Consider the following 273,865-nt stretch of genomic DNA (forward strand, 5'->3'; position numbering starts at 1 on the left):
GATGTATGAAATATTATTATGGTGATAACTACTTGGTGAGTTGGTTAAAGTTATATTCTTTACATTTTTTGTCTGGATGAACAGGTTCGGTCATCTGGTAGATGCGTATGCGTGGAACCCACACTGTACATTCCTTGATGGTATCAGTCCTTCAGGTGGGCTACAAACTTTACTTTTTCTCAATGTCATCGATGCCTGTATAAATTTCTCAAAATAATGAAATTCTTTCAAAATAATCCAATGAGGATTATGTTTTGCCCTTTGACTTAGGAAACGAAACGAGTGCACAGAACGATTGGCAAGGATCATGGTGGCACAGCAGCTTGACTGATCACTCGGGTAAATTAATATTTCAAATGTTTTGTCAATTTATGCATGGATTTTTTATATGTTGGTCATGTGCTGTGTAAAATGCAATGTAACTTCCATAATAATACTTATACAGAAGGTTTTTCTGGCAGCCTTGGGTGAAATCTAGGCTGGGCCTGGAAGAACTGTTGTTTCAAACGGTGGTTTTAGTTGATTTTACGTTTAGCATGTTGGTGTTATTTACTTGTTTGCATTATTGCTCCTGTCTGTGACATCCTTCGATGTATTTTGCATTTGCTAGCACATGTATTACTGCTGCTAGTTGTAAATCGGTGGACCTTTAATCAAACAGGTTTCACGGAGGACGACAGCCCATATACATCTGACGGTCAAAAGGGAACGTATTTTTTCGAATTTTCAAGGCCCCTAAGAACCATGGATCGAATTCAACAGGTAAAGCTTCTGTTGCAGCTAAGGGAAAAAAAATTCAAACTCAAAGTCAAACCTAAAACAAAGGACAAGGATCCATCCCTAATTTGCCATATTTTTTCCAGATATGCATCATTCAACTTTAAGTAACGCGCGTCTTCTGAGTTGTTTATCATCCTGTGTGATCCTGCTTATCTTACTTTTAACAGTTTCTCTGTGTTTTGAATGCTCCCATCTAACGTTGGTTTGGGGTGATTTGACCAACTTATGATGTGGGATATCCTTCCCCCCTTGTTAACCTGTTCTCTAAGGGTGGATTGGGCCCTTGGCATGTTGTTCGCCCTATATTGACAAAGTTTTTTGTTTCTATGGCTAAAAACAGGATGCTCAGTTCACGATTGGCAAATCAAGTAAATTGTCAGCTGCATTTTGGTATCCTCTGGAAGGAAAGCCTTGGCATGGATCTGGACACTTTTCGATCAGCTGTGACTGGATACCTTTGGATTTCATCTCTGGTAGTTCCGAACCTGAGCGCCCTAAGGTTAAACAATCTAGTCCGTGGGATGCTGCTACAGCCTTTTCTCTTCTCTTATCTGTGGTGTCATTTTGCATGTCCATTTTCATCGGGCATCGACTTTCTAGAACCAGCAGGGCAGTACAATTCACACCAATGGATAATCTTTAGGTTAAACTTCAATCCTCGAAAACCATCCATAGGTTTCCTCTACGTCTCGCATACCTCGACTAGTCTAGCCCATTTTTCACAAGTCTGCCTTTTCCTCTTACGATTATGTTTTTTGGTTATCTTGGATAGAATTGTAGTTCTTGATGGAAGTTATTTTTTCCTGTAATTACCTTCTTTTGCCGTAGACAGGAAAAAAACGGGGGAACTTTGAATTTCATGCTCGTAAAACATATCATTTTAGAATTTAAATATTGAGCCATCATGAAAATTAATAAATAAGATTAGCTAATCTTTTAAATAAATATAATGATTTATGTGAAATTGATGTCATATGAGTGCTAATTTCTTGTGAGGTAAAGAAATGGCATAATCACAACATTCGTAAGCGTGTTAAGGATTCAAAGTATTTCAAATTCAAATTCAAATTTTAAATCTGATTGACAAATGGGGGTTTTAAGTTGTATTGGATAAATTCGAACCAGGTTAATTCATATATACTATACACCGATGCACGCACTATATTTTTTATAATTTATTTGGTTTATATTTAAATGAGAATCAAAATATAATTATAAGAAATAATGAGTGATTATACTGTAATTTTGACATATGAACTAACATTTGGAGTATAATGCAAGTATATAATTTTAAAAAATTCTTATTAATTTAGAGTGATTGAATATATTTTGTAGAGTCAGTAAAAAAATAGTAGGTCACATATGAAATCTTCTAACAAATTTATATTAATGAAAATATATCAATAGTGAAAAGTAATATTTTTTACATAAAAATTAATCATGAGGCGGGAATTAGAGATATATATCACTGAATTGACGAATGAAACAATTTCATTGAAGTTTTAACGATAAGAAATTTTTATGAAGGTAGGGCATGCGACATTGAGAATTGTCTTCAGAGCAGTAAAATTTCAACATGGCAATCGGTAATTACCATTCAGTCATTCTCGTTTGAAAAACAGAGGCGGTTTAATTAGGACAATAGATTCAACTACCAAGTAAACGGCGGCGTCGTTTGCTCCCATGAAGCCCGGGCATTAACATCACGCGGTGGCTGGCTGTAAACTGCCATTTCTCATTTTTATCTACATAATTTGAATTCTCGTACAAACAATTTAGCAGTTCCGGCTGCGAAATTCGCCGCTAATTTGTATTTGCGATCGTCGAAGGAATTGATCTTCCTCGTCGATCGACTTCAGCCCTAGAATAAATTAGGATAAGGTATGTTTTTTGTCTTTTTGTTGATTCATTGTTGGATGCTCGTGATTTCTAGTTATTATTGATCTGATACTTGTTTTCTCTCTCTATTTGTCTGTAAATCGGGGCGATACTGTTTGCCGGAATCGGAGTAGTATGGAGGTTATTCCGTTTGTTGATGCATTAGTTTATTTTGCAGAGATTAGAAAGAATTGGTGTTGTTTCAAAAGCGTAATGGGGAAAATCAAGCCTCAAGCTCTCTTGATGCAGAGTAAAAAGAAGAAGGCGCCGAGCCGAATAAGTGTGGTTACCATTGGAGTTTACTGCCTTATTGTCGTGGTCACAGTTTTTTTTCTTTTCTCTGCCTATAGACATTGGACTCGAAGGTATGTTCTGATTGATATGTTCTTTTTGGATTAATGTGATTCTGTTTGTTTTGAATACTTGATTGCTGGTTTAGTGATTTGTTTTACGGTATTGCCGAATAAATATTGAGAACTGGATGACTAAGCTGAAGTATTTAGATCTGAGATGCTTTTAGCGGTTTGAGGTGAAAAATGACTGTGATATGTTGGTCTCTTTGGCACAATTTGTTTATGAAAATAAATATTCTAGTGAATGCTGTCTTCTTTTCACTGTACATCAAATGTATCACACACCCCTAGTTTCTCTATTTGTTTGCATGAGTTTGCTCGTAAGTTGGCAATTTATGTTATTAATGGGGAGTAATTAAACCCAAGATTGGTATTGTTTTGGATATAATGGAACTTGTTCTCAGATTAATAATTTTTAGAAGGTTATCGATGTTGGACCAGTAGTTTGACGATTAATCGCACACTTATATGCTAATCCAGTTGTGGGAACTGTGAAACCCATGTCCTTATGGAATCTTTACATTGTTCATAGGTCAAATGTTTCAAGTGAAGAACTGATATCCAGTTTGGAGGTACGCTAGCTCATTGTATTTTTGTAGCACTATTTCATCTTATCACATATTTTGCACTTCCATTTTGTTTTACATTATGCTTTCCACTATTTATTGAGTTTTTAATTGTCCTACTGCTTTGATGTTCTTGTTATTTATAATTAACAACTTTTTTCCTTTTTTCTAAAAGTAAGTTCAATGATGTACTGCTAGATGAAGACTATCATCATCTGTGACTTTCTCTTCACTATCTTCCTCTTCCGTTTTCTTAAATCTTCGCTGTCTTACTTTATGCAGCATGATAGCTCATTTAGCAAGTCAAAGAAACTTGACACTCCTAAATATGCTGTAAGTTTCTCGCATTTCTACTTTCACGAGTTATTGAGTTAGATATTTTGATCCGGTACACTGAGATTTACACCCGTAACAGTAAACTTTTGTGGGAACCATTGCTCGCTACATTTTGCAGTTTCTTTATGTTTAGTTGATTTTGGAGGGCATATAAATCATAATGTCATCCCTCTTGTACTTGTAGCTTTTAACCTGCTATGAGCATTTCTTTTCAGATGTAAAAGCTGCTACTTTATACTTAAGTCAATTAAGTCTACCACTATATGTGTTGTTTGTTAATCCTGCTATTCTATTTCTGAAACCCAGTTATATTGCTTTTCTATGATTGATTTTGTTATAATATGATGCTTGCAGGTGATAAATACCTCAAAAGGTTTAATTACTGTGGAAATTTACAAGGACGGTTCTCCCGAGGTTGTTGACAAATTTATTAATTCTTGGTATGTACCACACGACTGCTTTCGTTATAAATTGCACTACATTCTGGAAAGGTGGCTCATGTAGTTGATTTTTTTGTAGTTTGGTTGCCCTTCCTCATACATAAGTGTTTCTAATTTCTGCTGATGAATAAGTTGTGCTGCATTGGTTGGTTAAGTTATTCTGATCAATATAGAGGACGCCTTCTATTGTAAAAAATAAAAGAAGGAAAAAAAGAATGTCCACAATGTTTATACTTTGCAAAACATCAGAACTCGTTCTTCAGCAGCAAGCAGACACCTCCACTTGTCTCAAAGGTCTAATTTTGCTACTATTGTGTCTCGTACGATGTTTTTTTGGCATCACTTGTCCGTAGAAAGTTTTAGAGAAGCTTCATGAAAGCTTAAGCCTCATCTATTGCAATCTCTCTTTTCATTTTCGCCTCCAGTGAGAACGGACACTTCAAAGGAATGCTTTTTAACCGTGTGATAAAGAACTTTTTCATTCAAGGAGGTGATGTTAGTAGACCTGGAACTACAGAAGATTGGACTTCAAGGGGAAAGCATTACAACCACCTCGATACCAGGTCCTCTTTACCTTGGATCTACATAGTTTTTGACAACACACAATCTGAATAAACATTGACTACTGATTTGATGATACTTTATCTAGCATGAAGCATGAAGCTTTTATGCTTGGCACTTCTAAGACAAAACAAGGTGGTGGCAAATTTGATCTCTTTATTACGACAGCACCTATCCCAGACCTAACTGAGAAAATTAATGTATTTGGTCGTGTTATCAAGGGTGAAGATGTTGTTCAGGTGAAATATCCTTACTTTTGTTGCTGGTGTACTTATCGTTCTTATAATTGTATTGGCCAGACTTGTGTGTTTAGCTTATGTTCATCTTGTTTTTTTTGGGGCCAAAACCTTCGAAGCCACACTTGTGTACATTTCTATTTATTCTGGCTAATTATTATTTTTCATTTCGACGTTTTTAAATTATTTTAAGCAGTCCTTTTTAATTTTCCTTCCCTTTTCCTCTCTCTTTTTTCCCCTTTCTGTTGCATACCCTGACGAAGCATTTCTTAAACTAATTAGATTCAGTTGAACATTGAAATTTTATTTTATGTATTCAACCAATAAAACAAGGTTGCCAAGCTGTAGTGTAAGTAATTATGAGCACCATGATTACTTGATTTTTGATTTACTCTATGGTGTTTATGCATCTCCTGGCAAACTGTTAAATTGCGAAGAAATATTTTACTTTGGATAGTTGATAAGTAAGCTGTTTGATCATATGATTTAGTAAATTTAGTTTGTAGGGAAAGAGAACCTGTTGTGAATTAGATAAGTTTGTTGTTTTTTCTATTTACTTTACTCAAATCATCGTGGTTGCTAACTTAATCACTTGGTTGGTGAATAAGTCTGTTCAAATCTTAGTTTTTGCTTCAAACTTATTTTTAACAGCAAATGCATCACGTTATGATATGATTTTCAGGAAATCGAAGAAGCAGACACAGATGAGCATTATCGGCCTAAAACACCCATAGGGATCATTGAAGTGACTATGAAAGAAACAGCGTAATGGTATGTTGTCTTTGATATAATCCTTGCATAGTATGATTAACCTATCAGCATTGGGGGTGCAAACGATCTGAATCGAGCTGAATTTGGGACAACGATATTTAATTATTTGAGCTTTGAATCGAATTCGGCTAAAAAACAATTCGAATATGTTTGTGTTCAGCTCAAATTCGATAATTTTGGGTACAAATCGAATATATTTAGAGTCCTTTCAAAAAGCTCGCGCGCCTACTTTTTTCATTTGCACCCCTAATCAGTATTACCAAATAAATCCTTGTTAATCTTTGACATTGTTCATGCTACACCAATCTTTTGATCCATTTTCTGGTTTCTTTCTGTGGGGGCTATCTGCTTTTTAAATGATGCACATTTCTTTTTCAACTGATGATATTCCATGTCAGACCTTCATAACAAGAAGTGTGAAACAGGTGAGGTGGTTCTGAGCTTCAATTACATATCCGATAGAATCATTTTGCTGGGTTTTATTTCGCGTGTTGTAGGAAAGTATGGATCCATGAGAATTTGTAATGGTGCAGACAGATGGGTCCAAGTTTTCTTATGTCTGGAGGGGAATTTACTGCCGCCGCTAATTATGATTATTACCACCTCCGAATGGTTGATTAACTAAACAAACAAACAACTGATTTATTTGTACTGCGTGGAGGTTCAGCTGCTGAGGGGGTTGTACATTATATTTTTGTTGCTAAAAAAAGAAATATTTAGGTTGTAATTGTGTATGCACGCGAGAAACTTCAGTTGTCTTGCCGACTCTCTCTTTTTTATATATACACTATAGAAACCAAATTGTTGTACGTTTGTGAAAATTGATTTAATGGACAATTATACATGCAAGTTCAAATAATAGAGACTGTCATTTCTGTCTAAGTAGTCTAGATGTCATGTGTGTGATTAATCTCTCAGTGGCATAAATCGAATAAGTTGGATAAAAACTCCAGGCCAATTCCAAACTCTGGCTTCGATCTCAATTGTTATACTAATACTTGCCAATTTATAGAAGCCTCCCAAAAGTGTCTATTGTGATTACGAATCAGTCCCTTGGCTACCGTTGGACTTGAGCATCCCTTGCTGGCACCATCAACATTGACTTGACCGGACCACCCCAAATGTGGATTCCGCTGAAAGTAGATAATAGTCTGTAGATTGAAATAGAATTGCTTGCATTATTTGGTGGAACGATGGATTGGAGGAGTAATTTCTAATCAGCTTGGCGTCGTTTCCCATGTTGCTCCATTTCATGATTCACCATAAGAGAAAATGAAATATACAAATCATTACGACATGCCTTCATAAAATGAGCATTTGTGTAAAAAAAAATTGATGGGAATCCAAACACTTTGGGGCCATATAAAAAGACATTTGATGGGATTATGCATGACAATAAGATGGTATTTGCTAACTCTAAAAAAGCTTTATTGAAAGTTGTGAAGAATTAGAGGTTGCAAATACTTTAGATTATATATATATATATATATATATATATATATATANTACCTTTATCTCCTTATTAATTACTTTCTTTATATTAATTGTTTACTTTAAATGTGTCTTTTCTTTTTCATATTATTCATTTTTTAAATATGTGTGATTATTAGTATTTGATTTTTTATGTATACTCACATTATAATATGTTATTTTTATCCAATGATATCTTTTCATTATGTAAATTAGTATTTGGTTTTTTTATGTCTACCCACATTATAATATGTTATTTTTAATCCAATTATTTAGATTTTTATTTATCTTTTCATTATGTAAATTAAATTAATTAAAGTTTAGAAATAATTCATTATCGAAATGTGAATTTTCTTTGGTGTCTTATTAATTTTTTTCATGTTCTCATGTGACAGTTTTCTAGAATTTATGTGTTTAAATTAAAGTTTTTTGCAACCGAAATTTTTTTGCGCTTTATATTTAAAAATTATTCAAATAAAACACGGTAAAAGATCGTTGTGCTTTGAGCCGTCAATTTTGGTTGGGTCTTTTCGTTTTGGACTGCACCGCCAAACAATTTAAGTGAGTTGGGTTGAAATTTTGTCGACTCATTTAAAGGTGAGCCTAAATGAGCTCGCACGAGTTTATATTAAATATCTATATATATATAATATTATCGATTTTCAATAATGAATTCTTGATATAAAATGAAAAATATCAGTTTGATTTCAAAATTGTGATGTTGCTATGTTGGGTGCAATAATTGTCCCTGCTTGGTAGAGCGATCGAACCGTGGTGCTTGAGCTGCTTTGCGGTTTAAAAGATTTGAGTTGCACCATTACCATTACCACTAGCTATAGCTTTCGGTAAAGCGGCAAGCGCTCGGTCTTACAATTGATATAAAAGCCAAGGTCACGGGTTCGATTCTCATTGATTGCAAGGAGTGCAATTATTGGGAGGGGGATTGGGGTGCAATAATTGTCCCTGCTTGGTAGAGAGATCGAACCGTGGTGTTTGAGCTGCTGTGCGGTTTAAAATATTTGAGTTGCACCATTACCACTAGCTATAGCTTTTGTTAAAGCAGCAAGCGCTCGGTCTTACATACTATCTTGCCCAAAAATTATGGGTTGATGAGACATTTTGGCAGTCACTCAAAATTGAGTGTCAAAGTTGACATTTGAGTTGTATTTTGGATTCCTGACAATATGTTCGTCAACATATTATTTTTAAGTTAGTTTTATCAGTATCGTTAGGGGTAAATATGTTTATTACGATATATAAATATTATCATCTATTTAAATTAATATTCAATTTCATGTTTGACATATTATGGGTCTTTGTAAAATGAGAAATAATAAATTCAAACAAACGAATACACAAAAGTCTAGGGCGAAACCAGAATTATATGGTAGCGAAAATTAATATATAAATTTTTAGTGAATTTATCGATGTTAAGATATATAACAAATCTTATATTTTAATATATAAAATTTCAACCTTATAAATGAAATAAATCAAACATATATGAAATATACAAAATTTTATTACATATATATACAATCAAGTAATTTATTATAATATTCTACAGGAATTCTTGTCAAACTCAATGATTGTGGATTTAACATCTATTAAATCAGCAAACTAAATAGCGTGTCAATTAAACTAATTGAGTAATCACATATTCTTGAATTTCTTAATTAATTTTTTATCTTGATAATTTTTTTCCTTTAATATTTTAAATTATAAGACATCGTTACTATAACTAAAGACACATTTGTTCATAAGGACTCAATTACTAACTCATATGGAAAAATATTTATCGACATACTATATTGAAAACATTCTAATTAATTCAGCGTATTTGCTGAAAATTTTCTAATTAATTAAGAAAAATTCATTTACGATAATCATATTTAATCTTTTTGGGCTAATACCATTTATCTTATAAGATATTGACCGAAATTTTTTATTTGTATGTTAATCTTTAAATCTGAGTCACACTGCAAAGTTAGTGAAGTAAAAACGAAAGACAAAGTGAGTTAATAAAAATATTATAATGAGCTAATTTGAATGAGACTCATATATATAAGTATCTCACTTGGTCTCACCTTATGTTTTATCATTGTACAAAGCGAAAGTTTATGCACTGTAGTGTTTTATATTTTCTTAATTTTTCTCTTGATTTCAAATTTAATTTCATCATCTATTGGTCTTTAAAGATATATTATAATTTTTTCTAAACATCTAATATTATATGTGATCAATTAACCAAATAATTATTATACTTTGTATACAATAATAAATAGATTAATATATTTGAAGATAGAAAAAGTAATATATTGAGAAGAATAAAAAAAGAATGTTAGAATTAATACTATAATTATCTAATGTCAATATTAAATTTAACATCCTACATTCGAAAATGTGTTTATTGAGGTAAAGACTATGATGATAAACTAAAAATAATAATTTATTTATCATTGTGACGTAATAATAATGTGATCGTTATTCAGAATCAGAAAATGATGTACTTTGACTTTTTTATTAAATTGTATGAACAATTCTTTCAATATTTTTAGTGGATAAACATGTTAAATCTATTAAAATTAAATAGTAAACTTTAATGATGAACATGAATGTATTAATTCAACTTTCAATTTGGATTTTGGGAATTTGTCAACATGCTATATATATATATATATATATATATTTTTTTTCTTATGATTTTTCTTTTATTTTAAAATATAAATTTTCAAATAAATGAAAAATGATATTTTTTCTCTACTATTTATGTAGAATATCAAGTATATATTCTACTCAAATGTTTTATAAATTCATATGATATAATAAAAGGTTATTTGCATAAACTTATTTGTTGGGTACAATAATTGATCATGTTGTCTAGAGTAATTAAAATGTTGTGCTTGAGATGTTGTACTATTTAAATTATTTGATTTGCATTGTTACCAGAATCTATAAGTTCGATAAAATAGTAAACACTTAGCCTACAATTGGTATCAGAGTCAAGATCGCGACTTTGATTTTCATTGATTGCAATTGGTGCAATTATTATGAGATAGATTGTTTGGTACAATAATTGTCTAGATGGGTAGGCGCTTGAGCTGTTGTATGATTTAAAATTTTGACTTGCATAGTTACCATCAGTTATAGCTTTTGGTAAAACGACAAACGCTCGATCCTATATTATTCGATTGTAAAGCTAGAATAAACTTGTTGCAACTACTTTTAGTTTTGAATTGATCCTTTATATGATACTCGATTTTTAAATATAGAAGCGTTCTAGAGTTTTCAAATATTATTATATATTGAATTATAATTTATCCATTTCAAATTGGATAAATATACAATAAAACTCATGTAAATATTATTAACAAAAAAATTTAAATGAAATATTGGATTTGTCGAAAATCAAAATAAGAAATAAACAAATTTTGATCATTGAGTGAGAAATAAAATATTTAAATAAAATTATAATTGCCACAATGAAATAGTGCACATACATGCATTTATTACTGTATTTTGCAACTAAAATGTTAAAAAAAGTTTCCACATATTATTTTTATATCATATATTAAAATAATTATGAATATTAATTTTTATTATTTTGTGTTGGCCTTTGTTATGAAAAATCATTGTGAATAAATTGAATTTGAAAATTCTTATATCTATGTATATCACATATTAATATATCAACCTAAGTTCAGGTAATAAGAAACTACAAAATGAACTTTTTCATCTTCAATATACACAAATTATATAGTAAAGATATATGACAATTAAGACAATGAAGTAGAATATATATTTACATATAAAAAAATATATAGACAAGAAAAACAATAGATAAAAATATTTTTCTAGATATAAATATTTTTTATAACTTTTTATAGTGAGTTGGAGAAGATAAAAGAGAAAAAATATTAACTCTTTTAGGTTACACAAAAAATAGAAATGGAAGAAGTATTTGTCATACAATGAATCCAGTTTCCAAATTAAATGTACACTATAAAGTTATATTTATCGTTCAAACTTTATAAATGCAATGAATTTTTTTCAAGAAAAGGGTACACAAATGTTCCCGTTAAGATATTTAAACAATTAGAAAAATTAAATATATTATTTTTCTGGAGCTAATACCAATATGACATTAGTAATTTGACTGTGCTAATTATACTTATGAGTTAATATGAATATTAAATCAACCCATCAGTACTTTTTATATGATGATAGATTGTTATAATAATTAGGGGTGAGCATTCGGTCGGTTCTGTTACCGACCGAACCAAATTAGTCATAACCAGATCGAACCGAAATATTTAGCAATAACCGAACCGATCGAATTAATTTTCATAACCGATGAAAACGAAAAAAATTAAAATCGGTTAATTTGGTTGGTGACCGAATTAACCGATTAGTTTTTAAAAAAATTGTGATTTAACTTTAATTATATATGTAATTTTTTTGAACACTACAGTCTACACAAATGCATAAAAACATAAAATCATATACATCACAAATTTTTCTTTAGAATTAGGGCTGATTTTAAAAGTAAAAAATATATTAAAATTGATAAATAATAAAAATTTATTAAATAATAGTATTTATTATATCGATTAATTCGGTTAGCCGATTTCAAAATTTTGAAAATCGTAGAAAACCAAATTAACCGATATAATCGAATTTTTTTAATTTGAAAATCGAATTTCGGAAATAACGGAACCAAATTTTCGAATTGACTCGGTTCGGTCGGTTAATTCGGTTTAACAGAAATTTTTCTCACCCCTAATAATAATGTGCAGTTTATATGTTATCAAATATAAGTGTCTAATAAATTAAAGGTGACTAGGAAAGTAAAAGCATCCGGTATAAATTGTTGTCAATTTACATGAAAGAGAATAATAATCAAACAACATTGTAAATAAAAAATTGCATATCATTGATTGTCAAAAAAGATTGTAATAATTGAATATTATAATAAAATATATGTATTATTGAGAGAATATGACAAACAACAAAAGAAAACAATATGATAAAATAGATATGATAAAAATTTTAGTAGTCCAAATATTTTTTTAAAATTAAAAAAATATGTTTTTTTTTCCAAATTAGTTACATATGCTAATTAACACGAATTGTCAAAATTTACAATACTATTATCATTATCTTTTGTTGAGTTAACTAATTTTATTTCAAATTCTAATTACTTCAACATATGTTTCCTACGTGTAACGCACGTGCATTATTTCTTGTATATATATATATAACAAAATTATGATATAAATGTCCACAAATCTCTATATTTTCGTTTGATAATGGCGATATTACGGTTCTATGTTTGCCCAACCGATAAGCTCGTGGAGGGCTGGAAACGGGGCATGGCAATTCTCGATCCGCACCCACCCTGCCCAATCCCCTCTTCCCGTTCGCCCAAAAACAACTCTTATTCTCGAATTTCTTGCTCTATCCAATCAAAATCTGTAAGGATTATTAATCTTAATATTCATTATTCAAATTGAACTTTTACACGCACAATTGCGTGAGAATCTGATTCCAATATGTGTTTCTCATCGCTTTTCTTTCTAAGTAATTAACGAAAATTACTCAGATTGTAGCACGTGGAGCGAATTGGAAGAAAGAGTACAAGCCTGGTATCTTTGATGATATTTTCCTGAACGTGTTTCGCAGTAAAATGGCTCAGGTTCTGGATTAAGTGTTGGTCATTTTTCATTATATGCTCAGTAATTAGCTGTATACTTAGCGACTGTGTCGATGATTATGTTATAAATTGACAGGAGATTGGATGGGACTCTGAAAAGCCAGGGTACGATGGATTAATTGATGTGGCTCATCGTATAATGGCTGGCCGATCAAATAGGGAAGCTACAGAAGCTGCGGTATGACCATTCCTTTTCTCTCTTGGGCATTCCAAATTGGTTTTGTATCCTAGTAATAAGGACGAAAATAGTCGTTATCCCTAAATGATGATGGTATAGTTCTCGTTTAAATTGCTAGTGTTTAATCTTGTAAAAGAGTGAGGCGCACGGGATAAAGTTGGAGTTTTGATTAGTTTAATCTTTAAAAACGCATGTTGGTGGCAGGTAAGGATATTATTATCACTGTTTCCTCCATCATTATTGGGGCTCTACAAATTGCTTATTTCACCAATTGCTGGAGGCAAAGTGGCAGCCCTTATGGTTGGTGAGTGGTTTTAATCCCACGGATGGTCTGAATTGGGTTTTTGTTTAACTGAACATTTTGGTGATCTGACTGATTCATGGATTTAACTTTAATGATGAATGCAACTGAATAGTTGTCTGTCTTCTGTTTCTGGAAGCAAGGGTGACTGCAATTTCTTGTCAATGGCTCATGGGTCCGTGCACAGTTAATTCTGTGGATCTTCCAGATAAATCTTCGTGGTCAAGCGGGGTAATGTTCTGTTTTTTTGTGTTGTAACGATTTAGTCAATGCTACACGAGATATATATTATATGCCATTGGATATATAGATCTATATGTATCTTATGTAGGATACACAATATATGTGTGTAGCCAGTATTACATGCCTAACAAAGAATGTTGTGGTAATTCATTTGAGCTGTAACTACTTAAATGTTGGTAGCTGTTCAGGTCCACATTGAAAGGATAGTTTATTTGGTGTAGGTATTCGTTGAGAAATGCAGATACTTAGAGGAGAGCAAATGTGTTGGTGTATGCATCAACACGTGTAAACTTCCTACACAGGTGCGTGAATCTTACTGGGTTGTGAGTGGTTATTTGTTTGTATACTGCATCCAGTTGTCAAATTTTGGTCACGAGTTAAGCTATTCTTTTGACTAAAAAAGGATATTTTACGGTCGAGAAATTCTACATTGAGGGTTTACAAGCTATATTGACACGAGACAATAATGAATGAATATGGTATTCATATTACAATTTTTTCGTAAAAATCGGTAGTTTAACTACTTTTTGGCTGGCTTCAGAATGGTGCACGACATGAACTTGGTATGTACATGGTCATTGTCATGGCCGCGATAGGGATTTCTTTGGGATTGCTAAATTTGATAGCATGATCTCTCGCTATAAAAAGAGATCATTGATCAGCATGAGTAGTTCGTCATTTTTATGCACTTCCCCAAAAGGAGGGCCGCTATGGCTGAACTCTATTCAGCTGTTTTTCATGTCCAAATAGGAAAAAGCCAACTTGCTTTTCCATGTTAAGATATTGCTCTGCGTGCCTTCTTTTGCATTTGTTTGTATGAGGAATTGCAGGGGTGCTTTTTTCTCTTAAAAGGTTGTAAGTATATTTGTTTCATTCTCATAGATATTTTTCAAGGAGCACATGGGAGTTCCTTTAGTAATGGAGCCCAACTTCGATGATTGTAGCTGTCAGGTAACATGGATTTTTTTTTCTTTTTATAGAGGAAATATGTTTATAAACTAATAGAAATGTATTGAAGAACAAGCTATCATTCTGATACATCTATCTATCAAAATTATAGATTAACTAACAATCCGGACATTTAGTCTCAATACACACCAAACAATTATTTATTCCGACTAATACAAGTTGTCAACTCATTAATAACGAACTAAATAAGTTCCCTTCAAGTTTTTTACTATTTGATATTATCCCATGCGTGATTCGCTTGTTAGAAAGTATTTCTTGTTTTAATCAGTAGTATGTGATCAATAAATTCCAAGACTCATTTGTCATTCTGATTTATGCGGTTGAAGTTTGGGTCTAATAAACTTAAGATGGACTTGTGTGGAGGAAGACCAAAAAGGGGTAGAAGTTCGCTCTATGTGGCCAGCGCGTATATTCATTCTCTCTTATTGGTAGAGTGAACTTGTTGGCAAATCCACCATGTTACGTACTTCCCCCCTCTGCCAGATGGACAGCCGTTTTAGGAATTTTGGTAGAGTGCACTTGTTGGCCAAATCCAAGAGATTACGTACTTCCCCCCTCAGCCAGATCTTTGATTCCATTTCTTTTTGGACAGCCGGCATAGGAATTTGACGCATGAGGAGACCCTGTTTACTTGATGTTAGTCTTTTAATCGTAATCCACTGACTTTAAAAAAAGGCCCTCTACAATTGTTTTCAGCAATGTGTTTTTGAATATGTTTAGTTCAATTTTGGGGTAGTTCCTCCTCCACCAGAAGGTGACAGCACGCTCAAACAGCCCTGCCTCCAGGTATGCCAAACTGCCAATAGACGCAGGGAAATTGGCAGTGCCAAGGATGTGTTAAAATGTCCTAAGAGTTGAAGCTTGCAGCCTTCTCCCAAACTTAAAGACAGACTGTCATATCAGAGTGCTGGAAATTTGTTCATAACAGATTCCTTGTAGTCAAAACAACACTGGCAAGGATATTGCGGTACCAGCAAATTGTAATATTCATCATTTTAAGCTTGTATTTGTATGTTTGACTTTCTGATCTTTATATAAAGTTCTCATTGTCCGCAGTTTGTCTTTTCTCAACTTCCTTACCCTCCTAAAGATGAATCACAGTGAAAATTATCGTGTTGGCTTCTGCTTCAGAGCCCCATCATTTTTAGGATATGTCTCTTCATTTAACTCAAGTTGAATGTGCGAACATGAATTTTCATGTATGTGTACATATATGCCAACATTAACTCATATTCGCCTAATACAACGTACAGGTCAAACAAATTATAACTTGAAGGGAGTCTTGAGCACATTCTTCAGAAACAAAAAGTATTTAATGCGGGCATCCGGCAACCAGCCAGAAACAAAGAATAAAAAAAATCTACTATGATGTCCGCTGAACACAAATCACCTTCGAGTAGACCTCATATAACTGATATTTGATCATTTGTTAATTTAGACAATACATCATGATACGGAGGGCGCGTGAGTACAAATATAAACATTATCAGATGAAACTTGACCCAAAATTACTGTGGTTAACAAGCAGGTATTCCCTCGATGAATTAGCGATCCCAGCCAGATGGTCTCCGTCTATCTCTTGTTTTATCTCTGGAAGTGCAAACATAAACATGCAAGAAAGAATTAATTTATAGCAACACAGTGAATTATCAGGAACAAAAACAATTCGTGTCTACTTTTCAATCCAGTTTTGTTAACCATTTTGATCCAAAAGGCTGCCAATTGAATCATAACATGATTAGAAGGCCAAATTAAATATGATGTATTCACTTTTGTGATACTTATGCTGGTAAAAACTTATACTGTAANTTCCAAAGATTATACACCCTAATTCATCTCTCCTAAGAGAGAGAGAGAGAGAGAGAGAGACCTGCACTGCTTAAAAGCCCGGTTGATATACTGGATCATTGAAAAAAAAAAAACAGACATCAAAAAAGTAAATCTCCAGCCATGAATGTCATAGCCTAATGCCAGTCCAAAAACCATCTAGGAAAAATTAATAATTCAATCTGTTAAGCTAAGAAAAGTCACCTTTCAGAATGCTTTATATTTACAGTTCCTCTGGAATCCTGCATGTTGCCTGATGCTGGAGCAGTAGCAACTGGACTGTTTATTTTTGCGTCGTCCATGTCAGCACCAATAGTCCCACCAGATACAAACCCAGGAAAAACTGTTCTTTTAATGGCTTGTCCAAACTGTGAGGACGAATTTGATGATGCCGGAACAAAATTGTTTTTGAATTGTGCCATTATCCCTGTTCTCTGCGAATTAACTGCTGCGGGACGATTGGGAACAGAATTTGAAGTAGTGTTTGACTCCGGATTATACCCAATATCCAAACCGTAATCCACGCCACGAACACCTTTACCACCACCACCCCTTCCTTCAGCTCTTTTATCACCTGCAAAATCGTGGAACAACCATATAAGTGAAATGACACCTTTTCAGAACTCCAATAACATTTTTCAAAAAATGATAGAGAAGAATCCGTAGTTCTATTTTGGAACAATAATTTGTTGTGATGCGTACTCCAGCACAAATACTACCCAGGAAAATGACCAATCATTCTCAAGCTCCTAGAACCATTTATCCTAATACATGGAAAAAAATTAATATACACCTATCATACAAAAAAGATCCATACCTCCTTTCCGCACAGCATCACGTTTGGATCTGAACCTTCCATCCTGATGATTTACAAATTAAAAGTTACCAAAACATTTTAAAAAAAAACAAATATTGGGACATTTAGGGGACAATTTCAGTCAACATATATACAATAGCTATGCGATTCTGTACTTCTATGCATCAAATACGAAGTCAAGCTGATGTAAAAAAGCCACATCTTGCTTTGTTACCCTCCTTTTACATGGATCCCCAATGGTCCCTACAAATCCTACAAAATCACTTGCAGTAATTGATCAGTTTTTGATCTTCTAAACCGAAAAAAAAGTTCTGTCGAAATTTCCATTTGAGGCGATTTGATTTTAAGGAGCTGGGGTGAGGGATGAACGTGAAGAAAATAATTGGATAGAAGGGTAAAATCAATTTTCTAACCCTGTTGCAGATATCACCAAGGAGTAAGGACGACAATATTAAAAAAAATCGAAAATAAGACACTGTAGGGGAAATGAATTCCATCAACTCAATAAGCAGAGAAATTGAAAAAAAAAAAAAAAAAAAAAAAAAAAAAAAAAAAAAAAAAAAAAAAAAAAAAGAAGAGAAACTCAAACAGATGAATCACGTTCATAGCCAGATCCATCAGCTCCATGGACACATTCTGACCCGCAGCTATCAAACTGTTGACAAGTTCACCAGCAAATCTCGCCTCCTTCTCCGTAACAAGAGTGTATGCAATACCATCTTTGTCCCCTGCACGACCCGTCCTTCCAATGCGATGTACATGCATGTCCATGTCTTTAGCTATGTCAAAATTGACCACAGATTTAATTGATTTGATGTCAAGACCACGAGCAGCAACGTCAGTTGCAATCAGAACATGGTAAGCTCCAGATTTGAACTTCTGCAATATCTCCATACGAGAAGCCTGATCTTTGTCACCATGAAGTGCTGCAACTTTAAAACCCTCTTGAGCCAGTTTTGATTCAACTTCATCCACTGTGGACTTTTTTGAAGCAAAAACCAAAACATCACCTTCATCTATCATTCTAGGAAGCTTTCAAGAAGCCATGGAAACTTCTCCACATCAGATGGAATTAATTCTACAACTTGGGTGATATCCTCGTTTGCCATACCCACCTCTCCACCAGCGACTCTAACAGGATCAGAGAGAATCTCTCGAGCAAGTTTTTCAAATTTCCGAGGCATAGTAGCTGAAAAGAGTGCTGTCTGACGATCTGGCCTGATTTGACCAACTATAGACCTTATCTGTGGCTCAAAACCAAGGTCAAACATTCTATCGGCCTCATCTAGCACTAAATATGTTGCTCTCAACATTCATTTTTATCAAATATATCAATCTTCCTGGAGTAGCCATAACTATCTCACATCCTGCTTTTAGCTACTTGAATTGGTCGAGTTTGGACATTCCCCCATACGCTGCAGAGACATGGATGCCATGAGCTTTCGAAAATTTCTTAGCTTCAGAATATATTTGATGAGCCAACTCCCTAGTGGGTGCACATATTACTCCAACGGGACATTTTTCTTTCTAAAGTTCAGGTTGATCCATGATATGGACAATCATGGGAAGAACAAATGAGGCAGTCTTTCCAGAACCAGTTTTTGCTATACCAATCATGTCTCTTCCTGAAAGCATGATAGGTAAAGCTTGACACTGTATTCGTGTTGGTTTCTCATATGCTTGTTTTGCTATGGCTTTCATTAGCTCCAAAGAAAAACCACAATCTTCAAAATTCTTAATCGACCGTGGAACATCAAAACCTGATATACGTATTGCTAAGCTCTTCTTGTACTCGGTAGCATCCAGCTCACTCGTGCCTGAAAACATTATACATCAGATGCTTTCTAAACAACTGTAAAACTAAAAAGCATTAAATTACTTATCAGCAATATACTACAATATCAAATTAAAGCACCGCCATTGAAATCCTCAACTGAACACTGATCATAAATCTTCGAAATTGGGCGATACTATTGGTCACATTCAATCACCTGAAATAGATTCTTTCTCCTCGTAGAAATCCTTATTAAGGGGCTCGTAATCAATCGAGCTATGATCAAGCTCGGGAATTGGCTCAATCTTCTTCTTGTCGACAATAATAGGATTATCATCAGAATCGTACTCAACCATCCCGGAATCCACGGCCTTAGCAGCCGCATAAACCTCTTCATCCGAATTATACCCCGCGCGAAGCGCATCCGCAGCTAATTGAAGACCTAAATCCTTCTTCGAACTCAGAAAACTCTCCATTGGATCATCCTCCACGTCGTCCCTGTACTTATCCAGCTTCTCCTTCGTCTTAGGTGGCGGTGCTGCCTTCATCTCCTCCTGTAATCCTTCCATAAAAGCTTCCAGAGGATCAATCTCGTCTTCCTCGGCGGCAGAGAAGCCGTTTTTGCCGTCAGTGACAGCATAGTCTGGTGCGTCGAGGTCGGCGTCATCGTCACCGGCGCTTCCACGAGCAGATGGAGGGACGTAGAGTCTCTGCGAAGGTTGGGATCGGTCGAAGTTGTAAGTGGCTTGACGATTGATGCCGAAGCCTTCGAATCCGAATTTCCGTTTGGACATTCTTTTAAACCCTAAAATCCCAAATTGGGGGATTTGATTTTAGGAAATATTTGAGCTCAGCCACGTATGTACTTTATTATTGTTTTTTGAACAACAATATATATTTATAATATTTAACATAAGTCTTTTATGAGACAGTCTCACAAATTTTTATCAGTGAAACAGATCAATTCTACTGATATTTACGATAAAAAGTAATACTCTTAGCATACAAATTTATGAAAACCCAAATATGAGATCCGTCTCACAAAATACGACCCGTGAGATCGTCTCACACAAATTTTTACCTAACAACCACATGAGTCATTATTTTGCAAAATATTGTCTATTTTTTTACACATATTAACGTTAGACCCCTCAATTTTTAAAATATAGCAAAATGGGCATCTAACAATTTTCTTTCGAATTACAATATTAATAATAAAAAGAATAATAAAGTAAAACATTATTATTAAATATAAAAATGATAATGAATAAAAAGATGTAAATTAATAATAATACCATACAAGAATTAAAAAAAAACTTATGTGAGATGGTCTCATTATTCAATTTTGTGATACATTCCAACCTGATTTGTGAAAAAATTATTATTTTTTATGTTAAAAATATTATTTTTTAGTTTAAACATGAATCGGGTCAACACATCCAATGGAAGTAATACCATCTCACGAATACCTGTTCGAAAAATAATATGATTATTGTTTTTCAGAAAATTCATATCATCCAATCATTTAAAATTGTATTGCTTCGTTTAGTAATTTTTTGTGTTGTTAATAAGATGACCTCGAAAATTCGGATTTTCAACTATGATTGAATGAACGATTAATGGGTGTTGGCACAGCTCGATGTCATGTATCTTAAAGTTAGATTGAGTCGAATGGTGTAAATGTACAATCATTTTTTACAATCAAATAAATAAGCAAGAGTAACGTATCACACTATGTTGATGTACAAATATTATGTGGCAGATGAATATGGGTGTACAAACTTCAAATAAAATCGAAAAAATCCTAAATCTAAACCGAACTCAACCAAAAACTCTATTTGTAAATCAAGATATAAATATTAAAATCGAATTTTAAATTGTTCAGTTTTGAATATTATATATCAAAATCGAACCGAAATTTTTTTTTTAATTAAATTAATAATATTATTTATATTGTATTTTTATTATATATTTTATCATATGATATTTAGTTCACTCAGAATAATTTTTTTAATTTTAGTTAATGTTATTTATTTAATTCATTTAGAATTTATATTTTAATTTTTATAAAAAAATAATTAAAAATAATAGATCATATTTAAAATTATATTTTAACAACTAATTTAAATAATTATAAAAAACGAATAAATTGAATCAAATTGAACCCAATCGAAAGAAAACAGTTCGGATAATGAATTATATAGTTTCTAAATTTATCTTTGAAATATATGAAAAATATCAAATCAAGTACTTGAAAAGATAGATGGACCAAAGTGTAATTTATCAATAGCACCTAGTTAAAAAAAGGTTGCACGTGCAAGGGAAACGGGGGATTACTAAAATAAGCCGTGGGGAAATACGCACCTTATCCTGCGCGCAGTTGCAGCATGGTAATACAAGTATTGATGAAGGGAGGGAGAAGGGAGGTGAGTCGCCTCGGCGGGACCGGGCTGAGTTTGCGGGCCGAGGCGGAAAAATCCCTTTTCAAAGCAGGCGCGCACACACACACACACACACGCACTGCCCACAAAAATTTTCACGCAAACAGGTGTGAAAAAAATGGAGAAGAAATTGGGAGTCTTGTTTACTATCGTGGCCAGACACCTCTTTATCAACACCTCTCTCTCTATCATCCCTTCTTCTAACCCTAGCGCACACGTCCAAACAACACTATTTTTCTCCTCTTTCTCTCTCCAATATACACATTTCTGCTTCTATTTATCTATTCCGCGGACCCTTTATTTCTTGCCCTCAATTACACCTGCTCCGATCTGCTCTTCCAACCTCTCTCGTGATTTTCTGTGCGCTTCCGGTTCTCTGCTTGCGAGGTATATCTTCTTGGTTTGTTTTTGTGGGTTTTGACCGTGGTTTGGATTGTTTGTGTTGCTGGGATTTGAGGGGTTTTGGTGGATTTTTGGGTTTGAGACGTGGTTTGTGGTGATCGTTCAATGCTAGGCGTCTCTTGGTTGGGATTTTACTTTACGTGCATATGTTTTCAGCTGGGAGGCAAAATTGCGCGGCTGTGTGAGGGAGGACCGTCTTTTATCGATATTTGGGTTGCTAGATTTTCTTGGGTCTAGTTGATTATTTGCTAATGCTGTATCTTCTTGCCTGATGTTTTGGTTATTGTTTGTTGCGTTTTTATCATGGAGTGAGGCATTAATATGAGTTTTTTGTGTGGTGTGTTTGGGTTAATCTGGCTTTCTTTTTACCTATGGTTTAATGCATTCTAGATGGCGGTCTTATGTTTGTCTAGGTTTATGAACATGCTTTAGTTTGTTTCTTTTGTTTTTCCGCTTTTGAATTTTCAATGGGTGGATTTGGAGGGATTTTCGACTTATATATATGCTGTTGACAATACATTTTGAGGTCTTTCTTTGGCTCACTTTAATCCCTGCTTATCCTCCCGCAAGTGCAATGCCGTTGGCCATTTTTATGCTTCATGCATTCACGAGCTTTTCTGAAATTATACGTGCATTTGTTTTGTTCACACATGTTGGTATAACTCGCGCATTGTTTTTTCCATATGTTGGTATTAACTCGTATGAATTGTTTTCTCACTTTAGGTTTCACATCAAAAGTTGTCACAGTAATAGTTTAATTTTGACAGAGACCCTGATGCACTACGTGGCTGGCATGCTTTCGACTAGGCTTAACAATTAATTGGCACGTGTGCAACTGGTGCTATTAGAGTGATTTTAGAACGTGAATCTTTTGTTGCGATGGATCAATCTAGGGTTCCTCAAATGGAGAGTATCGGAGTTACGGTGAGAAAAAGGAGAACCCAAACCTCACGACGGCCTAAATCTGATGCACCGGCATATCATCCTGACCAATCCCCCAGATTTTCGACCCCACATTCAGATGATGCAAGTAAGGTCTCGAGTGATGAGAACGTTGCTGATTCTAACTCTGGGGGGAAAATGTTCAATTTGAATCAGTGTTTATCAAGGTCCTTGCCAGTTAGTGGATCTGATGGAGGATCGAATGTCTCTGTTAGCAGTGGTGTGGTTGGGGATGGAACAGGTGGTGAGAACAGACCGAAAAAAGTTAAATTGAAAGTTGGTGGTGTGACGAGAACGATTCAAACCAAATCCAGTCCTAATGGGGCATCCAGTAGCAGGTCTTCAACAAAGATCGATCAATCATCAGACAACACTCGAACACAACAGCATTTTATTCCACAGGTTGTGATCACTTGCATGTTATTTGATCATCACCACGAAAAAACTCGTCCACACACGAGTTTCTTGAAATGGTTTCTGCTCTTTTTATCGCTCTTAGCCTTGAATAGCAGCACTTTATGAAATTAACATGGAAATAAGGCAAGTTCATTAATAATTGCTTGCTGAATTCATACATATTTACACAAAAATGCATCGAGATAATTTCATAGGATTATGATAAGTGGAACTACTGATATATCGTAGATTTAGTTTCTTGACTCAAGATAGTAACATAGAGAAAATAAAAGTTATTGAACTCGTGAAGGCCTAAATGCTATTTGCCTATTTCAGAGAATCATGCTTTACCTGAAAAGAGCAGAAGGCTGCAAAGTTATTGATTCATAAGATGTTATGTCGGATTGCTTATTTTTGTTTCCCTCTAATCATGCTTATAATTGATTATAAAGACTAAAAGCATTTATTTTTGTCGATAATGGGACAAAGTGCAGGTATACCTAGTGAGACATGGGTTCATACTTCATATGATATGAAGGCTATCTTAGTTACTTCAGTATTTGAATGGAAAAAATCTCCTGCATTCAAATTTGGTGCTTGTGCTTTATCCTGCTGTATAATATACCATATGGAGACCTCCAACCTTTTCATTCTTGGTATGTATTTGTTATTTCAGGAAAATTCTGATGAATATCACTCTTCACCCGTAGATAAGAAAAGTGGCTTCCAAGGGATTCCGTGGAAAGATTTCTCGAAAGGTGGATTTAGTCTCAAGAGGGAGGACATGGGGAGGATGCCGGCAAAGAATGGCTTGGACAAGCAAGGAGATAAGTCAGATTTAGTTCGTAAAAGCAAGAGGATGCCTAAAAAGCGAGTATTGGATGGGGAATTTGACGAGGATGATGATGATGAGATTCGGTATCTTGAGAAACTCAAGACTTCGAAAATAACTGTAGTCAGGGATTTGGAGGCAGAATCAACCAGAAAAAAACGGAAGATTGGAAAGTATGACGATATGGAAGATGTTGGAAAACCTGGTAGAGATATGAAGAAGTCAAGAAATGGGGACATGGATTATGAAGACGAAGAACCATTATCTGATGGGGAGCATGAAGGAAAGAAGAAAAAACAAAAGAAAGATCTGTCAGAGTTACCAGCAGAAAACAAAAGGGAGTTGGCTCTTACATCTCGTCAGCGAGCTCTTTTAAGTAAGGACGCTTCTTCTCCACCCGGAGCAAGTCAAGTTGAATTTCCAAATGGCTTACCGCCAACTGCGCCTCGAAGTCAGTGAAATTTATCTCCTCTTTTTTTACATTTGGATTGTTTGCAAGAAGTGTACTTACTCTCCATGGTACAGAGCAAAAGGAGGTATTGACAGAAGTCGAGCAACAAATGAAGAAGGCTGAGGCTGCTCAGAGACGTAGAATGCAAAACGAGAAAGCAGCCCGTGAATCAGAGGTTCACTTTTTCATCATACAACATCTTGTTTATCTATTTTAATTTAGAGGTCGGATGTTTGATGAACCTGCTTCTTTAAATTTATAGGCTGAGGCAATTAGAAAAATACTCGGTCAAGATTCAAGTAGGAAAAAGAGAGAAGAGAAGGTGAAGAAACGCCAGGAAGAGTTGAAGCAGGTATTTTGAGCCCTGGACAATTGACATTTCAAATATTCTTTCGAGATTAAGTTACAAACTCCTGATGCAAGTTCATTTGTAAAATTTATAAACAAAAAACAGGAAAAGGCAGCACACGCTCAATTTCTTACTTCGAACACCATTAGATGTGTCATGGGTCCTGCTGGAACCACTGTTTCTTTTTCCCCTGACTTGGGGTTGCCCAAAATTTTTCACTCCAAGCCTTGCAGGTAAATATCTTTTTCTCGCTCACAAACAACCTCAAACCATTTCTCTTCTAGTATTTTATCTTTCATAATGACTTGATGGAAAATCCATTTGATGTTGCAGCTATCCAGCTCCGCGAGAGAAGTGTGCTGGCCCTTCTTGTACCAATCCTTACAAGTACCGCGATTCTAAGTCAAAACTCCCTCTTTGCAGTCTTCAATGCTACAAGGCGATAAATGGAAACGCACTAACTGAGAAGGCCTGCTGAAATTGTGTTGTTCTTGCAAGTAGTAAATCCCATATTTTACTGTATTGGTGACATATTAATTATCTCCAAGTTTACTTGAGAACGAGTTGTATGGAAAGAGTCATTAGGCAGTTGGATTTAGTACAACATTCCTAACTTACAACCAACTTGTTAAAACTCCTAGCTATTAACTTCTATATTTTTCTTTGATTAACCAACGACAACCTTAAAGTCTCTGGTTTGTGAATGAAAATATCTCTTGTTCACAGGGTGACGAAATACCTTGCTACAAGACATATACTCGATTTTTCACAAAAGATTCTAATTATCCAAGTAAAAAACTGGAACATAGTTTTGTAAAAGAACTATATATTATAGTTAAATTAACAATACATTTTGGTCAATTGTTAATCTACGCAAACCTTTAACTAAATAGTTTTTTCAATCCAAACCATGATCGACTAAAAATTAATCCAAGATTCGATATTTTATTGGGATTTATTATTTAGTTATAACTTGTAAGCACCCTTGTTAATTTCATTTCATGACAGGTTGTGTTGGCCAATATCTATGGAGATTTTAGTGAAATACTCCACACTTTGACAGACAGACAGTCGCCGCCGTATATCTGATAAGCTACCTCCCTCTGAAAATGGCGCAGGCTTCCGTTTGTTCTTCCTCCTCTCTCGCCGTCAATTCATCCTCGCTCTCTGTTTCTTCCCCCTCCTCTCTCTCCTCCCAAACCCTCTCCCTTCCGTTCCGGCCTCTCGCTTCCAGGTGTGACTTTTAATGTCCAAGGTGGTTCGAAAGTTGAATTTTTGTTGGCTCTGTAATAGTTTTTATTGTTGCAGAAAATTGAAGACCCGGAGTTCGATGTACGCTCCACAGTATTATGCGCCCGAAAAGAGCTCACGCAGTGGTATTTGGTCTATTAGGTATGCCTTTTTCGAAGGTGTTATGGATTTTGAGGTTGCGAAAATGTTGAGGGTCTAGCTAATAATTTGCCTGCTGCCCAGATGGTATCATATTGAGTTGATGTTGATGTTGATGTTGTTCGCTACAATTGTTTTAATGATTTGTTGAAGCATTTGAGTAGCAATAAACAATATTAGAATATCGTGATTTCAATGCTTTGGAGTTAAATGTTTAATGGTTTTATTTCATAAAACTTATATTCCCATTAAGGGTTTATGTTTCTGATTAGCGAAAGTTTAAATTGATTTTGCTGATGATTTTACAACTTTCATCATTGCGCAAGGAATTTGTTCAAAAAGTTGAGATTCACTTTTGTCTCCTGAAAGGCACTCATATGCAAACAGAGGGAGCATTTTATTAGTTAATAATAATGGAAGCCTGATTGTATTTAGGGATGACTTGCAAGTTCCGTCATCACCGTACTTTCCTGCTTTCGCACAAGGTGCACAGGGTCCACCTCCAATGGTTCAAGAACGTTTTATGAGTGTTATCAGCCAGCTTTTTCAATATGTGAGGCAATTTTTGTTTGAAGTGAAATGGTACTTAGTTTTGTCCGTTGCCTTAATCTTTTTGATGATAAAGTTGGAATTCATTTTATTTTTGTAGAGGATTATAAGATGTGGTGGAGCAGTAGACGATGATATGGCTAATATAATTGTTGCTCAGTTGCTCTATCTTGATGCTGTTGATCCTACCAAGGTAATTTTTTCTCGTTCCATGTAACTTTCGTATCTGAATCCAATGTGGTTAAACTGCATGGTCATTGATTTGTAACGCTTGTGGAGTACCTGTTGCCCAAGTCATTAGCAATTTCTTTGATTTGCTTCGGCTTTAGTGATTTCCTTAGTGTGGCAGTAGACAATGTGGTGGTTGTAATTACCAGGTCACTCTGAATTTTCTTTATAACAAGTTCTCGTCTCCTTCAAGTGTGGGTCATCGGCCTACCTGATTCTTTCCTCATGGGCAAATGAAAATGTACTAGAAGCTTTTGGTGTCCCTTGAATTTTTTCTCGGACATTTTTTTCTTAGACACATATTTATTGGTGAATATGTGAGGCTAAATATTTTCTGTAATTGGACAGGACATAGTCATGTATGTAAACTCTCCTGGTGGATCAGTTACCGCTGGTAATATATCTGATTCTTTGTTTCCTTTACTTATAGTTTTGATAATCACGTATCTAATTTTCTTCCTCTTGGTTTTAGGAATGGCTGTATTTGATACAATGAGGCATATTAGACCTGACGTTTCGACAGTCTGCGTTGGACTAGCAGCTAGGTAAAGATTCATTGTCACTGCTTTTTGCAGTATTGATTCATTGGCACTCTTTTGGCTGTCTTTCTGCAGTTTATGTCATTATTAAAGTACAAATTAGATTATATTTTTCTTTATCAGCGGACAGTCTATTTCCAGAACTCAATGGATATATAAACCTTAGCAAACTGCTGCAAGTTCATTTTATGTTGTTCGATGAATTAGATTTTTGGGCTTTTGGCTGCTGAATTTTTATTAGATTATGTGTCACCCTGTTCACTCTTCAGCACTCCTTGCTACTTTAAACAAGATCAAATGGAAGACAACTTGGCCAAATTTTTTCTTTTGTTTCAATTTTCAGAGTATTGGATACTGCCCTATACTATTATCTTGATGATGCATAATCCGTAGCTTTGAACTCTTTGTTGGATGTTGTGGCTGGCGCCTGATCATCTGGTCCTATTTTTTTTTATAGTTTTTATCTCACTTTGTGACATAATATAGGGAATTGAATTGATTCTCCTTATCCTTGTGCAGTATGGGAGCTTTCCTGTTAAGCGGTGGTACTAAAGGTATACGATTGACTAATTTTTATTCAATTTATGGTTTCGACCATTGTATCTTGGTATCTCAAATTGTACAACGGTATTTTCTTCTTGATGTCCACTGAAGGAAAAAGATACAGCCTTCCCAACTCAAGAATAATGATCCATCAGCCTCTAGGAGGCGCACAGGGTGGGCAAACTGACATAGATATTCAGGTAATTTCATGTTTATAATTTATTTGGTGTCTATTTATGTCTTCTAGTTAGAGAAAAATGCTGTTCTTTTCAATGTTTATGTGGACCGTATCCTTGTGCTCAGGCTAATGAAATGTTACATCACAAAGCGAATTTGAATGGTTACTTGGCTTATCACACTGGTCAAAGCCTGGAAAAGATCAACCAAGACACTGATCGTGACTTTTTCATGAGTGCTAAAGAGGCCAAAGAGTATGGGCTTATAGACGGTGTTATCTTGAATCCTCTCAAAGCCTTCCAGCCCCTTGCAGCTGCTGCTGAAGAAAAGTAGATCCCAAATAAAGTCTTCACTGTGTGATTCAGTTATTGTTAAATTAGCGGAAGATGGTTATATTGAACGTGAGAATTTAAAATCCTTGCCAAAACTCAGTGACCTTTTTGTGAGTCAGGAAATTCTACTATTATCATCTCATAGTTTGTAGTTGATGAAATCAATGATGATACAACGTGGACTCAATCAGTCTCTTCTGCATGTGATATACTTGGGAATTCCAAGTTTCATTGGCATCTATCTTGTGTGTGTGTGTGTTTTTTTATATAAAAAAATCTATCTAGTGTTTTTAATTTCCTACTGTTCTTTTTAAAAAATACTAGCTTACGAGTTTCAGGAGATCTAACTATGTAGGTGATAAGAATATGTCGCTCTGTTCTGTCTGCGTATTTGTCGTCCCATTCGAAAGAAGAGCAGATCTTGTCTAATATTTGGTGGAGATTGTGGTAGCAAAGTTTTAGATTTCCACGAACATTATTTTGACGTACAACCTGTGTTGAGGAGTTTATGACTTTGTCTCTTCAACAACTTATGTGCAACTCTGTTCTTTTAATATGTTTTTATTCAATTATATTATATTACCCGTGTAACCACCAAGGAGACATGGACAAACTGGTGAACATGAAGTTGCAGGCTCTAGACGGATACATAAGAGGAACTATGTTCAACTTTCAAGAAGTAAATTAGTGGTATTTGGATAATGGATTTCTCAAATCCATTTGATTTATTAATTTTAGTCGGATTTCAAAATAATCCCTTCTTAATTTTGACAATATGTGAATTCCAAATACAATTTTCAAATCAAAATCGTTCATCCAAACACAAAAGTCACTATACAAAATTCAACTTGGGGAATGTAACAGATGTCGGAAATGAATTTATAAAATTTTGAGAAAATTCCTATGTGCCTTCTATGCGTGATTCTTGTCGCCACTCCCAGCCTCGTCTGTTAGCCAGTGTTGGCATCATTTTCTCGTTACCTTCTTTTTGTCTATTTCTTTTTGTTCCCAATTGCACACAATCGTTAATTAATAATTTAGTTAATTAATCTCTATTTTATCTTTGGCCGACTCTGGCTGACCTTTCAAGAGCTTGTACAGATTGTAGCTCATTTCCTGTAAGAGATTGTCAAGAGTGGGAGATATTATTTCTACTGAAAAAACGAACCTTGAAATTCTGCAGTTCTCATAAACTTGTTTTCTTTTCTGTTTACTGTTTTTTACCTCAGAGGGCCTTGAAAACCGATTAAAACTTGTATTATTTGCAAGTGATAAGTAACCTGGTAATGATCATCGATTATTATTCGAATAGAGAACGATATCTATAGTGTGCAGAGCTTACTCTTTCTGTGAGTATGGTGGGAGAAGCTGGTTTTTCATTTCAAAGCAATGACACTATTCTTCCAGAGAATTGTGATCCTCTGGTTGGATATGCAAAAGATGAAACGATTCCCGTGAGCGAAGAACATCAATCGTTCAACATGGATGACGGTGAATTCGTGGATTTATTTTGTTCAGTGTTTGGCCACGAAAATACCACGGAGAAAAAGGCCGAGATATTTGGAAATTACGAACAGAAACCTGACTCGGATACTAGGATCCAGAACGAAGATTTCATGCCTGGTCTCGAGGAATTCAAAGAAAATCTGCAGCGGTCAATATCAGAACTCAGAAAACCTGTTAAAGAAAAACCAGATTTATTCTCTCTTGCATCATGGGAGCTCTTGAACAGTTATGGTAGGGGATTCAAGATGTCGAGAGAAGAGAGCTTAAAGGATCCGATCGAGGAGACTCCCGTAGGTGGACAGAAATTATCAACAGAAGAAATCTTGAGAGTTGCTGGAGAGAAGTTCATCCAATTTTCCACCAACAGGATTGATGGGATTTCCATGTTTATCCACCCTTATGTTGGCTCTTCCCTCTCAGGGCTTTCCATGGATGAAGCAAGAGATGTGGAGCTTGTTCATCTTCTCCTATCTGCAGCAGAAAACGTGGGCACCAAACGCTTTGATATTGCTAGTAAATTGATTTCTCGATGCCTGTGGGTGGCATCTGATTCAGGTACACCAGTCCAGCGTGTGGCCTTTTACTTTGCTGAAGCTCTTCAACAGAGGATATACAGAGAAGAAGGGTGGATCACTGGAGAGAAGATGAGAAACCAACCTGAAAAACGAGAGACATGTCTTGCCTTAGGTACGAACAACACGTTCTTGGCAGCGTACCAAGAGCTGCCCTTTGCTCAAGTTACGCAATTGGCTGCAATACAAGCCATTATTGAGAATGCGAAGACATCTTGCAAGATCCATTTGATTGATCTCCAAGTAAGGAGTGGAATCCAGTGGATAGCCTTGATGCAAGGGCTCGCAGATTGCTCAATCAAACATCTCAAAATAACAGCAGTGGTAACAACTGATTTACGGAAAGTGGAGGACACTGGCAAGAGACTGCTGAGTTTTGCTCAATCTTTGAACCTGCCTTTTATTTTCAAGGTTTTTAATCTAAAAGACATGAAGGATTTTAAGGAAGATCTGTTGGACGTAGAAGCTGACGAAACTTTGGTCATTTACTCGTTTATCATGTTAAGAACAATGATATCAACGCCTGATTGTTTAGACAATCTAATGAGAGCAGTGACAAGACTCAGGCCAGCTCTAATGGTGGTCACAGAAGTGGAGGCCAATCACAATTCCTCTTCATTCGTGGATCGTTTCATTGAAGCACTCTTCTTTTACAGTGCATTTTTTGATTGTTTGGAAGATTGCATGGAGAAAAACAATGAATTCAGAACTATACTAGAAAAAACTTACTTTGGTGATGGGATCATCAATATAGTTTCAACAGAGGGCCAAGAAAGGGTCACTCGGAATGTCAAATTAGATGTTTGGAGGGCATTTTTGGGGAGGTTTGGGATGGAGGAAATCGAGCTGAGCGAGTCATCAAGGTATCAAGCTAGTTTAGTTTTGAAGCAGTTTTCACATGGAAGCTCATGCACTCTCGAAAATAATGGAAAGGGCCTATTTGTTGGATGGAAGGGCACACCCTTGTATTCTCTTACAACTTGGAAGTTCAAATAGGGGGAATAGAGCAAGAATTTTAGTCGAAAGTTAATTGTTAGTTCATTAAGCAACCTTGACTCAGTTGTAGTAGATGAGAATCCTTTCAGCTCCTCAACTTCTCAAGAAAAGTGAATTTAGTGGTTAAAACAGATAAAGAAAGAAAAAGATGTGATCTTTGCTAAAAATATTACCCATCAGATGTAGATAATTAAGCTATAAATCCTCTGGATTGTGTCACATGCTGGTTCAATAAGTCATTGACGATAATGGATTTGCATATGTCGAGCGGAATTTTTTCATGCTACATCCGATCAGAGTGGACCGTTGATATGGTGGATTCACCAAATGTTTTGTCCTATGAGTGCTATGCCTCACCAGGAGAGTTTACTTCAGATACAGCATAGTCTCATTAGTGTTGCATGTATTTTCATCTGACTAAATGTTGGTATATTTTAATCGGAGCAGTTGAAATAATTGTATGACTCTCACCACTCGCTTACTTGATATCCCGGTAGAAGACAGCATAAGGGGACACAAAAATTGCAACTTTTCATAGATTATATATGCAAGCAACAACTGTTTAGGGCCCATTCTACTACATGATGAATGATCTGAAGTGCTCAACTTAAACGAAAAATGCCAAAGCAGAAAAACTACAGAAATTTATATGCCCATTTCACGAAGAAAAAACAGCCTCGACCAGCACATGTTTCCTCTTAGGATACCCCAAACCAAATATGTGGCTTAGATATACCTTGTCATCTTTCACTGTCGCAGCTGTAACCAAACGATGGGTTGCACCACTGAACTTGCCCACTACACCAGCCGTCTCCCAATCATCAGAACTTTCAAGCAGTTTTGAAGGGTTTCCCGCAACCACCAGTTTAGTGGAAGATACGAGCTCCAATCCATCTCCAAATCTTAGCGAACCTCCAATTATTTTCACCAGCTTAACCTCATCTTCTTTTCCTATTTCAATCTTGAATAGATTACCGGAGAAAGTGTGAATGACTAATAAATATCCATTCGGATGGTAGACAATTCCATTGAGTCCAACCAATTTCTTGTACCACTCCTTTTGAGCAAAGAGAGAACTCTTAATGGTGTATAGGAATTCTCCATTCACTCCAACCTTCCAGATCTTGCTTCCTGATGTATCGGTTACGTATGCATTTCCCTCAGAATCAATGGCTACATCATCCGCGAAACCCTTTTCACCTTCTGCATGGTTTAAGATCAAATTAAAAGAAGCTACAGATTGGTACCAATGATTGTGGAAAGCCACACCCTTGAGCTAATGAAGTATGATGCAGGTTCCTTTATCTGTTTTGTCAACTAAACTATCTCAAAATTAAATGATAATACTGATGTAATATACCACATAGATGGAACACACACACATATATTTAACATTAAAAAATTACACGTTCCAGGCATGAACTCTAGGACCTTATGATAGTTTCAATGAGCGTATGGAACTATCGGTATTCGAGATACAATCTCTCATTTGTAAATATAGCTCAGAGCTTGCAGAAACTTCAAGAAACTTGCCTAGAAATTAACTTCAACTTAACGAACAAAGTAAAAGATCCAAGACTCTATGGCTAAATTTTTTGTTGGTAAAAAATTGGTATTTATTTTGGAGCAAATTTTACCCACAAAAAATGGCTATAAGAATTTGAGTAGAATGGCAATATAGTTTATTTGATTGAGACAATACTTGAACTTTATTTTTTATAGAATAAAATAAAATGATATTGCCGTGTTATCGTGTTAATGGTTCTTGATAATTCGTATCCAAGATACAAACACCATTATCATACGACGCTAGGACTACAAATTTTTTCGACAAGTACAAACCGAAAATATTTAAAGCTTTCTTGGATTATTTAAGATAAAAGAAAATCTCCCGATTTATTTTCATTCTCGGATTTAAACATCTGCAATCTTAAAAATTCGAATTTAAGATTTCATTTTCAGAAATTCGAACCTAAAAAATCATTCCTTTGAAATTCTAGGCAGAAACATAATAAAGGGAAATCAGAAAATTTTGGAATTGATAGGGAGGTCTATTTAAAGAAACTAGGAATGTACACGTGCGATGCACGTAGGTGACTAATAATGAAAAATATAATCACGATAATTAGATAATGTTTAAAATCGTTTGAATAATATCATGTTTATAAGTATTTATTAATCTAAATATATCAAAACACAATACATAAAAGTACATCATGACAATAAATCATATATATTCACTTATTTATATGACATTTTTCAATCCACGACATAATACAGCTCTCTTAAATGATAAATCAACAAAAATATTTTTCATTCAAATATCATTCAAAATGAAAAAAACAATAAAAATAAAATTAACAGAATAGTGAATTTTACCAAAATCAAAACTAAAATTTACTTAAATAGAGTACACATAGACAAACGTCAAATAAAATTCTCTTAATTTACTAACTTATCATAATAATGTTAAAATAAAATCATTAAACTTGTTATTAAGGTAAATATCACTTTTGTTTTTGCTAACTTTTAACACATTGCGGATTTTATTTAATTTTTTTGTTTTTTAAAATACATATTATAGATAATTAATTTTATATCAGAATCAATCATTTATAAATTAATATTGGTGATTAATACTTTAAGAGAAATAAAATTTTAACATAATACCATTCAAATAAATATATATAGTAAAAAACATATATAAATAAAATAATATTTAATACTCAGTTAAAAAATTTTATATGTAAAATTGTAATATATAACAATGATAATAAACTATCAATATAATTCATATTTATTATAAGGATTACATTTATTAAATTTTTTTTAAAGATTATATCATAAATTTAGTTTAAAATTTAGAGGAAAAAAAGAATGTGTATTAATGTCCAAATATATCTAAGATGGACAATAAATCACAAAAATTGACTAAGAAATATAAATAAATAATTTTTTTACATAAAATTTAAAAAATAAAGAAGAATGTAAATTAATGTCCAAATCTATCTAAGATGGACAATGAATCACAAAAAAAACCCCTTAAAAAGACATATTAATTTAATTTACTAACTCAAATGAACAAGGAAATGTAAATAAATAATTTTTTTGACATAAAATTTAAAAAATAAAGAAAAATATGTATTAATGTCCAAATTCATTTAAGATGAACAATGAATTACAAAAAAAACCCTTAAGATAATCTAATAATTTAATTAACAAACTTAAATGAACAAGGACATATAAAAAAATTCACAATTGAAGTGGTATATTTATATGTAAGGAAATTCACAATTGAAGTGGTATATTAGAAATATATGATTTTATTAGTTCATATTTACAAATCAACTTGTGAAAAAATTGACTAAGAAATGTAAATAAATAACTTTTTTTACATAAAATTTAGGGAAAAAAAAAAAGAAAAATGCGTGTTAATGTTCAAATATATCTAAGATGGACAATGAAACACAAAAATTGACTAAGAAATACATCTAAAATGGACAATGAATCACAAAAATTGACTAAGAAATGTAAATAAATACTTTTTTTACATAAAATTTAGAGAAGAAAGAAAAACGTGTATTAATTTCCAAATCTATCTAAGATGACAATGAATCACAAAAAAATCCTTAAAAAGACATTAATTTAATTTGTTAACTTAAATGAACAAAGAAATGTAAATAAATAATTTTTTGGCAGAAAATTAAGAACGAAAGAGGAATAAATCTATCTAAGATGACAATGAATCACAAAAAAACTTTTAAAAAGACATTAATTTAATTTGTTAACTTAAATGAACAAAGAAACGTAAATAAATAATTTTTTTGGTATAAAATTAAGAAAGAAAGAGGAATATGTAATACTGTCCAAATTCATTTAAGATGGACAATGAATTACAAAAAAAATCCTTAAGATAACCTAATAATTTAATTGGCCAACTTAAATGAAACAAGGAAATATCAAGTGATATATTTATATTTACATTAGATTAGATTAGATTAGATTGAAGAGCTGCGAACTTTATGGGAATAGACACACCATTTGGCAGTGAGGTATGAATAGCTTTGGTGAACCACCACCAACTACCACCACCCACCACAGCCATAGCTTTGGTGAACTACCACCGACCTCCGTCAGTACACACCGGAGCTCCGGTGGACTTCCGGAAAGTATTTCTCGTTTTTTGACAATATTAAACTTCAGTCTATTCACCCGATATTAGTTTCCAGAAGTTAAAGATACTACGAGGAGTCTGCGTACATTATGTTTGTCTAAAAATACTCACAAGTCACAAACTTGGGAATCCTATGAAAAGAACGAGAAAGAGAGGAAATAATAACACGAAATCAATCAGCTTCAGTTTTGCGTTAGAGTTCGAAAATTTTGTCAGAACTTGAATTACTGAACTTCAAAGCTAATCATTTATGAATCCAAGGATCATCACCTGGTCCGCTGAGTTGGGTCAGAAAAATCCGCCTCCACGTGGTCAGATCATACGCCGCCACCGCACTGTACCGGTTTCCCAACACATCGGCGATAGCCACCAACAAGCGATTCCTGGGTCCGTCCACGACGAGCCCGAGAGACGAATTCTTCCCAGAGTCAGTGTTCTCGACCACAACAATCTCCTCCAAAACAGACCCCGGCTCGTGGTCTTGTTCCACCGAGACCACCCCGAGACCGCCCTCGAAGAAGGAGACAATGAACCGCCGGTTGAGCTGGTCCCACTTGGCGCACTCCCGGAGCCAGCCACCGCTGTGGTAGTGGTACACGTGGGTGGCGGGCTCCGAGGTCTCGGAATGTATGATGTAGGCTATGGGGAGCGCGGATAGGAGGAAGAGAAGGATTAAAAATCTGGCGGAACACAAGAAGGAAGCCATGTGCAAACAACAAGAAGAAGAGATTAGGCGATGGAAGGGGGAGTGGGAGTGGGAGTGGGAGTGGGCTAACTATTAATAGAAAATTTGCTACCAAGAATTCACAACAATGGAGTCGAAGAAGAAAACATGGGCAGTGTGAAAGGAAGAAGGCGACAAAGTTTGCCCACTATGGGGGACTTTTTGGACTTTGATCGGACTAATCGGACTAACCAATCTTTATTGATCATTAAAAAGTCACTGAAAAACACAATTATTCACTCCTTCCTCCTAAAGTTTGGATATTACTCTAGATAATTGAGCGAAATATATATATTTATAAAATTTTCGTTCAATATTAAATTTTTTGGTTCTTATTGTCTGGACTAAAGGCCGATGGATCTTCCTCAGATCATAGATAAAAGAACCGAAATGGTTTTGATCTTAAACAAACAATAAGTAAAAATATCACTTTTTTTTATATTCGGATTAATCCTTGGGAAAGACGTCCTTCCTGGTTCATCCCCATGTAAGCAGTCCAATTTCTTCAATTTATACGGTGTTTCTTTTCAGGTCGAATAGTTGTTGCTTGTGTTACCAGTTACATATTTAATCATCAATCATTATCGACCCTGGACCGCCTCCTTTTTGTCCAAAGTGGTCTTTATAGACGGTTCGAAACTATTCAGCGAGCGGGGTGGGCGAGCATGCGACGAAGACGACGGAGACGGTCGATGATTTTAAATTTGCAATCAACTACAGTCTAGGCAGTAAGACGGTTACTGACCATCCTGTCACCGCCTCTCGTAATTCACAACATTGAAAGATTCATTAAAATAGTGGAAAATACACAAGTTTTTGCTACTGATTCATCATTCTTTAATCACGATTTTCTTAAAATTTGCTTCGTAATTGAACTTGGTGGACTTTTTGACGGATTGCTTGTTTGACATTTCGTACTCAATAACCCACTTTTCATTACCCTGACCAATGATAGGAGTTGTTGGTCATAAATATGCCGAAGTATGGTACTAATACTTAGTATCAGTGTTCTACAAAATTCGCTTAAATCCCGTTCAAACGTGTTTAAGCTTGAAGCTCGTCAAAAACGCCAAGTTTCGGAGAAAACGAAAAAAAGCGGTCAAACTGTAGTTTGACCGAATTAAGCATAATTAAGGTGTTTAATTAAGCGTGCTTAAACACAATTAATGTCATCTATTTATTTTTTAATTTTTTATATTTTGAAGGTATGTCTTTTTATTTTAAAATAATAAATTATGTTTATAATTTAAATGTTTATTTTTTAATTTTAATTATGATTAAGCGTGTCTGATAATGATTTGACAAATATTTAACATTTTTAATGTTGTCTAGTTGCAAAAACAAATAAAGATTATAATTTTGATATTTTTATGATTTTATAAATATGAGAATTAATGCATCAGAAATAAATTTATCATATTTATGTATTATTTTATCAATTTATTGGTTTGAGATAATTACAATTACATTAAAGATAAAAAAACGCTTTTTCATGCTTAAGTCTGTGCTAATCTCGCTTAAGCTTGAAAAACTTGGAGCTCGACGCGCGTCACGCTTTTTAGAACCTTGCTTAGGATGATAAATGGAGCAAGGGGGCAAGCAAATCGACAAGAAACAGAGATAATATTTATTGTAAAATATTTGACCAAAATTATTTGACTAATTATGGATGCTTTTTTTTTTTTTTTGGTGTAATAATTTGGGATGGTGGTAGGTCTCCATATGTGGGTATTTGATCTATTTGACGGACAAATTCAATGTAAGGGAAGACCAACGGATTTTACAAGATTTGATCTAGTAAAGTTTGAAATGATATGCGAGTAAAATGAGGGATGACTTTAAGATTGTTTTAGTTGTATCATTGCATTATGTTTTTAAAAGTGTTTTTATTAAAATTTTGATACAAATGTACTAATTTAATAATAAGATACTATTAATATATTTTGTAAGGTCAAACTTGTAAATTCTGGTATGGGCGAAGGTAGTATTGAGTTCAAGTTTAAACGGAAGTGTGACAGGTAGGAAACTTTAAAATGTTAACGATATTTCTATATCTTTTGAATAGCCCATGACTGGCAGAGAGAAGGGATAAGAATTTAGCGTCCGCAAATCAATACACGCCCTACTAGTATATCTTATTGGGCTTCAGAGAAAGAACACATTTTCTGTTCAAGATTCCAGCCATTGTGCGCTTCGTGTCTTAAAATCTTGGCAATGGCAGCCGCTGTAGTTGGAGTCAGCTTCTCAACCCCCAAAGTCTTTGCCCAGATAACGAGCTCGTCAAAAGCCCAGAATTCTGGTAAGTTCTCATTCATAAACACCCCATGGAGGGGGTGCTCCACAAGCTTTGGACATGGCAGGATGGTCTCTCTCCACCCCGTGGCGGTGGTGCCTGATAAGCTGTCAGATAAAGTGGAAGAGAGCATCAAGAACGCGCAGGAAACCTGCTCCGATGACCCGGTTGGTGGGGAGTGCGCAGCGGCGTGGGACGAAGTGGAGGAGCTGAGCGCGGCGGCTAGCCATGCTAGGGACAGGAGTAAGGAGAACTCGGATCCGTTGGAGAATTACTGCAAGGACAATCCGGAGACTGAGGAGTGCCGCACTTACGACAACTGATTTAGGATTATGGATACGATCGTGTACCTTATTCATGTATAATTAATTATATATAGATGGTTTGGGTGAACAGAAATGTTACAGCATCTTATGGTTACAAAAGAACTGGAAATTGGGAATGAAGATTGTTGAAAAATATGCAACACTTGCATTATAATTCCCTTTATTTGCACGCCGGTAAAGCTTTTGCAGATGTTTAAGTTTATTGCTTCCATATAACAGTTTTGATGGTAAAGTTTTCCGGTAGAAGAATGTGGAGCAACTAATAGGGCAAATTAGGATTTGCTATCTAGGGAAAAATCGAAGCATTGCGGAATTCTTCTATAAAATAATAACCTTTTAAAACTCTTTTGGTCACAAGCCGAAATCACCTAAAAGTGAGATATAAATAATATGATCTGATTTAAAAACATAGGGTCAAACGACAAAATCTTACCATGGCGATTTCACATTCTAACTTTTGGCAACGATCACAAACCCAATTCACCCGTAACTAATGATACAGATGACGAACAAATCAAGAGCGATTTCATATTCTAACTTTTGGCAAAGATCACAAACCCAATTCACCCGATACAAATGACGAACATATCAAGATGTTAATGTACTAATTCACAGCAATCAAGAAAACCATATGACATTGCTACAATAGAACCATTTAGGACAAAACATTAGACCATAACTAACCCGAAGGCAAACTAACATAAAACCCAAACAGAGAAATTAAAAACTTAAGACTTCATATAACAATACCACAAACACACATACCACCTAATCATAACAATTCCAACCCGACATAACAAGAAGTACATACGAAACCGGAAGCAAAACACAAGCATAGAATCGTCGGAGCCCTTGAATTCAGTGACTGCTTCCACCATTGTTTTAGTACTGGAACATATCAGCTCGGATGGGTTGAATCGGGCAGGGAAGCTGCCAAGGCTCCAGAAACGTGTCAGGAATATCCTGAATATCGAATGCCAGACCACTAACCTCGGATGCGATGTGAATGACAGAATTGAGCGATCTGAGGCGGTCAGTTAGCTCTGCAACCTGTGCCCTGAGCACGTTATTATCGGAAGCAAAGTTGAGGTAGAGCTGTGAGGCGTCATCGATCATCTGACTAAGTTTCTTGTTCTCCTCTTTCATCAGCCTTTCTTGAGCAAGTAACTCATCCAAGTGTTGCTGCTTCTTCATTCGAGACCTACGGGCAGATTCGCGGTTTGATAACTTACGCTTCCTTTTCCTTTCTTCAAGGCCTGAACCCGAGCTAGTAGGCGGTTGTTTTGAAGCCATTTCTTAAAGACAAACTCAGAATCGATCGGGATTTAAGGTGTATAATTTACAAATTGAACGAGGGTTTATCCTAGATCGAAATGAAGGTTGGACAGCTAAACTATTATTGGCTAAATCGATTAAACCAATTAGACAGTGGAGGAAAAATTCATGAAATTGAATAGAACCAGTAGAGAAACACAACAGAGAATGAGTGGAGAATCCTAATTCGACGTATCAGAACGGCGAGAGTCATAAAAATTCACGGAGAAAAAAGCGCGGAATCATAGAAACAGAGATCCAAACTTCAGCCCCCAAAATCAACGATTACCTAAACGGTACACAAAACCTAGATCTGTATTCAACCGAATTCGAATAATCCAATCAATCTGCAGATGAAAGGAAAAAAATACATGAAGTTTCGCGGTCAACCAACAAATCACCACAACAATCAACAAAAAAATTAAACGAATCAAAACAGATTCACAATCGATCATAAAAATTGACGAATAAATCAAAACAAAATCATATAAAACAATGTAAATTGAATAAAAATAATTACAGAATAAAACAAGACGAAGGAAAAATAAAGGAAAAGGACAGCGTACCCTAGAAGTTCCAAAGTTGGCGAAAAAGAGTTTTGCTGGTGCGGGGGAGGTGATTTATAGGGGATTAAATCTCGAATTTAATTGACACAAATTTATAATATTCTCTTCCTTTTTAACTCCAAAAAAAAATTTAACATTTAAAAAAATTTAAATTTTGTATTCTTTTAATTATTTTTCTATAATAGATCGTGATTATAAGATATCCATATCGATTTAGGATCGAATCTCATATATGTGAATAAAAATGAGTAGATTTTTCATGAGATAAAATCACAAATTTATATTTATAAAATAAATTGATCTCATCTATATTCAAAATCAAAACTATTTCCGTCCTATTAAAATAGAGTAAGTATCTCGTGAGACGGGTCAATCATACCGATATTCACAATAAAAAGTAATAATTTTTCATAAATAACTCAAATAAAATATTCATCTCACAAAATACGATCTATAAAATCGTATTCCTTAAATTTTTACCATCAAAATATAAGATACCCAATGTTTGCAAGTCGATGGGTTGGTGGAACATATGGTGGCAGACGAGTAGGTTGGTATGGGGGCGTGAAAATAGAGGAATACAGCTAAGCAAATAAAGAATCAATTTTGAGGTAATAGGAGTGAGACAAAAACTTGTGTGAGACGGTCTCACGGGTCGTATTTGTGAGACGGATCTCTTATTTGGGGCATCCATGAAAAAGTATTACTTTTTATGCTAAGAGTATTACTTTTTATTGTGAATATGGGTAGGGTTGACCCGTCTCACAGACTAAGATCCGTGAGACGGTCTCACATGAGATCCATTCTAGGAGTAAATTCCAAAGTTAGTTGGTGTTTGTTGATTATTTTAATTAAGTTTCTCCGAAATTACATGAATTGATTGAAATAATATTAGTAATAAAACTAGGAAAATGATAGCATTACTCAAGAAATTGCGAGTGGAGTAAAACGATCCGTCTTTATTTTTTTTATTAGGAAGGTTCTCCATGAATGAGAAAACTCTATATATATCATATACCTCTTGACAAAGATGAAATAATAAATAAAAGGATGTGCACAAGTGAACAGAGATTTGAGTTAGAAGAATGAAAGATTGATCTCCAAAATATACCCAAAAGACGTAAGCAAGTTGATAAAGCTTGAGATTATATGGGATGACACACTTCGACATCACACGATCGATTCTTATGTGGGAGCATATTCATCATCGAATATTTTTTTTTTTTTTGTACTTTTTCAGAAATTGATTTTTTTTCAAATTTTTTAAATATAACATATTTTTTAGGAATTGTTGTGTTTTTGGATATATGGCTTTTGCAACAGTTAGATTAGTAAGTCTCTTATACAAACACATTTACAATCTATATGCAAAATTGATCGATTCGATCCATATATGTTGTGAAAAGTGTTGCTTTTGAAATAAAAAGTAATATTTTTCACTCAAATTAATAAAATATTATAAAATTAATATGTTTTCCTCAAATCAACATATATCATAATATTTTTTCATTATATAATTAACTAACAAAAAAATGCTACTTTTGAAGTAAAAAATAAGACTTTGGACATAATGAATAATAATTTTTATGAGTCGAATCAAGTTGGATATCCGTCTCACAAAGTAATTGATCTGTGAGACAATTTCACATGAGTTTTTTTATTTAAATAAATTATTTAATATATAGTTACAATGAAATCATGGACTTAGTTGAGATAAGTACACTTGTATGTCTAAAGTTGAATTCAAATATCATCTAACAGTCAATTAAAAATAATAGTTCTTTTACAACCTTTTAATTTGAAATCACAAATATAAATCCCTAAAAATGGCACGGGGTTTTGAGATACTGTTGATTTTATATTGGGAATTTCGTGGTTTTTCTTATTTTTCAGACTGGTCGCAGATGGACTCGAATTTCATTCCTCAAATGAAATTAATCGATCCAAACCGCTAATCAAGACAAATTGAGTTCCAATCTTTGTATATTTCATCCGTCGTAGATTTGTCCAAGTTTATTGTGCTATATATATGGAATGCACAATTACTCTTACAGGTATCTGGAATTATGTACATTTAAATGATGTATCTTGAAGCCAAAAAACGAAGAAAAACTCATCTTCAAAGTGTGGTTTAAAAGATAAACTTTGATACAGCTTTCATAAGATTTTCCTTGTTGAGTGGCTTGGTTAAAAGATCATCTACTCCAGCCTCGATCATCATATCTATCTCTTCTCCTCGAACGTGGGCTGTTAAGGCAACAATGGGGATGTGAACGCCGTAAAATCCCTCCTCTTGTCTCATTCTCCTGGTTGCTTCAATCCCATTCATTACGGGCATCTGTTAAGGGGGAAAAAACATCAAAATTCTAAACAAAATACAAGTAATATTTTCAAATTCAAGAATGGGAAAACTGCTTCTTCTTCTTTTTTTTTTTTTTCGTTTTCTTGAGTCTTAGTTCTAGACTATTCATTTTTTTTGACAAGTATGGTCGTGAGTGATTGTATGTCATTGGACATGTGGATCCTATGTTTGAACCATGTCAGTGACATTAGGGTCAAGTGAAAAAAAGAAGTAAAAGTTGAGGGCTAGAGAAGCAACTATCCCTAAAGAATTAACAAGTTCTAAACTCTTTACCTCGCAATCCATTAGTATACAATCAAAAGGTTTCAGATTCATAGAAGCTCTGGTATTTGTTTCATCCTTTAGACTTTTGCAAACAAGCTCCAAAGCTTCTTCTCCATTTCTACATGAAGAAGTCACTGCACCAAGCTGTAAAGCCACAGATGTAGCTATCCTAAGTCCCACAGGGTCATCGTCTGCCACCAAGATTTTCTTCCCAGTCAGAGGTTTAACTTTGCCTGTCTTTTGCTCTTTGATTTCCTCGACCTTTCGAAAGACATCATCTTCAGATGACTGTTCTTTCACATCCTTCTTGGTAATGTTGATAGTGCTCCCAGATGGGCTAGCCACTCTGAGAGGATCGATATTTTCAACATCGTGAGATGTTTCTCCTTTTCTAGGAAGCGGCATGCCACGAAGCTCTGGTAGAAGACTGATAGTTTGATACAAACGGGATCCATGGAAAGGCTTGGACATTACTATATCAGATTGAGGCAGAGCGTGCTCGCCAAGGCCCCGGAAATTAGAGCTTTCCGAACCCGGTTTGTCAAGCCAAACAACCCTGCTACAACAGCCATTGTTTAAGTCCCTTCTGAATTCAGCTATGGCTCTGCTGATCTCTCGAAAAGGCCCTGCACCAGTATCGATCACTATCAAAATGAAGCTAACCAAACTACCCATCGTACAAGGATTACTGTGGAAGAGTAAATCATTGTCTGTGCCATCCAAAGCACTAAGTGGCACTTCCTTTAATGATCTTGTACTGGACGCATGAGATGTGTGGGCATCGCTTCTTGAATTTACGTCAGATTTAGCGGAAGAGCTGTATTGCGAGAGTCCGAGCTTTCGCTTGATTTTCTTTAGAGTTGGAGAAAGTTGGTGATATTGCTTCACGGTATGCACCTTTATGCCTTGTCTCTCCATGTAATTCTGCAAAATGACACTTCTTTTAGCACTCTGGAGCAAGAGTATGACTTGGGATGCTTCGGATTTCGGGCTTTGTGTCCGGTTGATAGATCCGGAATGTCGAAAAGAACCACTTGAGATGTGACCACCATGAGCCTCAACATCTACGTCTCTTGCATTGGCTGAAATATCTGTACTGCATATGCTGAAGAATGTGTTAAATCTGAAGCAAGTTCCCTTCTCACCAATTTCTTTATCCATAATTTCTATTTCTCCGCCCATCAAACGAACCTGCATTCGAAAAATGTATAGAGCTTAAAGGATCTATATATTAAAGTAAATAGCTAGTGCCACACAGTAGCAGTAGATCAAATGAAAAGTTGGACTTTTAATATGTAGAGTGATTTCTAATGCGGAGAAATCACAGTAGATAGCCTACCAGGGATTGAACAATGCCGAGTCCTAAACCTGTGCCTTGTGTCCCAGATGATGTCTCTTTGAGTTGAACATAGTTTTCAAATACAGATTTTTGTTGCTCTTTTGGAATCCCTTTTCCTGTGTCATTCACCTCGAATATAAATTCCATGCAATTGGGATCCAGCTGAATACTTTTCACAACTTCTGACTCGCTATATGCTCTATCAACCTGGGAAAACAAGCATGATATGCGTCTCATCAAGCTGTAGCTTTTGTTAGAAGCAAGAATGCCCGTTTCAAGACTCGATTTTCTTGCCCAAGATCGAACCACCACATGCCCTTCTGAAGTAAACTTTACTGCATTACTCAGTAAGTTGCATAAAATCTGCTTTAGTTTCACTCGGTCCCCTCTCACGCGGGAGGATTTCATGATAGAACCATCATAAGGATCCAAGATTATGTCCACCCCTTTCTTCATACCAACAGGATGAAACAAATCAACTACATCTTCTAGTAACCGGTCTATGTCAAACTCTTCCTCCTCAAGTTGCATTTTGCTGGCATCTATTTTAATTGTATCAAGAATCGTGTTCAATATACCTGAACATAACAAATCATTCAACAACAAATGAATAATGATTCACCTGATATATAGTAACAACAACAATATGCGAAATTCAAGAAAAACGAACCTAGAAGATCTTTGTTACAAGCTTCCATCTGAAGTAAATTTGTATGCAACTCTGGTCCTGAAGGATCTAGTTTAGGGACTATGTTATGGGACATTTCAATCAAGCCTGTAATGCCTGCTAAGGAAGCACGGATATCATGGCTTGCCCTCGCAAAAGCTAGACTTTTGTTCATACTCTTCCTTTCGGCCTGTCGAGTTGCTTCCATTTGTTTTATCAATGCTCCACATAGATTCATTTCTCTTCTTGCTGCTATGACTATCAAATACACAAAAGTGCAAATGGTAATCACCATAAAACCGATTAATATCATGAGAAATATAAATGCCGACATGATGTTGTTATGAATGAAGGCTGACAACCGACTATAAGGTAGAGCCAAAACATACACCTGAAAAGTAAACAAGTTTAAGAGTGGAAACTTTTGAACTACAAGATTAGTGAATAACACATGTGATCATAAGAATAAACTCGTACCAGTTGGAGTCCGGCAATTTCAACCGATGAACAACTTATCACGTATTTACTACCCCAAATACTTGTTACAGAGTCTGTTAGCATCCCTTCATCAGAGTGGCATGTTATATTTCCAACTGCACGTCCTACTCGATCGCCATCGGGGCCTAATAAGTTAAACGAGACTCGATTATCAATCAAGATCATTTGAGTGTTTGGAATTCCCTCAGTGAGCATAATCCCATCTTTTGTGGCTAAAATCAAGCTTCCATTGTAAAAGCAAACGCCCGCAGTGAAGAAATCAATAAATGATTTCACCGGATACCCAAAAGTGACGGCTCCTCTTCGATCCAAACCAGCATTGACAAGTAACATTAAATCTTGAGAATCAGCCCAGTCAGTCTCTACTGAGGCATAAACGTTTGAATTATTTGGTGCACTTTGAAACCAGATTTTATTGAATATATCTGATGGAGGAAACATAATGGCTTCACCATATAGTTCCCCCGTGCCATTTGCTGGCTGCGCGTACAAGGTGAAATCTTTTGGGGCATTTTGGGTTGAAGAAAAAGTAGAATTCGAGTACAATGCAAAAGGCTGACCACCTTTCACATAGTAGCCAAAGAATAAGCCATCCAATCCAATGTATGCTACTTCAGAAACGTATGGTACTGTTGATAGAGCTAGAAATAACGTATGAGCCACCTGCATTACCAAAGTATTCACTTTGTTTTTTCGATAAAACACATGCGGGAGCACACGCATACAGGAAGCAAAAAAACTTACCAACAACTGGAATATTTAACTAGATACATGTATACTGACCTTAGACTGAATATGCGAGGAGGATCGAAGTTCATTTTCATCCAAGGACGAACTCAAGAAGCGTGCTAAATTAATGGCGGATGCATTAATAGGAGAAAATAATGTACTTGTTCTCTCAATCCCAGAAAATAATTCTTGATTGATGTTGTAAACAATCAGATTCACTTGGCTTTCTATCCTTGTAACCCGATTAATCCACAAGGGAATCAACAAGCCAGCTAAAGATAGCAAAACAAACATCTGCATTTAAGCAGATTAATTTAAACCTGTCAGTCTGAATTATATAGAAGAATTTCTACATGTTTGTCCCATGGAAATTCATTTTTAAAGACATACCAGGAAAAAAAGACAAGAAACCGGCCTCAACACTATGCATGAGGTCGGCTTCATTTTATTAATTCTTGATCGCTCAGTCACTATAAACAGATAATTTCCTGCATGTATATTAATTATATAGAATAAGCAGGCATTTAATGTGAATATATTTCATCAAGAATGATTATACTTAAAGATTAGTATTTATAACATAAGTATTTCAAAGGCACAAAACAAATTAATTTTCATTCTATAGATTCACAATAAAATCTCTTAATGGTTTTGGCTTCCTAAAATCCATATAAATTTTAAAGGATCAGAGCATTCTTATTGAGAAATTAGTTTACATTTGTAAAAGATATTCAATATTATTACTCATGATCTGCTCACAATAAAAAAAAGTAAGGCAAAAGTTCCATACCAAAGCAAATCATATCACTTATTTATTTTCATGATTATTTTGAACAATATGGAAGCGACGCTTCACGTATGATTTGCTTTGGTATGGAACCTTTGCCTCACTTTTTTTTTATTATTTTTCAAAATCTATCTTCGTGTTTAACGAATGAAAAAAAACTAATTGACAACCAAAAGTGGCAATGGCTGTGAGGCTATGTTCTCCGAACATTCGTGCGCAAGTATATATCTATTATATATATAAATATGTGACTTTATATGTGAATTTACCTTTATCTCCTTATTAATTACTTTTTTTACATTAATTGTTTACTTTAAATGTGTCTTTTCTTTTTCCTTATTCATATTTTAAATATGTGTGATTATTAGTATTTGATTTTTTATGTCTACTCACATTATAATATGTTATTTTTATCCAATGATATCTTTTCATTATGTAAATTAGTATTTGGTTTTTTTATGTCTACCCACATTATAATATGTTATTTTTAATCCAATAATTTAGATTTTTTATTTATCTTTTCATTATGTAAATTAAATTAATTAAAGTTTAGAAATAACTCATTATCGAATTGTGAATTTTCTTTGGTGTCTTATTAATTTTTTTCATATCCTCATGTGACAGTTTTCTAGAATTTATGTGTTTAAATTAAAATTTTTTTGCAACCGAAATTTTTTTGCGTTTTATATTTAAAAATTGTTTAAATAAAACACGGTAAAAGATTGTTGTGATTTGAGCCGTCAATTTGGGTTGAGTCTTTCGGTTTGGACTGTACCGCCAAACAATTTAAGTGAGTTTGTTTGAAATTTTGTCGACTCATTTAAAGGTGAGCCTAAATGAGCTCGCACGTGTTTATATTAAATATCTATATATCTAATATTATCGATTTTCAATAATGAATTCTTGATATAAAATAAAAAATATCAGTTTGATTTCAAAATTGTGATGTTGCTATGTTGGGTGCAATAATTGTCCCTGCTTGGTAGAGCGATCGAACCGTGGTGCTTGAGCTGCTTTGCGGTTTAAAATATTTGAGTTGCACCATTACCACTAGCTATAGTTTTTGGTAAAGCGACAAGCGCTCGGTCCTACAATTGATATCAGAGTCAAGGTCACGGGTTCGATTCTCATTGATTGCAAGGAGTGCAATTATTGGGAGGGAGATTGTTGGGTGCAATAATTGTCCCTGCTTGGTAGAGCGATCGAACCGTGGTGCTTGAGCTGCTGTGCGGTTTAAAAGATTTGAGTTGCACCATTACCACTAGCTATAGCTTTTGTTAAAGCGGCAAGAGCTCGGTCCTACATACTATCTTGTCCAAAAATTATGGGTTGATGAGGCAGTCACTCAAAATTGAGTGTCAAAGTTGACATTTGAGTTGTATTTTTGGATCCCTGACAATATGTTCGTCAACATATTATTTTTAAGTTAGTTTTATCAGTATCGTGAGGGGTAAATATGTTTATTACAATATATAAATATTATCATCTATTTAAATTAATATTCACTTTCATGTTTGACATATTATGGGTCTTGGTAGAAATAATAAATTCAAACAAACGAATACACAAAAGTTTAGGGCGAAACCAGAATTATATGGTAGCTAAAATTAATATTTAGTTAATTTATCGATGTTAAGATATATAACAAATCTTATATTTTAATATATAAAATTTCAACCTTATAAATGAAATAAATCAAACATATATGAAATATACAAAATTTTATTACATATACAATCAAGTAATTTATTATAATTGTATTTTATTCTACAAAAATTCTTTTCAAACTCAATGATTGTGGATTTAACATCTATTAAATCAGTAAACTAAATAGCGTGTCAATTAAACTAATTGAGTAATCACATATTCTTAAATTTCCTAATTAATTTTTTTATCTTAATAATTTTTTTCATTTAATATTTTAAATTATAAGACATCATTACTATAACTAAAGACACATTTTTTTAAATGTTCATAAGGACTCAATTACTAACTCATATGGAAAAATATTTATCGACATACTATATTGAAAACATTCTAATTAATTCAGCGCATTTGCTGGAAATTTTCTACTTAATTAAGAAAAATTCATTTATAATAATCATATTTAATCTTTTTGGGCTAATACCATTTATTTTATAAGATATTCATCGTAATTTTTTATTTGTATGTTAATATTTAAATCTGAATTATGATTATATTGTTTTTTTAAAAGTTCTTAAATAATGATTTAATACATTTATTCGACACTTCAATATTAACATATTAAAATATATTAATTTCATATTGTATGTGTGCAACACTTCTAATCATGATTATAAAAATTCAATAAAAATTCTAAAATGAATTAGGTAGAACATAAAAAATTACACAATTAATCAAAAGACATAAAATAAAAACTAAATAATTGTCTATTACCTATAAACTACTAATACCGACTTCTAAATATTGAAGTCGATGAGAGTGGAGACCACTATGTACTAAAAAAATAAAAAATTAATGCTTGAATGAGTCACACTGCAAAGTTAGTGAAGTAAAAACGAAAGACAAAGTGAGTTAATAAAAATATTATAATGGGCTAATTTGAATGAGACTCATACATAAAAGTATTTCACTTGGTCTCATCTTATGTTTTATCACTGTACAAAGCGAAAGTTTATGCACTGTAGTGTTCTACATTTTCTTAATTTTTCTCTTGATTTCAAATTTAATTTCATCATCTATTGGTCTTTAAAGATATATTATAATTTTTTACTAAACATCTAATCTTATATGTGATCAATTAACCAAATAATTATTATACTTTGTATACAATAATAAATAGATTAATATATTTGAAGATAGAAAAAGTAATATATTGAGAAGAATAAAAAAAGAATGTTAGAATTAATAATATAATTATCTAATGTCAATATTAAATTTAACATCCTACATTCGAAAATGTGTTTATTGAGGTAAAGACTATGATGATAAACTAAAAATAATAATTTATTATCATTGTAACGTAATAATAATGTGATCGTTATTCAGAATCAGAAAATGATGTACTTTGATTTTTGTATTAAATTGTATAAACAATCTTTCAATATTTTTAGTGGATAAACACGTTAAATCTATTAAAATTAAATAGTAAACTTTAATGATGAATATGAATGTATCAATTCAACTTTCAATTTGGATTTCGGGATTTTGTCAACAATATATAATAATAATTGATCATGTTATCTAGAGTAATTAAAATGTTGTGCTTGAGCTGTTGTACTATTTAAAATATTCGATTTGCATTGTTACCATAATCTATAGGTTTTGATAAAATAGTAAACACTTGAGCTTACAATTGGTATCAGAGTCAAGATCGCGACTTTGATTTTCATTGATTGCAATTGATGCAATTATTATGAGATAGATTGTTTGGTACAATAATTGTCCACGGTGGGTAGGCACTTGAGCTGTTATATGATTTAAAAATTTGACTTGCATAGTTACCATCAGTTATAGCTTTTGGTAAAGCGACAAACGCTCGATCCTATATTATTCGATTGTAAAGCTAGAAGAAACATGTTGCAACTACTTTTAGTTTTGAATTGATCCCTTACATGTTACTCGGTTTTTAAATATAGAAGCATTCTAGAGTTTTCAAATATTATTATATATTGAATTATAATTTATTCCTTTGAAATTGGATAAATATACAATAAAACTCATGTAAATATTATTAACTAAAACATTTAAATGAAATATTGGATTTGTCGAAAATCAAAATAAGAAATAAACAAATTTTTATCATTGAGTGAGAAATAAATATTTAAATAAAGTTATAATTACCACAGTGAAATAGTGCACCTACATGCATTTATTACTTTATTTTGCAACTAAAATGTCAAAAAAAGTTTCCATATATTATTTTTTTATCATATTTAAAATAATTATGAATCTTAATTTTTATTATTTTGAGTTGGCATTTGTTATGAAAAATCATTGTGAATAAATTGAATTTGAAAATTCTTATATCTATATATATCACATATTAATATATCAACCTAAGTCCAGATAATAAAAAAACTACAAAATGAACTTATTCATCTTCAATATACACAAATTATATAGTAAAGATATATGACAATTAAGACAATGTAGTAGAATATATGTTCACATATAACAAAATATATAGACAAGAAAAACAATAGATAAAAATATTTTTCTAGATATAAATATTTTTTTATAACTTTTTACAGTGAGTCGGAGAAGATAAAAGAGAAAAAATATTAACTCTTTTAGGTTACACAAAAAATAGAAATAGAAGAAGTGTTTGTCATACAATGAATTCAGTTTTCAAATTAAATGTACACTATAAAGTTATATTTATCGTTCAAATTTTATAAATGCAATGAATTTTTCTCAAGATAAGGGTACACAAATGTTCCCGTTAAGATATTTAAACAATTAGAAAAATTAAATATATTATTTTTCTGGAGCTAATACCAATATGACATTAGTAATTTGATTGTGCTAATTATACTTATGAGTTAATATGAAATATTAAATCAATCTATCAGTACTTTTTATATGATGATAGATTGTTATAATAATTAGGGGTGAGCATTCGGTCGGTTCTGTTACCGACCGAACCAAATTAGTCATAACCGGATCGAACCGAAATATTTAGCAATAATCGAACCGATCAAATTAATTTTCATAACCGATGAAAACTGAACAAAATTAAAATCGGTTAATTTGGTTGGTGACCGAATTAACCGATTAGTTTTTAAAAAAAATTCTGATTTAACTTTAATTATATATGTAATTTTTTTGAACACTACAGTCTACACAAATGTATAAAAATATAAAATCATATACATCACAAATTTTTCTTTAGAATTAAGGCTGATTTTAAAATTAAAATTAAAAAATATATTAAAATTGATAAATAATAAAAATTTATTAAATAATAGTATTTATTATATCAGTTAATTCGGTTAGCCAATTTCAAAATTTTGAAAACCGTAGCCGAACCATTTTGAAAACCGTAGCCGAACCATTTTGAAAACCATAGCCGAACCAAATTAACCGATATAACCGAATTTTTTTAATTTGAAAATCGAATTTCGGAAATAACCGAACCAAATTTTCGAATTGACTCGGAAATTTTTCTCACCCCTAATAATAATGTGTAGTTTATATGTTATCAAGTATAAGTGTCTAATAAATTAAAGGTGACTAGGAAAGTAAAAACATCCGGTAGAAATTGTTGTTAATTTACATGAAAGAGAATAATAATCAAACAACGTTGTAAATAAAAAATTGCATATCATTGATTGTCAAAAAAGATTGTAATAATTGAATATTATAAAAAAAATATATGTATTAAAAATATATGTATTATTGAGAGAATATGACAAATAACAAAAGAAAACAATATGATAAAATAGATATGAGAAAAATTTTAGTAGTCCAAATCTTTTTTTAAAATTAAAAAAATATGATTTTTTTTTCCAAATTAGTTACATATACTCATTAACACGAATTGTCAAAATTTACAATATTATTATCATTATCTTTTGTTGAGTTAACTAATTTTATTTCAAATTCTAATTACTTCAACATATGTTTTCCACGTGCAACGCACGTGCATTATTTCTAGTATACATATATATGATGAAAATCTAAAAATATTATATCTAATGATTGATAAAAGGAAATAACCCGATTGTTTATGATTTCCTTCTAAAAGAAAATAGTTCAAACCAAGAATTCTAACAACTTTCAAATGTCTGAAGCACGAGTGAATGTTTCTTAACCCGCAAGAATAATCAAAAAGAAAGATTTTACATGCTTACTAACATTGAAAAACTTCTACAAGTTTCAAGAGAATCAAGCTAGAACTCTCTTCCACCCAGAAAAAAAACCCTAGCATTCAAAACACAAAAACTTGAATTAAGAAGAAACGAGATTCAGCCCAAGGATCAGGCCATTTGCAAGATTCATTCTACAGTCCTAAAACCTATAAAACCCTAATGTTTTAAGACAATGAAGAAGGGTTTTGATCACCCAAATATATGTTCAAAAAGTCAGTTTAGCGTAGACAGAAATCAAACACGATGGTGAAAACCTGCGAGTACTTGTATTTTCTTGAAGAAATCCTTGAATTAAGAAGAAACGAGATTCAGCCCAAGGATCAGGCCATTTGCAAGATTCATTCTACAGTCCTAAAACCTATAAAACCCTAATGTTTTAAGACAATGAAGAAGGGTTTTGATCCCCCAAATATATTTCAAAAAGTCAGTTTAGCGTAGACAGAAATCAAACACGATGGTGAAACTAAACCTGCGAGTACTTGTATTTTCTTGAAGAAATCCTCGTACCTTATGTTTTTCTGGGCTTCAATACGAGGCATCCCCCCACACGACGATCCTTTTGAGTGTTGCATGTAATAATAAAATAATAATATAATATATTTATGAGCACAAGAAAGAATTGGACCTAATCAAAGAAGAGGGAGTAAATGAAATAAAAATCTGTGATTTATAATTTACCATAATTGCTATGTGTTCACATGGTATTAAACCATTTAACTTCAAAACCAATTAAGACAGGTTTAATGAATACAAGTTTAATTATATCAAGTTAGGGTTTTGTAAGAAATTGGTGTAAATGCTTAGCATATCTAGAAATAAGGGAATCCGTTTATTAATTATGAGATTTAATTCCTTAATCATTTTTTATGTAGAAACATATAATGGCTATTTTAGTAATCAATTTATCTTTCCAATATTTCTTATATATATCTATATAGAAATAAGAAAAAGTTCAATTTTGTCATGTTTGTTTGTCAATTTACAATTTTGGTCAGTCATATTATCAAAATACGATCTTACTCATGTATCTTTCAAATTTTTACAATTTTAGTCATTTTCATCAAAAGCAATATAATGATGTTGTCATTGTACAACGTCAGTGTCACATGCATTGATATCATTGCGAATAAATGACCAAAATTGCCACAAAAAAAAAAACAAAACAAAACAAATATAATAGATTAAAATTTGAAATTTGAGATGCAAAGTAGCAAAGATACACATATACTGGGTCAAAATTATAATTTGTTTTTATATTTAGAAATATGTAAACGTCATAAACAAAGTTTAACTTATCAATTACGTCATACACAGGTAAATAAATACACTCTTATATCTTTCAAACTTTTTTTTATAGTTTTGGTCCTTTTCTCGAAAGAAACGTTGTCACGTCGAAAAAATACCAACATTGCCAAAAATTATTAGACTAATAATGTAATTTGACAATGTAGAGAACCAAAATAACAATTGAAATAATATACTAATCAAATTATAATTTTCTCTCTTTAGGAATATGTAAACATCATAAACAAAGTTTATCTTTTCAACGTTGCACACGTGTATATAAATACACGCTGACGTGCATGCACACACGTGCAGTATTCATTCAACTTATCTATCCTCAACAAGACCAGATATAATGTTTTCAGCAAGTTTGTTTTCAAGATTTATGCAAACTCCAAATAAAATTCATTTCGGAATGGTTAAAGGGGTCTTGAGATACATAAAAACTAAGGGACTACTGATTTTGGGCTTTGGTTTAGTAAACTTGAAAGTGGAAACCTTCCAGGTTTTTCAGATAGCCATTGGGCTTGGAGTTTGGATGACTCAAAGAGCGCATCAGGTTACTGTTTTTCTTTTGGAAGTGGAGTTATTTCACAAAACTCAAAGAAACAAGAGGTCTCAATCTTTTGCAGAAGCTGAGTATATCTCAGCTGAAAATGCAGCAAATCAAACTCTCTGGCTTAGAAAATCTAACAGATCTTTGCCACCCTCAAGAGCAAGCAACAACAATCTGGGTTGATAATAAATTAGTAATATCCATTGCAAAAAATCCCGTGCAATGTGGAAGAACCAAGCATATAAATGTCAAATATCATGCAATTAGAGAAGCTGAGAAGATTGGAGAAATAAAGCTTACATATTCGTTCAGAGAATCAAGTTGCGGACATTCTCACAAAAGTACTTCCCGGAGCTAAAGTTCAGCTGCTACGATCAATGCTTGGAATAATATAAAGGAGGAGTGTTAATTGTTGGCATCCTTTAAGGAAATCAAGTATTGATTATTTTTTCTATTTTAAAATAAATTGTATATCGTTGCTGCAATATTTATGGAATAAAATTTTTTTTTGGTTTTAATTAGAATATTTGGTGGATTTTTTAGTGGAGTTGATTATGATTATGATTGTATCTGAGATGAATAAAATATCAAGCCAAACTAACTTCTTTTCTAAATATTATCAATTTGGCTGTGTGATATGAAGATAAACTTGTCGTTGGTCTCAACTATTGCAGGTATGATACCATTGTGAATATATATATAATGAAGGATGTATTCTGTCGCTCGTACTATCATGTGACCCTCCCATTCCTTGTCCGAATATTACGTCCTTTGTCACAAAGTGAGATATATGTTCCAAGCTCTTGTGCGGTATTGTTGTTATTTTAGCATTGGTCTTTCATGCGAAATAAAACTGACTATATATTTCACCGGATGATTATTATATAACAGTATATGTGTACATGGCTGGCTTTGCCCTGTGATAACAGAATGATTTATAAGCTGAAAATTTACTTCTGTATGACACATTATATATCGCTGCAGTAACCTCTCTAATTATCATAAAGTTATCCCAGAGCTGTTCAAAGGAGAGGCTGTGGGACAGTATCTGATATGGCATATACTTTTTTCAGAACTCGATGTTTTGATCATCTTACCTATTAAAAGTGAATACTATGAGGGGAAAACATGTCCGATCTTACCTGCTGTTTTTTCTACTTTCTTACGCCAAGTTTGCTTGGCGGTGATTTTGGCCCAGGTCAGTTTTTGGAACTTTAAATGAAGTATCTCTGAAATGTCCTATTTCTTCATTAATGGTTCCACTTAATTATTCCAGATAGGAGCTGATGTGCCAGCAGAAAGTTTTGAGTTGTCTCCTATCGACCAAATTTTTGTTCGAATGGGTGTTAAAGATCATATTATGGCTGGCCACAGCACATTCCTTACAGAGCTTTTGGAAACTGCTTCTATGCTACGTTAGCATGATATTGAATGTCCTCGTGGTTTTGGTTCTTCTCGATTATCCTTTGAAATCATGAGTTGTGTTTACGATATTCCTTTAACATCCCACTAAATGTACATGGGTGACTAATGGGCTTCGAGTTATACCATACGAATGTAGATTCCATAGTAACATATATTCCGATCATTTCAAATTTAAGAACTTAGCTAATTGCATCTGAGTTTGGTTTTGTTGCAAGGTCTGTTTTTTCTTATAGTTCTTTGTAGCACCTTAGATTTGTTTAATATTTAGCTCATTTACATTGCGTTTGTCATGTTCTACACCTGTAGATATTTAATAAAACAGTCTTCTGCTATTCAAAGTTCACTTGTGGCATTGGATGAGCTGGGACGAGGGACATCAACATCAGATGGCAGAGCCATTGCGAGCGTGCTACTTCACTATAATTTAATTGTTTTTTTTCACGTTTTCATTTCCATTTAGTATTTGTCAGATCAGATATTATTTAGTAGACATCTTGATTATGGTCGAGACAATCAATCTATAAGAGCATACATGTTACTTTTCATCTTTGGTCCATTCTACTACCATTTAACTTCCTGGATTTTTAACGTCTGCACAGGTCTCCCTCTGTCATATGGCATGCCAAGATGCGAAAGAAATCACGGGTTTAGAGGAAGTTATCTTCCTCTACAAATTGAGGAATGGCATGTGCCCTAGAAGTTAAGGTGTGAATGTTGCTCGATTGGCCGGTAAGTTAATCCTGAACGGCATTTGAAATACGTGAAGAACTCTGTGTCCTAACAAATAAGAAAACCGGAAACTTTCAAACCAGGAAAGTTTAGGTTCAAGCGTTTGAACTTCTTTCCAAGAATTTTCATTTTCTACCCAATTATTTACCATATGAGAATATTCCTGCATGATCTTTAATTCTACCTTTCCTATGACTGATGTACTTTTTATTAATTTGATCCCAAGATAGTAACTTGTTTTCTGCTGCTTTTCAGTTATCCTATATTTTTTCTTCCTGGATATTGTTGTTTCATTATTAGCACCATTTCCCAGGACTTCCTGATGCGGTACTGCAAAGGGCAGCAAAAATGTCTATGAAGTTGGAAGTAGGAAGTCATGGCAAAAGTTCGGGAGCCCAACTCCCCCATTCAAAGTTGAGAAGATGATGTATCATTGGTCATCCAAAACTTCTTGAAAGTTGCAGCTAACAAAGACTGCGAGTCTTTCTCTGAAACAGTTGTCGTCAACTCTTTGATCAACCTGCAGAATTGAGGAAGGTTGCTTCTAGAACAATACTAGAAACCATGTACAACACTGCAGAGATTAGCTTTGCTTCATGATTCCATCTTTCCTCGTGTAAGAAATCACGCCTTCCTAACATTCTTCCTTTCAGTTCTGTAATTGAGTGGGGTTGCAAAATTTTCTGTTCGTTCTGAGATTGAACTTAATTTGCATCACATATTTATGTATAGCTATTGCAAACAAAATCTCTCTTCCTTTCAATTGAACGTAAAAATTTATACATTCTTGTTTGTTCTTCAACAATAATTATTACGAGTACAAGATGTAAAACCAAAGACACAAGTTGATCAACGTTGTAAAATGTGTTGCGCTACTCTTTTCTTGATCGTCTTCATTCCCCCTTACATGCCCATTTCCGGATTCTGAAACAAGCAGCACAAATTCAACTCTTGGATTCTAATTAAACAGAAGATACTGGTGCCACGTTGTTAATTTTACAATCAATATTAGGTTTGCTGTTCGATGATTGCCAATGTAATTTGTCCATCTAACATGTGGTTCATGAAATTTCACAAGCAAATTGTTAATACTTTTTACAGAATTCCGGAAGAATTACCTGGATATGATGCCTCACAGTATCTAGCAATGCCGTAAAAATCCGAAGCAGAATGTACATTGGAAAAAGTATGCCACTAATCTTGACTATTAACATCTGCATATGTATTTTAGCCAAAAAAGCTCAATCAGTTTGTGAACATATTCTAGAAATCAATTCAAAGTATAGGAGGACAGGCACTTACAGTAAGAAGTGAAAACGGGTGTCCCCCGACGGAAAGGACAACATATATATGTCTGATCAGAAGCAGAGCGGTGAACTGCAAATATGAGAAGAGGATATGGCAAATAAGGCAGCAAATTAATGAAAAATACAATAATAAAAAAATCTCGAGATATTCTCATTAAGTCGTTTTCATCTGCATCAAAATCAGAGTTCAACACCTTGGGATCAACTGGCGTGATTTGGACATTTTTTTCTCATATGTAATTTGAATTATATGGCAGCTTGTCTTAAACAACTACAGACTGTCACAAGATATAGCATAAGCTAGCAGAGGGAGAACTAAAGAAGGCAGCAAGAGATTGATCTTCATCTCTCCATTAATATCTTCATAGATTCAAAAACTATTTATTTTTTATATATTCACAAAAACACGACTTCGACCCTCGTAGGATTTCTTGAAATTAAGAATTTTAGAATTTCACCAGAAAATCCTGATTCCGCTAATGCCAGCTAGCATCTTTCTCAAGTGAAACCATGAAAATAGTACACATCGCCTTATGCATGAGTTTTCTTACAACACAACTGTCATATTTTAAAACGAATATATGATTTTTTTTAAAATTTGACCTCATAAATTGAGATAAATTATGAAAAATAGACTAACAACTAGAGCCGCTGATCTGCAGTAAGTAGCACTTTTATCAGCTGCATTTTCAAGAATTTCTTCATCATTTTGTTGATCTTCCCCAGTTCTTGAGTCTTCCAAACTAAACCTATATGCAGCACAATATTAAATTATATCCAGATCAATTAAAAATAACAAAAATATGTATATTTAAAGAAAAGAAAAAGACAAAAATGAAAACCTTATTGTCACTGTTGTATCATTTAATTGTGTTTTCTGAGGTGGAGATATATACCCAGATTCAAATTTCTGCAATAAAATATTTCAAAATATATCGATTTTTAATCAAATTACGTCAACTCCGACAGCCCTTTAAATTAAAAACTATGCATGGCGTTGCGTAGCTTAAAATTGTTCTCAAGTTCACACAGATACAGATAAGATAGAAGAAATGTCCCATTCTTTGCAAAATATATAAAAAGAAAGCAGCTTTATTATATATAGTCCAAGAAAGCCAGTTAGCTGGGAAAGAGACATGATATAAAAAAACAATTCCTTTGCCTTGCATGATTGATATGCTTATCTATAATACACTGTTTCGAAATGAAAAAATCCACAATTATTAAAACCATTTCGATCATTACAAAGAAAAATAGAAAAATCCCAGTAATAAAAATCTTGAATCGATGTGATGATCGTACCTCTAAGCAGATTTCACAAGTTGTGTTTCCCTTTTCATTGCACCACCTCTGAATGCAATCTCTGTGTGCAAACTTCAAACAGAGAAGAAAAGAATCAAACAATCTATCAGATATTATTCAATAAAAATCAATAATAATATTAAATTCGAAACTTAATGGATGAAATATAAACAGAGAAATTTTCTCCAAAATACACTACTGCATAAAAAATTAATAATAACATTAAATTTGGAGCTTACTGCCTGATTAAAAACAAAGAAATTTTCTGGGAAACTTTACTGTTAAATGACGATAATCACTAATAACATTAAACATGAAGCTTAATTTATTATTTTTTTTAAAAAAAAAACAGAGAAACTTTCTGGGAAATATACCTTCAAATAAGAATCAATAATAATAACTTTAAATTTGGAGCTTATTGTATGATTAAAAACAAAGAAATTTTATGGGAAATATACCTTAACTGTCCCAGAACAAGCACAAGGAGCCTCCAATCTTTGAAAATCTTCTTCATGGCATATTCTGCATGCAAATATTTCTCCAGAATATGATCTTAAATCAGATATCAACAACGCAGTATCACTCATTCTTTTCAAAATAAATATAAATATTAAATTAAAATGATGTATTTGTCTTTTTCTCTCCCTGACTCTTTGTTTCTTTCCTACTCTCATCAAATTTACGAGTTTTGTGGAATTTATATAAAACAAGCTTGACTGTATTTATATTTTGATCCCTACCCCATAAGATGGCAACCAATAACCGAAGTGGGGGCGGGGCCTAGAAGCTTAGCTCGACGCCAATTATACAAAGATTTTATATATAATAAACTGGATATAAAAAAAAATTAAGAATTATTTAATTGAAAATTTTTATACTTATTCTAATATTTTCAAAATTAATACAAAAGAAGAAAACAAAAAAATTAACCACATTTTATGAAAATAACCGAAATTGAACTGAGTAAATCGAAATAATCGAAACCAAACCATATAAATCAAAATAACAGAATTTTTATAAAATACGAATCAAATTTCTAAATTAAACAAAAAAAAATTTTAATTAAATTAAATAGATTTGGTGGGTAATGGTTAACCGTATAGGGAAGCAGGAAGTTGGGAATGAGCTGGACCGCAACGTGCCGTTGAGTAGACCAAAACAAGTTGCCTATAGAAATATTTATATTTAGATCCTTAAATCAAATCAATCCTTTATAATAATTCCCAAATAAACCTCGTGTGATTCATGCCAGTTTTATTTAATTAAGTGGACATTTTATAAATCTCATACTCCCAACTGAGCTTCATGTGCACCAGCTCATGCTAATTTTACTCAATTAAGTAAACATGTGAAGGCGCGCTGACTAAGCTGAATCGAGCGAAATCTTGATATCTCCATACAATACGTCCCAACGGATCCTCATGCATAATTCATACTATGGTTTTAAATTTTTTGTATCAAACTAGTTAATGTGAGACTGATCTCCAACCGATCTGATTCATGAAAAATATAACTTTTTAGTTTAAGCATGAATAAAGTTGACCGTTTCACGAAAATAGATCTGTGAGACCGTATTACAAAAATCATACACTTTGTTTTAATTATATTAGATTAGATTAGATTAATTAGTGAATTTTATCAATAAATGTTAGTCAAAATGCATTAATCGTTTGTAAGGATTTTCTCATTGAATGGGCCAAACTTTTATACGTGAGATGTATTAAAGATGAATGAATCCCAATTTATTTAACCATTCGTCTTGAAAATGGCGCCAACGTATTATTGCATCGATAGGGCAAATTTTTTAATTCAAAAGTACATTTATTGTTTTAGATTTAGATTAAAATTTGTCAACTTTCGGAGCTGAAAACCTTACAGGGATGGACCAAGAAAATTTCGATAGAAATGGGCCCAAATCGTCCATCGGAATATTCAAAGGCCCAAAACCAATATTCTGTAGGGCCAAATATTGATTTGTTTGCCTATTTGTCGATACGTAATTATAAATTACCTGTTTATGTCTATGAAATCATTAAATATTTATCAATTTACAAATAATATATAATTGAACTTTCCATTTTAAAATTTAAGCAAAAACCAGATGTATCTATTTAAATCAACCTTTCATATACAAACAACACAAACTTTTGGAGAGCATTAAAAATGGCAAACTTCAGAGCTTTGCAGTTCTTTATCATATTTGTGATTACGCTTTCGATAGGTGTGTGTTTTGTTTTTATCACTATTTCTTTCATCAAAAAACCTTTTGTCTTTCTGGACGAAATTTGAAAATTTTCGACAAAAATCTTTTATTTACAAAATCTCCGGTGTTATAATTAAATCGGGAAAAAAATAATTAAATGACTAAAACTAATAATACAAATAAGTAAAAAATAAAAAAAAATCATAATGAATTATTGTTCTTCAATTTGTTTGTTTGCAGGTGCTAATCATATTTATGTAGAAGGGTATGTTAACTGTGAAGGAGGCCGCTACCACATTGGTTCTTGCAACTATAGAAATCAAGAAGATGCCTATAAATGTAACGGCTACTGCCGCGGATCCGGTTGTGGATCCGGGGTTTGTGTTAACGCCAACCCGAACCCGGCAAAAAATCTTTGTCGATGCCTTGTTGCTTGATTATCACAACTTGAAAATTTTACAATTATATTGGATCTAATATGTTTTGATTTCTAGTCATCTATAATTTTTCGTTAATTATTCCGATAAATGTAACGATTATTGAAAATGTCCAACTATTGTTACACATGCATAACTGGAAATAAACGAAATTATTAGAATGCAATGTGTTTGAAATCCTGGATTTAAATTAATTTGACTTGATTTGATCGTTAACACAAATTTATTAACAGTAATGATGTAGTTCAACTTCACTCAAGATGTGCGTAATTTGAGATCCATATCAAAAATTTTCACTTGATTTTATTTTGCTTTTGTTGATGGAATGAAATTTGGACAACGGTGTTAAGGCTTAGTTTAGGACTTGATATTTGGAAAGAAAATAATGGAAATAAAATAAAATTTAAAGACTTCGATTGTGTGGCAGATTTTATATGAAGAAAAAGGAAAGAAAATGCTTTATAGATTTAAAGTAAAATTATGGAAAGAAAGATAATTTTTTCTCCTCTCTTCTTTTTGAGTGGGTCTCATGTGAGACCGTTTCAGGGATTTTAATCTGTGAGACGGGTCAACCCTACCTATATTCACAATAAAAAGTAATACTCTTAGCATAAAAAGTAATACTTTTTCATGGATGACCCAAATAAGAGATCCGTCTCACAAATACAACCCGTGAGACCGTCTCACACAAGTTGTTGCCCTTCTTTTTTCCTCTTCCATTCTTTTATCTCACAGTTTCCAAAATAAGCTTAATAGAAAAGAGATGTTATTTTCCTTTCTTTTATTATTTATAGCATATTACATTCTATTTCATTTAAAAAAACATTTATTTCAATATACATANAATTATGTTATTTATTGGACTATTTAACTGTCATTTGAATAAACTCGATGAATTATTTAAAAATAATTAAATTTTAAAAAAAAAAACTTCAAAAATTATATACATAAAAGACTCTTCATTATGTATATGAATGTTTCGAACAGAGAGTCATCCAAATGAATTCTAAATTAAATATATTGACAAATGAAAAAAAATGTAAAATCATCATTATTATTTATAAATTAAATAGAATTGAAAGGAAAATTATATTTAATAAAATCTTTTAAAATTTATTTTGTCAAATTATTAATTTCTAAATTCATGAACAAATATAATATTTTATAACACAATTAATTGCGAATTTAAATATTATTTATCAAAAAATTACTAAATTTTAATCAAAAATACTTATAAAAGTGTGGATGAAATAAATCGTTCATCCACCTACAACATACGATATCATACTAGAAAATATTTTTTTGTAAAGCTGCTAAAATGCTCAAGAACATGAGAAAAATCAATCAATATTTTCATCAGTTTTTCCTACTAATTCTAATAATAAATTGATGATTAATTGTTTTAATTACTCTCAATTCTATTTTATTTAAGTTCTCCCATTATTATATACTATCAAATAGTACTTAATTATAACAATAATGTCATGACAATTTATTTGCATTTGTAGAGTTAATCTCATATACACATAAGACAATTATATTGACAAAACGATAATCAAATATTAACAAAACAATTTAAAAAACAATTAATTTGAATAAGAATATATAATATATTTTGAGCTCATTCATCTCTGTTATTTTTCTTTAATAAATTGACTTTATTATTAAAAATATTTTGGTATGTTCAGTTGAATATGATTATCTTATATAACATTATTTGTCTTTTTGTCGTTCAAATACAAATAAATAGTAGTAGATACGAATTGTTGTTGAATAAGATAAATATGTGTAAATTTGAGTTGAAAGAATGTCAATAGAATAATTTACTGCATAAATTTATTTAACTAATATGACAATTAATTGATTTATAATTAAATAATTATAAGTTAATTAGGAGAATATATATATTAAGTTTTTGTTTTATGATTATTTGTTAGTGTTAATGTGAGTTAAACGAATTGATTTGTAATGATTTGAATAATATTAAATTTACATTCGACTCTCCATTTGTCATTACATTGTATGTGTTTACTATTTAATTTATGTTATTTATTTATTTTAAATTTGTTATTATTAAATATATTTTTTCACTTCATTATAATATAAAATAAATATTATTCTTGAAAAATTAAAAATATTAATAATTATTTTAATTAACTTTAATTTTTCAANATTGTGAAAATCTCAAATCATCTATATAAATCAAAAGACTCTTCATGGACATATATTTAAAATTTTATTTTCATAAGATATATGTGGAAATTGTATTCTATATTATTTTTTTATTTTTATTAAATTTAATTTTCTAACATAATTTATTCTTAAGTTTTTTTTTATAGGAAACATTAATTTATATAATATGTAAATCTTGTTATAAAGGAAGCGGATGAGTAGTCCGCAATATTTGTTGCAGCTTTGACAACAAATATTCTTAAGTTAACGAGTCAATGACGATGAATGTCAAATCAAATGCTAATATTAATAACTGATTTAAATTTTATAACAATTATTTCTCTCTTTAATTTATTTGAAACTCACATAAGAGCTACCTGATTGTAATTGTTGTTTGAAGTATTTATAAATTCCCAAGTGTTTAGATTGAAAAGTTTGATATTTTCTAGAAATTGCAATGGAAATCATAGTTTTGACCTTCAGTTTCTCTCAAAGAATTACACATGAGTATGTGCAAAATGAAGAGATAACTTTTTATTTAATTTACTTGTTTGATAGTCTCTTTTATTTTCAAGTATTACGTCATCCATTTATTCTTTATTGTATAAACTATTTACTTTTATGATATAANTGTTACTTTCTCTAGTATATAGTGTGTGGATGGATAAATATTTTTTTGAATTTGTTTAAATCCATATTGTTTTTATATGTGTTTTGTTTATTATCATAATTTCAGGATGCAATAGTTGTACTTTCCATTTTGGCCACAAATGTCATAATTTCAGGATGTAAGAATGCATTAAGCCACGTCCTTCCTAAATAAGTGATATTCTTCTTTTGTATTTAAACTACTCAACTAATGAATATAAGAATATCTTGAATTCCAAATAATTACTTTACTAAAAAGATCGAGGGGTTCTCTCAAGGAACAAGCCCCGAAAGATTATTCATGATAGGTAAAAAGGACAAAAAAACCTGCAAACCTATCTCTAAGCTCAGTGATCAATCTATCCATCGTCCTATAACTAGATCCATCTCACAAGCTCGTAACATACTGTCTCTATACTCTTCCCACAATCTTGCTATCACCTCTTTGTTAATTCCTTGGTGAAATTAGGAAGTTGGAGCACCATGGAATCAGACTCCCACATTCCCTCTGTCACCATCTGACTTACTTTCATGGTCAGGAGGGCCATGCTAAGCCATCCATTACTGGAAATAAAATTTGCCTTCAACATGTGTATTTGTGAATTTTGGGGTTTCAACGGAGAAACGTTGGTGATTTATTAGCTTTCTAATCAACTCTTCTTGGTCAGGTTGGATTAGAAGTTCATATTCTGAAGCTGAAGCTAAACTTTCCACTAGACCCTTCCAAAAGTTTTAAGAATCTTAATAATTAATTCATGACCAAAACAAATAAAAATATCAGTACTAAGAGCCCAAAATTATAATAATTGTGTTATACTGTAATATAACGACACACATATATTTGTGCAACCTGTTGAATCATCATCAAGTTTCTGTAACATTCATTAATCAAACTCCAAAGTACCCAAATTTTGATCGAACTTAACGACCCAGCAGTCAATATAACAAAATCAACTTAAAACAAACTTAAACTTAAATTGATAACACCTCCTAGTCAATACGATACTAAAAAGTACGATAAATATTATTAACATGTAACAACCCATTAATATTATATTATACCATAATAAAGACATAACACGACTTCTATAGCATATAAATAGGCATGAAAATTAGGAAAACAAAAGGAAAATTCTGAATTGTAGAGGATCACTATGAGGCTAGACGAGAGTTCAATATATTATAAATTTTAAATAGTTTAAACTATAATTAAAAAGTCAAGAAATTAATAAAAATAAAATAATATAATTAAGACAAACAAGTTTAAAACTTTCTATAGAACCTCGTCATATAAAGAAACTAAAAATATATGAATCTAGCTTTCTTATCAACTCTTCTTGGTCAGTCCGGATTGGAAGTTGTTCATATTCTGAAGCTGAAGCTAAAGTTTCCACTAGACCCATCCAAAAGTAATAACAATATCAATAATTAACTCATGACCAGAACAAATAAAAATATCAGCACTAAGAACCCAAAATTATGATAACTGTGTTATGTTGTAATATAACTAAACGTGTATATTTGTGCAAACTGTTGAGTCATCATCAAGCTTCCCTGACACTTATTCTCATTTCATTGTTACTCAAAACTTTTTCTCAATTTAATGAGCTATTAATCCAGTCCCATCTTTTCAAGTCTTTGCATGTTACTACCACATGCCAATTGTCAAATTTTATTCCTAAAATTTGAAGTTTCTTAACCCAGCATATACTGTTTCTTAAATTGATTGTAAACAAGATATCTCAAGATTCTACATACTCCACGATAACGCTTAACAACCTTAAAATTCAAACTTAATGTTGCAAAAATCAGTTAATGACCAAAAATTACACACCTGTTGAACTTGGATTCTATCTCAGCCCTAATGTTTGATGTTAGAGGAACAGTTGAACCATCATCGTTGAAAAAAATGATTGTGCATCTAATTTAATACCTTATGTAAGCACCCAAATTTTGTTCGAACTCAACTTCTTAGTTGTTAATACAACAAAATCAACTTAAAACTTAAATTGATAACACCTATTAAATACAATACTAGGAAGATAAGTACGATGGATATTATTAGCATGCGTCTGCATTTTCAAATAAAGATATAAATTGAAAAATGAGTGTGGGGAATACATGTTTACCAGATATGCTCTTCTTTCCTCCAAATCCCGATCTCTAGCTAGAGCATCATGTGGCCAAATTGCTGATGCACCAACAGCATTCCCAACTTCTGCCTTTGCCAAGCAAGTACACCATACAACTTTCAATCGGCTCCTCAATAAACATTTGATGAGACTAAATTTATCAAATTGCAGATGCACCAACAGCTTGGTCCCAACTTCTGGATCATCACCCTCAGCTAGAATTTTAAGGACCTCTTCAGCAAGATTCTGGCTTGGCTGCGGATCAACCTGCCAGCGATAAGTCTGTGACACATTTCTTTAAAGCCAACAAGCATCAATATTACAAGACGTGTTTCGCTTTAAGACTCAAAATTTGCAAATTTCTTACAAGTGCCTAATAATTCAAAACCAAGCAATGAACAAACAAATGTCAGAGGCCCAAACTTTTCAGCAAAAAAATTAACCCAATAGTTGCAGGAGCACATTATCATAAATTAAAAATGGTTCAAGTGCTCTTCTGCCACCAATCAATGCCAGCTACATATCACTGTAAGTTAAGGTAAGATTTACATTGCAAATTTGTCAATCTTCCTACATGTATTTGAGTGATAACATAGCAACCTATTTTTTACACGATATATTAACATGAAAATGTACCTATAAACTGGAATTTCAAACACGTACGCACACAAATATGTAATGGAAATTAGAACCAACCTGTTGAACTTCGACACTATCTCAGCTCTAATGTTTGACGTTAGAGGAACAGTTGAACCATCATCATTGCATAAAATGCTTTTGAATCTAATTTAATACCTTATGTAAGTACCCAATTTTGTTCGAACTCAACTTCCTAGTTAATGTAACAAAATCGACTTAAAACTTAGACTGACAACGATTAGTCAATACAATACTAAAAAGTACGATAACTACAAAAAGTATTATTAACATGCGTCCACATTTTCAATCAAAGATGTACATTGAAAAAAGAGTGTGAGGAATATATGCTTACCATATCAGCCCTTCTTTCCTCCAAATCTCGATATCTAGTTAGCCCATCATGTAGCCAAATTGCTGATGCAACAACAGCTTGATCCCAACTTCTGCCCTCGCCAAGCGAGTACAACATACAATTTTCAATTGGTTCCTCAATAAACATTTGATGAGACTAAATTTATCAAATTGCAGGTGCGCCAACAGCTTGGTCCTAACTTCTCGATCATCGCCCTTAGCTAGAAGGTGCGGATCAACCTGCCGGTCATAAGCATGTGAGACATTTCTTTAAAGCCAATAAGCATCAATATTAAAAGACGTGCTTCGCTTTAAGACTCATAATTTGAGAGTTTGTTACGAGTGCCTAATGTAAAATCAAGCAATAAACAAACAAATGTCAGAAGCCCAACTATCATCAATTAAAAATGGTTCAAGCGCTCTTCTGCAACCAATGTCAGCTACATATCACTGTAAGTTAAGGTAAGATTTACACTGCAAATTTGTCAATCTTCCTACATGTACTTAAGTGATAACATAGCAACCTATTTTTTTACATGATATATTCACACGGACATGTACCTATAAACTGGATTTTCAAACACGGACACATACACAAATATGCAATGGAAATTGGAACTAACCTGTTGAACTTCGACTCTATCTCAGGTTTAATATTTGATGTTAGAGGAACAGTTGAATCATCATCATTGCATAAAAAGCTTGTGCGTCTAACTTAAACTTAATACCTTGCGTAAGTACCCAAATTTTGTTCGAACTCAACTTCCTAGTTAATAATATAACAAAATCAACTTAAAACTTAAATTGATAACACCTAGTCAATACAATAATAAAAAGTACGATAAATACTTTTAAAATACGTCCGCATTTTCAAATAAAGATATACAATGAAAAATGAGTGTGGGGAATACATGTTTACCAGATCAGCTCTTCTTTCCTCCAAATCTCAATCTCTAACTAGAACATAATGTGGCCAAATTGCTGATGCACCAACAGCTTGTTCCCAACTTCTGCCCTTGCCAAGCGAGTACACCATACAACTTTCAATCGGCTCCCCAATAAACATTTGATGAGACCAGATTTATCAAATTGCAGATGCACCAACAGTTTGGTCCCAACTTCTCGATCATCACCCTCGGCTAGAATTTTAAGGACCTCTTCAGCAAGATTCTGGCTTGGCTGCGGATCAACCTGCCAGCGATAAGTCTCTGACACATTTCTTTAAAGCCAACAAGCATCAATATTACAAGACATGTTTCCCTTTGAGACTCAAAATTTGCAAATTTCTTACAAGTGCCTAATGCAAAATCAAGCCATGAACAAACAAATGCCAGAAGCCCAACTTTTCAGCTAAAAATTAACCCAATAGTTGCAGGAGCCCATTATCATCAAATGGTTCAAGTGCTCTTCTGCAACCAATGCCAGCTACTCATCACTGTAAGTTAAGGTAAGATTTACATTGCTAATCTGTTAATCTTCCTACATGTACTGATGTACTTAAGTGATAGTGTAGCAATTAGCAACCTATTTTTTTACACGATATATTAACACGAAAATGTACCTATTAACTGGATTTTCAAACATGAACACATACACAAATATGTAATGGAAATCAGAACCAACCTGTTGAACTTCGACCCTATCTCAGCTCTAATTTTTTATGTTAGAGGAGGAACAGTTGAACCATCATCATTGCATAAAATACTTGTACATTTAGAAAGAATACTCACTGGGCCACCTTTTGAGAACATAATTTCTATCTGTTTCCGGTTACAGAGCACACTCATCATTTTCTAATCACGAGAGAACTCCATACTCACTGGGGCACCTTTTGAGAACATAATTTCTATCTGTTTCCGGTTACAGAGCACACTCATCATTTTCTAATCACGAGAGAACTCCAACAAAGATACCTAGAAGCATTATAATATCAATATAAAAATCATAAAATCGATTTCCCAACATGACTGGCAAGACGTTCAGACTATGTTATGACAAAAAATTATAAGAGTGTGATGTTATCTTTATTTACGAAAAAGTTCTTCATAGAATCATTCAAGGGTGGTCCGGTGACCATAAATAAGGGATTCTCTGAACTTTGGTGGTTACAAATTAATAATCAACTAGATTCCGTACCAAAACTAAAATGTTCAGATACATAAAATAGAGAAATGCATGATAAAAAAAATCCTAACATGCCGATAAGATAGTGCAAAAACTTGCGTCTGGATTAATCGCTTACAAAATAAAACTTGACAGTTTTTTGAAGCTGTGAGGCAGGCACGAAAACACTAGAACAATCAAATTTTACATACCTTGTAATATTTGAGCAACTGTTTCCTTTTAAGCTTAAAAGACGATATCACAGTCAATGTCAAAAGGAACCCGCTCCAGATGAATTGCTCTTAACATTTCGAAACCACGCACCTGAAAAAACATTTTGAAGGTCGGATGAAGAACCAAATACTGCTGTATTAAAGAAGACATGACAAAAATGGAATTCGTGAGGCATAACTTGTGTTGTTTGGCACTGCTGTTGAGCTCATCTAAAATGAATTTTCTTGCCTTTGAATTACCACAATAACTTGAAATCGCCTTTTTCTTGATTCTTTTCTGCCCATTCCTCAAGTGGTTTTCGCACCGGTACAACCACGACCACCAGAAATGACTCAAAACTGTTCCCATAAGAGCAGTTAAACCCATTTAGCACCACCATTGGTAGATGAATATACAATGTACCGCAGCCAATAAGGGCGGAGACTCCCCATAAGTTAACAAATTTTAGTTTTCACCCCACCAAGCAAAGCTCCGCCACTAATTATACAACAACAATAAAATTGTTACTTGGATTTCCTATGACTTGCTGATGTTACAAGAGGGCATCAGGAGTAGACACATTCAACGTTTTCCACTGCAACACACTCCACTTGAGACAGCTTGAAAATATTCTTCTTTCTATCAATGATTTTCATCTCCACAAACCTGGAAGGTCGATCTGTAAGATATGTTAGAGGAGTTTACTTTATGGAAGATAAATATGATGAGATCAAAAAAAGAGGACCGATTTATTACAATACACTAGAAAATTGCAGTACAATCGAACCAACCTTTTCCCTCAGAAACCCTGAGAGCTACTTCAGTTGAATCACCAATCTTTTCAGAACTTCGATTCTCCGGGATATTGAATCACAGATTCATCGCATAGATCTCAAGCTGCATTATATTCCAAACAAACATTTACCAACAACTAAGAAAACAAAGCAACGTGACGAAACTTCAGTAACAACCTTTCAGTAAAAAAGAAGAAGCAATCATCAGGTACTTGCAAAATTGACACAAGGTATAAAAGAGGGAAAAACAGAGCCAATAGGAAAACACGTGAAAGTATAAAGCTGGAAAATCCAAAAAACAAGTGCAAACATGGTTCAACAAAATCTTCTTACTGATGGAATCAGAATCAAATCCAAGCTAATGAACATATAGATGATAATAAATAGCAGCAAGCACTATACCAAGTGAGCCGATTTTTTAAATTGGGTACTTAAACATCAGAGACGACACGGTGAACATAACAATTATGAATTAATTATGGAAGGATACATGATTCAGGATGAATTATAAATTACACAGTGAAAGATTAAGCATAAATGGAAAATATCAACCATGTAATGGAAATAGTTAAAGGCACCCCCGTGTTGTCAAAGAGAAATCCTTCTGGTGCATAAGTGGTACCACTGACATACTCAGCAGTAAGAGGACCACGATCCACTGAATGAAGCACACATATCTAGGCATTCAAAAAGCATATTGTTCATCGCGGGTACTGATTCAAGCCTTACTTTGATGGTAGTCATTGGAACACCCACAATTCCCATCATTGAAACCCGTTAGCTATGGAAGTGCAACATCTGCCACAACTTTCCGTGAGTTCTGATGTTAATTTGAAATGATCCCAAATATCAGTTAAGCCAAGAACAATAGCATGCAATTCAAGCCAACATTAATTTGAAATGAGCCGAAATACAATATTCCATACTCCACTATTGTGACGTCAAAAATAGCTTGATGAATATCAAAAACAATAGCATGCAATTCAAGCCAACCTTTTTGAACTGGCTCTCCCAATAACGATTACAGTAAGATGCATGTTCGTGCTTGATCAGCATATTAAGAGCCAAAGGCATTGAATCAAAACCTGGAAGCTCAATCTATAAGATATGTTAGTTTCCTTTGTGGAAGAGAAATATGACGAGATCAAAAAAAGAGGATTGATTACAATACACTGGAATCAGTTGCAGTATAATAGAACCAACCCACAATTCCCATCATTGAAAACCCGTTAGCTTTGGAAGTGCAACATCTGCGACAACTTTAGGTGAGTCCTGACGTTAATTTTAAATGAGCAAAAATATCAGATAAGCCAAGAACAATAGCATGCAATTCAAACCAGGAATATTTGAAATGAGCCCAAATAAAATATTCCATACTCCACTATCGCGACGTCAAAAATAGCTTAATGCACACCAAAAACAATAGCATGCAATTCAAGCCAACCTTTTGAACCGGCTCTCCAAATAATAATTACAGTAAGATGCACGTTCATGCTTGCTCGGCATATTAAGAGCCGAAGGCATTGAATCAAAACCTGGAAGCTCAATCTGTAAGATATGTTAGAGGAGTTTCCTTTATGGAAGAAAAATATGATGAGATAAAAATGGAGGATCGATTACAATACACTAGAATCAGTTGCAGTATAATCGAACCAACCCTTTCAGTCAGAACCCTGAGAGCTACTTCAGTTGACTCACCGATCTTTTCGTTTCTTCGCTTCTAGCACTGAGCACATTGCTATATGAAGAAGACGATGAAATTGTGCTGGGATCTCAAGCTGCATTATATTCCAAACAAACATTTACTAACAACTAAGAAAACAAAACAAAATGACGAAACTTCAGTAACATTTCAGAAAAAGACAATCATCAGGTACTTGTAAAATTGACATATGAGGTAAAAAAGAGGGAAAAACACAGCCAATAGGAAAATACATGAAAGTCTAAAGCTGGAAAATCCAAAAAACAAGTGCAAACATAGTTTAACAAAATCTTCTTACTGATGGAATCATAATCAAATCCAAGCTAATGAACATATAGATGATGATAAATAGCAGAAGGCATTATACCAAGTGAGCCGATTTTTTAAATTGGGTACTTAGACATCAGAGACGACATGGTGAACATAACAATTATGAATTAATTATGGAAAGATATATGATCCAGGATGAATTATAAATTACACAGTTAAAGATATGATAAATGGAAAACATCAACTATGTAATGGAAATAGCTAGTTGCACCCCCGTGTTGTCAAAGAGAAAACCTTCTGGTGCATAAGTGGTACCACTGATGCTCAATCTGTAAGATATGTCAGAGGATTTTCCTTTATGAAAGAAAAAAATAACGAGATAAAAAAACAGAGGATCGATCACAATACACTAGAATCAGCTGCAGTATAATCGAACCAACCCTTTAGGTCAGAACCCTGAGAGCTACTTCAGTTGACTCACAGATCTTTTCGTTTCTTCGCTTCTCCGGGTTATACTAAATCAGATATTCATTGCCTAGCGCCTGAACACATTACTATATGAAGAATGAAATTGTGCAGGGATCTCAATCTGCATTATATTCCAAACAAACATTTACAAACAACTAAGAAAACAAAACAAAATGACGAAACTTCAGTAACATTTCAGAAAAAGGCAATCATTAGGTACTTGCAAAATTGACACATGAGGTAAAAAAAAAACACAGCCAATAGGAAAATACATGAAAGTCTAAAGCTGGAAAAACCAAAAAACAAGTGCAAACATGGTTTAACAAAATCTTCTTCTGATGGAATCATAATCAAATCCAAGCTAATGAACACATAGATGATAATAAATACAAGAAAGCATTATGCCAAGTAAGCCGAATTTTTAAATTTGGTACTTAGACATCAGAGTGGACATGGCAAACATAACAATTATGAATTGATTATGGAAGGATACGTGATTCGGAATGAATTATAAATTACACAGTTAAAGATAAGTATAAACGGAAAACATCAACTATGTAATGGAAATAGCTAGCTGCGCCCCTGTGTTGTCAAAGAGAGAACTTTCTGGTGCACATGTGGTACCACTAACATGGTACTCAGCAGTAACAGGACCACGATCCGCTGAATGAAAAAGCACACATATCTAGGCATTCAAAAGCATATTGTTCACCTCTCAGAAGTGCAAATGAGGAGAGTATGGTGCACCTAAGCAGTGACTTATCCTGAACATTCAAGTTCAGCCCCTCATCTGTTCTCTGCTTCCCATAATCATCAATGCCACCACCCATCCGCAGAGCACCAGCAACATCACATTCCTCCTCGTCATCCTCGGGTATCATATCAAGATTACTTTCTTTATCTTCCTCTTCGCTCTCCTCAAACTCAACAGCAACACCAACCTTCGCTTCCCGGTTGGCTCGTGGGCATCGCGAGGGCGAGGGGTCTGTAGTGAAGACACGGCTTGAGTTGGCCCGATATCCGTATCGATTGAACCTAGCGTGGGCCTCAGCACCAGCACCTGGATGAATCATCTTCTTCGATCAACAACCAAAAAGAAAGTACACACGTAATCTCCATGAAGCCAATAATCCGCCCCTAAATTCTGATCGCAACAAAATCAAACGTTTAGGCTTAAACATCAAAAAAACCACTAATTAAAGACCAACATAGAAGGGAGAAAACGAAGAAACGATAGAAATCCGATTAACGGCCGAAGAAACAATAATAGTGCCCCAAAAAAAAAACAGAATTTAAAGCCAAAAATTAGAGTATTGAACCAATCTATGTTGTGATCGAGAGGAAAAGAGAGATTTCGATTTCTTGAATTGCTTGAATCTGTGAAACTCTCAGAATAAAAAACCGCTCCGTCTCCTTTCTCACCTTTACGTCAGAAGTATGTGTTAAATATATAAGGAAAGTTTCCTTTTAAAAGAAAGCAATATAAGGAAAGTTTTAATTTCGTCTAATTAAATCTTTTATAATCCAACGAAAGTAGTATTCTTTCCTAATTTAAAATTTTCAAAAAAATAATATTATAATATCCAACTATTTTAAATTTAACAAAAACTTACCCTACCGAAATAATTATTCTGATTACTTATCAAAATAATTATGGAAAATCATCTACAAAGTCTTTATTTAACTTTTGCATTATCATTGTAATTTATTTATAATTTATAAAACCTAAGACCTATTTATCAGCTACTTTTGATTTTCGAGAAACACGTATATTCTTTTCCAGAATACTTTCTTAATACCGTTATTTTTAAAAGAAAATAAAACATAATAAATAACACTAAAATATTTTTCTTAATACTTGTATATTAGCTACTTTTGGTTCCGGATTATTTTCTTTTGAAAAAGCGTTAGGATTTATATGTAGTAAATGATAAAAGTTTTTTTAAAAATTAATGATGAAAAATGATTTTAAAAAAATTAAAATTATCATTTTTTTTAAAATTAAAATGATAATGGATTAACAAACTTAAAATATGAAATTGAATGGTTAAATGACATTTTTTCAGTATATCTAAAGTTGTTAGTACAAAAGATTTAACTTCAATCAATAATATATAATATTTTTAGAATAATGTTTTAATCTGGAACGTGATATTCTTAATTTTGAGATATCAATAATGTATAATATTTTTAGAATAATGTTTTAAAACTCAACTATTTTCGTAAAACGAGAATATGTACTTAATAATTACCAGTGGAGCTTATTGTATAATCACATTTTGGAAACCTGGAACGTGATATTCTTAATTTTGTTCTATATTAATTTTACTTGTTATATGTTTCATGAGTAGGTCTTTTGTGAGATGGTCTAACGAAATTTTTATATGTGAGACGGGTCAACCCTACCGATATTCACAATAAAAAGTAATACTCTTAGCATAAAAAGTAATATTTTTTCATAGATGACCCAAATAAGAGATCTGTCTCACAAAATACGACCCGTGAAATCACCTCACACAAATTTTTGTTATTTTTCATTCGTAAAATGATGGCAGACGAGACGTAAAGGATTGGATACTTAAAAGAACTACGTTAGCATGCTTAAATCTTACACCTAATGGAACCGCCCAATCAATTCAAGTCCAGTGCTGACGAAATTCTAATGTATACAAGTATTACATGATTTCAAATAAATAAAAGTAAAATTAACTTCACAATAAATGACATCACAAAGGTTCGTGCCATATTTACGTGCAACTTGCTCATTTAATTTACCCACCAAAGAAAAACCAAAAAGGTATAGAATAAAATATTGTTTTAGAATTTCTTGAAGAAATTGAACCAATAATGACGAGAATAGCAAAAGCAAAGCTGTAATTTTACATCATCCTTCACCACTTCCAATGAAACGGATAAGACATTGTTTAAATACAACGGAAGGTAGAATCAAAATCTAACTATTCAGTTATGATTGTAGTTCCTGATGGTTTGTGTATCATACCTGATTATGAATTGAATTGATATATGTCTTTTAAGTTTTTAAAAGTCAGAAAAAAATAATGATACATGTATTCGACGTGATTTAGGCTTTATATCACAAATAGTATANCCCTTCAAAAAAATGAGGTCAAGCGCCATCTTTTGCTTTGTTTTCTTATGTCTCCAATTGTTAACTTTCACCATTACCCAGGCCCGGCAGCCCTTCGCCTGCAGCTCCAGAGATTCAACCAACAAAAGATTACCATTCTGCCGAGCAGATTTAACCATAGCTGACAGAGTGAAGGATTTACTCGGGCGCTTGACATTGAAAGAGAAAGTTAGGCTGCTTGTCAACAATGCAGCCGCCGTGCCACGGCTGGGGATCGACAGATACGAGTGGTGGTCCGAGGCGCTCCATGGTGTCTCCAATGTGGGGCCAGGGACAAGATTCGGTGGCGAATTCCCCGGCGCCACCAGCTTCCCGCAGGTCATCACCACCGCTGCCTCTTTCAATGCTTCCTTGTGGGAGGAGATTGGAAAAGTAAGTAAAATTATTCATTAATCTTTGCTTTTCTAAAGTTTGATTAGATTATAGTTTTTGTTGGAATTTCTGGTATGCTTTTTTGGTTTGCGTGTGTCGTATGTTATCGGAGTAATGCAAATGTCATAGATAATAAAAAAGTTATATGATAGGCAGCTAATATATATTTCCTTTGGAAACCAATTTCTTCAAAAATCATTTTCACTAATCCTAAGCCACTGTACATTTCAAATAAAAATTATTTAAAATTACATTTACAGCATTAAACTTTGTCACTCTTGGATTTCTGTGCGTATGGATGGAACACGCCCTTTTTCTGAGAGTGTGTAAGAAAAAGCTGTTAGGATTAGATTACACATTTTCAAGCGAAAGGTACAAACAAATTTACTTGCAAGTTGTCACCAATCAGCTGCTACGTTTTTAGATTATGTCAGTGGGCTCGGTTTGCCCCACATATTCACTGCATATTCATCCAATAGGTCGTGTCGGACGAGGCCCGAGCCATGTACAATGGTGGTGCTGCTGGCCTGACATATTGGAGCCCAAACATCAACATATTCCGTGACCCGAGATGGGGCCGTGGGCAGGAAACTCCGGGTGAGGACCCGATGGTAGCTGGTGTTTACGCAGCGAGCTATGTCAAGGGTTTACAGGGAACTGACGGCGGCGACCGGCTGAAGGTGGCGGCATGTTGCAAGCATTACACGGCGTACGACCTCGACAACTGGAGTGTGGTGGATAGATTCCATTTTAATGCCAAGGTATGGAATGATAAGTCAAATTCATGGGCCATGTCGTTTGTTTATCAGACATGATATTGTTTTTCTGACAATTTATGACTTTTACGGCCCCACTTTCCAATTCCTTTTATCCTTTTCCACTAATTTATTATTTTGGTACTGAATTTATGATTCGTGTTGGTTTTCTAAAAAAAATTTGATGCGAGTCCAATTCACGAGGCTCAATATTTGTTTACTCGGCCATTATTCATTTGAGATTGTAAATCGAAATCGAAACTATTTTTTTAATTAAACAAAAACAAAATCAAGACCATTTTTAATGATGATTTATACCATTGACTTTATATAATGATGTGCTGAATTTTGTCGCTGATACTTGATTTGCATTCGACTTAATGCATGTAAATTTAATAAAGTATTATTGTTCACATGCATGCAAGACAATTTTTTATTATATATAACATCCATCATTTAAGCATATGGTATTGAATTAAAACACGTATAGATATATCAACAAGAGATAATTAGTCTTATATTTATTAGAGGGCAGTAAAATAGTCAAATTAAAGTAATAATAATCAATAATTCTTTGTCCAATGCCTTAACTTATCATTGGAGGTGATAAAAATAATCAAAATGCTCCAAATATAGATTTATACTATTAAGTTTAGCATGGTTAACACTTAATATTATGGATGCTAATTTAATGAGAAGAGTCTTCCCAAGAAGTCCCATTAGCTTTGTTGGTTATCAAAAAGAGCACTGCTGTTATTTTATAATACAAGAGAAGAATACATATTCCATTAAACCGAGAAGGAATCGATTCCACGTAAAGAACGGTTTTTTAATTGTGCAGGTAAGCAAGCAAGATCTTGAGGATACATTCGATGTACCATTCAAGAGTTGTGTAATGGAGGGTAAGGTTGCAAGTGTGATGTGTTCATACAATCAAGTAAATGGTATTCCGACTTGCGCAGACCCCGGACTTCTCAGGGGAACGGTAAGAGGTGCCTGGCGTCTTAACGGGTATATTGTTTCGGACTGTGACTCGGTGGGTGTTTTGTATGATAATCAGCATTATACAACGACACCAGAAGCAGCAGCAGCTGATGCAATCAAAGCAGGTTTGTTAGTACTTGGAACAAACAACATTTAGCCATAACTTGGTGGATAATGCTGTAGATTTTATGCATTCCAGGTTTGGACTTGGACTGTGGGCCTTTTCTGGCCGTGCACACGGAGAATGCGGTGCGGAAAGGGCTGTTAAACGAAGAAGAAATAAACGGCGCATTGGCTAACTCTATCACGGTTCAAATGAGACTGGGAATGTTCGATGGAGAACCATCAGCGCATCCGTATGGTAAACTTGGCCCGAAAGACGTGTGCAGCCCCGCACACCGAGAGCTGGCCTTGGAAGCAGCGAGACAGGGCATTGTTTTGCTGAAAAATGAAGGGCCTTCGCTGCCGCTTTCTCCAAGAAGGCACCGTCCCATCGCTGTTATTGGGCCAAATTCAGATGTCACAGTCACCATGATTGGCAATTATGCTGGTAACAAAGATCACTCAAGTATATTTTTGATTTTTCATCTAAAAGTAGGGGCTAAATTTTTCTGTGAAAAATGTGTAGGTGTTGCATGTGGATACACTACTCCATTACATGGTATAACAAAGTACACAAGAACAATTCATCAACCGGGTTGTGTGGATGTCGCTTGCTCTAGTGATGTGCTGTTTGGTGGAGCCATTAGAGCTGCACTCCAGGCGGATGCAACTATTATGGTAATGGGACTGGATCAATCTATTGAGGCAGAGTTCAGAGACAGGGCAGGACTGATGCTACCAGGTCGCCAACAAGAGCTCATATCAAAGGTTGCTGCTGCCTCGAAGGGTCCAATAATTTTGGTATTAATGAGCGGTGGTCCGGTTGATGTATCGTTTGCCAAAAAAGATCCCAAAATCCAGTCGATATTGTGGGTTGGCTATCCGGGGCAAGCTGGTGGAGCCGCCATTGCCGATGTTTTGTTCGGAACACACAATCCAGGTATGGAAAGAACTTTGTGTCTGGCTGAGGACTTGATCCTTCTAAAATATTGATATTTGATGGGATTAATATAGGTGGAAAGCTTCCGATGACTTGGTACAAACAAGAATACCTCAACAACTTACCAATGACAACCATGGACATGAGGTCGGATCCGTCAAGAAACTATCCTGGAAGGAGTTACAGGTTCTACAAAGGACCTGTGGCATATCCATTTGGGCACGGACTGAGCTACACGAGCTTCGTGCACACAATTGTGGATGGTCCAAAGGTGGTATCCATTCCTATAGATGGCCGCCACCACTTGAATTCCACAGTCGTTTCAAGCAAGGCAATCCGAGTGACTCATGCTAGATGTAACAGGCTCTCCCTTAGCTTATCTGTGGATGTAAAAAACACAGGCTCGAAAGATGGTTCCCATACATTGCTCGTGTACTCATCTCCACCGGAATCACTTTGGGCGCCGAGCAAACAATTGGTTGCGTTCGAGAAAGTGAGCGTGCCTGCAGGAGGGCAACGACGAGTTGCTGTTAACATTCATGTTTGTAAGCATCTAAGTGTGGTGGATAGGGCGGGAATTCGGCGGATTCAGATGGGAGAGCATGCACTTCACATTGGGGATATAAGGCATCCCATTTCACTTCAAGCTCAAACTCTACGGGTGATCAAATCCTGATCTAATGTCTATTTTTTCCATAATTATGAAGCTGAAACAGGGCAGTAAATAAAGTGCATAAATTGCTGCTACTGTGCCTGTCTTTAGGCATCCCTTTCAAGGAGAAAAACAAAGTTTATTTTCATTAATGAGGAAAAAAAAACAAAAACAAATAAAATATCTGAAACTATCTCAGACATATAAAAAAGTATGATCCATTGCTTAGACCACCTGATATTTTCTTTTACATAGATGAGATTTATTACTCTATATCTTAAGAAGGGAAGTTCCATATCAATCTTCTTGCTTCTCCATGCAGAACACGATTCTTGAAAGCGTAATCATTGAACCATGGTTACTGTAAATCGAGTAGCTCTCCGTAGCTTGGCAAGAATGTATCGTTCAAACTGCTAAAGAGACAAATGAAGTTACAGCTAGAAACTCAACTTCAGGTGTTAGTGAAGTGAAGGTTGGTACATTCTTTGAGGACCACGAAATAACTTCTGAGCCATCGTAACTGCAAAGCCATGGATTTTCCATATCCAAATTCGTTTGCATAATCACTATCAATGAAGCCAAACAAATGCATCATTGCAAGGTGAGACATGCATATACAATTAAAATTTAAGAATTTCATACTAAAAACAAAAAACAAAAACAAAAAAAACAAGAAGAAGATTTATAGAATTTTTGAAACAAACAATAGGGAGATGTTGGGCTTATAGATTTTCATTTTAGGAGCTTAGATCTAAAATATTAAGAGCTTATAAATTATATGATCTTATTTTAAAAATAATTTGTCCAAATAATTGTATAAAATAACATAATGAAGCTTAAAATTGTTGATATGTTTGATATTATAAGATTTTTTGTAAGGATAATTATAAAAGGGCACAACATCGTGACATTGATACACATTACTATTATTAATTATTATTGACTATTAATCAATTTATATATTATGTTAAACAAGAGTATTTAATAGATGTTGTAAAATATATGAGTACAATTTCATTTTTGAAAGACATTCAAATAAAGTTGTTTTTAAAACAATTCTATCAAACAAATTATTTTGATCTTTTATAAGTTATTTTTTTTAAAAAAAAATTATCAAACAAAATTTCAGAGTTTTGAGAGATCGTATGAGCTCTGTCAAACACGCTATTAGTTTCAACTAATATTTACCGTGAGACCCAATTATTATGTTAGATGTGATCTAAGTGTCGATTGAGTCATTAATAAAAGTTTATTCATCAATATATAAAATTTCATCGAAAGTCCATACGACGAGGTAAATCTGACCTCCAATCATTTTCCAGCCAAGTCGACAGGAAACGGGGCAAAGACTGTAGAACTGGGATTATCGTATCCAAGAATGGACAGCCCATCCCACGTATTATGTGTAACATAATCAACGCATGCTGCGCTCTGAATGTGACTTTCTATTGCTTGAAGTTTACTCCAAAACAGGAAGTTATCGGCTAAACAAATATACATTCAACACCAAAACAAGGGATTTAAATATGTCTGAAAAGTGAAAAGTGGAAACTCGATTCTGGTGGGATGGGCTCGATGACAATTAAGTGCATGCACTTCTATTCATGATTCACGGCCCTTGATCGCTTTGGGCATCTTTATTTGCTACCTTTCTTAACCATTATTAAAATATAATAATCACATTAATCCAAGTAAACCATGAAAGATTATACAAAACCATATTATATTTTTTATATAAAAATGTTGGAAAAGATCAAAATTAATTAATCTACACGGTTTTTTTTTTGTCCTATGAACCAAAATTTGGGATTTTTTTTTACATATTTCGGATTTCTTTTGAAGTGATGACATAAGATTGAGCATGTCAACAAAAGTGTCATATCAACATTACAGCGAGAAACAACAAAATTTAGTAATTATATAACCAAAACTCTGTCTAAACTAACTTATGAAACAAATGTTTCTTTTATTAAAAAAAATCTTCCATTGCAGAAAAAGTTTTTATTGTTCTAAATTGCAGTACATGCCAAGATACGAAATGATAAAATAAAATATTAAGTGTCATTGGTTAGCCAAGATTCTAATGTCCAAAAGTATGTGATTTGCTTGCAGTCAAAGGGACTGATTTTTTCCAATTTATACATTCGGTGCCTCTCTTCCCCGCAAAGTTTCCTTCAATTATTTTTAATGTGATTCTAATTTATANAGCAAAATGCGTGGACTAAAACCCATTAAACAGATACGAGAAATATGTATAATAAATATATAATAAGCTCAAGATTTTTATATTGACAAAAAGCCACCCATTATTTAGGTGTATTTGAGGTCTCGAGTTCACATTTCTGTCCTTAGGTCACAGTTAAACCGACAATTAAGTTCACTATGTATCGTGTGGCCAAAGGTTGTTTAAACTAATTCTAGAATGTGTTCCGCGTTGTCTTGTTTTTCATAACGATATACGAAAATTCACTCCACAATTGGAGTATGGCCAAATTGTTGTCTTTGGATAAAAATATGAGGTTGATCACTCAATATATGATGACCAAAGTCCCAAAAAAGGGTGTTCAGAACTTTAATATAAGGTTAAGATTAAATTAATTTTGTTATAACTCTTTTAGACAAAAATGGGACGAAATGGATTTACCAATTTATAAAAAGTAAACCTGATTTTTGCCCCATTCTCATTGTGAGCAAACATGGCTTATGTGCAATAATACATTTGGAATGTGCGGCCGTTCACATGTTTGTTGACTAACATATAATTTACAAAAACGAAAGAAATGTGCATTGCAATTGTTCTATCTATGTCGAGTTTGTTAGGATATATTGAAAAATCAATGAACCTCACATGTATTGATAAATGTTCATCCTTAGATGTATTCTTAAAGTAGTGTTTTAATAGTAACATCTCATTTCTCTTGAGATCCGATTATCTTCTCATAAATCGAGTTATCACCCCAAGTACATCGAGATAGAAAAATCGATATGTATATTACACACGGTAGCGATTTAACTTACCCAACTAGGATTCAAATAGGGTCGGATACCCCCTTCCACCCATGCAAATGCAATCGATTCAGGCATAGCTATGTTATTTTCAAAATTTGAGATATACTACCACAAGCATTATTATATTGTACAATTGCTACAAGTACAGCACAATGACTAAAATTATACACGCATTTCATGATGGCCTCTGTATTATTCTGCCACTACACAAAAATGTAATCATTATAAATTTTATAGAAACAGTAAGGTAATATTAGGGGATACTTTGATATTTGGACCAGTCAAATGTTATTTTGTATCTTCTTTTTTTTTTAAAAAAAAAAATTAATATAAATATTAGTAGTAGTTTCGAAGTTGGGATAATATATATGAAAACAAGGAGGATATTTTTAAAAATTCGTATTTATTTAAAATTATATATCCAATTTTTCCCAAGATTGCGTTCGTATGTTTTCTACATAAAAGAATGTTAATTCAATGTGTGATTAGTCGAAAAACCGAACATACCATACATTGCACATGTCTGGATAAAAAGTTATCATCATATATGGGGAGGTAACTTTCTTGTCTGCCAGGGTGAACAAAGGTGCCTTAATTCCCTAATACAGATAATGTGTGATGGTTTTCTTGCATCCAAGTTCTTTGATTGAGAAAATCGTAAAGTTATGTAAATTTGGTCTGAATTTCACCATAATTTTCAACTTCAACCGGACACATCAACAATGCTCGGTGTCATATCGACGTTCTATGAATAAATAACTGAAACCATATCTAGGCCAATTCGTGGAATGACTTTTTGAATTTTTCTTTACTTCATATCCGAGCATCGAAAATTGCTCAAACTTAATTTTTTAGTTTCGAATTTTAAGCGTTCCGATCTTGATTAATTTACTAAAAACAATGAATTTTTTTTTTACCATAAGATCAAGCTCCAAACTTAATTCATGGGTTACCATTAATTAGAGTGACAACTAAAAGGTGATCCGTTAGGTGTAGCACATGTTTGGTTCTATTGCCTGTGAAATCCGCACCACTTTTCATATAATTATTATTGGTCATAAATTCTTGGAAGATTTTATTTTTACTTTATAATCGAACATTTAAAGGGGTTAGATCAGTTAAAAGCTATATATATCGACGCATATTTAAATATTTGACAAACCCATAATTAATAATCTGATAAAATTAATATCTACCTGTGTATGTGTATCCATCCACATTCATTCATGTGCGCCTCATTAATCAATGTGGGTGAAATCTAAAGCAAAGAGAACCTCCAAAAGCCCAAAAAGGAAGCATGATTCTTGTGCCTTACGTCTAAGGGATCACTCTCTTTCAAAAAAATATTATATATAATATTGTATATTTATCGTTCACACTTATATAATTAGTGATTAGGTGACACTCAATTATTGGATGTATAATTTTTCTATATTTCATCACATCCAATATACAATTGTCATCTCATGGCTACTCAAATCCAATATAGTGTAGATGTACTGCACATCAATCATGCATACTTATGTGAGAACCGATGAGGTGACATTTATCTATTGAATATACAAGTTTTCGATGTTTCATCACATTCAATATATACGTGCGTGTTATTTCATTGATGCACACATAAATATACATGGTATATATCATGACCGTGACTGGGCAAAAAGTGCATTGAAGATGTGCGATTTTAAGAATTTATGAATTTTAACCTCCAAAGTAAAGTGGAGTGGTAGATGGCCAATCCATGCATGTATCACGACCAGTGTCCGTAATAATTATATTGTTGTTAATGTTACGTCAATACTGTTGTAATTAACTTTTCAGCTCATAAATCATGACAATCGATTTTTTTAATTTATATAATTTGAAGGAAAATTGTTTGATTCATCTCGAAAGTTCATCATTTATTTATTTTGAGCTTTGGTCTTTTTAAATTGCTAAATTTGGTCTCCGGACAAGTTTTTTTTTATTTTTTTTTTATTAACAAGTGATGTTTGACACCATATCAATATTACGGTAAAAATTATCAAATATCTACTGAAATATCAAAATCTAAAATAGATCACTTTACTTGATGAAAAATATATATAGTTAACGCATCATCCATCTGCTAAACTATTTTTTTCGTCTCGTACTTAAAAATGAAAAAAAAAAAAAAAAAAAAGAAAGAAAGAAATATAAACTCATAGGGCATAAAAAATTTGGTGGCCTCATCCATTATTGTTATATTACTTTAGTTAATTTTGAACTTCTTAATATTTACAAATAAATTAAAATTTGACTTAATTAAATTATTATTATAAATGATGCAAAGATTGTGAGAAGATTTTGTTGATGCGTTTTTAATAAAATATGGAACTCTTGAACTTATTAGCTTTGAACGAGTGTTTAGCAAATTTAAAAAAAAAAAAAAGTTTATAAGATATAAAAATAAGTAATTTGAGATATTTTAATCTGTTTAAAAAACGTTAGACTTACTCTACCTTATTTTTCCTGAATATATTTATTTTGCATTATTATTTTTATAGTTATACACTGTTTTCAATAATTATAATAATGACAAAAATATAACACAAAAACTCTTGTGAGATGATCTATCAGTATGATTAATTCGTCTCATAAATAAAAATTCGTGAGACCGTCTCACAAGAGACATACTCAAAATATAATATAAAATCTTCATTAATTACTTTAACCAAATATCTTAATATTGTTTCAAAATAAGATCTTAAAAAGATAATTAAAATTAGTTTTGCAATATTAGGCTCGAACTAATTCCTAGTCAAATGCAATTGGATTTATGATTCAGAAAACAAATTTCTTGATCGACAACATTCGAAATCGAAAAATCTTATCCGGAGAACAAACTAATTACGATTTGTAATAACATAATAATATAAATTTGTTTGACCAAATCAAAACTTCAATTTCTTCCATCTTGCCAGCCTCATTGTGTGTGTTGAGCTCCACGTCAGCGAATTTTGATTGCTTAGGCACTTAATCCCGTTTACTAAATCAAGATTCGAGCTTTAATTACACTTAATTAAATAAAGATTTTGCTAAATGACACATATAATTTTTCTTTCTTCGAAATATCAATAGAATAATATTATTCGCCATCACCATCCCCTGTGTACAGTGTAGGGGTCTAGAGAGAGAAAGAGAGAGGAATCTGGTTGCCAGCCATGGATCATAGCTTTATCTCAGGTCAAAGCTGGCATTTCTCGTTTAATGCCTTCTCCTGCACTATTTACTCCCTCTCTAACGTTTGAACTTTTCATTAAAATGTGGCAAGTTTTTCACCCATAAATCATCTCAGTTGTTTGGTGGTTGATTCAGATTCTTGGGTTTCTTCCATGGCTGCAGTGTCTCCGTCTCGCGGCGGGGGGGAGAAGAAACACTGGTGGTTCACCAATAGAAAGGTACCCGTCTTATATGTTAATCGTTTTATGCGATGTTTTGAATGCGGGAACTAATTGATTCTTGGGATACTGTTATGTTATGCAGATGGTGGAGAGATATGTGAGGGAAGCGAGGATGTTGATTGCCACGCAAGAGGCTTCGGATATGTCGTCGGCGTTGGGTCTTCTGGAGGCGGCGCTGGCGGTGGCGCCGCGCATGGAGGTGGCTCTGGAGCTGAAGGCGCGGTGTTTGCTGTATCTCGGGCGGTTTAAGGAGGTGGCGGATATGCTTCAGGACTATATTCCCAGCCTTAAATTGGTGGTCTCCGAGGATGCCTCGTCGTCGGGGTTATCGGATAGCTCGTCCACCCAGCATTCGAAGGAGCAAGTCAAGCTTCTGTCCTCCGACGGCGGCTCTCTGGATCGCAACGACACCGTGTTCAAGTGCTTCTCTGTGTTGGATTTGAAGAAGAAGGTGATGGCGGGGTTGTGCAAAAGCGTCGAGAGAGATGGGCAATGGAGGTATGCTTGAAAACCCATCCCCATTTTTCTTCTGCTTGATTATTTTAGATTCAGAGACTGGCTTGTAGATCACGCGAAATCGCTTGCAGCCATTGTTGAAATTTCACCAAACTCGTCTTAGATTAAAGTTGGAAAATGTCAAAATCTTGTTTCTTGGCGAAAATTCTGTCTGATTCGTTGACAAATGTTAATTATCCAACAGGTATTCCGTATTAGGCCAAGCATGTTGCCACCTGGGCTTAATGGAGGACGCTATGGTGCTTCTCCAGACCGGAAAACGTCTCGCCACCGCCGCCTTCCGCCGTGAAAGCGTTTCTCTATCGGACGACGTATTTACATCCAACAAGTTCCCTCTCTCCGACGACATTTCGCCTGACAATCATCCACAAAACCGGCCAAGAACAGAGTCCGAAAGCATTTCTCAACTCCTCTGCCAGATCAAACTCCTCATACGCCGCAAGAGCGCAGCAATAGCCGCCCTCGACGCGGGTCTCTACTCTGAATCCATTCGGCATTTCTCCAAAATCGTGGATGGCCGCCGAGGAGCTCCACAGGGGTTCCTCTCCGAATGCTACGTGCACCGCGCCGTGGCTTTTCAGTCCGCCGGTCGAGTAGCGGAATCAATAGCAGATTGCAACAGAGCATTAGCTCTGGACACTAGCTGCATTGACGCTCTCACCATTAGAGCGACTTTATTCGAAACCATCCGATGTTTGCCGGATAGTCTCCACGATCTTGAACACTTGAAACTGCTGTACAATTCGATTCTTCGCGATCGAAAATTGCCAGGACCTGCCTGGAAGAGGCAAAACATCCATTATAGAGAAATCCCAGGAAAATTATGTTCATTGGCTTCGAAAATCCAGCAATTAAAGCAAAGGGTCGCTGCAGGCGAAATCGGCCATGTCGATTACTATGGGCTGATTGGATTGAGAAGAGGATGCTCTAGATCAGAGGTAGAAAGAGCTCATTTGCTGCTAACCCTCAAACACAAGCCCGATAAATCCTCAAGTTTCATCGACAAGTGCGAGTTTGCGGATGACAAAGACGTGGATTCAGTTCGAGATCGGGCGAAGTTATCCGCTGTTCTCCTCTACAGAATGATACAGAAAGGCTACACTAGTGTAATGGCAACAATATCTGACGAAGAATCTGCTGAAAACAAGAGAAAGAAGACCGCCGTCGCGGTCATCCTGCAACCCCCCGCCGCGAAAATGGATTCTACTCCGGCAGCCATATCAGAATCGGCGAATTGCAAGAATAACAGTACCATGCTCGTGACAACCCCGCCAGCTTCGGTGTTTCAAGGAGTTTTCTGCCGTGACCTCTCCGCCGTCGGGAACTTGCTGTCTCAGACAGGGTTTAACCGTCCGATGACAGTTAAGTACGAGGCATTGAGCTGTTAAGTAATGGTGATTTTCAGATGGTTGGTTAACTCTGGCAAAATTGTATTCGTTGATCATTGAGAAATGAAAAAAAATCACGAAACTCCATTTGTAAAATCAATAATAATTTTGAATTTTGCGAAAAAAAAATATATAGTTTTTCAAGAAGTATTTGATCTTACACACAGGATTTCGTGCTATTTCGATTTTCCCATACACCGCGAATGCAATTTGCCAGTGAAGTCGGAGGAGCCGGCAAATAACGATGTACAAAGGGGGAAGCTTCACGTACTATCAAAATTAGTTTATGTTCCAAAATTTTGATATTTTGTTTATTTATTTTTCTAGAAGTAGAATTTCCCATCTTTATTTTATTTTATTATTATGTGTTTTTTGTTAGACGTACAAGCTTTTATTATAATTTCAGAAGTTAACGAATAAGAAAGAAAAGCTTCTTTCTCTAAATTTGAAAATTTCTTCTGGTCCTGAAAATTCTATCGCCAGAATTCAATATAAAGTCTGAATCTGAAGAAATGGGTTTCAACATAAATGTGGCAGAAGTTACCATTTTGGTCCTAACTATATTTTTAAAATGAAATTGACAAAAAAAATTACCATTTAATTTGCAAAATATAATATTTTTAACCTTTTTACTATAGATTTAATTAGAAAATTCTATTTGGCGACTTTAATTACACATATGTTAGGCCATGCTACTACAATTATCTATATCTAATGTTATTATTTTTTCCTATATCCATATAATATCAAGAGTAGGTTTCTTGTGAGACGGTCTCACGAATTTTTATCTGTGAGACGGGTCAACTATACCGATATTCACAATAAAAAGTAATACTCTTAACATAAAAAGAAATATTTTTTCATGAATGACTCAAATAAGAGATCCGTCTCACAAAATACGACTCGTGAGACCGTCTCACACAAGTTTTTGTCTGATATCAATAGTCAATGTTTTTATCGTATATAAAACATTATATTTCAAATCAGAATGGTGTTGTCAAATAGGTGTTCTAAAATTCCATTGTTTTAATAATTAATTATCCTAACTAATAATAATCCATAACTATATATCGAAATTTACTAAAATAACTATAATTAAAAATGATCACATTTAAAATTTTCTTCAATTTGACATATTTTTTATTAACTCCTAAAAAAGATTATCCAAAAAATCATTATTATACAGACAAACAAAAGAAGATCAAAAGATAGCTTGCTAGTAATTATTATTCCCACAGTCCAGTGCAGTGGAAGCAGAAGAAGGCCATTATTTTTTTGGCTTCGATCTCATGCCTGATAATATGATTTCACCAAAAGGCTGCCAAAAATGCTGGCATTCGGTGTGTATATATNGTTCCACGTCTACTCCACGCGGATAACCCGAGGAACTGGAAAATAAATTATAAACAAACAAACATAGCCCAAATAATTTTATTTTTTTATGTAAATAAATAGCTATATTCTTAATAATTATTATTAATATCATTACTGTATACCAACAACCCGATCCATTGATTGTTTTATCAAACAAATACACGGAGGGGTATTTTTGAAAAATTATATACTTATAATTTGAAATCTTATCATTTACATCAAACAACGACAGTGTTAAGTCGATATGACCAAACAATTGTTTTGGACAAATGGATGTACCTCGATGACACAGCCACCGAACAATTTTGCATAGAATCTTGGAATTTTAAGATACAAAAATTTACCAGCTACAAATGAGTGAGGATAAATTGGAAATGTGGATGTTTGGAGTGAGAGGTCTTCTTATCAACGCACAATTGGTGGAATAGTAATGAGTAAATCCACAGGGCAGCCAACTGCCATGTAAACAATGAATTTTCAAAAGTTTTCATCTTTAATCAATTTTGCACAAAACTTACAAAGTACAACTTTTCTCCATTAAAATATTTGGTCCACTCCATTTTTACACCATGGCATTGGCATCAAGTCAAGAATAATATGACGTCAAAATTCCTTTTTTTTTTTTACTCACAAAACCTCAATATTAGATAAATAATATCACATGTGGTTGGATTGTGTTTGAATGAACCTTTTTTTAGTAAATAAATAACATTACTTTTCTTATTGACGTCAAATATTCAAATATCATGTAATGTTTTTTAAATAATATAATATTGTTTACACAAAAAATCAAGGAAAAAAACGTTGTATCCTTGGAAAGATTGATTCGCCATTTCTTTTTCCTTTTTTTTAGCTATTGATTCCCCATTTCCCAACAACGATGTTCCTTTTTGGGTAATATATATTAATAATAAACTATTCAAAGATGCCAATCTTACCTTGTCTCCCAATAAAAATTGCAGGATATTAATTATGGATAGTTTATATTTATCTCTATTCTTTTGTTATTTATATCTCATTTAAATATAAATAACACAAAATAAAATGTAACTATCATCTTCTTAATTATGGTATAAAAAAAATTATATTGAAGTTGTCAATATAAAAGATTTTATGATATAAATAATGTCAAATATTGAGGGCTCAAGTTTGACAAGTTGATTTGCAAAAGAAGATAGAAAAGTGTTAATTAAGAGTCACGTGCTACCAAAGCATAAAAATAAAAAGAATTTTCAGGGATTGAATGTGATCGAATAATTGCCAATAAAAATATGAAGAAAAAAGGGAAAATAATTTAAATATTATTTAAAAAAGCAAGGAAACGATAATATTTTATTCCTTTAATAATTTATTCATTAATTGATATTGGGAAGGACAGATAATGGAGAAATAATGAGAGACCTTCACTTCTCCACCCATTTTAAATTTATTATTATAAATTAAGCATCAAGAAAAGCCAATTACAAGGTTCAATGTTTATTCTGACACAAATCCGTTTATTAAATTTAAATTAAATCGATGGATTCCGTGAAATATTTGTTTATTTTTATATTATTGTATGAATAAAAGAGTTCCTAATTAACTCATTTTCTAATGAAGGGTCGTATTGGAAATGGAGATTTTCTTTTTTTAAAAAAAATTACAGGGAATTGGTGTAAAAAAGTAATTTTAAACTTGAATTTTCACTAATTGAATACGTGAATGTTAAAGTAAAGGAGGCAAAAATTAATTTAGCATTTACTAATTACATTGCATCTATAGTTTGGTCCTTTAGATCTACTTCGAGTATGTATAGATTGTGACTGTATCTAAATTTACGTGGACGACGAAACAAGTATCTCTCCCATTGGAGTCGTGTGAAACTTATAGGTTATAAAAAAAATGCATCTTAATATTATAAAAATAGGTCTCTTGTGAGACGGTCTCACGAATCTTTATCTGTGAGACGGGTTAACCTTACCGATATTAACAATAAAAAGTAATACTCTTTGCATAAAAAGTAATACTTTTTCATCGATGACCCAAATAAGAGATCCGTGAAACCGTCTCACACAAGTTTTTTCCTTATTTATAAATAGTTTTTCTAAAAGAAATATAGATTTCACCCTTTTTTTAAAAAAAAAATCAATCGAATCGTTCTGTCTGCGTGGAGAAGACAAAGGAGATGAGGTATTTTCATGTAATATATGAATATTTTTTGTTTGAAAAGAAAACTAGTAATAAATAAGTAGGGCAGTGGAGGAACATACTGTTGCCCATTTCCTTGCAATTCTCAGATTTAAAACATGATGAATTAATTATCCTTTCAAATCCTCGCTGTACAAACCACATGCACATTGACTAAGGAAAAAATAATGTAACACTTTCGAAATCTAATCAAGTTTGATATATATTGAAGATTATCTTGACAATAAGAGATTAGATTGAGTTTGGTTATATGGTAAATCGAGCGAAATACTTGAATTCGTCGTTTAATTACATGCCGACGATTCTATGTATATGTATTTTGTGAAGATTGATAAAATGAGTTGCTAGGGTTTGAAAATTAATATGTATATTTCAGAGAAATATTTGATTTGATAGATTATAGATAGATTCCTTAATGGGGAAATTTGAATAGTAGGTTTTTTTTGTAAAACCGTCTCATGAATCTTTATCTGTAAGACGGGTCAATTCTACCGATATTCACATAAAAAATTAATACTCTTAGTATAAAAAGTAATACTTTTTCATGGATGTGATAACGTCTCTCGCAAATTTTTGTCAAATTTGAATGTCTTCGAAAAATATAAAAATGTTTTTTTTAATAAATAAGTGGAAGCAGAGGTTCGCGTTGGGGAGTGATAAGCTGCAATTGTCAAACTCAGTACAAATATTCTCTTAGCCTCTGGCCTTGTGTAGATTCGTTGAGAGGAGAAACCAAGTTGCGAAATATTAAGCAATCCTTTTATTAAAAAAAAAGAATAATTTCAATTTAAATATTTTTTCTCTATTAAAAATTATTCTTTTAAACTTATATTTATTTTTATTTATTGTTCATAATACATTGTAAAATTATCAGGACGTGCGTACGTAAATTAAATTTTTGTATAATGTTTTTTCGTGAAATAAAATTGTTTTAAAATAAATATTTTTTATTAAATTTAATATCCGTGTTTTTATTTTATTATGTTTTTTTATATAATAATTACTTTATCGTAACCGATATTTTGGAAAGAAAATTTGATGTTTTTTTTAAATTAAAAGTAGTTAGTAGGTCTGTAAAACTTTTTAATATAATGTATATGTTTGTATACACAAAAATTCACGAAAAAAAAACATGCTAATTATAAATAAAATAAATATTAAGATATGTATAAATTGTATAACACCCTTGGTAACGTTGATTCCCCATTTCCCAACAATTGTGTTGTGTTTCATCATTACAACAGTTCTTGATAGAATCCCATCTTACCTTGTCTCCCAATAGAAATCTCATGAAATTTATTGGGTTTAAAAATACAAATAAATCTATCAAGTGACTTATAATTAATAGCATATTATGTATAAATATTGTATTTAATATTTTTAAATTATGAGGAAATATATTTTGTTTTCCTTCATAATTAATAGTTAAAATCTTTGAAAAACAATTAATTATACTGAAAATTCTATTCATTTAAATTTAAATAGTCTTGTGCACGGATTACTAGTTAATGAATAATGGAAAGATGGATAGTGGAGAAATAATGAGAGAAATGTCAAATCCATTTCATATACCGTCAATCATTTTTTAAAACATTTAAATTTTATAATCAAGCAACAAGTTAGTCAAAAAAAATAAAAAATAAAAAATTTAATTAAGCAACTAGGAAAGCCAATTCGAAGGTTCAATGTTTCTTCCGACACACATCCAATTGTATAATTTAAGTTAATGGATTCCGTAAAATATTTAATTCTGTAAATTCTTGTTATGATTAAAATATTACTTGCTCATTTTCTACTCCAGCTCCAAGGATACTACTCGCCTCCACGTACCCACGATCTTATTCGAAATAGGGATTTTTTATTTATTTTTTAAAAAAATAAAAGTTATATTAAATAATATCAATTGTCGAACACGGGTAAGTCTGATAGAAGTGGAGTAATCCTTTTATCCAACAAATAAATGATAATTTTGTTAATGAATTAAGGTAGGTTTAAGAGTTTATTTTTAAGTGTATCTCAATTTTCAAACATTTAAGTGGTTAGAGTTAGAATAACTTATTAGCTTATATTACGATGAAAACAATGTACGGACCAATATTTTGGTATTCTGTTTTGTGTGAAGCTGGGCCGACAGGACAAAGAAGATGAGGCATGCCCATCGAGCAAGATCCACAAAACTTTCCTAAGCATAAGGAATGAACGACATAAACGAAACTAACCAAAATTTATGACTTAAATATATCAGAATAATGGGTTGAATCCACCTAAATCCTTTTTCTTTGTCGCACAGAGACTTCAGCCCGGTCAGTTTTATTGGTGGATCGATTCGATTAGTCGCCACCTGAGTATTTAATAGGCCCAATATTTTGAAGCATAGACTGGAAATTTCCACGCTATGAGATGACATTCACTTACTTTTACCATACACCTCTCTTAATGGGCTCAATGAAATCTCGACCCGGTTTAACATGGAAATTACTTTTATCGGCACAAGGTGGTGACAAACAAGTTAAATATTATCGGCTCATGTTTGTTTCACTCGCGCTTTAACGAACTATTTATCAAAAAATTTACATGCATGTATCAATAATATATTGTAGAACTCAACATTAGTATTAAGGATCAAATGGATCACTTCTTCCTTTTCGAACTACGTTTTTTAGGGTCTTGGGTGATACTTTCCGTACTCTCCCTTTTCTTGCAACATGATAGGCAAAACCAGTCTTCTTCCGGGACTTCCACGAGTGGAGGATCAAGGCAGTCCATATGGGCACCAACACCGCAGCCGAAAGTACCACTCTCGTCACCACAAATCAACATTTCCTCTCCTCTATCCCCTGATCCACATACTTGGCATGCTACATCAATGCCATGATCTTCTGGTGTTCTCGGATCCTCAACAACCTCTTCTACATGTTTTACAAGATTTTCAAGTGATTTCTTGGCCCAAGTATGTGTATTGTATTGTACATGCCGTTCAAGGGAAAAACCGGGCTTACACACGTATTCTACCAAATAATCAGCTAAGACACAAGGTACCTCGTGCCTTAGAAACTCTTGAACCCACATATCGACACGGGGCATGCCTGGACTGACAACAGCAAAATCGATCCCCGACTGGAGAAAACGTGAGTACGGAGGCGAAGTTGCCAATATGGTGCCATCTCCAGCCTTCAACACTCGTTTTAAAGTATCCTGATATGAATACAACAAAGATAAAGATACTTCGTTAAAAAAATGTCAAATGTAATGAGCATAAACAAAGGAGAGAAATTAGAAACATACCAATGGAGGGGCGATGCATTCCCCATATATGACAACACGCATTCCATAAAATGCACCATGACCAGTTTTCTCCCTCAGAAGACGCCATTTCCGAGGAGCTTCTAAGTTGATTGCACCATCTTCACTTAGGCCTTTCTTATGCCATTCAAACGACTCTTCTGACAACAATCTACCGGCCTCATTGCTCGCTGTCAAATAATCTGTCTTCAGAACCCAGCTGCAAATTTAATTTTTTAAGCAAACAAATTCGATGATAGAGCAGTACTAAGAGAATTTGAGATTAAATTAACTTGGGTACACCTTCCAGACGCCGCAGCAGCAAAAAACTTTTCTGTTCTTCTTATTGGATCTGGAACAATGAAATGTGTTGCCTGATATGACCAATGGTGAGAATCTCTACAAACTCTTCCTTTCAATCGCCTTATAACCTGCTGAAACTCCTTCCTCTGTAACTTATGCCCACTCAAAATAAACCACGCAGGTTCAGTTTTTACCTCAAGGTTCTGTCTACCTTTCACCAAATTGCAATTGGTTCTGTCAACTTTCAAGCTACTTTTCAGAGGGTTTTTTAGTGTTTCAGGCATGGCTATCTCAGCTACTCTGGTATCATTCTTGTTTGGACTTTGATCCCTGTCTGTGACAGGTTCGTTTTCCTTTTCCGCATCAGCTGATCTTTTTAACTTCTTGGTCGGCCTTGTCTTGGTTTTCCCAGCCAATGGAACTGCAGGTGCATTGTCTACAACTGTCTTCTTTTCAACCTGTTTAGTATTGGAACCATTCTTTATAGCTTCTTTTCTAGTGTCTTCCAACTTGGTTTTCTTGGTTTTACCCAGAGCACGTTTTTTACCCCCACTTGACTTCTCTTCCAGAACATCACCAGCGGCTATAAATTGAGCTGAGGCAATATTCTTACCATGAGTGCCTTTTTCAGCTCCAGCAAAGTCAGCAACTTCCCCAGATTTTGCCACCTTTGCCTTTGACAGTATGATTTTGGAATGAGCTTGCTTTTCAGCCTTACAACTACCTGGCCTTTTGCTTGGGAAAATATTTCCTGAATTTGGTGATTCAACTTCAGAAGCCTTTTCTTTGTTGCTTGTTGAATCAATCTCAAGTTCGCGTTTGCCCTCCGGGTCTTTAATTTCTTCATTCAGAGGTCCATCTTCATCTGTAGCTTCTTCTCCAGATTTATTAAAATTGTTCACTGGTGCCGGTTGACTCGGGTCTTTATTAGTTGGAGGAATCATGCCAACCTTCTCAGATTTAGTAGCCATGTTCGTGTCTACAGGAGCAGCAGTAGCTTCAACTGAATGGATAATGTCCTCATTCTGTAGTGAGACTTTCTTAAGGTTCATGGAGCCTTTGTGTTTTAGAGTTGCCCCTTTACGGAAACTTGGTCTAGAACCCAATGTTTTCTTAACTGGCATATTAGTTTTAGGTGGTTTTACCCGAGGGTCTGTTTGTTCATTTAAAAAGTCCAAATCACCCCAACTATTTGACTTTTCTGCCTCATAATTGGCTCTAGGAGATGAGGGTTCAACACTTAGTACATCACTTTGATGCATCTCATCTTCACAATGGAAAGACTTGGTTCGGCTCAAAGATAGTTCCTTTATTTCTGTGTTGGTGGACAAGCTCCTCCTTTTTCCTTTCTTACGATAATGTTGAATTGCAACCTTGCCGCATTCTAGTTTATCCTCTGATATAGGAGTTTTAGAAATGTTCAAAGCTTTTTTAGGGGACGATGAAGCCTTTTCTTTCAGATAGCGTGCATCAGTTGTGGGAGAAACTGGACCTACCAACCCTTTTCCCATTGAACCCTTAACTGCAGTTCCAGAAGCCAATACTTCAGTTACATTCTCCACCGTTTCTCTTTCCATCAATCTTTTCGAAATGCAGCTTACCCTTGGTGACTTGGAAGGACTAAGCACATCAGATGTTTTCGTCTTCTCAGATGATGTAATAGTTTGCTCATTCACAAGGTGTGACACGGTTCCCTTTATAGGTGTTTTTAGCCAACTAAAATCAGTTCCATCTTGGTGTCTCTCCAAGGCTATGTTAAAACCACCACCAACGCAAAGTTTATCAACATTTGAGACAGATGTATTTCCTCCAATAGTTTCCGTGCTTTCTGATCTTAGTGGGATGCTGGACTTTCCTGAAGTGATCTTACAATGAATCTTGCCACTAGATTTGGACACATCAGCATCCGGAGACTTCTTAGCACCATCAAAAGCTGAAGCTAAGACATTTTCAACCTTATGAGACACCATTTCTTCGTCACTTCTGTTTGATGGCATTTCAAAGGGCATCTTTCCAGGACTTTTGGCAGTACAAGAGCTTAAGAGATCAAGTTGCCTACGACGAGTTTCATTCAAAACTAATACAGAATCTAAGTAGATCTCCTTTCCAGGAGTTGACTGGACCATACTAGCATTGCTAGCATTTGCCCGATATCTAGGTTCAGTTAAATATAAATCATTTCCAAGAATTTCCGGTTTCGCTGGTGATTGATGGAAAATTTTATTTTGAAGCAGTGTCTGTTGAGGACTGGCAGCACTTATCCTTCCTGCATCTACTATGGAAGTCATGTCTTCCGTCTCTTCTTCGGAATCCTTAGCTTCAGCCTCCATTTCAAGCTCAAATCCACTGTAGCATGGTTAATATGAAGTAGATTAGATAAAACAGAAGAATTTCCCAAGCCTTCACACTGTAAAAGAGTTTAACTCACCTCTTACAGTAATCCGCTTCTGGAAGAATTTTCCAAGCCTTCAAACTGTAAATGAGTTTACACAGCATAAAAATAAAAGATGGTTTGGATATAGTGAAGAAAAGTTTGTACGGCATGTGCAAACTATATCAATCAATCATGGTGAGAAGACCTAATTTAAGAATTTCGCATACCAGTCTTCCAACCACCGATGATTGACGAGCTTTATCTTCTTTATTTTCTTTGCCAGCTCATACTTCTCTCCTGTTCAAGCATCGTGTTGAACAATTTTATGATAAGCATCACTTTCGTTTGTAGGCAGACTTGGAAAATCTCATGAACAAAAAAAATTCATTCTCTACATTAAACCAAGCCAAAGGACATGGAAGATGATAATGAGAAAAATATTTAACAAGACTACACAAGGCTGTCAACATGTGTTGCATACCATATATTATATTCTGCATATCGGATGAACAGGAGAGAAAATAACCTACCCTCAAATTTGTAACATATCAAATGAGTGACCTTGTTTGCCACCAATGGCTTTGAAAAATTTGCACCCATTAAGCTAACCATGGTCTGTTCAAAGAAAAGAAATTATAGCGGGATAACGTTAAATATTATGATGCATTCAGCTACTTCCATCCTACAGGAAACTATGTTCTTAAAGTTGCACAGATTGAGAATAAAGCTTGTTATGTTTAGTTTTAATAAATACAGCATAGACAGAGTGGTAGACAGAACCATTATATCATCTCGGTCTTGTCGTTGATATCCAGTCAAGCAAACAATCAAAAGTAGGGCACCCGGAATCCCATTAAAATCTTTAACGGGTCTATATATGATCTGCAAGAAACCTTGAATTATAAAAAAACATGACAAGGAAAGCAGCAAAATTTGAAAAATACAACCAAGCACGGGGAGTAGACCAGATGTTTTGCCATATTTTTACATCAAAATGGTACCTCTAGCGATTTGTCATTAAGAGCAAGAGCTAAAATTCACAGGCAACGCTCCAAAAGAAAGGAAAAAGCAAGATATAGTGGAAGTAAACTTGAGGACCAAACCTTGGGAATTTGATGTACTAGTGACCCAAATATCAATTCATTGAAACAAGGCCTTGATGGGATAGAAAGCTACATAACATTTCATAGAACCTAAGGCGACTCACTAGATGGCGCTTCAAGGCGTGACAAACAACTAAAATCTTAAAGCGTGTAGATGTTGACATGTGCATAAGAAATTGAGACATTTTTAATGGAAAATTGGACTTTTATTCAAACACACAGAAACAACCTGCGCACATACTTGAAACCCTGCAAGGCCATACTAAAGAGAGCTAGAAATACTTGTTTAACTTGCCATCGTAAATGCCTTTCCATTAGGATAAAAAAGAAGTCATTGGGAGCATGGAAAAGCTTACGGAAGCAGGATCAACAGGCACTCCCACATCAAGACTGTGCTCAACCCATAAGCCAGTCACCAGTGTCTTTCCATCCCTTCGTGCAGTAACACACACGGGATCATCCTGACATCAACAATTGCGAACTTAAAGGCTTGAAGCCAAAAAAATAACTTAGCACACGTACGGGCACAGCACGACAATCAATTCAACGTTGAATAAGAGCATTTCTGTTTGAATCGTTACGTTATATACTCACATAAACAAGCTTATCAACAATCACGTGAGTGCAATCCGGACCATAATTTACAGCATCAAGTCCCCCGCCTTCAAAAAGCCTTGACAGAATCTAAACAAATCAAGAATAGAAGTAAGAACATGGTATCTCAATTTCAGCAGCCGAATTGATGACAACACACCATCAACAACAACTAGAAATTCCACCCAATACATACCTTCTCTTTTCCATCAAAGTTGAATCCGAAAAGAACAAAACGAGCTCCCGCAAAGGGTTTTGCAGGTTCCTCAAACGCTAAAATCTGCCTACTTTCCGGCATTCTGGCAAAAGTATCCGGTGTAACAGAAGCACTGCAGGTCCAAATCACTATAAGAACAGAAAATAGCGAAAAATTGCTGCAAAAGAAACTGCTTTTGGGGTGCAAGTGGATTCAGAAACTACTACGGAAATCGAATAGCTTCTCGGGGAAGAAGGTGGGGGTGTATGAAGATGGGAATTAGTTGGGAAGGAAAGGTTAAAATTGGGAATTCACATATTGAAGGAGGGATTTGTTTCAATTTTATTGAAGTGGCGGGAGCAGAAAATATTTGTCGTGCTTCATCATTCTGTGGAAACGTGTCATTTTCTGCTTCAATCATATTTGATCTGGGCCTGGTTATTTTCTCTAACATGGGCCTCCGTTGACAAAATTTGGGCTCGTATTTGGCCCATTAAAGATCTCCACAAATGTTTGAAAATCGGATCGAATTACCGGTTAGCATATCAGTGATCCGAATAATCTGGTCCGAATCTTTTAAAGGAGTATTTGCAAACGATTAAATCTATATAGTATTCCGGTTATTAAAAATCCACAGGGTCACTCCTTTTTATCTTCTTGTTTTTTTCGAGATATCATTTTGTATTATTTTAATGGACTTGGACTCGATTTTTTTTAAAAAAAGATCACTGATTATAAAAATTCTGAGTTCAGATGTTTTCAAATTTTTTTAATGGATCTATATTGTTGGTATGATGTATATTTTGTTTAACATAAAATGTATAATTTTTAAAAAGTTGTGTGTATCAGATTTAAATGTTGTCTCAAATATTGTAATACATAGTGACAATACTAAGTGAAATAAAATAACACACAAATAAATAACTTAAATCAAAATAACTCAGGATTAATTATGCATAAATATACTTACTTGCTCGACGTCTAAAGATAAAATAATCACTAGAGTAAGTTTTGATAATAAACATTTATTGATGACAATATTCTCGAAATATGTTGTTCAGAATATATGATATAACTTTTTGAGCTCTGATACAAAAATAATCATACATTATGCGTATATCGGTAGAAGCTTTGAATAGGCCATATATCAATTTTCGTTCTCGAAAAATATAAAAGAAAGATAATAAATTACCATTGCTATTTTATTATACAAAAAATATAATAAAAATTGGTCGATATCCGGGTCGGGTTCAATGGGAAGAATTCCGGGTGGTCACGCGATCCATATTAGAATTCATGCGGCTATCTAGTCGATAGATATGTTCCTACTGCAGTAGTGGAATCTGTGGTGGTTGGCTGTTGCGGCGATGAATTATAAGAGAATCTAGCAGAAACCTCCAAATTTTACGCAGTTCTGTCCTTAATTCTGTACTTTATTCTGAAAATTTCAGCCAGGAATTGGTGAATTTCTATCCGATTTTCGTGAAAAAATATGGCTTGGCTGACAAGATTTACAACCGCGGTGCATTTTTGGCGGTGGGGGTGATTTTCTCGCCGGAATCCTTTGGGTCGATATCGGGCGGACAGAATTTGCCCATAATCGTCACTGTAGTTAAATTGGCTCACCTTCTCTGCTTCTCCACGGCCTGGGGCGCCGCTTTATGGGTTACTTTCATAGGCGGCATCATCATGTTCAAGTATTGTCTCTCTTTTTTCGAATTTATGCTTAACTTGTTGGCCATAACTTTCATTCAGTTGTTTAGTGCGAGTTATCTTTTCCTTTTAGTTCCCATAATTTGGATTAGCTTCATGTAAAATGATCGATAATAAAAGAAAGCGAGGGATGCCATTTTTAAAGCTCGCAATGTTTGTATAATTGCAACCACGCCATTCATTTTCCCATTGCGGGGTTTTAATCTTTCATGGTAATTGGGATGATGTTGACAGGAGATGTTGAATCTGGGAAGCACTTGGTGATGATAGTTTTATGAACTCGTTGCGTTATCTTCCTACCTCGCCAGTCGCCATTACAAAGATTCAAATCTTGTTTTTTTATTAATTAAACTGATCCAAGAAGTATTTCTCCGAGAATGAAGGGATCTTGTTTATATAATACAAAACTCGGGGAGTTATCATTGGATGCCAATAATAGAGGCGTGTTTACTGTAGGAATTTGCCTAGGCATCAGTTTGGTAATTTGCAGAGCAAAATGTTCCCGGCCTACTTTTCAATGGTGGGGGTATGTTGTGCTGTTGCACTCGGGGCTTTCGGGTACTTGCACCCGTGGAAGTCCTCAGGAGCTGCTGAGAAGTACCAACTGGGATTTTTACTTGCTGCCTTTGGTTTCAATCTCAGCAACCTTGTAGTCTTTACACCCATGACCATTGAGGTACAAACACTATTGTCACTGTGTTACTGTTCTTAATCATCAGTCATCACTATCGAATATGACTTCGCAAGTTTATAGACTTGCTGAAATATGTCAGACTAATGATTCTGCAGTTATGATAAAGTTCGGATTGTGGATACTGATGCTTTTTAAAGCTTTGATTCTTTCATCTAATAGAGACAGAGTTAAGTTGACGGATGTCCTATTACAATGACATTTAAAATACTAGGAGCTAATAGATATTTTTATTATCAAAGAAGATTCAACTTTGAAACTACCCGTAATCCCGTATCAAGGGAATCCAGCTAAAAAATGATTAAAATGGAAGATGATACAGGTATATGACTTACCCATCGTCGTGTACGGGTATTCATCGTTTCAGTGTGGGTAGTTTTGGTTTTTTAGATTTTCAAAACCTTCAAGTTTGATTAATGGTTGCTGCACCAAAGTCGAACCCCAAATTATACTAAATCAAATTTGATCCAATTGAAAATTGCGGTTTGGTTTTAGCTCAACTCGAATTTTAAACTGAAAATCTTTACTTTATATATTACTTATAGTAAAATTTATTCATTTTATGTAGAAAAAGAACCCTCGTTTAGAGAAATTTACAATATTTCTTGAGAAAGTTAGATAATAACAAACAAATACTGTCGAAAAAATTAAAATACTTAAGCTTTGAATTGGTATTGGTTTGGGTTCAGTTTTAACCGCAAAAATTATTTCTGGTTCACTTTTCTGTTTAATCTGCAAATTACAATCGTGAAACCAGAACTGTACCGAACTTTTCTGTTTCGGTTTAAAATCAAACAGAATTTTTTGTTTTCATTTGTGTGGTTTAGGATCGGTTTTTTGGTTTCCCTTGTACACCCATATCTATGCCCCAGCTCAAGCTAGAATTCTCATTGCTCAACTACTCTATACCCGAGTCGCCCTCCGATAACTGATAAGCATGGCCCCCCACCTCCTTTTATGCTGTTTTCCCATCCAAAGTGTCTAAGTACCAGGCCCTTCTTTTTTATCCTTTAATAGAGAGCTTAGTGTGTTATTAGGTCTGTGTTGATTGAGCTCGTGCTGCCTGGTTCCATACTCCGTAACACGTCCAGTGTGTTGTCTGTTGATCTTGTGGAACTGTCCCATGTGGTTGTGGAGCGGAGGGGAGGGATGAGACATAATTCAACTTGTCCCCGTATCTCTCTCCAATAATGTTGTCCTATGATGTTCTTTTGTTGTAGAAACTTTATTAATCAATTTGATTCCATTAGTGTTGTGGATAAATTTCAGAAGATTGCATATTGTACACTTGGAATTCTCTCTTAGTATTCTAGTCATTTAAGGCATGACCTTGTTTTCTCAATGTTGGAGCAGATGATGAAAGAAAGGCACAAAGTGGAGAGAGAAGCAAATATCGGGGAAGAAGTTGGTTGGACAAAGAACCAAGAAGTTGCAAAGAAAAACCCAAAGCTTGCTTCCATGAACAAGAAATTTGGAATGATTCATGGATTGTCTTCTCTTGCAAATATTATGTCATTCGGCAGTCTTGCCATCCATTCTTGGTACTTAGCTGGAAAAATCAGTTTATAGTTTGTTATACAGTAATCGTGTGTTAAAATCAAACGTTGGACCTGTTCCTCCCGACTTCTTTCAAACTTCCAAGCGATGTCATGTAATACTGGATTCAATATCGAGTAATAAATTTTTAATCATCAGCACTGATAAGTGATAACTTCTGGTCTTATTCGATTTCAAATTACCAAGCAATCCTGTCTGTTCTTTTATTTTCATCTCTCGAAGTCCATATGGAACATGACCATGTATGTGTTGAGATTTGTTTCTTGCTTCAAATTTCTGTTGGAACTAAAGTTGACAGGCTAACGCTCCAGACCCGACGACTGTCCACACTATATCAAGACGAGTCTTTCCGGTGTGTTTATGTCTTTAATCACTCGCCTTATAAAATTTCACAGTGAGTCAACCATCTCAGAATTGTCAAAAGTCAAACACGCATAATTTTGGAGTTGAGGCATAATTTTGGAGTTGAGATCATTTTTCAAGAAAAGTCCATCTCCAAATTTCTTCATTGGACTAGCTAGTCCAGGGGAAATCTGTAATATGTTCTTAAGGTAACCATTACAGGCGACGCGATATTTTGCTGAATGGTAATTAGTCAAATCGGCAGGTTCCGCACCATTCCAGTCGCAAGAGGATGCAGTAAGCTTTGGATGACAGTTTTAGCCACTTGCAGATGGACCAAGGTGTGTCTGCTTTGTTGGATGGATATGTATCGAGTGTTGAGCCATTTAGACTTGGGACCCTTATTTTGGCATCAATACTCCCTTGATTAAATCCACAAGTTTTTTCTTCTCGTATAGTTTGGCTACTATTTTGGCGTATATGAATAACAGGGCCTTAGCTATATGGCCCCAACTCCATACATTGCATTCGGTACAAAGGAGAGGAGAAATTATGTATAATGGGAAAAGAAGATTCAAGAATACATATTGAAAGCCTTTACTTCCCAAATGAGAGTTACTCGACAATGAAATGACTAGAATTGCCCCACCTCCCACCATGGAAAAAGTATATATTCGCGTATATATTTTATATGTACTCATCTGCATGTATACACACAGACACACATCATGGATACATACGCACATACATATACACTAATGTTTGTATCAAAGAAAATTTTAAAATCAGGATGTATATTTCTCAGAAATCGCCTAGATAAAAGGCAACGCAAACACGGTTTCTTTCTCTGACTCAAAATCTAATCCAGATAAATCTGTGGTTCATGTATTATGGATGTTGGGGGAGGATATTTTGTACTTATTGAAAGATCATCTATGCCGCAACAATGTCTGTTTTTTATTTCCCAAAAATGCGCTTTCAACTCTTCCGAGTGTGACAATAACTAGTAGCGGACGTTTGGAAGATTAAGCTCATATTTCACACGCAATTTCCAAGAAAATGAGATGCAAGTTTTCTCCCCCGTTTTTTTGGAACGATATTGAGATGTAAGTTAATACTAAAACTGTGACAATTTTATATCAGATAAATAAATGGAGTTGTATATCAATACTAAATTATAAAACTATGAAGTGGTGTCCAAGTACCCAGTCCACAAATCAAGGGAACACAAATTGCTTGCTTGTATGGCCAAAAGAATAAAGAATCATCTACTCGCCTAACTGCCAGGCGTTTACAATCTGGTCATTACAAAAGAATCACTTTCCAGTACGAAACACTACTAAACTTTGATCCATTTTATAGGTCTCCAATCAACAATCTAGCAGGAAACAAGAGAACCACAAGCAAATGCATGTGTTTCGACCTAACCAGTGAACCCAACCGTTTCAATGTCTCTGTACTAGTCTCTGTAACCACAGATAACTTGCATCGAACTTGGCCCATCAGGTCCACTGTCGTAACCGGCCTACTCACAATTATACCAGCATCAACTCCTGGTGAATAGAGTGGCCACCAAACTTTACGGCGGTGTTCCCTCTTAGCTTTTCTTATACAGTTAAGATCCTTACGGATCACGTGCCGAACGGCTGTCAAGTAAAAGCCCACATCATGGTCTCTTTGAATGGTTCCTTGTGAACCATATGCTGAACGGTCACTTAATATGTCGAGAGGGTGAGGGGCGTTTAAGAAAACGGCCTGCGCAGCTCGGATTCGCTTCTCTGATTTGGAAAAATCCGATGCTAGACTGGATAAAACATACAGGCCACTTCCCGAAGGAAGGAGGTCGTGGTTTGGAGAGAATTTATCTTCTGGTTGAAGAATTAGAAACTCGCCTGTGGGAGCATATAACAGCTTCTGTTGATGAAAAGTTCCGCACATAAGATTTTAAGATGTGTATAATTAATTGACCAAAGATTGGTAACAGTTTCAGAAAGTGAATGTTTACCTGTTTATCAAGACACGGAAGATTTCGAAAGTTCCCATTTATGGCCTTGAGAAATCGGGCGACATGGTCGGGGTAATTGCAAGAAAAGGCACGAGGGACAATATCTCGGTGCATTATGACCGACCGAATGTGATTTTGAGGCAATTTAAGGGTGCGCAATAGGCGATCCCCTCCACACATGATAGATGGCGCACCAAAAGTTATAACAGGAAGTAAAGATGAACGGGGCGCTTCTCCTCTTATCAGTAGCATGAGGTTTATAAGCAATGATAAACTTCCACCGAGAGAATGCCCCGTGAAACGAAGAGTGGCACGATCTCCATGAGATTTAAGGTGAGCCTGGATTTCAGGCAACATCTGATCATACATACCCTTTGCAGCCTCATATATGCCCCTGTGCACAAGCACATCTAGTCCCTGGAGAAGATGCATTTGATGCAATTCATGAAACTTTCACGACACACAGCACTTTTATAATGTCTGAGAAATGGTACACCGATATGTTACCTCAAAGTGAATGGGTTCGAAAAGGAGATTAGCCTGCCATGATGCCATTGATTCAGATCCCTGAGAGTATTGAAGCATCCCAAAGTTTTAGAAATAGAACCACCCAACTCATTGAATGACCAAATTCAGAAACAATCACAATGATGTATACAATCACTTGGCTTTCTTTTCTTTACCTGTATTACAAAGAGTCGAGTGGCACTCCGATCATCATCACAGACAAACCACTCACACGGTGACACGCGAGTTGAGTTCAAATCATCTGCTACAGCTTGTTTTACTTCCTCTTTAGCAGCAACAACTGCAGTCACCGAATCTGTGGTTCCAATTAACGATGCCACATCCTTATTTATCATATCAACACTGACTGTACTTCCATCGATTTTTCGTGACAAATTTTCACTTCCCCTGGATTTCGAATGAGAATGCGAATAAGAAGCCGTGGAAGCAGCAATCTGATACGCGGAAGAAGCACTTGGCCGGTCTGGTTCCCTCCCTTCCTGCTTTATTTCATTTCTTTCTTCCTCTTGAGCTTCAGCTACAACTGATAACTTCTCTTTCTTGGATTTTGCAGCTTGTTCTTTCTTCTCTATGGAAGAAGTCAAGAACCGCAATCCATGATTCTTTAGAAGACTCTCAGGCTGCAACATTCAAACCAATGTTAAAGAACAATAAAAATGCAGGCAAACTCCACTCCAAGCACCAAATCACATTCATATGAATATTAATCAAAACAGTGCCACAAATACAAACATATCAAACTCAAAAGCAAACAAATAGTCAAGAAACTAAACAGCGCCAAAATCGAAAAGAAGCTACTGTGAGAACAAACAATGCAGCTAAGCAAACAGAAGCAATAGTGGAAGGAACTCTGATCTATTATTCAGGTACAAAGATCCCAGTTTCTTGAAAAGAACAAATTTTTTTCAAGAAAATCCACAATCTAACAGAAGCTAGCAGAACCCCAAGAACGCTTTAACAAGAAAACAAAAAAAACACAAATCGTGCAGATCATCTATCTTCTTTCATACCCTTTTTTCTCTTACACAAAAACTGATAAAATATCCAAACTTTAAGTAAAATCATACCTTAATCTGAGGGATTGAATAAGCCAATGTCCCCAAATAAGACATCCGAGCATACAATCTAGCTTCTGCCAAAGGCACCTTTCGAAGCAGTTTCGAAAACGATTCTCTATTAAACTCGAACTTTTCATCATCATCATCATCAATCCCGCATGCATCGCATTCTTCGTTCTCTTCACCACAGATTTTATCGTCGCCTACTTCCAATCTCACTCCATCACTTTCAAGAGACTCAATGTCAAAGACCCAACTCTCTCCGAGCGCGTCTTCTTCATTCTCCTCGATTTCTTCTTCCTTCTCCTCCACCAAAACCGCGTCGTCCACCGCGATTGCCGGCTCGCATCGGTTTCGACCTCCTGGCCACAAAGATCTCAGCGGGTTCCCGAAATTGAACCCCCACCGCCTATTTCCACGAGGCGCAGCCGAAACCGGCGGATTCTCCGCCGCCGCCGCACTCAGACGGAAGCACCCATTTGCCGTGGTAGCAATCGGCGCCGCCGCCAGTGCTTGAATCCCTGCCTTCAAACACAATGCATCCATTTCAAACAGAAAGATCGTAAATTTCTTATCAAACTTGAAATACTTTTCTATGCGATTCTCTACGTGTATACGTGTGTGTCTCTATATAAGTATATACAATTACGTAAACCACAATCTTTGAATTCGCTGATTCTTCAAGAAGTCTTGTGCCGTAGCGAGAGAGGAAAACGCAACCAATTCAGCAGGAAACAATCTTCTTCTCTCTCTTTTTTTTTTCCCTTTCTCAATATATTTTATACTTATGACTCTCGAACACGCGCTTTTGATCCCCCACTTTCATTCACAATTTCAAATAGTTTTGTTTAAAAAACACACACACACCATAATCCATTATTTAAATTTATTTACTTGTTTTTCCAATTAAAAAATTATAAACTATACTAAAATTTAAAAATTATTTATCGCTTTAGTTACATAATTTTTTTCGTAAATTTCACATATCAATCAAACTTCCTTGACCTTTTTCTCAACTTATTTTCCACCCACAACTCCACGTGAACAAAAAACAAAAAAGTTAACAACGAAAAAAACCGTCGCTGATATAAATTTTTTTTGCAGTGCTCGTTTTCTACAAGCTCTATTTTTTTTAGTGTGTTCGCAGGTTTTGGGTGCATCGGTATTTTTTGTCTACCCATTTTAGCCAGTGAAATAGATGAAAATTATATGCAAATGTCTCCATTTTATGGAAATTTCGGGTTTCCAAGCACACAAGATAAATGTCCATATAAATTCTGATTAATTTATTTAACATATTTTTGTGTTTTAGTTATACGTTAAAATGTTATAATTATTTCAACTTATTATTTATTATAATTTTAACTAATGATTAAAATTATATATATGCTACATCGATTACCCGTTTGTGTATATATTATCCAAAATCCAGAAATTCTAATTTATGGCGTGAATGTGACGTTATCGTGTAACGGATGAAGTAGAAAGGCCAGATGACGTGTCGGTAAAATCCTCGTAGTTTTCCTAAGACATCAACTGGATTTGTCGGCCCACATTCGGCCCACGAAAACACTGCCAAAACAAATTCCAGGGGCTGACTTTTACATGCACGTGGCCAATTTGATCAAAATATGAAAATATTTAAAAATTTTCATTTTTACCATATTATATGACTATTACAAATATATATATATATATATATATATAGTAAATAAAATATAAACTGTTAATTAATTTCCTGATTTAATAAATACTAATTATTCCGTAAGAAAATTGAAGATCATAATTAGGTAAACGAGTCTTTGGAAAATAAGAATGTTAGCTATAAATGCAAATAGAGGGTACAATTCCCAAAAACTCCACTAATGTGTGATATACATAACCTCATGATTTATAAACTATTTATTTTTATTTGTTTTAATATTAGATAAGAGATATTTGTAACATATAATTATTAAAAATAAAAAATAATTAAGAAATCACTTTATTCGTGACATTTTAAAAAATATTCGTATATATCAAATATACGAACCCTGTAATTTTTTTGCCAAGTTGATCGAACGGATCGAATTTTTCGGCAAATCCGAGCACAATTAAAAATCTGTTATTTCTTTTAATAATTGACTTAACAAACATTTTCAAAAAGAAAAATATTTACTTAAAATCAAAATACATTCACAATAAACTACATAAATAGAAACCATTTTAAGTTGGGCTCGTAGCCATCCATCAATTGAAGAAAAATGATTACTTTTATGCGGTATAAGATGCAGTGGCCCATTTTAAGTTGGGCTCGTAACATCAAATTTTAATTCTGATGAAAAGTGGAAGCTCAAAATTGGCCCATATATAAATATCGTAAGAACATAATAGTTGCGTGAATTTCAGTTTGACCAGCCCCAAATTGGACCGCCTCCATCAATCGAAGATCCATTGGCACCGGTCGCCGCCCCACCTTTCGCGGCTGAGGTAAATCCAACACTCCGCTGCATTTGTGATGAAGGATTCAAATTTGGATTCGAATCTTGGCGTGTTTCATGTTCGTTGCAATGTTTTAGCTTTCCCGTTTAGGTTTTGGGGTACATACTCAAAGGTGCGGAGGTGCTCCGTCAGTATTTATTCTTATTTTATATGATGTATAGTGGGTTTTCATCCGTTGTTCATCAATTGTTTTATTGTTGGTTTTATCCGTTTCGTTCCTTTTGGTGTCTGTGTGTCGCATTTTATTTTGGTAAGAGTGGATAAAAGTTATAAGTTTGACCACTTCTGTGTGTTTGTACGTTTCTTTCTCTTACCAATCGAGAGAAACGGAAACGATCTCAGGTTGAATTTCCTTTCTTTTTTTACGTCCTTAGGAGTTGGTTTTCCAGTTAGAATCTGTCTAAAATGCAGAAGTTCCTCTTGATTTCATAACTTGAATAATTATCGTTGATCACAGGAGCCTTGTTGTATTATGTCTAGAAGAATTCCAGTTTTGGTCGTTCGATTTTCTGAGCTTTTTCTTGTTTTATTCTGACTCTAATTTTCATGGATATATTCTGAGTAATGTTTTTTCCATTATATATACTGAGTTTACTGTGGCTTTAGGACCTGGGAGATTATTCTCACTGAAAGTTTGATGTTTCACCAACTATTACTTACTGAATCTGACATAATTTTATTCATATGGAAATCTGTTTCATCTTTATCCTGCCTAATGTAACTCGAGTGGGATAAATTGCATTACCCCATTGGCTGTAAAAGGTTCCACTCGTTTTCTTTGATATAAGTTTTCGAGAAAAAATTGATCTATCATGCATTCGAGAATCTTTTGATGACTATGACATTATTTGTGGTGTGAAGGGGAAATTCCGAGGTGCAGAGGATGAATAATTCAGCTGCAGGATCTTCCTCGAAAGCAAGAGTTGGTCCGTCCCAACCTTCAGAATCCTCCTTAAAGCGCAAACGCGGAATGTTTCAGAAAGATTGTGAGTCATTTCTATTTCATTTCTTTTTAGTTCAGTATTTTATTTACTAATTTTCCGGCACTCGTTGTTCATTTGGATTCTACAGTGCAACACATGATGTATGGATTCGGGGATGAGTCTAACGTGAGTATTCGTTATCTCATTTTGGCTGTGTCATCTTTACTTTGACGTGTAGCTGAATATATTATATGCGACCGAGACTCTGCCAATATTTTTTTGGGTATTTTATATTTCATGGCTACTTATAAAGGTCTAACCATCTTGTAATAGTATTAATGTGGGAAGACAGAAATCTTCATTTCATGTACTTTTTCCGTGAAGTTGCTCAGTAACTCTAGAGTAAAAATGTAGCTGATCCCATGCCACGAACATCAGATTTTATCCTACATAATCTGCTGTATATATCCTGTAGTTCAACTGTAATGATAGTAAGAAAGTACGACAAATATTTGTATGTAGATCATAAAATCATAGTGAGGACGCAGGTCAATGAATTTAGTGGGGTTGTTGCTTTTGCCACAGATGTTATTTTACAGCTTTATACAAATTTTCATGTCTACAAGTAACATGGAGAGATGATATTATGTTTGCGTACCATTTTCATCTGATCTTTATTTTTAATGATTTTTTGTTTCAATTGTTGCAATACAGCCGCTTCCAGAAACTGTAGCACTTGTTGAAGACATTGTTGTGGAGTATGTCACAGATATGGCAAGATTCCCTTTCTAATCCCTTCCTTAATCCCTTAATTTCTTCGTTATGGTAAATCACGGTTGGGGTTTGTCTTACATGCAATCAGTAATTGTGATTTTCACAGGTCCATAAAGCTCAAGACATTGCAACAAAAAGGGGAAAGCTTTTAACTGAGGATTTTCTCTTTCTGATACGGAAGGTATGGTTCTCTGGTGGAAATTTAATCATCTCATTTAGAATCGTGGAGATTATTCAGTACTGCTTAGGAATGAATTCATATGATTGTATCAGAAAAAATGGGAAAAGAATGTAATAAAATTATTATTATTGTTTTATTATTGATATCAACACTAATTTTATTTTAAAATTTATTTATTATTAAAAATATTATTATTATTATTATTATTATTATTATTTCACAAATAAATTATAAAGATTTACTACTATAAGATGTTAAAAAATAAAAAAAATGGGAGAATGAGAATGGGTATACCATGGAATAGTCACACATTCTCATGGGTTTACCAAGTACAAAAAATGGAATGGGGTTGAGAATGTTTTATTCCTACGTTATTTCCATGTGCCAAGGCGCCCTCAATGGTGAGTGATAGGAATGTATTTAGTTAAGTAGGATTTAGGAAAATGACTTTAAAACTCTAGTATTGAGCTGAATGCTTTCAAACTTCGTGCATTTCTTGATGTTAATAGGATAGGCCAAAGCTAAACCGTTGCACAGAGCTGTTATCAATGAATGAAGAACTGAAGCAAGCAAGGAAAGCCTTTGAGGTTGACGAAGAGAAATTGGCGTCAGTTGACTGAGGTGTTATAAACTTCTTCCCACTCCTCACCACTATTTCTTAGGATTTCAGCGTTCAACTTATTGAGTTGTACATTGCTCTGTTTCATGGAATGTGCCCAAAAGTTTCAAGATAAATTGCCTTCAAATGGTCTGAGTTCTTGGTTTCGATTAAGCTTCATGGGTTTCATTGATTATAAGTTGGTCAGCGTTTCAGAAAGAGCTCGTCTTCCTTTAGATTATAAAGAATTTGTCATATTTGCACTGGCTTAATATTAGGGTGCAAGACAAATTGATCACCAAAGTTTTTATGTAGAAGCACGAGTTACGGAAAAAATAATAAATTCTTTTATTTGTCAGTCTTGTAGATCTCTGAAATGTCGGTGGGTGCGTGAATCTGTAAAATTGCAACAGCTTCACTAATTCGTAGTTACTAGTACAAGCATGTTTGGCCAAAAGCAATTCCCTTACAGTAAAAAAATGAAGCTCAGAATATGAGATTGAAGGCAGGGCCAACCGGGTGCTCACTTGCAGGTGTTTAGAAGACGATCCTATACTATTTGAACAAACTTGCGAAGGAGTGAACATGGTTTTGCAAAAACTCAAAAGGGGTGGTTTCATGTATATTGTGACAGTATAATTTCTATTTCCTAACCAAGAGTTTCCTTTATCTTTGTCGTTTGGGCTTCTGTCAATGAAGTGGAAAAGAACTTCAAACTTGACGTCTAAATCACCCTTCTTGTTACTAAAGTGTAATGGCATTCCTTCGCCTTTAAACTTCTTCACTTCATTTGGCTCTGTGATATTCTGATGAATCAATTTCATGTTTCACTTGTTATTTGATAAAATGAAAGGGATTCGACGGAGATGAAATGTAATGCATGAAAGTTGATGCAAATTACAAGTATAGCCAAAACTCACCTTGAGCTAAAGTCTTCCAAATACTCATCGAGGTGTTTAATGGTCTCTCAAAACCGACCAGTGCTTGCACCTGAGAAATGAAATCGAGGTAAAATTAAAGAATGTGACTGTGATGCGCAATTGGCTCCAGCAAAACAGCAATCTATAGCTAAAACCATCTGCTCAAATGATCCCGACCACAAGGAGAGGTATGATTCCAAATGGGTGCAAATAACATCTCCTGTAAAGTAAATATTGGTGTGAGCTCTTTCCTGAAACCCCGACAAAATTAATGCAATTAAAATGAGGTGCATACAGTAGAATAATTGATCGAAACGTTTTTCCATCGCACCATTTACAATATATGTTGATTACAGAACATCACCACGATGAAACTTTTTGGAGAACTCCAATTCATGCCAGAATAATCACAAATGCATAGGATATTTCAGAGGCAAATGGAACAAATTTTTGTTATTAGCCCCTCGGTATTTGAGCAGAGAACTCAATTATATGCACCACTACAGCTCTCTGGAGTAGAGTTGCCTGCTGCCGTGCAAAGTATAAGAAGCCAATTGCGATCCGACCATTGTTCCAATCGGACGACATGATTGCTATTCTTGCAGACTGGGTGAATTCAATGTGTGTGACTCATCCATTGTGATCGGAAGTTTAATAGTTGTAAACACCCCTTCCCCCGAATCAAACGGACTTTTGAAATCTCGATTTCAATTACACTGTTTTGGTGGGCTAAATAAGTGTGTGTGTGTGTGTGTGTGTGTGTGTGTATAGTCGGGTGTGTGCGAGGCCCTCTCATTTTGGGACGATTGGGTCGAAAATTGCAAATTTTTAGAGAAAGCTATGAGATTTTGGCCCGTAACATAGAATGATTCGAGTAAAAAGAATTAATTGTATAACTTACTCGAACTATATATTTGGTGATTAGAAAATTAAATTACTGAAATTATATTTACCTAAAAAAAACTAGCGAAATTATAAGAATGTTATTGATGTTGAACGTGGGAGATTGTCGCCCCGTCAGAGGCGATCGACGGTGCAGCAGCCACGTTAGGTAAAGTGCAACACAGCCGTCGTGGCAGACTCGCCGCCTTTCAACCTATGAATACACACACACACACACACACACACACACGATGATTTCAAAATCTGCATTAATTATCATTGCTGACATACATTATTGATGTACATATCCAACCATATATAACTCACTTTGTATTCAATATAATGCTCGACAATACACGACAACTCGCAGCTATGAATATAAAAAATTCACATCGTAAATAAATATATATAGGATTAGCTAGTTTATACATATATATATATATATATATATATATATACACACACTCGTCTGTGTGTGTTAACTAGTTTGGTACGTGGTTAATATGGGGAGATCTCCATGCTGTGAGAAAGTGGGCTTGAGAAGAGGAAGATGGACTGCAGAAGAAGATGAAAAGCTTAAACATTATGTATTAGCCAATGGAGAAGGATCGTGGAAGTCATTGCCCAAGAATGCAGGTGAATTTTTTTTTCATTAATTCCTTTTCTCACGTTCAAATTTCTACGTACATTCACAAGATTCGAACCTGATCAGTTTCATTCAAAGAAACCGGTCGAGTTTATAGGCCGGCGGCATTGGTTGCTTATATGATTATGTACTTCATGAAGGTTTACTTCGGTGCGGGAAGAGTTGCAGGCTGCGATGGGTAAATTACTTGAGATCCGACCTCAAGAGAGGCAAATTTTCAGCACAAGAAGACGAAATCATCATAAATCTTCATGCATCCATGGGAAATAGGTTTGTGTTCTAGATCACTTCGACAAAATAAACTAAGCTGTATGATCAGAAAGTAAAATGTGCATTTATATTTGAAATTTAAAGATTTGACTTTCATATAAAAGTTCGTATATATGTTCCATGAGAATATTCATATCAGCCTATTGGCAGGTTTCGTTTCAAAGTATAATCAATTACCATTATATATGTTATTTTCACTTAAATAAGTTTCTCAATATGTCTTATATATTTATTTTAATATTAAAAAACATACAAAAAATTTTTATGAGGCGATTTCGGAGTCGATAAAAAACCACACGATCTAGCAGCCTCCTAGACGACAAAAAAAAATTTAGCTAGGACACGAGCGATTTTATCAGCTGGGTGGCTATTTATTTTGGATATGATAAAATACCAATTTTTAATTAATATACACGATCAAATCGGATATTTTGAGCTCTTAAACAATATTTTTTTAAAAAAATTGAACAATTTTCATAACTTACAAGCTCTCGTATGCCTTACAAACTGCTACAAAGAAATTAGAAGTTGAGAAAAACAGTATGTTAGTAGCATGGATTAAATAATAACAAGCTGAGGGCTTTTTGTTAGGTGGTCTATTATGGCTGGGTTGTTGCCAGGTCGAACCGACAATGAGATCAAGAACTACTGGAACTCTCATTTAGGTAGAAGAATAGACAGTTACCGGAAACCCAACCCGAACTTTTTCCCGCCGCCGGCGATTGCAGCAGCAGCTAAGGCTGGAAAGCGAACCGCCGCCGCCGGTTCATCCGTGAAGAAGACAAAAACCCATAAAAATCATAACTCGAGCAACCCAAAACCATGCAGTAGAACCCCGAGTACTCCAACCCTAGTACACAAAGAGGAGTCATTCAGCACCATTTCCTGGGAGGAAAACAAAGGTGAAGATGTGAATGCTTCGATGGATAGTTTGACGCCACGGGAAGATCCATTAATGAAGCTGGGGATCGTATGCGAACCAGGACTGGGAGTCGACAGCCGGATTCTGTCCCTAGATGACTTGTTGGCTGATGCTGATGGGATCTTGCCGACCATGGAAGAAGCGAAGAAGGAAAAGGACAACAAGGAATTTACCGACGGTGACAAGTCAGGAAATGTGCGTGATAATCCAGGATCTTTGGAGATTAATATTGGAGAATGTTGGCCCAACGTGGCTTCTCCAGTAAATTACAGAGGCGGAGTTGGCTGGGATTTGGATTGGGACTGGGGAAATGAAGGATGGGGACAAGAAACGAACACGTTGTCGCCACGCCTTCGGGTGAACAGTGATAGGGACTCAGACAAATATAGTGAAATGGTAGCATGGATTTTATCCCAATAAATGTTAATTAATGTAGTTATCTATATATATATATATATATATATATATATATGTATATATTTCCAGCCTTGTTCGTCGGAGGATCATGTAGGTCGTTCATATTTTCACATATTTATATTCATTTTGGGGGATCTAAATATCATATTTTGTTTATATAATAGGAAGACGAATACTCTTAATCATCCAACATAGAGAGAGTGTAATTAGTGCCCGCATTTCATTTATGATCATAAACTAATCATTTATTGCGCGACAAGTCGTTCGTATTTTCACTATGCTTCTAAACTTGTCGATTCATCGTTTCAATTCGATGCAATAATTTCTCGTTTATTTATTGTTCTACAGAAATATTTACCTACACATGTTAATAAAATTAGACTAAAATACGATTGGTCTGAGAGAAACATCACCCAAACAACAAAACTATACATCCCTTTTGCCTACACACGTTGAAATTAGAGAGATTTTCGTATTACGACGCTTTCGCATTAAATTCTGAAAATGAATTCACAATTATAATAAATAAATGAAAAGAATGAAAAGAAGAATCGGGAAAAGCCAAATTGGAAGATGGCAATTACTTTGCATCGACGGCCGTCCCGTCACTCCTCCTCAGCCGACGCAACTTTTAATTGAAAATTAATTGGTAAAAACGACTCGTCAAGTGTCGGACAAACCAAAGGTGCATCCTTTCCCTCGAGAAATATGTTCTCTTTCTTTGGTCCTAATTATTATTATTATAATTATTATCCTATCTCTTTTCTCACATCATGATCACTGTATGAGCATCTCGGGACAGACCTCGATCCTAGACGCACAAATATGGAGTATCATTTCTCAAAATCATTAATATATCAGACAATGCACGTAAGGGCGATGTAACAAGACTTCAGATAACATAAGTTGTCAGTAGTGATAGTGTCAAGTTTTCAGGTGGGTAGGAATGTACAGTCGTTTCATCATGAGGAATACCCAAACACTGAAAAACAATATCATCATTACCTTTTCTCCTATAAATATTCAAGTTTGCTCGATCATTTGACACGTTCACTTAGCATTTTATCACAAAACACTCACTATATATTCCATTTATAACACTTTCATTTCCTTTGCGTGAATATACTCAACCAACTCAAGTGTCTGAATGGTTACGTCGGAAACCTTTCTGACGCTTCACCGACGTTCTTTGTTTACCAAGTGTGCAAATCTCTCATCCCGGGATCCTTTTGCTCAGTTACCTGTATTTACAAGGAAAGTACACAATTATACTCGATAGATTGCTCACTCACCTAATTTATCCGAGCTTCATCAATAATATTGAAAAAGTCTATTCACTCACCACCGCGGCCTAGACCTCCCATCCTTTATACATTTCGACTCTACCAACTGATCCTTACAACATCAAAGAAGAGCCGAATTAAATGTCATGGGCAACAGCTATATTTAGAAAAACATGAGCTAGCACGGGCATTTGGAGCCAATAGCAAAACCCATACATGTCATCCGCATTGAGATGAAACAAGTGAGCTAAACTACTTTATCTCAATTCCCTGAGAGGTTTATTTCATAATTTTTTTTTTTTACTATTAAATACATATTATTGAGATTGATAGTAGAAAAACATTTACAATTCTTCCTTAATCGAATCATTTTTAGCTCTACTTTTATATTATTAATTGAATTACAATAATTATATGAAGCTCTGTTACAAATTATAATATTGAATACTCGTTTTTTTATCAAAAATTTTAGTTGATTGTAATAATTCAATTTAAATATTTTAAAACGCATACACAGTTCTATATATCACACTCTTCGTTAGTAAGCACGATTATTGTTTCCCAAAATGTAGGCTAGCTAATATATAAAAAGTAAGGAAATAATTTGTTTTTAAGTCTGAAATTTATGGGGAGCAATCTGCTAAGTATTAATAAGTTATTTAAAATATTTGAACTTGATTTATTTTATCGATGACTTTTTGTTTATAACAATATGAAACTGAAGAAATCGTATAGAAACGTAGTTTTGTTTGTGGGATAAAAGATGGAAGTATTTCTGTATTTTGAATTTTGTTGACCGTTGCAGGCACTTTGGTCTCGATAAAACTGGATCACAGACGTGATGAGCCCAATATGTTCAAAAATGTTTAGACCAATAAGATTATTGGGCCCATCATCCTAAATTCGATCCAATTTGTTCTGTCTGTCGTTCATTAGATGAAGCATTCTAGTACGTAGAAAAACTCGAAACTCTCAGCATCCATTTCTCCGTTTCCCGCTGGTTAGAGCTTAAATACCCTAGCATTTTCTGCTTTGTGCGGTTTTTAAAAGCTTTGTTAAATATAGTAAATATTTAGAAAAGTCAATGTATATTGTTAGTTTCCTGTTTTGTAACCTAGGATTATGCTCCAATCTTGAGGATATATTCTGACGATTGAGAATGAGAAAGCAAGGAGGAAAAACATTCTTTAATGGTATCAGAGCGGGATAAGGTTTTTTCTCGATCTCTTTCCGCTGCGCCCTAGCTGTGATTTCCGCCCCTCTTCTTCTTCTTTTCCTTCTTCCCTGTCATTTGTCTTTCTCCGGCAACGATGTCTCAATCTAGAAATTTTCACCCAGCTCTTGCTGTCTCCAACATTAGGAATCATCTTCCTATTATTCTCGAGATGGAAAACGTGCAATACTCAACATGGGCGGAGTTGTTCAAGGTTCATGCACGTTCGAACAAGGTCCTCCATCACATCATACCTCCTCCGGAAGACAAACCGAAGGCCACGGTCGAGGAGGAGGATGCCGACATGTGGGCTACTCTTGATGCCACGGCCTTGTCGTGGATTTACGCCACGATATCTAATGACCTTCTACACACCATCCTTGCACCCGATGCTACGGCACTGGAGGCTTGGAACCGTTTGCGAGACATTTTCCAAGACAATAAGCATTCCCGTGCGGTCACTCTTGAGCAACAATTTTCAACCACCAAGATGGAAAATTGCCCCAATGTATCGGCATACTGTCAACGGCTAAAGTCCTTGGCCGATCAATTGAAGAATGTCGGGGCTCCGGTGTCTGAGAGTCGTTTGGTGCTTCAACTTGTCTCTGGTCTCACTACTCCGTACCGTGGTGTGGGTACAATGATCCGACAAAGTGATCCCCTACCTTCTTTTTATCAAGCCAGGTCCATGCTCACTCTTGAGGAATCGGGCTTAGCTACGGAGGCTACAATGACGTCCGATTCTGCCATGGTCATTGCTCCACATGAGGACGATGGATCCTCCTTTGTTCCGTCTCATTCGGGACAGGGGAGGGTGCAGCAACATTCTGGCAGCACACAACAACAGAATGGCCAAAAAAATTTAGGCGTCCGCGGCAATGGCAGGCAGAACAAGGGCGGCAATCGTTCCGGCAAGGCTGGCCCGCTAGGACGGCCACCACAACAGCGTCCATTATGGGGGTGGGGTCCGTTTCCTAACTAGGGGTGGTCTCAGTGGGCTCCTCCCCCCTGCCCTATGCCTACCCAAGGATGGGCTCGCCCACCTACTGTCGCCTTTGGGCCTGGGGTGTTGGGCCCACGCCCCCAGCAGCAATCATATCAGGCTTTCACTGCTCCTGTGGCTCCTTCTTTCAATGGTCAGACTGGTTCGTATGTGCCTACAGACATTGCATCGGCTATGCACACCATGACTCTAAATCCACCCGATCGTACTTGGTATATGGACACCGACGCTACATCACATATGACCTCGTCAAATGGTAATCTCTCGTCTTATTTTCATTTGAGCAATCATAATTCTGGTATTATTGTCGGAAATGGTCATTCAATTCCTATTAGTGGCTATGGTCATACCTGTTTGCCCTCTCCTAATCCTCCATTGTCATTACAAAATGTTTTTCATGCTCCCAAAATAATCAAAAATCTAATTTCTGTTAGGAAATTCACCACTGATAATTCTGTTTCGGTTGAATTTGATCCATTCGGTTTTTCTGTGAAGAATTTTCAGACGGGGACGCCTCTACTGAGGTGTGATAGTCAGGGTGACCTATATCCTCTCAAATCTATCCACAATCAAACTACTCCATCTACCTTTGCAGTCCTCTCTTCCTCACTTTGGCATGATCGACTGGGTCATCCGGGAGCTCCTGTGTTAGATGCTCTTAGGATCAATAAAAGCATTGATTGTAATCGAAACATTAATTCTAGTATTTGTCGTTCTTGTGTGTTCGGAAAACATATTAAGTTGCCTTTTGCTGCTTCTACTTCGGGTACTTCTTTACCTTTTGATATTATTCATAGTGATATTTGGACTTCACCTATTCTGAGTTCTGCAGGGCATAGATATTACGTGTTATTGTTGGATGATTTTTTTAATTTTTTGTGGACTTTTCCTTTGGGTAAAAAATCAGAGGTTTATGAGAAGTTTTTGATTTTTAGGGCTCATATTGTTAGCCAATTTGAACGTAATATTAAAACTATGCAATGTGATAATGGGAGGGAATTTGACAATGGACTTTTTTGGGATTTCTGTAAGAAAAATGGTATGTCATTCCGTCTTTCTTGTCCTCACACCTCTCCTCAAAATGGGAAGGCCGAAAGGAAAATTCGGTCTATCAATAATATCACTCGTACTCTTCTCTCTCATGCCTCCCTTTCCCCTTCATTTTGGCATCATGCATTACAAATGGCAACATATCTTCTTAATATTCTTCCGAGCAAACTTTTGGGTAATAAGTCTCCTCTTCAAATTTTATATCAAAGGGTTCCCTCATATTCTCATCTTCGGGTTTTTGGATGTCTATGTTATCCTCTTATTCCTTCCACTAAAATCCATAAATTGCAGCCTCGATCTACTCCTTGTGTCTTTTTGGGTTTTCCACCTAATCATCGTGGTTATAAATGCTATGATTTGTCATCCCGTCAAATTATCATTAGTCGCCATGTCATTTTTGATGAGAATGTCTTTCCCTATGCATCACTGCATTCCCCTTCGTCACATACATATGATTTTTTGGATAGTGGTCTCTCTTCTTATGTCTTAGATCACCTTCAAAAATATGTTGCTCCTCTGGCTACATCGCCAGCCCAAGCCAACACTACTCCCCAACCGGGCCCAGCAGCTCCCCCCTCCCCAACCACTCCTCCTTCCGCATCTCCCATCTCTCCTACTACAATCCCTACTCCCCCTTCTGCCTCACGCACGGCCCGACCTTCACCAGGCCCAGTCATTGCTCCTCCTTCCAATACTCCTCTTCCTAAGCCCACTATGGTCACTCGAAGTCAACATGGTATTTACAAACCCAACCCAAAATACCAAGCATTACACACCACGGTTTCGCAGTCCCCTTTGCCTCGAAACCCAATAGCGACACTTCGTGACCCAAATTGGAAAATGGCCATGGATGATGAATATCATGCTCTTATGAAAAATAAGACGTGGGATTTGGTGCCCCGACCTCCTGGTGTTAATGTTATTCGGTCTATGTGGATTTGTACTCATAAATTTAAATCTAACGGTGATTTTGAGAGGCACAAAGCCCGTCTTGTAGGTGATGGGAAAACTCAACAAGTTGGCATTGATTGTGGGGAAACTTTTAGTCCGGTTGTCAAACCGACAACTATTCGCACTGTTCTCAGCCTTTCTCTTTCTAAGGCATGGCCAATCCATCAATTGGATGTCAAGAATGCCTTCCTTCATGGTGAGCTTCAAGAAATAGTATATATGCATCAACCAGTGGGATATAGGGATCATACCCATCCAGATTATGTTTGCCTCTTGCGTAAGTCTTTGTATGGGCTTAAGCAAGCTCCCAGAGCTTGGTATAAGCGCTTTGCTGATTTTGTTATGTCTATCGGTTTCACTAATAGTCGGTGTGACAACTCATTATTCATTTACAGCAAGGGGTCAGAAATGGCTTATATTTTATTATATGTTGATGACATTATTCTTACTGCTTCGTCTCATGCTCTCCGGCTCTTTATTATGGATCTTCTTAGTTCTGAATTTGCTATGAAGGATCTTGGTCCATTGAATTACTTTTTGGGTATTGCGGTGACTCGACATAAAGGTGGTATGTTCCTTTCTCAACGCACATATGCCGAAGAAATAATTGAACGTGCCGGAATGATCTCTTGTAAATCATCGGCTACTCCGGTTGACACCAAATCAAAGGTTAGTGCTACATCTAGTGCTCCCTTTGATGATTCTACTCTGTATCGGAGTCTTGCAGGGGCTCTACAATACCTTACCTTCACGAGGCCGGATATCTCGTATGCCGTCCAACAGATTTGTCTACATATGCATGATCCAAGGATGGACCATATGTCTGCTCTCAAACGGATTATTAGATATGTTCAGGGTACATTAAATCATGGCCTACATTTGTATCCATCATCTTTTTCCTCTCTGGTATCCTACACTGATGCGGATTGGGGTGGATGCCCTGATACGAGGAGATCTACATCTGGTTATTGTGTATTTTTAGGGGACAACTTGGTCTCTTGGTCGTCAAAGCGTCAACCCACATTATCTCGTTCTAGTGCCAAGGCCGAGTATCGTGGGGTAACGAATGTGGTTTCTGAGTCATGCTGGCTTCGAAACCTTCTCTTAGAGTTGCATTGTCCGGTTAAGAAAGCTACTTTGGTGTATTGTGACAATGTCAGTGCTATTTATTTGTCGGGTAATCCAGTTCAACATCAACGTACAAAGCATATAGAAATGGATATCCATTTTGTCCGAGAGAAGGTTGCACGAGGACAAGTCCGAGTTCTCCAAGTCCCCTCCCATTATCAAATAGCAGATATTTTCACTAAGGGTTTGCCACATGTGTTATTTGAAGATTTTCGGGACAGTCTCAGCGTTCGTAAACCTCCCGCTTCCACTGCGGGGGAGTGTTAAATATAGTAAATATTTAGAAAAGTCAATGTATATTGTTAGCCGTCTAATTTGCCTCCTATTCTCTAGCCTAGAATCAGTCAATGTATATTGTTAGTTTCCTGTTTTGTAGCCTAGGATTATGCTCCAATCTTGAGGATATATTCTGACGATTGAGAATGAGAAAGCAAGGAGGAAAAACATTCTTTCAAGCTTGTAGTTCATATTGCGCGGCTATATGCAAGAGATTCCATAATTCAGATTTGTCAAGATGGATGGTTGCTCTTTTTGGACGCCACCATCCCAAATTATCTGCAGGTAAAAATGAATAAAACAGGTGGATTTTTTACATTGCAACTGGGAATTCTTTCAAAACAAAATTTAGGTTGTTAGTGAACTTTTTAAACTAGTCAGAACATTGGTAGGTGTAGTATTTGATGATCGGTTAAGCTAGAGAATCAGTTGTCTGAGTTCGCCTTTCTGCGAATTTGTGAACTGTAATGTTCATTCACACAGATATTACATCCAAGTGAAAAAGATGAAGTGACGTTTATATGTCTGATTACGGTCTTCTCTGTATCAGTTCTGTTCGGCAGATTCAAGTTTCATAACTTCAGCGTTGGGCATTTCTTTGTTGTAAATATGTTGCTTTCCATATTTTCATGCCATGTAAATGTGACATGGTGTACTATGAGTTTAAATCATGTCAAAAAAAGGTCGACATTTTTGAAATAAAGAAGGTCCAAAAAGGACAGTTGCCGGCATTTTACTGTACCAATCCAATTACAAAAGATACCAATATAATCGATACTCTCTCCCACGCGAGAATCTGAACACATTGGTCTCACTATCTAATGACTCCCTACCAAAAATTGCACGTCATACCACACCCGACTATATAAAACTCAGTAGGGTGGGACTTGGTTGCAGTGATATATTATTACTTTATCCCATAAAATCTTGGAAATAAGTTATTAAAATTGTAATGAATTAACGATGTAAGTATAATATTTTATGAAATTATGATGTGAGTATGATGCGCAGATATTAGGACAGAAAAATATCATGTCTGAAAGTGGACAAAACTTTGTTTAGTTAGTTTGGTTGGATGAAGCACCAGTTAAGTCAATAATCAAACATCAAATCCGGTTATGGACAAAAATAGTTTTCTTTTTGGCCTTTAGTTTGTTAATGATAACAATAATCATTGAGACAACGATGCTCACAAACTAATCATTTCTGTTTTGCCTATGATCCGACCAATGGAACAAGTAAACCTCACCACCAACATAACGTGAGGCCGGTCTTTCATGTTTCGAGGGGACTTCTACCATTTAATTTTATTCTATAGTGTTGTTCCCGCTTCATTTACTTATTTTTGTATATTTAACCATATACTGAATTTTTTTACTTGATTTTCATGCTTATGTGTTGACTTCATATTTTAAGTCTTTTAATATTGATTTTTGTAGTTTGATTTACGTTTAGGGGTTATTAATTTGAAAGTTTTGCATATAGTTTGATATAAAACTCGATACCATGGAAATTTTATTGTCTTCTTAATAATTGGATAACATCATTTGGCATCAACGAGAGTTGCGTAACTTAAATAAAAAGAATTTTGACTATTATAATTTTTCGATTGAGAAATAAATTGTTCGAAAATTTGATTATACAGATTCAATAAATATTTTTGTTTTTAAAACAGTTAAACTAATAATATTCATGTAATTATTTCAAATACTTGTTAGTTTATTATTTATATAAAATTTATGTATTATTTTGTGTATTTGTTATTCGTAAACTGAGTTTTACAATTATTTATTATAATAAAAAGATCAATTTTTTAATTTTCTTCTCAAAACCAATCGATTACAGGTACGACCATTTAATTGAATCAAGACATAGTTTTCGAGAAAAAAAGTACTATATAAGAATTTTAGATTTATTTGGTCGCTCTGTTCGATCCGCTTGTGATTTCAATCATTACATGAAAAGTGAGAGGTTTCAAAAAGTACGAAATTATGGTAAAACTCCGAAAGATTTGATGATTGTATTGATGAAAGATAGGGATTGTGGAAATGGATAAACGTGCTTATTCTGTGAAAAAAACGCAAGCTTTTTAGTTCAAACATTAATATTATAAAATTTCGATATTTTTTTTAACATTCTGAAAATCTGGACTCATGCATGACTCATCCATCTTCAAGTAGTATCAAATTTACACATTATTATATCTAATTCATAGTTTTTACTAAAAATTAAATATGTTTTTATGCTATAATTTAGATTAAGCATGTTACATTTATGATGCTTAGTACTTGAGATAGCTTCGCCATGTCAACTATCGATTAAAATCTGGCAAGGTGTGAGTCGATTCTCTCGCGCTTGCAAGATTGATTCTTGTGTGGGGCATATTTTACACTGAAAATATTACACTGAAAATATGTTCCAGAGTTTATCGTATACTCGTACGTATGTCAAGATTTATTAGGGTCTAGGTCAAGTTGACTCGTAATCATAAATCTTTTGAAAACAAGTAAGGTAAATTTTTTTTACTGGAAAAGAGAATGTTACCATTGGTTGGTCTAGAGTGTCAGATGATTTCTTTGCCATTAAAAGTTTGGCATTGAAGACATAAAAAGAACCGAAACCATGAACAAGGAACAACATTAAACTCTTACATTCCATTAGAGTCACATGCATACATACATACATACATATTTTTACACAAATCGATCGGAGTATGTTATAACAAATTACAGACATTTTCAAGAACCACAATACACAAGCAGCATCCCAATTCATCAACAATCAAAGTCACCGAGTGAGGTGATGGATCAAAGCTTCTGAATCATACAGATTAATCTCAAGACCATATTACTTTATTTTCTTGATTCATCCAAAAAAAAAAAAATTCAAAGGCCAAAATATATAAATATTTTATGCTTTTGATATTCGTTTGTTGCATCGATCACCTGGACGAAATGGGGTTCAGATTTCTAGCGAAGCCACTGAAAGCGCCGTAGCTTTTGGAGCTCAGCCCAAGGCAGCCAAGTAGACCCTGTCTGTACGGCAGAAACGTCCTCTTCTTCATCTCCTCCGCCTGAGCTCTGTTTGCTGTGTAGTGCAATTCGTGGGCCGAAGGGGGGACCCGCCGCTTCCACACGCCGTTGGTGATGGTGCGTTTCCCGGAAACTGGGATTTTTCTTCCTTTCTTCATCTCGCTTTTGCCCTTTTTCTCATCGCGCGAGGAGGAGGGAGATAGCGCCGGGGAAGAAGGCGGCATCTTCCGATCCTTCGCCACAGAGAATGATATCGCGGACCAGAATCTCTCCTTGTTATTCTCTCTTCCCTCGCTTTTGCTCCTATGTAGAAAATCCTTCAAAAACATCCACTTCTTCGAGTTTCGTCCGGATGATGACGAACGCGACGAGGATGCAGAGCATGACGGCGTGGTTTCTGTCGAAGGTTCTTCCCTTTCATTTTCATTCCGATCTTGACGTGGGGGCTTGGTGTTCGAACCAGGCCACACGCATGGTGTCGTCCGTAGAGGCGACATGGATCTGGCTTTGCGGTGACGTGAGTGCTTCGCGCCGCGCATCCTCAGATCCCTGCCTCGTACACTCGTGGCCGCTTCACCATACTCACTGTCCAGATCTGCTAATGGGACAACCATTTCCTGCGACATCAGCAAGTGAGACGACAATGTAATGGGTCGGATCTGACCATTGCAGAACAACTCATCCGCCGAAGTCATCGACCCGTTCCCCCCAAACCCATTAGGGGAAAGCCTCGAAGAAAACTCAAACTCGAATGAATCAGGATCAGACGACATGAAAACCGGCTCATAACCAGACGAAGAAGCTTTAGTCATATCACTGGACATAAGGAAATGCATCGGGCTAGCCGGGGCACTGAAGAAGTAGCCGAAGGAGCCATTTCCTGGACTAGAGGGTGCACTGACAAAAGGGGTGGAACAAGCGCTGTCAATATCTTCACTGAATCGCGGCGGCTCCGCGGCTGAGGGAATGCCGGTACAAGTCTGCATTATTGGAGAGATTTGGGGTGTGTGTGTGTGTGAGCAGGAGAAGGAAGTGAGCGAAGGTCGCACAATTATTGTACGCAGATGCAGAGCTCTCTGAACGAGGAGGTCGTCTGCCTTCTACTGCTCTTGTTTAAGCTTATAACTGTATTCCTTTGCCACGTGAAGTATGCTATTTTTTAGGAACAGTGTCAGTCTTGCCATGAATTTCATTATATATTATATTATAAATCCCAGTTTTACCCTTTCCTTTCGAAATATTATATTATATAATAAGTTTTCTCACTTAATAGTTATTTTCTTTTTTATATGATATGAGATTCAGTATTTATTGATTAAATCTCGATTATAAAAACATTTAAATCTTTAAAATAAATTTACCTACACCCTCTATAAATATTCGGATTATTTAACTAAATGATCTTTATTTGGCCATGAATTTAAAATCCAACCTTCTCAATCTTTATTTTTTGTTTAGTTTTTTATTTTTTAATGTTTGAAGGTCATTTTACAAAAAATAAAATAAAATAAAAATATTCGACCAAGTCATTTTTAAAAACTAGCTCAAAATATTCCGTACGATATGGGTTGGATTTTCAATAACCATGAGCCCAGAACGATGATACAATTGCAAAGCCCGTTAAGGGCAAGCCCATTGAATGAGATATTTGGAATTAAGAATTATTATCATAAAAACGACCAAACGAGAGAGAAAATTCGAAGGGGTTTAGACTTCACAGAGAGCGCAGAAGAAACATCGGGTTCCCATAAAAGCGGAAGCGAGTGCAGTGCACTCGAATTCCTCTTCCCGCTCACAAACACCTGGCTGAAAATCGTGAAGACAATGAAGTATGTTCTTGTAACCGGCGGCGTGGTGAGCGGCCTGGGGAAAGGTGTCACCGCCAGTAGCATCGGCGTTGTGTTGAAGGCATGTGGCCTTCGTGTCACCTCTATTAAAATTGGTCCGTTGACGTACCTTTATCTGTTGTAAATTAGAAGTTTTGATTGATAGTTTCTACTCTTTCTCTAATTAATTTCGGATAGGAAAAAAGCGATTCGCGATTATGAAATGTTTTTTTTTTGTTCGGAGTGGAGTACAATACAAAATTTGATCGTCTAACTTAGTATTTTTTGGTTTCGCGTTGTGGCAGACCCTTATTTAAATACAGATGCTGGTACAATGTCTCCATTTGAGCATGGAGAGGTCTTTGTTCTTGATGACGGTGGAGAGGTGACAATCCTTGAAAACCCCTTCTGTTCTCGATATGTTTCGGTTCAAAAGCTTTTGCATGTGCTATTCTAGTTTTTTTGAACGATCTTGATGCCAGATGGTTGTTGGCAATATCCGCGATCATTTAAACTATCATGGTGCAACTGTGCTTTACAAATATATAAAATTGACTATCTTTATGAATTTATCATTATTAAAGTGCTTAAAAAAAGAAGCATGTGAATCAAAGTGTGTAAGCTGAATACCAAGTTTGGGAAAGAGCGAGTATACATATAGTAGTTTAGAATACTGTCAGATGTTTGAATCATGCGGTACAACTATTTTGTTTCTATATCCTGCATGTGTTTATGTAAAGGCATTCCAGGATCCTGTTGTTTAAAATAGCTTGCTAATGTTACATTAAACGGATAATATCCGCTGCAATCAATCATGGGAATTATGTGCTAATCTTATTCACTTTAAACTTTTTTTTTTATCACTTTATCCCAATAGTGGGCGATTGACGAATCCATTTTTCTGACTTTATGGATTTTTTTTTAATTTTTGCTTATGCAGACATTTTATGACTTTTTCCACTTTTTTAGCCTCAAAGCTATTATCTCAGTCTTGTTTACAATTGTTTAATAGGTAGATCTGGATTTAGGTAATTATGAACGGTTTTTAGATGTGACACTGACAAGGGACAACAATATCACAACAGGAAAGATATTTCAGGTACTTGTGACCGTAATCGACTTTATGGTGGCGTTGATTTTTGTTTCTTCCCTAAGGTAGATGTGTTGTTTTTCCATTGGCAGTCTGTCCTTGAAAAGGAAAGGAGAGGTGATTATCTTGGAAAGACTGTACAGGTTATGGTTAATTCCTGGATATTATTTAATTTAAGTAAAATAGCAGAGTAGAGGTGACTGTATTTTTTGTTTGAAATCAGGTAGTCCCACACATCACTGATGCTATTAAGAATTGGATCGAATCAGTATCTCTTATTCCTGTGGATGGAATAGATGGCCCTGCAGATGTTTGCGTTATAGAATTGGGAGGAACCGTAGGTAAAGTTTTCTGATGAAAGACACTCCCGCGAGGCTTGCTTGACACTTCTCTGTGAGCCTCATTCATTAGGAAATATGTTTTTGCCCAGGTGATATTGAGTCAATGCCATTTATTGAAGCTCTGCGACAGCTATTCTTCTCAGTTGGTAAGGGTTCATTATTTGCTGCTAAAAAAGTGAGATACACAGTTCCTATAATATATGGAATATCCTCAGATTCTCACTCTCCTTTTCTTTTGTAGAAATATATTGTCCTTTCTTGCAATGTATTGTCTGTCAAATAGTTGGAGATGTCTTAAAAGCTAACCTTTGTCATAGTGAACTGTGTTGTCTCTCAGTGGTTGTCATTTTGGATTAATTAAAGAGTTTCATTTGACATCGACACATTTCTTCTCCCATTGTTATTGTATCCCTAATGTTGCTCTTTTACTTTTTTGCTTTAGGACGAGATAATTTCTGTCTGGTTCATGTGAGTCTTATACCTGTTCTTGGAGTTGTTGGTGAGCAAGTAATACTCTATTCCCTTGTGTAAATTTGCCACAGCTTTACTCTACACTTTAGTTTATATTTTGCAATTCAAAGTCCTTATTCATCCGCATATCTGCAGAAAACAAAGCCCACTCAGCACAGTGTGCGAGAACTGAGAGCATTGGGCTTAACCCCCCATTTTTTGGCTTGTCGTTCCGCGCAGGTAGGTATTTTATAGGCAGCAACGTCTAGTTGCAATTTTTGCTGCTTTGAACTCCACAGATATGTTGGACTTGTTTAATTCATGTGATTATTTTCAGTTGTAAATTGTAATGTTAGTTTTGTTTGATAATGCTGTGCTGTAACGTTTAGGCTATTTTCTTCCCTATCCTGGTAGAATTGTGTAAACATAATTTAATTTGCATGAATCTTTGTCATTGTTTCCTGGTGATGACCTCTCCTGTGTATTAGTCTATGCTCTTCAAATTTTTCCCGAAACACTTTAAAATAATATTCTGAAACTTTATGGCTTTTTGAGTTGCCTACATTTAGATATTAGTCAGCTACCATGGTTGTGTGTAAAAAAGTTATTATATGGGATCTCTACTGTTGCAGCCATTGTTGGAAAGCACGAAGCATAAGCTGTCCCAGTTTTGTCACGTCTCTGTAAGAAGTTATTTTGCAATGCCTATTTTGGACTGTAGGAATGTCTTTCTGCTATTTATATTTTTCTTACGGTTTGATTTCATTTTTAGGTTGGCAATATTCTCAATATACATGATGTGCCGAACATCTGGCACATACCTCTTCTGCTTCGGGTAGGTAATCATTATCTCAAGGCTTGGGTATTATTCTAGTCTTGGCTGTTTGAGGTGTTCATTCTTAAACTTCTGATTCTTACTTTTTTACCAGAACCAAAGTGCACATGATGCCATCCTTAAACATCTGAACTTACTAAGGTCAGTCTTGTTTGAATGTTTTTTTTTATCTTCTTTTCTTACTTGCTCTGTACTTTTGTTATATCATGGTATTTAATTTCTACGAGCACATGTTTTTTTGGGGTTCCTTTTATCATATAATCTCTCATATATATGAATATGATTTGTGAATATTGAAAATTATTTGAGTAACCACTTTGTTCTCCTGACTATACATACATGTAATTTTTCAGTGTAGCCAAGTTTCCCAATTTACAAGAATGGACCAAACGAGCTGAGATTTTTGACAACCTAACAAACTCTGTTAGTAACAAACCCCTGATTGCAGCTTTTGACTGCTTTCTTTATGTTGGCTGATGAATGCCTGATTCTGCAGGTACGAATTGCAATGGTGGGGAAGTATGTTGGAATGGCAGATTCATATTTATCTGTTGTTAAGGTTAGATAATATAATATATTTTTATAGTTTCTATTTTCAGCCAATAAGTTTAATATGACTACACACCAGTGGATATCATGTTACATTTGCGGGTATTTTTTGGTTACTTATGTTTTATGCAATGGTGAAAGATATGTATTGGTTTTCCGCGTTCATGTGTTTAGTTTTGTTTGAGATCCAGTGGTTTTTGTTATACACTATTTTATATTCCGGAATCGAATAATCGGCTGGTTTCTAAGATAAGAACTAAATCTTTTTGTTTAATTTTCAGGCCCTTCTCCATTCCTGCATTGCATGTTCGTTGAGACCAGCTATTGATTGGATTGCTGCTTCAGATCTCGAGGATGACAGCGTAGAATCGGTAAAGATGTCAAACAACTGACAGGATTCTCAATTTTGTAGCTTAAAATCTGTGTTTTCATCTCTTTTTTTCCATTACAGTCCCCGGAAGCTTATGCAGCCGCTTGGAGAACTCTTAGGGTATGATCATATTTGGATTTTTAACTAATATGTTTGTTTTGTTTCTGTTTTAGAGTACTGACTCACAAGCTGTGAAGTGAATTTTGTTGTGCACGTCTCTTGTTTGGAAACTTTTTTTATGCCTTGCAGGAATGCATTATCATTTCTAGATTTCAAAATTGTATCTGTTACTATAGAAATGTGAGTACCTTATGGATTATAGTGTATACCCGATACCGTTTTGATCACCATGCATACTGTTTTGATCAACAAGCGTATACCGTTTTGATCACCATGAATCTTGATCACCGTATTACAACATTATGCTTATCCTATAATTTTTATTTTTTTGGGTGATAATATGTTGTGTGAAAAGTCAGACAGGCGGCCGCTCACAACGATGACATTTTCTGGACCATAAATATTTAGTCCGGTTTCTAATGCAATTTAGAAATCAACTTCATCTATATGGAAATTCGGTCCTATGACAAATCTTCCTTGTATCATCTGCTATGCCATCTATTTAGTTTTCACTTTACTATGATGATTGTTTTATAATGCACATGATGGTTCTTGGTTTTTAAACTACTCGCAAATTATTTCAATCCCAAGCCAACCAATTTTTTAGAATGCTGCGTGTGTCTTGGTTCCTGGTGGGTTTGGAGATCGTGGGGTGAAAGGGATGATCTTGGCTGCCAAATATGCGAGAGAGAATAGAGTTCCATATCTTGGGATTTGTTTAGGCCTACAGATTTCTGTGATTGAGATTGCGAGAAATGTAAGTTTATTCCTCAAACCATATATAGGTTTTTACATGTTAACAATGGAAGCCTATAGGCCCTTATATGTCTTCGCAGGTTTTGGGATTAGAAAGCGCAGATAGTGAAGAGTTTGATGATAAGACATCCCACCCTGTGGTGATTTTCATGCCAGAGGTAAAATTGTAAAGAGATTCTTTTAGAAATGTTCACTCGTTTGATTTATGACATTTTTCATCTATACTCCTCTTCAGGGTTCAAAAACACACATGGGGAGCACAATGAGACTTGGTAGCCGTAGAACGTTATTCCAAACAACAGATTGCATAACATCAAAGCTGTAAGAGCTATCACTCTGCTAAATTGTGTAGTCTTTTAGCTGTTATGTATGACTAGAAGAGTTTGAGCTCAGAGTGATTAAATATTAGTTCAGTACTTCAGTTAATGGTGGTAACAAATACGTAAATGATGTGTATCTCACAAAGTATTATGGTTTTTGTAAGAACTGTGAGTTGCTGTATGCACAAAGTACACTGACACCGAGCTTTTGGAGTTTTATTAGCAGTACAATAATTATAAATGTAGATAAACCTGGTCCATCGGTTTGATGAAGCTTTATGTGGTGGTTGGTGGTGCCTTTTATTTTTCTAAATCTTGAGGATCACACAAGTTGATCTTTCTATTCTCCTGATTCAGATATCAGTACACGGAAAGCTCATCTATCGGAGCGTTCAAGAGAATGCACATAGCAATTAGAAACATTTTGATTGCTGTATAACCATTCTTTTTGAAACCTTCTAATGGTATTTACTTTCCTTCAGCTACCATAATTCAGAGTATGTGGATGAGCGGCATCGGCACAGATATGAGGTCAATTGATGAGAAAATTTGAAGAACTAAACTATTTGACTGACATATTTTACTTAAATATTTTTTGTATTGAGTGGTACAGGTGAATCCAGAGATGGTCAGTATTCTGGAAAAATCTGGCTTGAAATTCGTGGGGAGAGACGAAACTGGAAAACGAATGGAGGTAAGTTTCTACTTTCTTGCAAGATGACTATCGTTCTATTATTTTTTCTTGTAATTTAGGGATTAGTTAGTTCCATTGATTGAGCACTGGCGAGTCAAACTCTCTCTAAATTCTAGTTGATCATTTCCTAAGTATCTTTGCTGTTTTTCTTTAGTTTGCACCCCTCGTATTAAAGTTTCCTTGAATTTATAACTTTCATTTTGCTTTCCATCAATTTTTTTCTTCAGATTATGGAGTTTTCTGACCATCCATTTTACGTGGGGGTTCAGTTCCATCCAGAATTTAAGTCAAGACCAGGGAGACCCTCAGCTGTATTCTTAGGTATATCAATGGTCAAAACTCGGAATCTTGTAAAGTGTTTTATAGACCTGATGTAAAGTAATGTCTGGTTGTTGGTTATGCTGTGCTAGAAATTCTGACAGTCCTAGACTCCTAGTTTAATGTCTTCAGATTAACATAGTCCAACTCTCACCCACACAGGTGTTCATGTTCAAAAATTTGTTTCTGGTGGTTTAAGCAAGCACCGATAGATGATGCTTCCTATATCGAGTATATGTTACCATACATTTTAAATAAAATTATTATCTCAGTCTAGTTCTTGAATGGACCAAGATATTTATTAATGTGCCAAGGTACATGATCAAACACTTAATATATTCTATTTGCAATTGACATTTTATAGGTTTTGTCTTGGCGGCAGTTGGGCAGCTGCAACCTTATCTCGAAAATCCTCAGAATGGAAGCTTGTAGAATGACCCGTATGAGGTACGCAATTTTCATTAGAGGAATTAATTTTTAGGGGAGCTATTTTCCTAATCTCACGGTCCCACTTGCCAGGTCTTTCTTTGTATGGATACTTTTTTTTTTGTTGAAATCTTTGGAACTCATGGGATTTAACTCAGGAGATTTTGATTGAGCCTGTTTCGAATAGTTTAATATTTTATTATGATTTCATCTTTTTATGGTACTAAGTCATCCACGCATGTGTCCATTTTGCATTATATATTGTATTATTTATGCTAACTAGAAGCAATCCTTTTTCGTCCAAATTATGATCCTTAACGTACTGACTCTTACAGAGATTTAGTTGAGTCTAATATTATTGTGAGCTGATTGAGCTCGGGCTTGAACATTTAGCCTGACAAAAATATGAGCGGAATCTGGGTTTTGATTGGCTCCATCAATCATAAATCTTTATGGAAAATATGAGCAGAATCTGGATTGGCTCCATCAATCATAATATATTTAGCCTGACAAAAATATGAGCTCCATCAATCATAAATCTTTATGGAAAATGTTATTGAAGAAGAATTTGATTTTGATTTTGCTGGTAAGTTTGTTCAAATATATTCAGAAATTACTTTATTTTTAATGATTTTGAATATCTAATTTGACTAATAAAAGTTGTTTAAACATGCCAGTTTTTTCACCAAATTAAAACATGCTCAAATGAGAATTTTCTTAGTTCGAGTTTGATAAGCGACAATTAGATTACTATTCGACAAATACCAGACTTGAAACTTGTATCCAGCTCTATTTTTCTCCAGAAACTTTGTGACCGATGGGAGAATAAAGACGATTGGATTTTGTGTGATTTGTAATTTTTACATGGGCATCGAACATATTCTTATTTGGGCAGTCTGAAATCAGCTCCGAGTTGAGAATCATTTTGTGAATCAAGTATGTATGGGTAACTTAATTGTGAGTCTCATTGAGCTGAGCTTGAGCTAAAAGGGTTAATCTACAGAATGACATAACTATGTTTGGGTGCAGGAAATCAGGCCAGCTCAATGAGTCGGGGTTGAACTCAGTGGGATTTTTTGTAGAATGTGTGTTTTCAAGAGGAAGCGACGTAAATGATGTTGGCTATCTTATACTGTTTTCATAGTCGTATTGCTGAGTGAATTTAGTTTGATAATTATGCTAGATTTTGATTAACATTTCTTGTATTACTAATAATACCAATTAGTTCTGGAGATATATTTCCAGGTTTTGTTACTTTTGAGAGGGATTGAAGTCGGAGTAAAAAATGGTGAGAACATGGATTATAGACACGGCAAGTGATCCAAGTTTTGGTATTTGTTTTGCTTAATGATTATAACAGTTTTCCTTGAGTTTAGTTTTGAAGGTATTGTTTTATGTTTATTTTTTCGAAATATGTAATGATAAACAGAGGTATAAAAAACCTAATGATAAACAGAGGTATATAATTCAACAAGAAACTACTACTTGGCTTGTCCACAGTACTTACTATCCATGCATAATTCAAAGACAAAAAAAGAAGAAAAAGAAGAAAAAGAAGAAGCTACCTTATCTTCAGTAGCCAAGGCTGATTTGAGAGCACTTGTTCTTGATCCAACCAACCCCATTTCTTATAGAAGCCTTCACTCTACCTGCAATACTATACCCTTTATACTTGGCTATCCGCTTCCGCCGCATGGTGTCCGGGTCTCGAAATCTCTTCGGTGCTGCGACATCCGACTGATCATAATTTGGACCAATCTCCGCCGGAAAGTGTGGTGGCGAATCCGCGGATGGCCGAGACCAACTCCTCGCGTAAATCTTGTAACCACCATTATTATTATTGTTATTGTTGATTCCACCAACTATTTGTATCTCTTTCTCAGCGTCAACACCTGGAAAACTTGGTCTGCTTCTGTCATCCATTGTATTGGGAGGGGAAAGTCGATGCTAACGATTTTCGGGGTGAACTCAGAACTGTTTTTGTTCTGTATTCTGGACTAACAAAGGAGTTGACATGTATCTAAATTTTTTGTGTAATTTTATACAAAGAAAGTATATATGCATGTGGGTCATGAAAAAAATATATTGACAAGAGATTTGAACTCTTAATTTAACGATTTTAATATGATAAATTACATGCAAAAGAAAAGGTCCATGCTTTATTTTAGTCTGGAAAAAGTTGGGAATTGAAAGAATCAAAATGTATACTTGGTCAGCATGTTTGATTTTCAACAAAAATGTGTTGCAAATGGGACATAAGTTTAACTTTCCTAAGTGCCAAATCGTACCGTATCTCAGCATGAGAGTATTATAACAAGTATGATAACATCCAATGAATGGACAATTGTGGAGCTTCAGTACTTGGATTCGTTCCAAGTAAGAATACATCCCTTATTTACCATAACAAGAATGTCAAACCTACATTTTATAAATATAAAATTTTCTAATTTTTAATTGTTTTTTATATTTTTTTTTCTCCATGAAAAAAGGAATAGGTGGCCTAAAAAATAAGGAAAAAAAGGCCTATTCCTGGATTCTAAAAATTAGACCGAGGTACTAATTTGTCTCTATTATGACTCAAATATTATATATAGGATAGATTACTTGTTATATTTTAAAATTTTCCATCCCATTGTCTATCACTATGTGATGAAAAATCAAATCTTAATTACTTGATTTTAGCATAGGACTATCCAACTTTTTAGTAAATCAAATCTTTAGATTTTAGAAAAGTTTAGAGACCTTTCATTAATAAAATCTTCACATTTCCATACTTTTTATGCATAAATCTTCATTGTAAAAATGTCTACTTCAGTTTTCAGTAGCATAGCATATAATTCATTCTGATTTTGTTAGAAGATAGTATAACCTGGAAAGGGGAGAAAGTCTAGTACTTACCTTAAAATGCCCTCAGGATCAAATGGAGCCAAGCACCATGCAGGTGAATTTGGTGGCAGAGGACCATAATCTGGAGAGTTGACACTGCATTCTTGTTGAAAAGTAGATGCATACAAACATTATTATTAAATATTAAGATGTGTAAGACTTGGAGGAATTGTAAAGGAAAATCAAATGGAAAAGAAGCATGTCATAACATTTGTTCTTCTATAAACATCAAATTGATAAAGAGCACTCTAATGTTTCTAAAACTTTATCTTATCTCATCTCTGAAATCTACATTGTTCAATAGTCTAGACATTATCAATAATCATATCATCAATTCACTCACCAGTGATATCAACAAACATGAACATGTACTCATATTTGAAAAGAGTATCTCTCCATAAAAACTACGGTTGATTCGACCACATTATTCTTAACCATCCATATCTCTAGAATTGAAGCCAATAAATATCAAGTGCAAAAGAAAAGGTGTTGAAACGTTTGTATAAATGAACCATACATATCACATTTTCCACTAGTTTCTCCTCTGAATCAGTTTATCTGTTGGAACATAAGTCCATCAGCAACCTAAAACCAAGCGGCCGGTCTATTTAAAGGAGCCTCTAAAGCTTGTCAACCACATGTTCCTATGCGACGTCATTGTTTGCAGAAAATTTGAACCTTACTGTACTCTTATTGATTTTAGTTTCTCCAAATCAACCCCACATGAGACCGGGCTTGTAGCTCAGTGTTGTAAAAAAAAAAAAATCAACCCCACATAAGTTAGATGGCCCACCTAAGCACAACATTAAGTTTAAGATTAGGTAGTGTTTTAAAAAAAATCAAAATGAAGGACTTGCACATTGATAAATACACCTCAACTCCATCAAAGAAGAAAAAGAGAATGCATCCATTGCTAATTTCACAATCCAATTCTTCCTAAATTATACTATTTTTTAATTATTCTTTTATTTGTTAAAATCATCATATTTTGAAAATAGTAATAAATATGTAATTTTAATTTTATTTAAAACATTATTGTTAATTTATATACATAACACAAAAACATTTTACTACAGAAATATTAATAATTTTAATCAACTTTCAAATTCCTCCTACACACACAAACTTCAAGTACACATATACGACAAATATTTGAAATATACAAATAAAAAATAATTCTTTTACATAATTTTATAAAAAGATCATAATTAAACAATATTTGAAATATAGTAATTTTTTTTATAAAGAAGGACTTCATTACTCTAATATTGTAGAAAATAATTTATTTTAAAATATTACAAAATTTATTTTAGTAAAAATTGATAAAGAAATTATATTTATAAATACCGTTTCAGATTGGGTGTGTTTGTTTTTGTTTCCACACTGCTAAACAAAAGAAGAGGGAGAGTGTTAGATTCCAGTTCTTTGATCTCAAATTGAATTGCGGGAGGCGGTTGATATTATTTTGTCAGTCGATGGCGAGAGTGTTTGCGGCGCAAAATCTGCCGGCCGACGTGAACCAAGTGATGGATCAGCTTGAGCGCCACTGTTTGGCTCCCGATGGATCTCTCATTTCTAAATCCGCATACTACGACCTTCAACTCGTAATTCCGTTTGCTAAAGTTCATTAATTTCTGTTCTCTGTTGTTTCTCGAGTTTAATTTGGAAAATTTTCGCTTGTTTTGTCAATGCAGGCTAGAGAAGAAATGTACAAAGAGAGGCAACGTTACTTAGAATCCCTGGTACGAGAGTAGAAACTTATAGTTTTAGATAAATTGCTACTACATGTTTACCGTTTGGTGGATCTTCCGGTGGTTTGGTGGTGTTTAATTTAGATCAAATTTTGTGAAATGTAGTTTGTCTGAGTTTTTTTTGGCTGCCTTATTTACTTTATTGCTTGTGCACCTGCATAGGCAATATACCTAGAAGCTATAGCTATGGTGGAGGAGTATCACCAGGCGAATTCGATGGCGAATTTGGGCAGTATTCGTGATGTTCAGGGTCTTTACCTGCAGCTTGGTTTGAGAAACTCACCTCAGGTTGTCCTGTTTTTCCACTTGGTTACTCAGTAATTGATCTTTTATGCTGGTTTGCATTGGTCATTTGTTATTTACATGAACAATTGGTCATGCAGAGGGTCATAGGTTTTGTTAAGTTATATGCTTTAGTGGTTTATCGGATTGTCGATACTCTATTGAAGTTAAATATATGTCAAACTATCCAAAATAAGATGTTATTGATGAGTTATAAAACGTTAGGAATCAATGCTGTAATTTCATACAGTTGAGCCAGTTTGACCTTGTATTGCAGTGATTGGACATTGTTTTAATATGGAATGAGTTGTTTCAGAGATTGAGATATTGTGGCTCTTTTCTTGGATTTATTATACTCTTTTTCCATTTGACGTTGAATTACTTAGTTGCAAGTTACAAAACGGATGAATTTTAGAATATCAATATTTCAGGTTTATGAGACTCTTGAACATAGGATGGTTGTTGCAGAAGCTGCTCAAAAGTTGCGGCTTTCACTTATCTCCAAAGATGGTGAGATTCATGAGGATGAAGCTGAAAAATGGAGTACGGTGTCAAGAAGTTCATTGGATAGTACAAGCACTAGTGTGACAATAAGCTCAAGTACAAATTCAACTAACTTGACAAATCTCTCTAACATTGGGGTGGGGGCTGCAAATAATTCTTTATCTGGGGGTACGACTGATGCATTAGAATCTGAAGTTGGTGGTGTTCCAAATAGATTCCTAGGAATAACACCGGCCTATTTATGGCAAACACAACTTCAACAGATACCGATATCGATGGTATGACACCTCTTATAAATATAATTTGGACTTCTGATGCCTTTGGACTACTTTTGTTGCTGGTCAAAAGTGCTTCAGTGGTTTTGATCACTTTTATTATGCTAGAAAAATGTAGAATGGTCTAATTTTCTGAAAATGTAGGGCATTGAAGAATACCAAGTGTTGCTTGCCCGTGAGATCGGAAGTCGGCTTGATGCTAAATGCAATAAATTAGCAGATGCTGTTGTTATAGATGATATTGGTTAGCCACAATTTCAGATCCATATAAATATTGAATTTCATGTCATATATGATACTTATTGCTTGGTCAGTGTGATGTTATTTGTTCATGAATTGGGCTGCCAAAACTGCATATGAATTGTAATTATGAACAATCAATATATTCTATCTTTGTCGACCGCTGTGTGCTATAATGATGTTGTTACTTGCTTATTCTGCTTAGATGGATTTGCTTTACTGCAATATGATCTCTGTGATGCTACCAATTTGGGATTGATTGCAATCATGATTCACGAGTTAAACCTCTATCAAGGATATTGACTTTTCATATGTATAAGATTATAGCATTGATTCAACTTCAATTTCTTCTTTATTTTTCAGATTTGGCTGGTCATCAGAATTTGACTTCCCGGCTTCCTGAAAGGTATCTCTTTTTCTTAAGCCTCGCCGTCCATCCTAAACTATATTTACACCTTACGATCAGGCACGATCATTTATTCTGTTCAGTTTCTGGTGATATTCTTTATGCTTGCAGTTTTAACGATCACATCCTTGTTTGTTTGAAGATTGAAGTTTAACATATTTGGTTTTTCAACTCGTGCTGGATGAAAATTTTCTTTTTTACAGTTTTGGGTAAATAATGTTACTCATGATTGTGCTCATATGTCTTAATAAAATTTGCTTTGTCTATTGCTTTTGTATTCTGTATTATTTGAAAACCTGTGTTAGAGCTTGGAATTAGAAATTGAGGCCTGACTCTTTCTATTATATAGATAAAGATCTCTAGCTATCATATTTTTAAATATTTGTGATAGTTGTGATTCCCCAATTTATCGGTAGATGTAATCTTTTATAGCTTGATTTTTCCATGAAAACAGTTCTTCCTTGGTACATATGTGGTTCTAATTCATTTGTTACATATTAGGGTGAAATTGATCCTAGAAGAGATTGAAAGAGAAGAGTCAGCGTGGAGGGAGGATCTATATTCTTCTGACAGAAAGTTCGCTGAGTATTACTATGTGAGCAATAATTTATTCTCTCTCTTCATGAATAATCATCCTGAATATTTTTCCAGTGATAGCTCATTGAACTGTGGTCTTGTGCGCCTGCAATTGTTTTTATTCTTGTATTATATGTCTATCCCCAGGTTTTGGAGCAGATTCTAGGAGTTCTTCTCAAACTTGTCAGAGATGTTAAACTGCAACATCAACACAAATATGTAAGTTTGCTACGGCCGGCTGGGTTATGAATTTAATTTGCCCTAGCCATGTAAACATCATGTTAATGTATGTGTGCAATTAATTTACTTTCTTTTAGTTACTCGAAGATGTGTTTTGATACAGTCTCTAGTTTTTGGCGAAGATTCTTCTATCAATTTTATTTATGTTTTTCATAGGATGATCTACAAAAGTCTTGGCTGTGCAAAAGATGTGAGACCATGAGCGCTAAACTAAGGTTTGTATTCCCTGCATCTGACCTGGTTCTTTACCTTCAGAAACGACCGTTCTATAATGGTCTTTGGCTGTCTATTTAAACGTTCTTATTTGCTTTGGAAGAGTTCTTGAACACATTCTACTCCTTGAAACATATACTCCAGAAACCATTCCGGCACTCCATAAAATCAGGTAAACAAATGAAACCTTCTCAAATCAAATTCATTTAGTACTGGTATATTTATCACTAATTGAACTCTTATATAGGAAATATTTGGTTGAATCAACGGAGGATGCGTCGCTTGCATATAACAAAGCTGTAAGCTTCTTTGCTGTTGTAGTGTTCTTGTGGTTCTTTGTGTGTTCTTTTTTTATGGTTTCGTTACTGTTGCGGTGGTTATGACCGTGGATCTTGAAATGCTCAATGTCATTTTAGCTCAACAAACTAGTCAGAACATATTATTTTATATATATATATATATATGGGTACAAGGAGTTCACATCATTAATTTATGTATTGTGGTAAGCCTGCTAATAAGTTACTGTGAATTCGTTGGACCTTATTTCTTAGAAAGAAAGTTTGAATATGGAGTGTGAATTTGTTGAGAAAATAGTGTATAAATTAAACTTGTAATACTCCTGTGTTATTTATATTTGTCAGGTTACGCGCCTTCGTGAGTATCAAGGTGTTGATCCTCACTTTGACACCATTGCTAGGCAATACCACGAGATCGTGAAGGTAAATTCTTCATAATCTTTTGAAGCTATTTTTGACATATTTTATCTCTTTCTAAATCAAAATTATCCTTGCAGAAGCTTGAAAATATGCAGTGGACTATTCACCAGGTTGAAATAGACCTCAAGCGTGACCATCCAATCTCCTAAATTTTCCCTTTTAATTCCGTGGAAGTCAAAGTGGATCTCAAGCGGGATCATCTTGCCTCCTATATGTTCTTTCATTATTGTTATTTTTAACATGTATTTAAGTATCTCTGAGTTTTGCACTTTTGTTTTTTTTTTTAAAAAAAAATAAAAATTATTTGGGGTGGGGGTTTCACATGGATCTCAAAATCTAGACCTTGTCTCATAATGAGCCGTTGGGTGCTACTAGGTCACGGCTCCGGGACAGTAAATTGAAGGTTTCCAAAATGGACGAAATGCCTGTTTCGGATCGGTCAGGGAGGCCACCAATATAAAGAGTGAAAATGCTGCAACATCTTTTGAAAGGGAATCGACAATTGTTTATCAACACGAACTGAGAACGGCTGTCATTGAATGGTTTTTGAATTTTGCATTCCAATATATATATATCTTTTTCATAAGTAACTTTTTTCCAAATTTTCAAATACTCATAATTTCTTTTTATAAAAAAATCCGCGATGTCATCGACACCATTCCAAGAGATACTAGAATGGCAGATCCACGCCTATTCTTGTAGCTGACAATCCTAACTTGCCAAGTGCATGATTGATTTAGTAAGATTTAATACATGGCATTAAATATAATAAAATCAATCGAGCATGTAATTTTGTAAAACTTAGGTGAATTTTTATAATTTTTAGATATGCCTGAAATATATGAAAATCAATCGAGCATGTAATTTTATAAGACTTAGGTGAATTTTGAGATTTTTTTGTTATGCTTGAAATTTCAAGAATCTTTCAATGGTTTTCTTGAAATTTTTGGGCATTGAGTGAAATTCGAACGTATGATGAAGAGTTCTTTACACAAAATTTGATCCAGTTATTAATCATGGAAGATCTACTGTATGCATATATCATTTGTTGAAGTTTAAAATTGCACCACACTACAACCAAGCGTACGAGCAAAGACAATTGTCGCAACAAAAGAATTTCTTAACGTTTTCATCTTTCAAATATACCTTTCACATACACCATTCCCTTTTCACTCAGCTGCAACGCTTTCCTCATTTGCTCTACCTGTTGATCATCACCTTGCACGATAATCTCCGATAAAGTTCCATCGTCGGCCACCATCATTTTCACCTTGACCTGCTCCTTTCTTGATGCTTTTGTCCAATAATACACCCCCCTGTTGTATTCATATTAATCAGTTTTTCGAATTAAGGGATTTCATATTTGAATCAAATCATGATCGAGGTGTAGTTCACTTACGCGAGGGGACTCAGTACAGTCAGCCAAAACCAATTGTTTCCGATGTCGGGAAAAGTTATTGTAAGAACGAGGGCTACACTTGCTAGACTTATACAGGTGCAGAAAGTTAGCAGAGCAGCTTGACCCCGGCTAGGAGCCATCATTCCTTCGAATCTAAAACCGACCAATAGTTTATATATAAACCAACTCAAGTAACACCAAAATCTGAGATGGATAAAGTCCTTGCATGACAGCAGATGAAGTAGTCTCCCAACATGTCATCAGTAAACATATAAACAAGAAAATTTTCAGATATATGTGGTGTGAGAGGCTTACACTATTATATCGCCTCGATCAGCCACTGAAAAACTATTTCGCGTAAAGAATGAAAAAATTTCTCCAGCCACCTGCTTAGGCGCCTTCTTCACCTCCCCTTCTATGAATGTCTTCTGCACAACCTGTGATAAAATCAAAGTCAAATATACCATTCACCAAGCAAACGCTCATTAAACTCGAAATCATTCAGAAATTAAGAAAATTGCAATGTATCTTTAGCCTCAGTGCATAGGGAACCTTTAGACTGATCAGCCACCGTGCTAAAACATATTGCTTCTATACTAAAACAAGTGGCAAATAAGCAGATACATAGGACATTAGGGGCAATAATTGGCACTATCTAACAGGTGTATACGTCCATGCAGAAACGGAACATGGAAATATGGTACCTTAGATTTCACAGAACGTTTGATGAGAGACCAAAGACCGGGAACTGAGATGATGAAGAGACCAAGAGAAGTGTAGTAACTGGCCAACGAGTAACCAGAATTATCCGCTAGCAAAAATAGAGGCCGAGGGTCATGAAGTTGCTCCACGAGAGGCGAAGTAGAGGAAAGAACATCATCAAGAGAGTAAGACATTCCAACCACAAGGTTCCTTTGTCTTGTTGACATGCAACCCTCTCCAAACCATGATGGATGAATGCGGTGCTGGTCCTGGGTTGAAAACGTGCAACGATGAGATATTGGAGAGATTAGTAGCTTCATCGCCATATCTGATCATTCAAAAGTAAAAACTGACCTAATCAGTTTGCTGAAATTTCTTGATTCCATCTAAGGACACACCATTCTTGTTTCCGTTATCATTATTTTCGGTAGGTGGTTGAAAATTAACCTCTGCTTAATCTCAAAGTATTCAATAATCCATTGCTCTTACAAGTTAAAGAGATTCACATCTGTCAAAAAACAGGCCCAAGATTGAATATTTATAACAACTCAAGAAACGCTTTAACAAAAATCAATTTTCTAAATCTACTCCATTGAACTACACAGATTATATACACCCGGTATTTATCGTAATTCCATTACTGGCAACAACGCTGAAACACTTAATCACCATGTAAGCCTACAGCAACCTAATCCAAAATCGAAATTTCACACTCAAACAAAAACATAAAAAATGAAAAATCAAGCGAAGCAAGCAAACATAGCTGGGACTTAACCGCATGGATTTAGCGTGTCTACAAGCAGAGATACTTCCACTTGTCTCAAAATTTCCCCTTGTGTAGAACTTATAACAAGAAATAGAGATAGATACATAAATGTCTAAATAGCATTTTACCAATTTCTCGGTCGGAATACAGAAAATATAATGAGCACAAGTTTGAAAAAAAGAAGAAGATAGAAGACATTAAGCTACGGAGGAAAAGCTACGAACAGCAACAGTTTTGGTACCTTTGAAGGGTGGAATGGAGCTTCTTGGCGAGAACAGGCTCACACAGATAGGGGTTAATATATGTGTGTCAGTGTGTGTGTGTGTGTGTGTGTGTGTGCGCATTGTTTGGAGCGAGAGATGGATGAGGTAACCAATTCACGGTCCAGATTTGATGTTTTCTCCGAAAAGGCAGAGGCATGATATTTTTAAGTATACGTAATTAATTTTACATGTCTGAACTGATAAATACAGAAAATAAATTAGACATTATTATTCGGTAAAAAAAAAATTTTCGTCCGTACTTAGCAAATTTCTCGTCATGTATTTTTATGAAATTACTCAAACAAACAGAAAGTATGATAAAGAATTAATATTTGAACCATCAAAAAACAGAATTCATATTTTAGTCATGTGAAATCCATAAGCATAGACGAACCAAATCGAAAATCTTACAACCAACAACAGAATTTCAAAAAGAAGAACGTTGTTTCAAACAAAATCCCATTTTGAAGATATTAAAATAGTGTGAAGCATCCCTTTTCATCAACAAGACGACTAATCCTCTCCGAAGCAGCTGCGAGTGTGTCCTCACTTTTGCAGAAAGCAAATCTGATATACTTGGTAGATGGATTTGCATGGAAAAATCCACGCCCAGGCACTGCCACGACCCCGGATCGTTTAATCAACTCCTCTATAAATTCAACCTGCAACGTCAATCTCGTTAAAACTAAATTCATCATCTCTGTTCTTCTCCATGAAACCCGAGCCCAAAGTTCAGAAAGACTCACATCAGAGAACAGGCAAGTTTCAGGGAGTCGAGCAAATACGAAAAAAGAACCTTGTGGCTTAAACTCTATCTTTAAACCAACCCTTGCAAGCAAGTTGATCATACAATCTCTTTTTGATTCATAATCCTGACCACATTGGACAGCATCACGTTCTTAAACATAACTCACGAGGTTGCCATGTTGGATTATAATCACATCAAACATCTGTAAAAGTATCCCTAGTGACTCGTGTCATATTTTGGGTGATGTTGGCACAAGGGGGAATGGGTAATGATGGTATTCGAAAGTCAATGATGACTAAATTGGACTGACAGTTCAAGGATCGAATTTCATTGTTTTGAAACGTAAAATGGAGCTGCGGAATCCACAGAGCAAATTTAAAGACTCGGAAACTTTGGTAAGGGATTGGACTTTCAAAGCACACAAGATCATTTGGGAATAGTAGAATGCTTTAGAAATCTAGATTATCAGAATGAGACAAACCTTCAATCTACATGAAGAATTTGATGGTTGTAATCTTACCCTTCTCAATGAATCAAAGTAAGAAGGAAGACTATTCAAAGCAGTCAAAGCAGCTTCTTGAAAAGGAGCCGGAGCAGAATCTGTTATTTTGATATGAATATTTCTGACTGCAGAAGCAATAGAAGATGGAGCAATCGCCCACCCAACTCTCCATCCTATATTGCAACCACTACTTGCTGTAAATCATTCTCGCATCTTTTGGGCACATGAAAGAAAAGGTATTCGACAAAGGAAGGGCGGGGGTTGTGAATTTTAAGCGGAAAATTGTACCAGTTACGCTAAAAGTTTTTGACAAGGAAGACGTAATGATCGTCCGTCTCTGCATTTCTGGAAGTGAAGCAATCGACAAGTGTTTTTCATTGTCGAAAGTAATATGCTCGTACACCTGCAGAAATAATAATTCAAAAGCAAAAAAGAAAAGTTACGGGGCAAAAGAAATACTCTTTTTTTGTTTGTTTAACCTTACAATGAAGATATATAAGTTGATCACCACTATGTAAATAGCAGGCTTTGCCTGACGGAGAATGGAGAACCAAGCAGAAACAATACATGCTGCGAGTCTAACAAGAAAGAATGTTTTCAGTCTCCAATTTTCAGCCTATCATGGTAATCTACAGGTACAATATGAGTGTTCTGCGATTTTCTGTAAATTTAGAGGCTTGACATAAATGAAGAAATGGATATTTACAGGAAAATAATATCGAACACAATAATAATTCCTAATCTTTTAAATAATGAAAATTAATATTGAAATTCATGATCCCATCACGAGAGAGAATTATTGAGCCTAAAAAATATATATTAAATGTCGTTATGCGATAGGAGTCGGCAAAGTTCGATCATACTTCATCTGTTACCACAAACACATCCCATCTCTGGCAAGCTCCAGCAATAATGTCAAGCTCCTCCTTTGTGAAAACTTTTCCTGTTGGGTTATGGGGGCTGTCTCACATTGAATTAGTCTACTTCCAAAAGCTTATAAGTCATTATCAAGCACCACATCTGAAAAGTGGCACAGCATTTTCAAAAAAAGAACTCGAGAACTATCGATCTACATTAAGTTCAACTCCATAAAAAAATGAAAAAATCAAGTATCTTTTTTTTATTTAATTTAAGATAATGCACTTAAGAATCGATAACCAAATGCTACACAAGCAGAAAACCAACCAAAAAGAATTGATACACGAGAGAAATATGAACGCTAGCTCATATTTTTTAAAGGATAATTCAAAAGGCCAATTGGTTTTTACTATTTCACAGTAGAACTTTTGATGTAACAAGAAAACACTCCTATCAGAGCAAACACAAACTGATGCAGCGCCCTCAAAGGATGTCCGAGTCGATAGAATAGGTGAAATTTCGTCAATTGTCAAAACTTCGATTTTCAACGTCTTTTCGGACGAGCTTGTCACATATGGTTTTCTCAGTGAGGTTTCTACAAACCAAATGTAAAATTAATAGCATGTTAAGTCCCGCATTTTTTTAAATCAATTATAAAACCCCTATCAAATGGGGTAAATGTGGCTAATTTGTATTACATATGAATGAAATGTATTTGATTTTTTAAAAAAAGGACTAATGCAGCAATTGTAACAACGATATAGCAAGAGACCACGCAGATTAGGCTGAAAACCTTCGACTGCTAAAACGAATGGGTCACGAACTCTTGCAAAACCTTTCAAGAATAACAACTTTACCACAAGGCACAAACCATACCTGTTCAAAACCAAAGCTTTAGTGTTATAAGTAAAAGTCTTCTCAAGTTTATCAGGACTCAATGTCCAATAAGGGGGATCGAGAGCCACATATACCTACCATATTTTCACGATAACAAATATATCATTTCATACCATTCGGAAACTAAATCGAACGAAAGAAAAATACTGCAACGACTGAATCAGCTAACCGGAACTCCTCCAGCAAGCTTTATACAAGTGTCGTATGTTTCATAGGACGGATCGAACAATATAACCTCATCTCCTTTATCAATAACTGAAACCAAAACAAACCCAAGACACGAAAATGGGAACTGAGCCAAAACTAAGAAAGAAACAACATAGATTATACTTGCAAACATTGTTGCCGCAAATGCCTCGGACTGCCCGCAACAAATGACCATATCAGTGTCGGGGTCAACATCAATTCCATGCATTTCTTTCATGTTACGAGCAACGTAATCACAAATTCCTTGCACGTGCCTTCATAAATTAACTAAATCTTTTGAGATTCCACTAATCAGAAAATGACGGGAACATGTTCGTTTGTTTGGATGGATGGACCTGTACTGGTTGAAGTCGGAATTGATAGCGGAGACGGCGGCGTTTTTTATGTACAGCGGCGCGGGAAAATCGGGGAATCCTTCAGCGAGATTAATGGCATTGCATCTTTNAATAAACGTTAAGATAATAATTTTTTATTATTAGCGTAATTTATTTATGAAATGTTCAAAATTTGTAACTTTTCATAACTTAGAAACAAAAGGAATAGAAATATTTTTAATTAGATTNCATGGAAAAATCCACGCCCAGGCACTGCCACGACCCCGGATCGTTTAATCAACTCCTCTATAAATTCAACCTGCAACGTCAATCTCGTTAAAACTAAATTCATCATCTCTGTTCTTCTCCATGAAACCCGAGCCCAAAGTTCAGAAAGACTCACATCAGAGAACAGGCAAGTTTCAGGGAGTCGAGCAAATACGAAAAAAGAACCTTGTGGCTTAAACTCTATCTTTAAACCAACCCTTGCAAGCAAGTTGATCATACAATCTCTTTTTGATTCATAATCCTGACCACATTGGACAGCATCACGTTCTTAAACATAACTCACGAGGTTGCCATGTTGGATTATAATCACATCAAACATCTGTAAAAGTATCCCTAGTGACTCGTGTCATATTTTGGGTGATGTTGGCACAAGGGGGAATGGGTAATGATGGTATTCGAAAGTCAATGATGACTAAATTGGACTGACAGTTCAAGGATCGAATTTCATTGTTTTGAAACGTAAAATGGAGCTGCGGAATCCACAGAGCAAATTTAAAGACTCGGAAACTTTGGTAAGGGATTGGACTTTCAAAGCACACAAGATCATTTGGGAATAGTAGAATGCTTTAGAAATCTAGATTATCAGAATGAGACAAACCTTCAATCTACATGAAGAATTTGATGGTTGTAATCTTACCCTTCTCAATGAATCAAAGTAAGAAGGAAGACTATTCAAAGCAGTCAAAGCAGCTTCTTGAAAAGGAGCCGGAGCAGAATCTGTTATTTTGATATGAATATTTCTGACTGCAGAAGCAATAGAAGATGGAGCAATCGCCCACCCAACTCTCCATCCTATATTGCAACCACTACTTGCTGTAAATCATTCTCGCATCTTTTGGGCACATGAAAGAAAAGGTATTCGACAAAGGAAGGGCGGGGGTTGTGAATTTTAAGCGGAAAATTGTACCAGTTACGCTAAAAGTTTTTGACAAGGAAGACGTAATGATCGTCCGTCTCTGCATTTCTGGAAGTGAAGCAATCGACAAGTGTTTTTCATTGTCGAAAGTAATATGCTCGTACACCTGCAGAAATAATAATTCAAAAGCAAAAAAGAAAAGTTACGGGGCAAAAGAAATACTCTTTTTTTGTTTGTTTAACCTTACAATGAAGATATATAAGTTGATCACCACTATGTAAATAGCAGGCTTTGCCTGACGGAGAATGGAGAACCAAGCAGAAACAATACATGCTGCGAGTCTAACAAGAAAGAATGTTTTCAGTCTCCAATTTTCAGCCTATCATGGTAATCTACAGGTACAATATGAGTGTTCTGCGATTTTCTGTAAATTTAGAGGCTTGACATAAATGAAGAAATGGATATTTACAGGAAAATAATATCGAACACAATAATAATTCCTAATCTTTTAAATAATGAAAATTAATATTGAAATTCATGATCCCATCACGAGAGAGAATTATTGAGCCTAAAAAATATATATTAAATGTCGTTATGCGATAGGAGTCGGCAAAGTTCGATCATACTTCATCTGTTACCACAAACACATCCCATCTCTGGCAAGCTCCAGCAATAATGTCAAGCTCCTCCTTTGTGAAAACTTTTCCTGTTGGGTTATGGGGGCTGTCTCACATTGAATTAGTCTACTTCCAAAAGCTTATAAGTCATTATCAAGCACCACATCTGAAAAGTGGCACAGCATTTTCAAAAAAAGAACTCGAGAACTATCGATCTACATTAAGTTCAACTCCATAAAAAAATGAAAAAATCAAGTATCTTTTTTTTATTTAATTTAAGATAATGCACTTAAGAATCGATAACCAAATGCTACACAAGCAGAAAACCAACCAAAAAGAATTGATACACGAGAGAAATATGAACGCTAGCTCATATTTTTTAAAGGATAATTCAAAAGGCCAATTGGTTTTTACTATTTCACAGTAGAACTTTTGATGTAACAAGAAAACACTCCTATCAGAGCAAACACAAACTGATGCAGCGCCCTCAAAGGATGTCCGAGTCGATAGAATAGGTGAAATTTCGTCAATTGTCAAAACTTCGATTTTCAACGTCTTTTCGGACGAGCTTGTCACATATGGTTTTCTCAGTGAGGTTTCTACAAACCAAATGTAAAATTAATAGCATGTTAAGTCCCGCATTTTTTTAAATCAATTATAAAACCCCTATCAAATGGGGTAAATGTGGCTAATTTGTATTACATATGAATGAAATGTATTTGATTTTTTAAAAAAAGGACTAATGCAGCAATTGTAACAACGATATAGCAAGAGACCACGCAGATTAGGCTGAAAACCTTCGACTGCTAAAACGAATGGGTCACGAACTCTTGCAAAACCTTTCAAGAATAACAACTTTACCACAAGGCACAAACCATACCTGTTCAAAACCAAAGCTTTAGTGTTATAAGTAAAAGTCTTCTCAAGTTTATCAGGACTCAATGTCCAATAAGGGGGATCGAGAGCCACATATACCTACCATATTTTCACGATAACAAATATATCATTTCATACCATTCGGAAACTAAATCGAACGAAAGAAAAATACTGCAACGACTGAATCAGCTAACCGGAACTCCTCCAGCAAGCTTTATACAAGTGTCGTATGTTTCATAGGACGGATCGAACAATATAACCTCATCTCCTTTATCAATAACTGAAACCAAAACAAACCCAAGACACGAAAATGGGAACTGAGCCAAAACTAAGAAAGAAACAACATAGATTATACTTGCAAACATTGTTGCCGCAAATGCCTCGGACTGCCCGCAACAAATGACCATATCAGTGTCGGGGTCAACATCAATTCCATGCATTTCTTTCATGTTACGAGCAACGTAATCACAAATTCCTTGCACGTGCCTTCATAAATTAACTAAATCTTTTGAGATTCCACTAATCAGAAAATGACGGGAACATGTTCGTTTGTTTGGATGGATGGACCTGTACTGGTTGAAGTCGGAATTGATAGCGGAGACGGCGGCGTTTTTTATGTACAGCGGCGCGGGAAAATCGGGGAATCCTTCAGCGAGATTAATGGCATTGCATCTTTGAGCAAGAAAAGATAGCTGCTGGATAGGAGATGGTGTGAGAGTCTTCGCCACAGAAGATAGCTTCTCTTCCATGACTGCTGCCTTCTTTATCCTCTGACACGGAAATCAATATATATTTATAGTGAACAATTTATAATTCAATCAATATATANAAAAATATAAAAAAAAACTTTTTTTTTCAAAATTTACAACCAAACTTTGTCCCATTATATTTTTTTAATGTATTTGATTTATTATTCTTCAAAATTAGAATTGTTCTTAATAAACGTTAAGATAATAATTTTTTATTATTAGCGTAATTTATTTATGAAATGTTCAAAATTTGTAACTTTTCATAACTTAGAAACAAAAGGAATAGAAATATTTTTAATTAGATTCTTAAATAAATTTATTATTTTAAAAAATTTAGATTTAAAATAATTATACATATAAAATATATACGCTTAAAACATTCCATTGATGGGAAAAAATTGGCGATGATTTTCAAAATAAAAGGCATTTAATTTAATTAATTTAAAATCATAGACGGGCCTTTGAATTATTGTTTGTACTGGAGATTTAAATGAAAAGCGCATTGTTTCTCTGAACTTTGAGATTTTATGGGCCAAGTATGGCCCATCTCATAATTTTGCCCATGTTGGAAGAGCGCTGGCCCGGTTTAAAGTCCGTGGACTCCAATTTTAATGGGCCGGCACACACCAACGGCCAGGATTTAACCTTCACGTTGATCATGCGAATGAAGAAACTCAAACCAGTGGCATTTACGTTAATAACTTGAAATAAAAGTCCAATTGTTACGTGGTATTCGGTTGCTGGAAATGTTGGACTGTTTAAATATCTAGACTTGTGTTTCTCAAGTACAAATGAAAATAATATTCTCTCTAATTTATCAGCCGTACACAAAATTATTACTTGATTCTTCGATTTTAATCTGGAGCATAAACAAGCAATAATTGCATCTTTTAGATTTTAATTTCTGTATTTTTTTGTTCTTGGTTGGATCGAGAAGAACGATGTCGTTGAGGCCGAGCGCGAGGACGGAGGTCCGCCGGAGTAGGTACAAGGTGGCGGTGGACACGGAGGAGGGCAGGAGGCGGCGAGAGGATAACATGGTGGAGATCCGGAAGAATAGGAGGGAGGAGAATTTGCTGAAGAAGAGACGCGAGGGGCTTCAAGCTCAGCAATTGCAGCCTACGGTCGATGTACCGCAGCTCGATAAAAAGGTATTAATTGATAATCGGTCATGTATGAGCTCAATTTTGAATAACCCTGTGATTTCCAATCGATTCTGTTGGATTGCTTGATCGATCTGCGGCTATCATTATCTCGTCTTTGTAGAAGTTGATATTAGGATTCGAGCGTAATATTTGATCTTTTCGTTTGACATTCTTTATTCGTGATTATTCTAATTACATAGGATTGAAGTTATGTTGAAGTACCACAACTTAGTATTTCTGTCCTTCGCGACTCTAGCTGTATGCTGATTTGTTCAAGGTTTACTTCGTTATTGTAATTTTTAAAAACATTTACTTACTATATGTTCTCAGTTGGATAGTCTTCCAGCAATGGTGGCTGGAATTTGGTCAAACGATAGAGCATTACAACTCGAGGCCACAACTCAGGCTCGTAAACTTCTTTCAATAGGTAAAAAAATCAAACTTTATTTTCCTAAATCAGTTTTTTCTTTTTCTTTTTTTTCCCGCACATCTTGTTTGTTAAATAATGGATTTTTTTGTTTTTGTTCATTTGGCGTTTTATGGGAATTTTGTTTCAACAGAAAGGAACCCACCAATTGATGAGGTGATTCAGTCTGGAGTTGTTCCTCGGTTTGTTGAGTTTCTTGCAAGAGAGGACTACCCACAGCTTCAGGTAAGATTTTGGTCTCATTACTGTTGGTGGTATTGTTTGATTTAAAGTGTTAAAAGTATCACATCTTTTTGGTCCTGTAATGACTTTTTTCCTTAGTTTGAGGCAGCATGGGCTCTTACAAATATTGCTTCGGGGACGTCTGATAATACTAAGGTTGTGATAGATCATGGTGCTGTCCCTATTTTTGTGAAACTTCTTAGTTCTCCAAGTGATGATGTTCGGGAACAGGTACTTGTTGCAAAATGACTTCTCCATCCTCCATTTAACTGTCTGCCCTATTTAATGAAGTGATTCTGCAATTAATGCTTGATGATATAGGCAGTATGGGCTTTAGGAAATGTTGCGGGTGATTCACCAAAGTGTCGTGATCTTGTCCTCAGTTACGGAGCTTTGATGCCTTTGTTGTCTCAATTTAATGATGAAGTAAAGTTGTCCATGTTGCGAAATGCAACATGGACACTGTCAAACTTTTGTCGGGGAAAACCACAACCACTGTTTGATCAGGTGTGTCCTTCAAGTTCTATTTAGTGATGCTTTGTTGTAATAAATATTCTCATATACATAATTGAATTTGAATATATGTCATCTGGAATCCCTGAGCAGGTGAAACCAGCCCTTCCTGCACTTGCTCATCTTATACATACAAATGATGAAGAAGTCCTCACAGATGCATGCTGGGCACTTTCTTATCTCTCTGATGGTACTAATGATAAAATCCAAGCTGTGATAGAGGCTGGTGTATGCCCTCGTCTGGTTGAGCTTTTGCTGTGAGTGATGCAGTTAAATGACATTGTTCAGAAATCTGATATTTATGTTGTTGGTCGTGAAATACATAGAGGTCTCTGTATCTCTCAACGTGTTGCATAATTATTTTTATTTCATTTTCCTTTTTGGTTTTGGGTTTTGTAGGCATCCCTCACCATCTGTTCTGATCCCTGCCCTGCGGACCGTGGGTAATATTGTGACAGGTGATGATTTGCAGACTCAGGTATGTAGTTGGATTGCTACTTTTTCCTGGACTAACAAATTCTCTAGTTCATTTATGTGAATTCATTGGTGGATGATAAGAAAAGTGGCCTTTTCTACTTGTTTTGGCTTTTATGCAAGGGCGTTAATTTACTTCTCTGTATGTTGTCTATATTTTGGGATTCCTGGTTTGTGATATCTGTACAGGTTAGATAACTTATTGGATTGTATGGTTTCTTCATTGGTGTGCCATTTTTCAATGATTGAATATCCTATATATTTGGGACTCAGTATTTTAGGAATCATGTACTTCAATTAACACAAAATATGCTCACTATATAACTTTTCAATTGAGATATTGAATACAAGATGTGTATTTATGAAACAAGGTATCTGATTATCTTGATGTATTAATTGGATAGACTGATATACAGCTTTATTCATGGTCAGGTGTTTGTGATCTTTCGATTATATATTCCCAGAAGTATCAGCTCTAAATCTCTGCCTGAAAAATTACAAATCCTCACTGATCTTTTTATCTGATTTCAAATAAATTTAGTGGTTCCAAGAGGTATAAAGATGTGTCTTGATCTGCTGTCATGATTTACAAATTCTGCTAGATGTCTGAACTCTTGACTAGAAAAGGATGTCACAATTGTGGGTTTCACTGTATTGAATAAATGGGGTTGCATCTTTACTTATAATGAGACAAACTTAATTTTTGTTTGTTGACGTGCTCTTTTAGGATCCTTTGGAGAGTTGAAAGTACTCTCTAGAAATTTTGAGATGAAACTTGATGTTGCAATTACACCGTTTTAATATCGACGAAAGTGTCAGATTTTTTATTTGAGTTTTTTCTAACTCACTTTTCGTTTGATGGTTTTCAGATCATCATTGAGAACAGGGCTCTTCCTTGCCTACTTAGCTTGTTGACGCAAAATTATAAGAAAAGTATCAAGAAGGAAGCTTGTTGGACTGTCTCAAACATCACTGCTGGAAATAAGGATCAAATTCAGGTATGCAGAAAATGGTGGGGTTGTTTCTCTCCACTTGGTAATATAGTGAGTTATTGAAGCTGTCATTTGAATGAGCAGGCTGTGATTGAAGCTGGCATAATTCCTCCCCTTGTTATTTTGCTTCAAAGTGCCGAGTTTGAAATAAAGAAAGAGGCTGCTTGGGCTATATCTAATGCCACTTCTGGTGGGACTAGCGACCAAATCAAGTATATCTTTTACCTCCATTTTATTATTGTATATATTGTTGCATATTTGGATTGAAGACGATGTCAAACTCGTTTGGCAGGTTTCTAGTACGGGAGGGATGTATAAAGCCGTTGTGCGATCTTCTGGTTTCTCCCGACCCAAGAATCGTGACCGTCTGCTTGGAAGGTCTTGAAAACATCCTGAAGGTTGGAGAAGCTGAGAAGAACCTCGGTAACACGGGAGATGTGAATGTCTTTGCGCAGATGATTGATGATGCGGAAGGGCTAGAGAAGATTGAGAATCTTCAGAGCCATGATAACAACGAAATTTACGAGAAGGCTGTAAAGATACTTGAAACATATTGGTTGGAAGAAGACGACGAGCAGCTGGTCTCTAGTGATGGTCCCCAATCTGGTTTCAACTTTGGAGGTAGTGAACTTCCTGTTCCATCCGGAGGATTCAAATTTGGCTGAAGGTACCGTCAAGTTTTTCATGAAGTGTGCTGAATTATCTAACTTTTGCATAATCGTACTCTGAAATGGTCATTGAGGGAATCTACAGGAATTTCTCGGATCTTGAGAGTTGAAGTACTTATTGAGATTCAGCTGAGAAGAAGTTGGAGTCCGGTGGGATGTCGGTTTGTATGGTTTTCTTGTGCCGATATTTTGCTTGAAGAATAAAGATGGTCGTGTGGGTTGATCACAGTTAAACGATAGTCTTGTTTGCTGTACATTATGAGGTCTCTTTTGTCTTATTTCGGGTATGCTTTGTCGAGTCTTTTGTCATTACAGATTGAATGATCTTACTTATATACTATATTTCATGGAGGTCACATTTCACGTTGTGCGGGATAAAAGGTTAAAGAAATGGACTGGCTTGTAATACATCTGGGTCTCAGATTTTCTTTGAGCGATGCTTGTGTACGTAAATGAATAATGTTTTATCTATTTTTTCGAATATATTTTTATTTTCAACCGAATGAATGAATTGTCGGTAATACTTCATACGAGCAAAATTTTGGATAAACCAAAATACTAATATAACCAAACTGATTTGAAAATGTGGTTCGCTTAATCTGGAAATATTTTATAAAAATCAGTCATTTTCGGTTCATTTAGTCGGTTTTTGTTATATTTTTCTTTACAGTCGAATAATTTAAAAAAATGGGTTTATATTTTTTATTGGCTAATATTCAATAGTCGTGTTAAAATACACCATGAGGATTTGATATCATCAATGGTTACAATGATTATTCTCTTCTCTTGTTGTAGCTTTTGAATGGCCTAGTTTGGTTTTATTCTATTTTTTCAAAAAAATTATTATCGTAATAATTGATTTTTAGTCCAGTTTGTTGTCTTCCGGTTTGATGAAAAACCGGTTGGTTTGATTACAGCTGGGTATTTAGGATCGAATAAAGGACTATGATTATTTGTTCCAAATTGCCTATCACAAATTCCCAATGCCGGGTTGAATAATGGAATGGAGGGCCTTTTAGGTGGTACGTTGTGGGTTAACTAGGTTGTTTTATAGGTTGGATTATGATGAATTCCAAGCTTTACACTTTTTTTCCAAGCTATACACTTCCAATTATGTGTACGTTTAGCTTTGTGTTTCTCCATCTACTTCTATTAAAAAAAAACAAACAAAAGTATTTTTCAACATTTTTCTAAACTTCTTTGATTTTTTTATAAAATAAAAGTACTTAAAGAAACTACAACTTATGTATCCAAAATCACCATAAAGTGCCTTTGATTTGGGAAAAAAAAATTCTAAATTATGGATTAAGGAAATGAAATTGGAGAATTTCTGATCAAGATCGTTTAAATTACTTGCATAAGTTTAAAATAATTTTCAAAAACAGTTGAGCCAAATGGAGACGATCCAACAGTCCCCGAAACGGATTCAAATTAAACATTGTAATTTAAAAGTTTCGAAGAACACAAAAGTCAAAATGGCGCATTTTATCAATGGCAGCCAGCCACAGCTACAGCCACTTTAGGCTAGCTTAGCTGATTACTAATCTACTTTCCGGCTCGTTTTTCATTGTCAGATTGGAACTCTTCAAACCAAATTCATATTAGTTTAGGTTGCTACGATTAATGTTAACTTGATAAACAGAATATAACGAACAATACTTGAAATACCTAGCAATTTCTTTTTAATTTTAGCTTAGTCGCAGAGTTTGGATTTGAATGGATTTCCATTCACTTTAATTCATGTGAATATGGAATTCATCCTTTCAGAGGTACTATCATGCGTGCACGGAGGTGCCACTAAGGGATAGATGCATTGGTTTATCACATTTGGAGTGCTCGTAACAGGGTATTTTTTGACGGTGAGAGGCCGGATGTGGAAGCTATCTTTCGGAAGATTTTGATTCATGTTCATCGAACGATGGCTGCTGCCTGATATCCATATTTTGTCTCACAATATTTGGATTTCATTCATGGGATGTATCTATTTTTTGATATAACCATTTTCTTCGATTATGGTTTTTGAACACTGATTTTGTGATCCCTGGGTATGTCTAGTGTATTTTGTATTCTCTTTATTTACCATCTATGATATGTGTTAATATCAAAAAAACAAAACTGTATATTTTTAAATTTTTTAATGAGACTCGAAAATGATGCAAATATTTTAATTTTGTATGGATTAAAAATTCCAATTTTATTTCATTTTGTCGGCAAAATATTTGTGAAACATGTGAGCACTTGGTCAATGCATCACATGCAATCTCAGAAGATGTGTGGCAAGATGAAATTGAGAATTTGCTTCTAACGTTCACACAAGTCAGGATGAGCTATATAAGTAGAGCTCTCCTCCATCAAATGAAATCCATCCCGTTCTCAAGTCGAGAATCTCAATTCTAAAGTTTCACTCTTCTCCTAATTATTCATATAATATTTATGAAATATTCATTCTCTTATATTAAGAGATTGTGTGTTTTTTTTGGAAACACATTGATTATTTGTACACCATAAAATATTATAATGAAATTCTTTTCATCTCACCCTTGATTTTTATCTAATAATTTTTAGAGATTTTTCACATAAATCTCGATGTCTAATTTTATTTTTTATTTTTATATTTATATTTATGTCTCAAGACATTACGCCTCAAACCGACCCAGTTAAGCACAAGGGATTTTCGTCTGCAACTGCCAAGGTATGTGTTGGGGAATCTCAACGACTTAGTTATTATTTGGTAATAATTGGCATAAAGGCCACATCATTAAATTTGCAAATAAATAATCGATATAAAGATGTTTAAGTAGCTGCATTTGGACGTTGGATTGGACCCCATTGTTAATTTTTAATTTTATTTAATTTATCTATTTATTTTATTTTATTAAAGTTGAAAAACATGATAATAACCATTTAAGAATGAAACAAATTTTTTCTTCCAACTTTACCTTTATATTATATTAATATTACACTTTTGTTTGTTTGTTTTTTTTTTAAAATTTCAACACACACTTTTATTTTTATTTTTTTTATTTCAACAATTCAAATATCAATTTAGTCCCTCAATAATTTGTTAACTTTCACTTTAATCCATCGATAATGATAAAAAAGACTGTACACACATACATCCCGTGTGCAGAGTAACTAGTATCTTATAAACACTAATAAGTATTGATCAAACAAAAGAAAGGGGATTCAAATTCAAAATTCAAAAGGGAAGTTGACAACACATGCAGTGCAAAGTAGCAGGTTATGCAGCAAAGAACCCTGTACTCTATATCTGCACGACTTATGTTTGGCAACATAGCTCACTGAAAAGGTTTTCAAAGATTTATTTATCATTAAGCAAAGATTGATGGATGCCCACATCTTATTTCTTGATATCTTATCTAGTACACATGAACTTGCTTCCCTTTGTTAATATATTGATATAATAAATTTATAAGTACATTTTTTTGTGGACTAAAATATTTGAGGTAAACAAAAAGGGTAGAGAATTCAATTTGATCAAGTAAATGTATCGAAGCTGATTATTGTGTTAACGTTAAACTTGTACTAAAATCGTGCGATAGGTTGAAGATGATCTTACACGTACATCCACCGTCATCATTTGATTATCTTATACAAACAAATCAAATTATACCATTGTATTCCAAAACTTTTGTTCTAGCACCATATAACATAACATGTCCTACAATTAGTTTGTAAATAAAAGTGTTACATTTATGTATTTTATTTAAGGTTATAATAGCAGAGTATAGATTTGTCAGGTTGCATGACATTGGACCGCGGGAGGCACATGCAAAGTCAAACCCAACATTCTTAGGAATCAGACAATACGAAAACGAATTTTTTGCTTATTGATTTTTGTCTACGTAGATCCAAGATTCTTTGACTTCCCATTCCAATTTAATTGTAATGAAAGCATAAATAATATGTACCAAAAAACAAAGTCTATAAAGATTAATTTTACTACAACCCAATTTGAATAATATACCAATAATGTTTTCTGCATATATTGCGTACATGTACAATATATTAAATAAAAAATTTCTGATTTTTTAAATTATTAATTAATAAAAATATATAATAATAATTTTACGTAATTTGGATGTAACAAGGAGGAGTTGCGTATGTATTTATGATGGCTTGTTGCCTAATATATAGCAAGTATAAATGTGCTCAAATCGTAATCTTTCAATATACGAACGGCTGAGATTTCTCCACGGCAATCCGAAATTTGAAACGTACGAGGGGTATTATGGTCAATCTGGAAGAATTCTAGTGTCAGCTAGGGTTTGGTGTAGGCTGTATAGTGTCCACTAGATTCCGTGTTGGCTTCTATGTTTTTTTTCACAAATACATATATTGTTTTGTATTTTCCGCAAAGACGCTTCTCATAGTTGATAGTACACTCAAATTCTCCCCGATATCGGCCAATGATCATCTCTTATCGATCAAATCCCATCTCCATTTCCTGTTTTCTTCATCATTTTTCTTCATAAATCGTTCCTTTGATCCTGTGTATAGTGAGTCTTCTGTTTAATTTGCTTTTTTTGTTGAGCTTTTGGTGTTCATGAGAGTAGTAACACTCTGCTGGATGGTATGGATCTGAAAGAGGACGTGGTGAGGAGCAAATGCTTGTAGTTTTTACACAAATTTTTACACTTGTTCTCGATTAAATCTTGCAAATTAATCTATCACCTGTTCTCTGATTCATTTATTCGATTTTTTTCCAGAAGCAAGATTCCGATGAGCGAAATAGCGACAGGTGTTTGGTGAAATGCTGCAGCGGCTGTCGCACTACCAGAACTCCCCTATGGAGAGGCGGCCCAGAGGGACCCAAGGTGCACAAAATTTATACAATCATTTGATTTTTTTTTCTACCCTTTAATTTTTCTCTGGGTTTATTGATTCTTCGGGAGTGCTCGATTTTCCAGTCTCTATGTAATGCTTGTGGGATCAAATACAATAAGAAGAGGCGACAGCTGATGGGTTTGGATATTGGAAGAAGTACCCACAAGAAGAAGAAGCGAACCGCTGTAAATCGTGGTAACGGGGTCAGAGAGATTTTGAAAATGCGATTTATGGCTTCGGGAAGTGAAGTCGTGTTACGGAGGTCGGGGAAGCTGTTGAGCACGTTGAGGGAGGAAGAGCAAGCGGCTCTACTGTTGATGGCTCTTTCTTACGGATCTGTTTATGCTTAGATGGGTAGGTGGTACCTCGTGTTGATCTAGTGGTGGTACCAAGGTCTCGAAAATCTTTGAAAGTTTGAAAAAAGAGATGAAATTTTCTAACAAGATCTAATTAATGCTTTGGTTCTAATAGATTATTGGGATATCTTTAGATCTTTAGAAATTTGAGAAATCAAATTCTAACAAGATCTAGTGTTTAGATGTAACAGATTCTTAGTTTTATGCCAATTGATTAGTGGAGAATCTCTAGTTTCTTTGTTTTTTTCTTTTTTCTAGTATGTATTTTGAGTATCATTATATGCTACATTCAAGTTTTCTACTTTATGACATGGACAAATGTTAGTTTTCGAATAGTCAACATATAGAAACTTCAAGAAAATTTGATGAATCTATTATTAGAATACGAGGGAAAACACTTTCAGGATAACATAGACTAACCGATATTTTGACGATAGCATTTGTAACTTCTGAACTTGAAATTAGTGAGAACTGAGACAAAGTTATGTTATCACTTCCCCATATGATTATTGGGTCATGTTTCTGAGTTGGGTTACTCGTTGAATTTTTTCTTTTGAACTTTTACTGTCTTAAATCCTATAGTGACGTTTGATGTCCATTTTCTCGGTTTTTAAAATCAAACTTTCAATATATTGTAGTGGATGTGGACCGGTTTTATTAGATTCGATCATGTATTACCGATTGGTTCGGGTTCGGTACCCACATCTAGATACCTAGCTTTGGTATTCTTTGAGGGTGTATTACTAAAATACGCTATAACTGCCATCGAATTGGCAGAATCATTGTTGATTTTGTTTAGAAACGTAACTTCGGGGTACGTTGGATGTCCTGCCCTCGGCATGTTTTCTAATTATCATACAACTTGGATTGAGGCCTGTACAGTTTAGACACACCTTTAAACGAGTCATAGAGTTGTAATGTATAAAGATAATAATACTGCGGATAAGCGAGCTTTCAAACACAACACATTTTAAGATATAACGTGAAATAAATTATCATATACAACTCTGTGTTTTTAAAAGTTGAGCATACATTATGACGTTACTGATCAAAATAATAAATCAAATAGATACAATGTACGTATGAACTGTGGCTTGCCGGACTCGTAATATTTATCCACCGGAATACACCTATTTTGACTTCATTATTCCCATTGAAATAAATATATTAATCAGATATTGGTTTACAAGTACCACTAAATCCACATGAATATATACATTTATATTAATTAAGTAAAGATAATAGGCTATGACGTTGATAAAACACATGCTTGAAATTTTAACTTGAATCAGGATTCCACTTGTTTTCAATTCAAGATTTACTCTTGGTCACTTTCTCTTAATATATTCCCATGTAATCTTTATGGATGAACCTGAAAACTTATAATAGTTAAACTTAAACGTCAATTGGATTATGAAAATTAATATAATTAGGACCTAGCTTTTTAGTTTTAGAGATAATGAACTTTAGACTGTACATGTAGTTTTGTGATTATTCATGAAATGAAGAGAAGAGAGAAGAAGATGACAAGTGAAACGGAGATGAAAGGGTGGCTGTTAAGCTTCGCTGAATGCGAGTTGGGGATGCCAGGTGGCGGAGGGTTGAAGTAAAAGAGAGGTAAATACGGGAAAGTGGGGTTGGGCCACGAATAGGGGATGTTTTGCGGTGGATTATAAGCGCTTCCGCCGCCGTACAGAGGCGGGAAATATGTGGGTTCGGTGAGAAGTAGTAAACTCCCTCACCACCACCAGTACTACTGGGTGTTGGAGGACAGTTGAGCCCCGGCCTGTGGGGGTGGCACTGGCGGTGGAGAGACAATAGGGGAACGTTCGATCCTACCTTGGATGGTCCAGATTCAGTCACATTTGTGATGTTAAAAAAAAATGGACCCCAAGTACTTGTGGCTAAATCTGGACCGTGGATCTACACATGGCCCCACACGTAGGGTGAAATATTCCGACAATAGGTAGACACGAGTTGTCGCAAGAATAGTACATTGCGCAGATTGTCAGGTCGTAATTTGTTGTTTTTAAGGTTGATGTAGCCGACGCGAAATCATGCAAGGAACTGAAAACAATTGACAAAACAAGAAGAGAGAAAGGATTCCCATTTCTATAAATACTTTGTTACACTCAAAGAGTGCATTCGCCGTCGTATATATAGAGAGAGATTGGTAGTTATTTGTTGTACATTGATCAATACTTTTTATATAGGACTGACAAAAGAAAAATAGTCATTCTTTCTCTAAATTGAAATGTTTTGGTTTTAATGCAGTACTATGCCGGTTTTCTTCTGTTTTATTCCTATTTCGATGGTGTGCTTAGTTTTATATTGAATTTTTTAATCATATTTTGACAAAATACCAACATGGAATATCCAGCACTAGAGTTTTCACTTGGTTGAAAAAATAATAAAAAAATTGATTAATTGGAAAGGTTACAACCTGACTATGAATGTAATTCGTTGACGTTGCTGTGTGCATTCACAAACAAATTCATAATAGCAATTTAGAATAGATTTGTAATTAATGAATCGGCCCATTTTATGGACAATTTTATAATGGACACTCAAATGTATCACTCGATTCCTAAGATGCTTGGATAAAGTGTACTTAAAAACTATGTAACATGTTTCGGCTCTAATGTAAAAGGACTAAAAGTTTAAAACTAAACATAAAAGAAAAGATTATTAGACTGGCACCAAATTTTGATTAATTAAATGAACGAAACTCTCATAAAAAGTAATCAATTTATAACTTTCATGCAAAAATCGTTAATCGACCTAAAATTAATGGTTTCTCAAAATGGAGCTTATTAATAAATCCGTTGCTTTCCCTTCTTCTTTCTCTGAAATCATTAGTCCATGCAAATCCCGGATGCCGGTGCATATCGTAATTAACCTGAAAATTAACTGTAAAAAATGGAAGGGATAATTAAAACTAGTAATTAGTGATCGATGTAAGGGATATATAGTATTAGCGTGTTTATAAAATTTGGGAATAAAATTTCATAGAAAGATCAAGAGAGAAGAAAAGAAGACGACGAGTGAAGAAATTATAAAGGGGAGGCTATTAGGCTGAACGGAATTTGAGTTGGATTTGTAATAATATATAGGAAAATACTGAATAGCAGGGTTTGGAGGCGAAGGCGGTGGACAATGGTGGCAACCGCCTCCGCTGGGTGGTGGATGATATGAGGATTCAGCCGGAGGTGGAGGGGGTGAGGAAAGCGGAGGGCAGTCGGCCCCCGTTGTTGGAGGTGGCGGCGGCGGCGGCGGAGGTGGCGGAGAGACGTCAGGTTGACAAGGGCTCTCACAAGAAGAGCACATCTCGCAGGTTGTCTGGTTTTTGGTGGTTGTTTTCAGGGTTGGAGTAGCTAATGAAAAATCATGGCATGAGCTGAAAACAATTGAAAACAAAAGGAGAGAAAGAATTCCCATTCTTGAAATTGTGTAGAAATAATTAAAAAAAAATAATAGAACTGTACTAGGAATTTATATTTATATTTATTTATGTGAAGAAACAAATTAGTTTCTTAAGAAAATATGAAAAGAAAATCAGAAAAGTTCAGAAAATTATTCACCCATAAGCTCGAGAGGGTATAAATATAGGCTAAAATGGTATTTGAATATATTATATCCGTAAATAATATTTGGGCCAATTTATTATAGAATCAAATCATCTGCTTAAAATTGTGTAATATTTTTTATGTTAGTTAATTATATGGGTAAAGATTTATTTTCCAAGCAACTTACACACATTGGATTTTATTCAATTTATCAAATCAAAATGTTATCTTGTTGTAGGTTTGAATTTTTTTGCAGGAATGACTAATTTCATGATCATTTCCTAATTTCCTTCACTTTTTTTTTGAAGACTGAATAATATAATATTCGGGGCAATTTTATTGATAAAAATAACTTGGAATTGCTATGATTATATTATATATAGTATTTTCCTTTATGTTGCAATAGAAAGGGAAATCAAATCCTATTACAAAATTAAGCATCAGTCGTTCATATTTCTTTATTTATGGGCTGTATCTAAATTTAGTTCCCCAAAAAAAATATAGTAAAAGAAAATTAAGTGAATAGTTGTATTCCATGAAATTTTATTAAAAAGTTTTTTATTATAAATCCAAAAAATAAATTAATCTTTATATAAAAAAAACCCCTTATCATTTCACATAATTGCGTCTCATCACGCACACACGTTACGTGTGTGACATAACATTGGATGTTAATAAAGTTTTGTTGATCTAAGTCAAATTCTTGAGTTTTCATATATAGACATGCCAGTGAAATGGGCTGAATTTTTTAGAAAAATTAATGATACAATTATATTAAATATATTTGTTTACAGATAATGTGAGAGTTTTAAATTTTAAAATTTGAAAAATGTAAAATAAATTATGAGAAAATGGTGATTTTTTTAGTAAATTCAATGAATATAGAACTTAATTATCTTGGCATGTGAAAACAATAAATATAAGCATTCGTATTCAATTCGACGTTTCTCTAAAACCAAAGGGTTAAAAATAAATGTCATAATGAATCGGCAACTCTAAACAAATGGCTTTAATGCTTCGGTGAAGGGCAGCAGACTTGGGCACAAACAATTATTGTATGCGTGCGGACAGGATACTCAACAAATTAATTGCATTTCGATTCTTGAATGCAATCATCAAACAACAACAAAAATTAAATCTTGAAACTTCAATTCAAAATTTCAAAAACAAGAAATACTCTTACCTCGTTAGGAAAAGTTAGTAGCAAAATTTGTCTCGTGAGTGACCTAAATTTGATTTTGAGCATCTAATAATAAAAAATAGATATTGCTACAATAAACTAACTTTTTTTTGTCTTTTTAATAGTTTTTGCAAGTGAATATTGTTCAATATATGTCATGTTAGCAATCTAATTAATTAAAACATTATAAGAAATTTTGTATTTAACGACACTGATCAACATTACAAACTAGATGTTTACATTTTACCATTTTATTTATTTATTTTTGTGAAAGATAAAAAACATTTTATTTATTGTTTTTAAAAAAAATGAAAAATTCTGTAGCGTAATTATGAATATGTACGTTTCTCTCACTTCAACTAAATTTTCCAGCTCCTACCTATCGTCTCCAAACATGAACATTATTGAAACATTAAACACCCTACTCCCAACTGTCTTATGTTTCCATATATTAAGCAAATTTCATCATTTTTTTCCCACCATATCTTATTGCTCATTGGACTAAGTACTATACCCTAAAAGATTCAGAAGATATGGAGATGGAAAGGGTTTCGACAAATTTACTCTACGGCGGAAGAAGGTATTGGCGGACGAAGGGGTACATGCGGTTGAATTCCCATTCCCGACGGAAGAGAAAGATGAGGCGAGTGCTGAAGCTTGGTTCTGGTGCTGCCGATGGATCTACCAGTTGCTTGAGATTCTGGAGGATCAAGCTGAGGCCGCCGGTGGAGCTGAAACTCCGCTTCTCGCCTAAGAAATTTATACTCCGGATGCGAGACGCTTATGTGGATATGATGCTGAGAATCGCTAGCACGCGGGTGATAGGGAGCGGGTTCGGAAGATTGCCGATTAAGGAGTACGACGAAGGGATGATAGCGGAGATGTACAGATCCATTGTTGCGGCGCAAGGGCAGTTGGTGCCTCCCAGATGCGGTGTGGATCGCAGAGGGTAATCTTGATCGAACCTGCGACTATTTCCAGTTTATTTTCTGTAATTTTTATGAATTAATTTGTACCAATGCAAAATGATTTCACATGTTAGAAAGAAATGATTCATTATGGTTATTATACTCGTTAAACATCGGGCACTTCAAACAATATGGTGAATTCAATTTCTTTTCATCTCAGGCAGCGAAATTTGCTACATATCAGCTATTTATTTATCATTAATTCCTTGTCGTACGAGTTCGACGAATCATTTTTCGTAACAAAATTTTGAAGTATCGAATAAAAAAGAAACAAATGGAGAGAACATATTCATCGTTTGATTTTATAAAGAAAGAGCTCTTTCTGGCCGGAACCAACCCGTATTTGATATGCATGCAGACCAATACATATAAACGCGGCTTGTAAGGTGAAAATTTTGTGGTTAATTATTAACGTGTAACGGTGGTGTACGGAGAGCATTTATTTATCTAACTAATTTTTATATTAATTTTATAATATATTAAATATAAAATATTGATAATGTTGAAATAATTGTATTATCAACGAATCGTTTCTTGAATTTATTTATATGAAACCTATAGATATCATGGTTATGTCAGCAATCATATTCTATAATTTATTTCATCCGACACATATTAAATACACAAAAACTCCCGTTAGACCGTCTCAAAACCAGTCGACGCAATTCATGAAAAATTATTTTTTTAATGACGAAAGCATTACCTTTCAGTACAGATATGAGTCGGGTAAATCTGTCTCATATTTATAAATACGTGAAACAATCTCACTAGATACTTATTCGAATAAATATTAGAAATACAATAATTATATGGGGCTTGTGGTGAGGGTATTAATTGACCATTTAAAATATTTAAAGCTCAACCGCATAAAAAATCGTCCGACCATTGATGTTACAACGACTCTATGTTTTTGTTGTATTTTTAGAGTTTCAATTGATTAGTGCATAAAATTGAGAATTATATGTAAATGTCCGGCCAGTTATAGTGATGGCGCTATATTATCAGACAACGTTGCATGTGATATCTCTTCGATGATCATGGCAATCAATTTCTCCATCAATCTGTTTGAAACTTGGGTACCGTATACATAGTCGGAATATGATCTTGATGAAGATTCAAATCCTCTTGTTGATTTTGAAGTGAGAAATCTAGGTGGTGCCTTCGAGTTTCCAACACCAAAGTTCGTGCATATTTCTTGTCCTATTGGGCGTGCTAATTTTTGTGCTAACAAATAGTAAATAATTCAAAGATCCAAAAAATTTCAGTAATTGTGGGATCCCACGAGTAAATTAAATTTTGAGAAAAGAAACACAGTAAGAAAATGGTGGAATAAATAAGAACGAGGCATCTTCCATAGCAAAAAAGGAGTCAGGCGGGTCGTGCCTTATTGGGCTTATAAAACACCAATTGATAATCGATGAGCGCGGGAATTTCCCACGCTTTTAACTGGAATCCGGGTCTGAGAAGAATCCAAATAATTTACCCAATCCGATATTTCCTTTTTTATGATTCATTATACTATATATATATATATATACACACACACATATATATATATAATAAAACTTCCAAATTCCACTGGCCAACTCCAGCCGTCCTCTTCTCTGCATATCAACGGAGAAGGGGCAAAATACTGTCTTCGAACCCCCTACTTTGTTTTCCCTTGGTTTAAAATCGTTTCTTGGGTGTGTTATATTTTTCTTGCAGAGTTTTGATCGGAATAACATTATCAAATTGATCCATGGGCGATCGGTTTTTCGGGGGTTCCTCTTATTCCAATCGCTGCGCGGGTTAGTGGATAAATTTCGGATGTGGTCCATCTTTTTCAGTCTTTCTTGATTTTACGAATGTGATTGTTGTTTGATTGATAGATGATTACAATGAGGGGGGAGAGGAAACGGAGGGGGAGTACGAGGACGAAGAAGTCAACTACATCGATAACGGGGAGAAATCGGAGGAATTGGCTTGCCCGTTTTGTGTCGAGGATTTTGATGTCCTCGGATTGTGCTGCCACATTGATGCCGACCATCGTCTTGAGGTTAAACCCGGGGTAATTCAATGTTTTTTTGGTTTGTTTGTTGAATTTATGTTGGAATTATTTCAGTTGTATTAATTAAAGACAGGATAATGGCTTAAAAGCGGTGATGTTGATAATATTTTATAGATAATAATGGCTAGTTGTTTATTCATGAAATTAGCCGGAAATCCTTTTTGTTTTACGTAACTTGGAAGTTTTGAATTCAAATTGTTCAAATTTTAAGGTGTAAGCATAGGTTAAGAGAGGATGCAAGGGGGGAGGCATGTAGCAGTATTTTTAATTATGTTCCAATTGATTGCAACAAATAGCATGGTGGGGAAAAGGTTAAAGAAAAGGAGAGACGCGTTCCTTTAATATTTACTAGTGTTAGAGTATAGTTTCTGCATTTTCAAGAGATTGGTAGTTTAGTTTGATTGATATGTTGCTTGATGGCCAGCAGATGAAAGTTTGAGTCCAAAGATGTCATGACTTTTTTCGAAATGTCACGGCAATGTTTCTAATTCTGCAGCTGGCTACTTTTATGCTTAAGTTTGTTTGGAATGTATGTTTTCCATTATGACCAGATTTCTGTTCGCAGATTTGTCCTTTTTGTGCTACAAGGGTGGGAATAAACATGGCTTCACACGTAATCACGCAGCATGAGAGTATTTTAAAAATATCCTTTGAATTATTCACTCTAATTTGATATTAGTTGTGGTGAGATTTCCTGTTTGTGTTGTCGTACTGTTTATTTACACTCAAAACAGTTGATATTGAAACTCTGATTAAGTTGTTTTCTGGTGTTTACTTTAACTTCAAATTTTTACGCCCTCTGCAACAAGAAGAACTGTAGTTCTCGCTCCAGATCAACAATTCTTTTATTCAGAAAAGAGCTGCAGGAGAGGCATTTACGAAACATTAAGAAGTCCTCTTTGGTTGATTCTTCTTCTAAGGCAGCAGCTGATTTCATGCTTTTGTCATTTGTGAACAGTCCACAACCTGCTTACAGACCTAGAACCATTGAATCTGCTTCCTCAACTGAGGCAAGCTCATCAAGGCAAAGTTCAATTGTTGATTCTTTGGAGAGGTAAGAAAAATATGACTCTTTTTTCCCTGATTCTATTAACCAACAGTTAACCAGCTTGCTGTGTTTTGTTCCCCTTAGAATTGAATTATGGACAATTCTCCTTTTACTCGAGCTTGTGAGTTATGGGCATCCTCATTGTGAATATAACCAGTCGTGTGAGCTGGTAATTAAGTAAATGTGTCACAGTTTCAAATGTTATGTAGTTAGTCATAACACCGTGCTACGGCGACTGGATTGATGTTACGAGATTGGCATGTTTTCTATTTATGCTGTTGTTTTAGTAAATGGTTCTGTAGCATCACTCGGTTGTGTGCCACTGCCATCAACACGTGTTTGAGTTTGTTACAAAAGTATTTTCTTCATTAAAACTTAATTGTCGTGGTATACGTGGTGCATCTCAGGTTATGGTTCACTTCCCTCTTCGAGATATTTAAGAACGTAGCTTGGTTTATGTGAAAAACTGTAATTTACTCCATTCTAACTATCCATTTTGAAATATTTGATGAAATAGAAAACATGTGTCTTTGTTGTAATCCTGAATTTGGTTCATCTGGCATAAGTTATCTATGCATGTGTCTTTGTTGTAATCCGACTTTGGTTTCGTCCTGCATAGGTTATCTCTACATGTGTGTCTTTGTTGTAATCCTGAATCCTGTTTGTGTAAAGATGTTAATTCGTTGATCTAATATTGTTAGAGCTGTCATATTTTGAACCCAATACTTGTTCATGGTTGCAGAATACAACCAGCTCTGTCGACTGAGGGAAGAAAGGAGATGGCTAGGAGTGAATTTGTACAAGAATTAGTGTTATCCTCCATTTTTTATGACTTATTACGGCATAGGAGCCTGTAAGTATATTTCACTGGCTGACGCCTCGTGCTAATGTAGAAAACCACGGTCACGTTTGTTCATTAGCATCTCAATCTCAGTGAACTTGACCAAATATCGTGACTTAATCATAACATACACTGCTTAGTTGATCAATATTCAATGGTTTCTATCATCAAATAAATTAACATTCAAAACAACTGAATAACAATAAATTTTTATTAGATATAAATTCTATGAAAATAAAATTAAAATAACTCGAAACAAATATAATAAGAAATCTCCTTTGGAACTGAAAATAAAGCAATTTATTTCATTTGATTTCTTGCATGGGAAAAAAAATTCATGTAGAGAATCAAAGACTAAAGAGCAAAGAAAAAAAGGTAAATTCAACTATATCTCAGAGGAATTTCGTGACGGAACGAGTAGAGAAAAGGATTCCATCAAACGATCCTAGTTCGTAACCTTGCTTACAGCAGGAGAGGATACAGATGGTATCGAATCATTGGTTCTCCCGCTGCACTTGATATCTGCCTCCGCAGCTGATTCTTTCGAAACCTGCGTTTTCTGGTGGTGCCGAGGTAGTGGTGACGCGGTCATGTAAAACCTATTGTTGTTTTGTCTGGAGGACGAGGCCGAGTTCCTTACATCACGTACTTTATTTTTCGATTAGAGATTAAATGCGAGCACCGGTTGGAAAATGGTCTGACGATTTGGTGTTTCAAGGGATTTGAGAGATTGTTTAAATGAAGATTGATACGGAACAGAGTATTGTACAATCTGGTATTTTCCATTCAGAACCGGAGGCACGTCGGCTCTGTACATTCTACCTTCTTTTAACGATTCCCATATATATACACACACATGTATGTATAAGATATATATATATATATATATATATTTATATATATGCACTCATGAAAATTATTTCAATAAAATGAATGAAAAAACTTGCACCTTTTTTACACATGAAATATACACAAGAAAATTAATTAATTCAACAAAATGATTCAAAAAACTTGCACTTTTTTTGCATGGTAACGAGTCTTATTAACCTGCGAACAGATTATTCCATGATTCTTGAGATCTAATGGACTTTCCCAAAATGCTAAATCAATATAAAATACTTTCTTCAAATGCTACAAATTAAATTTGAAAAAATTATGTTTCTTTTTAAGTTGCAATAAAAAGAAAGTAGCTATGGGATATGGAAAATAAATAAGACTAAGATGTCACATAATTCGAAAAAATAAAAAGTAGAAAAAAAAAACTAAGATGAATAAAATTGATAAATTTGATTAACTTTCGTGATTAATTTGAGATTGTTCAACTTTATTTTCTGTTTCTTTTACTAAGGAACTTTTGGTTTAATTCTCTTCTTTTTTCTATGATTTTACATATCGATTTCAATAGTAGAAATTTATTTATTTTTCCTCTAATTTTAGCATGTCTCACACGATTAGTTAATTAGAAAGCTGAAGAAGATATTGTGCGTGAGTTTATGCTTTTTATCATTTTATGGATGTCTCTTCTCTTTGTTTATTTATAATATACACACATTCACATGCAATGCACACACAAAATATGCACAAGGTCACCAGCCATTTGAAGTTAAATTGAATTTTTTGTTAATTATAATTATAGTTTCATTTTTAGATTTATTATTTAAATCTATTAAAAACAGATAATTTAGGAAAAATTAAAATTTGAGTCTATTCTGGGTTTTAATATACATATTTAAATTAATAGCTTAAAACAAAGAGTTTATAACCAATGCATGATACTTGAGCATTCAACCGAAAAGACTATACCACCGATAATAGTTGTATGTTCACCAAAAGCCCGTTTAGTGATTTAATTTGGATTATCTCTAGTCCAAAACCCAGTTATCCGATAAGAGTAGTGTCTAGGTCGGAAATAATGGTAGTCGAGCAGAGGAACTTTCAGGTATCCAACCCAGTTATCCACAGCTTGCACTAGAGAGTTCTGGTGCTCGATTTCATGCTGTTCAACCAGATTCAGGTTCGAATCCCATAGCTTAGACGAAAGAATACCGAAAACGGGCAATGAAAACTTCTTATCGGTTGGGTCGTACCTTGCTCTTGCATTTGCAGCAGAAAATTGTGGTGGAAATTTTCCTGCATTTGAAAAATCAATATTGTTTTTCTATCATAGCACAAGAAAATTCTTGCGTAAATAAGTTAGAAAGTATGTAAATGCAATACCTGTCGACCGTGTTGATAATGAATAGAACGATAGAAAAGACGCTTCAATTGCTGGGCCGATGGGTATTCTACAAATCGGATACCTGCATGATAAAGAGTCATATGATATCAACACGTGAAATCTAGTTTTCTTTCAAAAGCACAAAAAAGCCATACCATGCTATACTAAGCCAGCTGGTTTCAAGAAGATCGCAGCTCCTACATTTGTTCAGCTCCGGAAATTGGGAGGCAAGATCCAATATCTATCCATACCATGCACGATCAGTTTCCAATGCAAGTTTTAATAACTGTATACGTATGGTATATATACTCACCTTATCGGTTAAAGGTTGGCGGTCATACGGTTTTTCGTATTCCAAGTATTGAAAGAACGGTGATTGGGGGGACGACGAACTAGCAAAACAATCAACTTCTTATCATTAGAATTCAATTCAATTAATGATGACTACCTCAGCAAATTTGAGGTTTAGTTAACACTCACCTGAGTTGAGAAGAGGGCTTTGACGGATCCTTGTACAATTGTATGCCCGATAGATACGGAACATAGTATTGTACAATCTGGTCTTTTCCGTTCAGAACCAAAGGTACTCCGGCTCCGTATACGCTACGTTCTTCCAACGACTCCCATAGATCTTCGAGGCAAAAGAAGGGATGAGAATCTGCATCAAGTGCTTCTGATCCACTTGAAATCGCCTGTTGCACATGAAATTTACTTCAATAAAGTGATTCAAAAAACTTGCACGTTTTTTGCACAAGAAATATATACTCGTGCAAATTAAAAATTGCACATTTTTTGCACACTAACGACTTCCATTAACGAGGATTATATTAATTAATTGCATGATACTTGAATCTGATGGCCTTTCCCAAACGTTAAAATCAATTAAAAACACTTTCTTCAAATTATACAAATTAATTACCTATCAGTAAACAATAAAACAAAATCTTTGAGACATTAGCGCATTGAATAATTTCAGGGTTGCACTCCACCGTTTGTAAAATGCAGTTTCTTTTTACACCCTCTATTTATTAAGTGTTTAATGTTTATAAAATAAATATATAATTTGGTACTCTATATTCATTTTGGGCTAAAGATTAAAATTATGGTTTCTATTTTTCAGTTTTATGTTGAATGTTTTTTTGGAAAAAATGACGGCTAAAAATTTGTAAAAGATTTTACTAACAATATTATAATTTAAAATAATACTGTTATATTCATATCATTTCGAAAAAAAATTAAAAAAATACTGTTATAAATATCTATCTAGCATTTACAAAACAGTGTAATTAATTTTAAAAATCATGTTTCTTTTTATGTTGAGAAAAAGAAAGGAAAGAAGAGACACAGGATGAAAAATAAATAAGAATAAGATATCACATAATTTTTAAAAAAAATTAAAAAATAGAACATAAACTAAGATGAAATAAAATAGAGAACCAATTTAAGAATAATGTTTTTGTTGCGTGTGTGCTTCAATAATAATTATGGATTTGACTAATTTAATCATAATTTTTTACGAAGCTTAATTTTTAGATGATTTTTTTAAGAATTGAAAATTATTTACCTAAAAACAGAACAAATATAAATTTTTTTTTTTTAAAAAAAGTAAATTTGTAGTGCATTTAACAAATTTTTTTTATGAGAAATGTGCAATATACAAATAAACACAACTGAATCTATGATTTTTCAAATACTACGAATTAATGACATATTAGTAAACAATAAAAAAATCTTCCCAACATTAGCTAAGAAAAATTTCAGAACACCAAAAAATCAAGATATTAATTCGCGCCAACGAACCGTTTTTGATAACGTATTTATAACTATAAATCGAAATATTATTTGCGCCAACTAACCGTTTTTTATATCGGATTTTTAAAATTTTATTTAATCAATGGTCTATCATCAATGAATTAAAATTCAAAACAACTGAAAAAAATAAACTTTTGATCATATGGAAATTTTATGAAAATGAAATTAAAACATCTCAAAACAGATCTAATAAAAAACCTCATTTTCAACTGAAAGTAAAGCAATTTTTTTTTTCATTTGAATTTTGCATGGAAAAAAATGGCTTAAAAATTCATCTGAAATAGAAATTCAAAGACAGAACAACAAAGAAATAAGATAAATTCATTTATACCTCCGAGAAAAATCGAGATGGAACGAGTGGAGAAAAGGATTCCAACAAACGATCCAAGTTCGTAACTTTGCTTACAGAATGAGAGGAAACAGATGGTATAGAATCACTGGTTCTCCCGCTGGACGTGATCTCTGCCTCAGCAGCTGATTCCTTCGCAACCTGCAATTGCTGATTGCCGTCATGTCTGGAGGACGAAGCCGAGTTCCTTCTGCTTGACATCGCTTTATTTTTCGGTTAGAGATGAAATGCAAGCACCGGCTGGAAAATCGTCCGACGATTTGGGGTTGAAAGTCTGAAGGGATTTGAGAGATTGTTGAAATGAAGATTGCCAGGAAGTGCTGAGCATGAGCTTTTTTTGGCCTTTTGTCTTTTGTAGTATTCCTTCTTACATTACACATACATATATAATATATCCTCACACACACACACACACACACACACATATATATATATATATCACAAAAACTCTTATGAAACGGTCTCACGAATTTTTATCTGTAAGACGATTCAACTCTACCGATATTCAAAATAAAAATTAATACTCTTAAACATAAAAAGTAATATTTTTTCATGGATGACCCAAATAAGATATTCGACCCACGATAATAATATAATTGTCCTGAGTCAAAAAAATTATGGTAATTGCATTCCATATCATCTGAACTTAATTCTGGTAATATTTTATGTATCTTCCAAATTAATTTAAGTGTGTTGATTTTTTTGATAAAAAAAATGGACATGTTTGATTGGTTAATAAAAGATGGACAGATGAGAACATACTAAATGTAAGAAACAGGTTTTTTTTTAATTAAAAAAAAAAAAGAAAGAGAAAGAAAGTAAGAAACGGTTTTCAATTATATCATAAAGTTGAACTATGGTTAATGCGACCTTCCGCAGAAACTTGGCTCATTCTCATTTAATTTTCAAATCGAGACATAAGTACGTAAAACATACTCCGATGTGGTCTTCATATATATATTTTCTAATTCATGCATTAATAAAAGATTGAAAAAAAGTTTAGTAAATTGGTTTGTTTGCTTTTGTTTATGTAAATCGTCAAAGTTCAATTTAATTCAAATAATTTATATTTTGTATTCACTTTTAGTTATGTTTATCAGATTATACTGAATTTTGAAAACTTACAAGATCAATAATAAAAAAACATGTCACCTTACGAGACAAATTTTGATAATTTTCCCTAATGTAAGATGTTGTGGATGTTTGAACTAAGCTAGGTTAAGGGATCCTGCAATGATATAAAAACAAGGAGGTTGGTGGGTATTTATTATGGCTTTTTAAATGTTAAAAAATTAACTTTTTGTATAATGAGTCAATTTTTTATTTATTTAATAGAAAACTACGGTCACGTTTGTTCATTAATAGCATCTCAATCTCAGGGAACTTGACCAAATATCGTAATTTAATCATAAAATACACGTCTTAGTTACTCAATATTCAATGGTTTCTATCATCAACTAACTTAACATTCAAAACAAATGAAAAACAATAAATTTTGATTAGATCTAATCAAATTTTATTAAAATATCTCGAAACAGTTTTAATAAGAAATCTCTTTTGGAACTGAAAATAAAGCAATTTATTTTCATTTGATTTCTTGCATGGGGAAAAAAATTCATAGTCTAGAAAATCAAAGAACAAAGAACAAAGAAAAAAGGTAAATTCATTTATATCTCCGGACTCCGAGCATGGGGAAAAAAATTCATAATCTAGAAAATCAAAGACTAAAGTGTTGGTCCCACTTGCGGTAATTTGAGATAATAAAACCCGAAAATAAAGAATAAACTGGACACCGAGATTTACGTGGAAAACCCCTAAAAATTATTAGGGTAAAAACCACGGGCAAGATGAAAACAATTTCACTATAATATTTTGTGGTGTACAATTCACTCACTGTGTTTCCAAAGAGAACACACACTCTTTTAATACAGGAGAACAAACACCTCACAAATATTATAGAACTAATAGGAGAAATAAGAAAACTCAAGAGAAGGCTTGAGAATGGGATGCATTGAAATGCCGAATGATGTCTCTATTTATAGATGCATCATTCAGTGTTAACCTTCGTCCGCCATTTCAGAAAATCAGCTGCCGTGTTCTAATTTTCTTCAAAGAAGGCTGCCCCAACTTCAATGGCTTGGTCAGAACATCAGCTATGTTATCCTTTGTATGGATTTTCTGCGTAAAGAACAAAGAAAAAAGGTAAATTCATTTATATCTCCGGACTCCGAGGAATCTCGGGACGGAACAAGTGGAGAAAAGGATTCCATCAAACAATCCTAGTTCGTAACCTTGCTTACAGAAGGAAAGGAAACATATGGTATCGAATCACTGGTTCTCCGCTGCATTTGATCTCTGCCTTCGCCTCTGATTCCTTCAGAACCTTCATTTTCTGGTGGCGTGGTGTAAAACCTAATGTCGTTTTGTCTGGAGGACGGGGCCGAGTTCCTTACATCACTTTATTTTCGAGTAGAGTTTAAATGCAAGCACCGGCTAGAAAATGGTCCCGCGCGCGATTTGGTGTTTCCATGAAGATTGATATGGAACAAAGTATTGTACAATCTGGTATTTTCATTTCAGAACCATAGGCACGTCGGCACTGTACATTCTACCTTCTTTTAACACACACATATATTTGGACTTTATGAATTATATTAAAATTGTACATCAACTGAATGAGTGTCACTTCAGTAGTAAGTAGAGAGATAAACAGGATTAATAGACTACATATCCAAATTATATATTTATTTATATATATGCACTCATGAAAATTTATTATTTTTCTTATTGACTTCAGTAGTAGAAGTTTTTTTTTTTTTAATAATTTTATCATGTCTCGCACGATTAGTTAATTAGAAAACAATGGAAGATATTGTGCGTGAATTTATGCTTTTTATCATTTAATGGATGTCTCTTTTCTTTGTTTATTTATATATACAAACATGCACATGCAATGCACGCACAAAATATGCACAAGGTCACCATTTGAAGTTAAATTGAATTTCATAGTTAGATTTATTGTTTAAATCTATTCAAAATTGTTAATTTAGGAAAAATTACAATTTTAGTCTTGTACGTTGAACTGTTCTGGGTTTTAATAATGTAACTTGTCGAAGTTCGATTTTCATATATTAACTTTTTATTTTTTTTTTGTATAGATTCTTTTTTTTTTTTGCGCAAAACGGCTATATATTGAATGTGCTTTATTTGTCATGATTATCTCCTAAAACCAAAACAGACCAATTTACATTGATTAGAATTATAATTTTACCTTAATTTTAATTGAAAATTATCTCCCAATTTTAATATACATATTTAAATTAATAGCTAATTAAAACAAAGAGTTTATAGCCAATGCATGATACTTAAGCATTCAACCAAAAAGATTATATATACCACCGATAATAGTTGTATGTTCACCAAAAGCAAGTTTAGTGATTTAATTTGGATTATCTCTAGTCCAAAACCCAGTTATCCGATAAGAGTAGTGTCTAGGTCGGAAATAATGGTAGTCGAGCAGAGGAACTTTCAGGTATCCAACCCAGTTATCCACAGCTTGCACTAGAGAGTTCTGGTGCTCGATTTCATGCTGTTCAACCAGATTCAGGTTCGAATCCCATAGCTTAGACGAAAGAATACCGAAAACGGGCAATGAAAACTTCTTATCGGTTGGGTTGTACACTGCTCTTGCATTTGCAGCAGAAAATTGTGGTGCAAATTTTCCTGCATTTGAAAAATCAATATTGTTTTGCTATCATAGCACAAGAAAATTATTGCGTAAATAAGTTAGAAAGTATGTAAATGCAATACCTGTCGACTGTGTTGATAATGAATAGAAAGATAGAAAAGCGGCTTCAATTGCTGGGCCGATGGGTATTCTACAAATCGGATACCTGCATGGTAAAGAGTCATATGATATTAGCACGTGAAATCTAGTTTTCTTTCAAAAGCACAAAAAAGCCATACCATGCTATACTAAGCCAGCTGGTTTCAAGAAGATCGCAGCTCCTACATTTGTTCAGCTCCGGAAATTGGGAGGCAAGATCCAATATCTTGATAAAAATTAAACGTGTGATTTGAAGAGACATTTTGGTTGGAATGCTTGAAGAATTAATATCAGTCAAAAGTTCATTTTCCAATTATTAATTAGTATGCATTTAATTTTTTTGTAGTTGTAATTTTTTATAAATTCTGAAATGTAATCAGTTTAAGGGGTGTGATCAAATATTCTTGTCTCTATTCTTCAACAAAGTGGTATCAGAGCTATTTTTTATTGGAGTGAGTCAATTATATTTGAAGACACCGCCATGAATTCTCTTCCTGTACACTTTCCGAAACTATCAAAGGAAAACTACAGCAACTGGAGTATTAAGATGAAGACTCTGTTGCGTTCTCAAGGTGTGTGGGATGCTGTAGAAAAAGGTGTGGAAGCTCCCGAAGATGAATCAACCTTGAGTCAAGCCCAAAGAACAGCATGGCAAAAATCTGAACAGAAGGATCAGCAGGCACTGTCCACCATTCAACTTTACGTAGATGATGAAGTTTTTGAAAAAATAGCCACGGCATCAACGTCGAAGGAGGCATGGGATTTGCTTCAAAATTCATTCAATGGAAGTGACAAAGTTGTACGTATTCGTCTTCAAACTTTGAGAAGAGAGTTTGAATCATTAAATATGAAAGAGTCGGAATCAATTTCGGAGTATATTTCACGCGTTCTTGCCACCGTCAACCAATTGAAAAGACACGGAGAGAAAATAGAGGATGTTCGTGTGATTGAAAAAATTCTTCGATCACTTGATGCGAGATTTGACTATATTGTTGTGGCTATAGAAGAATCAAAAGATTTAGATTCCATGACGATTGATCAATTGATGGGATCGTTGCAAGCTCACGAAGAGAGAATTAAAAGAAAGGAAGAACCACCTTCACAATCTTTGCAATCCAAACTTTATTTGGGAGAAAAGAATGAAGATTTTAAATTTTTTAATCGTGGAAGAGGAAGAGGTAGAAACTATGAAAGAGGTCGTGGACGAAGAAATTCTCGATGCAGAGGAGGAAGATGGAATGGATACAACGGTGATTCAAATAATAATCACCAACGATACTCGAAAGGATACCATGATGAATCGAATAATCAACAGCAATACTCGAGAGGTCGTGGAAGATCTCATTTTCAGCAAAGAGGAGGAAGAAATAAAGCAGAAATAAGATGTTACTCCTGTCAAAAACTTGGCCACTACGCAAGTGAGTGCCCAGATTCAGAAAAGAAAGAAGAAAAGAATCATTATCTTGAAGTCGAAAATGAAGAATCAACACTGTTAATGACATACAAGAGTGAGGATGAACAAAGCACTGGGGAAACTTGGTATCTTGACACTGGTGCAAGCAATCACATGACAGGTAACAAAGATCTGTTCACCATTTTTGATAAATCGTTTGGAGGAAACATTTTTTTTGGAGACAAGACTAAAGTTTCGATTGATGGAAGAGGTGATGTTTTGATTAAACTAAAGAACGGAGATCATCAATTTATTTCCGATGTTTATTATGTTCCTGCTTTGAAGTCAAATATTTTGAGCATTGGACAATTGCTAGAAAAAGGATATGCAGTTGATATGATGAACTGTGGACTAGTACTCAAAAGTCACAAAGGGAAGATGATTGCTAAAGTGCCTATGACGAAAAACAGAATGTTTCCTCTCAACATTGAAACAGGTATTTTGAAGTGTTTCAAGAATAGCATTTCCGATTCATCATGGCTATGGCATTTGAGAATGGGGCATTTAAATTTTGAAAGTTTAAATATTTTGAGTAAAGAAAGGATGGTTGCTGGTTTGCCATTATTTTGTCATCCTAATCAACTATGTGAGAATTGCATATTTGGCAAACAAACAAGGAAAAGTTTTCCGAAGGAATCCTTGACGAGAGCATCAAAACCTTTGGAATTAATACATGCTGATATTTGCGGACCTATCAAGCCAACTTCATTTGGTAAGAACAATTATTTCTTATTGTTCATCGATGATTTTTCCAGGAAAACATGGGTCTACTTTCTTAAGCAAAAATCTGAAGCTTTTGAATCATTTAAAAAATTCAAAACATTCGTAGAAAATCAAAGTGGGTTTGTGATTAAAGCCTTGAGAACCGATCGTGGAGGAGAATTCACATCACTAGATTTCAACAACTTTTGTGAATCACATGGAATTAGAAGGCCACTAACTGTTCCAAGATCTCCGCAACAAAATGGAGTTGTAGAGCGGAAGAATCGAACTATTTTAAATATGGTTCGCAGCATGCTGAAAAGTATGAATATGCCAAAGATTTTCTGGGCAGAAGCAGTAGCATGTGCTGTATATTTATCCAACCGTTGTCCAACCAAAAGTTTGGAGAAAATGACACCAATTGAAACTTGGAGTGGGCGAAAGCCAAGTGTTTCTCATCTCAAAATATTTGGAAGTGTGGCTTACTCACATGTCTCTAATGAGTTGAAAAGTAAACTCGATGACAAAAGTGAGAAACTTGTTTTCCTTGGCTATGCGGAAAATTCTAAAGGATACAAGTTGTATAATCCAAACACAAAAAGGCTTATCATTAGTAGAGATGTTGTCTTCGATGAAAGCAAGTCATTTGATTGGAAAAATCAAAGTGATGAATATGATTTCTCGTATTCTCCAGAAATCGTTTTTGATAATACAGAATCTGAAATCACAGAACCTGAAAATTCAGAAAGCATGGATGCAGATTCTCGGTCTGAAAATTCGAATGAAAGACCTCATCGGTTCAGAAATCTAACCGAGATATACGAAGATTCTGAAATTATCAATGATCCTACTTTCTTTTGCCTATTTGCAGATATTGAGCCATTAGATTTTGAGGAGGCAGAAAAACAAATTGAATGGAAAAAGGCTATGGATGAGGAGATTGCATCCATCAACAAAAATCATACTTGGGAGTTGACTCGGTTGCCACCCGGAAAGAAAGCAATTGGTGTGAAATGGATATTCAAAATAAAGAAAAATGCCGATGGAGACGTGGAAAAATATAAGGCTCGATTGGTAGCTCGGGGATTCACACAGAAAAAGGGGATTGATTATGAAGAAGTTTTTTCTCCTGTTGCAAGGATTGAAACAATTAGATTGGCTTTGGCAATTTCAGCTCAACTAAAGTGGAAAGTGCACCAAATGGATGTGAAATCTGCTTTTTTGCATGGAGAACTTTCAGAAGAGGTTTATGTTACTCAACCTCAAGGATATATTGCAGTAGGAAATGAAGATAAAGTCTTGAAACTAAGAAAGACACTATACGGACTTAAACAAGCTCCAAGAGCTTGGTATAGTTGCATTAATTCTTATTTTGAGCAAACCGGTTTCCAGAAATCACCACATGAGCATGGATTATATGTGAAGAAAGAAAAAGCTGGAGGTGTTTTGATTGTATGTTTGTATGTCGATGATCTTATTTTTACCGGAAATAACTCTAGCATGATTGAAGATTTCCGAAAATCCATGCGACAAAGATTTGAGATGACAGATTTGGGTCTAATGTCATATTATTTAGGTATTGAAGTCAAACAAGAAGATGGTGGAATCCGGTTAAATCAGGAGACATATGCAGAAAAAATTTTGAATGAATTTGGAATGAGGGATTGCAGCATTGCGGCTACACCTATGGATCCAGGTGTTAAATTATCTAAAGATGATGGATCAAGTAGAACAAATGCAACTCTTTTCAGAAGCATGATTGGAAGCTTGAGGTTTCTAACTTACACCAGACCGGATATTCAATTTGCAGTAGGTGTGTTGAGCAGATTCATGACAGCACCTACTCAAACTCACATGAAAGCACTCAAACGGATTTTGAGTTATGTAAAGGGAACAATCAGTTTTGGTTTAGTTTACTCAAGTAATGAAGACTTTAAGCTGACTGGTTTTTGTGATAGTGATTGGGGAGGAAATTTAGACGATCGAAAGAGTACTACGGGTTTTGTTTTCTTTCTAGGAAATGCAGCGGTAGCTTGGAGTTCGAAAAAGCAGCAGATTGTGACGTTATCTTCTTGTGAAGCTGAGTATGTGGCTGCCACCGCTTGTGTTTGTCATGCTATATGGATAAAGAATGTAATGAAAATGCTACAACGTGAGCAACAAGAGGCAATTCACATTCATATTGATAATATTTCTGCAATTGCGTTGGCTAAAAATCTGGTATTTCATGAAAGAAGTAAGCACATCGACACTCGATATCATTTTCTTCGTGACCGTGTTAACAAAGGAGAAGTTCTGCTGAAGCATGTGAAAACTCGAGAACAAATAGCTGATATTCTTACAAAGGCGTTGAAGATTTTAGACTTCCAAAGGCTCAGAGATAAACTTGGAGTTATAAAATCACATGTTTAAGGAAGGGTGATAAAAGTTAAACGTGTGGTTTGAAGAGACATTTTGGTTGGAATGCTTGAAGAATTAATATCAGTCAAAAGTTCATTTTCCAATTATTAATTAGTATGCATTTAATTTTTTTGTAGTTGTAATTTTTTATAAATTCTGAAATATAATCAGTTTAAGGGGTGTGATCAAATATTCTTGTCTCTATTCTCCAACATATCTATCCATACCATGCACGATCAGTTTCCAATGCAAGTTTTAATAACTGTATACGTATGGTATATATCCTCACCTTATCGGTTAAAGGTTGGAGATTATACGGTTTTTCGTATTCCAAGTATTGAAAGAACGGTGATTGGGGGGACGACGAACTAGCAAAACAATCAACTTCTTATCATTAGAATTCAATTCAATTAATGATGACTACCTCAGCAAATTTGAGGTTTAGTTAACACTCACCTGAGTTGAGAAGAGGGCTTTGACGGATCCTTGTACAATTGTATGCCCGATAGATACGGAACATAGTATTGTACAATCTGGTCTTTTCCGCTCAGAACCAAAGGTACGCCGGCTCCGTACAGGCTACCTTCTTCCAACTACTCCCATAGACCTTCGAGGCAATAGAAGGGATGAGAATATGCTTCAAGTGCTTCTGATCCACTTGAAATCGCCTGTTGCACATGAAATTTACTTCAATAAAGTGATTCAAAAAACTTGCACGTTTTTTGCACAAGAAATATATACTCGTGCAAATTAAAAATTGCACGTTGTTTGCACGCTAATGACTTTCATTAACAAACAAAAGGATTATATTAATTGCATGATACTTGAATGTGATGGCCTTTCCCAAATGTTAAATCATTTGAAAATACTTTCTTCAAATGACACAAATTAATCACCTAACAGTAAATAATAAAACAAAATCTTTGAGACATTAGCGTATTGAATAATTTCAGGGTTGCACTCTAGGGGTGGTAAACCGTAGCGTATCGTACCAAAAATCATATATTGTATACCGTACCAAAAATTACGGTATAAGAAAATTTATACAGATACCGTATCATTTCGGAAAAAAATAAAAAACACTGTTATAAATATCTATCTAGCATTTACAAAACAACGTAATTAATTTTTAAAAAATCATGTTTCTTTTTATGTTGAGAAAAAAAAAAAGGAAGAAGACACGGGATGAAAAATAAATAAGAATAAGATATTGAATAATTTTAAAAAAAAAAATTTAAAAATAGAACATAAACTAGCATGAAATAAAATAGATAACCAATTTAAGAATAATGTTTAAATTTTTTTTGTTTCGTGTGTGCTTCAATATTAATTATGGATTTGACTAATTTAATCATAATTTTTTACGACGCTTAATTTTTAGATGATTTTTTTAAGAATTGAAAATTATTTACCTAAAAACAGAACAGATATAAATTTTTTTTAAAAAAAAGGTAAATTTGTAGTGCATTTAACAATTTTTTTTTTAATGAGAAATGTGCAATATAGAAATAAACACAACTGAATCTATGATTTTTCAAATATTGCGAATTGATGACATATTAGTAAACAACAAATTAAACAATATCTTCCCAACAGTAGCTAAGAATAATTTCAGAACACCAAAAAATCAAGATATTAATTCGTGCCAACCAACCGTTTTTGATAACGTATTTATAACTATAAATTGAAATATTGTTCGCGCCAACTAACCGTTTTTTATATCGGATTTTAAAAATTTTATTTAATCAATGGTCTATCATCAATGAATTGAAATTCAAAACAACTGAAAAAAATAAACTTTTGATCACATGGAAATTTATGAAAATGAAATTAAAACTCTCGAAATAGATCTAATAAAAAACCTCATTTTCAACTGAAAGTAAAGCAAATTTTTTTTTTTTTCATTTGAATTTTGCATGGAAAAAAATGGCTTAAAAATTCATCTGAAATAGAAATTCAAAGACAGAACAACAAAGAAATAAGATAAATTCATTTATACCTCCGAGAAAAATCGAGATGGAACTAGTGGAGAAAAGGATTCCAACAAACGATCCAAGTTGGTAACTTTGCTTACAGAATGAGAGGAAACAGATGGTATCGAATCACTGGTTCTCCCGCTGGACGTGATCTCTGCCTCCGCCGCTGATTTCTTTGCAACCTGCATTTGCTGATTGCCGTCGTGTCTGGAGGACGAAGCCGAGTTCCTTCTGCTTGACATCGCTTTATTTTTCGGTTAGAGATGAAATGCAAGCACCGGCTGGAAAAGGGTGGGGGTTGAAAGTCTCGAGGGATTTGAGAGATTGTTGAAATGAGGATTGACAGGAAGTGCTGAGCATGAGCTTTTATTGGCTTTTGTCTTTTGTATTATTCCTTCTTACATATATATATTTGTGTGTGTGTGCGCTTTTGCGTGTGCAGGTGTGTATATATATATCCACACATATGCTTAAATTTGTTTGTGTATTCTAATATTATTTATTTTTAGAACTTATACATTTAATTATAAAATACTGCATAGTGTGTGTATGTGTGTGCACGCGGGTGTATTCATATATTCACACACAATCTCAAGATGATTTTTACAATCTACGAATTTAAAATAAAGAAAGGAAAATTATTACACTTCCATAATATAATTGTTCTGAGACAAAAAAATGGACATGTTTGATTGGTTGATAAAAGGTGGACAGATGAGAACATAATAAATGTAAGAAACGAGTTTATATATATATATAAAAAGAAAAATAAAAACAAAAAAGTAAGAAACGATTTTCAATTATATTTCATAAAGTGCAACTATGGTTAATGCGACCCTCCGCAGAAACTTGGCTCATTCTCATTTAATTTTCAAATCGAGACATAAGTACGCAAGACATAGTACTCCGATGTGGTCTTCATATATTTTCTAAGTCATGCATTAATAAAAGATTGAAAAAAAGTTCAGTAAATTGGTTTGTTTGCTTTTGTTTATGTAAATCGTCAAAGTTCGATTTAATTCAAATAATAGAGATTTTGTATTCACTTTTAGTTATGTTTATTAGATTATACTGAATTTTGAAAACTTACAAGATCAATTATAAAAAAACATGTCATCTTACGAGACAAATTTTGATAATTTTCCCTAATGTAAGATGTTGTGGATATTTGAAATAAGCTAGGTTTAGTGTTAAGGGATCCTGGAATGATATAAAAACATGGAGGTTAGTGGGTATTTATTATGGCTTTTTAAATTTTAATAAAAAATTAACTTTTTGTATAATGAGTCACTTTTTTATTTATTTAATAGAAAACCACGGTCACGTTTGTTCATTAGCATCTCAATCTCAGGGAACTTGACCAAATATCGTGATTTAATCATAACATACACTGCTTAGTTGATCAATATTCAATGGTTTCTATCATCAAATCAAGTAACATTCAAAACAACTGAATAACAATAGATTTTGATTAGATCTAATCAAATTTTATTAAAATAAAATTTGAATATCTCGAAACAGTTCTAAAAAGAAATCTCTTTTGGAACTGAAAATAAAGCATTTGATTTCTTGCATGGGGAAAAAAATTCATCTAGAAAATCAAAGACTAAAGAACAAAGGAAAAAGGTAAATTCATTTATATCTCCGAGGAATCTCGTGACGGAACATGTGGAGAAAAGGATTCCATGAAACGATCCTACTTCGTAACCTTGCTTACAGAAGGAGAGGAAACAGATGGTATCGGATCACTGGTTCTCCCGCTGCAATTGATCTCTGCCTCCGCCGCTGATTCCTTCAAAACCTGCATTTTCTGGTGGCGCGGTGTAAAACCTAATGTCGTTTTGTCTGGAGGACGAGGCCGAGTTCCTTACATCACTTAATTATTTTTCGATTAGAGTTTAAATGTAAGCACCGGCTGGAAAATGGTCCCACGATTTGGTGTTTCAATGAAGATTGATATGGAACAAAGTATTGGACAATCCGGTATTTTCATTTCAGAACCTTAGGCACGTCGGCACTGTACATTCTGCCTCCTTTTAACGATTCACATACCCCCCCCCNTGGACTAGAGATAATCCAAATTAAATCACTAAACTTGCTTTTGGTGAACATACAACTATTATCGGTGGTATATATAATCTTTTTGGTTGAATGCTTAAGTATCATGCATTGGCTATAAACTCTTTGTTTTAATTAGCTATTAATTTAAATATGTATATTAAAATTGGGAGATAATTTTCAATTAAAATTAAGGTAAAATTATAATTCTAATCAATGTAATTGGTATGTTTTGGTTTTAGAAGATAATCATGACAAATAAAGCACATTCAACATATGGCGGTTTTGGGCAAAAAAAAAAAACCTATACCAAAAAAAATTCAAGTTAATATATATATGAAAATCGAACTTTGACAAGTTACATGATTAAACTCAGAATAGTTCAACGTACAAGACTAAAATTGTAATTTTTCCTAAATTAACAATTTTGAATAGATTTAAATAATAAATCTAACAATGAAATTCAATTTCACTTCAAATGGTGACCTTGTGCATATTTTGTGCGTGCATTGCATGTGCATGATAATTAAGCATTCAACCAAAAAAGACTATACCACCGATAATAGTTGTATGTTCACCAAAAGCAAGTTTAGTGATTTAATTTGGATTATCTAGTCCAAAACCCAGTTATCTCCGATAAGAGTAGTGTCTAGGTCGGAAATAATGGTAGTCGAGCAGAGGAACTTTCAGGTATCCAACCCAGTTATCCACAGCTTGCACTAGAGAGTTCTGGTGCTCGATTTCATGCTGTTCAACCAGATTCAGGTTCGAATCCCATAGCTTAGACGAAAGAATACCGAAAACGGGCAATGAAAACTTCTTATCGGTTGGGTTGTACACTGCTCTTGCATTTGCAGCAGAAAATTGTGGTGCAAATTTTCCTGCATTTGAAAAATCAATATTGTTTTGCTATCATAGCACAAGAAAATTATTGCGTAAATAAGTTAGAAAGTATGTAAATGCAATACCAGTCGATTGTGTTGATAATGAATAGAACGATAGAAAAGCGGCTTCAATTGCTGGGCCGATGGGTATTCTACAAATCGGATACCTGCATGGTAAAGAGTCATATGATATTAGCACGTGAAATCTAGTTTTCTTTCAAAAGCACAAAAAAGCCATACCATGCTATACTAAGCCAGCTGGTTTCAAGAAGATCGCAGCTCCTACATTTGTTCAGCTCCGGAAATTGGGAGGCAAGATCCAATATCTATCCATACCATGCACGATCAGTTTCCAATGCAAGTTTTAATAACTGTATACGTATGGTATATATCCTCACCTTATCGGTTAAAGGTTGGAGATTATACGGTTTTTCGTATTCCAAGTATTGAAAGAACGGTGATTGGGGGGACGACGAACTAGCAAAACAATCAACTTCTTATCATTAGAATTCAATTCAATTAATGATGACTACCTCAGCAAATTTGAGGTTTAGTTAACACTCACCTGAGTTGAGAAGAGGGCTTTGACGGATCCTTGTACAATTGTATGCCCGATAGATACGGAACATAGTATTGTACAATCTGGTCTTTTCCGCTCAGAACCAAAGGTACGCCAGCTCCGTACAGGCTACCTTCTTCCAACGACTCCCATAGATCTTCGAGGCAAAAGAAGGGACGAGAATCTGCTTCAAGTGCTTCTGATCCACATGAAATCGCCTGTTGCACATGAAATTTACTTCAATAAAGTGATTGAAAAAACCTGCACGTTTTTTGCACAAGAAATATATACTCGTGCAAAATAAAAATTGCACATTTTTTGCACGCTAATGACTTTCATTAACAAACAAAAGGATTATATTAATTGCATGATACTTGAATCTGATGTCCTTTCCCAAATGTTAAAATCAATTGAAAATACTTTCTTCAAACTATACAAATTAATTACCTATCAGTAAACAATAAAACAAAATCTTTGAGACATTAACGCATTGAATAATTTCAGGGTTGCACTTCTCCTTTTGTAAAATGCAATTTCTTTTCTTATAGAATGCTTAATATACCTTCAATTTATTAAGTGTTTAATGTTTATAAAATAAATATATTATTTGGTACTCTATATTCATTTTGGGCTAAAGATTAAAATTATGGTTTCTATTTTTCATTTTTATGTTGAATGTTTTTTTTTTCGTGAAAAAATGACGGCTAAAAAATTGTAAAAGGTTTTACTAATAATAGTATATTTTAAAATAATACTGTTATATTGATATCATTTCGAAAATAAAATAAAAACTACTGTTATAAATATCTATCTCGTGTTTACAAAACAGTGTAATAAATTTTTAAAAATCATCTTTCTTTTTATGTTGTAAAAAAAACAAAGAAAAAGAAAGAAGGATGCAAAATAAATAAGAATAAGGTATCACGTAATTTAAAAAAAATAGAACATAAACTAAGATGAAATAAAATCGATAATAAGAATAATGTTTTTGTTTCCTGTGTGCTTCTATATTTTTGGATTTGACTAATTTAATCATAATTTTTTATGAAGCTTAATTTTTAGACGACTTATTTTAAGAATTGAAAATTCTTACCTAAAAACATAAAAAATTATAATAAAAAAGAAGAAGTAAATTTGTAGCGCATTTAACAAATTTTTTTTTAATGAGAAATGTGCAATACAAATAAACACAACTGAATTTATGATTTTTCCGAATGCTACAAATTAATGACCTATTAGTAAAACAAAACAAAACCTGCCCAAAATTAGCACTAAGAATAATTTCAGAACACCAAAAAAAAAAAAAAAAAAACATTAATTCGCGCGCCAACGAACCGTTTTTTGTTAACATATTTATAACGATAAATCAAAATATTATTCACGCCAATTAACTGTTTTGTATATCAAATTTTTAAAATTTTATTTAATCGATGGTCTATCATCAAATAAATTAAAATTCAAAACAACTGAAAAAAAAAAACTCTTGATCATATGGAAATTTTATGAAAAGGAAATTAAAACATCTTGAACAGATCTAATAAAAAAATCTCATTTTCAACTCAAAGTAAAGCGATTTTTTTTCATTTGATTTTTGCATGGAAAAAATTGCTAAAAAATTCATCTGAAATAGAGAATCATAGACTGAACAACAAAGAAAAAAGGTAAAATGAGTTATACCTCCGAGAAAAATCAAGATGGAACGAGTGGAGAAAAGGATTCCAACAAACGATCCAAGTTCGTAACTTTGCTCACAGAATGAGAGGAAACAGATGGTATCGAATCACTGGTTCTCCCGCTGGATATGATCTCTGCCTCCGCCGCTGATTCCTTCGCAACCTGCATTTGCTGGCGGCGGCGTGGAGTGGCGTAAACCTTGTTGTCGTCGTGTCTGGAGGACGAAGCCGAGTTCCTTCCGCTTGACATCGCTTTATTTTTCGATGGTCTCCGACGATTTGTGGTTGAAAGTCTGAAGGGATTTGAGAGATTATTGAAATGAAGATTGACAGGAAGTGCTGAGCATGAGCTTTTTTTGGCTTTTTGTCTTTTGTAGTATTCCTTCTTACATTACATACATACATATATATACATGTGTGTGGATATNTTGTGTGAGTCGGTCTCACGGGTCCTATTTTGTAAGACAGATATCTTATTTGGTCATCTATGAAAAATTATTACTTCTTATGCTAAGAGTATTACTTTTTATTGTGAATATCGGTAGGGTTGACCCGTCTCACAGATAAAGATTCGTGAGACCGTCTCACAAGAGACCTACTCATTCTAATATTAATTATTTTTAGAACTTATAAGTTTAATTATAAATACTGAATAAATCGTACGAAATTAAAGGTGTTCTGAAATTTTGATTAAAATTTTAATTAATTTGAGATGTTCTATGTTTCTTTTACTCAGGAAATTTGGTTTAATTATTTTCCTTTTTATGATTTCATATATCAATTTCAATAATAGTAGTTTATTTCTTTTTCTAATTATAGTATGTCTCGCACGATTGGTTAATTAGAAAACCATAGAAGATATTGTATGAATTATATTTTTCAAATTAAAAAATATAAAATTTTGTCTAAATAATATTTTTCATTAATATAAATTTCACGAGAGATTACTCGATACTCTCTAGAAAAACTCTCTTGGAATTTGATTTTTTCGCAAGATTATTTTTACAATCTACTAATTAAAAATCAAGAAAGGAGTTTAATAATATAATTGTCCTGAGTCAAAAAAATTGTGGTAATTGCATTCCATATCATCCGAACTTAATTCTGGTAATATTTTATGTATCTTCCAAATTAATTTAAGTGTGTTGATTTTTTTGATAAAAAAATGGACATGTTTGATTAGTTAATAAAAGATGGACAGATGAGAACATAATAAATGTAAGAAAAAAGGTTTTTTTTTATATATATAAAAAAAGAGTAGGTCTCTTGTGAGACTGTCTCACGAATCTTTATCTATGAGACGGGTCAATCATATCGATATTTACAATAAAAAATAATATTTTTTCATGGATAACTCATATAAGTGATCCGTCTCACAAAATACGATCCGTGAGAACGTCTCACACAAATTTTTTCCAAAAAAAAAAAGTAAGAAACGGTTTTCAATAATATTTCATAAAGTGCAACTATGGTTAATGCGACCTTCCGCAAAACTTGGCTCATTCTCACTTAATTTTCAAATCGCCGAGCCATTTTTTATTAACACAAGGGCACCGTAGGGCAACCGGGCCAGGCCGAGTCAGAAAGGCTTTAATGACTAGACATAAGTAAAACATACTCCGATGTAGTGTTCATATATTTTCTAAGTCATGCATTAATAAAAGGTTGAAGGAAAAAAAAAGGTTCAGTAAATTGGTTTATTTTTATTTTGTTTATGTAAATCGTGAAAGTTCGATTTTAATCCAATAATTTTGACTTTGTATTCACTTTTGGTTATGTTTATTAGACTACACTGAAATTTGAAAATTTATCAGATCGAGAATAAAAAACATGTCATGTTACGAGACAAATTTAATTTGATAATTTCCCCTAATGCAAGATTTTGTAGATGTGTGAACTAAGCTAGGTTTAGTGTTAAGGGATCTTGCAATGATATAAACACAAGGAGGTTAGTGGGTATTTATTGACATTTTTTTAAAAAAAAAATAGCTTTTGACGATATATAAAACAAACCATGTGAAATATTAGGTGAATTTTTAAAAATACAAAGCTACGCATTTAATATTTTCAATATAATCCGATTTGATGGTTGATTAGTCAATTGCTTTGTGAAAAAACTGTGACCATCCATAAATTTTTGCTCGAAAATAACATTTATAAATTAAAGGTTAACCATATATTTAAATATTTGATTGTACATTAATTGTAAGATTTTTATATAATACATGTAAAAATTAGCAATGTTTGAATTATTCTTGTGATTATGATTTTAAAAATTTTAAAACGATGCAATCTTTAATTAAATGGTAGAAATAACCTTTATTTTTCTCTTCATTTTCATGTTATGTGAACTCCTACCTTGATTAAATTAAAGCTGCTTTTGTTTGTTTTTTTTTTTTTTTTTTAAAAGTATGGGATTGTGTTTGAGAATCATTCTATTAAATGTAAAAGATGCTTCGATATTATATAATTTTGTTATATAAAAAAAGAAGAAGAAGAAATAAACATTTACACTCTTAATTACATCAAGTCTACTCAGATATGTGACGGTGTTATTTGCGTTCCAATTATTATTAATACACTTTTATTTTAATATAAATTGATAACAATACTTTTCATTAATTGTTTTCATAGTATAATTGTCAATAGTATACTTGCTCAAAAAATTATAACTAAAATTTTTATATCCGTATATTTATAAAAATACACAAGAAAAATTAAAAACAATATGTAATGATTGTTTTTATTTTGTAATAATTGAATATAATTGAAAATAATATCTAAGTTCTAAAATCTAAAATAATTTTTTTTAAGAATCTAAATTCCACAAAAAAAAAAAAAAAAAAAACCAATTTGGAGACATTTAAAAGTGGCATCTTTACTTGTTAGCAGCTTGTCTTTTTTTTAAAAAAAAAAAAATTATATACAAGTATAATACTGTTTCATACACAAATATATAATGTAACCGCCCGTACTATTAACGAAACTTGAATGCGGACCCGAAATTTTCTTATCTCGAGCAAATAAAATACAAATAAACAACTAAATAAATTAGAAAAACTAGTTGTTATCAGCAAAATTCGAACTCAACCTTAATAATTGAGCCCAGCAGCTTGTCTTCTATGTTTATTACCGAATATTTACTCTCCATAATGCGTAGTTGAAAATTAAACATTAAAACAATATATAATCAATTATGAAGCCTTTCATCACAACCTATGTCAATCAATCTTACAGCACTCTCCAGTTCAAGAATATACAATGTGAAAATTAAAAAATCATTAGTCAATCCAAATGAACAAACAATGCTAAAAGAAACATGAACCGTGATTCTTTCTTCATGCACTACCAAAACTTTCCTCACACACAAAAGGAGAAAAACGAGAATATAAATGGAACTGAAGGCGACTTGACGCCAGCTTTTCTTTGTTGTCGAGTCTTGCTGAACGGCTCAATACATGAATAATTGGGGTTCAAGAATGGTGCGCCACAAGACAGCGACTTGGCTCTTTGGATGTGAGAAATCAAAGCAATCAGGAGACAAATTTCGGAGTTCTGGACATGGTTCAGGCGACACATTGAAAGACCGGCCCATGACGTTGGAACATAGCCAAGATTCGTTCGTGTCGGAACCAACAGAGAAAGAAACATTTGACAGACAAATTGAAGTGAAAGGAGATTCATCAATCCCAGAAAAAATCCCAGAAATAGTAATATTTACACCAATTATGTCTTCAAATGTAATGTCACTGACCACTGGCAGTTCATGAGGATCAAATTTGTCATCTGGATGAAACTTACTTTGACCTGTTGCTCTGATTCCTTGTTGCACATTTTCGAAATACACATCAGATACAAAAATGTCTTTTACATATCCACCTCTTCCCTTTGCGGTCTTTATCTCGATCCCTATAACAGAGTCCTGGACAGAAAGATGCTCCACTAGTATATTGGAAACCCCACCAGACATCTGGCTACCAAAGGCTATACCTGAGCCGGAAGAAGATCGCAAAAGACACCTTCGAATATGGACATTAGATGTTGGTTTTCCAAATGATATTCCATATTCATCCCAACCACTTTTAAGGGAAACAGCATCATACCCAATGCTGATGCTGCTGTTTTCGATGCAAATATACTGGGAAGAATCTGAAATTTGCATATTTTGTGCTTTATGATTGTGAAAAAACACCATATGAACAACGAAATCTCACAAACTCTTAATATTTGATACAATGTAAAGAGTTCACAAATTTTACTGTGTTTTTTTTTTTTTTTTTTGGGGTGGGGTGGTCTTTGTGTTTTATGTTCAATCATAAAATATAGGCAAAAACAAGGAACTTTAATATGTGAAAGTTAAATAAGAATACGAGTCAACAGGCCGACCTGGGACAATTCCACTAGTATATGGAGAGTCAGGAGGAGCATAAACTGTAATGTTCTGAACAAGAAAGTTACTGCATCATGGAATGTAAAACCGGAAAAATAGTTAATACATGCCAAAATTAATATTTTCTTGTGTTAGCACAGAAAAGAAATCGAAACTTGGGAGAAGTTAAGCAATCAACCTGCAATAAGCTGGGTGTATGTTCCAAGCAGGGGCATTTAAGAAGGTTAAGTTTGATACGACGACAGTGTTTGAGCCAATAAACTCTACTAGATGCGGTCGACTGTGATTCAAGGATAGGGTATTCAGCAGTTGCCACCAAATCGAACCCTGTCCATCTATGGTTCCATTATTCCCTGAATAATAAGTAAAACATGTATCCCATGAGAATGTAATACTGTGTGAAAACTAAACAAGTTGCTATAGGACATATACTACCCGTTATAACCACATCAGTTAAATTATATCCCGCGATCAGGCTTCGATATCTTGTACCAGGAACGTCAAGACCTTGACCATAAGAAGGTAAGGGCTCAACCAAAGCCCAATTATTATAATCCTGCAAAAATAACGATAAAACATGTAAAGTACGGGTCTTTGCAGTAATATTAAGTGAAAAAAAGGAAAATTAACAATGGCCATTCCAGCCTAAGAGTCTTGTATTCTTCTGAAAAAGGTGATTAAATTTTTCATATTGCAAGTATAACCTGAGAACCAAGAATAGTTGCGCCTTTTTCAAGGAAAAGAGTAAGATGGCTGGTAAGATTGATGCATCCAATGAGCCACTTTCCTGCTGGAACATAAAGTTGGGCACCGCCCTTGTCTGCAAAGGACTTGAGATAGAATATGGCATTCTGAAATGCTACTGTATTTGAAGTTTTCCCATCGCCAATTGCTCCAAACTCTGAGACCGACACACTGTGCGGTCTGGGCTTTAAAGGCCTAACCGACTCACATTCTCCATTGTATTGCGTGGCACAACTCGAGGCCAGCAGCAGAAGCGAAACTATCTGGGAAGAAAGAAAACAAAATGAATCATTACACGAACAGGATACTAAAACCTTGAATCACACTTTAAACTCTGGATACAAATAACATAAAACTTTTGCAAGATTTCATTACACAATCTATGATTATAGAACCAGTTAAGAACTCGCTTGCCCACAGGAAAACAGAGACAAATCAATCAGTTCACTGCCGAGGCTCAGTTTCCTGTCTAAAATAAAAAAATCCAGAGACCTAGAAACCAAGAACAAAAAAATTCAAGTCCTGTACACATAGAAACACCAAGTTAAGTGATACCCCACTCAGCTGAGGTGAGGATGAAAACAACCTTAACTTGCATAAGCCAACAAGTTTACATTTCATCAAAAAAAAAAAACCAAAAAGAAAACCGAGACTACAGTTCGACGCTTAAGATTTTTTTCAACAAAGAAGTAAAATTTCACACTTTATGAAGGATTCAAACTAAATTCAACAAGTTCATTGCTTTTTCTGGTTGCAAAAACAGATACCCAGAAAGGGAAAAAATCAAAATCAAGAAACACTCAGCAAATTACGTCGACAAATTAAACAAAAATGAGAACGTACTTACTAGCCTCTTCATGCCTCTATTCCTCAGTTCCAGATTGACATCCATCCCTTGAAGAAAAATCTTTGACTATCAACCACTTGAAAAGAAAAAGGAGGAGAAATCAATAATGAAAAGGGAGCGTAATTAAATGAGTAGGAGTGGCAATTAAGAAGAAAAGTTAAAAATTGGACCCAAAAATAATCAAGAAACGTATCTTCTCCCACAGAGGAGTACTGAAAAAAAATTATTGTGTATTCTCAGTGAAGAAATTGGATTTCTTTCCGCTGATATGAAGAATATATTTGGAAAGTTTGTATGAATAACAGTTAAATCAATTTAATGACACAATTAGGCCCATTAATCACTCCCGTGATTTTTCAAGTTCAACGGATGTTCGCCGACATTAATATAACCCAACAGTTCTCTAACATATGACATTATCTTGGCGAACATATATGTTCGCGTATGCGTTACTATATAAATTTTTATATACATATATACGTAATAAGAAGACAGAGGAAAAGTTTATAGTCTGATGTAATTAGTATGTCTTAAGCACGATCAGAACAAATAAACACGTAATTATGGAGGACGGAATATGGTTTTATGCATGGGAATTGTGGGGAATTATTGTCGTTTATTTTTCTTATTTCTAATTATTATTTATTAAGCACACCCCTTTTCAAAATAATATGACGAAGCCTTGGAAAAAATGAAAAATATATTATAAAATAATTCCTAGAGGAGATTTACGAAGAATTGATGCATTATATATATATTCTAGATGAAATCTTGAGACATAACGGTGACCGTAAATAGATTTCGAGGTTACTTGTAAAATCTAATTTTTGTGTGCATAAAATTTGTGAGGATAATAATTCATGATATAATATTTACATTTAGATTTCAATAAAACGATAAATTAATATCGATAAGACGACTAAAAATAATAATATTTTTAGATTGTTAAATATCTACGAAAGTGATTGGCGTTTATACATTCATATGTATTATCGTTCTCGATATTCAGAACCCGATAAACATAGTTTTACACCTTTTCCGTTGTTTTCTAGATCATTTTTGACACTCTTTCACTTAGTTGTTGGTGATTTGTTTTCGAAATCTTACAAATTGGATTTAGAATTCTTGTTGTCCGTACCAGTTGGGGGTAGCTCCCCAAAGATAACGTCCAAATTGCATGTGATTTAGATTTGCTTAAAATTGATGATGAAGTATCCGAAATAGTGGGCTGGCATCACTTAGTTTGCCAATAACAAGACAAAGGACGGGGCCCATAACAGATTTGGGCCTGGCATCGGGCCCACTTATTTGTTATGAGTGTATTTGTTGTCCTTTCGTGGGCCCAATCTCCAGTTGAATCTGACAACCATTATACGTAATAAATCACACATTTTGTACATAATTATATTTATTTGCCAAAAATATTATTTATTTTGTAAAAATATGAAAACACATATACATACTTTTAATCTATATGAAAACATGTAAATAAAATTTTTTAAAAATTGTTCAAGAACTCTGAATTAAACTATTATAGAAAAAATAAAATAATTTTTTTTATGCGAAAAGTAAAATTGTTCGATACTTGGTCTTGAGGCATTGGGGGTATTTTTGGCATTACGTTATAAGATATCCCACCCTCGATAATAATATATACAATAAATAATTTTTTATATTGCAAACTACTACATATTTTGACAAAATTAATTCGGACAAGTAGGTATTTGTTCAATAGTAATAATATATACTAACATAACCTCACGTGATAAACGAGTATAAAAAATATTCCAAAAAATTATATATTTTTATTTCAAATAATTAGTTATTTGTACTCTCTATAAAAATTTATAGAAAAAATTCGGAAAATTTTGATTATAAATATTTCGAATTAATAATATATACATAAAATCAGATATTATATCTATATAATATAAGGATAATTTTGATCAAAAAATGTGAAATTTTTATGATAAATATTTCCAATTACTAATTAATATGTACATAAAATTAAATCAATATATATATATAATATAAGGATAATTTTGATGTTCCCTAAAAAAATATTATATATAGTAAGATATTATCTATAATGCATGAGAAGCTTAACTACTTTTGATATCATTATTTAGAAAGTGTTCGAAGAATTTTTGTTTATTTTAAATTGTTTTTTTTTTTAAAAATAACAACAATATCCTTAACTTATATAATATTTATTTTTATAATTATACTCAAATCGCCGGTATATTTATTTCATTATTATTATTATTATTTTTACAATTTGAATTTTGTATCAAAATTATTATTTTTATAATATAAATACGTAAAAATTTATATAAAATTAACTAAAAAAATTAAAATTTTTTTATATAAATGTACAAAATATGTATAAAAAATTATTCAAATGCATTATATATTTTTAAAAAATTAATAATTCAATTCGAAAATTTTTTAAAACTCATATATAAATAAAATTTAAAATTTTGAAAAAATCTCGAAAATATTTATAGAAATTGAGAATTATAGAATATAATAAATTTTTTAAAGATACAAATATCAAATTATAACTTTAAAATATTTTCTGGTTCAGAATATGATTATTATCTTAAGCTCCATCTTTCCCTCATTTCCCGAAAACATTTTATCATATCACCATCTACGGAATCGAGATTATGGCATAAATGCGCGGAAAAACAGTCTAGAAAACGTGCCGATATGATTTTTACTTTGGCCTTAAATCCTCTTTACTCGAGATTTGAACAAAAACTTGAGGCATAAAATAGAAAAATTTATTGCAAGGGGCATGCCAAAAGGGAAAAGACCCAGGAATTATGAAGATTTTAAAACAAATATTAAATAAATTAAACAAGAACAATCAGAACAAAAAGCGCACGCCTTTATTAAAAAACAGATGCAAGTGTAAACTTCAAAGTCATCAATCCTTTTGTGATGAAACATTGTACAAATATAAAGAAGTATTTTAGAGTTCCTCTCACCAAACAAGTGATAACGACTAAAAATGAACCAAGATACGAATACTGGAGAGTCAAACTAAGAACACGTATAGACACCTATCCCCGACATCAAACGCCTGATCACTTTTTCGACTTCTTAGTTCCCCTACATCACATACGTTTCTCAAACTCATTAGCTCCCACAAGTCCAACAAGTATTAAAATTGCAGATTACGAAAGACAATATGAGTCACTTACTGAGTCGTTTGAGAGGGTGCAGGAGCGGCTGTTGCAGATTGGGTTACTTTCTCTCCAGGTCCCTATAATAGTGAAAAGTGGAACAAATGTTTGGGTAACAAATACATCAAAGGAAGGGAAAGAACATCTTTCGTTAAATCTAAGACAAACACACACCCTAAGCACATCAAAGAAACAACTTGAAACAGATAAAATGGGTTGCAGATTTGCCTTTACTAGCTCGTATTTCCTACAGCCCATTAAAAATTTTTACGGCAAAACAAGTGGGTTTGTAAAAATCATGAGAAATTGCCCAGGTACGCACAGTACCACTGATCCCATTCCACAATTTAAACAAAATTTTATCATAAGTAATACCTTGGCTAGTCTTTCCTCTCTCCTTGCAAATTTTCTTTCCCTGCTAGCCTTATTCTTTGCTCTCTTAGCTTCGAACTGGTCAGACAACGTTTTCTCTCTAGCCTTCTCTGCCTTAGACTTGTGGATGCTCTCCATCAAGACTCTTTTGTTCTTGAAAACATTACCCTTAACCTTCATGTACATATCATGGTACATGTGCTTGTCAATTTTCTTTGCTTCCCTATACTTGCGAAGCAGGCGTCTGAGCACTCTCATTCTCCGCATCCAGAGAACTTTAGTGGGCAGTCTAGCTTCCCTTGTACCCTTGCGTTTACCTGAAATTGTTCGAAACCAATCCAATAAAGAAGGCTCAGAGTCATCTACTTTCAGTGGGTAGCTAAGTTGGCAACCAAGCTACAAAAAAAAGCTCTTCATCATGGCAATATCAGAACCTAAAATAATTCATAAACTTTTGCCAATAGATAGGTAACCCTTTAGCTACTTTTATGTGACTAAAAAACAGTCATCGTAAAACGAGTTGTAGAGAAGTCTGCGTAACACTCTAACCCACCACACCACAATGTCATAAGCTTACAACTACATGACCGAAAAAAATTGACATATATTCAAATGACAAGAAGAGGCCATCGGCAAAAATGATAAGGAGCAAAAAAAGTCTGAGCCGATTTAAAAGAAGAATTCCCACATTATAGTGCATTCCAAAAATCAGAAAAAGATACCATATCCGGAATGACGTCCCTTTCTTTTGGCCTCTTTCATTCGGCGTGCACGTGATCGCGAGTGAATCTTAGTTGGCTTCTTGATAATGAAACCGTCCTTGACCAACTTCCTGATATTTTGCCCTACAAAAGGAATAAAGAGTAAGGATAGCACATTTGTAACAATAAAAACAGCCAAAAATAGAGACACTTCGTTGCAAACATGGAATGTATAACAGAGACAATAAGACTGCATGCATACTTGATTGCATTTAAACTGCACTCATAAACCCATATGAACTATAGTATATAATCATTAAGCAATCAAAAATATATCTCAACAAGAAACCAAACCTCTCATTCTTACTTCTAACCCCACTTCTTGGACAGTTCATCAATAAAAAAATAAAAAAATGGAACATGCTAAGCTGAAATGAGGAGTTCAGTAAGCTTAAAATATTAATCTGTCATACAGTCATGATGAATTCAAACAATACAGCTCATACTAAAACCCACAAGAAACAATAAGAAACCCCATTTTTCTTCATTACATCAGGCAATAACAAAAAGCACCATTAGAATCTCAATTACATGATCAGCAGTAACGAACAAAATAACTCCCAAAGAATCAGCACAGAATCCACACAAACTTGTGCTAAGAAATGCGAGTATAAAATAGAAGGGAGCGTACGCGAGTTAGCCATGGAGATTTCATTGCCTTCATTGGGATCAAGCCAAACTTTTCCCTTGCCGCACTTCAGCACGCTAGCGGCAAGCCGCTTCTGTAGCTTCAGCGACACCATTTACTCACCCACCTTCGCCAGTTGCGCGATTAGAATCTGAGGCTTTTATAGGTCACACGATTTTGCCCTAGGGTTTATGTTTGGGCTTTGGACTCGGCAGTGGCGTGAACCTTGGGCTTTCTCTTCTGTTACTGGATCCATTTGGGCCTTCTTTTATTGGGTTAAAAATCTTGTAAATTGTAATAATTTAATTTGACACATAGTAATGTAATCATTTGATGGAATTTAATGTATTCAAGTTATTTATTAATTTACAGGTATTAATTTGCATTATATATTAAATGTTGTTAATTTTAAATATATTAAATGCATGATAAGAAATAATGCGAATAAAATCAAAATAAATATTCTTAATTCGCATTATATATTAAATATTGTTAATTTTAAATATATTAAATACATGATAAGAAATAATGCTGAATAAAATCAAAAAAAATATTCTGAGAATATTTATGAATATTATTTTACTGAAAAGAAATAAGGGGGTGGGCATAGAATGTTGGAGATGTATTGCCAAATGGCACAAAAGCAAGTTTATGGGAATACAATAAACAAAAGCAGCGAATTTGGCATCTTGGGAACCTCAGCACCCATAAACAATCAATCTCCCAAGGACACGAACCCAACCAAAGCATCATTATTTTGATCTACTCATTGTATTTTGGACCCCAGGCTTGACTTTTCTGGTGATTCACAAATTTAAAATTGTCGAATGATTTATAAAACTCGGGAAAGCGTCAACCTTTTTTGTCACTTCTGTCACTCTCTTGAATTCCCTTCACCTGAAGAGTCTGGAGAATTCGTAGAGATTTGGAGGATTTTGTAGTGCAGAGTTTGTATTGCAATGGCGGGCACGAAACTGGAAAGATTACCTAGCATGAGGGAGACAGTTGACGACACTCTTAGCGCTCACCGCAACGAACTTGTCTCCCTTTTTTCACGGTATTGTTGTGATCATGTTGGTTTAGCACTTTATGGATTTTTCCCTTTTGGTCATGAGAAATATAGTCCCAGATTTCCTTGAAATTGATTAGAATTAAGATAGGAAAATGCGTCAAGAAATGAAGTTTGATTACTTTATGGTCGACTATTTCTTGGGACTTATTATTACGTATCTGATATGGTTTCTGTCGGTGTAAGATATGTGGCGCAGGGGAAAACTATATTGCAGCCTCGTCACCTGATTGATGAGCTAGAAAACATCGCCAGTGAGGATGCTTCAATGCAGAAACTCAGCGATGGCCCTTTCATTGAAGTCTTGAAGTCTGCTCAGGTTGGTTTCAAGTTTACTTCCAGTTTTGGTTTAGCCCTGAATGCTAGCAAGAACGTGTGGTTAATTGAAACATGAATGTGTTTTCTGATGGGTATTCATTGAAGTTTTGGTTTATAGAAAGTGGTCGAAGGAATGGTATATTCCCATAATCACACTGTTATTTCTGCACTTTTAATCTCTGAACTCAGCTTTAGGATAGGGCATCTAAGTGACTTCTTTTACTGCTTTATTTTGAGCTTTTGAAAAGATGTGAGCTACACCGGGTGGAAATAAAATCCTGTGCTACTATTTGTGTAGCAAAATGCACATGGGCATTATTGACCCATAATTTTCATTATTGGACAAATAAATCTTGCATATAACTGAAATGGTCATATCATGTATATTTGTGTAGCAGGAAGAGCAAATGATTTCATTTCTGAGGGATAGATGGTGAACCTTCATTGATTTACCTAAAATACCCTCATTATCTTTAATTTCAGAGTAAAAAATAATAATTATGCTTAAAATTATTCAATATGCTGTAGAGGGAGAGTTTGTCATGGCGTTGTGTAGGCCATAGATGATATGAATTTATTGATTAAACTATCTTAAACTATTTCAGTTACTTCTTCATTACATACTGTGGCATGATTTTCTGACTGATAAATATTGTGGATCTCCTTCAAGCATTTGCTACATAATTGACTACAGGAAGCTATAGTTATACCACCTTTTGTTGGTATAGCCATTCGACCAAGGCCTGGTGTTTGGGAATATATCCGTGTTAATGTGTATGAACTTAGTGTGGAGCAGCTGACCGTGTCCGAATATTTACACTTCAAAGAACAACTTGTGGATGGGAAGTAAGTGGCTTCTTTTGTGTTTTATTTCTTTATGAGTAATTTTCTGATCTTATAATGATAGTCGTTTCCTAAATGTTGTAGGCAAGATGATCCGTATGTTCTTGAGCTGGACTTTGAGCCATTCAATGCAACATTTCCTCGCCCAACTCGATCATCAGCTATTGGAAACGGGGTCCAATTCCTCAATCGTCATCTCTCATCACTCCTGTTTCGCAACAAAGAATCCCTTGAACCCTTGCTAGATTTTCTCCGCGTACACAACCATAAAGGCCATGTAAGTTCAAACATAAGAAAATCCCCCCAGCTCAGCTGTATGATCTTTTTCTTTGAATGCTAAAAAAAAAAAGTTGTCCCAATTTTTTTTTAATAAAAAAAACAGTTTGTTCCTTTTTTGGAAGAGAGAATATGTTCTAGCTATAGCTAATCTGATGTTTCATGCGCGAAGGCGATGATGTTGAATGATCGGATACAAGGCATATCCAAGCTCGAGTCTGCGCTGGCCAAGGCAGAGGGTCGTGTTTCTAAGCTACGTCCAGATACACCCTATTCTGAGTTTGAATATGAGTGAGTTTCTGTATATGCATTTGCTTTCAACAAGATACATACTAATAGGCCCAAACACAGGAACTCAATACAATTTAGGGAGTGAAACTGAAATTTTAAAACAAATCAAATCTTAACTTGTTCTGGGATGGTATCCACCCCTTAGCCCCTCTGGATCCACCCCTGCATAGAAGACTTGTTCATGATGTTAGCTATTTGATCCAGATTGCAAGGACTGGGTTTTGAGAGAGGTTGGGGCGACACTGCCGAACGGGCCTTGGAGATGATGCGGCTCCTCTCAGACATCCTTCATGCTCCTGATCCATCTACTGTTGAAAAATTTCTTGGTAGAATACCCATGGTGTTTAATGTAGTCATATTGTCGATACATGGCTACTTTGGCCAAGCAAATGTTTTGGGCTTGCCCGACACGGGTGGTCAGGTAATCAGTTTTTATATTTTTAATATGCAATGTCAGTGATGGAATTATGTTGTTCCTACATTCTTTCTTATTTTGTGTTTTATGCAGATTGTGTATATATTAGATCAAGTACGTGCCTTGGAGAGTGAGATGCTCCAAAGAATAAGACTGCGAGGGCTAGATATCACTCCAAGAATTCTTATTGTATGCTCATCTGACTTCATCAGGTTGCCTTTGTTCTAATGGTTTCGGGTTTGATTTATCTAGCTTAGATCGCCCTCTCTTATTTTCAGGTTACCCGATTAATACCCGATGCTAAAGGTACCACGTGCAACCAACGATTAGAAAAGATCGTCGGATGCGAGTATTCACATATCCTCCGTGTTCCTTTTAGAACTGAGAATGGCATTCTTAACCAATGGATCTCAAGGTTCGATGTCTGGCCCTACCTCGAAAAGTTTACTGAGGTACGAGGATTCTTCCTGGCTTACTTGCAAAGATGATCAGAATATTTCCTTTTGTTACTGTAAATCATAAAGAACTACAGAAAGAATACTTTGCTCAGAAAATTATCTCGCTCATGAAATAGATATCTTTTAATTCGGATGACCTTAATGAGTATTATGTTATATGGATTTAATGTGACCTGGGAATTCAGCAACTTAATCTTCAATTAATGATCAGGATTCAGCACATGAAATTGTGGCAGAGTTGCAGGGTTTACCGAATCTAATTGTTGGAAACTATAGTGATGGAAACCTGGTGGCATCTCTTTTATCGTATAAGATGGGAATCACGCAGGTGAAAATTGAAGTTTTATCTTGAATAGTTTCTTTGATGTGGATCTTCATGGTAAAAAATTTTATTCTTCGCATTTCAGTGCACTATTGCCCATGCTCTGGAGAAAACCAAATATCCAGATTCTGATATATATTGGCAAAAGTTTGAGGACAAATACCACTTCTCGTCTCAGTTCACTGCTGATATACTAGCCATGAATAATTCGGATTTTATTATCGCCAGTACATACCAAGAGATCGCTGGAACGTATGTGAAAAAATTTCACTTTTATTGATCGTGATTGATGAATCTTTGCACATTTGACATTTAGTTTTTTTTTCATAAAACATTTGATGTTTTGTTTTAAGTAGATTATTATTTCAACTAATGCTTCTGTTTTTTTGTTTTGCAGGAACAATACTGTTGGTCAGTATGAGCATCACACGGCATTCACTATGCCAGGTCTATACCGAGTTGTTCATGGTATTGATGTTTTTGATCCCAAGTTCAACATAGTTTCTCCCGCAGCAGATGATACCATTTACTTTCCAAATTCCGAAAAGGAAAAAAGACTTACGTGTTTTCATCAATCACTCGAAAAGTTGCTGCATGATCCCGAGCAGAATGACGAGCATGTGTAAGTTAACTAAACTTCTCTTTTCTTGAAAGATTTATCGAATTTGGAATGAGAAATGCAGCATTATTATTTATTTTCCATTATACTGAAACAGTGGCACATTGAAAGATCCATCAAAGCCTATAATCTTCTCCATGGCGAGGCTTGACAAGGTTAAAAACATCTCGGGATTGGTAGAGCTGTATGCTAAGAACGACAAGCTAAGAGAATTGGCTAATCTCGTGGTGATTGCGGGATACCTTAATGTGAAACAGTCGAGTGATAGAGAAGAAATATCAGAAATCGAGAAGATGCATGATCTTATGAAGCAGTACCATTTAGAGGGTCAGGTGCGATGGATAACCTCACAAACAAATAGAGCACGGAATGGTGAACTCTACCGTTATATAGCTGATAAAAGAGGGATTTTTGTTCAGGCAAGATTCATCTTAATCTGCTGTAATCTCATCCCATAATGAGCGTCATACTTACATTGTTCCTTTCTTTTATAGCCTGCATTATATGAAGCATTCGGGCTTACAGTTATTGAGGCAATGACCTGTGGTCTTCCAACATTTGCAACATGCCATGGTGGCCCGTTAGAAATTATTGAACATGGTAAATCTGGATTTCATATCGACCCATATCATCCTGAAAAGGCTTCAGCCCTCATGGCAGAGTTCTTTAAAAATTGCAATGAAGATTCCAACTATTGGGCCAATATATCTGATGCAGGCCTTCAAAGAATTCGAGAAAGGTATGCACTTTGTACAACGCAATAATATAGTCATTTGCAGATTTAGCACGGTCTAATATTTTTCTAAACTGCGAGTTTTGCCATCGACTGGCCCCCTCTCTCCAGAACTCCGTGGTTCACTCGACTATTATCATGCTTCTTGTCTTTCTTTCGATACCCGGATGCATTTGAAATTTAAGCGCGACGATGTTAGCCCTTCTTGGTTCTTTGTTTGTTGAAGGTACACATGGAAGATTTACTCAGAAAGGCTGTTGACGTTGGCGGGAGTATACAGTTTCTGGAGATATGTGTCGAAGCTTGAGAGGCGCGAAACTCGTCGATATCTTGAGATGTTCTACATTCTCAAATTCCGTAACTTGGTGAGTCTCTAACGAATATGATTCATTTATGCATAGAAAAAAAACATGTTATTTTCGAATTAAAGTTATTTGTTAATGTTGATCATTAACTCTCCTGCGCAGGTGAAATCTGTTCCTTTGGCTGCTGAAGAGTCGAAGTAGAAGAACGCAAATTCTTGCCACTGATCCATAGCAAGCTTAAATTGTACGTTCTAGTTATTAAATCAAAAATAAAATTGCTTGCTACTTGAATTGTGTTAAAATGTCCGTTTGGACAAATAAATTAGAAAGATCATGTATTCAAAACTTTGGTTGATAAGAAATTATGCATGTATATATTCCTATGCTCTTCTTTGACTTCCGTTTATTATCAAATTATTGGGAGATAGAAAAAGCAAAAGCATTAGTTCCCCTCTGTCATCCTTTTTCTTCAGAAATCCGAATCTGCAATGGGATTTGGTCCTTTGATACAAGCATGCTTCTTCGACTAATGTTTCAAATTAGTATATTATATCAATCTATTATCTAAAATTTCATTTTATTTATACTTATTTCAAATCAATAAATGGAATATGGCTGGCTGGCTGGCTATATTGTTTTATAAATTATTTTTAAAAAATAAAAAATAGTCGGAATTAAAATGTACAAAACTCCCCCTCACAAGTCTTTTTAGTCATAATCAAGCCACTGACACCGTCCAGCTTTATTGACCACGTGACGCACATCACGTGCCGTATTGTATCGGTATCATTCATTACCCGCCAAATTCTTTATCAACGGTCAAATGTTGGGCCCCCGGCCAACGGTCAGCCCTGTTTTATTTTATTTTGAGACAGTATTTTACTTTATTGGATCTTATTTTTTATATATTAAAATTAAATTTTTAAGCTTTTCCTTAAAATTTGATTGGGTTAATATCTCTGGTCAAATTTGCATAATCACAAGCCTCGGGTGTTTTTAATCAAAATGACGTCATTTTTTAAATTCAAATATCTTTAGGAATATAGACCGAAATACACCAAATTAATTAGAATAATTTGTCTTTTAAAAACCATTTTGAAATAAACGATGAAGCAGGAGATTAGGAGCCATATATTTTTTTTTATTTCGTAGATTTTTAGGTTTTTTTTTTTTAAAAAAAAAAAAAAAAACATGTCGAAGTATATTTTTTCGAGATTCAAAAACATTCTTAGTCAAAGGAAGGCGTACTATGTTTCGAGAAAAAGCAAAAATGGTCCAAAATATACGCCATGATTATACGAGGACTTGGATGATAAATTTTATTGCTATTACTATAGCGATAGATATAAAAGCCTAATGCTTTGTAGCTTTTCTAAAAGTGGAAACATAATTACCAATTTGGTGTGGCGAAACTCCCGGATATTATTATATACCAAAAAAATGGGTGACTTTCTTCCGTAAATTTCATGGCGTACAAAATTATTTATTTATATACCAAAAGTGTGACTTTTTTCCATAAATTTCATTGCATGTAGGGATTAAGATATGATAATAAAGTGGAACTGAATTGCGACACAAATGGTTCAAAATAATTACAATTTTGTTATGTTTCCGAATCTTGATCACAAGAGCATACTATGTTTTATGGAGATAATTTTGGTGGGGATTTAATGGCCAAATTTTATCCATATTATAGTTTGTTAAGTAGCAAAGATAAAAGCGAGCCAAAACCATAATCTCAATTAAAGTCAAAATATAATCTCAATATTCGATTTTAGACTTACTTTTATCAGAGAGTTTTGAGTGTTAAATCTCTCAATTTTAATGACAATTCCCAAAGCAAGAAAATGCAGAACAAAACATACCCAAAAGCAGCTCGGTCACCAATGCAAGCAAAACATGTATATTAATTATATCGAATTCCGTGACCGTCAGACAATGCGCCGTCTCGGGCACGACATTCATTCCACACGGCAAACTTTCAACATAAACGAACAACTTTTGATAGAAATACACACTAGAATATTACAATTAGTAGTGATTAATAACATGATAATTATAATAAAGTAGTAAAAAGGACCCCACATGCCTAATAAATGTGAGAATAGTGAATTTGGATGCTTTCTTTGATCCTTATATCTGGCCATATGAGTGTGCAAGATAAGCCAAGGCTCCAACTAATGGTGCATTGATGTAAGTGGCGGGTTCGGATTGCTCGTAATCTGACCGTTGATCTGGGAACCTATCGTTTTGATCCGGGCCACCCACGACTGCTCCGACCAAGATATTCGGGTTCGGGGACTGAGAACTCATGACACTGAACCCGGATGAGCATTGGATTTTCGTTGGGTGTGCACTGATGGAAGGGAGAGAGGATCCCCTGTGGTGAATCCTTAGAGGATACCTTGGACCGTAGCCCACCATGTAGGACATTTTCAAAGGGTTGTCTCCTAGTAAGTAGTCCACCTGCACAAAGTCCACATGCCAAGAATGTATGAACATGGATCTGAACAGAAGCTTTTATCAATGATTTGAAGTATTTTTGTAATATATTTAGTGTCAGGACAAATTTCACAACCTGTTTCTTGGCCAAAGCTCTGAGTTTATTTGGTGATATAATGGTTCCGCCACAATTCACCACTTTTTGAGCAGATGTCAGGTATTTAGCATATGTCACAAGTAGGAAAGATGTGGATGTTACATACTGCATGTTACCATCGCTCATCTTGAACAGAAGACCACCTAATAAACATGAAGTATTTCATTAATCACCAACGATTCAATCAAGGACGATTCAAGAAAATGGTGGGTTTTTTTTTTTTTATAAGAAAATGAACCTGGGGTGTACTGAGAAGTGGAATAAGGGTTCCCTGGAAAAACGGAGCAAATGAAGTTATCTGCATGGCTTTTGTAATCATGCAGAGGTTGAAAGTTTTGGACAAGAAATGCCTGGAAATTGCGCAACATAGACATTGTAAGAATAATCAAATCAAATGATTATGTAAAATGAATGGTAATAAAGAAATTATTGGTTGAAAAAGGTGAATGTTCAAGGAAGACCTTAGAAAGAAGAATTCTGGCACCAACATGTTTGTTGTCCCACCCAAATGTGCTATCGGATTCATCAGCTCCAAGGGTCTGCCCATTGGCTTGAATGTAGCTCAGATAATTTGGATTTCTGGTAGCTTTATGCAACCAAGCAGCACCCCATAGTAGCTCATCCTTCAGTCCATTCAAATAGATAAAAAAGTTCACTTTTATCATTTTCAACTCACATTAAGAAGAGGAAAGGAATTATTTACTATTGGCTCTAGTGCCAAAGAGCTTCTTGCTTGGTCCCCCTCAACCAAGAAGAGATACGCTGCGGGATAGGCAGATTGCTTACCCATCAATAGACCCATTCAGACTCGACCGAGGATTAGTCCGGGCCACGAGACAAAAGGGTCAATTATGAAGAAACTAAAGATTTTTCTTTTTACCTGGTACCCAGAAAAATCACAGTAGTAGGGACACACAAATTGTCTCAGGCCATTACTGTAGACACCTCTGTACTTGTCAGCAAACTCAAACACCTAGTATAAACCAACGGTAAGAACAGCGGATCAGATTCAAACCTTTAACTACAGAGAACATATTCAAAATTTCTTAACATTTTATACCCCCATTGCCCTTCTGGCAAGAATCCTTGAATAGTTAGGGTCACTTTTTCGGAAAACTAAGGAAGCAGCTGCAAGAGCTGCGGCTGTTTCAGCGGCAACCTCCGTGCCTGGAGTGTTTTTGTCTATCTTAAAAACACTTCTTGGAGTGTCCATATCCTCTGGCCTCTCCCAGCAAGCGTGATCTTTCCCTGCATCTCCAACCTGCAAAAAATGTAATACAATGTACAGAATCAAGAATCCCATTTCACCCCCACCATTTATTTAGTTTTCGCTCAACTTTCCCCCATTTTTCTAACAAAAGATGTGGAATGTTGAGAAGGAAGAGAAAAAACCTGAACATAAATGGTGCCTGGATGAGCTGTGGCTTTGAGGAGATAATCTGTGGCCCAGCGGATGGCTTCTTTGGCATTCTGCAGCTCTCCTTTCATAAGCCCACCAAACTCGATCACACTCCATGAAAGAATAGTGGTGGTGAAGGCCATTGGGAAACCGAACTTCACATTGTCCCCTGCATCATAGTACCCTCCCACCAAATCAACCTGCATTTCACATTTAAACCCAAACCAACCTCAATTCTTTTCATTGCAACGCAAAATAATCAGAAACAAAACCAAACCCTCTTCAAATATTTCATCTTTCAGCCATAATACGAACCTTGCACCCATTATAAGAGAAAACACACCTCCGACATGAAATATCCAAGAAAATCTACACACTTCGAGATGAAAAAAAAGAAGAAACAAATAGAAAACAGCAAACATACATGCATTGCAGCACCATCCGAAAGGCCAGAGCTTTTTCTCCAGGTGATTCTCTGGTTTGGGGGGAGTCTCCCCGACCTCTGGCCCTCAAAAAACAAGATAGATTTCGTGAGAGCATCTCTGTAATTGTGAGAAGCATAGCGAGGGTGACGATGGCCACTGAAAGGATACTGCCTCACAGGGTAGTAAGCATCGCAGAGAAATTGCAGAGAGCAAACTAGAACACCCAAGAAAATCGAAGTAACGAAAAAAGTGGGAAAACAAGAAGCCATTTTGTGCCAACCAACCAACCGTCAACACTCGCAGTGGAACCAGCCAGTATATTTATAAAGCGAAAATATGACTCTTGCTCTTACTAGCTTAATTAATGGGTTGGTTTATGGGGTCAAAAATAATATTTTTTTTGAAAGAAGGGTGAAAAGAATTATTCAAACATATTAATTTTGTTTTCCATTCTAATATCAGTATCACTCTAATTGATGTTAAATTATATATTTTTAGAGTTTTTAAAATATCTCTTATGTTAATATTCAATATTTAAAAATATAAAATACCTTAAATCAAAGTTAAGAAAGAATTCCTCGAACATTTTGTAAGGATGCGAGGGTATTTATTAATTGGAGGATTTGGGATTACTTGGGCAACGGTAAGAATGAACATGACCTATCACGTGAAGTGGCATTGTTTCCTTGGATTGGACAGTAGAAGTTACTTTGTAATAAATCTTCTTTCCTTTCACCCGTCAACGTATTACAACAACTGTTGTTTGCATACTCTAATTACGATGAGAGGGAGGAAGGTTTATATTTAGTAGATAGTTATTAATTTTTTATTAAAAAAACATAAATTGTATAAAATAAAAATTATTAAGCGATTTATAATTAATATGGTAATATCTATTAAGTAATAACATTAGGATGCACATTATAAATTTCAATTTCTGTGAAACTATATATGTATATATGTCTATGTATGTATAGTATAGCAGCCGTATCTTTCTATATAAACTATATTATAACTTTTAAAATTTATATTAATATAGGGTCATGTATAACAGTATAATATGAACTGAAAATGAATTAAGTAAGAAATAACGTGTTGTCGGTTAAAGGGTTTGATAACGAGCATGGGACGGGTCTGGCAAGTGTCATATTTGAGTTCAATAAATGATCGGTCTCAACTTAGGAAGAAGAACTCCGTAGTGGTAGAGGAAGTGGGGAACTGGATCGAAAAAAATAGTTACTCAAAAAACAGTCAAAAGCAATCCATACATGTGCACTTTCATCAAGAAATTCACTTGCCATCGGATCGAAGTAGATTGGATCATTTGAGTCGAACTTAGGACATCAAATTATATATTGCATTCTATTGTTTTTATAAGTTTTCATCAATGAGTGTTTAAATATGCGGCGTAGAGATGCAGGTAGTTCAAATGATCATGTGAAGAGATCAAAAATAGTGAGCATTAAAGAGAAATTTTTTCTACATACAAAGTAAGTATAATTGCAATAAATAATTTAAGATTTTTTAAAATGATACTCTGATAGTCTTAAGACTAAAGGGTTGTAGACTTGTAGTCTCAACAAAAAAAAATCCAGCTAGATTCCGACATTGATTGAACAATATGTTGAATTTTTCATCAATAAAGAAACAATTTTAGCGTCAGGCTGAAGATGATCTTAAAATATAATAACTCAGCTTCATAAAAACTTGATAATTATAACTCAGAATGAAAAGTTGGTAGTAATCAATTAAAATAATTCCGAAAATCAAGTGCACCTGTTCATAAATGATAATAGAATTAAATAAAGGCAATGATATTCATGATATTATTCATCAAAAACCTTACATTCATGTGTTATATACATGCTTTGTTAACAAGCTTTAATGAATTAACATATGGTGAACAAGTTGATCGAATAAAGCGGCGGAGATGTTGAATCCGTCGTGCTTTTGTGAACCATTAATTCGATAATAAACATAGTCTATCATATGCAATTCATGAAAAATATGAGCTTTATACATATACATATACACACACGAGCTTTTGGATTGGTATATCAATATAAATTGAATGGCAACCGAGGCCAACTCTTCTAGCTAGTGCCTTGGCAAACTTGGAGACATCCCGAGCTGCCAACATAACATGATGTAATTGTTTTTTTAAGAAAAAAATCGCAAATTTGGTCGTTTATATTTTTTTCCCTTACAAAGTTATAATATATTGTTAAATTTTAGTTGTATTTCGTTATATTTAATTTTTTGGCCATTTTTTAGTTTTTTCCCCGCAAAGTGCTGATAAGGTGGCATTGACACGTGCTTGGTAACACCTTACATGGAAAAAGCATTAAAATTGAGAGAACAAATTACCAAAATAAATAAAGACACACCGAATGGGATTCAATTTTGACAATCTAACGTACCAAAATTGCACAAAGGCATATATAGAGGAAACCATGAAAATATTCGTTGTTTTTACTAAAAAATAAGTATCTTGTTTTGATTTAAATATTTTTTTGTAAAAAAAATGTTTTTAAAGATAAAGATATTTGTGAAGTCTTCAAATAATTAAAAATTTTGATCAAATTAAAATATTTAATAAAAATAATGAAATAATTACAGAATATATATCAAATAAAATTAGAAGTTTACAATAAAATCCAACAGCGACTTCATTAAATGAGTAGGATAACGGCACATCGTGTTACCCAACCTCAACACAAAATGATTCTACGACCGGGAATCCAACACCAACCGTAAAACTCAACTCACCGTTAGATTTGGATTGAATGGAATCCCGGTAGCCGGCAACCACTGAGTCGCCTGAATAAAATTCTCGGGAGCAAACTGAGCCGCCTCAGTCGCATTGGTAATAATGTGGTAACCTGGCCATGTCACTCTAGCACTCGTATTCGACCCCGGCCCCCGATTCTGATATTCTCCATAATATAGCAAACTCACCGAAGAATTCTGATCCCATCGCAACCAGCCTGCAGGGTCCACTACGCTTTCCATTTTTGCAAACATATAGACAGTCCTGGAATACAATTTCCAGGGCCTGCCAAGGTAGGTTCTGAACTGTGACAAAACAGGGAGTAAATCCGCCGCAGCCGCAACTTTTCCATAATGGATCGAAATCCCGGTGTTCTGATTCGGGTCTTCTCTTCCCTGAGCGGTGAAAATGTTCTGCTGGTTCGGGTTGGGCTTCCGGGCGTATAGACTGCAGTTTTGCAAGACAACCGCCGCGTTTCCGAATATGAAGTCGACTGTTCCGTAAACGTCGCATTCGCGGTAGAATTGTCGGAGGGAGTGAACGTAGAGAGTGTCCTGATATGCGACGAAGCTGCACTTGTAGAAGGCGGAGAAATCAGCCCCGCTGCGGAGAGCTACGGCTTGGTGTTTATCTGGGCCGGCGTAGTTTTCAAAGGTGATGCCTTTGGCTATGAATCCGTTTCCGACTACAGCTGCAAGAAAGATAGGGATCAAAAGATGTGATATTTAATTATTTGTAGAAACACAATTGAGAAATTGCCGACAATTTGATCATGCCTTAGAAATACAGTATTAATCATGAATTCTCTTGCATGCATGGAAAAAGGTTGCAGGTTGTCTGGTGTGATCTTCCAATGGTAACGGGATTCCAACTTTGGATCTTGTAATAGATCAATCTCAAAGTCTATTCGATCACATAAACTTCTTAGGCTATAAAAATCTCAAACTCGATGTAATATCTTCATTAACTAACCCAAGGTCGCATTTGTATTGATTATTTGGATTTGAGTAATTATTTTAAAGAATGATATGAAATGACTGATATTGAAATAATTTGAATGTTCTACAATGATTAAAACTATAACGAGTTAGATAATTAAAATAAGGACCCGGTGTATGTACTAATATGACCCAAACAAACCAATTGATTTATTATTATAAATTTATCGATACACATTGTATATGGCCATGGGGATGGATATAGGCTTGGGCTATCCCGCACTCTGGCCGAGCCCAATTTATTTTAATAAAATTACCTATTTAAGGTTTTGAAGTCTAATTTCATGATCTGGCACAGACGTTATATATTATAATATGTTGTCAAAGTGAGAATGAAAAAGGGATCCATATAGCCCAAACTAGCTAGGTCTATCCTCCTATCCCCAATTTCGTTGGTAGATCGATATAAATATTTTGATTAACAAATAACAAACGAATTCAATATGAGTGTTTGGAAATCTTTAAACAAAACCTAGTTAATTCTCCAATCAACACAGTTCAAATCGTCAATCATTTATAAAAGAATAAAACAAACATATCAATTGAAAATGGTAAATTAGTTATATTCACGGATCACAACTGTGGCGAATTTTTATTAAAAAAAACTTAATTAAGATTTCACAAAAATATATAGAGATCGTAGTTTAATTATGTGACACGGATGTTTTATCCGACCCGATCCATTAAACAGTGCTATTTTTTTAACTTCAATTATATATTAGATCTCACACAAATAATTTAATAGCACAGTAATTAAGAATTTGCCCTACATTGACATAAGTGTGAACAACTCTCCATCATTCTCATCATGCATCCGTGACGAAAAGACGACATTAGACGTATAAAAAAATAATAACAATTAAAATATAAAAAAACGACATCAGAGAAACAAACCTTGTCACGACAAGCCGTCACTATCCAAAACACGTTTTCAAGGTCCTACTTTAGATTACTACGATAGATTATTATTTGATAGGCGAAGAAGACTGGATCTCGACAATCATATCTCAAAAGAAAAGGTCGTCACTTAAAAATGAATTATTCAGAAATAATTTCTCTAAAACTACATATTTAATTTTTAAATAATCTACATCCAACTTATGTTTCATTAAATATTTGCTACTTTCAAATCTTTAAAATAATTTTTCACACACTATAATTTGAGGTCAATAATGTTTTGGTACATCTTATTTGCAATTTGCCAAAAAAAATTCTATCTATGATGTTAAAGTATAATGTTTACAAAGCTACCAAATTCGGGTGAGAAATCAAACTCAGATATCAAAAGAGTATAAATTTAACAAGTTTGGGAAACCTTTTTACACATCTAAATTGCAGCTAATTAAGCGTTGGGTGAAGTACGTACCATCTATCTTAAGCATGCAATTAGCATGACAAATTTCGTCTTTATTAGGCAATAACAACACACACACAAATGACACAATGAGTGGGCACTCTACGTATATTTGAATTGAGAATCCAAGTATATATTTCAACACAAAAGCTTCATGTGGAGTCAATTTTGTGAGACGTATATTTTATTTTGATCATTAATAAAAAAATATATTATTTTTTATGTTAATTATGGGCAGAGTTCAATCGTCTCACGAATAAAAATATATGAGACCGTATCATAAATTACCTACTCATATTTTAATATCCATAATTACCCTAGAAAATCTTAATTTGAAGTTTAAATGCAATTTTTTTTTCTAGTTTAATTTTGTTTTATATATAAAAAAGAAATAACGAGTCACGTCGTTTTCTAAGCAGACGTTGACCCTAGAAGACATGAATGAACGAAACTAGGTCCACCCAGTTAAAGATAAGGAATATTTCAAGTAACATGTGAGTTTTCATTTGTATTAAGGGAACTTTAAATAAAACAATCAATGTGTCCAGAAGTTGCTTAATTCAATAAATTATCTTTTATTCATTAATTATTTTCAATTTACTTGAGGTTAAAGATTATGTTTTGTGACATATATTCAATATATATAAACAAATTTTATTCAAATCGAAAAACTTTGAATTATTTAGTTAAAGTTTCTGTATAAACAACGTTAATAGCTGTAATGAGTGCAATTAATTAGATTTTATTAATTCACTCATCGTGCACTTCAGCATTCAGAGCATTAACGGCTATTGTTTATTTATATTTCATTTGATTTGTGTTACAAGTACTAAATCTTTTTTCTATTTTTTTAATAAAAAATAGCGATTACTCTTATTTGCTAATTTAGTTTTAAAATTTTTTAAAAAAAAATTACAATATACATCAAATATAAAGGGCTACATGAAGAAAATAGTAGTTTTACCCCTAAAACTATAATTTTTCTTTTATTTCACTTTAATTTATGTTTTCTTGTCATATATTTTTTGGCATTATCATTCAATATAAATTATTATTTTATTCCGATAAAAAAAAAACTTATTTTAGCTTTACTTTCTCTTAGTCCTTATTTAAACCCATGGATGTAAAATAAGAAATGTAAACATGAATTAATAGACACAGTAATTCAACTCATAATTTTTAAGATTATGAACTAAAACACGAGGTTAAAATTAATTTAAATATAAAAAATATGTTGGTTAATTTATATTATGATAAAAAAAAATCAATCAATAAATTAAATATAAAAGGATATTATATTATTGCAAAGAAAGAACTCACCGACAGTAGAAGACCGGAAGGTAGTCCATCCATCCACAACGCTTCGATTTCCCTTTATCGATGTATTTCCGATTCCATCTCCCAGCAGCATTATCATCGTCTTCGAGCTGCTCAGATCAATGTACTCGAAATACGCTCCGGTCTTGATGTAAATAACGAACCTCGTTGTACTTCTGTTCGGCGCCGCGTTTAATGCATCGTTAATGGTGGTGAAGTTGCCGCTGCCGTCTTTAGCAACCACCAAGTCTGCCTTCGTTTGATTTGCCGCCGTCTGCAGCAATCTCCTGTCTTTCCTGGTGAGCCATGTTGGGAATCCGTTGCTTATCCCGCCGTACTCTGGGAATTCATGCTGGGATAGGGAGCGAGGGGATTTCTTCTTCTTTGTATCGCTTTTCTTCAGCTTTATTGCCATGGCGAGGCAGTTGCTGAAGTGCTTTGATATTCTTCTCACCCTGCCTTCTATGAGTTTCCGCGTGTTGTTCTTACTGTACGCGAAGCCGTCGAGGCAGGTGGCCTGATTCGTCATCGCGCCGCTGAGGAGCGTCAGTAAGTCGTCGTAGTACTTTGTGGTGGATGAGTTGCTGGAGGATAAGTCGGAGAGGACTTTTCTAAGCTCGATGATTGAGTCGGAGAAGAGCTCCAGACAGTCTTCAAGAGCTCGTAGGTCCAGTGGTTGGAGCTTTCTCGCGAGTTTGCGGCGGAGGCTGGTGCAGTTGGAGGCGGATTCTCTGATCTCCGTCACGGTGACGTTTATGGTGGCGGAGATGATTTCGGGCATAGATTTCCGGCTGTGTTCCGGGAAGGACGCGACGGTGGAGACGCAGAGGTCGGGGTACAATGTGTCCTGGCATGATGAATCGGCGATTTGGGCGTGTTTGTAAATATGAAATTCTGTTGAGGTCTCTGAGTAATTTTGAGAAACATTGGGGTGTGATAGGAGTATGAATAGTGTGAGAAGAAGAAGGGCCAAGAGAGGGAGGAGTTTGGAGTTGTGAAAATCCATTCTTTTCAGACTTTTGGAAATGGAAATTAGTTCATTCAAGTGAGATTGGTGGGGTATTAATATAGTGGGAAATATTAATAATTGTATTATTTCTATTAATTTGATATAAAATTTACTTAAAGCGCATTTTAAAATATATGTCTAAAATTATAAATCATGCATGTTACGTTGATTTATTCATAGGTTGGTTTTAAAAACTTTTGAGTACAACAAAAGGGACATAATAATAAGAAAATTTATGCAAGTATATATTTTTTGACATATTTTATTATCTATGTTATGGAATTTTGAAGATATAATAAAAATAATATTTAAATAAAAAAGAAGGGTGGCTCAAAAAATTAAATTATTTCGATTATATCTAATTTCAAATTAAATTTAGATAAGACGTTAATATGATACATAATCCTCTGACCAGACCATAAAATTAGTTATTGTATTCATTTGTTAATGGTAATTAAATTAAATAAGAATATATATAATTCACTATCCAATCGGTGTTGGTGCGGATTGAAAAAAATATTTGGCATTAATTGTTAACGGTGATATTAAATAATAAATTATAGTTATTTATGATTTTTTTTTTCTCATGGCTAGTGTCGAACAATTGAATTTCAGTGTTTATTTCCCATGTGCATTAAATATCCAACTCTTGAAATTAAAAGTAATTAAAAAATTATCGAAATTAGCAATTAGTCAGAATTGAACGTTGTAAACTTGTAGGCTAGTATGGGGGTATAGAGGGAATTTCATCCTCACTTTCAAATAAATTTGGATCATTCGCTTGAAATAAATAATTTCGTTTAAAAATATTAAATCAGATATTCCATTCAAATTGCTAGATCGGAGAGGGCGACCTTATTTACGTACATCCTCAAATAGTGTATGTTTGGAAGATTTTTTGTGCTTAGTAGTTAAACCCAATATTCTCGTGACGAAAGTCAATCACTAATAATCATCTGAAACCAAGATCATAAATTTAGAACATGACCTCGGGGTTCGAGATCTAATTGTAACAAATTATCTTTCTTAAACTAAAAATATATAAATCTCATAGGTTTTGGCATAGTCTCATTCTCTCATATTTGTTCTTCTATTGTTTAATAAAAAAGATATTTTTCTAGAGGGAAAAAAATACAGTCCATTCAGATTAAAATAAATCATTCAAATTAATCTATTGTTGATTCTTTGCAGCTACCGCAACATGTGATTCATTACGTCCCATTTGTTGTATTTGCATGGGAATTAAGGACTGTATTTTTTATTATCCTTTTTAAAATTGATTCATCTTTTGGTTTTGTATAGTGTATAATATTATAAGTATTCGTCGGATTTGAGGAAAAAAAAATACAAACTAATGATATAAAAAATGAATATCATGGTCATGAAAACCATGAGTTTGGTTGAGTCTATGCTACGCCTGAAGTAACAATTTACGTATCAATTAAATATGTTGTACTAAAATTAATATATATGAATGTGACTTCAAGTGTACTTGAGGTTGATAACATACAATATACTCATAAAGAATATATGATATATTTCGACATGTATACATCAGCACATGGTCATCCTTTCGATTTAGTATCAATAGAATTATTGTTAGATGACATGAGGTCGACTCCTCTGGTGCTCAACAATGCTTAATCCTCACCTATGAAGACGAGAGAAAACAAGTCAAAATTTGTTGATGAAGCTGTAAATACGTTCACTGGTTTCCCCTGGTTGAGGAAATGAGCTACTCCTTCCATGATAACCGTTTCTTGAAAGAAGGGCACGTTTCGTTTGAAGCCACCGCGGTGCATGTACTCCTTTATGCCAGAGGTATTGTAGCCAACAATGAATTTAACACGAACTTTAATTTGCAGTAGTACCCCTGTCCATGGAGCTGTTAGCTCCCAGTTTCTGTATGCATCAAGGAAAAAATATATAAATATCTGACAAAATAATTTATTCTAAGAAGAAAATATAAATCCTGGCGTTAAAAACCTTGAGAAGGCCGGTCAATGCCACTAGATGGACGAGAAATCCTGACTTTTTTTTTAATATAGAGTTTTCATGAATGACAGAGAGTAAAACAATAAGGTGTTTTCTTGAATGACAGATAGTGAAACAATAAGGCTGGGCGTGGGGGCGGTTGCAATATATCCTTTTAAATGGAATATTTAGAGATTGTACCATATTTCTATCAATATATGCATGAATTAAGGAGCACAACAAACTATCATGTAGAAACTCAAAAAAACAGGATGAGGGCAATCCATTGGAGAAAGGAGAAATGCGTATAAAAGGATCCCATTAAAACAAACAGAAGAAAGCCTACAACATGTGAGAAGAAAGCAAATGCCGAGTTAGACTTACAAGTTCATTGCTCGATAGTAGTTCAATCCACCTGTGAAACCGGTTTGATCAAATTTGCTTGCATAGTATTGAACGTCTTCTTCTGATAACCAAGAAGGCATTGTAATCGGCTTGGTAGGCAAACCCCCAAATCCTTCTGATTTAGGAACACGAAGAGGAGCTGGGTTCCGTGTTGTTAAGAATTTCTTGATCAATCTTACAGTACCAACACGAGCAAGCTCCTGTTCCGCTTCTCCTGTTTCCTAGATAAAGAGACCAATGCGTCCTCTAAGCAGTCAGCCAAAAAAGTCTTCAAAGATAACAATTCACGAATTAAACATTTACACCATGGCCAAATGGCAGTGATGATATATTGAGAACGAATTATTTGAATGACAGGGTTTTGTTCTGATCCTTCGTCTTCAGGCTTGATTTTGGAGAGTGGATTGCCTAGGGAACTGTGTGCTCGGATTGAGTGATAAGGATGCGATTATTGGTTGAATATAAACAAATTTTTGACTAATGAAACTACTTTGATGACAACGTTGGGGTTGCATAATTTTTTTATTTTACATGGTTTGAACTTATGTCCTAGATTCAGATTGTAGTGGCAAATAATGAAATTTTTAGCTGAATTGTTAAATGAGAAAGGAATCGGGCTTTCAACTCAAAAAAATAATAAATAAATAAAAGAAATAAATTGAATTGTATTTATCTGTTTACAACAACCCGTTTATTAAATGTAATTTCGTGACCTATGTAAGAATTTTCATCGCCAGCTGTTATTACTCGTCATCCCACCTTGTAGCGTTCCCCTAGTTTTGCTAGGCAGTTCCATGGAGAAGAGTTTGGAAGTCCATGTTACTGCCAATAAGCCCCATGGACAAGGACCACCCACAGAGTTGGATTACAGACTCGTGGTCCTTTTATAATTGCTCCTCGACTCCGTGCTTGCGTCTGCAGATTTATTTTAATGTAGGCACGCCCGTCAACCTTTTTCATCATTGCACGCTGTACTTTTACTACAAAATATACTACAGATTTTGTGTCATACCGAGTGAGTGAATTTCACCGAACGTAGTCATGATTATCATATTGATGTGGAGCCCAAATATCGCCAGAACGTTGGATAGTCTACCTGTTTATTTGAGCCAGGATCATATCCTTATCCTTGGGACAGAAAAAGAGAGGTGTTTTTGAAATTTTTCCCCTGTGATTCGAAGTCCAAAATCATAGCTTCTCCAATGACCTCAGGTTCAAGTCCCTACTCGTCGTAGAAAAGGTTACCGTAGAATATATTCAAGTCCGCATATCCGTTTACCTTTTCCCCTCATTATACTCTGTTTTGATATAAGCTTTTCTTAAAAAACAACGAAAGTTTTTACTTGTAAATTATTTTTGCACGAGTTCAGAAATACATGTTCAAGACCTAATGTTGCCAACAAAAAATCTCCCATTTTCTTTTGTGGACAATAGGGGTTTTAGGGTGGATTGGAGAAAAGGAAAATAAATGCGTCCTGAAAATATTAAAATATGACACAAATACATTTACTAATGCCACAACTAACAAGGAATTGATAGGATCAGAATCAGTGATATAACCAGCTCACAATCATTGAGCATAAAAGTTATAATCATCTCAAAACTGTAACTAAAACAAAGTTCTCATCAAATTTCCGACGGTGATGCAAATAAAACAGTACCAAAAAAATCAGAACAGGTGCATCCAAAAGCTGTATCAACAAGCTTAAGAAAAAGCACCAGGGCTATTATAAAGTCCCACTTGATAGCCGACAAATATGAAAACCTTCATTCAGGTTAAACTCTAAATCCCTTGCTATTTCTTCTACCTCTTGCCCGCTCAAACTTCCTTCCCTTGGCTCGAACATAAGGTTTGGTGTGGCTGTGTGGTACACCAGGAGCTGGACCAAAGTGTTTGACTGCTTCTCGAGCCTTAGTAGGGCCCCTCAGGAGTACCTGATCACACCAGCTAAATAATCACTAAAGAGTCATACTAGCAAAAGGTTTTAGTTTCGATCCAATGATACGGTAAGTTAAGAGCAACCATCATACAACACACCATCATCTATAGCAGTACACGTAGGACTGTCAAATGTCAACAACTCAATTACACAACCACATAAAGAACTGGAGTTGGCAAAGTTAAAAATTCTCACCGTATTCTGGCCAAGAGGGGCTCTAAGAGCAAGTTGATCAAAAGTCAAACATTCTCCTCCCGCCTTCTCGATCCTAGCCCTCGCAGTCTCCGTAAACCTCAGGGCAGTCACCTTTATAGCTGGGATTTCATGTATCCGAGGATCATCAGTAACTGTCCCCACAAGAACTGCAATCTTGTCCTCCTGTAATTCATCGTGATAATATAACAGGGGTTAACCCATAGTTTCTGGTGCTAAAATAAATTTAAAATAAGAAACACAACTAAAATATGCAACATGTTAACGAAAAAACCATTTGATGAAGTGGTGTGCAATTCATTTGATTACCTCTGTTATAAATCCCTAAAAGATCCAAATAAACTTATTTCTAGCCACTATATCACGTTCAAAGTTCTGGTTTTTCATGAAAGATGCTTGACCCATACTAAAACTAAACCTTCAAATTCCGCAGTGCTATCTGCATTCACTAAAAAAACCCACTCATCTGCGAACAATCCCACGCTAAAGTTTTAACAATGGCGACATTAAATTCTCAGTTTTAGCCATTCAATTCAGCCATCATCAACACGAAAAGAAAATCACATATTAGTATCTAATAAAGCAATACTGGTTCCACACACAAAAAACTACCTTGCCCTTCATGTGAGCTGTCAGACGGGATAGAGAGAGCGGGGCCTTGTTGACCTTACTCATGAAGAGCCGCTTCAGCACCACCGCGTCGAAGCTGCTCCCGGTCCTCCGTACCAGAAACCGATACAACTGCCGAGCCATCACACGCAACCAAATAAAATCATACTACAATCTCCAGATTCTAATGTCTCCAAGTGATTCGATAAAAAATAAATCAGGAAACAGAAAAGCTGAAACCTTGACAAGGAGATTAAGGTATATATCATTGGACTTAGGAGCCGTGCGCTTGGTCTTCTTGCACTTACCTCCGGCGACCAAATCGATACCCTGGATATCAAAATTGATTGGTCAGTGAAAATGAATTTCCCGTAAAAAATATTTAGAACTTCGAAGCAGCAAACATACCATGGCTGCCGCCGCCGCCGCCGCCGCCGCCGCCGCGTAAAAGGAGTGAATCTTTGGCTGAGTAAGGAAGATAAATCTGATTAGGGCTTTGTCAAATTATATACGACGACTGAGGACGTAAGACAACTAACGGGCATTAAAATGTTTTGAGGCCCATCTTGAGTAAGGCCCGATAGTAACTCGTGAATGGAAACTAAGTTAATTTTTTCTGAAATAAAATTATATGAACAAATCACAAATGATTAGGCTGTGTTGGATTAAAAATTTAAAATTTATCTGATCTATTTAGGTCAATTTCAGATCCTTTATTTGACTAAGATACTCTGTATCCCCATACTAAGCCAAGGTAATGTTAGATATACATGTACACCTACCATTTCACCTTGACTTGTAATTTCGCATTTAAACTAAAAAAAATACCCTTAATTTTTAGGTGTAATTGAAAATATAATTTAAAGATATTTTTGTAATTTAATTACAAAATTTAAACCAAGATGTAATGTGAGGTGTGGAACTCTACCTTACCAAGCAAAAGTCATTTTCATAATTTCTAACACATTTTTCACGCTAAGTTTTCATGAAACATTGGTAATAGTAGTAACCAACTGAAAAATACGGTCAAAATCACCCAAATTTGAAGACATGATTATCATATATCCATAAATTTGAGCTCTTATGGAATGATTTGGGTTCGAAAAATTATTTGAACCGATTATTTGAACGTCAAAAGGTAAATATTTAGGATTATAAATTCTTTATGATGTATATTTGTCTAAACAAATCAATAGTTGCACCCAGACTATTAATTAATTATTGATTATTAAATATTTAAAATTTAAATAATGAGAATGTGAGTAAAATCAAGAATTCAGCGGACGTTGCTAGATTTGCCGTGAGTTGAATTTATGTATTAAACAAAATCAGAACTATAAATAAATCCTCGAAAATAAATTTCTAATCTTCTTCTCGAAATTTAACACGTTGTCGAAATTATCTAAGCCACCATCTTTCGTAAAAGCCATGTCCATACTCCTAATAATTGGCCTCCTTTGTGTCTCTCCGGCAATTACTGCCGCTTCACCCGGCGAAGATGCGTTGATAACAGTCTACGAAGTTCTCGAATCGTTTGACTTCCCCGTAGGCCTACTGCCGAAAGGCAACACTAGCTACGAACTAGACTCCAGTACGGGGAAATTCGCTGTGCATCTGGCCAGAACTTAGAATAATGATCGTAATATATCAGATCTCGCCATAATCCCCATCGAATCATGCATTCATGGGTGTCCAAATTCAAGATATGCAGTGCAGCAAACAACTTATAGCACAAACATTTATGGTGGGTCCACTATCCCTATCAAAACCGGGTAAGGTAAGATCGGTATTCACTACAAAATGTGCAAAACTTGGTTTGAATCAACTTCACACTATTTCGGAGAGCCAATAACTTGTGTCACAAGAAAACAATCATCATAAGAAGCTACAAGAGCCATCTTGAAAATAAAGTTAAAACGCTGAAAGTATATCAGATAAAAAAACACATGAGGAATTTGATAGTGTATCAATCAATCTCATAAAACAAGTCAACAAAATTGCAAATTCATAAATTGAGCCAAAAGTTGATAAATTTGATTCAAAAAGTAGTTTGACCAATCCAAGAAACGGAGCCAACTTATCTTTAATCTTTTTCATCCTCCTCTTGTTCTGCAATGTTGAAGTAGCGCAATTCGTAAACATTCCTTTCTTTGTTGGAAGCTATCACCCGAAGCCAATCTCGAACATTGTGCTTCTTCAAGTACTTCTTTGTCAAATACTTGAGATACCTGCCGAGCAAGTAGCAATAACCCAATATGAAGCAAGATCCAAACATAACCTAAAGGACAAATCAGAACTGCAAATTCCCACATCCCAAAATCATCATTCATAAGCAAATAAACATCAATAGTCTATGCCAAATGCAGAATAATTTAGCTTAGATTTTCTGTTCAATTACTGGCTTCTTCAAGTACTTCTTTGTCAAATACTTGAGATACCTGCCGAGCAAGTAGCAATAACCCAATATGAAGCAAGATCCAAACATAACCTAAAGGACAAATCAGAACTGCAAATTCCCACATCCCAAAATCATCATTCATAAGCAAATAAACATCAATAGTCTATGCCAAATGCAGAATAATTTAGCTTAGATTTTCTGTTCAATTACTGGCTTCTTCAAGTACTTCTTTGTCAAATACTTGAGATACCTGCCGAGCAAGTAGCAATAACCCAATATGAAGCAAGATCCAAACATAACCTAAAGGACAAATCAGAACTGCAAATTCCCACATCCCAAAATCATCATTCATAAGCAAATAAACATCAATAGTCTATGCCAAATGCAGAATAATTTAGCTTAGATTTTCTGTTCAATTACTGGCTTCTTCAAGTACTTCTTTGTCAAATACTTGAGATACCTGCCGAGCAAGTAGCAATAACCCAATATGAAGCAAGATCCAAACATAACCTAAAGGACAAATCAGAACTGCAAATTCCCACATCCCAAAATCATCATTCATAAGCAAATAAACATCAATAGTCTATGCCAAATGCAGAATAATTTAGCTTAGATTTTCTGTTCAATTACTGGCTTCTTCAAGTACTTCTTTGTCAAATACTTGAGATACCTGCCGAGCAAGTAGCAATAACCCAATATGAAGCAAGATCCAAACATAACCTAAAGGACAAATCAGAACTGCAAATTCCCACATCCCAAAATCATCATTCATAAGCAAATAAACATCAATAGTCTATGCCAAATGCAGAATAATTTAGCTTAGATTTTCTGTTCAATTACTGGCTTCTTCAAGTACTTCTTTGTCAAATACTTGAGATACCTGCCGAGCAAGTAGCAATAACCCAATATGAAGCAAGATCCAAACATAACCTAAAGGACAAATCAGAACTGCAAATTCCCACATCCCAAAATCATCATTCATAAGCAAATAAACATCAATAGTCTATGCCAAATGCAGAATAATTTAGCTTAGATTTTCTGTTCAATTACTGGCTTCTTCAAGTACTTCTTTGTCAAATACTTGAGATACCTGCCGAGCAAGTAGCAATAACCCAATATGAAGCAAGATCCAAACATAACCTAAAGGACAAATCAGAACTGCAAATTCCCACATCCCAAAATCATCATTCATAAGCAAATAAACATCAATAGTCTATGCCAAATGCAGAATAATTTAGCTTAGATTTTCTGTTCAATTACTGGCTTCTTCAAGTACTTCTTTGTCAAATACTTGAGATACCTGCCGAGCAAGTAGCAATAACCCAATATGAAGCAAGATCCAAACATAACCTAAAGGACAAATCAGAACTGCAAATTCCCACATCCCAAAATCATCATTCATAAGCAAATAAACATCAATAGTCTAAGCCAAACGCAGAATAATTTAGCTTAGATTTTCTGTTCAATTACTGTTTCAGATACTTCCAGTTGGCGTTTCACAAGGTACCTTCATCGAGCTTCTCAAGATAGTTAAACGAGAAGCTATCGCACGCATATAAATATACACTGCTCCAGATTATCGAATATCTTCTAATTCAGATGCAATCCACAAACAAACAACTACATCCTGGTTTGATCAATTCATTCCATGAGTTCACTTATCCTATCCTAAGAGGTGCATACCAAGAAAATCACAACTCCAAATAAAATCACCTCTTAGAGAAGGTACTGTCGGCTGCGACGGTGATCTTGCTCTTCTCACGGGTAACCGTAACAGAATCACCGAGAGCCCCGGTCTTGCCCCCGACCTTGATCCTCTCTTGGAGAAACTTCTCGAGCGAAGCAATCTCCATAATCTTATCCTCCACGGGCTTCGAGCAGTCGATCACATAGCTCGTGCCCTTCTTCTTCCCGGCCTTCGCCCCCACAGCAGCCGCACCTCTACTCATCTTCGCGTTAACTTCCCTGCAAGATTTATAGCGTAGATTCTGTGAAGATGAGAGTCCTGCAAACCGTATAGACAGATGAACTACTTACTACCTATTCGAAGGCCGACGATACGCACAAAGAATCAGGCTGGGATTTTAATCTGGTTTATTACTAGGCAACCCTAATCACGCCTCTTCGACAGTAGTAGGCCCGATTTCAATGGCCCAAAATTGTGGCCCAATTGGCCTATATTAACGTAAACTAATTCTTCAAAGTATTGAAAATTACAAAAATCCATTCTAAAAAGTTTGTCATATCCTAAAAACACAAAAAAGCTTATAAAATGTCTTTTATTAATCGAAACTAAAATTTTAAGGCTGAATGTTGGTTTTTGGCTCGATATTCACTTGTCAAGAAATTTGTTTTATATACATTTGGTCAGTTGTGAACTGCAGGAATCACTGCCAGCAACTTCGATTTCGGAGCACCAACATATTTTATGGTGGTTGGTGGCAGAAACAACTGTGTTTTGTTCTCATATATTAAAGAAATGTATGTTCTATTTGAAAACACAGTTGTACACCATAAAATATTATAATGAAATTATTTTCATATTGTCATAGATATTTTACTGTAATAATTTTTAACAGTTTTCCATCTAAAATCTCGATATATAATTTTATTGTTTATTTTTATATTTATATCTCAACATACAGCACATGTGACCAATATTTTTGAGTAACATATGGCTCTCTATCGGTAAGTATTTGTGAGAATGGTGTGGGCTCATTCTCCATGCTTCTCTATGTAACATCGTTTGCGGATCATGAATAATCAAAACTATGGCAAAGTTTGAACAGTAACTCTATCTTTTACCCTGTAAGGAGATGAGAATGCTATATGTAAATTTGACATAAGATTCATTAGGAAACATAATTTTTTTTGTGTTCGTCGGAGATTCTTCCTCCGTCTTCTTTGTTTTCTCTAAATATTTTTCCTCCATTTTCTCTGTGGTCCCCAAATATACGCTGCCTGAAGTCCGAGACCATCATAGGTAATCCCTCGTGCAACGACACTTTAGGCTCCCATCCAAGCTGCTCTTTTGCCTTGGTAATATCTGGTTTCCTCTTGTGAGGATCGTCTTCTGTGTTTGGCCTGAATTCTATCTTCGCACTTGAATCATTGGTATCTTGAACCACCTGCATCCAACAGATAAATTTGATCTTACATGTGTTATGTATGTATAAATTCGTGCAGTGTTACTGGTGTGTCGAAAGGTTACTCGAAAATATCGTACCTTGGCAAGTTCAAGCATGGTGAATTCACCAGGGTTACCAAGATTGAAGGGTCCAACATGCTCACCTTCCATCAGTCGCATGAGCCCTTCCACCTTATGATTTAATGGTTTATTATATATTAATATTATATTAATAAAAAAGTATTGCAATAAAAAGACAAATAAAAGAACAATAAATCAAAGATTCTCAACAACAATAAAAATTTGTTTAACAAATCATGTTCCAATCAAGTGGAGGCCACAAACTTAAGATTTATTATGACCTTCTATACAAATTGTGTTTTCTCAAATAATTTTATATAACTGATCATATCTTAAAATAAACATGAAAATGATTAAATAAACCCATGTATACTAACTGAGAATTTTTTTTAAAAAATATTCTCACCAAATCAGACACAAACTGAAAACTTCTGGTTTGCTTCCCATCACCATAAACAGTCAAATGTTCCTTCCTCAAAGCCTGCGAGAACATAACCATATTACAACTTCCATTAAATTTTACTCCTCCCATGACTTTACTGACTTCCATTATATACACACACACACACACACACACACACACACACACACACACACACACGTACACACATACACGCGGAGATTGCCATGCCGACGAAGACGAACAGCAAGCGTTGCTCGCGCAACACGTAGCGAAATGGGCTGGTTACGGTGAGACAGGGCTTCGGCGAGTAGGCGCCACTCCCTGGGAAAATCAAGTCAGACGCCATGGATGAAGCTTGAAATCCGAAACGAAGCTGCAGATGAGTCGATTTTGAGAAAAAGGTTGGCGCGTGGTTCCAGACGCGAAGAATTCAAGTTTAATAATAATGGTTACGTTAATAGGCTTATTTGCAATAATTTATTATAACGCAACCCTTTGACTGCCAGATATTCGATTCATTTTTCTCAGTTTGATAACACAATAATAATAATATGATGTTTTAAATTATTTTAATTTTGCTGTCGTTTAGCTTATTGGGAATTGCATTACTTAAAACAACACGTTCATAAGATCCCAATTGAACATCGAGAATCATAGAGTATCGTGTTATATTATTTAATTAAATCATGTAAAAAATATTAACTATGATTAGAGTTAGCCATATTTTTTAAAACTTTTCGTGTGTGCATATATACATAATAAATTTAGCATGAAACCAACCAATTTTGTGGCAGAAGACAACAATATTAATTAACTTCCAACATATCGTATGAATAACTGAATTTAAAGTGTATAAATAATAAATAGTCACCAATTTTAAAAACTATTGAATAACTAAGATTAAACAAAAAATTGAAATGTTAAGTTAGACTCATATAAAATTTTTATGATGTTCATCAATAGTGCCGATATTTTTATTCCTAATAAAATAACATTCACCTATTATATATATAATTTTGATATGATTTATCGTATCCAATAAATGAGTACTCTCGATTTAGTCACTCTTTAATGTCGCCCCAGCTTTCCATATTTTAAAGTTCACGTCCCTTAAAATAACAAAAAACAATGATTAAAAAACAAAAAAAAAATATAATTTTAATAATAAAAATTAAAATATTATAAGATTATTCAATCAAATTAAAATAAGAATAAAAAATTTAAAATATGTATCTTTGAAACAAATATTTACGATATATACATGGTATTTAATACAAAGTACATTTATTCTCTGAGGGGCAAAATCGTCCAACTACCACAGCTTCTGTTCAGTGACTTCTAGGGAAATTTTGGTGGGCGGACAACTTTGAGTAATTTGGAAGCTCATTTTTTGTCGGAAAAAGCTAATTTGAAAATATTGAAAATTAATATTTAAAATGTGTATGTTGAATATTTGAATGTTAAAAATATGAGTTGTAAATATTGAAAATTAGTGTGTGATGATGTAGGTAATGATGATTTTATTTTTGGATTATTTGTAAAGATTTTCTATAAATAGATATCTCATTTGTGAAGAAAATCACAAATGAGTAGAGAGAAAAATATTATAAAGTGTGTAGTTTGGTAAATTTTGAGAGTTTGAAATTTTTACTTTTTATCGTAAATTTTTATTTTTTCACAACACGTTATCAGCACGAAGCTCTAAAAGTCCTTCATACTTTTCCAAGCTCCAAACAGAAGAAAAATGTAACAAAAGTAATAATATTTATTTTACTGTTTATTTATTTATTGTGTATATACTTAATATATAATATAATGTTATAATAAAATAAATTTTTCAAAAACTTGTTATAAATCCTGGGAGGATGTTACATCCCACACTCCCGGTAAGGGATACGACAAGTATACAAGCCTATAAGGTTTTTAAACAAAATATCTTATGACACCTCATTATAATAATGTGATATGATATACATAATTATTTAAAACATTACTAATATTATATACATCATATTATTACCATAAAATTATACAAATACATACATTTATTTTCTTGTACACCAACGGTCATAAACGGTAACAAAACGGCTAGTTTTTGCCTCATAAATATGATCTCACAAACATATTCAATCACTCCAACTTTCTCTTCTTCTCTAAAATTATTCTTCATCAAATTTTTTAAGAAAAAAGAACATGGCTTTCACAAAGTTATTTTTAATTATTTGGGTTATAATACTCACGAATCTTGTACTCATCGGAGAATATCCTCCTCGTGTGTTTTCTTTATTTTTAAGAATGCTTGTATTTGTTGTTTATCCATTACTTTGTATTGTAATATTCATTAACTAATAAAATGCATCGTAATTTTTTTTAGTACCACCATGTCAAACTTGGCAAAGCTCGAATTCATTGCTCTTGATATTACGGGGAAAAATAATATGCCATGGAATCTGGATGTAGAAATGCATCTTGAGTCATTAGGTCTAAATGAGACCATAAAAGAAAATGACATATGCATATCACAAGAAAAGGCAAGAGCCATGATATTTTTGCGTCGACATCTCGACGACGGATTAAAATGTGAATATCTGATTGAAAAAGATCTCATGTTTTTGTGGAAGGGATTAAAAGAAAGATTCGAACATATAAGGGAAGTTATACTTCCGACCGCCCGGGATAAATGGAATACGTTGAGATTCCAAGATTTTAAGAAAGTCAGTGATTACAATTCAGCGATGTATCGAATAATCTCGCAGCTAAAATTTTGTGGAAATGAGGTTACAGAATCGAAAATACTTGAAAAAACATTTTTCACTTTTCACGCATCAAATATAACTCTACAACAACAATATAGAGTGCGTGGATTTGCGAGATATTCTGAACTCATCGCCTGTCTTCTCGTGGCGGAAAAGAATAATGATCTGTTAATGAGAAAACATCAGGCACGATCCACTGGTTCAACGGCATTTCCTGAAGTAAATGTCGTAAGCAAAAATGAATGTAAACCTGGAAATCAAAATCATAGTTATAGACAAGATTTTGGTCGAGGACAAAATCGAGGTCGTGGTCGTGGACGTGGTCGTGGTCGTGGACGCGGCCGTGGTTTTGAAAATAATCGAGATAGTTATTTCTATAACTCATCTCAAAAGAGCGTCCCAAACCATCCACCGAAAGGCATCATGAGAATATGATTGTTAATGAGAATCACTCAAAAAGATTTGAAAGTTCTTGTTTCAGATGTGGTACTCCAGGACATTGGTCCCATATTTGTCGAGCCCCTGAGCACCTTTGTAAACTTTATAAAGAATCATTAAAGGGGAAAGAAAAGGAGACCAATTTTACTGAACACAATGAACAGAATAATTCAACTCATTTTGATGCTGGAGATTTTCTGATTGATTTCTCAGACAATGACCAATTTGCTGGTGGAATAGATATGTAAAAAAATTTTATTTTATTTTGTACTTGTATGTTAATATTTTATCGTGTGTTAAATTTTTAAATATGTATTGTATTTTATTTTATTTCATTGCACATTTTTTTTGAAGTTCAAATATGGAAAATGTCAGGAACAAAGCTGAAGTTTGCATACCTGATAGTGGTACAACGCACACTAACCTACGAGATAAAAGATATTTCTTGGAACTAAAACCAACAAAAAAAATGGTGAATACAATATCAGGTCCTGTAGACTTGATTAAAGGATGTGGTAAAGCACAATTTTTGTTACCTAATGGTACAAATTTTTTTATCAATGATGCTTTATATTCACCACAATCGAAAAAAAATTTGTTGAGTTTTAATGATATATATTCCTATAGGTATGATACTCAAACAATGAATGAAGGGAATGAGAAATATATGTGTCTTACCACATATAAATCAGGAAAGAAATATGTGATTGAAAAACTACCAATGCTCCCAACTGGATTGCATTATACACATATACGTCCCATTGAATCAAACATGGTAGTTGATAATTCTTCAATACTAACCAATTCGCATGATCGATTAGGACATCCTGGTTCAACAATGATGCTAAAAATTATAGAAAATACACATGGTCATCCGATGAAAGACCAGAAGATCTTTCAGAATAATAAGTTTCAATGTAAAACATGTTCTCTTGGAAAACTTATTATAAGACCATCACCAGCCAAAATCCAAATTGAATCACCAATGTTTCTTGAACGTATTCAGGGTGATATTTGTGGACCAATCCATCCACCATGTGGACCGTTTAGATACTTTATGGTATTGATTGATGCCTCCAGCAGATGGTCACATGTATGTCTATTGTCAACTCGAAATGTTGCATTTGCAAGATTACTTGCTCAAATAATAAAATTGAGGAATCAATTTCCCGATTATACAATCAAGAAAATTAGACTTGATAATGCTGGTGAATTTACTTCCCAGACTTTCAATGATTATTGTATGTCTATGGGAATCATTGTTGAGCATCATGTTGCTCATGTACATACACAGAATGGATTGGCTGAATCATTGATTAAACGTCTGCAAATGATTGCTAGACCAATGATTATGAAAACAAAGCTCCCTATTTCTATATGGGGACATGCAATTTTACATGCTGCTTCATTAATTCGCATCAGACCAAGTGCATATCATAAATACTCCCCATTGCAGCTTGCATTTGGTAAAGAACCAGACATTTCTCATCTGAGAATTTTTGGATGTATGGTGTATGTGCCTATTGCACCACCTCAACGAAAGAAAATGGGACCTCAAAGAAAGATTGGAATTTATATTGGTTATGATAGTCCATCGATCATTCGATATCTTGAACCACAGACAGGCGACGTGTTCACAGCACGTTTTGCTGATTGTCATTTTAATGAGGAAATCTTCCCAATGTTAGGGGGAGAACAGAAACATACCGAAAAAGAAATTACATGGTATGTATCATCATTGTTACATCTGGATCCAAGAACAAAACAATGTGAAAAAGATGTACAGCAAATTGTGCACTTGCAAAGAATAGCAAATCAAATACCAGATGCATTTGCAGACACAAAAGGGGTAACTAAATCATATATACATGCTGCAAATGCCCCTGCTCGAATTGAAATTCCGAAGAAACAAATTGAAGATAGTCATGATGTCATTAAACGCCTGAAGCGTGGAAGGCCAGTTGGTTCCAAGGATAAAAATCCTCGAAAAAGAAAATTCATAGAGAAACACAATGATCACAAAATAGAGAATGATGTTCCTGAAGAAACACATAATGATCACAAAATAGAGAATGATGTTCCTGAAGAAACACATGATGATGAAAATGTTTTGTCAGAACCACAAACTGACGAGAATCATGAAATCTCTATCAATTATATTAATACTGGAAAAATATGGAACCGAAAAGATATAGAAGAAATTGATGATATATTTTCTTATAATGTGGCAATCGACATCATAAATGATAATGAAGATCATGAACCAAAATCTTTTGGTGAATGTAAAAATCGGCAGGATTGGATAAAATGGAAAGATGCCATCCAGGTTGAATTGGATTCGCTAAATAAACGTAATGTTTTTGGACCTATAGTCCTTACACCTGAAGGTGTAAAACCTGTTGGATACAAATGGGTTTTTATTCGAAAGCGAAATGAGAAAAATGAAATAGTAAGATATAAAGCTCGACTTGTTGCACAAGGTTTTTCTCAAAGGCCTGGAATTGATTATGAAGAAACGTATTCTCCTGTGATGGATGCAATTACGTTTCGGTATTTGATTAGCTTGGCAGTATCTGAAAATTTAGAAATGCGTCTTATGGATGTTGTTACAGCCTACTTATATGGATCACTTGATAGTAATATATATATGAAAATCCCTGAAGGATTTAAGATGCCTGAAGCACAAAGTTCAAAACCCAGAGAATGTTATTCTGTGAAATTACTAAGATCATTATATGGGTTGAAGCAATCCGGCAGAATGTGGTATAATAGGCTAAGTGATCACTTGATGAAAAAGGGATATGTAAATAATTCAATATGCCCTTGTGTTTTCATTAAGAAAACAACATCCGGATGCGTAATTATTGCTGTATATGTTGATGATTTAAACATCATTGGAACAAATAAGGAAATTCAAGAAGTTGTGTCATACTTGAAAGAAGAATTTGAAATGAAGGATCTTGGAAAAACCAAGTATTGTCTGGGTTTACAAATTGAACAAAAAGAATGTGGAATATTTGTTCACCAGACAAATTATACAGAAAAGATCCTTAAACGTTTTAATATGGACAAATCAAATCCTTTAAGTACTCCAATGGTTGTTAGATCATTAAACATAGAAAAGGATCCATTCCGTCCATGTGAAGATGATGAAGATATTCTTGGTCCAGAAGTACCATATTTAAGTGCTATCGGTGCCCTTATGTATCTTACAAATTGTACAAGGCCTGATATATCTTTTGCCGTAAATTTATTGGCAAGATTTAGCACATATCCAACAAAGAGACACTGGAACGGAATTAAACATATATTCCGTTATCTACGAGGAACGACAGACTTGGGACTTTTGTATTCAAAAGATGCTAATCCAAGTATAATTGGTTATGCTGGTGCTGGATACTTATCTGATCCACACAAGGCACGTTCCCAAATTGGATATGTATTTATTCGTGGAGGCACTGCAATTTCTTGGCGTTCACAGAAACAAACGCTCGTAACAGCTTCATCAAATCATGCCGAGATTATTGCACTACATGAAGCAAGCCGTGAATGTGCGTTGTTAAAATCAATGACCCAACATATCCAAATCTCATGCGGATTATCATTCGACGAGAAGCCTGTGATACTATATGAAGATAATGCTGCATGTGTTGCTCAAATGAAAGAAGGATACATAAAAAGCGACAGAACTAAACATATTCCTCCTAAGTTCTTCGCATTCACCAAAGAGCTTGAGAAGAATAAATGTATTGATATTCGTCACATTCAATCAAGTGAAAACTCATCAGATCTCTTCACAAAGGCACTTCCTACAACAATATTCAGAAAGCACATATATAATATTGGGATGCGCAATCTATGAAATTTGTGAAGAATTGTTCGTATCAACATGAGGGGGAGTTTACGTGACTGCACTCTTTTTCCCTTACTATGGTTTTTATCCCAATGAGTTTTTCCTAGTAAGGTTTTTAATGAGGCAGTACAAAAACACGTAATGAAGACATCATCGTATCATGATCATCATCACAAGGGGGAGTGTTGAAAATTAATATTTAAAATGTGTATGTTGAATATTTGAATGTTGAAAATAAGAGTTGTAAATATTGAAAATTAGTGTGTGATGATGTAGGTAATGTGATTTTATTTTTGGATTATTTGTAAAGATTTTCTATAAATAGATCTCTCATTTGTGAAGAAAATCACAATTTGAGTAGAGGGAAAAATATTATAAAGTGTGTAGTTTTGTAAATTTTGAGAGTTTGAGATTTTTACTTTTTATCATAAAGTTTTACTAAAAAAAGGACGGTGCAGCTCGTTAGTTAATATGTGAAACGGGACCCACATGGATGCACACTGTTCGCACGTCGCGATACCTTTGAATCTCTTACACTTGGTTTTTTAAAAATACCGCTAATTGTTATAATTTCCAACTCCTTAACATCGGTAGTTGGTCGTATAATAATAATATTTTAACAACAGACGAGCTTGGAAAATTATGCCATTTAATAAAATGATGTAACTCAAAATGCTAGAATTTTACGCTGGGGACTTTCGAATATTATTAATCAATTGGTAACTTTTTTAGATAGCCGAGGAGACCTATCCCAAATTTTTGAACAAAGACATTGTATATTGTAGGTGTCATAATAATCTTTGGTTCCAAATCCTAAAGAAACAACCTACCAGCACATGAAGCTGATAATGTTTGACAACCATAGATCTTCAAATGCTTCATAAATCACGTTTTATGTATTGAATCCTGCTATTGCAATAATTTCATACGAAATTATGTAGTCAGAAATGAGTTTGTTGGATTATACCATCAACCAAGATTTTGATGTGGCAAAAGCACTAGAGAAATCCATTTTGGGCGGAAAGATTTTGTAATAACAAGTCCCAAAATAACACTAGCTTGATACAATATTTATTTAACCAAACATCACACCAACACACGCATATGTGTATCTATCTATCTATCTATCTATATATATGTATGTATATGCTACCTCCTCCTCCTGTGATTCAAATCATCGGTTAAGTATCCTGGACCCGTGGTTGCCAGTTTGTTAACAAGGGCCAGAGCATTACTAGTCATGTAACTTACTTTCGATACGCAGAGTAGCACAGTAACAAGGTGTTTTCCTTTTGCTTGGTCAAATCCATCCAAACAAGTATCTTCATCAGTAAGAGCAGCACTTACCCAAGTAGTCACATCCTCCATCTGAGAACCGAACTGCACAATACTAAGGTTTCTCAGCACGTCGAGCGATTCATGAAGATTATCCAGCGCATCTTGGAAGCATTCAACGCAGTCTGAAACAGCCATCCTGTTTCTTCCTCTTGCCACACGTCCATTTCCATTTCTCTTCAATTTTGCCAAGGACCCGGCAACTTTCTTGGTTTCTCCAATGGTCACGGAAACGCCTGCACGAGCCCATTTACCAGGGTCCTGTTTTGCTTTATTCGAAAAGGATGCAAGAGAATGGATGCAAAGATCACGATACGGTGCTATGCTACACGCATCTTCAGTGTAGTTATTCCCAATTTCTTCTTGGGATCCCAAACAGCATGAAAGCATGAGTATCCATGCTAGTTGCTCCGACAGCGAAAAGGGTACTTTTAAATGTGCCAACATCATAAGTAAAAAAGAAGAAATGAAATCGAAAGGTTTAGAAAAAATTGTAATACTACCAGATCAAAGATGGAGCCTAGCTAAGTCTTCATGGCTGTGGAAAGGAAGGAGGATTCTATCGCAATATATACTGTCAATTAATTTTAATGTAATCGGAGAGCTTCACGAATTGGCTAGCCTTTTAAAGAACTTTTTTTTCCGATGAGTTGGGAAAGTCAAGAAAACGGTTTCCAACTAATTGGTTACAAACTAAAGCAAGAAGGTGATGAACGCAATAAATGAAGGCTAGCAAGAAAAGTAAAGACTAAAGAGATTTCGGGTCACAAATGGTCATGTGAATAGGTAAAGTTGGTGACTTTCCATGAATCTTGCCAGGCAATTAATTTATCTCCTTGCAAGCACACACGGATGAGTTTCATGCGTCATTGCAACTAGTCTGATAAAGAAAAAAAGATGGCTCCATGTGAGCATAGAAACCGATTCGAAACAATACACGAAAATGTCATCAAGAAGAAGAAGCTAGAAAACCTCGAAATAACAAATGATCCGGTAAACTTCTTAAGATTCTCTCAGGGGTAGGTCCAGTATATAATCTTCTGATCCAGGCTTCAATTCTGCAGCAGCGGCTGCAGCATTATTGATTCAAAGTTCAACCTCACCACTCAATTCTTTGGCACGCCGCCACCAATATTCTGCAGCCAACAACCATATCTTCCTATAAGTGGGCACTTTCCATCCGAGAGCATCGGGTATAGTCTCTAAAATAAGCAACTTCTTTAACCATACTGCAGTAGAACTTGAAGCTAGTCTTTGGAATAGTCAACTCCCACTACTAAATAAAATCCAAGCTACATGATTCATTTTGTGGTAGCGTAGGTCATGCCTTATGATAATGACTAATGATTAACGTATATTTATTTTTGAAATAACACATGAATTATTCAGAAATTTAAGGGTCATTTAATTTAAAATTATAATTATTACATGAGACAATATAGCACGATAGAAAAATCTATACACGCCTTAAAATTTAAAATCAAAGGCATTAAAATTTTGGAACAATATAGACATGCAACACAATGAATTTAGGTTCGTGGTTATATTAGACTTGGGTTGGAAGTATATCCTAGGATATTTATCAAGAATACCTGGTTCAATTCTGATCCCAAAAATAGAAAATTTTAATGAGAATTGTTGGGGATGATCCGACTCGAATATGTTCGAACTTTTTTCGAGCCAAAATTATTTTGTTCGATAGTTTGTCAACCGTTCATGAGTCTTAATATTTTATTAATTTGATATTATTAAATATATATACTTTTCGACCATTTAGGATGTTTCGAGCTTTCGAACATTTACGAATCTTAATATCCGATCAGTAATTTGAATAGCTCGTGAATATGTTTCAAACATTTCAAGCCGAACTCGAACTTCATTTCGAGCCGAAACCAACAAAAAAATTTAAAATTTTCAAGCTTCGAATCTAACTCGAACTCGAAGTCGAATTGAAACTTTAAATTTTTACTAATATTCGGTCTAATTCGATTCGTTTAGACTCCTGATTTTAACAAAAACCATGGACCTTTTTTAAAATCTCGAGAATCTATAAAACTTTCCTCACCTAATTGTTAGGAAAAATTGTGTTTAAAACCTACAAGTTGTTTTTTTGACTTTTTATTTAAAATTAGAGTTGACGCGATACGTCAACATTTTGTTACAACCTGATATTTTTTTTGTCATATTAACAATTTTAAATGTCACATTACTATTATTTAATGTCAAGTAAACAGTACGATAAACCAAGATTTAAAAAAGAAAAAAGAAAACCATGAGTTATAGGCCCATTTAGATAAATTCTGATTACGTCATCGTAAAGCAAAATTAACTGAAACTTTTGAAACGAATGTTTACAAAACTTTCACCTCCATTGACTCTTCCTCCCCAAAGCGACAAGTTCGATATTTTATAGAAAGTCGGTCTTCCACGTTGGTTTACTCGCGGCCGTTTCCTCTCATTTTTATTGGGACGGCTGGATGCTCATTTATTTTAAATTCTTGATAATGTTTTGATGGAAACAGTGATTGTGAAGTATTTATGTACACAAGTGCTATGCCATACGCAAAAGGCTGTGTAGTTGGAGCGAGACACGTCTGTTCTTCACGAGTTATGTGCGGATTGAGCTTTAATACGTTGTGTTTGCTGTTTGCGGTGGCACTTGCCGCTGCAGTCGGGGTCCTCGGTGCTGATCAGTACAATAGAGCTGATTTTCCGGCGGACTTCGTTTTCGGTTCTGGAACTGCAGCTTACCAAGTTAGTTGATTTCTCTCCCTTTCACTACTGTTGTTTCCGGGCTTATTAAGAATCTTGGCAGAGTTATGCTGGATATATATCCGAAATTTGAGGGCGTCAAGATGATAAATGGGTAGCTCATAAATGGAAATTTAACTTGCACTTTCGTCTGTGCTATTTTCCGCAGTGTTTCTCCTCAATGACATCGATAAAACTAGGTTCTGGAATCAAAACACATGGGCTGGATTCCAATGAAAATATGAGGGAGCCGAATCATTCAATGATACTAGGATAACGATATAAGATATCCATCACCGTGTAGCATATTATCTGCTAGTGTTAACTTGTGAAATGGATTCTATGAGTTTTTAGTGTTGCGTTTTGACATTTTCAACTCCGGATAATCATTTGAGACATTATGAAAAATAGTACGAGGGTGCAGCATTTGAGGATGGAAGAACCCCAGGCATTTGGGACACCTTTTCTCATTCTGGTTTGAACTCCACTTTCTTCATCTACTAGTATCTTTTAATACTTGAAAGTTGAAATACCATAAATAACTTTATTTTTGAATAAAGAGATGGGTCATGAGTTGAGAAGTTGCCACAATGTCTAATGTAATTTGATAATGGATATACTTCTATTCTTACTCGAAATTTCAGATCGCTATGATGGAGCCAATGGTGACGTAACATGTGATGGATATCACAAGTACAAGGTGTTTACTCTCAGCCATGGAAGGATTTAAGAATAACATTTTTCCTCATATCATGATTTTCTTTATGCCTGAGGCCCAAAAAGCACATTGGATTAGAAAATTTGAGCGAACAGATACGTTTCAACGTTCTTAAATTTGATAAGTTTTTAACTGTAAGGGAAATTATCCTAGAAGCTCATCATGGTTGTGCTTTGCCTCTACAGACTACACAATACAGATTATCAGAAAATGTGTTCCTATGTTCAATGTTATGTTTTTTCTCTAAATTCTTCCCTATTCTCTGGAGGTGATCAGCATCACTATTTCTTCATTTCTGCAAACTTTATGGATGAATGGAAATAGGAATTTGGGAGACGCGTGGATCTTATAAAAGCATATACTTTGATTTTCTGCACGATTATTATAATTATTCAAAAATGTAAAATATGCATGAAAGCTACTCAACTGTTGCAGGAAGATATAAAATTGATGTCTGACATGGGTTTGGAAGCTTTTAGAATCTCCATATCATGGTCAAGACTCATTCCCAGTATGTTTACTTGCGCCATGATAAGAGATGAGAAACCTGCAGTTTTTTATTTGTTTTACTTATATGATTTTAGCTTTCCTGCAGATGGAAGAGGATCAGTAAATCCTCTGGGATTGCGATTCTATAATAACTTCATCAATGAACTAATAAGCCATGGTGATAACTGGATTTCCTTCAAAATTTAGTCAGCAACCTTTTCTATTTCACTTGCATGTTCACAAATTTGCACATTTATACTCACGCAGGAATCCAACCACATGTTGTTTTGCATCATGCTGATCTCCCACAAGTTCTTGAAGACGAGTATGATGGATGGATCAGCAGAAAGATAGTGTATGTGAATTCATTACCACGTGAGTGCAACATGTTATGTTTTCTTTGTCTGCTAACTCTCTGTTTGTATCCACAGGAAGGACTTCACCGCCTATGCTGATGTATGTTTCAGGGAATTTGGTGACAGGGTTTTGTACTGGACCACAGTTAATGAAGCCAATATATTTGTGATTGGCGGTTATGACCAAGGGCTTATCCCCCCAGGACGGTGTTCAATCCCGTTCTCAAATCTTTGTTCAAAGGGTAATTCCACTACTGAACCATATCTTGTGGGGCATAATATCTTGCTGGCTCATTCAGCTGTTGTGAAACTCTATAAGGAAAAGTACAAGGTACAATTTCTGACTTTTACTGATCATTTTTGGTCGGTGAAACTATTAGCTTATATTCTCGAGTCCTAGAGTTCATGTTTATCAAATGGCATGTGAGTGGAAGTGGGCGTTTATGGTTTGCTTCTAAAATCTGGTAATTAATAAAAGAAATGTACCATAAAAGAAGCTAAAACGTGCTCGAGTTTGTGTGATGACGTTGTCTCAAGGCGGACATTTTTCGATGCAGGCCACACAGAAAGGTTATATTGGATTTAACATCTATAACATATGGATGGTTCCTTACAGCAATTCAAAAGAGGATGTAATTGCAACTCAAAGAGCTAATGACTTTTATACGGGTTGGTAAGATAGCCTGTTCTTATACCTGACAAAATTGAATTTTTATTTCTTTTCATTCTATGTGTCCCAGTGATCTCTAATTTCACTTGGAATTCAAGAATATTCTATCCCCGATCTTACTGGTACATCCTGCAGGTTACTTGATCCCCTGATTTTTGGAGATTATCCTGAAATAGTAAAAAAGAATGCTGGGACAAGAATTCCAGCTTTCACGAAGGATGAGTTGGAACAAATAAAGGGTGCCATCGACTTTATAGGAGTGAACCACTACACAACCATTTTTGTCAAGGACTACCCGGCCGCCCTTCAAACAGCTAACAGGGATTTAATTGCTGACATTGCAGTTGAGTTAAAAAGTATGTATAACTTCTGCGATTAACTTGTCTTTACTTGATTTTTCTCGAAATTGATCTCAAGATTATCTGGATTCCTTGCACAATTCCCGCTGTTTCATTAGATTCATCCGCGTCATAGCTTTTCCGATGTTCTTTCTTTAGAAAGATTGGACTTTGGAATTGCCATTTCAGGCACTTTAATTCCTTTGTTCATACATGTACCTGTCTATGTGAACTGATATTTTAAGTTAGCAACGCACTTACTCTTTAGTTCCATTTTTCAGTGGTTGTAGAGAAAAAACCCCCTCTGCCGCTGCCAGATGAGGTGAAATTTGAAGAGCAATATCGTGGATATATCTCTATTAAATAACTTGCTATCATCGAGTTTTTTAATTTTTTAAATTTTTTGTCTCAGTATGCTGTGCGTCCTTGGGGTCTTTATGGGCTGCTGGAATATCTAAAACAAGTTTATGGCAACCCCCCTGTATACGTCCACGAAAATGGTTCTCTCTCTCTCTCCCTCACACGCACACATGGGTGTTTGCACATTACACCAAACAAAATTTACAGTTTGTATCATCATAAGCAAATAAGCTTGTATATATTAAACATCTTCACTTCCATTTTCTATACATGTGCAACACTTGCAAATCTGATCTCAATGCAGAATGTTGGCGCCATTTTATGCTATATTGAAGGTGTACTGGCCTTTTTTTGGCTTATCATCGATGTCTACAAATTCTCCTGTGAATTGAGGATTTATGTGTCTACAAATTCATTCATAAAAAAGGTTATGTTTGAACTATTTCGCAGGTCAGAAGACAAAACGCAATCAAACTTTGGATGACACAACACGGGTTGACTATTTGCATGGTTACATTGGGGCAACGCTTGATGCTCTGAGGTAAGCCCAAACAAAGTCTAACCGAGCACTTGAAAACATTACATTACATGGAACAAACATTAGCATATCCTTATCCTTGGGCCTTTTCTTCTAAATTTTCCCCTTGAATCCCATCTTTATGCTTGAAGGAACGGATCAAACACAAAGGGATACTTTGCATGGTCCTTGTTAGATTGTCTAGAATTATTGGATGGCTTCGACTCAAGCTTTGGGATGTGCTATGTAGATTTGGATGACAAAGACTTGAAAAGATATCCGAAGCTTTCTGCTCGTTGGTATTCTAATTTCTTGAATGGGAAGAGCATCTTACCGCGCAATATCACTAAGCTAGGGGATAACTCTTCTGTTTTCCTATAATCTTGGTTTCATGCAAATCCGTGGCGACTAATAGTTGTGTTTGTACTTTGCCAAAATTCAAACGGAGACGAAGAATTCTCAATTCGTTTTGGCTATCTGGATAAGTGCATGTATATTACCAGTATTTGGCATTTTGAGTGTCATGCTAAGGTTATTATGTAAAATATAATTTTTCTCTAGCTAAGTTTGTGTTTGAACCGATGAATTTCAAATTTATTCAAATGTTTGTGAGGTATGCTTACTAGGCTCGTATAATAGTGGAATACGAATTCGTTAAGTTCAATGGAATCTGTTTAGAAAATTCCTTCTTTTTTTGTCAAAATTATCAGTATTACTTATTTCTCGACTCCCTCGATCCTTATCTTCCAAGGAATGGATCAAACACTAAAGGATATTTTGCATGATCATTCTTAGACTGTCTCGAGTTACTGGTCGGATTCGAAACAAGCTTGGGGCTGTGCTACGTGGAATTGGACGACAAAGATCTGAAGAGATATCCCAAGCTTTCTGCGCATTGGTATTCTTGTTTCTTGAAGGGGAAGAGCGTCGGGTTTCATATGATATTATTACAAAGCTGGGGGCCAACCTTCTGTTTTTCTAAAATCATGATTTTCTTCATGGAATTTTTATCTTTTGTCCATCCTCTCTTGTTGGGAAGTGATTGTTTCTAATAAATTAAGGAAGCATATTTTTGTGGTTATCATTTTTCATGCAATAAATAAATAAATGATAACGCTAATTTAATACCATTAGATCATGTGAATATTTAATATTTTTATGAAAGTTAATATATATGTTAACATTTGATCACATGTAGAGAAATATTATACTAGTGGCATAGAATAATCCGAAAATTTTAGCCTTGAGATCACCATTGTTAGGACTCTGTGCATGGGTTTTAACTCCAAATCATTATTATCATGTATTTTGATTAGAACTACTTGATTAAATATGATAGTTAAAAATAAAATATATAATATCATATTTACTATTAGTTTTTAAAAACGTGAAACTCGACGAAACGTAATAACCTCGAGATTTTCCGGCGGACTTCGTTTTTGGTTCGGGAACAGCAGCTTATCAAGTTAGTTATCTCCCTCTTTTTTTTAACTCTTTAACATGCATTTTCCCCACCCTTAACACATGTTTGATCTGTATCCAAAAAAGTACGAGGGGGCAGCGTTTGATGATGGAAGAACTCCAACCATTTGGGATACCTTTGCTCATTCTGGTTTGTACTCTACTTTCTTCCTCCATTAATATGTTTTAAAGATAGTTGAACGGTCATAATGGGTTATGAGGTCTTCTTTGCGTGTCTATGTTTTCGTTTGTTAAATTTACTCTGTCCCTTCAAATCGGAAAAAAAAAAGAGCTCTTTTATCATGTGAAACATTAAAAAACGCAAATTTCGCCAAATGGATATATTATCATCTGCCTCCTTTAGCGACAGTGCATTAATTTTTTTGGTGTAGAACTTGCTATGATGCGCATTACCTTGGTGATACTGGAGGTCCTTATATTCTTACTCAAAATTTAAGATCGATACAATGGAGCCAATGGAGACGTAACATGCCATGGATACCACAAATACAAGGTCCGTGTACTCAATCCTTGCTGGTTTGAGATTAGCTCCCCGTTCATCATGTTATTTTCCTTCGGGTACATACCCTCGTTTATCTGGAGATTTACTATGAACTGAAGAATTGCAATATTCTTACTAATTTTGACCTAGATGGAGCATTTAATCATGAAAGAAATATCTCTCTTGGAACTTGAGATCGTGGGATTTCGTAGTGTATATTATCAATTTTTCAAAAATATAATGCTCAAATCAATAGTTTTCTCGGTTTCTAAGTTCCTCGATTATCTAGGAGGTGATCAGCGTCACTGTGGTTCATTTCTACAAAGTTTAAAAGAGAAATGTGGCGGATACATGCGTTCTATGAAACCATATACATTGGCTTTCTTTGGAAAGAGAATAATTACACAATTATGAAATATATATGCATTTTGATGCTATAATGTTACTATTCTGTTGCAGGAAGATGTGAAACTGATGTCTGACATGGGTTTGGAGGCCTTTAGATTCTCCATATCATGGTCAAGACTCATTCCCAGTATGCGTTCTTGCAACATGATAGACATGAAAAACCTGCAGTTTTTTTATTCTTATATGATGTTTGTTTTCCTATAGATGGAAGAGGACCGGTAAATCCTCTGGGGTTGCAATTCTACAATAATTTCATCAATGAACTAATAAGCCACGGTGACAACTGATTTTCCTTCAAATATTTTAAGCTGATTTTTATGTTTCACTTGCAACTCAAAGAGCTAATGATTTTTTAATGGGTTGGTAAGATGTCCTCTTTCCTTTGTAGCAAGTAAATTTCCATTTGGCATTCAAGAATATTTACCAATGATCTTACTGGTAAATCATGCAGGTTACTTGATCCCCTGATTTTTGGTGACTATCCTGAAATAGTAAAAAAGAATGCCGGGACAAGAATTCCAGCCTTCACAAAGGCTGAGTCGAAGCAAATAAAGGGTACCACCGACTTTATTGGACTGAACCACTGCACAACTGTTTTTGTCAAGGACAATTCCAGTTCCCTTCAAACTGACAACGGAGATTTACTAGCTGACATGGCAATTGAGTTGAAAAGTATAGCTTCCATGATTCCCTTGAACTTACTCACATTTTCTTGATACGAACGCATATTTATCTCTCTTTCTTGTTCAATCATGTAATTTCATTAGATGCGTTATCAGGGCTTATCAGTTTGTATGAGTTATTGTCATGCTGATGTTCTGTTCTTTAGAAAAAATCTTTAGGAAACATCTTTTTCCCTGCAGTCGGAACTAGTTGAGGCACTGTACTCTATTCATACATGTTCTTGTCCGTGCATAGAGATATTTTACATTTGTCAAGACAATCTTATCTTCATTTCTTTTCAGTGGCTGTAGGGAAAATCCCTCCGTTGTCACTGCCAGATCAGGTGAAATTTGAACAGCAATGTCGTGTGTGACGCTATTCTTTCGTAAACAACTTATATACTTTTGAAGTTTTTTAGTTTGTCTCAGAATCCTGTGCAGCCTTGGGCTCTTCATGCATTATTGGAGTATCTAAAACAAGTTTATGGCAATATTCCTATTTATATCCATGAAAATGGTTCTCTTTCTGACTTTCCCTCTTCACAAGCACCATTAAACACTCACGTATTTTAGGAAGTCGTGAAAAGTCTAATTAAAAGAAATGGTTTTGTTGGTGTGTGCATATAATATACATTTGTCTGTGTTTGTGTGTGTATGAAAAGAGTGCAATATTGAATCTTAGAAAAGTTTTGTTTGAACTGTTTTACATGTCAAAGGACACGACTCAATGGAACTTTGGAAGACACTGCAAGGGTTGAATATTTGCAAGTTATGTTGGAGCTGTGCTTGATGCTGTGAGGTAAGCTCACCAGGCTATTGACTAGTGAAATAGGAAGGCATTAAGTTTCATGGAATTTTATTTGAAAATTCTTTGTTTCATTTAAATTTATATTTTAACTATCATGATCCTCGTGTTGGAAGGAATGGATCAAACACGAAGGGATATTTTTCGTTGACATTCTTAGATTGTTTTGAACTACTGAACGGCTTTGAATCGAGCTACGGAATGTACTACGTAGATTTGGATGACACAATGATTTGAAGAGATATCCTAAGCTTTCTGCCCAATGGTATTCTAATTTCTTGAAGGGCAAGAGCATCGGGTCACATGATTATCACTAAATCAAAGGATAACAACCCATCTGTTCTTCTAAAATCATGATTTTTATTATATATGTAGTTCTTGGCCATGGTCGGGAGGTGATTGTATCTCAAATAAATCATGGAGCTGTGTATATATAAGTATTGTAGGTGCCATGCATGCACCTAATTTGTAAATACACTTTTGTATTATATATGTACTACCTATGTCTCCTTAGACTGACATTTATGGTATATAACAAATTTTGTTACGATGCATGCCCATAATCAAGAGTCTGGATCCCCTACTTGTGCACGATAGAGCCGTTGAATCAAGTAGATCTCATATATAAATAATCAACTTGATTGAGCAGTAGTGATGTACGCCATTGATCTAACCTACTAATTAATCATGGTAAATGTTATATAGAAAAGTCTTGCGCAGTAAATACTAAGTATTTAAAAATTTAGCATTTCGAGCATATTGTTCTTTCTAAAAGTTACTTTTGTTTCAATATTTGAAGAAACTCGTTATCTGCTCAAAATGTCTTGTCCCATGTCCAGAAAATTGATAAATATTTAAAATACTTCTTAAAAACTTTTTAACTGGGCAAATTTTATTTAGAATAATTAAGAGAATATAGTATTTGATTTTTATGTATATAAAAGGATATTATTCTATCAAATATTATGGTTTTAAAACTAATCCTCGAATTTTTCAATAAATTATTTTATCTCAGAAACGCTCGATTTTTTTTTTAAGAGTAACACTTAATTTTAAAATATGCTATTAAAAAAACACAAATGTAAATCTAAAGTTGCCTTTGAGAAGATATTATTAAAAATTATAAATTTTTTATTATATATTTATTTTTATCGATTAAATAATAAAAATATATTTGAAATCCATTCTTTTAGCTGCTGCCACTCGTGTAGATAAGCCATCCATGGACAAATTTTACCCAAAATAAATACATCAAAGTGCAGAGAGTATAATCCGACGAGTTTTTGTCTAGTTATGATTGGATTATGTTCTGCTCGGTTGTTTTTAGTGCTCGCGGCGGCGTTTGAAGTGGTGGCGGTTCTCGCCGCTGATCAATATAGTAGAGCTGACTTCCCGGCGGACTTCGTTTTTGGCTCTGGATCTTCAGCTTATCAAGTGGGTTTAGTTTTTTAATGTTTTTTTCTGTCCTTGTTAGCGTATTTATTTTGTTTTTTGCCCCTTATTTTTCAATTGCATTCACTACTGCTAACACTTGTTTTGAAACTTTGAATGAAACAAATGCTGCACCTTTTGTCTTCTTCGACGTGATATATCTATCCAAAAAAAGTACGAGGGGGCAGCGTTTGAGGATGGAAGAACGCCTAGCATTTGGGACACCTTTTCACATTCTGGTCTGTCTTTTATCATCTTCCTTCATTTTATATTTTTTAGTAGTTGAAACGTTGAAGGTTTGATTTTACTTCTGTTCTTTTTTTCTTCTTCTTGAAATGGTTGGTGAGTTGCATAGTATTGTTGATCAATATTTCAGATCGTTCACATGGGGCCAGTGGAGACGTTACATGTGATGGATATCACAAGTACAAGGTATTTCCTTGGCTGTAGCAGGAGATTTAAGCTTCATGATTTCGTTAACCTTGAGATACAAAATGTCATCAATTTGGGACATAGAATCGGGGAGTAAGAAGAACTCTGGAGGGATTCAAAGAATTTTAATAAGGATGAATCTGAATATAGCTGAGGAGGGGATGTGCATTATGTATGTATGGTCTTGGTTTGCATCTGAATAGTATGCTTCGTTATCAGAAAGAAGCAGAGAATGCGTTCCACTATTTGAGGTTTACTTTTCTCCTTAGTTTCCTATTATTTAGGAAGTGATCGGTACAATGAACTTTTCTTCTCGTATACTAACTTGTTATTGCATAAAATTCCTAGCACTCGTTCTCTTCAAACAACAATTGGGAGAGTGACGGATTTTACAAACATTTTTTATACTCGCAAAAAATATAGGGCTCGATTCCGATAGATGAGACTAGTTCGAATTCAGATCTCGGTCTTGATCTGAGCATTAAATCACGAAAAAACCATTAAAAGGGGGTCGAGAGGGTATCTCGGCGTAGTACTCTAACGGTCAAGTCAGAAACTGAGGATAGATGAGAGAGCAGCTAAGGGCGTTGTTGAAAATCAATATTGTGAATGAATCAATAAGGTTTTCAAACCTGGTATTTATAGGAGAGGACGTGAAGACCACATGTGTTAAGTGTGGGGCCCTCGTTCTAGGGTTCGCCTAGCCAAAACCTCAACTGTTGTCACCCACCATCACAAGCTCGCCTTCTCGGGACGGGCTGACACCTACGAGCTTGCCCCCTTGCTCGTGTTCCTTCATGGCGACTTTGTTCTTCATGAATTCATGTACTGCTCCCCCACCTGCTGGTTCTCTTCCCACTCCTTGCTCAGTCACATTAATCCTACCCCTAAGAGCATTCCTACCCCAAAAAATAGCTCCTCATTTGAGTAACAACACCCCAGTACTCTCCCCTAACGATCCTCCCCATTTCTCCTCTTCTTCATGGGCTGCCCTCCTTTTGGTAGAAATGGGTCTGCGGTCCACGGTCTAGGTATGAATTCAAGTTGGCCTGACCATCTGATGGGCCCATTTTTGGGTATAAATTTCCTTCAGTATTTTTTTTATCAAATTTTATAATCAAACAAGCACGTACCATGGTGCAGGAAGATATAAAATTGATGTCTGAAATGGGTTTGGAGGCTTTTAGATTCTCTGTTTCATGGCCAAGACTGATTCCTGGTATGTTCTACTTCCAAGTTATATTGTGATATGAGGATAAAATGACGAGCCTGCAAATTTCTTAATAACTTTTGCGTACATATGCTTTCATTCTTGCAGATGGAAGAGGGCCTGTAAATCCAATGGGATTGCAATTCTATAATAACTTCATTGATGAACTAATAAGACATGGTGACAATTCATAATTTCGTGGGAGATTCTATTTTTCCATACAAAAAAGGCGCTTACAACTTCAAAATTGATGTTCGTGTTCATGCAGGAATCCAACCACATGTTACTTTGCATCACCATGACCTGCCACAAGCACTTGAAGATGAGTATGGGGGATGGATTAGTAGAAAGATTGTGTACGCTTTGTATATTTATTAATGCACCAATGCATCATATAATGGTTTTACCTGTTCAACTTCTGTAACATGATCGACTCAAACTTTAATTGGAGCTTGCAAAGGAGGCAACTGACCACCTGTATTGACTGCAGGAAGGACTTCACAGCATATGCTGATGTGTGTTTCAGGGAATTTGGTGACAGGGTTTTGCACTGGACCACTGTTAATGAAGCCAATATATTTGCTTTGGGTGGTTATGATATAGGAATAATCCCCCCTGGACGTTGTTCAATGCCATTCTCGAATGCTTGTTCTGGGGGTAATTCCTCTACTGAACCATATATTGTGGGGCATAATATCTTACTGGCTCATTCAGCCACTGCAACACTGTATAAGAAAAAATACAAGGTACGATGGTTCTTATTCATGATTTATACTTGATAGAATAATTTGATTACGAATTGTAGAATATAGATATTAAAGCATGTTTCAATGTAGGTCACTCAAAAAGGTTACATTGGATTTAGCATCTATAATATGTGGATGGTTCCTTACACGAGTACAAAAGAAGATGTAATTGCAACAGAAAGAGCTATTGATTATTTTATCGGTTGGTAAGATGAGCTTACTTTATAGAGTAGATATACTTGTCCCTCATTTTCATGTATATGATCCAGGGTTCATCATTTGATGTTCTAGAAAATTTCAATATCTTAAGAAAAACTGCTTCAGGTTAATTAATCCTTTGATTTTTGGAGACTACCCTGAGATAGTAAAAAAAAATGCTGGGACAAGAATTCCAGCCTTCACAGAGAATGAATCGAAGCAGGTAAAGGATTCCATTGACTTCGTTGGAGTGAATCACTACATGACTACTTTTGTCAAGGACAATCCCAGCTACCTACCAATGGATAACAGGGATTTACTTGCTGACATGGCAATACAACTAATATGTATGACTTCCAATTTTTCCTCAAGTGTCTTCTTTTTTTGCTCTTTACTATTTTAAAGGAGGATCAAGTCTCCACTTCAGATGAACTCTGTCTTACTAAATTATGATGTCATTTTTTATGTCTTATCACAACTTATCCAACTACATGATTTTGTCCTCCGGAAAGATTAATCAGAAGTTTTTTGTTCAGTTATATACTCAATCATGCAGAGATACTTCGTGTTTTTACCAAAAGAACTGACTCTTCTTCATTTTCCGTTGAATGTCTGTAGATGAAAAGGGTGATACTCCACCTGATCAGGTGAAATTCAAAAGACAATTTTTTCGATATCGGTCTGATCTTTTGTGCTTAACTTTACAATACAGATTGGAACCTTTTGTTTTGGCACAGTTTCCGGTAATGCCTTGGGGTCTATATGGACTTCTGGAGTATCTTAAACAAGTTTATGGCAATCCTCCTGTTTATGTCCAAGAAAATGGTTCTCTCTCTATCTCAAACGCTCTCTCACACATTCATGTGCTATAAAAATTACACCTCGTGTATCAATCAGCAAATGGGGGTTCATTGAAATCTAAGACCATTTTCTTGAGCTGATCAGAGTTCATCTCCAATAAACTATCTACTGTTAGGTTGTTAAATTTGGAGTTCTGTATTTCACTGCATCAGCATCTTCAATCACTCTAAAGGATATGTACATATTGTTACTTGGTCGTACAATTTTCTTAACTTTGAGTAGCTTGGTCCAAACCTTTTTACAGGTCAGACAACCCGACGCAATGGAACTTTAGAAGACTCATCAAGGGTTGAATATTTGCATGCTTACATTGGGAGTGTGCTTGATGCTGTGAGGTAAGCCCACACATGTTCCGAACGGAGGTTCTCGTCTAACCTTGACATTCACGTATTTGCTTTGTTCATCTATTCTTAAATTGTGGTGTTATGCGTCAAGGAATGGATCAGACACAAAGGGTTATTTCGTGTGGACACTCTGCGATTGTCTGGAGTTGCTAAATGGATTTGATTCCGGCTTCGGGATGTATTATGTAGATTTGAATGACAAGGATCTGAAAAGATACGAGAAGCTTTCTGGTCGTTGGTATACAAATTTCTTGAAGGGGAAGAGCACCTGGCCACAAGAAATTACTCCATCACGGGACAAGCTATCTAGTACTTTTCTAACATCATGATACTCTCTTATGGGATTTATATGATATGGTTCATCTTTTAGTTGGATAATTTATGATTGTAATTTTGACATCATCAATTTTTTATACCCTTTCATGTATTGACTCGTGCACTCACTTGGCGAGCGGATGACTTGTAGCTCATCCTACACATTGATCTCAAATTTAAGGATATCAAATCCTTAAATTCATTCGTAGACTATCATTATATCTTTCAATTCACTTCAGTATTATGTATAAATTAATCTCAAATATTATCTGATATATTTATTTTATTCTATTTATACTATTAAAAATTTCAAATTACAAAAAAAAATTGTTTTTTAAAAAAATAATAATTATATACATGTCACGCGTATGACGAGGTAGATAGTTGTCGTGTATCAAATCGATATTAAAGTTTGCTATCTCCACATAATTCTGATGGTGGGCAACCTTATTTATTTTAATGTCAAAATCATTAAAATTAAATACATATAAATCAGATTCAACTCAAAAAAAGAAAAAAGAAAAAAGAAAAAGAAAACATAAACGTGTGGGAAGATTACGATCTTCATCAAATAGTTATTAAAACCAAAAGCCTGGTCCTAATGCCAAATTATTAATTCAAAAAGCAGAAAGTAAAATACATGATGTGTATATTTCATTAGTATATGGTGAAATATCAACGTAATTAATTGGAAAAACATGCACAACGTTCGTCCTTCATTAATTATTTCTATTCGGATTTTCTTCCAAATGATTTGGAGAGTCCCGTTGGATTCGCATTGTCTTTTGTGGTTATATATACCAAAGCATTTACAATGTCATTACAAGTTATGATCGGGTTGGGATTGAATTCGCTGCTATTCTTGGTCGCGGCGGTTCTCGCTGCTGACCAGTATATTAGAGATGATTTTCCGGCAGACTTCGTTTTTGGTTCCGGGACTTCAGCTTATCAAGCAAGTTTTTTTCGTGCATTCTTGTTGCTTATAATGATTTTTCTTTCTCCTCTTTTCAGTAACACTTGTTTGAATTAAACTTTATCCAAAACTAGTATGAAGGGGCAGCGTTTGATGATGGAAGGACTCCAGCCATTTTGGACACCTTGGCTCATTCTGGTTCGTACTTAATTTCTTTCTTCCTTCACCAGTAATTTTTTCAATAGTTGAAAGCTCGTGATGTTTGTTTCTATTATCGAGAATTCCTCCCATTAATTGTAACACCCTGCAACTCATGGGAATCTAATATATGGGAATCTAATATATGATTTTGGCTCCGATATCAATTGAGAATCGAGCTCTTGCTGATATACCAAAACCTACAGTTTTTGGTAGCGATACCACTCAAATTTAACATCTAAAACACCTTGTTTTGATCGCTCTCCTAATACTATCGGGGAAATAATTGCTTCCCAACATCGCGCATTTCTTTGTGAAAATGGAGGTCCTTGTATCCTTGCTTGAAACTTCAGGTACATCAGATGGAGCCAATGGAGACATAACATGCAATGGATATCATAAATACAAGGTCTGTATTCTCGAACTGTTGCTTGTTTTAATACCAGCTCCTCCTTCATGATCTTCTTTTCCTTCAGTTACATACCCTCATTGATCTGGAAATTTTCTATGAACTGAGGAGTTTCAAATTCTTTCTAAATATTACCTAGATGAAACATTATATTATGAAATAAATATCTCTCTCGGAAGTCTAGAACAGGGGATTTGTTACGTACATAGAGTATATATTCCGTTAATATAAAATAAACTGGTCGATTCAATGATTTTTTTGGTTTCTAAGTACGTTTGCTTGCAACTCTTCTGTTGCAGGAGGATGTGAAACTGATGTCTAACTTGGGTTTGGAGGCCTTTAGATTCTCCATATCATGGTCAAGACTCATTCCCAGTATGCGTTCTTGCACGATGATAGACATGAAAAACCTGCAGTTTTTTTATTCTTTTACTTATATGATGTTTGTTTTCCTATAGATGGAAGAGGACTGGTAAATCCTCTGTGGTTGCAATTCTACAATAATTTCATCAATGAACTAATAAGCCATGGTGACAACTGATTTTCCTTCAATTATTTTAAGCTGATTTTTATGTTTTACTCGCGATTCAAAAGTTCTACGTTTGTGATCATGCAGGAATCCACCTGCATGTTACTTTGCATCACATTGATCTGCCACAAGCACTTGAAGATGAGTATGAGGGATGGCTTAGTAGGAAGATAGTGTATGTCTGAATCTATAATTTCCATGCAAACGCAAGCAGGTTTTATATATGTACCAACTCTATGTTTGCAACTGCAGGAAGGACTTCACTACGTATGCTGATGTGTGTTTTAGGGAATTTGGTGACAGGGTTTTGCACTGGACAACTGTTAATGAAGCCAATATATTCGCTATCGGTCGTTATGACCAAGGATTGAGTCCCCCAGGAAGTTGTTCACGGCCATTTGCAAATGTTTGTTCAATAGGTAATTCCTCTACTGAACCATATATTGTGGGGCATATATCATCCTGGCTCATTCAACTGTTGCGAGATTGTATAAGAAAAAATACAAGGTATTTATTTGTGTTTTCTGATTTAGTTTGGTTGATGAAATTATATGTTTATGATGTTGCATCCTCAAGTTTATATTCTTTTTATCAAATCACATAGGACGGGGATAGGGAAAATTATAATTTTGATAATGTAAGTTGACCTGATTCTGATTTTGCCCTTTTAAGTAGTCAAATTACAAACTTTGCACACTGTCTTTGCATGTTATGTGATTTGAGTTCTTTGTTCTGCAATTTATTTACTTTTTGCACAAGGTGTTTTGTGGCGTTAACGTGACACTGAACCTCGCTTATTTTTTTCTCCAAATATTGTTAACATTTCTCTAGTGCCACATCAGTAGTACTCTAGCGAAAAGAAAATGACTAAAAGTTTATAACCAAAATTGCAATGAAGCCAACTTAAAGGACTAATTTTACTGTTTTCCCATCTGAGAAATGCAAGTTTATGGTTACTTCTAGCATTTGGTAATTAATGACGAAACACAACGAAAAAGACGCCTAAGTATTCTTGAGTTTCTAAGTTCATGTTGTCCCAATGTGACATTTTTCAATGCAGGCCACACAAAGAGGTTACATTGGATTTAACAAATATAATCTTTGGATGGTTCCTCACACAAATTTGAAAGAGGATGTAATTGCAACTCAAAGAGATAATGATTTTTATATGGGTTGGTAAGATGTCCTCTTTCATACATAGCAACATTTAGTTTTTATTTCTTTTCATTACATACCTTCAAGTACTGGTTTCTCATTATCGCTTTGGTGTGCAATATAATTTGGTGAATATCCTGAGGTAGTAAGAAAGAATGCCGGGACAAGAATTCCAGCCTTCACAAAGGCTAAGTCGAAGCGAATAAAGGATACCATTGACTTCATTGGAGTGCACCACTACACAACTGCTTTTGTCAAGGACAATCCTGGTTCCCTCCAAACAGACGACAGGGATTTGATCGCAGATATGGCAATTGACTTGCAAAGTATAGCTTCCGTGATTCCCTTGAATTTACTTAGATTTTCTTGAACAGAGCTCAAATTTAAATGGCTATCTTGCTCTATAGCTTATTCAGTTTGAATGAATTCCCGTCATGTTGATGTTCTTTTCTTTAGAAGGATTAATCTTTGGGAAAAACAGATTTTGCTCTGTAATCTGAACTAGTTGAGGCACTGTACTTTGTTCATACATGTACTTATCTGCACGGAGAGATATTTTACGTTTGCCAAAACTATCTCGCTCTTCATTTTCTTTCAGTGGCTGTAGAGAAAAGCCCTTTGCCATTGCCAGATCAGGTAAAATTTGAAAAGCAATATATTATTTCGTAAATAATTTACTATACCCTTTTGAGTTTTTTGTTTGTTTGTCTCAGAATCCTGTGTATCCTTGGGGTCTTTATGGATTGTTGGAGTATCTGAAACAAGTTTATGGCAACATTCTTCTTTATATCCATGAAAATGGCTGTTTCCTCTCTCTCCCTCTTCGCACACCGTTAGACACTGCACATATCTGGTGAATCATTCCTGAGAATTTGATTATCGGAAAGTGCCATCAGAAACCAACAAGATAACTAAACATTCTAAACCCATGCTCTAAGCATCTCGTCATAAATTGAGACCTTGATAATTGACATATGAAAGTGGCATGAGGGGTGCAGTTGACACCTCTCAACCATCAAGAAACTTCATTTTGAATTATAACGTACTTTCGCAGTCATAATATACTTTATGACGTTTGAAATATTTTGCAGGTCAGAAAATACGTCGCAATGGAACTTTGGAAGACACTGCAAGGGTTGAATATTTGCATGCTTACATTGGGGCTGTGCTTGAAGCTGTGAGGTAAGCTCAATGGCTAGGCTCTTAAAATATTGGAATACGAAGCATTAGCTTACAGAGAATTTGATATGGATTTCTTATCTTTTTTGTCAATTTTGTTACTTTTATATATTTCTGGACTCTCATGATCGTTGGAGTTGCGTTGGGAGGAATGGATTGAACACGAAGGGATATTTTGTATGGACATTCTTAGATTGTTTTGAATTACTGGACGACTTCGAATCAAGCTACGGAATGTACTACGTAGATTTGGACTACAAAGATTTGAAGAGAAATCCGAAGCTTTCAGCGCATTGGTATTCTAATTTCTTGAAGGGGAAGAGCATGGAACCACAAGATATTGCGAAACTGGGGAACAACACCCTTTTCTTTTTTCTATAATCATGGTTTCTTGATAGTTCTCATCAGTGATTTGAAATTTGGAGAATAAGTGAAAGATTTTTATGTTATGTTCACTCTCTAGTTGGGAACTCAAATATATAAAGGAAGCATATAAATTTTATTTTATTTTATTTTAGTACAAAAGGAGGTGTATTCGAACTCTAAGTCTAAGGAGTACTTTTTTTTTTTATCGAGCGCCCGATTATATCCCGGCAGAGATAAGAGTACAAGAATACTATCAGATGCCAAATATACCAATAATTTTTTAAACAATATTATAATGTCATATTTTATGAGGAAAAAAATTATAAATAAAGATGTACCTTCAAAATATATAATATAGATTGTATATTTTTTGAATGAATTGTGGGAAAATAATTTGATATTTAAAAGTATGATTACATTTAAATCGAGTCATGAGAAAATTAAGTCATATATGTAAATATCACAAACATTTATTTATAATTTATGAGTTAAAAGGGTAATTTAATAATAAACTATTGTGATTGAAAGCTCTGTTTAAAGAAATATTTAAAATAAGTTAACGTTTTGACCACGAATGTGATTTTAAATTCAAATATTTAGTAAGATGTTTAAAATATTTACAAATCTTGTTATTATTTAATTTCAATTAAAAAAGGAACCTTGTCTTACATAATCTTTTCAAAAAATTAGAATTATGTGAATTTACTTTTTCAGTAGCTGTAGAATAATAACAAGCATATACTATTTAATTATAAAATATATATAATATTATATTATTGGTGTACAATATAAATATAGATTTGCCGGCTACACCTTGAATGTGACAATGTCATGCAAGCTTTCAGCTAATTGGTTTATATGTGAATATTTTACTCAAATTCCATAGAGTAGTATCCGGCGACTTTTTTTCCAGCTATGATTGGATTATGCTTCGATCGGTTGTTTTTAGTGCTTGCAGCGGTGCTTGCAGTACCGGTGGTTCTCGCCGCTGATCAATATAGTAGAGCTGATTTCCCGGAGGACTTCGTTTTTGGCTCGGGTTCATCAGCTTATCAAGTCGGTTTCTTGACCTGTTTTAGCTTGTTTCCTCGTTTCTCTCTCGTTTCTTCCTGTATTTTTATTTTTTAAAAAAAGAATCGTCTCAATCAGTATGAAACTTTATTCTTTATTTGATCTTACAACTGTGTTTGCAGAGATAATTTTAGTTTGATTTGATGTTAGTTAATTATACATATGTAGTAAACCACCACTAACACTTGTTTGAAACTTAACAAAAACAAGTACGAGGGGGCAGCGTTTGAGGATGGAAGAACTCCTAGCATTTGGGACACCTTTTCACATTCTGGTCTGTCTTTATTATCTTCGTTCACCTTCTATTTTTGTTACTTCCATATTTATTTCTTGAAATGAGACCATCTCGCTTTTGTATCGACAAATGGTTGATTAGCTGTCTGTGTCCGAAGGCACGAAAACGATTTTAGAGAGTCGAAACTAAAAATCTAAAAATATTCAAATTTAAGGGACCAAATTATACTTTATTCTACATTTGTATTGAAAACATATACTCTCAAGAAAACAAGCATCGACCTCGAGCTTTTCTGGTCACCAAGGGCTCTGCCCCTAGGTGTAGTCCCCGTGACTCGACTCGGTTAAATTCCTGGTTCCATTTATGCGTTTTGCTATATGATAGCTTGAGGTACTTAGTATTATCTGTCAAAATTTCAGATCGTTCAAGTGGAGCCAATGGAGACACCACATGTGATGGATATCATATGTACAAGGTATTTTACCTCAGCTGTATCAGGAGATTTAAACTTCATGATTTTCTTTTACCTTGAGGTATTTTCAATGAATTGAGGAATTTTAATAGGGATAAATCTAAATATAGCCGAGGGAGGTGTGTGCTATTATTTATTTATTGTCTTGGTTTATGTAGTATGCTTCATTATCCGAGGGAAGCAGAGAGTTACACTTTTTGATATTTCTCTAGTCCCCTTTCGTTTAGGAACTGATCAGCATGAAGAACTTTTGTTCTTTTACACAAACTTTTGAATGCGTGAGATTCCTTGCACTCAAATTCATTTCAAACAACAATTTAGAGACCAACGGACTTTATGAACATGTCATTTTTATTTTTAACAAATATCATTATCAAACAAACATGAATGATATGCTAGAAGGTTACTTATTTTTTTTGCAGGAAGATATAAAATTGATGTCTGAAATGGGTTTGGAGGCATTTAGATTCTCCATTTCATGGGCAAGACTGATTCCTAGTACGTTTACTTCCATTTTGCATTGTAATATAGAGGTAAAAAATGAAAAGCCTGCAATTTTTTAATTATTTTTTGCCTACGTATGCTTGCTTTTCTTGCAGATGGAAGAGGCCCCGTAAATCCTCTGGGATTGCAGTTCTACAATAACTTCATTAATGAACTAACAAGACATGGTGACAATTGTTTCTCCTTCATAATTTCATGGTGGACGCTTTTTTTCTTACCAAAGAATGTATTTGTAACTTCAAAATATTTGTTCATATTCATGCAGGAATCCAACCACATGTTACTTTGCATCATGTTGATCTGCCACAAGCACTCGAAGACGAGTACGGGTGATGGGTTAGTAGAAAGATAGTGTACGTCTTGTAGATTTATCAATGAACTAGCACTACATATCAACTCGAAATATAATTGGAACTTGACAACAATAGCAACTGATCCTCTATCTTGACTGCAGGAAGGACTTCACAACATATGCTGATGTGTGTTTCAGAGAATTTGGTGACAGGGTTTTGCATTGGACCACTGTTAATGAAGCCAATATATTTGCATTGGGTGGTTATGATCAGGGAATCACTCCCCCAGAACATTGTTCGAGGCCATTCGCAAATGCTTGTTCAAGGGGTAACTCCTCCACTGAACCATATATTGTTGGGCATAATATCTTGCTGGCTCATTCAGCTACTGCCAAACTGTATAAGAAAAAATACAAGGTACAATTTTGTGGTTCTTATTGAATAATTTTATGTGAGAGAATAATTTGATTAAGATATGCAATATGAAAGATATTAAAGCATGTTTCAATGCAGGTCACTCAAAAAGGTTACATTGGATTTAACATCTATAATATCTGGATGGTTCCTTACACCAATACAAAAGAAGATATAATTGCAACTGGAAGAGCTAATGATTTTTTTATCGGTTGGTAAGCTGAATTTACTTGAATGAAAGAAACATACTTCTCACTCGTTTTCATCTTTATGTTCCAGGGTCACATAATCAATTGACGGTCAAGAAAATTTTCATCCATAATCTTGAGAATAACTGCTGCAGGTTAATTAATCCTTTGATTTTTGGAGACTACCCAGAGATAGTTAAAAACAATGCAGGGACGAGAATTCCAGTCTTCACAGAGGCTGAGTCGAAGCAGGTAAAGGATTCCATCGACTTCATTGGAGTGAATCACTACACGACTAATTTCATCAAGGACAATCCCAGCTCCCTACAAATGGATCAAAGGGATCTAGTTGCTGACATGGCGGTACAGCTGATATGTATGACTTCCAGGATTTCCTCAAGTTCCCTTTTTTTTCCCTTTAGCAATTTAAAGAAGAATCAAGTCTTTACCATACCTGAATTTGTGGTTATTTGGCTAACTGACTCATAGAATATGCTCGCAGCTTATCCAACGATATGATTTTGTCCTCTAGAAAGATTAATTCAATAGCTTTATTCTGCAAGTATATGCTACTTACTTTGTTATTTCTTCAGTTACATACTTGACTATGCAGAGTTACTTCATGTTTCTACGTAAAAATATTGACTCTTGTTTATTTTCCTTTGAGTGTCTGTAGATGAAAGGGGCGATGCTCCACCTGATCAGGTGAAATTTGAAATGCAATCTCTTGGATATTGGTCTGATATTTTGTAGTTGTACTTAACTTACTATATAGATTGGAATTTTTTGTTTCACAGTTTCCTATAATTCCTTGGGGTCTCTACGGACTGCTGGAGTATCTTAAACAAGTTTATGGCAATCCCCCTATTTATATCCATGAAAATGGTTCCCTCTCTATCTCTCTCTTAACACATCTGTGCCAGAAAAATACACTTCGTGGCGGTTCGTTGAAGTCTAGGACCATTTTCTTGATCTAAATAGACTCCATCTCCAATAAATCATCTACTTGTGGGTTGTCGAATTTGGAGATTTATATTCCANTCTCATGCAGTTGAAAAGAAGACAAGGATGATAAATGCAACACATTAATCAATGGATAAATAACATATAAAGCTTGTTGTGCTTTGTGTCGAATAAACTCATAAGTGAATACAGAATATCTTTTTTGTTGCAACTCACCAAAGACAGAAATGGAATGAATATATCTTGGTTTCACAGGTGCGGTTAAAAGAGTATGCATCTAATTGTTCAGGGAAGATATGAAGGTAAACCAGAATACTTAAGTTGAGCGACCCATTGTGCACCCATGTTAAATATTTATATTAGATAACTTCAAGAAAAAAGAGTTCAACTAACTCTGGAGAAATATCATTGAATAGTTTCATAAATCGATGTTATGGAACCAAATCGAGAAAAACTAGGTGATAACATGTAAAGTCGACAGCACTGAACTCACGCAACATTCTATCTGCATTTCTTACGAGTATCACTAAATTTAAACATATCTTCTGTTTACTTAGCTGGAGGTAACCAAATAAAAAACGTAATATGGACCATTCATAGTGGCAAAAATAGTTGCTTCGAACTACTTCAAACAGCTGGTGATCATGATTATTGCCTTCCGGTCATTATCACTCGACCATCAGAATTGCCTGAAACTGACGAAATTATACTTCACCAGGATAAGAATATCGAAAAGAACCTAAAATTCTAACCAGATGTCTCATAATCAAGAAAAAGTATTACATTGGTAATCTTCAGCATAAAAAAGATGCAACTTTTTTGTCAATCACATGTCCCTAAATTATTGGTTACAGATACAAACACAATATATCTGAACGACCGAGAATAAGAGTCAAAACTAATGAAAAGCAAACAATATAATATAAAAGGCAAAAAATTAAATAGTAACCCACCATCTTCTTCGACGTCACTGCCGGAATCAATCGCCTCGAACTCCGATACAACGTTGTTGCCGGGGGGAGGCATCTGGAGAGACTCGCTTTCCACGATGTGAGCTGTACGAGACCGCACGCCGAGGAAATTAGGGTTCGAAACAACACCGAATGACTTATAATTCTCGATGACGCTTCCCTTGTCATCCCATTTGGAAAGGGGGTCCAGTAGAGATTTTAACTTTGGGGGGAGATTGAACGCCGGCTTGAATATGTGAGGATTCTTCCTCGGCAACGCCACTCGCACCTTTGCCTTCGATCTCTTGTACTTCCTCCTTGAACCCCCCATCACTGCTGTTGCTTCCTTCTCTCTCCTGAATTAGGGTTTATATAAAGCACAGCAAGCCGATCCATAGGAAACCCTAATTTATTTGAGTGACGGGTCAATCCTACCTATATTCACAATAAAAAAGTAATATTCTTAGCATAAAAAATAATATTTTTTCATGGATGACTCAAATAAGATATCTGTCTCACAAATACGATCCGTGAGACCGTCTCACACAAGTTTTTGCCAATTTATTTTACCATAACGTCTATGGAAATTTAGTTTCTTGAACGTTTTAACGGGTCAATTTTGTGAAACATATATTCTATATGATTCATCCACGAACAGATATTACTTTTTATTTTAAATATATTAATTTTTATTGTAAATATGGACATGAGTTATTCGTCTCACGAATCCGTCTTATAAAAAAACTACTACTTTAAGAAAAATAATAAATTTTGTCTTATGATTTTGATTTTATTTTTTAGAGTTGGGAAGAGGTTTGGTTTCTGTTGGATTTTAAACTCCTTCAGATCTCGTTGTCCAATTGTTCATAATCCATTATTTTATAAATTTAATTTTGATTTTTAATTAAAAAATATTAAACTCTAATTCTGTCATTTTCTTGTATTAAGCTTTAAATATTATTTGAATGTTGGCAAAAACTTGTGTGAGACGGTTTTATGGGTTGTATTTTGTTAGATAGATCTCTTATTTGGATCATCCGTGAAAAAGTATTATTTTTTATGCTAAGAGTTACTTTTTATTGTGAANGTGACCGTCTCAGGAATTTTAATCTGTGAGACGGGTCAACCCTACTCATATTCATAATAAAAAAGTAATACTCTTAGCATAAAAAGTAATATTTTTTCATGGATGACCCAAATAAGAGATCCGTCTCACAAATACGACCCGTGAGACCGTCTCACACAAGTTTTTGCCAATTTATTTTACCATAACGTCTATGGAAATTTAGTTTCTTGAACGTTTTAACGGGTCAATTTTGTGAAACATATATTCTATATGATTCATCCACGAACAGATATTATTTTTTATTTCAAATATATTAATTTTTATTGTAAATATGGACATGAGTTATTCGTCTCACGAATCCGTCTTATAAAAAAACTACTACTTTAAGAAAAATAATAAATTTTGTCTTATGATTTTGATTTTATTTTTTAGAGTTGGGAAGAGGTTTGGTTTCTGTTGGATTTTAAACTCCTTCAGATCTCGTTTTCCAATTGTTCATAATCCATTATTTTATAAATTTAATTTTGATTTTTAATTAAAAAATATTAAACTCTAATTCTGTCATTTTCTTGTATTAAGCTTTAAATATTATTTGAATGTTGGCAAAAACTTGTGTGAGACGGTTTTATGGGTTGTATTTTGTTAGATAGATCTCTTATTTGGATCATCCGTGAAAAAGTATTATTTTTTATGCTAAGAGTTACTTTTTATTGTGAATATCGGTAGGGTTGACACGTCTCATAGATAAAGATTCGTGATATCGTCTCACAAGATACTTACTCTCGAATGTTTTAACGTTTAAAAACTATGGAAAAAAACAAGTGAGGTTAAAATCATGAAAATTTGAAATAGATATAGAAAATTACTATATACCCTTCTACCTTATTCTTGCTTTTTTATTTAGAGAAGTAATTTTGACATGCCACTTTTTTTAGGTAAAAGATTTCATCATACTAAGTCATTCAAAACCAAATAAATAACTAATTGATCTTGTAAAAACATAAACAGTTTGATTCGTTAATAGCTTGAAAAAAACATTGGACTAAGAATTTACAATCTCCAACTTGTCGGCAAAGGTTGGTATGCAAGATAGAGTCTACTAGGCACAAGATCAAAAAAAGTAATTACGAGGAAAAGGCATGTCATCTTTTGCAGTGGAAAAAAAAAAATTGACATATTGATTCAGACGAAAATGTGCAGAAATTTCTCACATTCAGACGAGGAAAATCACATATAAATAAGACGCATTCCTTCATAATTCATGTACCCTTCATCGAGTTTTCTCTCATCTTATAACATTTGAGTGTTTAGTTCTATTATATTTGTAAAATGTTTGTTCTCCTGTATTAAGAGAGTGTGTGTTCTCTTTGAAAATACAAGGAGTAGTTATACACCATAAAATATTATAATGGAATTCTTTTCATCTTTCGCGTGATTTTTACCCTAATAATTTTTATGAGTTTTCTACGTAAATCTCGATATCCAGTTTCATACTTTATTTTTATGTTATTATCTCAAGTTTCTGCGAGTAGGATCAACACAACTAACATGAAAAGTCGAAGGCCGGAATATAAAGAGCCTCTAAAATGTCCAATTCCTCCGCTGCTGTTGGTTTGTGAATACCTGCCATGGATTGCCGCAATGACCAAACCATGAGAATTCATTTTTCATAAAACCTTGTACATTGATTTATTTAATTTCAGCGATCTAACTTAATCGTATTTTTTTATAGGTAAACTATTGGATAAATGATTAATTAGTGCTTAAATTTTTGTTAATGGTCCAACCGGTATATATTGACTGGATTTCAGCAAATTTCAAGTTAACAAAAGATATAATTATTGCGATGAGGTATTGGCACAATGATTAATGTTGACGCCTTAAAATTTGTTAGTCTCAATTTCAAGTCTTGTTTATCGCGAGTAGTTTTTCTAATTTATTTAGATACATTTAGTTGTTTCTTTTTATTTTTTTGTCCGATCCACGCTCAAGTCGTACCTATACTCTAAAAAAATTGGTCATTTGATTAATAAATTAATCCAAAAAAATTATTTTAAAACTCTCAACTGTTTTGGGCTTCCCAGTATTGTGCTTTAACTAAAATTTCAGTTCTTGATTTGTTAGTCAAAAAACATGTGGCACAATATACCATAGTTGGATGAATGTCTGGACAGGTTTGTCACATTAAATATATTTAAATTTTTAAATTAATTTTCAAGTGAAACATAACAGTTTTAATAAAATTAAAACATTTAGTAAAAAAATTTCATAAAAAAAAATTTTTAAATTTTTTTTAATCACAAACACTGTTTACTCTAATATTTTTTAAAAACTTACATAATGAGAAAAGTATGTAAACATAAATCAAAATTTTAGCTAAATAAAAAATATATAATTTATTTTCTATATTATCAATTTATTTATCTAAATTTACTTAGATAATAATATATTTGTACTATCTATTTAATTTATCTAATATAATAAAAACTTTGTAAAAATCAATTTTTAATTAAATTATTTTTTACTTGTAAAATATAACATGTCAAGTTTAAATTTTTTTAAAAAAAATGTGTATTTTGTATATAAAGGATAAAATAGTTTATCTAAATTAAATCAATATGCACCAATTTGACCTTTAACAAAAATCCTAGTACCAGATTAATTTCTACTTATTTTATATAAAATTAGTTTTGCATGGTTCTATAATTCATTAATTATTTAAAAGCTAAATAATCAAAACTAAAATTGGTGAATAAAACAAAAGTATTGTACATTGATGAGATGAAACAAGGAAGAAAATCTCCGATAAGAAGTTTAAAACAAACAAAAAAAGCTTCACCTACGATACTAATTGGTTTATTCATTAAATTACAAAACAGAACAATTAAGAAGGCAACTCAATTTATCAGAGATAAAAAGAAAGTTTTGCTCAAAGTTCCGAAGAACGGTTAGCATACTCCTGAACCAATGCTCCAAACAAAGATTGTCTCTCCAGTAAATGAGCTGGTGAATCAAACTCCTTCGCCCTACCTATCAAACAAGAAAAAGGAAACATCGGTCAAACATTACAAAAATCGAAAGACGCTTAAAATCTAACAAGAGATCAATTATATGAACCTGCATCAATGACCAAAACTCTGTCACAATCCATTACTGTGGGTATTCTGTGGGCAATGCTTATGATAGTGCATGCTGCAAAGTCCTCCCGAATGATTTTCTGTATCACCCCATCTGTATGTGAATCCACTGATGCGGTTGCTTCGTCCATGAACAGAAGTCTGCTTCTTTTTAGCATCACTCGTCCTAAGCACAGAAGTTGCCTCTGCCCGACGCTCCAGTTGTCGCCGCTGTCCACCACTAAAAAAGTCGAGGGAAAGGGTCAATGAAACCAATATATATTCACTATATCAGTTGTAAATTTCACTGTGTAATAAGAAAAAAATTCACATATACCAGCTGAATCAAGTTTTCCTGGTTTTGCAGACACCACATCTTTGAGTTGGCAACGATCAAGACTCTGCTTAAACAACAGTTAGGAGATTAGAAACAATACTAAGACAGCTACCGCCTACCAACTTGTCTCCTATTGGCCACTCAATAACAAAATTGTACAAATGAGCATGTGTCGCGGTACCAAAACCCTGAATAATAAACCTTTAGCCGATAGTAAAAAGATAATATAAACATATGTAATTATATTGCAAATCAAGAGCCATGTTTCAAGCGTTAGGTAACCACATGGGATGATGAGGTAATGGTTGCTCCTCGACACAAGTTTCTAATATCAGCATTTTTAGCGTCAAAAGAATGACAGCGCCAGCAAAATGGCTTGACAAGTACCTTCCATATATCATCGTCTGAGTATATTCCAGTGGGATCAATATTGCTTCTCACAGTTCCTTCAAAAAGAACAGGTTCTTGAGGAATGATTCCAAATCGGGACCTGAGATCATGAAGCCCCAATGCCGAAATGTCAACTCCATCAATGATTATTTGTCCTCCCGATGGTTCCACCAATCGAAATAAAACCTGGATCAGAGTTGATTTCCCGCCTCCTGTACGACCAACAACACCTATCTTCTCACCGCCAAATATGCTTAGAGTTATTCCTTTCAGAACTAAGGGTGTATCTGGCCGGTATCTCACCTGTTTTATCAACGATTCCAACACATCCACGCATTGGAGTATCAATAATGAAATCACGTGTTTGAAACTAAAACACAGAATCGGTGAAAATCAGCTCACGCATTTACCTGCAAGTCTTTGAGATCAACATTGCCATTTGTTGGCCAACTGATTGGAGGAAGAAAGCTCATGTTCTTCCATTCTGCCTCTGATGGTATGACAGTGAATTGTTTAATCCTTTCCACTGAGACCATCCTATTTTCCAAATAGCAACTCGCGTACACAGCCCAGTATAGTACGGAGTTCAGGGACAAACCGTATGAGAGAGATAAGCCAACATTCTCTGAAATTTTAAGCAAGTTAAATCCCAAAGAGATAAAATTTGGAACATCAAAAACTTTTCTTGAATTTCTACGGCAACGGACCTGGCTTGATGATAGTGCTAGGTAAAACAATCAGAAACATTGCAGACACACATAGGATGAAGCTTCCCATTAGTTCTAAACGAAATCCCAACCACTCGTTGGATCCATTATTGTGAAAATCCATACGTATATTTGCATTGACACGATTCACATTCTCCTGGCAAAATCTTTCCTGCTTTCTGAAACAGCGAATTGTCATAACCCCTGTAATGCTCTCTGAGAAATGATGAATCACAGGTGCCTTAGTAATGGAATCTAATCGAGTCAATTCCCGGGAAGTAGAAAGAAAATACCCCTGAAAGCAAAATAAAATTTTAATTTTGCAGTCATTTCAATGATGAAAGTACGTATTTGGCAAAAAGTTCAACTATCAGAAAAAGGGCTTTACCCGATACCAGATATTTAGCCAAGCAAGTGGAATCAAAAGGATTATAGTTGGCCAAGCATACTGGCATGTGATGATGATGATACTAAGAAGAGTAAAATACATCGCGACAGTCATACTCATAAAGAAAGGAATCAATATATCAACGTTCGTCTGATCAGTTGATGCCTGCACAAGTAGAAAAGGTAAGTTATAATGCATCTTCGCTAAATTAATCTTCATTTAATTAAACAGCATTCGTTTACTCAATAAATTTGATAATCTGTACCCGAGTCAGCACTCTTCCAGAAGGTGTAGTATCAAAGAACGACATAGGAGCATGCAGAATACTGTGAAGGATCTGCTTGAAGAAAATCTGAGAGGTTTTTAATCCCATAACTGTGACTAGAATACTTCTCACAATAATCAATAAAAACGCTAAGGCAGCAATCATAATGTAAACTTCAATGAACACAGAAGGGTTGAATGACGCTGCATGTTTTTCCGAAGTTTCATAGGCCAGCCAATAGTCAGATGCCATCAATGAACCTTGCCATACCAGAGATAAAAACAACACAATAACAACACCAAACCATCCAAAATATTCAGTGCAATATAGCTTGTAGACATGTAAACCAACTCGTCCTGTTTCCCTTTCTTCATCTTTGATAAGTTTAGAACTTCCAAGATTTTGCGTGGATCGTTCTTCAGAGTGATTTCCATTTACTTCTCCGTGTCTAGAAGATCTCTGAGTAGATAGCTTTGGGGAAGTTTTGTTATCTTCATTTGTTTCCACATCAACAAGTTCCATAGAAGCTTCATGTGCCGTTACTAAAACTTTAAAATCCATGTCCGATTCTAGTAGCTTATCATACTTTCCAGATTGAACAATCGACCCTTCTCTCATAACCTGGTTTTAAGCACCATAGTCAAGTGTAAGATTTTAATAAATGCCAGTCGAAAATTCTAAATATATTTATGGGTTTTTAAAATGGATATTTTTACTTACTAGGAT

The 273,865-nt window shown here is 34.5% G+C and overlaps 46 protein-coding genes, 2 long non-coding RNA genes and 3 pseudogenes across 103 annotated transcripts in view; 25 read left to right on the top strand and 26 right to left on the bottom strand.

Annotated features, from left to right (window-relative positions):
• The window catches only part of LOC140988746 (uncharacterized), a 3,200-nt gene extending 1,579 nt beyond the window's left edge, over window positions 1-1,621 (top strand). The window contains exons 5-8 of the mRNA XM_073457803.1: window positions 85-155; window positions 271-339; window positions 662-762; window positions 1,121-1,621. Coding sequence (XP_073313904.1) covers window positions 85-155; window positions 271-339; window positions 662-762; window positions 1,121-1,423 — 544 coding nt within the window. The 3' untranslated portion in view covers window positions 1,424-1,621. The remainder of the gene's footprint in view (window positions 1-84; window positions 156-270; window positions 340-661; window positions 763-1,120) is intronic.
• Window positions 1,622-2,402: 781 nt separating this feature from the next.
• Window positions 2,403-6,780, top strand: LOC140988754 (peptidyl-prolyl cis-trans isomerase CYP21-4-like). 3 transcript variants are annotated; one of them, XM_073457824.1, is made up of 9 exons: window positions 2,403-2,661; window positions 2,793-3,023; window positions 3,544-3,583; window positions 3,860-3,910; window positions 4,268-4,353; window positions 4,779-4,916; window positions 5,003-5,153; window positions 5,833-5,921; window positions 6,347-6,780. In XM_073457824.1, exons 2-8 carry the CDS (start codon window positions 2,794-2,796, stop codon window positions 5,917-5,919), a joined length of 783 nt encoding a protein of 260 aa, XP_073313925.1. In that variant the 5' UTR covers window positions 2,403-2,661; window position 2,793; the 3' UTR covers window positions 5,920-5,921; window positions 6,347-6,780. The 3 variants fall into 3 exon arrangements, with proteins under 3 accessions (XP_073313925.1, XP_073313918.1, XP_073313933.1); XM_073457817.1 differs by having other exon boundaries at window positions 2,405-2,661; window positions 6,320-6,780; XM_073457832.1 differs by having other exon boundaries at window positions 2,407-2,661; window positions 2,837-3,023; window positions 6,320-6,780.
• A 5,892-nt stretch (window positions 6,781-12,672) lies between these two features.
• LOC140988821 (beta-carotene isomerase D27, chloroplastic) lies at window positions 12,673-15,845 on the top strand. Of its 4 annotated transcripts, XR_012177374.1 has the most exons (9): window positions 12,673-12,865; window positions 12,994-13,086; window positions 13,181-13,282; window positions 13,487-13,586; window positions 13,723-13,814; window positions 14,048-14,128; window positions 14,709-14,777; window positions 15,122-15,431; window positions 15,516-15,585. XR_012177374.1 is itself a non-coding variant. In XM_073457905.1 (8 exons), the coding sequence occupies exons 1-8, from the start codon at window positions 12,701-12,703 to the stop codon at window positions 15,230-15,232; spliced, it is 813 nt and encodes a 270-aa protein (XP_073314006.1). In that variant the 5' UTR covers window positions 12,673-12,700; the 3' UTR covers window positions 15,233-15,585. The 4 variants fall into 4 exon arrangements, 3 of the variants coding, with proteins under 3 accessions (XP_073314006.1, XP_073314017.1, XP_073313997.1); XM_073457905.1 differs by having other exon boundaries at window positions 15,122-15,585; XM_073457896.1 differs by lacking the exon at window positions 15,122-15,431 and having other exon boundaries at window positions 12,675-12,865; window positions 15,516-15,845.
• Window positions 15,422-20,086, bottom strand: LOC140988770 (DEAD-box ATP-dependent RNA helicase 24-like; annotated as a pseudogene).
• Window positions 20,087-21,584: 1,498 nt separating this feature from the next.
• On the top strand, window positions 21,585-25,762 carry LOC140988788 (uncharacterized). Of its 2 annotated transcripts, none has more exons than XM_073457868.1 (7): window positions 21,585-22,041; window positions 22,780-23,400; window positions 24,071-24,677; window positions 24,752-24,852; window positions 24,940-25,029; window positions 25,132-25,259; window positions 25,360-25,762. In XM_073457868.1, the coding sequence occupies exons 2-7, from the start codon at window positions 22,936-22,938 to the stop codon at window positions 25,502-25,504; spliced, it is 1,536 nt and encodes a 511-aa protein (XP_073313969.1). In that variant the 5' UTR covers window positions 21,585-22,041; window positions 22,780-22,935; the 3' UTR covers window positions 25,505-25,762. The 2 variants fall into 2 exon arrangements, with proteins under 2 accessions (XP_073313969.1, XP_073313963.1); XM_073457862.1 differs by having other exon boundaries at window positions 22,824-23,400.
• Window positions 25,763-26,011: 249 nt separating this feature from the next.
• LOC140988812 (ATP-dependent Clp protease proteolytic subunit 5, chloroplastic) lies at window positions 26,012-29,024 on the top strand. Its single transcript, XM_073457888.1, has 9 exons — window positions 26,012-26,260; window positions 26,335-26,418; window positions 26,851-26,968; window positions 27,065-27,157; window positions 27,541-27,586; window positions 27,665-27,737; window positions 28,251-28,285; window positions 28,386-28,474; window positions 28,578-29,024. The coding sequence occupies exons 1-9, from the start codon at window positions 26,136-26,138 to the stop codon at window positions 28,782-28,784; spliced, it is 870 nt and encodes a 289-aa protein (XP_073313989.1). The 5' UTR covers window positions 26,012-26,135; the 3' UTR covers window positions 28,785-29,024.
• Window positions 29,025-29,089: 65 nt separating this feature from the next.
• Window positions 29,090-32,076, top strand: LOC140988777 (DELLA protein RGL3-like). The gene has a single exon (XM_073457856.1). The coding sequence runs from the start codon at window positions 30,139-30,141 to the stop codon at window positions 31,855-31,857; it is 1,719 nt and encodes a 572-aa protein (XP_073313957.1). The 5' UTR covers window positions 29,090-30,138; the 3' UTR covers window positions 31,858-32,076.
• Window positions 32,077-32,369: 293 nt separating this feature from the next.
• LOC140988805 (uncharacterized) lies at window positions 32,370-36,994 on the bottom strand. The gene is made up of 2 exons (XM_073457878.1): window positions 36,302-36,994; window positions 32,370-33,060 (listed from the first exon to the last, which is right to left on the bottom strand). The coding sequence occupies exons 1-2, from the start codon at window positions 36,735-36,737 to the stop codon at window positions 32,516-32,518; spliced, it is 981 nt and encodes a 326-aa protein (XP_073313979.1). The 5' UTR covers window positions 36,738-36,994; the 3' UTR covers window positions 32,370-32,515.
• A 1,837-nt stretch (window positions 36,995-38,831) lies between these two features.
• Window positions 38,832-39,509, top strand: LOC140988851 (calvin cycle protein CP12-2, chloroplastic-like). The gene has a single exon (XM_073457930.1). It carries the CDS (start codon window positions 38,970-38,972, stop codon window positions 39,369-39,371), a length of 402 nt encoding a protein of 133 aa, XP_073314031.1. The 5' UTR covers window positions 38,832-38,969; the 3' UTR covers window positions 39,372-39,509.
• Window positions 39,510-39,956: 447 nt separating this feature from the next.
• LOC140988842 (bZIP transcription factor 53-like) lies at window positions 39,957-41,320 on the bottom strand. The gene is made up of 2 exons (XM_073457924.1): window positions 41,255-41,320; window positions 39,957-41,035 (listed from the first exon to the last, which is right to left on the bottom strand). Exon 2 carries the CDS (start codon window positions 40,665-40,667, stop codon window positions 40,257-40,259), a length of 411 nt encoding a protein of 136 aa, XP_073314025.1. The 5' UTR covers window positions 40,668-41,035; window positions 41,255-41,320; the 3' UTR covers window positions 39,957-40,256.
• Window positions 41,321-43,318: 1,998 nt separating this feature from the next.
• On the bottom strand, window positions 43,319-47,557 carry LOC140968566 (histidine kinase CKI1-like). The gene is made up of 7 exons (XM_073429613.1): window positions 47,504-47,557; window positions 47,168-47,407; window positions 46,364-47,047; window positions 45,890-46,277; window positions 45,220-45,797; window positions 43,890-45,071; window positions 43,319-43,592 (listed from the first exon to the last, which is right to left on the bottom strand). The coding sequence occupies exons 1-7, from the start codon at window positions 47,555-47,557 to the stop codon at window positions 43,386-43,388; spliced, it is 3,333 nt and encodes a 1,110-aa protein (XP_073285714.1). The 3' UTR covers window positions 43,319-43,385.
• A 9,191-nt stretch (window positions 47,558-56,748) lies between these two features.
• On the top strand, window positions 56,749-58,259 carry LOC140988872 (uncharacterized). Its single transcript, XR_012177382.1, has 3 exons — window positions 56,749-56,793; window positions 56,872-57,749; window positions 58,063-58,259. It is a non-coding gene; the product is annotated as an uncharacterized lncRNA (long non-coding RNA).
• A 225-nt stretch (window positions 58,260-58,484) lies between these two features.
• On the bottom strand, window positions 58,485-61,031 carry LOC140988861 (uncharacterized). Its single transcript, XM_073457939.1, has 7 exons — window positions 60,817-61,031; window positions 60,359-60,430; window positions 59,899-59,966; window positions 59,697-59,805; window positions 59,052-59,126; window positions 58,868-58,963; window positions 58,485-58,673 (listed from the first exon to the last, which is right to left on the bottom strand). Exons 1-7 carry the CDS (start codon window positions 60,943-60,945, stop codon window positions 58,653-58,655), a joined length of 570 nt encoding a protein of 189 aa, XP_073314040.1. The 5' UTR covers window positions 60,946-61,031; the 3' UTR covers window positions 58,485-58,652.
• A 4,981-nt stretch (window positions 61,032-66,012) lies between these two features.
• Window positions 66,013-75,925, bottom strand: LOC140988877 (DExH-box ATP-dependent RNA helicase DExH13-like). Of its 32 annotated transcripts, XM_073458069.1 has the most exons (15): window positions 75,203-75,917; window positions 74,463-74,611; window positions 73,749-73,828; window positions 73,495-73,598; window positions 73,044-73,322; window positions 72,780-72,870; window positions 72,048-72,153; window positions 71,785-71,935; window positions 71,456-71,615; window positions 71,256-71,367; window positions 70,671-70,853; window positions 69,860-70,131; window positions 68,942-69,180; window positions 67,948-68,232; window positions 66,018-66,538 (listed from the first exon to the last, which is right to left on the bottom strand). In XM_073458069.1, the coding sequence occupies exons 13-15, from the start codon at window positions 69,086-69,088 to the stop codon at window positions 66,380-66,382; spliced, it is 591 nt and encodes a 196-aa protein (XP_073314170.1). In that variant the 5' UTR covers window positions 69,089-69,180; window positions 69,860-70,131; window positions 70,671-70,853; window positions 71,256-71,367; window positions 71,456-71,615; window positions 71,785-71,935; window positions 72,048-72,153; window positions 72,780-72,870; window positions 73,044-73,322; window positions 73,495-73,598; window positions 73,749-73,828; window positions 74,463-74,611; window positions 75,203-75,917; the 3' UTR covers window positions 66,018-66,379. The 32 variants fall into 32 exon arrangements, 30 of the variants coding, with proteins under 30 accessions (XP_073314136.1, XP_073314243.1, XP_073314170.1 ...); XM_073458019.1 differs by having other exon boundaries at window positions 73,044-73,300; window positions 73,749-74,611; XM_073458124.1 differs by having other exon boundaries at window positions 72,780-72,848; window positions 73,044-73,135; window positions 73,222-73,300; window positions 73,495-74,611.
• A 1,676-nt stretch (window positions 75,926-77,601) lies between these two features.
• Window positions 77,602-81,591, top strand: LOC140989034 (probable beta-D-xylosidase 2). The gene is made up of 6 exons (XM_073458196.1): window positions 77,602-78,010; window positions 78,490-78,771; window positions 79,607-79,874; window positions 79,949-80,299; window positions 80,378-80,791; window positions 80,866-81,591. The coding sequence occupies exons 1-6, from the start codon at window positions 77,612-77,614 to the stop codon at window positions 81,465-81,467; spliced, it is 2,316 nt and encodes a 771-aa protein (XP_073314297.1). The 5' UTR covers window positions 77,602-77,611; the 3' UTR covers window positions 81,468-81,591.
• Window positions 81,592-87,510: 5,919 nt separating this feature from the next.
• Window positions 87,511-90,146, top strand: LOC140989041 (uncharacterized). Its single transcript, XM_073458208.1, has 4 exons — window positions 87,511-87,659; window positions 87,792-87,874; window positions 87,960-88,375; window positions 88,578-90,146. The coding sequence occupies exons 1-4, from the start codon at window positions 87,638-87,640 to the stop codon at window positions 89,779-89,781; spliced, it is 1,725 nt and encodes a 574-aa protein (XP_073314309.1). The 5' UTR covers window positions 87,511-87,637; the 3' UTR covers window positions 89,782-90,146.
• A 5,604-nt stretch (window positions 90,147-95,750) lies between these two features.
• LOC140989049 (BRCT domain-containing protein At4g02110) lies at window positions 95,751-101,492 on the bottom strand. 3 transcript variants are annotated; one of them, XM_073458221.1, is made up of 10 exons: window positions 101,195-101,492; window positions 100,999-101,088; window positions 100,761-100,865; window positions 100,082-100,183; window positions 99,832-99,916; window positions 99,529-99,598; window positions 99,356-99,400; window positions 96,928-99,273; window positions 96,628-96,844; window positions 95,752-96,537 (listed from the first exon to the last, which is right to left on the bottom strand). In XM_073458221.1, the coding sequence occupies exons 1-10, from the start codon at window positions 101,294-101,296 to the stop codon at window positions 95,974-95,976; spliced, it is 3,726 nt and encodes a 1,241-aa protein (XP_073314322.1). In that variant the 5' UTR covers window positions 101,297-101,492; the 3' UTR covers window positions 95,752-95,973. The 3 variants fall into 3 exon arrangements, with proteins under 3 accessions (XP_073314330.1, XP_073314322.1, XP_073314339.1); XM_073458229.1 differs by lacking the exons at window positions 100,761-100,865; window positions 100,999-101,088; window positions 101,195-101,492 and having other exon boundaries at window positions 95,751-96,537; window positions 99,529-99,593; window positions 99,783-99,916; window positions 100,082-100,133; XM_073458238.1 differs by lacking the exons at window positions 100,761-100,865; window positions 100,999-101,088; window positions 101,195-101,492 and having other exon boundaries at window positions 99,529-99,595; window positions 99,828-99,916; window positions 100,082-100,101.
• Window positions 101,493-102,447: 955 nt separating this feature from the next.
• LOC140989067 (uncharacterized) lies at window positions 102,448-105,367 on the top strand. The gene is given in 4 exon segments (XM_073458250.1): window positions 102,448-102,714; window positions 102,717-102,891; window positions 103,364-103,583; window positions 104,952-105,367. Coding segments are annotated over 4 exon segments (639 nt in total). The 5' UTR covers window positions 102,448-102,686; the 3' UTR covers window positions 105,168-105,367.
• Window positions 105,368-106,623: 1,256 nt separating this feature from the next.
• On the bottom strand, window positions 106,624-109,840 carry LOC140989077 (phospholipase A1 PLIP2, chloroplastic-like). Its single transcript, XM_073458253.1, has 5 exons — window positions 109,098-109,840; window positions 108,186-108,650; window positions 108,010-108,069; window positions 107,503-107,919; window positions 106,624-107,411 (listed from the first exon to the last, which is right to left on the bottom strand). Exons 1-5 carry the CDS (start codon window positions 109,632-109,634, stop codon window positions 106,854-106,856), a joined length of 2,037 nt encoding a protein of 678 aa, XP_073314354.1. The 5' UTR covers window positions 109,635-109,840; the 3' UTR covers window positions 106,624-106,853.
• Window positions 109,841-111,481: 1,641 nt separating this feature from the next.
• On the top strand, window positions 111,482-114,714 carry LOC140989093 (transcription initiation factor TFIID subunit 13). 6 transcript variants are annotated; one of them, XM_073458257.1, is made up of 7 exons: window positions 111,486-111,681; window positions 112,431-112,555; window positions 112,641-112,678; window positions 113,207-113,266; window positions 113,373-113,447; window positions 113,957-114,068; window positions 114,405-114,714. In XM_073458257.1, the coding sequence occupies exons 2-6, from the start codon at window positions 112,453-112,455 to the stop codon at window positions 114,065-114,067; spliced, it is 387 nt and encodes a 128-aa protein (XP_073314358.1). In that variant the 5' UTR covers window positions 111,486-111,681; window positions 112,431-112,452; the 3' UTR covers window position 114,068; window positions 114,405-114,714. The 6 variants fall into 6 exon arrangements, with proteins under 6 accessions (XP_073314357.1, XP_073314358.1, XP_073314359.1 ...); XM_073458258.1 differs by having other exon boundaries at window positions 114,579-114,714; XM_073458262.1 differs by lacking the exon at window positions 114,405-114,714 and adding an exon at window positions 114,171-114,403.
• A 1,619-nt stretch (window positions 114,715-116,333) lies between these two features.
• Window positions 116,334-118,105, top strand: LOC140972883 (transcription factor MYB11-like). Its single transcript, XM_073435349.1, has 3 exons — window positions 116,334-116,483; window positions 116,634-116,763; window positions 117,355-118,105. The coding sequence occupies exons 1-3, from the start codon at window positions 116,351-116,353 to the stop codon at window positions 118,103-118,105; spliced, it is 1,014 nt and encodes a 337-aa protein (XP_073291450.1). The 5' UTR covers window positions 116,334-116,350.
• A 2,498-nt stretch (window positions 118,106-120,603) lies between these two features.
• LOC140968651 (uncharacterized) lies at window positions 120,604-121,580 on the top strand. Its single transcript, XM_073429713.1, has one exon. It carries the CDS (start codon window positions 120,696-120,698, stop codon window positions 121,578-121,580), a length of 885 nt encoding a protein of 294 aa, XP_073285814.1. The 5' UTR covers window positions 120,604-120,695.
• Window positions 121,581-127,687: 6,107 nt separating this feature from the next.
• Window positions 127,688-129,203, bottom strand: LOC140968722 (uncharacterized). The gene has a single exon (XM_073429838.1). The coding sequence runs from the start codon at window positions 129,022-129,024 to the stop codon at window positions 127,948-127,950; it is 1,077 nt and encodes a 358-aa protein (XP_073285939.1). The 5' UTR covers window positions 129,025-129,203; the 3' UTR covers window positions 127,688-127,947.
• A 519-nt stretch (window positions 129,204-129,722) lies between these two features.
• On the top strand, window positions 129,723-137,430 carry LOC140989153 (uncharacterized). 2 transcript variants are annotated; one of them, XM_073458273.1, is made up of 23 exons: window positions 129,723-129,980; window positions 130,170-130,249; window positions 130,877-130,963; window positions 131,047-131,097; window positions 131,178-131,295; window positions 131,385-131,441; window positions 131,738-131,802; window positions 131,902-131,985; window positions 132,378-132,428; window positions 132,518-132,580; window positions 132,675-132,721; window positions 132,934-133,003; window positions 133,077-133,139; window positions 133,411-133,500; window positions 133,581-133,619; window positions 134,227-134,376; window positions 134,456-134,533; window positions 134,611-134,696; window positions 135,178-135,226; window positions 135,309-135,389; window positions 135,617-135,710; window positions 136,072-136,154; window positions 137,163-137,430. In XM_073458273.1, the coding sequence occupies exons 1-22, from the start codon at window positions 129,863-129,865 to the stop codon at window positions 136,137-136,139; spliced, it is 1,689 nt and encodes a 562-aa protein (XP_073314374.1). In that variant the 5' UTR covers window positions 129,723-129,862; the 3' UTR covers window positions 136,140-136,154; window positions 137,163-137,430. The 2 variants fall into 2 exon arrangements, 1 of the variants encoding a protein (XP_073314374.1); XR_012177450.1 differs by lacking the exons at window positions 135,617-135,710; window positions 136,072-136,154; window positions 137,163-137,430 and having other exon boundaries at window positions 135,053-135,226; window positions 135,309-135,395.
• Window positions 137,431-140,385: 2,955 nt separating this feature from the next.
• LOC140989165 (AUGMIN subunit 4) lies at window positions 140,386-145,331 on the top strand. 2 transcript variants are annotated; one of them, XR_012177451.1, is made up of 14 exons: window positions 140,386-140,623; window positions 140,714-140,761; window positions 140,933-141,058; window positions 141,484-141,834; window positions 141,976-142,075; window positions 142,435-142,477; window positions 142,979-143,072; window positions 143,201-143,272; window positions 143,450-143,508; window positions 143,610-143,678; window positions 143,754-143,805; window positions 144,148-144,225; window positions 144,300-144,436; window positions 145,205-145,331. XR_012177451.1 is itself a non-coding variant. In XM_073458287.1 (13 exons), exons 1-13 carry the CDS (start codon window positions 140,495-140,497, stop codon window positions 144,369-144,371), a joined length of 1,293 nt encoding a protein of 430 aa, XP_073314388.1. In that variant the 5' UTR covers window positions 140,386-140,494; the 3' UTR covers window positions 144,372-144,502. The 2 variants fall into 2 exon arrangements, 1 of the variants encoding a protein (XP_073314388.1); XM_073458287.1 differs by lacking the exon at window positions 145,205-145,331 and having other exon boundaries at window positions 144,300-144,502.
• Window positions 145,332-145,351: 20 nt separating this feature from the next.
• Window positions 145,352-147,579, bottom strand: LOC140989174 (protein COFACTOR ASSEMBLY OF COMPLEX C SUBUNIT B CCB1, chloroplastic-like). Of its 3 annotated transcripts, none has more exons than XM_073458303.1 (5): window positions 147,331-147,579; window positions 146,326-146,651; window positions 145,937-146,058; window positions 145,622-145,774; window positions 145,352-145,538 (listed from the first exon to the last, which is right to left on the bottom strand). In XM_073458303.1, the coding sequence occupies exons 1-5, from the start codon at window positions 147,431-147,433 to the stop codon at window positions 145,352-145,354; spliced, it is 891 nt and encodes a 296-aa protein (XP_073314404.1). In that variant the 5' UTR covers window positions 147,434-147,579. The 3 variants fall into 3 exon arrangements, with proteins under 3 accessions (XP_073314404.1, XP_073314421.1, XP_073314414.1); XM_073458320.1 differs by having other exon boundaries at window positions 147,314-147,419; XM_073458313.1 differs by lacking the exon at window positions 147,331-147,579 and adding an exon at window positions 147,099-147,275.
• Window positions 147,580-147,667: 88 nt separating this feature from the next.
• LOC140972899 (uncharacterized) lies at window positions 147,668-151,021 on the bottom strand (the record flags this gene model as incomplete). Its single annotated transcript, XM_073435371.1, has 9 exons — window positions 147,668-148,014; window positions 148,099-148,224; window positions 148,582-148,775; window positions 148,891-149,005; window positions 149,466-149,562; window positions 150,337-150,431; window positions 150,527-150,612; window positions 150,688-150,818; window positions 150,900-151,021. Coding segments are annotated over 9 exons (1,155 nt in total), but the record flags the coding sequence as incomplete, so codon positions are not given.
• A 98-nt stretch (window positions 151,022-151,119) lies between these two features.
• Window positions 151,120-154,307, bottom strand: LOC140972907 (uncharacterized). The gene is made up of 9 exons (XM_073435382.1): window positions 154,083-154,307; window positions 153,871-154,001; window positions 153,710-153,795; window positions 153,520-153,614; window positions 152,649-152,745; window positions 152,074-152,188; window positions 151,765-151,958; window positions 151,282-151,407; window positions 151,120-151,197 (listed from the first exon to the last, which is right to left on the bottom strand). Exons 1-9 carry the CDS (start codon window positions 154,262-154,264, stop codon window positions 151,120-151,122), a joined length of 1,104 nt encoding a protein of 367 aa, XP_073291483.1. The 5' UTR covers window positions 154,265-154,307.
• A 730-nt stretch (window positions 154,308-155,037) lies between these two features.
• Window positions 155,038-159,113, top strand: LOC140989194 (importin subunit alpha-like). The gene is made up of 11 exons (XM_073458329.1): window positions 155,038-155,415; window positions 155,740-155,836; window positions 155,970-156,061; window positions 156,158-156,289; window positions 156,380-156,565; window positions 156,665-156,828; window positions 156,971-157,049; window positions 157,915-158,043; window positions 158,122-158,249; window positions 158,330-158,704; window positions 158,791-159,113. Exons 1-10 carry the CDS (start codon window positions 155,206-155,208, stop codon window positions 158,700-158,702), a joined length of 1,590 nt encoding a protein of 529 aa, XP_073314430.1. The 5' UTR covers window positions 155,038-155,205; the 3' UTR covers window positions 158,703-158,704; window positions 158,791-159,113.
• A 3,935-nt stretch (window positions 159,114-163,048) lies between these two features.
• LOC140968804 (GATA transcription factor 15-like) lies at window positions 163,049-164,238 on the top strand. The gene is made up of 3 exons (XM_073429953.1): window positions 163,049-163,322; window positions 163,436-163,543; window positions 163,637-164,238. The coding sequence occupies exons 1-3, from the start codon at window positions 163,302-163,304 to the stop codon at window positions 163,901-163,903; spliced, it is 396 nt and encodes a 131-aa protein (XP_073286054.1). The 5' UTR covers window positions 163,049-163,301; the 3' UTR covers window positions 163,904-164,238.
• Window positions 164,239-169,188: 4,950 nt separating this feature from the next.
• Window positions 169,189-169,608, top strand: LOC140972914 (uncharacterized). Its single transcript, XM_073435395.1, has one exon. It carries the CDS (start codon window positions 169,189-169,191, stop codon window positions 169,606-169,608), a length of 420 nt encoding a protein of 139 aa, XP_073291496.1.
• Window positions 169,609-171,182: 1,574 nt separating this feature from the next.
• LOC140989203 (protein DEHYDRATION-INDUCED 19 homolog 4-like) lies at window positions 171,183-174,371 on the top strand. The gene is made up of 5 exons (XM_073458342.1): window positions 171,183-171,413; window positions 171,495-171,673; window positions 172,239-172,316; window positions 172,468-172,727; window positions 173,464-174,371. The coding sequence occupies exons 1-5, from the start codon at window positions 171,365-171,367 to the stop codon at window positions 173,576-173,578; spliced, it is 681 nt and encodes a 226-aa protein (XP_073314443.1). The 5' UTR covers window positions 171,183-171,364; the 3' UTR covers window positions 173,579-174,371.
• A 1,037-nt stretch (window positions 174,372-175,408) lies between these two features.
• On the bottom strand, window positions 175,409-178,142 carry LOC140972923 (uncharacterized). Its single transcript, XM_073435405.1, has 6 exons — window positions 177,924-178,142; window positions 176,261-176,472; window positions 176,094-176,172; window positions 175,936-176,021; window positions 175,780-175,862; window positions 175,409-175,692 (listed from the first exon to the last, which is right to left on the bottom strand). Exons 1-6 carry the CDS (start codon window positions 178,140-178,142, stop codon window positions 175,409-175,411), a joined length of 963 nt encoding a protein of 320 aa, XP_073291506.1.
• Window positions 178,143-181,380: 3,238 nt separating this feature from the next.
• LOC140972932 (uncharacterized) lies at window positions 181,381-188,540 on the bottom strand. The gene is made up of 6 exons (XM_073435416.1): window positions 188,322-188,540; window positions 186,779-186,915; window positions 186,612-186,690; window positions 181,908-181,993; window positions 181,752-181,834; window positions 181,381-181,664 (listed from the first exon to the last, which is right to left on the bottom strand). The coding sequence occupies exons 1-6, from the start codon at window positions 188,538-188,540 to the stop codon at window positions 181,381-181,383; spliced, it is 888 nt and encodes a 295-aa protein (XP_073291517.1).
• A 2,443-nt stretch (window positions 188,541-190,983) lies between these two features.
• On the bottom strand, window positions 190,984-193,722 carry LOC140972942 (uncharacterized). The gene is made up of 6 exons (XM_073435427.1): window positions 193,552-193,722; window positions 191,806-192,017; window positions 191,639-191,717; window positions 191,481-191,566; window positions 191,325-191,407; window positions 190,984-191,237 (listed from the first exon to the last, which is right to left on the bottom strand). Exons 1-6 carry the CDS (start codon window positions 193,720-193,722, stop codon window positions 190,984-190,986), a joined length of 885 nt encoding a protein of 294 aa, XP_073291528.1.
• Window positions 193,723-196,659: 2,937 nt separating this feature from the next.
• Window positions 196,660-199,827, bottom strand: LOC140989221 (probable polygalacturonase). Its single transcript, XM_073458372.1, has 6 exons — window positions 199,454-199,827; window positions 198,567-198,869; window positions 198,298-198,418; window positions 198,041-198,215; window positions 197,859-197,929; window positions 196,660-197,621 (listed from the first exon to the last, which is right to left on the bottom strand). Exons 1-6 carry the CDS (start codon window positions 199,496-199,498, stop codon window positions 196,924-196,926), a joined length of 1,413 nt encoding a protein of 470 aa, XP_073314473.1. The 5' UTR covers window positions 199,499-199,827; the 3' UTR covers window positions 196,660-196,923.
• A 2,501-nt stretch (window positions 199,828-202,328) lies between these two features.
• LOC140989228 (large ribosomal subunit protein eL19y-like) lies at window positions 202,329-204,660 on the bottom strand. Its single transcript, XM_073458380.1, has 5 exons — window positions 204,409-204,660; window positions 203,739-203,861; window positions 203,020-203,333; window positions 202,663-202,724; window positions 202,329-202,570 (listed from the first exon to the last, which is right to left on the bottom strand). The coding sequence occupies exons 1-5, from the start codon at window positions 204,518-204,520 to the stop codon at window positions 202,546-202,548; spliced, it is 636 nt and encodes a 211-aa protein (XP_073314481.1). The 5' UTR covers window positions 204,521-204,660; the 3' UTR covers window positions 202,329-202,545.
• A 582-nt stretch (window positions 204,661-205,242) lies between these two features.
• On the top strand, window positions 205,243-210,450 carry LOC140989235 (sucrose synthase 2-like). Its single transcript, XM_073458393.1, has 15 exons — window positions 205,243-205,462; window positions 205,661-205,793; window positions 206,487-206,638; window positions 206,720-206,912; window positions 207,084-207,202; window positions 207,407-207,623; window positions 207,711-207,806; window positions 207,896-208,069; window positions 208,287-208,403; window positions 208,483-208,649; window positions 208,795-209,019; window positions 209,114-209,435; window positions 209,511-209,755; window positions 209,976-210,114; window positions 210,217-210,450. The coding sequence occupies exons 1-15, from the start codon at window positions 205,365-205,367 to the stop codon at window positions 210,253-210,255; spliced, it is 2,436 nt and encodes an 811-aa protein (XP_073314494.1). The 5' UTR covers window positions 205,243-205,364; the 3' UTR covers window positions 210,256-210,450.
• A 1,466-nt stretch (window positions 210,451-211,916) lies between these two features.
• On the bottom strand, window positions 211,917-214,807 carry LOC140989247 (endoglucanase 17-like). Its single transcript, XM_073458417.1, has 8 exons — window positions 214,477-214,807; window positions 214,046-214,252; window positions 213,714-213,914; window positions 213,534-213,626; window positions 213,115-213,276; window positions 212,892-213,003; window positions 212,633-212,796; window positions 211,917-212,520 (listed from the first exon to the last, which is right to left on the bottom strand). Exons 1-8 carry the CDS (start codon window positions 214,744-214,746, stop codon window positions 212,188-212,190), a joined length of 1,542 nt encoding a protein of 513 aa, XP_073314518.1. The 5' UTR covers window positions 214,747-214,807; the 3' UTR covers window positions 211,917-212,187.
• A 2,275-nt stretch (window positions 214,808-217,082) lies between these two features.
• Window positions 217,083-221,975, bottom strand: LOC140989243 (pectinesterase-like). The gene is made up of 2 exons (XM_073458405.1): window positions 220,920-221,975; window positions 217,083-217,938 (listed from the first exon to the last, which is right to left on the bottom strand). The coding sequence occupies exons 1-2, from the start codon at window positions 221,920-221,922 to the stop codon at window positions 217,238-217,240; spliced, it is 1,704 nt and encodes a 567-aa protein (XP_073314506.1). The 5' UTR covers window positions 221,923-221,975; the 3' UTR covers window positions 217,083-217,237.
• A 3,880-nt stretch (window positions 221,976-225,855) lies between these two features.
• Window positions 225,856-227,569, bottom strand: LOC140989257 (large ribosomal subunit protein eL18y-like). Its single transcript, XM_073458426.1, has 5 exons — window positions 227,475-227,569; window positions 227,307-227,396; window positions 227,070-227,198; window positions 226,440-226,622; window positions 225,856-226,239 (listed from the first exon to the last, which is right to left on the bottom strand). Exons 1-5 carry the CDS (start codon window positions 227,475-227,477, stop codon window positions 226,081-226,083), a joined length of 564 nt encoding a protein of 187 aa, XP_073314527.1. The 5' UTR covers window positions 227,478-227,569; the 3' UTR covers window positions 225,856-226,080.
• A 707-nt stretch (window positions 227,570-228,276) lies between these two features.
• LOC140989266 (large ribosomal subunit protein eL22z-like) lies at window positions 228,277-231,562 on the bottom strand. Of its 2 annotated transcripts, none has more exons than XM_073458437.1 (2): window positions 231,178-231,551; window positions 228,277-229,294 (listed from the first exon to the last, which is right to left on the bottom strand). In XM_073458437.1, exons 1-2 carry the CDS (start codon window positions 231,411-231,413, stop codon window positions 229,150-229,152), a joined length of 381 nt encoding a protein of 126 aa, XP_073314538.1. In that variant the 5' UTR covers window positions 231,414-231,551; the 3' UTR covers window positions 228,277-229,149. The 2 variants fall into 2 exon arrangements, with proteins under 2 accessions (XP_073314538.1, XP_073314544.1); XM_073458443.1 differs by lacking the exon at window positions 228,277-229,294 and adding an exon at window positions 230,689-230,764 and having other exon boundaries at window positions 231,178-231,562.
• Window positions 231,563-232,202: 640 nt separating this feature from the next.
• LOC140972950 (UDP-glucuronic acid decarboxylase 4-like) lies at window positions 232,203-233,421 on the bottom strand. The gene is made up of 4 exons (XM_073435438.1): window positions 233,278-233,421; window positions 233,079-233,153; window positions 232,691-232,783; window positions 232,203-232,592 (listed from the first exon to the last, which is right to left on the bottom strand). The coding sequence occupies exons 1-4, from the start codon at window positions 233,419-233,421 to the stop codon at window positions 232,317-232,319; spliced, it is 588 nt and encodes a 195-aa protein (XP_073291539.1). The 3' UTR covers window positions 232,203-232,316.
• A 7,814-nt stretch (window positions 233,422-241,235) lies between these two features.
• Window positions 241,236-242,114, bottom strand: LOC140989281 (pectinesterase inhibitor 6-like). The gene has a single exon (XM_073458451.1). The coding sequence runs from the start codon at window positions 241,905-241,907 to the stop codon at window positions 241,272-241,274; it is 636 nt and encodes a 211-aa protein (XP_073314552.1). The 5' UTR covers window positions 241,908-242,114; the 3' UTR covers window positions 241,236-241,271.
• Window positions 242,115-243,874: 1,760 nt separating this feature from the next.
• On the top strand, window positions 243,875-257,260 carry LOC140989289 (beta-glucosidase 10-like). Of its 6 annotated transcripts, XM_073458474.1 has the most exons (13): window positions 243,886-244,211; window positions 244,620-244,683; window positions 244,853-244,908; window positions 245,362-245,437; window positions 245,522-245,593; window positions 245,683-245,770; window positions 245,847-246,102; window positions 246,329-246,444; window positions 246,577-246,797; window positions 247,061-247,101; window positions 247,192-247,279; window positions 247,590-247,680; window positions 247,809-248,235. In XM_073458474.1, exons 1-13 carry the CDS (start codon window positions 243,996-243,998, stop codon window positions 248,035-248,037), a joined length of 1,614 nt encoding a protein of 537 aa, XP_073314575.1. In that variant the 5' UTR covers window positions 243,886-243,995; the 3' UTR covers window positions 248,038-248,235. The 6 variants fall into 6 exon arrangements, 5 of the variants coding, with proteins under 5 accessions (XP_073314565.1, XP_073314575.1, XP_073314597.1 ...); XR_012177474.1 differs by lacking the exons at window positions 246,577-246,797; window positions 247,061-247,101; window positions 247,192-247,279; window positions 247,590-247,680; window positions 247,809-248,235 and adding exons at window positions 250,479-250,699; window positions 250,993-251,033; window positions 251,119-251,488; window positions 251,611-251,944 and having other exon boundaries at window positions 243,875-244,211; XM_073458464.1 differs by lacking the exons at window positions 245,362-245,437; window positions 245,522-245,593; window positions 245,683-245,770; ... (5 more) ...; window positions 247,590-247,680; window positions 247,809-248,235 and adding exons at window positions 254,501-254,576; window positions 254,676-254,747; window positions 254,836-254,923; ... (4 more) ...; window positions 256,617-256,707; window positions 256,808-257,260 and having other exon boundaries at window positions 243,882-244,211.
• Window positions 253,292-254,207, bottom strand: LOC140989342 (uncharacterized). Its single transcript, XR_012177479.1, has 2 exons — window positions 254,075-254,207; window positions 253,292-253,406 (listed from the first exon to the last, which is right to left on the bottom strand). It is a non-coding gene; the product is annotated as an uncharacterized lncRNA (long non-coding RNA).
• Window positions 257,261-257,823: 563 nt separating the features above from the next.
• Window positions 257,824-260,357, top strand: LOC140989323 (beta-glucosidase 10-like; annotated as a pseudogene).
• A 2-nt stretch (window positions 260,358-260,359) lies between these two features.
• Window positions 260,360-261,921, top strand: LOC140989333 (beta-glucosidase 1-like). 2 transcript variants are annotated; one of them, XR_012177476.1, is made up of 3 exons: window positions 260,360-260,561; window positions 260,834-260,871; window positions 260,949-261,320. XR_012177476.1 is itself a non-coding variant. In XM_073458532.1 (3 exons), exons 1-3 carry the CDS (start codon window positions 260,766-260,768, stop codon window positions 261,793-261,795), a joined length of 429 nt encoding a protein of 142 aa, XP_073314633.1. In that variant the 5' UTR covers window positions 260,360-260,765; the 3' UTR covers window positions 261,796-261,921. The 2 variants fall into 2 exon arrangements, 1 of the variants encoding a protein (XP_073314633.1); XM_073458532.1 differs by lacking the exon at window positions 260,949-261,320 and adding exons at window positions 261,327-261,417; window positions 261,564-261,921 and having other exon boundaries at window positions 260,360-260,871.
• Window positions 261,922-262,584: 663 nt separating this feature from the next.
• On the top strand, window positions 262,585-265,962 carry LOC140989314 (beta-glucosidase 11-like; annotated as a pseudogene).
• Window positions 265,963-266,044: 82 nt separating this feature from the next.
• LOC140968885 (uncharacterized) lies at window positions 266,045-267,279 on the bottom strand. Its single transcript, XM_073430059.1, has 2 exons — window positions 266,874-267,279; window positions 266,045-266,609 (listed from the first exon to the last, which is right to left on the bottom strand). The coding sequence occupies exons 1-2, from the start codon at window positions 267,199-267,201 to the stop codon at window positions 266,569-266,571; spliced, it is 369 nt and encodes a 122-aa protein (XP_073286160.1). The 5' UTR covers window positions 267,202-267,279; the 3' UTR covers window positions 266,045-266,568.
• A 3,387-nt stretch (window positions 267,280-270,666) lies between these two features.
• LOC140989350 (ABC transporter C family member 4-like) overlaps window positions 270,667-273,865 on the bottom strand; it is a 7,402-nt gene continuing 4,203 nt past the window's right edge. Inside the window, exons 4-12 of the mRNA XM_073458554.1 lie at window positions 273,860-273,865; window positions 273,140-273,760; window positions 272,875-273,039; window positions 272,487-272,781; window positions 272,190-272,404; window positions 271,777-272,082; window positions 271,390-271,453; window positions 271,054-271,293; window positions 270,667-270,966 (exon numbers count right to left, since the gene is read on the bottom strand). The exon at window positions 273,860-273,865 is cut by the window's right edge and continues 81 nt beyond it. Coding sequence (XP_073314655.1) covers window positions 270,866-270,966; window positions 271,054-271,293; window positions 271,390-271,453; window positions 271,777-272,082; window positions 272,190-272,404; window positions 272,487-272,781; window positions 272,875-273,039; window positions 273,140-273,760; window positions 273,860-273,865 — 2,013 coding nt within the window. The 3' untranslated portion in view covers window positions 270,667-270,865. The remainder of the gene's footprint in view (window positions 270,967-271,053; window positions 271,294-271,389; window positions 271,454-271,776; window positions 272,083-272,189; window positions 272,405-272,486; window positions 272,782-272,874; window positions 273,040-273,139; window positions 273,761-273,859) is intronic.

Source organism: Primulina huaijiensis, chromosome 1 (genome assembly GCF_012295235.1).
Source record: "Primulina huaijiensis isolate GDHJ02 chromosome 1, ASM1229523v2, whole genome shotgun sequence".
In the NCBI taxonomy this organism is placed as follows: Eukaryota; Viridiplantae; Streptophyta; class Magnoliopsida; order Lamiales; family Gesneriaceae; genus Primulina; species Primulina huaijiensis.

Excerpts from the sequence above, each read along its gene's own strand:
- LOC140989289 (XM_073458464.1), top strand. The coding sequence starts at position 243,996 with ATGTACACAAGTGCTATGCCATACGCAAAAGGCTGTGTAGTTGGAGCG. Across the intron at positions 244,212-244,619 it reads CTGGAACTGCAGCTTACCAA|TACGAGGGTGCAGCATTTGA; the intron begins GTTAGTTGATTT and ends TATGAAAAATAG. Across the intron at positions 255,520-255,637 it reads ATTGATTATTTTATCGGTTG|GTTAATTAATCCTTTGATTT; the intron begins GTAAGATGAGCT and ends AAACTGCTTCAG.
- LOC140989228 (XM_073458380.1), bottom strand. The coding sequence starts at position 204,520 with ATGGTGTCGCTGAAGCTACAGAAGCGGCTTGCCGCTAGCGTGCTGAAG. Across the intron at positions 203,862-204,408 it reads AATCTCCATGGCTAACTCGC|GGCAAAATATCAGGAAGTTG; the intron begins GTACGCTCCCTT and ends TTCCTTTTGTAG. Across the intron at positions 202,571-202,662 it reads GCACCCTCTCAAACGACTCA|GGGAACTAAGAAGTCGAAAA; the intron begins GTAAGTGACTCA and ends TATGTGATGTAG.
- LOC140989235 (XM_073458393.1), top strand. The coding sequence starts at position 205,365 with ATGGCGGGCACGAAACTGGAAAGATTACCTAGCATGAGGGAGACAGTT. Across the intron at positions 205,463-205,660 it reads CTTGTCTCCCTTTTTTCACG|ATATGTGGCGCAGGGGAAAA; the intron begins GTATTGTTGTGA and ends TGTCGGTGTAAG. Across the intron at positions 210,115-210,216 it reads TTCTCAAATTCCGTAACTTG|GTGAAATCTGTTCCTTTGGC; the intron begins GTGAGTCTCTAA and ends TCTCCTGCGCAG.
- LOC140972923 (XM_073435405.1), bottom strand. The coding sequence starts at position 178,142 with ATGTCAAGCAGAAGGAACTCGGCTTCGTCCTCCAGACATGACGGCAAT. Across the intron at positions 176,473-177,923 it reads CATCTCGATTTTTCTCGGAG|GCGATTTCAAGTGGATCAGA; the intron begins GTATAAATGAAT and ends CATGTGCAACAG. Across the intron at positions 175,693-175,779 it reads ATTATCAACACGGTCGACAG|GAAAATTTCCACCACAATTT; the intron begins GTATTGCATTTA and ends TTTCAAATGCAG.
- LOC140989257 (XM_073458426.1), bottom strand. Across the intron at positions 227,199-227,306 it reads ACCTTAATCTCCTTGTCAAG|TTGTATCGGTTTCTGGTACG; the intron begins GTTTCAGCTTTT and ends ATGGCTCGGCAG. Across the intron at positions 226,623-227,069 it reads CAGCTCACATGAAGGGCAAG|GAGGACAAGATTGCAGTTCT; the intron begins GTAGTTTTTTGT and ends GATGAATTACAG.
- LOC140972914 (XM_073435395.1), top strand. The coding sequence starts at position 169,189 with ATGGAGATGGAAAGGGTTTCGACAAATTTACTCTACGGCGGAAGAAGG.
- LOC140989041 (XM_073458208.1), top strand. The coding sequence starts at position 87,638 with ATGGATCATAGCTTTATCTCAG. Across the intron at positions 87,875-87,959 it reads GGTGGTTCACCAATAGAAAG|ATGGTGGAGAGATATGTGAG; the intron begins GTACCCGTCTTA and ends TATGTTATGCAG. Across the intron at positions 88,376-88,577 it reads GAGAGAGATGGGCAATGGAG|GTATTCCGTATTAGGCCAAG; the intron begins GTATGCTTGAAA and ends ATTATCCAACAG.
- LOC140988821 (XM_073457896.1), top strand. The coding sequence starts at position 12,701 with ATGGCGATATTACGGTTCTATGTTTGCCCAACCGATAAGCTCGTGGAG. Across the intron at positions 13,283-13,486 it reads GGGAAGCTACAGAAGCTGCG|GTAAGGATATTATTATCACT; the intron begins GTATGACCATTC and ends TGTTGGTGGCAG. Across the intron at positions 14,778-15,515 it reads TCGATGATTGTAGCTGTCAG|TTCAATTTTGGGGTAGTTCC; the intron begins GTAACATGGATT and ends GAATATGTTTAG.
- LOC140988812 (XM_073457888.1), top strand. The coding sequence starts at position 26,136 with ATGGCGCAGGCTTCCGTTTGTTCTTCCTCCTCTCTCGCCGTCAATTCA. Across the intron at positions 26,419-26,850 it reads AGTGGTATTTGGTCTATTAG|GGATGACTTGCAAGTTCCGT; the intron begins GTATGCCTTTTT and ends GATTGTATTTAG. Across the intron at positions 27,587-27,664 it reads TGGTGGATCAGTTACCGCTG|GAATGGCTGTATTTGATACA; the intron begins GTAATATATCTG and ends TCTTGGTTTTAG.
- LOC140989221 (XM_073458372.1), bottom strand. The coding sequence starts at position 199,498 with ATGGATGTCAATCTGGAACTGAGGAATAGAGGCATGAAGAGGCTA. Across the intron at positions 198,216-198,297 it reads AACTGATGTGGTTATAACGG|GGAATAATGGAACCATAGAT; the intron begins GTAGTATATGTC and ends CTTATTATTCAG. Across the intron at positions 197,930-198,040 it reads ATACACCCAGCTTATTGCAG|TAACTTTCTTGTTCAGAACA; the intron begins GTTGATTGCTTA and ends TCCATGATGCAG.
- LOC140968885 (XM_073430059.1), bottom strand. The coding sequence starts at position 267,201 with ATGGGGGGTTCAAGGAGGAAGTACAAGAGATCGAAGGCAAAGGTGCGA. Across the intron at positions 266,610-266,873 it reads CAGTGACGTCGAAGAAGATG|GCAATTCTGATGGTCGAGTG; the intron begins GTGGGTTACTAT and ends CGTCAGTTTCAG.
- LOC140972950 (XM_073435438.1), bottom strand. The coding sequence starts at position 233,421 with ATGGCGTCTGACTTGATTTTCCCAGGGAGTGGCGCCTACTCGCCGAAG. Across the intron at positions 233,154-233,277 it reads CAATCTCCGCGTGTATGTGT|GCTTTGAGGAAGGAACATTT; the intron begins GTACGTGTGTGT and ends ATGTTCTCGCAG. Across the intron at positions 232,593-232,690 it reads CCATGCTTGAACTTGCCAAG|GTGGTTCAAGATACCAATGA; the intron begins GTACGATATTTT and ends TGTTGGATGCAG.
- LOC140988754 (XM_073457824.1), top strand. The coding sequence starts at position 2,794 with ATGGAGGTTATTCCGTTTGTTGATGCATTAGTTTATTTTGCAGAGATT. Across the intron at positions 3,024-3,543 it reads TATAGACATTGGACTCGAAG|GTCAAATGTTTCAAGTGAAG; the intron begins GTATGTTCTGAT and ends CATTGTTCATAG. Across the intron at positions 3,584-3,859 it reads AACTGATATCCAGTTTGGAG|CATGATAGCTCATTTAGCAA; the intron begins GTACGCTAGCTC and ends TACTTTATGCAG.
- LOC140989333 (XM_073458532.1), top strand. The coding sequence starts at position 260,766 with ATGTACTTATCTGCACGGAGAGATATTTTACGTTTGCCAAAACTATCT. Across the intron at positions 260,872-261,326 it reads CTTTGCCATTGCCAGATCAG|GTCAGAAAATACGTCGCAAT; the intron begins GTAAAATTTGAA and ends AATATTTTGCAG. Across the intron at positions 261,418-261,563 it reads GCTGTGCTTGAAGCTGTGAG|GAATGGATTGAACACGAAGG; the intron begins GTAAGCTCAATG and ends TTGCGTTGGGAG.
- LOC140972883 (XM_073435349.1), top strand. The coding sequence starts at position 116,351 with ATGGGGAGATCTCCATGCTGTGAGAAAGTGGGCTTGAGAAGAGGAAGA. Across the intron at positions 116,484-116,633 it reads GTCATTGCCCAAGAATGCAG|GTTTACTTCGGTGCGGGAAG; the intron begins GTGAATTTTTTT and ends TACTTCATGAAG. Across the intron at positions 116,764-117,354 it reads CATGCATCCATGGGAAATAG|GTGGTCTATTATGGCTGGGT; the intron begins GTTTGTGTTCTA and ends GCTTTTTGTTAG.
- LOC140988842 (XM_073457924.1), bottom strand. The coding sequence starts at position 40,667 with ATGGCTTCAAAACAACCGCCTACTAGCTCGGGTTCAGGCCTTGAAGAA.
- LOC140988877 (XM_073458035.1), bottom strand. The coding sequence starts at position 69,088 with ATGTTTATTGAGGAACCAATTGAAAATTGTATGTTGTACTCGCTTGGC. Across the intron at positions 68,233-68,941 it reads AGGAAAGAAGGGCTGATATG|ACTTATCGCTGGCAGGTTGA; the intron begins GTAAGCATATAT and ends AATGTGTCACAG. Across the intron at positions 66,539-67,947 it reads AGGAAAGAAGAGCATATCTG|GGTCTAGTGGAAAGTTTAGC; the intron begins GTAAACATGTAT and ends AACTTTTGGAAG.
- LOC140988777 (XM_073457856.1), top strand. The coding sequence starts at position 30,139 with ATGGTGGGAGAAGCTGGTTTTTCATTTCAAAGCAATGACACTATTCTT.
- LOC140989077 (XM_073458253.1), bottom strand. The coding sequence starts at position 109,634 with ATGGATGCATTGTGTTTGAAGGCAGGGATTCAAGCACTGGCGGCGGCG. Across the intron at positions 107,920-108,009 it reads TCGAACCCATTCACTTTGAG|GGACTAGATGTGCTTGTGCA; the intron begins GTAACATATCGG and ends CATCTTCTCCAG. Across the intron at positions 107,412-107,502 it reads TTCCGTGTCTTGATAAACAG|AAGCTGTTATATGCTCCCAC; the intron begins GTAAACATTCAC and ends TTTCATCAACAG.
- LOC140989266 (XM_073458437.1), bottom strand. The coding sequence starts at position 231,413 with ATGAGTAGAGGTGCGGCTGCTGTGGGGGCGAAGGCCGGGAAGAAGAAG. Across the intron at positions 229,295-231,177 it reads GACAGTACCTTCTCTAAGAG|GTATCTCAAGTATTTGACAA; the intron begins GTGATTTTATTT and ends CTTGCTCGGCAG.
- LOC140989194 (XM_073458329.1), top strand. The coding sequence starts at position 155,206 with ATGTCGTTGAGGCCGAGCGCGAGGACGGAGGTCCGCCGGAGTAGGTAC. Across the intron at positions 155,416-155,739 it reads TACCGCAGCTCGATAAAAAG|TTGGATAGTCTTCCAGCAAT; the intron begins GTATTAATTGAT and ends ATATGTTCTCAG. Across the intron at positions 156,829-156,970 it reads CGTCTGGTTGAGCTTTTGCT|GCATCCCTCACCATCTGTTC; the intron begins GTGAGTGATGCA and ends TGGGTTTTGTAG.
- LOC140989049 (XM_073458221.1), bottom strand. The coding sequence starts at position 101,296 with ATGCCGGAAAGTAGGCAGATTTTAGCGTTTGAGGAACCTGCAAAACCC. Across the intron at positions 101,089-101,194 it reads ACTTTGATGGAAAAGAGAAG|ATTCTGTCAAGGCTTTTTGA; the intron begins GTATGTATTGGG and ends TGATTTGTTTAG. Across the intron at positions 99,599-99,831 it reads GATATGTTACAAATTTGAGG|GAGAGAAGTATGAGCTGGCA; the intron begins GTAGGTTATTTT and ends ATGCTTGAACAG.
- LOC140988788 (XM_073457868.1), top strand. The coding sequence starts at position 22,936 with ATGGATCAATCTAGGGTTCCTCAAATGGAGAGTATCGGAGTTACGGTG. Across the intron at positions 23,401-24,070 it reads AACAGCATTTTATTCCACAG|GAAAATTCTGATGAATATCA; the intron begins GTTGTGATCACT and ends TTGTTATTTCAG. Across the intron at positions 25,260-25,359 it reads TTTCACTCCAAGCCTTGCAG|CTATCCAGCTCCGCGAGAGA; the intron begins GTAAATATCTTT and ends TTGATGTTGCAG.
- LOC140968804 (XM_073429953.1), top strand. The coding sequence starts at position 163,302 with ATGGATCTGAAAGAGGACGTG. Across the intron at positions 163,323-163,435 it reads TGGATCTGAAAGAGGACGTG|AAGCAAGATTCCGATGAGCG; the intron begins GTGAGGAGCAAA and ends ATTTTTTTCCAG. Across the intron at positions 163,544-163,636 it reads GCGGCCCAGAGGGACCCAAG|TCTCTATGTAATGCTTGTGG; the intron begins GTGCACAAAATT and ends TCGATTTTCCAG.
- LOC140989034 (XM_073458196.1), top strand. The coding sequence starts at position 77,612 with ATGAGGTCAAGCGCCATCTTTTGCTTTGTTTTCTTATGTCTCCAATTG. Across the intron at positions 80,300-80,377 it reads CATGATTGGCAATTATGCTG|GTGTTGCATGTGGATACACT; the intron begins GTAACAAAGATC and ends AAAAATGTGTAG. Across the intron at positions 80,792-80,865 it reads GTTCGGAACACACAATCCAG|GTGGAAAGCTTCCGATGACT; the intron begins GTATGGAAAGAA and ends GGATTAATATAG.
- LOC140972932 (XM_073435416.1), bottom strand. The coding sequence starts at position 188,540 with ATGTCAAGCAGAAGGAACTCGGCTTCGTCCTCCAGACACGACGGCAAT. Across the intron at positions 186,691-186,778 it reads AAGCCCTCTTCTCAACTCAG|TTCGTCGTCCCCCCAATCAC; the intron begins GTGAGTGTTAAC and ends TTGTTTTGCTAG. Across the intron at positions 181,994-186,611 it reads TCCAACCTTTAACCGATAAG|ATATTGGATCTTGCCTCCCA; the intron begins GTGAGGATATAT and ends ATTTTTATCAAG.
- LOC140968722 (XM_073429838.1), bottom strand. The coding sequence starts at position 129,024 with ATGCAGACTTGTACCGGCATTCCCTCAGCCGCGGAGCCGCCGCGATTC.
- LOC140968566 (XM_073429613.1), bottom strand. The coding sequence starts at position 47,557 with ATGAAGCCGACCTCATGCATAGTGTTGAGGCCGGTTTCTTGTCTTTTT. Across the intron at positions 47,408-47,503 it reads TTTCTTGTCTTTTTTTCCTG|ATGTTTGTTTTGCTATCTTT; the intron begins GTATGTCTTTAA and ends GCTTAAATGCAG. Across the intron at positions 45,072-45,219 it reads TCGGCATTGTTCAATCCCTG|GTTCGTTTGATGGGCGGAGA; the intron begins GTAGGCTATCTA and ends TTTCGAATGCAG.
- LOC140968651 (XM_073429713.1), top strand. The coding sequence starts at position 120,696 with ATGTCTCAATCTAGAAATTTTCACCCAGCTCTTGCTGTCTCCAACATT.
- LOC140989203 (XM_073458342.1), top strand. The coding sequence starts at position 171,365 with ATGGGCGATCGGTTTTTCGGGGGTTCCTCTTATTCCAATCGCTGCGCG. Across the intron at positions 171,674-172,238 it reads GTCTTGAGGTTAAACCCGGG|ATTTGTCCTTTTTGTGCTAC; the intron begins GTAATTCAATGT and ends TTCTGTTCGCAG. Across the intron at positions 172,317-172,467 it reads AGCATGAGAGTATTTTAAAA|GCCCTCTGCAACAAGAAGAA; the intron begins ATATCCTTTGAA and ends TCAAATTTTTAC.
- LOC140989174 (XM_073458303.1), bottom strand. The coding sequence starts at position 147,433 with ATGCGCACACACACACACACACACACACACACTGACACACATATATTA. Across the intron at positions 146,059-146,325 it reads AACGTTCTGTGAAATCTAAG|GTTGTGCAGAAGACATTCAT; the intron begins GTACCATATTTC and ends ATTTTATCACAG. Across the intron at positions 145,775-145,936 it reads GATCGAGGCGATATAATAGT|ATTCGAAGGAATGATGGCTC; the intron begins GTAAGCCTCTCA and ends GGTCGGTTTTAG.
- LOC140989243 (XM_073458405.1), bottom strand. The coding sequence starts at position 221,922 with ATGGATTTTCACAACTCCAAACTCCTCCCTCTCTTGGCCCTTCTTCTT. Across the intron at positions 217,939-220,919 it reads CTTCCGGTCTTCTACTGTCG|CTGTAGTCGGAAACGGATTC; the intron begins GTGAGTTCTTTC and ends TCTTTCTTGCAG.
- LOC140989093 (XM_073458256.1), top strand. The coding sequence starts at position 112,453 with ATGAATAATTCAGCTGCAGGATCTTCCTCGAAAGCAAGAGTTGGTCCG. Across the intron at positions 112,556-112,640 it reads CGGAATGTTTCAGAAAGATT|TGCAACACATGATGTATGGA; the intron begins GTGAGTCATTTC and ends TGGATTCTACAG. Across the intron at positions 113,448-113,956 it reads TTCTCTTTCTGATACGGAAG|GATAGGCCAAAGCTAAACCG; the intron begins GTATGGTTCTCT and ends TGATGTTAATAG.
- LOC140989247 (XM_073458417.1), bottom strand. The coding sequence starts at position 214,746 with ATGGCTTCTTGTTTTCCCACTTTTTTCGTTACTTCGATTTTCTTGGGT. Across the intron at positions 213,277-213,533 it reads GTGATTTTTCTGGGTACCAG|GATGAGCTACTATGGGGTGC; the intron begins GTAAAAAGAAAA and ends AATGGACTGAAG. Across the intron at positions 212,521-212,632 it reads GAGCTTTGGCCAAGAAACAG|GTGGACTACTTACTAGGAGA; the intron begins GTTGTGAAATTT and ends GACTTTGTGCAG.
- LOC140972942 (XM_073435427.1), bottom strand. The coding sequence starts at position 193,722 with ATGTCAAGCGGAAGGAACTCGGCTTCGTCCTCCAGACACGACGACAAC. Across the intron at positions 191,718-191,805 it reads AAGCCCTCTTCTCAACTCAG|TTCGTCGTCCCCCCAATCAC; the intron begins GTGAGTGTTAAC and ends TTGTTTTGCTAG. Across the intron at positions 191,408-191,480 it reads AGCTGGCTTAGTATAGCATG|GTATCCGATTTGTAGAATAC; the intron begins GTATGGCTTTTT and ends TTTACCATGCAG.
- LOC140989281 (XM_073458451.1), bottom strand. The coding sequence starts at position 241,907 with ATGATGTTGGCACATTTAAAAGTACCCTTTTCGCTGTCGGAGCAACTA.
- LOC140988851 (XM_073457930.1), top strand. The coding sequence starts at position 38,970 with ATGGCAGCCGCTGTAGTTGGAGTCAGCTTCTCAACCCCCAAAGTCTTT.
- LOC140989165 (XM_073458287.1), top strand. The coding sequence starts at position 140,495 with ATGGCGAGAGTGTTTGCGGCGCAAAATCTGCCGGCCGACGTGAACCAA. Across the intron at positions 141,835-141,975 it reads AACAGATACCGATATCGATG|GGCATTGAAGAATACCAAGT; the intron begins GTATGACACCTC and ends CTGAAAATGTAG. Across the intron at positions 143,073-143,200 it reads AGTTCGCTGAGTATTACTAT|GTTTTGGAGCAGATTCTAGG; the intron begins GTGAGCAATAAT and ends GTCTATCCCCAG.
- LOC140989153 (XM_073458273.1), top strand. The coding sequence starts at position 129,863 with ATGAAGTATGTTCTTGTAACCGGCGGCGTGGTGAGCGGCCTGGGGAAA. Across the intron at positions 130,964-131,046 it reads CAACAGGAAAGATATTTCAG|TCTGTCCTTGAAAAGGAAAG; the intron begins GTACTTGTGACC and ends TTCCATTGGCAG. Across the intron at positions 133,140-133,410 it reads CATATTTATCTGTTGTTAAG|GCCCTTCTCCATTCCTGCAT; the intron begins GTTAGATAATAT and ends TTTAATTTTCAG.
- LOC140988805 (XM_073457878.1), bottom strand. The coding sequence starts at position 36,737 with ATGGCTTCCTTCTTGTGTTCCGCCAGATTTTTAATCCTTCTCTTCCTC. Across the intron at positions 33,061-36,301 it reads GACCCAACTCAGCGGACCAG|AAGGTGAAAAGGGTTTCGCG; the intron begins GTGATGATCCTT and ends TAAACCATGCAG.
- LOC140988861 (XM_073457939.1), bottom strand. The coding sequence starts at position 60,945 with ATGAGTGATACTGCGTTGTTGATATCTGATTTAAGATCATATTCTGGA. Across the intron at positions 59,806-59,898 it reads GATACAACAGTGACAATAAG|GTTTAGTTTGGAAGACTCAA; the intron begins GTTTTCATTTTT and ends TGCTGCATATAG. Across the intron at positions 59,127-59,696 it reads GCAGATCAGCGGCTCTAGTT|TTCACCGCTCTGCTTCTGAT; the intron begins GTTAGTCTATTT and ends TCATATTTGCAG.